This window comes from Pholis gunnellus (assembly GCF_910591455.1).
Source record: "Pholis gunnellus genome assembly, chromosome: 9".
NCBI lineage: Eukaryota > Metazoa > Chordata > Actinopteri > Perciformes > Pholidae > Pholis > Pholis gunnellus.
In genome coordinates, this window is record NC_136535.1 from 11,250,723 (window position 1) to 11,510,540 (window position 259,818).

At 42.3% G+C, this 259,818-nt stretch overlaps 2 protein-coding genes across 2 annotated transcripts; one reads left to right on the plus strand and one right to left on the minus strand.

Moving 5' to 3' along the window:
* Positions 1 to 1,806: 1,806 nt before the first annotated feature.
* On the minus strand, positions 1,807 to 105,218 carry rtn4rl1b (reticulon 4 receptor-like 1b; the record flags this gene model as incomplete). The annotated part of the gene is made up of 3 exons (XM_079166421.1): positions 1,807 to 2,697; positions 3,285 to 3,736; positions 105,119 to 105,218. 3 exons carry the CDS (start codon positions 105,216 to 105,218, stop codon positions 1,807 to 1,809), a joined length of 1,443 nt encoding a protein of 480 aa, XP_079022547.1.
* A 22,102-nt stretch (positions 105,219 to 127,320) lies between these two features.
* On the plus strand, positions 127,321 to 183,550 carry dph1 (diphthamide biosynthesis 1; the record flags this gene model as incomplete). Its single annotated transcript, XM_079165799.1, has 12 exons — positions 127,321 to 127,372; positions 129,004 to 129,153; positions 137,778 to 137,841; positions 160,459 to 160,580; positions 163,413 to 163,567; positions 165,433 to 165,554; positions 168,308 to 168,376; positions 169,051 to 169,207; positions 173,287 to 173,387; positions 178,453 to 178,531; positions 182,365 to 182,499; positions 182,866 to 183,550. The coding sequence occupies 12 exons, from the start codon at positions 127,321 to 127,323 to the stop codon at positions 182,944 to 182,946; spliced, it is 1,287 nt and encodes a 428-aa protein (XP_079021925.1). The 3' UTR covers positions 182,947 to 183,550.
* Positions 183,551 to 259,818: the final 76,268 nt, after the last annotated feature.

The following is a 259,818-nucleotide window of genomic DNA, read 5'->3' on the forward strand; positions in this document are numbered from 1 at the left end:
CGGCATACAGTAGAACACGAAATAGGGAGGTGAGGAATTGTGCATTAACAAATAAAAGGCTCTAAAAATATAACATGGAAAATACGTAAATAAACGAATCACCAGAAAATCAAAAATCGAAAGACTCCCCCTGACAGGAGGAGCAGAAAACCCTGTTATCATCATCAACGTCACTGATATTGTTTTTTCTCATAGTAATACAGTAAATGATTAATATCAGCACTGCAAGAAGTCCTCTTGTCTCCATTGGTACTGGTATAGTTCACATTGATACAAACACCATCTTATCGGTAGATTTAAGGGAGGCACAAAAGCTCCAGAAGTACAGCAAGACGTCCCGCAATTGTCCATCCGTTGATCTGCATTGTACTGCAAACTCTTGATACTTCAGAGGCGATTGTCTTGGATCCCCACATCCATGGACAATCACATCAGTTACTTAAGTGGCATCATTTTCTCTGCACGATCCTCGTTTCACCATGCTCCTTTCGTTCTCCTTTCTATGTTTTATCAAGTCATTGATGTTACGCGCACATTTTTTTTCTCGAGTCCTGTATTCCTTTGACGTTGAGTGATTAAGAAAAAAATGTGTTCCTCACGTTCTCAATGAGGAGGGATCAGTTCAGTTCAGCGCAACCTCACCGGGAAACTGAGAAATCACCCCTTTGACCCTCCACCTCTAAAAGCTCCTGTCGGCCCTGCTGCAGGGATCCGTCTCTAGGTCCACTTTGTGTCTTAGAAAAATCAAATGAACAACATCTGACACAAGATATAGACAGACTTCGTCAATATTCACAGCTTTATCTCCCAGAGGCACACACATTGTTTTCCAAGCAAATGAAAATAGCGCGCGGCAAGTCCTCGTCATCTTGAAACAATTGACAGCTTAATATTCGATTGCGCAGAGGGAGAGAAGTTGTTTAAATGAAGATGGATGCAGAGCTGTGCGTAGAAATGTAATACCAATGAGAAATGCTGTTAGAAAGGTTGGTACAGTACCTATAAAAAGGTCAGCATTGTGCAGAGAGTAGTTGTTACAATTTGTTATGGCTCCATGTAGCGTATGAGCTAATGGTTGCTCTATTGATAGCCTTAAAACATCTGTGGCTATAGATTTCCATTTTGCTGTGTTAATGGCACATTCCATTGTCTGATACTGAACGACTATTTATTGCCATGCTTACACTTTACCTCTTTGTTTATGAGAAACACTTACACCCAATTGTCTGGATAAAATACATTTGGCAGAAAGGATGAGAGCAAAACGGACTGGCGCCGGAGGCCTGACAGGGTCATTGACTTATCATAAGTACTTGATAACAATTTACAAACTGTGAACTGAAAGTTAAAGCTGGATGGAGCACTTCAACACCTATAGCTTATCGGTCTCAGAGCAAACAAGTTTCCCTCATGTGCTCCGTCATCTACTCCTTCTTTTCTCTATTTTCATCTGAGCTCCAGTTGAGGGAAAAACAGATGTTAAAAAAGACATTAGGTACCAAGACATATGCAGATGAAATCATACTGGCACAAGTGGCAGTGCAAGCTTGGTGTGCATTAATCTTTTGTCATTCTCTGTCTCTCAGTCCCTTTCGATTTTTGTACTGTGAGTCTTTCTGTTGTAGATGTTTGATGCTTTTGATGCCTGTTTCAGTCTGAACAGTAAAGCTCCCTACACTACATTTACACATATAATCACACTCACACACACATACATAAAAGACACACAGGCCTTGTAGTGCAGGAGCAGGAGAGGGTCTGAGGGCCGTTTTTTTTTTTTCTTCCATTTTCCAAACCCTCTGAGGGTCAACGGAGAATGAAGTCAATATTTGTCGTTATCAAGGCCGCAAAGAGGGCACAGACATGTAGTAATGACTGGGATAAGGTTGCCCTGTTGTTGGCTTGCTGAACCCCACTAGGGGGGCGAACAGTGGTCCGGGGAGTACACTTGTGCTTCCTCCGTGTGACGGTGCCGTCTGGGGATGTGTGGTCATGTTTGCCCCCGTCTGTGAAATCCGGGGAGGAATCCTCCTTGTCTGCCATGACCTCCTTTGACTGGTGAACCTCATTGTCACCCTTCCCCTTGCCCCGGTTGCGCGGCTTTGTGCAGTTCCGAGAGCGGCCAGGCCTTGAGGGGTGCACAATGTGGGTCTGCCCTCCAGAACCCACCACCACACCACGATTAATGGACGGATTCACCGTGCCAGATAAATTGTTTGTCTGGGCTCTGGACTCAGAATTAGGTACGGTGGGTGAACAGTTGGGGAAGTCCTCCTTGCCCAGCTCCTTCAGGTCTTTCCCAACCATATCAGCCGGCGCATGGCAACCCACTGAAGACGTGGAGCCTCGAAAACGCTTCAACCATTCCCACAGCGACAGGGCCTTGCAGTCACATGACCAGGGGTTGTCGTTGAGGCGCAGGTATTCCAATGCGGGCAGTGTGTCCAGGCACTCCCCGGAGAGCTGTATCAGGGTGTTGTTGAACAGGTAGAGGGTGTCGAGACGTTTCAGGTCGTGGAAGGCCAGGCGGTCAACCCACTCGATCTGGTTTTGGTGCAGAAGCAGTCGGTCCAAGGCTCGAAGGCCTCTGAAGGTGTTCTGGTTAAGGCTCCACAGACGATTGCCATGCAGGAACAGGTGGCTCAGGTTGTGGAGGTCCATAAATGTGTCATCCTGCAGGAACTTCAGATGATTTTCCTGAGGAGATACAGAGAGGGTACAATCATTAGACTACACATTGTACAAAGAATTACTGTCCCAATAACTTGTGTCAACATGCAATGAATGTGTTTTATGAATCAGCATACTATGCAAATAGTATCAATTTGTGATCATCTGTTCAAATTCAGAGTTCTTAGTGAATAAGCACTACAGGCTCTGCCTTGTACTCCAGGGGAAGCTTCCATCTGACCAATTGCATGCCTTCAGAAATGTAGACTATTGTGGTTATTTTCACAAAATGGAGAAAAATAGCAAGGAGTGCTGAATAGATAATCATGACACCAAACCATCTGCGAAGTAAATGCGCAGAAGTAATTTGGATTTGACACCACAGATGGAAAAATTGTGGATAGAAGTGCGGTTTGTTTGCTGACGCTGATGTAAAATGCAATTGCCAGCTTGTCACTCAAGTAAGGCAGGGGAGGCACTGTGAATCAACAACACATTCATTTTACAACATAGTTGAGAATTTGTCTACGTATAGGTTGTGTAAGTTCAAATGTGTTCTTGTGGAAGAGTGACAGCCCTAATACAGTCTTGGTGGTAGAAACAGTCTAGCGTACCTGCAGGTAGAGATACTGCAGGTTTCTGAGGCCTTGGAAGATGTTATTAGGGAGTGAACTGAGCCCACAACGGTACAGGTGAAGCGCATTGAGCCGATTCAGCCCGTGGAAGGTGTCTTCCGCCAAGGAGCGCAGGTGGCGATTGTCTCCGAGGTCCAACTCCTCGAGCAGCGTGAAGCCGTGGAAGGTGGACGGCTCAATGTAAGTGATGTTATTGGAGTAGATCCAGAGAGTGACCGTATTGGAGCTGAAGTGTCCCCGGAGTAAGCGATGGATCTTATTGTTCTGTAAGAAGATGCGCTCACTGTCGGGAGGGATGCCTTCGGGGACCGACAGGAAGTTATGGGCTTGGCAGGAGACGGTGCTGGGTGCAGTGTAGCAGATACAGTGCCGGGGGCAGGACCAGGAAAACTCCAGCCCACAGAGAACCAGCAGGAACTCCAGCCCACAGCCTGCAGAGAGTGCACACACAAAAGAGATAGTTAATGCCTCCTTGTCTTGATCAAAACTTGAAGAGTAGAAATATATATCAATAACACGAAGAGTTGACAGCCTCTAGGTGCTCTGTGAGGCTGTACTTTCCCCAAAAGCTAACATCAGCATGCTCACATGCTCACAGTGGCAATCCTAACATGCTGATGTTTAGCAGACGGTCTTAACCATCTTAGTTTAGCATGCCCTAAACACACAGTACAGCTGAGGTTGACGGGAGTGCCATTGTGTTTACAGATGAATGTAAAAAATAAAGGAAAGCCTGCCAGTAGGGCTAAATGAAAAGTCAGGGGATCATTCAATTATTTATCCTTTTAGAGACTTTTTGATACTAATCTGTCTAAATGATGCAACCAAAAAAAACAACGGTTCCTCATGCCCGTGAATGAACACAATTTCATGACAATCAGTCTTGTTGAATATATCTCAGTCAGGACCAAAGTGGTGGACAGACCAAACGACGGCTGAAAATTGAAATATATTGTATGTATTGAAGTCATACAACACAGGTCACACATCAGTAAACACTGAGGAGAATTCAAAGGGGAATGAGTCACCATTTTGCAAATAAATGTAAATCGTGATTCTGTGTTGCTCAGCATAAGTTTATTTTGTATTTAGCTTTTACACAGTGATATTGTCTCTCTCTCTGAGTGGCTCAACTTGTGCCACAGTGCTACACATGGACCCCTCTCTGTCATACTTGCTGAATCTAATGAGTCTATTTTGGCCCACACAAAAAGGAGTCTATTGAAGAAAGCAAACAATAACTCCTGCTCCAGTGAATCACACGATATCTCTGTGAAGCTGATTGGATCCCAGTCGCAACACTCTTGTCTGATTTGACGCCAATGCAGCTATTTCAGAATGACCCTTTTCAATATTCCGCCACCAGGGAGATGTGCTATTAAGAGTCCAATCCCTTCGCTGATTCCATCGGCACTGCTTTGCAGTGAGCGGAGGCTGTGATCAGTCTCTTTGTGTTGTTAAATGGGGCGTGGAATGCTTATTTCAACTTGTAGTAAGCTGCTCCGAGGCGCTTTCTGATCGGTGACATGATTCCCCAGATCCCTGAGACTGGAGATGTGACTTATCCACAGTCTCATCTAAAATGAGCACAACTCACAGCACATCATGAAAGTTCCATCTGACAACCTCTGGCTGTCTTCTATTCAATTTATTCTTCACAGCATAGCAGCAGCCTGATTCACTGCTTCTAATCGATATGCCTCTGTTGCCTTTTAACTCTCCCTGTAATTGTGGGTCTTTTATGCTAAAAATTCAGGAGCCGCAGAATAACTCTCCGCCGAGAGACGGGCGTGTTTATCTAATGTATTTTCTCGCCAAACTGTGGCTAAGCTGTGACATTCAGCGTCTGACTCCACTGACCTTTAACAGTAATTCTCTGTGTCTAGTTGCAGAGCTGGAGCATGGAGCTGCGTGTCACCTGAACAGGAGTGTGCTCTCTCGGGCACGGATCTAATCCAATTTGTTAAGCCCTGCCACTGGGCAACAATGGAAATGCAAGCATCCTCCTAAACCAGAAATGTGCCCACAAAATGGAGTGATTCTTCACGGCTGAATACGGGCAAAAGGTTGAAACTGAGCGCGTGCTCATGTGTACTGTGGGGATATTTTGAGCTGGAGATCAAGACACCCCATGACAGCACTACATGAAGCCTTTATTTTGACTTTTAATTGTAACGTCATGCCCTGCATCAGTACATGGATCCTTAACTTTGTTACTGGCTATTTCCAGATTTGTCACACCGATGTTTCACTTTTTTTCTTTGTCGCTCTGCAGCTGCATTTTATCTTAATCTTTCTCTCTACTAGCCAGCTCCATAAAGATGTATCAAGCGTGGCACCCACTGACTGAATAAATAGGTGAAAGTGTTTTGCATTACTCTTGGGAAATAAAGGTTTGCTTTATGTATCAGGTAAATAAGCAAGACAAGACACAGTCAATTTTCCTCCCGCTGTTTGAGGAACATTTGCATTAAGCAGCAGCCAACAGGTACTTGAGATGCAGGTATTTGTTACTGTATTTCACATATTATTAGAATATTGACCCACACAGAAGAACCATTTCCATAAAGAACACACAAAAGACAACACATCTAATCCGTCTTTTGCTTTGATATTTGTTCCAAGATCAAATCATACTCGTTTTAATCACCTGCCTGAGCAGGAACTCACGGAAGGGATTCCATCATCCATTAAGCTGATCCTCTCACTTTCAGTAAATATCTTCTGAGGTCTTAAACTATTGCCATTAACAGTTTACTTCATGCATGTCAATAGAATTAGGCAGCAGACCTCTCACGGGAAGATGATCCGAGCAGCTGAGAGACGGACAAGGAATACGTGTGATACGCGGGGAAAGCGAGGCGATGAGAATGCAAATGCTGCCTCGATAGTGAGACAATTTGAATCAGTGATCTGCTAATCAGGTTGGACACAAGGATGCGCCTCCTCTCCTCTCTCACTCTCCTCAGCTTGTCAGGACAAAGTAATAGATTCTTTACCCCGCTTAATCTGTTCCTCTAAAATGGATGTTTTCACTGCTTCGCCAAATACCCCAATTTGCAGAGAAGACCATTAAAGACATGGCAGATACAAGGTGTTATAGCTACCTCTATTCCTTCCCTCAAGAACGAAATCTTTTAACTAGGTTTCTGATGAGACTTTAGAAGACATGAATTTATCATGTGGATGCTCTTTAGATGCTGAAAGTATCTCATACACTCTCTTCTGCATGCATATTGAATGATGGGGGGATTTTTCTCGTGTTCAGCCACACAGAGGTCATGCGTGCTCTCTTTTAAAGCTGGCGTAACGTGCTCTCTCGATGGAGAATTTAACACCTGCCAGCTCACTGATCTCTGATCTCAGCACCCCATGTATTTGCACATCCAAACACTACTTTAAATCTAGACGTTAACATAAATTCACACATGCATTCACACAAATGTGCATCGGTGCACGTATAAATGTAGAAGCTCTCTGTGGACACACCACGACACACATTTTCAAGCATTCACAGTAACACATGCGTCATGTTTGGGAATGAATGAAGCAGATACGCGTCAGTGTGACGAACATGAAAGCCGGAATGGCACTTGTTTAAAGGGCTTTGAACACGGAGACTGGTTTTCAGCACAGAAGCACAACATAAGTATTGTGTGAGAATGCTGTCCTTAAATGAAAATGCAAGAAATTAATGTCTGTCATAAATGTATTGTGCGCTCACACAATGAGCTATTCAGCTCAGATTGTATTATATAAATAGCTTTGGACGCAACAGAGCATATATCTGCCAATAGAGCCTATTGGAATTTGGCAGAATAAAGGAGAAGCTCTGAAAGCGAATGTGATAATGATAATGTGCTTTTGGAAAGGAAAGGAGCAGCTATCCCATCAGCTGTATTTACACTCTTGTCACACGTCTTTCATCTCTGACTCTCTCCCCATGCTGCTTTCCTTCCACTGCCCACAACCCCTCACCCCCCTCCTCCTCCTCCACTCTGGTTACTGTGAAGCCAACGCGGATGTGCCTTAAACATACATTCTTTCAAATGGCCAGCAGGGGGGTGACTCCTCTGGTTACAAGAAGAAGTCCGATTGTATAGAGGTATATGAGAAAGTAAACATTGTTAACATGAGTTTATGGTCTCAATCCCTAGTTTCAAGTCTGCTTCAAGAAATCTTGATGTTCATTTAGTAAGTCATGGTTATGGTCCCATTTACGGTAAAATAGACCGTAAAGCAGAGTATGTTTTAGGGCCGGCGGCCTTGTGATTGACAGGACGCTACCACGGCGTTGTGGTAGCGTTGTGGTAACCCTTTCGTGTCACTCCTGGTTGTCGACAGCCAAAATGCCTAACTCGAGGCTTCAAAACTGTAGTCCACAAACCAAAAGGGCTTTTTATATACAGTCTTGACAGCTCTTCACGTGCACGTTTGACCCCATGACCCCAGCATCACCAAGTTCCGCTTTTTTTCTTTGGGGGTGCAGAAATGGAAATAGATAAGTAAATGAATGACACACAATGGCTCGGGTCCCCTGACAGACTGAGAAGTGACTGTGTAGAATTTCAGTGAGGCATAGTTCACACTAGATTTGCCCTCATGAATAACACATCTCTGCTAATGGGAGGGAAATGGTACGTCTGTAGAGCTGCGTGACTCTGCCCATAATTAGACTGGACAAACTCAATTTCCTGTGTCTCTCCAAAGACCCTGATAAGCACCCTGGTGTTTTCGCTTCCTGCTATTGGCTGTTTCTAAATAGTGTCTCGACTCGCTCCACACTCAAAAGGTGTTTACAATCATGTTCAGGCACCCAGTGGTTATTAATAGTGAAGCAATATATTTGATTATTGATTGAATGTGCTCATCCTTCTGTCTCAAAATCCCGGCTGACAAAATGTGTGCAGTGTTGCAATAACTCTGTGAAACTAAATGTGGTGTCACCATCTGCAATATGGTGAATATTCATATTATACTATACATATACAGATGGCATAGGGGTGTAAAACAATCCTGCTATCTACTTCTCTTTATGTCAAAATATCTGCATGAGTCTGAACTGAGATGTGTGACTGTTATTGGTCCGGGTGGAAATAGTGGAAATAGAACAAGAGTTTTCAACACTGGTCATTTTGCATGACCTTTCTTGAAACATTGGAGGTTGTGTGTGTAATGAGAGGAGTCCCTGATGAGTGTTAAGTTGTTATTTAGTTCTAAATGTCTATGGAAAAAACTACTGACAAGTCTTGCTTCAGCCAGGCTTCAATATTGGATGATTTGGTCAAAATAACTGCATGAATTCTTCCCCTATCTGTTCATAGCGCATCCTCTGCTCTTGTATTTGTTTTACAACCCTATTATGTGTATCATAAACTCATCTCAGGCATTTTTCAATCGACTTGGACAAAATCAGACAATATGAGCCATACCAAATGCTACAATCAGGATCTATAAATGATAAGTTTGACATAAACTATTTTTCTATTTGCATCAGTTTGTACACGCCTTGATATGCAGCAATCTGAACAATGCTCTGAACCAGCGTCTGATATTTTCAGTATGGGTCAATGGCTGCATATTTATTTTAAATTACACGTCTTTGGGTATTTAGGAAAGCGCTATATAAAATTAAAGTATTATTATTATCATTGTTGGAAGAAAAGCACAAATGCAAATATTTATCCTTCAAGGATCAGGAAACAAGTTCAAGCTTTTTTTCTCTCACATTTAAAGAATATCTCTGTTGACTTGCTGAAACCACTTATTTTCTGACTGAACCGCAAACTCACACATGAACAAGCCTGCCAACAGCTGTGACCAGCAACACTTCCGCCCGGGAATATGTGCCTTTTTTTCACACCCTACTGCAGAACGTTATAGATTTTGTCTCATTTGCCATTCCCCGGCACCACTGCAGGCAATATTGCCTCATAAGGTTGCCTGACTATTCTTCTAGTGAATGAAGGGGAAATGGGAGAGAACAGTGACAATGCTGAGATCTCTGAGAAATGCAGCAGAAGGGAAATATTTCAGAATATAGCACGTTGTTGTGCTATTCTTCTGGTGCAGAGGCATCAGCAAAGTGAGAGACTGCTTACAAGTGCATGTGTGTGTGTGTGTGTGTGTGTGTGTGTGTTTCTGTCTGTATTGGATCAGCATCAATACTGGCCTCGTGTCTTATCTCATGCTAGCACACTACAAATAAATGAGGTCGCACAGAGCCAATAGTGTAATTAGTATATACAATGAATTCACCAAATTATTTAGGGTATTTTTATGACTATGGTCAAGCTGTCTTGTGTGTGTTGGTGTGTGTGTGTGTGTGTGTGTGTGTGTGTGTGTGTGTGTGTGTGTGTGTGTGTGTGTGTGTGTGTGTGTGTGTGTGTGTGTGTGTGTGTGTGTGTGTGTGGAGTGGAGGGGGGAGGGATTTGTGATTGAGAGAGATCAATCCGTTATTTTTACCTCAGTTCACCTCATCACCAACTTCATAAACATTTTTTTTTTTTAATATTTTGGTCATTCTGGGAATTGTAAAAATGTTCATAGGTCCCAAATTCTAATGCACAAGCTGATCTTCAGGGCTTGGACTACTGATCTACATTTGGGTGTTCTAATTCGAGCCATGTATGTCGGCGCAGCTCGTGCTGTGAAACCGTAAAATGCCAACACTCTTCAACGGCGTCACCACCTCATGCACAGTAATTATGATTTGATCATTGGCTTCACTTCAAAAGGACTGAACTGCTCCTTGCTTCTGATTGCATCCCTGTCGAGGCCGAGGGACGGTTGAAGGAAAGAGAGCAGGTGAGAACTGGAGCCCAGTCACATAGCTTGTTGGCCTACAGAGTGCCAAGGTATGTCAGAGTTAAATGGACCAGCATGCTCCCACATTATTGTTGTTTAAGTCTGCTAAGTGCTGTTTTATGGCCTGTTTTATGGTTGATATTGTAAGCAGCAGTGGCTAGTCAATAAGGTGTCTCTGTCCATTAATCTCTTTGGATTCACAATGTGGAATGGACAAAGTGAGAGAAGTAAAGGTAAAGATATGTGATTAACAAACTGCAGATAGAGAAGGAATGCAAAGCTTGTGTAGTTTAATGAGGTCTCCCTCACCTGAACAATAAAGACAGTTGAGGATCTCATCTTTTATAATGCTTCTCAACACGAAAACGTATGAAAGCAAGCAAGCGAACCAGAGGGAAGTCGAAGATAAAAAAAGACAAAGACGATGTGAATGACAGCAGTGTTTCTCAGGTTCAGGAATCAGAGGGCCTAAAAATAACTCTTCCAAACAAGCGGCACCATATGGAGCATGCATATGATAAAGGGGGAGATTTGTGGAGAGTGGGCAGGTGAGTGAGCTCATTTAATTTAAAGATGCTGAGAGAGGCCAGGAAGAAAAGCATATCTGAGCTATTCACAGATGTTAAATACCTACATTTTACTTTTATAGACTTAATGGATGTCTAGTGGGTGCTCATGCCATTTGCTTGTATTTATAGTTGCATCTGCACCCGCTACTCGTCACGCCTTCACAGCATTCTGTTGAGTGTTGATAGATGCCATGCGGCGTGCATGCACACACATGGAGAAAACGCACATAGAAGCGCGCACACATAGAGTACCCATGCACAAACAAACACAGGAACACAAGCCGAGTCCCCGCTGTTTGGGGCAGCACTATTAGCCACCAACTACATTCATTCATCATGACAGCACAAAGCCAAATGATTCAAATATATTGCACTCCCTGTGGCGGTATTGCACTGCACCGGCCAAACTTAACTAATGGTTCTACCAAACCTATAAATCATCGAAAGTGTATCCATATGTAGTTCAGCAGGTGATAGAGAACATTTATAATGTGATTCCCGTCGGTGTGTGAGTGGCTCATATGTATCCCTCATGGGGGAAGGCGTTTGATATAATGTAGAAGCTCTACAAATGTAGAGAAATCTTTACGGTCCTTTCACGACATACACGATGAGTCTTTGGTATCAGTGTCATTTCACAAGCTAGTGGCACTAAAATGCACGGTAAAGCTGTCTCATTATCACATCATGTGGCTGGTTAGGTATATTTCTGAACTAGAAATTGGCTACCCCCCCCCCCCTTCTAAGTGTATCAGACGTGTTTTTCATTCGCAAGTCTCGCACAATAGATACTCTCTCATTTTAATCTATGCAGATGTCTGCATCGGCTCTGTGCGGGCGCGCGTCTCAGCTCCGTCTCCAGGGCGTAAACCCACGACTTGAAGCGTTCATTTAGGCTTCAAGTCTATTTTTCGACAATATGCGTGTAAACGTGAGGTTGGCCCAATAAAAAGGCACGGGAATAGCTGTTTATCTGGATGCAGGGGACAGTCACTCAATCACTCACTCGTGGACGCACACACGTACGCACATAGGCGAACAATTGCATGTTTCTCCTGGCAGAAATAATGACTGGGCTATTACATATGTGTCCTTTTTGCCTCGGAGCACTTTGCTTTGAGCGACACTAGCAGAAGTCAAGCAACATTGCCACTACAGTCACTGTGGCAACAAAACCCTCCATCATGACAGATTTGTGAATATGAGCCAACCGGCTAGGATGTTTGGTTAACAGCAATTAACAAAACAATGTTGTGTCTCCACAGGGTAAAGGTAATGATCATTTTGTACTTTGTACATTGCAAATTTGGGACAAATATTAAACTTTCCTTCTTTCCGCAGACATCAACGCACACACTGTTTCCACGCATGCGCATTTCCTGTTCCACTGCACCATAACGTTGTTTGTAGAACTTTCAATGCCATTTGGCTGTTTTCGTATTTCGTAACGGCGGATCTCCTCGCGCAACCAGCATCCATTTTGTTATCTTCTTCAAACCAGCAAACCCAAACCAGAGGTGCAGACGCCACCAAGTGGACTGGAGAGTGGAACCAAACTGGAACATGCGCAGTGGGGCGTACGCGCTATGTGTACAGTCCACGCGACCACAAACTTTATGCTGAATGCAACCCTCGCGGATATTGACGGATGACGTCATTTACATCCCACGGAGCAAGGCCGACCCTCACATGTAAAGTGTGAATTGGCCTGAAATAGTTCCACAAAGGACACTAATCACACGCTCTTGAGACGCAGCTACTCTCTGTTTCGCAGAGTTGGGAGCGGGGTTTATAGCTTTCAGCAGCGTGCTGGATGATTACCAGTCTGCTTGGCTTGTCCAGTCGTTGAGTCTTGTTCAATCATGCATATGTATGTCAATGACAGAGTGCAGCACAGCCAATCATTGAGTGTCGCTATCAGAGTGACAGCTGAGTTGTGGTGATACTGTGACAGCGAGCAGACAGATGAAGAGAAAAGCAGCAAATGACAAAGAAATATCCTGGACAAAAATAGGTTTTGCTGTAATAACTTAAGCTACCTTAATAGAGAAGTAAGCAGAGATGGAGGGGAATATCAGAGGGAGGTTGTTTTAAAGAGGAGCTGTGGACTTGGGGAGACGTGTCTGCAGCATTGGGACCGTAGTTACTCAATGAACCAGAGGACCTGGTTACCTTATGAAGAATCTGAGCATTGAATCATTACCAGCTCCAGGGCTGTTGCTCTTTAACTCACTCTGTGCTCTCATGTTTCTGTGGAAGGGGCCAAACAAAAAAGATAAATTTCCCCATGGAGTTCGTAAATTAACACTGTGTTTAGAAAAGCAGAGCAGCAGGGCTGCAGCCAAAAGTTATAAAGAGATGTATTCTCCCTTTGGAATTCATACAGTGACATAAAAATATATATTATAAGCTATTACATATAACATTGCAATCAGTCTAATAGCATGCTGATTTGTCTCAATCTGACCTGCACTTTTTTCGTAGTGTCCTTCAGTTCAGATACCCGTCAGCTCAAACACTATCATCCACGTGAGGATGGCCTGAGAGCAGTTTGCTTCACGACTTAACAATGTCCATTTTGTAACATGAATAATTTTGCCGGACGAATATTCAATTTGTTTTCGCTCCTGAAGTGTTATTGTGTTGCTGTTTGGTTATCAGCAGGAAATAAGGAGAGTAAATTGGGTTTTGCGAACTGTGAGACGTGTTTTCCCAACATCAACAACCTCCGAGCGTCCTTCTTATATCAGACATTGTTCTGAGTCAAAGACTACTTGAAACTGCTGATTAAAATTGCATTCTGTTGATATGTGTAGACATGCACTAACCTTGGAGCACACAACACATTCTGGCTCCAGTACATGCAACTAAAAGCTTTTGTGGATTAATGATTTACAAGCTGCCCAGCTCTGCTTTGCAACCATCAGGTCAGTAAAGACCAATACCTGCACTGAAAGATGTCATTTTACAGTTCACCAGTCTCCATCTCCTGGTACCCCTTACCTATTTCCCTTAAAACAAACTGTAAGGTACCCTTCTGCTGCAGCAGCTGCCTCCTTGCATTCAAACCTCATGCGGCCTAGATTCAGCAGATCAATTATTCATAGCAGGTGAGAGTTTGGTGCTCCATGTTCGTAAACACACTCACACACACACACACACACGCACGCACACACACATACAGATTCAACAGTCTCAGTTAATGGCTTTAAAGAGACAAGGAGAGATGTGAAATCAAGCAGAAAAGTGCGTGAGGGAACATCAACGCATTGTGGCTCATTAGTTCAAGAGACAGGCTGACCAAGAGACGATGAGGACTCACTCGGTGGAAGTCAGAGCTGAAAGACAACCTTGAGGGAGTAAATAACACACAACACAGGCACGAGTGTGACATGCAGCTACCAACATATGAATGTACATGGCCCCCACATGGTCAACTGTATTGGATGCAATCAGATTGAAGGAGGATGCTAGTTAGCTTAGATGTACAGCCCTTACAATGGATTCAGTTGGTGACTCAAATGTACCAAAACATTCACAGTCTTCTTAAACCAGTCCTGCACCATCATAAACTTTCCCATTGAGCCATACGCCAAGTATATGCTTATGTTACAAACAACCAATCAAATCACCAGGTAATTGTTAGCTACACATCTTTGGTTTGGGCAGATGTATGCAACAGTGTGTCATGCAAACGTATTTAGCAATGCTGTGGAGAAACTGTGACTGATTGGCAAATACAGTGTTGAACGTACAGTATGGATCAATGGCAACAGGGTGGATTATGCTGCCGGATTTAGAATCCATTGCTGTGGATCAGTAGACTACACATGCTGGCGTCGTCACAGGATTAAGCTACACACCTTTTAGAGCCAGATTTCATACCTAAGAGAGTAAAACGTGTCTGATATTCAATAGGCATATTTTGAAGTAAGTATTCCCTTAAGCAGAGACTCAAATTCCCACAGATCAATGTGCACGGACATAATGTGAACATTTACGAATTCTTCTCTCAACAAATGACATACGGCCGCATTTCCAGACCAACTTTGCATAAAGTGGCTTGGGGAAACCATGTCAGATTGTGGACTAAATCAAATCAGTGTTTTCTTCAGAAATAGTGGGGGTGTGAGGAAAGAAAACACAACAGAATACGAAAGAGAAGAAGAAAAAGGAGCAGAGGGAAAGAAGGGAAGTGGAAGACCTTGATCTTAAGAGAGTAATCCCTTTTCATTAAGTGCAGTTTTTTTCCGACCCTGAGAGCTTCAGCATTGATCCTCGTGTAATGTCAATTCATTAATGTCCTCTACTGGCCCTATCACTTTGAAGGTGTCCAACACTCCCTCCCAACAAACACGTCCTGCATTTATCGTAACTTTTTCTCACAGTCGGGGTGTGGTGCTATACGTTCAATTCTCATTAAATTGAATTTAAATCTATTTTACACCCGATTGAATTCCATCTTGGCCTTTCCACTTTCTTATTCCCACTGTTCTGTCTTCATTCATTCCGTCTTCGGTTTCATATAGTCTAGCTCCAGTTGAGTATGAGTAACTTATCATCATTTTATTCGTTCAATTCTCTGCAGTGTATTAGAGCTGCCCTTGATTTACTATTCTGCACACATACCTGCGCCTGTTTATTGAGTCTACACTCCTGAGAAATATGCAAGTCTCCAACGTGAAACCTCTTTCATTTAATGTAAAATACAGATAGTTCTTTCATGCTACGTTTCCATAAGTTAATGTCTCCCTTGTTCATTAAAATTATGGTTCCTTTTTACGACCTGTCATTGCCATCATTTACTCCTCTCCTCCCTCATGCCATGTCCCGCTCGCTGCTTAATTGATTCTGTTGTTGTTTCCCAAAACTACAAAGAAGACAGCTTCGCAGGATGAAACAGCCACTGTCTAGGTGTGATTAAAGAAACCCCGGTCTGGCCGTTAGAGATACTATAGCAGCTTATGGGATTTGGTGAGTCACTGAAAAAGCACACCAAACCAAAGATTCACTTCAAAGTGTTCTAACACCAAAACCATAAAAACATACATCCCAATAATGCATGTCTTACTCTTTGCCCGTGTTTCATCCAGAAAGGGGAATCTTAGGATCATGACAAATGACTTGATTTTTTCACGAGACATGCAGGGATGTTTTATCATGTTGTGAGTGCTGCTGCTTCTGCCACAGCTCTGCTATTTGAAGTTTCTATTTTGCTTTCCTCCTCTCCATTGTAAACCTGAACCCTCTGAAGGCGAACCACACAAACTACTCAGCTTTGTGAGTGCTTTCCTCCTCCCTCTCAGCTGCTTGTCTGCATGCAACTACCACTCGGAAGAAAGTGCTCCCAATCCCCTCTCTCCTTATGAAGCCAAGTGCCTCGCTGCAGACGTTCCACAGATAAGTGGTTTATTTTTTTCCCTGTCCACAGTGATGGCCTGAGACTAATTTTCGTTGCATGTAATGACTTGGTCCCTTGAACTTTGTCGACGCACGACCAAAAAGAAAGCCGTTCCCTGAATATTGCATCGAGTCATAAACAACAAAGATATACAGACAAGGAGCTGCAAAAGGAGATGTCAGGCTCCATCTCAGTAAATATGGCTGGATGATGAAACATGATTCCCTCCAGCCACTCCCCAATCTCTCCTTGAAGACGGATAACGAGATGTAGAGTCAAGGGCAGACAGAGAAAGAGCCAGTGAGGGGTTTGTTTACGCAAGAAATTGTGAGTGTGGTATTTCAAAAGACCGAGGGAAAGGCAAGAAGGCAGGTGAGAGGGATGCGAGGTGATAGAGAGGGAGAGCGAAAGGAAAGGAAAGGAAAACATTGGACGCAAACCTTGAAAAGTAAACCTGAAAATCTTATCTTGACACGTTGACATCACTGTTGGGTGTGGTTACGTTCAACAGAGCACATACCACACCCAACCACACTAATAGGTGGTGCAGGGTGTGGCTCTGTGACTCTTGTGTGGTATTCATCTTGTCTAATTGAACCAGGACATAATTGGCATTTTAAATTAGTACAGTACCGAAATAAAAACGTACAGGTAAATACTTCACAAATGTTGTGTCCTCTGTATGTATTACTATAAAAAGATTGTCTCTTCTAGAGCATTCAAAGAGAAAGAAAAACTTAAATTCAAACTGCTCACGTCAGATTTACTCTGCTCATTACCAGATGTTTTGCTTGCAAAAATAAGCCAAGGACAAGGAGATCGTGTTGAAGAACCAATTTTTAAGTAGTTTTCCTTTTAGTGAAAATGAAAGACGTGCTACTTTGGCTCATAAACCACATCAAGGTTAAAGCCCAATCTTCCAATGACACTCTGCGTTGCCAAGAGGAGAAAAGTCCCATCAGCCAGCTGTGCATGAGCCTCAGCTCTTCTAACAGCAGCACAGCTCTCTCACAATCTGGACCAATCAAATTACAGCCAAAGAAAAAGAAACGTACATTGACCACTGTTCTATTTAGCTCTGAACAGACAACAGTACGCGGTAGATTATCTAGGAGCCGTGAGCGACCTGAAACTGAGCGAGATAAACACTGACTGAGTGACTGCAGTTTGTCTATTGGGACTGGTGGACGAACTTGGCAACCCAGAGTAAACAGACTGCATCAGTTCTGCCAACAACAAGAGATAGAATGAGAGCAACACTTCCTGCTTTACCGCAGTCGGTATGAAGACATAACAACCAAGTTCCTTACCAAAATAAAACTCAAATGTTCTCAGACCTAAATCAAATGCAATATTTACTTTTGGGAAAAATCTGGCATTACAAAAACCAGCACAACATATGACACTCTACTGATCTCCTTAAAATCGTCTTAGTTCGATTTATATCGTATTTATTTTTGTCCATTGTTCTAGACATTAACATTACATTAAATTGCATTTCATCGTATCATATATACTATAAAGTATATTGTTTTATTTATTCATTGTTTTATTTAGCAATTTGTTAACTTTTTATTAAATGCACTTTGTAATATTGGGCATTTTTGAGAGTATACATACAAATATACACAAAACATTCACATATAAATATGCTATATAGATACTTTAACATCAGTTGTGCATTATACATTTTAAAAACTAACTTATATACCAGAAGGGCACAAGCTATTCAGATGAATTAAACTAGTGGTGTTAATATAGCTGTATACTGTACGTACACATGTGCAAACCATTTGTTGTCTTTTTTTATAACATTCATACTCACATTGTAAGCCAACAGTTCTGTACTTAATCATGAAGTGATGAGAGACAAAGAGAGTTAGACAAAGAATAGAAGCGGGAGTAAGAGAGAAGATAGCCAAAGCCACCAGAAGTAAAATAACTGAATAAGTTGAAGATTACTCTTTCAGTTTCTGTGTGCAATGCAGGACTCCTTCACACTACACTGACCAAGCCTCATAAAGCACCCCTGCCTTGCATATCTTCCCATTGGGGCTATTATCTTCACACCTCTCTGCCCTCAGCAACACAAATGTTACCTCCTCACCACGTCACCCTCTCTCACCCACCTATTCTGCTCTACCCTCAGGCTGCATCATTGGCAGGACCGCTTCAGAGGTGCAACTGGGCCCCAGTCAACCATGGGAAGCTCTAATGGCAAAAGCTCAAACTCAAACACACCAAGTTTGCCAAAGTAAAGCTTTCCATTCCACTCACGCTGTTGACAAAGTAACAATGTGTGTGCAGCACTTTTAAAAAGGGATCACATTTACTTTGCAATTAGCATTACACAGACAAAATCATTAGTATAAACAATAAAATGTCTTGACGTTGATCAAACATAGGATCAAACAACATAAATGCAAATACAATAATCAAATTAAACAAAGTTGACTGGTGTGTGTGTTATTTTATAGTCTGCCACCTCGAAGGATAAGGGTTAGCCAACTAAATGGATAAGGCTGGCAAAATGATGCATTTTTCCTATTGTCAACAAATCCCATAAGAATATAAAAAACAAACAATAACAAAGCTCAGTGGTATTTTCTGTCTACCCAGGCCTGATAATTGTGACATAGAGACCAATTGTTGTCCAGAAACGATCAGGGAAATGGTCGAAGTCAACTTTGTAAGACGTGGTTTATGTGAAACAATGAAGGTTTAGGGATCGAAAAAAACGTCATCGTGGTTTGACTTGAAATAAGTACGCTTGCAGCATAACGTGAGCTACGGACATAAGATAATGTGACTCAGACATAGTATTATTATAAAGAAACACTAATGCCGCTCCCCCACTTCTCGCTCTTAATGCTGTGTCCGCTGCTTTGAGCAAGTCTAAGAATGACGCGGATGGGTTGACATACAGACGCAAAAGGGTGCCTTGTGCGTTGGTATCAAGACGCCGATGGCCACAGCCCAAATGTATATTTGACGCCCTGGAAGTGAGACCAAGCTGAATTAGCACACCAAATGTGTATTAATCCACATCTGAAAATAGTCCCAAACTAATTAACTGTTTAGTCCTGTCGGAGTCTGCTAAAAGTTAGTGGAAACTCATGATCATTGTAATAAGAAAACAATCTGCTGTTCATACCAAAATGAAACAAGAACTGTTCCCTTGTTTACAGTGCAGCTCCTGTAATCAATACAATGTGTGGACTTTTTGTTTGGCTTTTGCATTCAGTGTATTTCTCTTTTCATCCAGCATCTGTAAAAGTGTTTTGGTTGCTCCACCTCGTATTTTGTGAAAAAAAAAAAAAAAAAACTTTTCATTAAAATAAACAAATGATAGAACATCCACATACCATCTATAAACAAACATGTTGAATAGAGTGAATAAAAAAGATAAGGCAAAAAAAAAAGAGAGTCATGAAAACCTCTCAGGGCTACAACATGGCATGATACAAAGTTATAGAGCAGATCAGCCAATGCTTGATGTTCTTGGAGCCGATTCTGGGTGTTCCTCTTTTTATTTCCCTTGTGGAGATTCCCACAATTCTATAAAGAACATGTTCAAGAGAGGAAAAAAAGACGCATTCGGCTGCATAGTAAATGTGATGTTTGTGTGGGTGGGTGCGTAGGGTGTAGAGAGGTGGGGGGTCTGTACAGTCTAAAGTGCCTGAAGTGATGTTGGGGCTGAATAATGTACTGTATGTAGTTATCTCATCGAGAAACCGGCATTAACATAATCGTAGGGATAATTGGAGGTAAAGGAATGTGAAAATTCCATGGTGTGCTAATCTAACAGGAATATCACACAATTCAAATTTCAAGCTCTTGAATATGGTTGGGAATGCTTTATAAGCGAGGCTTGAAGCAAAAGCTTTATTGCAATTCAAATGTCCTTTCTTTTACTGTGATGTACTGACTGATTTCTAACACCCACACTACAATCTCACATTTGTGATCATAAAAAAAGGAATCAAGAAACAGTTAGTAAATGAGCAGTTAATGCAAATATTCCTCTGCTTATCTGCTTTTTTTAATAAACGATGTAGTCCACTACAGTGTGCAATAATCATTAATTTGAATTATGATGAAATGTAATGTACATTGTATTAATGAGTATCAATTTCAAAATGTAATACCTTATGTCCACTGTATTAATCCTAATTCCCCATTACATGAAATCTATCACACCGCACTATCGTCCAGACCGTTGCAACGAATGTAATGAATCCTACTTTCACAGACACATAGGATCGCCTTCTCTGCTTTCTGTGCTGCAGACGCTGAGTAACCACTTAATTAGACACCAGCACTGAGTGGTTGTCTGCCGCTAACCAGTCTTTGACACATTCCAATAAATTCAGTGTGCTGAGAAGCTACTGTTTGGTTCCATAAAACTGTATCGCAGTAAATCATCTCCGCTGTGCATGAAATAGTAACTTTAACATGAACTAATGGGCCTGTAATTCGTCCGATAGAACAAAGAAAAGAAACTTTCACACAGTTTTTTTTTTAAATCTCCACATAGATTGCTAACTGACTGGAGCAGATCACGCAGCCGTAAAGTATATGTGCCAGAACCAACTCACAGCTGGTCATCTGGTGCCAGAACACAGCCGACACTTGACACAATCAGCCCAATTTGGCTGGTTACCTGGAACACCCGAATCTCTCTATTCATGTCTGCCTTCTGCATATAGAAACGCACATCAGGTGATAAACCGCAGAAAGAAATGTGATCAGTTAAAATAAGGAAACATACCTTCTACGCTGCTCTCAGTTTGCAACTGCCTTCAAACTATCTGCATATGACACATTTTCATCTCATTTTCAAGTTCCCAAGTTCAAAATTCATACAGTATTCCTTCCAACGTCTCAAGGTTTTTGAGTGCTGTTGATGCACCGCTATGAGAGTCAGACTACATATCTTCAAGCTTCGGTGTGTGTCTGTTAGTTCATGTGTGAAGCTTTTTAAGACGTTGGCTTCTTTAAAGGGTTAAAGTGAACACCTTCCTCAGAGATATACAGTGTGCAATCATAAACCAGGCTGCAAGACTAATTTAGTGTGGGTTTTACTCACTCCAGTCTACAGTACTTTATGGACCGTATCAGTAATTTCCCATGCTTTTATTTTGCCCATTTAATGCTAAATATATTGTTGTTTTCTTCTTTTCCTTCTCTCTTACCTTCCAGTCCCTAAATTGTTTCAGTATAGTAACAGCATAAAAATCACAAAGTGATCTCATCCCTACTCGTCATATTTTGCCACTTGGTTGCAAGTTTCCAGCATAATGATGCAACCTTTTGCGTAGTTGACGCTGAAGTTTCACGCATGGTTAACGTGAAACGGTGGCGGTTAGGTTAAGGCAACAAAACAAATTAGTTAGCGTTAGAAAACAAATCGTTGGATGTGTTTGGAATCGCACACCAATATCGTATTTATTCTAAGTTAATGTAAAACCAATGGATTTTGTGAGAACTGTCTGGATGTATTAGCAAAATCATCTGAGTAAGAGACATGTCCATACTGCACATACTCAACTGCCCCACAATGCATGGTGTCTGGGTGCCTTGAGACCAGCCGTCATGCTTGTGAGATTATGAACTAATCTAAAAGCTGTTATTATGACAATAAGTAAAATGTTAATATTTTTTTGCAAGAAAGTAACCATCTAGATTTAGAACAATATTATGTGGTTGGTTTGTCCAAATAACACATGTTTACAGAAATGTCTTTGGAGATTTAACGGAGCCGCATGGCGGGGGGCATTGAGACGGGCCCCCGTCAGGCATGTGAGATTTTGAGCCAAGCTTAAAGCTGTTGATGTGTCACAATATTAAGTTAAATTATGTTTTCAGTTTAGAATCCCACTGCGATGGAATCTAAATGTTTGTCGGGACATTTTTTGCAACATTGAACAGAGATGTGAAGGAGAGCCGCCGGCTGGGTACCTTGAGACCGACCCGGCCGTGGTCACATCATCACGGGACACAAAAGTCTGCATAATTAAAAAATGATTGTCTTTTTTTCATGTTCATCATGAATCACGTAGTTGTGGGCAAGAAATGGTTAAAAATCTCTTCCTTGTTGGTGCACGCCAGTGCTACTCAAAAACCAAAGAACGTGAGACTGGAGTTGCAAACTTTTCAATGTGAGGAATTTACATGAACCTTCCAGCAATAACCATGTTTTCTTTTTTTTTTGTTTGTCCTCCAGGTTTGACTTTCCAAAAACATAGCTTGTGAATGTGATGCGTTTCAGCAACTGATGCCAGATCTTCCTCGAACAAACTAACACATGTTCAGAGCTGTCTCAGCTTACAACTGAATAACAATGAGATGGTAATGTAGCTTTGACAGTGAACATTGCATGCTGTAGAAAGCGGTCAGAGGTACACATGAAACATGGTTAATTGGCTAAAACATGAAAAAGCATCGGTATAATCAAAACCTTTTTCTCCATCATTTCCTTCCAGTACAGTAAATTCTAGGTTTTGGGACATATTTTTTGGTCCAAAACAAAAACTGGCACTGAAAACAATATTTTTTGTACTGTTTTGGTGATGTTGATGCCATCACCTACGAATCCCTCCAAAACATGCACCAACATACTCCCATCTGCAACCTCAGATCCAACCAAGCCAACCTCTTACGCAGTCCAAGCACTGGACCTTTTCCATTGCTGCCCCCTCACGCATACATTTTATTATCATGTGATGATGAAATTATCCCTAATGCAGAGGTCAATGAGAAATTGGACATGGGTACATTTTTTACATCACCATGAATCAAATGACTGCAGCAAGTACTCATTTTGTGATTGTAGCTCTCCCACACACAGTGATTGAGTGATTGAGTGAGTGAGTGAGTGAGTGAGTGGGACAAATGGCCCTACTTTCATTATTCACCGCTCCAGTGTTATTATCCCCGGGCTGTTCCTCGACCAATGACAGCCTATGTGTCTGAAAGTGTAAATCTGCAGAGAGATAATGCAGTGTGCCCTGCACTTGGAGGGAAAATTAACCTTTTTTTTTTCTCACCCAGAGACTTAAGACACCAGGAGAGTTTGAGAAATAGTAATGGTGGAAAGAATTGTGCAGCGAATGCTTCTCAATCAAAACGAATTATTTCCTGTTAAGTGGGGGAAATTATCTTTTTTTTTTTATCCTTCCCCTCTTCTCCATGCCTCTCTGTTTCTGACTTGCACTTTAGTGCTCCATGAATCCATTTGGTGGATGGCTCCAGTTAGAAATGACGAAAAATAAATCGGAAGCATATTTCTCTCACAGAAATGACTGCGCTGGGGCCGTGGAGTGAGAAGAATGCCGCTGATGTGTTGAGGGATGGAGAGGGGAGCGCTGTGTGGGGTTTAGAGCATTTCAGGTTGTTACAGTCCACCCGCCCAACAGACATCAGCAAGGACGTGCGTGAGACTTATGAACACATTCATATCAAATGCTGTAAAAGCAGCAGGACCTCTTCTCAGCCCCCTGCAGCTGGTGAAATGGAATCAGATATGGACTGTTTTATAGATTTTGAATCACAGACTTGACATAGCACGCAGTTTGTTTTTTTGTGTAATGGTCACCAACCTTTGGCGGAACCCAGAAGACATTTTTGGCTGTGCAGTGTGTACAACATGAGATATGAAGCAGTGAGAGGCTGTTTGGTCCATAGATTATATTTTACCAGTATGATTTCAGATTTATTGTAAATGTCTTCTTAAAAACAAAGCCCGTGGCTCTGCTAGCATTGCTTGTGCTAAAAGAAGGATTTAAATCAAGCATCTTTAAGATCAATTTAAAACGTGCCATGTTTTGACAAAGTGACAGCAACCATGTCTTTTCTGATGATGTATCTCCTATTCTTACTTTTAAAGGTGTAAAAATCATGAAACACAAAAGCATTCTGTTTCAATCTACTTCTGTTCTGTGGACATCAAACTCTAACGCAACTAAGCTAACTGGATGCATTAACACGTCTTTACATCCTGTTTTGAAAGGCCCCGTGTCAAAACATTGATTTATATTCAACCACATTACCACAAACAGGTGATCAATAAGGGCCCACAGCTCATTTATGGTCAAGAGGCCCCCTAGCTCGTTAATGCTAGCCAGTATTAAGTGTATAGCTACAGTATGTGTGTGTATAAGAGTACATTGGGTACAAGGGTACATTGTGTAGGACACTGTGCTAGTGTGTATAAGAAAGCATGTATGTACATGTAAGAGGGTATAGTAGTGTGTGATAGAGTACAACAGTGTGTTATGATGCTGTTAAAAGAGCAAGTGAGATTCATAGCTTAAACAGTCTCTCATACAAACATGGTATAAATGGGTCTCTTGACAAATGAAGACCGCTAATTTCCTCTGCATACAATTATACATTCCTCTATTATTGGGAAGCAGTGGACATTATAGCTCTACAATATAATGCAGGTCAATACAACAGCCCTGCAATGATTGTAGTATGTTGTGATGTTTGTGTTGGATTGTATAAAATTGCAATGTTACAAAACAAGAATGAGTTAATATACTTAATCACACATTTTTTTGTTTTCTAATCAACTAATTAGTTGTGGCTGCATGCATCATAGTCCACTTAAGCTTCGGTTAATGGAAAATGTATTCATTTAAAAATAAAAACTGTACAGTGTAGCTTTAGCTCTGTGAATCGGGGGACTCGCACCATAATGTGATGTTTAGCTTGGATGCTTTCAGATGGCAAGAAGAAAGACTTTCTGCTGTAAATCCTCCTAGAAAACCCCCCATTGCTTTTCCATATATGACTGAACCCAGGGCAGCATCATTTGTATGTGCCTGAAACATCTTTGGAGTCAGAGGAAACTTTCTAGCAGCTCCAGTGACATAAATCATACTTATACTGAAACTTCACTAGTGGGTGTCAACAGGTTCATGTAACAAATACTCTCGGCCCAGCAAGTAATACCCCCACTGGGTTAACCACTGAAATTGCGGATAAATAGCCTGTCTCATTTACCCTCATAAATGCTTCATTTTGCAGCTGCCCACTGCTGTTTTGTACTGTTGCGACCTGAGAAACCATTGGATGACTATGCTGCCATCTGTCCCACCTCTCTGTCTTTGTGACTGCTGTTTGCTGTGCAACATCACTTACGCCTTGCCGGCTGTCTGCATCGTCTCAGACTCACAGTCTTCTGTTTATCCACAGTATTTGTGCAGACTAGATTATTCATGTGGCTGGTATGAGTTCAGGTTCATTGATCCTTTTTAAATATCACACCGACTGCGGCGGATCCAGTGCATTTATAGTTCAACAACTAAAAAACGAAAAAAGTTTCTCTAACTGACATTTGCTTTTTTGTTTGCGATGAATTAATTATATTTAGAGGGAATTTGATTTCCATATGAGACTTAAAACTCTGAAAGGAGGCCACTTTGTTCACTTCAATGAATGTTTGATATTCTAACTTTATCTAACATTAAGTGTTATTTACATCCCCGTCCCTTTCCATCTCATCTCATCTCCCTACAATGACCTTTCTTGCACAATTTCTATTGATTTCGACATTGGGGGAAAGCAGCGCTCTATGTCAGCCTGATGTACATGGTCACATATCACATTTTAAAATGTTATCCCTATGCCAGCCATCTCCACTGAGCTGTTACTGGATTGGTCCTAAACCTCTAAGCACAAACACTCACATTATCTTAGCTGGTAAGTCACCTCTGTGGACATGAAAAAGGATCCCTTGTGAGCTATTCTGCAGAAATAATTCCAATTGAGTTGAAGGGTAGCTCCATTTGCCCTGCAGTAAAAACATTGGCACTATACTAAGGAGTGACTTTTACCAGAACATCATTTTATGTTGAATGATCTTTCCTGAACTCTAAAGTTCTAAACATCCTGTAGCTAATAGTTTTAGTATTTACGAGCATTCTCCTCTACTCTTTTAATAACCACTCCACATTTTTTTGTTCTTGTCCACCGACTGTCCATTTTCATTCACTCCCCAGTTGTCATCTGTTGCAGAATGTCAGCAGTACTTTCGCTGGCCAAACTAACAAGCCAATCCTGTAGACAAGACATTGATTGATGACATTTTCACCAATTTCCCACTCACTACTCATGCCAGGCAAGACCGTGTCAAATGTGGGGGTATTTAGTAATGCCCAAATATGACATCTGCTCAGCTTTGCTGACAAATGACTGTCTACTCTGCTTACTTCAACTGGCCAGTTCTTTAAGATATGCTTTGATCAATGGTCAAGTTAATAATCTGCAGGTCACATCAATAATTTTGGGGCATTTGAAGTTGTTCCAGACCTTCCACTGGTCACACTGGGGAAGTATTTAGATTCTTTATGGAACTAAATATAACAATACCACCATATAAAGAACAAAAATGACAACCAACCAAACAAACATTGTTATTAATACTTTTGCTTAATTTACTCATGTCCATATGTGTTTATATTAAATGTACTTAAAGTATGTACCTAAATATAGGCCTACTTGAAATATATCAAAATGATTAAGACCTGTCCTTGTTATAGTTATATTATAATTTATAGAAATAATATCATATCATTATTATATTAAATAATGTATATGTTGTTTTAAAGCATAGAGTTTGGAGTTGTTGCCGTTGCCATCTTGGATAAGGCTGTCGCCACATTGGCTTATTGCAACCAGTGAACGGAAATTACAGTACAGAGATTGCGGGGGAGTGACGTACAGACGACATATACGGCTCTGGTAACCCTCCCTAAAACATACATATCACTTTATCATCTATTTCACTCTAAATGGGACTATAATTTACTGAATGACCACCATGCCGTATCGACACTTGAACCTGGCGATTGAGACCATAATCTCATGTTCACAATGTTTACTGAGGTAACACTTTCAGTGTGAAGTAGGGGCAATTTCTCATAGACTTCCATACACGCAGACTCCTTTTAGCAGCCAAAGAAGTCGCCCCCTGATGCCCATTAAGGCAAGGTCAAGACACTTTTTAGAACCGAAAGTTACCGCCGAAGTGAAATAGCGGTATTATGTGGCATTGAATGAAAAAAAGAACCTCAAAATTGTATTTAAGTACAGTGCAGTGCTTCAGTAAATTCACCTCTTTCCACTTCTGTTAAACATCAATTGCATCTGAGAAAGCCTTATATACGATTTTAGCCAACATAACACAAGTTTTATCTTCAATGATAATTATGCAAAATATACCAATAAGAGTACATTGGATTACATGAGTAAATGTTATCTACCTACATTTGTAGGAGGACAGCTCTTAGAGGGCGAAGCCGACACAAAATAGAACCTTAGTTATGTAATGTAACTACAGGTTCTATGAGTATAGGCATAGCCCTCTAAGCTGTGGGCCCCATTGGCTCCACCTACTCCTGCTGAAGAAATGATGGTTGATTGGGAACAGAACTATGGTTGCATGGCCCGTGCAGAGCACAAGGAATGCGAAAAATATCTTCAATGACTTCATAGTCTGACATCAGAATATGTATGTTGTTGGTACAGATTTTGGTGTCGGCAACTCACAGAGTCAAACAGCAAATTATCTTTTCATGACTCACCATTTGCATTGATGTTCAACGCTCCTACAGGGGAGAAATATGTCGTACAACAGGCAGAGACGCCAATTGTTTTCACTGCAGCTGCATACAAAGGACAAAAAGGAATGCAGCCACAAAACATGCCGCCTTTGTTACAGAGTTACAGGTTTTGATGCTCACTTTTCCTCAACTGGAAAAAATTCTCTTATATTGGTTTTGCTATTGATGTTGCTCCACATAACTGAGCCGAAAGTGTCACTTTTTCTTTCTCTGTGGGTTGTTGAAAGACTTGTTGGAAACGATAATTGAAGTTGGAGCAGAACAGTTGAACATATTGAACATTGCATATTTCTTTTTCTTATGTTAGACATTACGAACATTTTCAGTTTGAAAACTCCCAGATGTGTTGTGGATGGTAAAAACCAAAATAGGCTTAATGAGATGAGCCAAATACACTTGATAAACTTGGCTGCCATTAAAAAAAGAAATGCAGCCAGAGGAGAAGAGGAGAGAACACCCTGCATGACAATGAGGTAATGAACTCATAACTTTAATGTACCATCTGTTGCAATGCTGAGCATGAGTTCATACAGATATCCTTGATGGATTTTGACCAGTTCCTCTCTATCAATGAGTGTTCTACAAGTCACCTGGTGACATTATGTAATCTTTTGTATTAACCACTAATCAGCGAGTACTGAGGGAGGACTTGTAGCCATGTTTGAGTTAATCTGCTTTTGAGTGACATTCTGCTCCGGAAGCAATTTCAGAAAAAAATAAAATAAATGCTGCCCTTGAATGTGACAAGACATCATTATCTCTGGACAGCAGCTCTCTTTTAGCCGGGCTAATTCCTTTTTAGAATAAGATGTGGTCAAAATTGAGTGGACACAAAGTCCATATACTGTTTCAACCCAGATGTCTCTCACATCCTCAAAACATTTAAAAGCTACACTGTTGCAGTAATTACAGTCACATAGCTGTGATCATTTGCCAGAAGTTGGATGTTTAGTCTTATCGGAAGCAATAAACAGCGTCCATACTGCATACATATCTAATGAAAGCCTCTAAATGCAATGTCCCTTGATGGTTTTCTTTTCAGTTTTATTCTGCAAACCATTATATTTGTATTTCTAATGAATTAGGCTGTCTGAACTCAGAACGTGCCAGTGGCTCTGCCATGCTCCATTACAGCTAAGTATTCTGGGCAATGACATTTCCAGCTCATCTTCAAAATTGCTTTTATCACACAAATGTTTAATACTTTTATTTATGTTTGTAACAGAACAAAACCTTGATTATTTTGTCATGTGTACAATGCAACATACAAAAGCTCTAATTAGGGTATTTTATACGAAGTGCCATTTTAAAATCTTCTTGTTAATTAATCAGTGTGACACATTAAGGTTAACATTAAGTTTATGACATCACAAATTAAAATCTCTAACGGATCTATAACTTTATTTTATTCATATAGGTAACGTGCATAGCAACATGAAAAAAAGAAAAATCATGACATACAAGAGCACTATACTCTTGTATGCCATCCACACACAAAATCACCCAAATGCATCAAATACTACCGCTTGGTCAGTGCTCCTGGGCTTCAAAATATGACGCACTCCGTCTTCCTCTAGCATCAGTTTTGGACATGTCGTAATAGTTATTTGTTACACGTCTCTTCAAAATAAACTTTGTCTTCACAGGAAGTTAGGCTTATCCAAAAAATCCCAATTTGTTCGGTTTAGGAAAAGAGCATGGTTTATGTTAACTTGACTGACTAGCGACTCACGTAATTACCGAATGATGTGACAAAATCTCAACGATTACTTTTAGTTTTGCACGGTACACAAACATCGGTCTCCATGAAGAAAGTCCTGTGTTTGATTGACCCATCCAACTCACTTCCCGCCCGCCCTGTGGGGACTGTCTCAAACTATTACTATGTCAGTCGTTGTGTGTAATAAGTGTGTAATAAGGACGCGGGTGTGTTTATATTGGAGTTATTTGCAAGCCCGGTGTGTCGCATACACACGCCAAAATGGCCTCCATGGAGGAGCGCTGACCAAGCTGCTGTATTTGACGCATTGGGAGTGAGAACGGTTTGGCCATCCGTATTGAAACATCCACATCTGAGTTGAATTCATTAACCCTAACAATCTTCCACCAATCTTGCTCATCAGCAATAAATGTATCAAATTCTGTGAAGAAGGCAACAAAACTACCCTAATTAACAGGCTGTGCAACTGCCAATGGCTGTGAAAGAGGTAATTTGGCATTAGAGGGCACTTCAATAATTCTAAAAAAACTCTCTTGCATACTTATGCTAGCATGCCATCGGCTACCAAGTGCCAATGGTGGCAAGCATGCCTAATGTTGCTGACCCCCGTTCTAAAGCAGTTTGGTGATGCAAATAACTGCAGAGTCGGTGCAGGACCCGACAAGAACATTCACATTTTCCAAAAATGTGAAAACTTAATGCCTGGACGCCGTTTACTAGTGTTTCCTAAAGCTGATTATGTTACCAATTTAGCTCAATTTGTGCTGACTGGATAATTTATTTAGCATCTATGTACAGTATATGCATGGAACACAAGTGCGTAGATTTGGTTTCAGTTGATGGGTTACGGGACAAATTTTATAAAAATAAAAATCTATAATGAAATAACAAATTACGCTGAAATTTGTTATCATGCTTTCCTTAGTATTGATAATTAAAATGATGCTGAGTGTCCTTGTTCGAGTTAGATCTTGTTCTGATAGATGGATTTTGTCTTTACTACAAACACCATGGTACTGTTTTCAACCTAAAAGCATTCAGAGACATGAAGTTGTTTTTCTAGCCCTGAGTTAAGTGGTGTCTCCCGGTCATGCCTTTTAGTCTGAATACAACCACAACAACCTTCATGAAAAAGATATGACAGACTGTATGTAGCCTAAAAGACAAATAAAAAGTCAAATCACTCAAGCCGCAGCACTCACTGCTGCTTTGAGCGCATTCAGCCCAAAGTGAATAACTGAAGGTGACAGACATTTTTGCAGCTCATACCGGTTATTTGAATCATGGAAGCATGACAGTCAGAGGGCACTGAAATTATAGTACGACAATCAACTTAAATCCTTAAAAGTGCTGGGGATTTAGAAATCAAACATTTATGATACATGTATGTACACCTGATGAAGGTCATTTAGATACAAATGTTTGAAACAGACCAGCAGGTAGCCCAATAGTGTGTGGGAGTTTTTCACTTCAAGATCATGAAATACAGGTTTGAGGGCACATCGCAGGAGTCACCACAGGGATTTGTGCCCTTATACACAACAACAAACACACACTACCCTATCATACTTAGATGTTGCCTATCTTGAACTAATGAACCTATGACAAGGACTCATGATGTGTTTCATCCCAGGACATACTGATGCATATGCAACATCCTCTGACTCCCGGCTCGGTGAAATCGCCTGTCACAAATGTGAGTGGCATTCAAGTGATTCTGACGGATCCTTTTCTGATGAGTCAAGTTAATATTGGAGCTTGGCTTCTAACAGTTGAGTCAGTGCAGAAGATCTCACCCCCTGCTGCTCACAGAGGAACATGTGAAACACGGGAGCAGGCAGCATAATCACCGCATGACATGCATCTCAACTCCCAGACATTAAGGCGGATTAGGCTTCTTCTTGCCAGTTTAATAGCATCTTCATGGGAATTAAATTTTGTGCCGTTTTAAGGAATCAAAAAAACACTTTTTTTCATGCTCTTTATGGACAGATTTGTCATCTTGCAGATTAATATTTAATAATGACCCAGGGAGTTTAAAATCAAAACTCTTCAGCATATACAACTCTTACTTTCTTGGCATTGCGAGGATATCTTATTTTTGTCTCTTGCGATCTGCAATTTCCTCCTCAGCAGACTGGAGGTTGATTGATGGTAGAATCCCGCTCTATAATTATCAGTAATTGCATGTTTCCCCTTCCATGTCTGTGTTTACATGTGTTGTGTTTAATTTTAGATTGCACCATTAAATGATTCCCAACTCTCAGTTATTTGTGAGAGCAGTAATAATTATAGTGATTATCAGTGTCGGGTAAAAGCAGGGAATCAGAAGAGGCTTTCAGCATTGTGTTTTCGAGAGGCTATATTTCCTGTTTTATTGCTGCTGTTGATAGAAGATGAGGGATAGAGGACTGATCTATCTATCCATCTATTCATCCATCTATTCATCCATCTATCTATACAGTGTCCTTTGGTAGCTGCCAGGTGAAAGCCCTGCAGAGGAATTGGACTCTGTCTTCCAAAATGTGGACAAACACCTGTCTCCCCAGCCTCCCCATGCCTTTAACAAACTCCAATTATTTTCTCGTTAATGAGCTCCCGTAGTGGAGGATGTGCTCCCCCATCATCGTTACTGTAGGGACAGCAGTTGCAGTGCTGGGCCTGACTGGCAGCTAACATGGACCTGTTCCTTGTGACTGACTGCAGGCTGCACTCCCTGACAGCTGGAAGCCGGCCTCCTGGAGCATAGCATACACTCAGACACACACAGAAAAACTCCTGAGGTCAAACAGAGTAGATATTAGAAATACCGGGACTTAATTTCAATATGATGATTACTTTTAATATCTACAAAATCAGTATTACAGTACGACAACCAAGAGCAAAATGCCTCAGAGCAAACATTTTCCTTTACTTTACGTCCTTATCACGTTGTTTTCCTCTTTTACTTCTCCTCTAAACTTGTTGTTTATCAGCTTGTTGCAGCTCTTCACTGAAGCTTAACATTCTCAAAACTGTACAATTGTCACAATTGTTTCATGGAATATCACATGTTGCATGTTCGCAAAAGGTCGTAACTCACCCAAAACATTAAATGAGTGCTTCAAAACCTAGTTATCGAGACATTCTAATTAAAAAATGGTTTTGTCATTGTGTGAGTTGGACTGGTCAAAATGTTTAGAAGTTTTTTCATCATGGCAGTCAACCCTAAAAATGATTTTTTTTATATTGCTTTACTTTTTTGTTGACTCTGACTGCTTACTGTACTATACAATAATGCCAGTTTTATCCAGCTGAATGCAATTTTGTATCACACTGAGCTTTTAAGATCCCAATTTCAACAGCAGGTAAAAGTTAACTCGGAAAAGTAATGTGGATGGATGGATGTCAATAATGTCCTTTTTTGGCACATTTTATGTCAACTCTATGACGTTATATTAAAGATAAATATTGGCTTCTCTGTTACAATACATATGACACATTGCTATACATATACATTTACTGTATACATACAAATGTGCATATCCTTCTTTGTGTATTGTACAGTATTGACTTTTCCCAGTGTAGAAATCAGGATCTAAAAAGCTCAGTGCGATACACAATTCAGTTAGACAAAACTGACATTCTTGTAGAGTAGAGTAAGCAGTCAGAGTCAATAAAGATATGACACAAAACATATAGATAAGTATATAATAAACATTTCCAGGGTTGACTGCCATGGTGAAAAAATAACCTCTTTGGCTCGCACACGACAAAACAACTTTTCATTTTCCAGCCATTGGCCTCTTTACTGAATAACTAGGGTTTGAAGCATGAATTAATTTGTTTGTGGGTTAGTTACTTCCCTTTGCAGAAATTCAATAGAGTTGTGATGTCCCAAGCAACAGTTGTGACAATTGCGTCTATATTTTTTTTGTATGTTTCATAAAATTGAGATTGAGAAAAACTGTAAAATAATGTTCTGTGCGTCAGAACATGTTTTGCTGCACAGTATAAAGTTTAACTTAAATTAACCTACATTTTCAGCCCCAGAAATTGTTAAAATGACACAATAATACATAATGAATATAAATAATGTTCTAATAATCAAGCACCAGTTTGCTGACAAATAGGTGGACAAGATAGACACATTTATACAACAATCAACTTACTGCAGCTCAGCCTCTTCCAGTCCCTCTTCACTTTCTCATCTCAACAATTCAAATCCATGTATGCCACATACATAACAGCCCTGTAGATGATATTGGCAATATTGGCAATAACATATAGCTTGCAGAAGCTTTAACTTGCTTATTTGAAGCAAGTATTGAACATGTATCAAATACAATCTCAAATTCAATCATTTAAATTCTCTCAAATTCAATCTCCAATGAGAGAATATGGATTGCACTAGTTTGTGATTGCATTACTCCCAGAGGAGACCGGAGGTCAGCAGCGATATAAAAAGCAGCTGCCATAGAGGAACCCACACAAGACAGCCCTTAACATGGCATTATGTTCTCCGTTTTCAGTGTTTGATTGCAGTGAGTGGTACATTTTTCTCCTTCTATTTTTCTGAGAAACTACGGTTAAAATTCTTTAAAGTGCAATTGTTTCTTTCCATAATGTGTCACTCCAATGATTAATGTCACTTGCATGGCTTCACAACAGCTTTCCCATCACATTTCACAGTATTGAGTCTGCCTGCCGGCGTCGCAAGGAGAGAGGCCTAGAAGAGCCTATAAAGAGCTTGAAAGAGAAGCTGAAATAGGGAGCTGTTGCACTGCAGGATGCCACACCTACAGTGAACCTTTACCTGACTAAAGGGAGAGCATGAATGCAGCATATAACCTGAGGACTATTTCCTCCTCACCAGCTACCACAATCCCTGCGCACACTAGCCAGATGGCGGTGGCAACTTTTGTGAAGTTGGTGAATGATGAAGTTTCATCCAAAACCTTGTAAACAAAGAGCTACTTTATCTCAAGCAGCCTGCGAGCATTGTGTACTAATTATCATAGAGTTGTTAGGAGATACTGTAGTTTGCCAAGGTGTATATTTAGCCTGATTAAACTATTAGGAGACCGCTGAGACAAACATTTAATGCTGCCCCCCCACGGAACAATACCTGGCTCCAGGCTTTCTATTTTTCCGTGGGTTTGTGTTGATTCAATCAAACACACATTCATTTAAGAACATGTAACATGTGAGGCTGACAGGGAGCCCTTTTCCTTCAAGAGAGTGGGAATGTGAAATGTGAATTCCAGCAAAATCTTTTGTGCTTTGCATACTGTATATGGATAAGAATAATTTCATTCCTGCAGCTAGTTGAGATGGAGCTGATTTTCACTACTTTATAAACTGTTGGATTGTTTTGTTTGTAAAATCTTAATCTGCAATGTGACTACTAATTATGGCTTTCCAATAAAGGTCGTGGGGGTATTATATCCTTAAGTATAAAGCAGCAACAAATAAAGGTCAAATACTTTTTTAAATAACCAGAGATTTGAGAGGATGTTTTCTTCTGGTGTTTTGAAAAGGACTGCTGGGAAATACCGTATTCACGCACTACATATCCAATATATGAGTGGGTCAATTATCATTGAAAGAAGACTATAAACATCAAGTGGTTTCAACATTAAGTGACATCAGCGTCAGCCACCGTAGGTCCTGGTTCTACCTATGTTAGTCACATGACTCTCTGTCGAACGCACGGGCCGGCTGCGATCAGTGGACCTGTGCTCTGCAGCAACATATCAGCGAAAGAGCCGGACACAGTGACCTTGATATCCAGGCTCAGAGCAGAAAAGAATGAAGATTGACAGAAATGTAATGAACTGTTTGGGAATATTAAGTGCCATTCTCACTGACATTGGATAGCAGTTTAGAGGGGATATTATTCCAAAATTGCCCACAGAAACTGTAGAACGTCTATTCAGGACTCAAAGTCACCCCATAAATGTCACACAGAAGAAAACAAATGGTTTGAGGCGATATTGCAACCTGTGATGAAAAGCAGCCGGATACTGCTACTGGCCATCAAACATGACTTTAATTGTATTACTGAGTTGAAGTGTTTGTCTAACCATTTAATTGCCCAAGAGGAAAAAAGACATTTGACTCTACATAATGTATACAGGCACACAGGTGCAGTGTTTGTCGGCTCCAACTTTTTATCACCCACACATTTATCTGTGGCCTCGGTCCCCACTCCATCGAACCAAGATTGCTTTTTGATAACACTGTTCTCACTCCTCAATCCCCACTAACATTTTGACAAGAGTCAGAATGAGAAAAAGAATAAAGAAAAAAAGACAGAACATAGTGGCAATGTAGAAAGATGTTTGCACATATCTTGACAATAAAAGTAAGATGTTTGGGTTTCCCACTCTCTTTAATAGTCGTGTCAAATGCCATGGGACTTTAGTCGGTTTGCTATCATTGCTTTGTGATGCCACACTCTATTCTGGTGCAAATTAGGATCATATTGTAAATGTTCCAACAGTTTCTGAGAGTATTCATATTCCTCCTGACAGCAGACACCAACGTGATATTAACCATATGAATCTAACATAATGAAGAATATCCATTTTAGAGCATGCATTTCAAACGCACCTCATCAAATTAGGCCTTTGAAATGACTGAATGCTCTTCATGAATTTTGTCCTCTTTAGTTCAATGAATTTGAATCATCTGAAGACTTTCATTAATGGGAGAATACTGTAATTCTCCTATTAACAGTACCATCAACTTTATTTCAGAAATGCTTTGCTGAGATTTGGGGGGATTAACACAAAGGTTTAAGGCAACGAGGTACAAGACTAAAAGGTATAAATTATTTATCTACGTGTGCAAACATAATCAACATTTGCTCTACCTCCTACACTTGTTGCAATACATTCCCCTTGTGTTCCAGCTCTGCCACCTTCAGTCCCAACAACTCTAAAGGAAACTCTGCTGATGAAACACTTGTGTGATGGATGATTCAGGTGCGGTGGATGAATCATTTTTGATGCTCCTTCAGGAAATTTGCACCATTGCAGGACGTAGCCTTAAAAATAAAGAACAACAGAGTCACCAAAAGACATCCTGAGGCCTCATAGACGCTTCAAGTGTATTTATTTTCACAGAAAACAACTCGCTTCCTGGGACAGGCCCTGAGTGATCTGTAAAGACGGTCTCAAAGATTTTTGCAGTAGCTAGTTGCACTTCTCTAAATTGAATCATAGTTATCACTTAGCCTTTCTCTGTGTGCGGGACCTGAATAAGATACAGCGTCCTCAGGAAAGCAGGGCATTCTGTCTCATAATGAGATGTGAGTCATTTAAGCAGAAGATAAGTATAGATTAAACATGTAATCCAAATGCTTCAGAGGCAAAGATATTTAGCTAGATTAGTTTTTCGGTGGGATGTGGTTTTGCGACTTTACAGGTGATAATAAGGTTGTGAGACAGACACCTGCACTGCGTTGATATGCCCTCAAGACAGGATTTGGTTTAGAGGAATCCCCACGAGAGGAAGTGTCCTACTGTGACACGTCGTCTTTAGAGTTGCATAACAAGAAGTCATCCTCCACGGTGGCGTTGAGGAACAGTCAACTCTCTCATCCCGTCTAAGTCAGTTCAATTACTCTCTGTGACGCAGCCCACTTCAACAGCAGCAAAAACACACACACTCACGCGCAGTTCATTTGATTTACTCTGCATACTTGTCCATACAAGCCAGATTCCAGTTTCCTCATTACTCCAGCTCATAAACATTCTCGGTGCCCGTCCGTTTCACTCAACCTGACACACTGTAGAGATGGCTTAACTGGCAAGAGCTCAGGTAGAGAGAACAACACTCACCCACCTTCATCTCCATTTATCTATTCCTAATGCATTTTGTATTAATGCTAATATTTGTAAATGGCGTGCTGAAATGCAGGTATGTGTTGTTTGGTGAAATGGTCCACTGTTTGTGCATATACAAGGTTGAGATGGCTTGAGGAGATAATGGGAAAGAGTGTATGTGAGGACAGGAAAGAGAGTAAAACTGAAGCTAGTTGACAACAATATAGACGGGATGAACGGGCCTGGCTTTTCCATTTATACTTGAGCCAAGGTCAGGAAGAGTGAGAGGTAGTAATGCAGGCAATCATGTCACCTTGAAAAAGCACAACGCATCTATAACAGTTTCACTCTTTATTATGTATAGTAGACACTGTCCACCACGCGTTAAAGTCTGAAAATTGAGAATCTCTTATCTATGTGGCTGATACTGCATTACTGATACTTCAAACTTAAGAGTTCATCACTCAAAAAAATCACTTAACCTCCGTGTTTAATCTGATGTGATAAAAATAAACTAAATGCTGATTAATGCATCAATGCAAACATAGACCAACCAAATCAAACCACAACTCACCGGCAGAACATGTGTTTGTCGTTGGACTCCATTGCTCATTGTTTACACTTCTTGCACTACAACAAAATACAGGTTTCACTACTATATAGCATCACATGTGTTAAACTCTGGCATGACAGACGAATGGAGTCTGAAATAGATATGCCTCAGGATAATACATCAAGCCAATTTTTGCTGAACTACTTTCGAGTTTCCTCGCAATCATTTGTATTCTCTTGCAGTGTTTTTTTAACTTTTCAATAGTTTCTTGGATTTAGTTTCTGACCAAAGTCAATGCCACCGGCTGTGATCACAGCGTGAGTAAGCACTTTGCTATGGTGGGCTGTGTCTGGCTGTGAGTTGGACACTGAAACACCACTTATGGCTACAGCTATAGTTAAAGCTGTGTGGGCCTGTAAGTGTGACTGGCTGGCTTCTCTTTGCAGCAGTCAAGACAGTATATTTGGCCCAGAAAGCCTTGCAGAGCAACTCCTGCCATACCACTTGTGATTATAGTTCTTGCTCTATACAGAATCACTGGATCTTATAAAATAGTAAATCATTTCTCAGTCATGAGGTGTAACATTTTTAACATGCACAATTAATATTTTGGAAAGCATACATTTGTTTTTCATTTTCTTTCATGTCAAACTGTTATATTATGTACGGGAGTGTGTGAATAATTGCGAACATCCTTGATATTGATGGTGTGCTGTTTTCCAGCAAATTTGAACACTGTGATGACAGCTGCTTATTCAAGTATTCATCAAAGTTCTCATCTGTCTGGTGGTTGTGGTTGTGTGTGTGTGTGTGTGTGTGTGTTTGTGTCTACTCATGTAATCAACCTTTTTTATTCGAGAGCTGGTCAGTGCATAGGTTTTTTGTATTATGTGGGAGCAGGTGGTTTGTTATTTTGGCTGATTGATATTTGATCTATTTGTTTGTTGCATGGTGGCGCAATAAAAGATGAAGGAGGCAAAATAACAGGGTGCTCCTGTGGAGCACCAGGTAGCCCCCAAGGTAGTCAGAAAAGCTTTTTAAACTTCTCACCAGGAGGCACAATGACTGTGCAATTGTTGCTAGCAGACGGATGAGCTGCAGAATTGATAAGGAGGAGAGGAGAATGGAGTAGAAGAGGAAATTACAGAGCAGGTAAGGTTTTTCTGAAGTGATGCTATAACATGTTTTGAGCGGCATTTAGTTCAATGTGCAACAACATGTTGATTTGTTGGGCTGCAGTGTGAAAGCCTTGTGCCTGCTGATGAATGGGCTTTTTTTCTTGAATTAGTATTTTTCAGATATTTCACTGGGCCCTTCATCTGATGCCTGTGTTTAGTGAATCCCTAAAGACTTGAGCCCTTTCAAAAACTGACTGCAGAACTGTCGGGAAGAATTGACCACTTTCACATTGGCTAACTTATAGCTAAGTAGTTTCTTAATTGCTTATTTTAGCTCCCTCTACGCTGGCTCTCTCTCATCATAACAGCAGAAGTGTCAACTAGAATAACCGCCTCTTGGTTGTATGCCTCTGCCAACCATTCAAGTTGCAGTTTACATTCATGTCTGTCCAAAAGGACATCACTCCATCATTTTATCTAGTTAGACATTTGTGTGAAATTGTCATGATTAATATTTAAATTCTTGAGTTATGGCCAAACTTCTGTTTTGTGAGGTCACAGTGACCTTTGACAACCAAATTCTACATTCATCCTTAGGTGCAAGTGGACATTTGTACCAAATTTGAAGAAATTAGCTCAAGGTGTTCCTGCGATATTGCATTGACGAGAATGGGACGGATGTGAGGTCGCAGTGACACCTTTGAACACCAAATTCTAAGCGGTTCAGGTGGACGTCTGTGCCAAACTTGAATAAATTCACTCCAGGCGTTCCTGAAGTATCACGTCTATGAGAATGGACCGGACAATCCAAATGCATAATGCCTCCGGCCGTGGCTATTGCTGGCAGGAAGGCATAAAAATGTGCGTCACAGTAACCAAAAAAAGATGACACGGCACAGAACAATTTAGCTGTCTGCAAGATTGGAAAGGTAATTTAGAAATAAATAATGTCTGCCTTCTGCTCCTGACACATTAAGTGGTGTTTATGCAGGGAGATTGTCGCTCAACGTAGATATGTATTTGTAGTCATGCTTCCCTTGATTGATTTTCTGGCAACTCCTTTCTCTGAAAAAACAGCAGAGGGCTTGTGCGGCATTGTTAAACACAATCCTCCTGAATAGCTTCGAACTGCAGTCACAATCCCATACAAATCCACGATGACACAGGAGTCTATCTATTTCATCTTTTACATGCTTCCTCCATTGTCCTTAACATACAGCAAAGCCAGCATGCAATTGCAGATGCATTACTCTGGCTAAATGACAGCTCGCGGGGCTCAACTGGTGCGTCCTAAAATAGATTTGAGACAAGAGGTCAGTTACAGTTTTTTCATCCACTGTTGGAGCTGCTCATTTCAAGTCTGTTCCACCTACTTTATGTCACCAGAGACAATTCCCGCATGTGTGATGGTCACAAGAGCTGGTGCTTTGATTAATGGGACAATAACATTTACAGCCACCATCCAGCTTGTTCTCCCTCAAATGTGTCCCCTGAACTCTCCAGTTTCACGCGCAGATAGTCTACTTTTGTGTCCTAACTGGAAGAGGTTTATATGAGGAGAATGGTAGAGGAAAATTCACTTCCCATCCCATTCCATCTCTTTAACTTAGTCTTGTCCAGCAAATTAGTTATAATGAGTTAATATGGGCTCTTACAAATCATGAAATGGAGCAGCACGGGTTTGATAGTTGTAATGTTTGTAACATTTTGTTGGTGTCATTATAAATAATTTCAAGTCCTTCATGATAATACTAGCCAGAAGCAAAGGTGCATAATTCACATATAAGTGGGGCCAACTCACACATTTTCGTCTTGCATTTTTTAAAACAGCATGTGCATGTTTCTTTCAGCCAGCTAGCTTGGCTTAGCCTAAAGACTTGAAACAGAAGAAAAGAGCAAACAGCAAGCAAGTCTGGCTCTGTGCAGCAGAAACAAACTTTGACTACCAGCACCGCATTATTAACTCTCATCAAGTAAGCAAATAAGTGTATGTCCCACAAAATATTGTGTTTTGGACTTTACCGTAGCCTGTGTTACAAGGCATCTAGTATTAAAGTCCCAGTGAAATGGAAGTTAGAGCAGCTTTAGGTTTTCGTAAGATAACACACAAAGTGTTATACGAGGATTATATTTAATTTAACTTAAAAATACATACAAATACGAATTGTTATTTTTGTACATTTCTTTTTAGATATTGCTAAACAGGTGCACAATATGACCGGGGATGTGACCTAAAAGAGTTTTAAAAAAAAAAGTATAATTATTCAGAACCCCAATCTGCTCCACAATAATGATATAGGTCCATCACAAGGTTATAATAAACAGTCATTTATAACTCCCAAGATGAGGCTGTCATGAAGTTATTATCACTTCCAGAACAAAGACCATACCTCACCCTATATTCATTTCCTGTGCAAAGACAGGTGTGTCTAACCCCTTCCTCCCCAGGTCGTCTTAGCTTTCACAACCTTTTCTGCTTTCTGTCCTCGTCTCTCATCACAGGATCCACATGGGGGGGGGGGGGGGGGGGTCGATCCTAATGCACAATCTCCCATGTGCCCCTTACACCTTACCTGCCAATTTGCTTACCTAAATGATGTGGTCTTTGTTACTGAATCACAATGCACTCTACTCCACTCATAGTGTTTTGGAAATGTGCAAATTAGTTCATGTGGGTCGATGCTCTCCATGTGTGGGCGGGAGGAGGACAACTTGTGAGGCTGGGTGCACATGTGTATGAGTGTGTCTGACTTACATGTTTGATGTGTGTATGTGTATATTGTGTGTACCGGGCTGTCAGAGTAAAAGCAGGCCAGTGACAGGTGCTGACAGGTTGATTGACGGGCCTACTGGGAGTTGGACAAGAGATGGATTTGGCTCCACTAATTGAACTGTGAGAGCATTGAAGCTTTCAAAGCAGCCAGGCTGAGCGCTAGTTTCACTTAAGACATATTATGGCGCCCGTGTGTGTCTGTGTGGATGCATGTGTGTGTTTTTGCATTTGTATCTTTATTAAAGACTGCAATCTGTCTGGGTTGATAACAAAGCTCAGATTGTGTTTGTGTTTACCATGAAGAAAGAATGTCTTGATTGAAATTTCCCTTTGTTGCTGTGAAATGTTTTTGACGGGGCTGTGCCGAAAACCCATGCCTCTCCATTGACAACTCTAGCTTTAATCAGTGTTATGTTACATTTGCTATTCAGCAGCCGCATCAAAAACAAACTTTATTCGACCTATATGCCAATCTGAGACAGTCTGAGTCAGGAACTTGTTTTTGTAAAGTGAACACTGCGGTATCTAAATTGTAGCTTCTGTAATTTTTAACACCAAAGGACACTCATTGCTGGTCACCATGTAGGGTTGCACTCACATATACTCATGCACACACATGCAAACACACACCATTGCCGTCCTCTATGACAGGTTGATGAATATTTTACATGTTTATCCATTTTAACTCCATGGCTGGTGTATTATTAAAGTGCTGGTGTGCAGCTTATATTAACCCTCTCAGACAGGGCCGAGGCAGGCTAGGACAGGGCAGGCCCTCTCGCTCTCTCTCTCTCTCGCGCTTGCAACTCGCTGTCTATCATCTATCATCATCTGTTCATCTGCCTCTGTCTGTTTACTAGCCTTGTCTCTATCCATCTCCGTCCTGCCTCTCATCCCTTGTCGCAGCTGCCATCACGCTCCTTGCTGCACCTCTGCAACATCCTTCTCTCAGTCACCCTCACCTTCGATCTCCAATGTGTGTATGTATCCATGCTGTCAGAGAGTCCCTATATGCTTTCTCTGAGTCTCTTAGGAGCTATCTATCAAGATGAACCATCTCCGTGTCTGTCCGTTTGACTTGTCTCTGTGTGTCTGGGACGTGGACGGCCTTTTGAGTTTACTTTAGCTACGGAGCTCTGACAAAAACTTTAGTGAGCCTGTCTGGAACGACACAGTGAGGAGAAATTGAGAGGGCATTGAAGAGGTTATGAATCCCTGTACCAAGTCCTCTGCTGACAGTCAGCTCATCCCTCCTGGCTCCCAGTCAGTGGCTGGGATAGATGGCAGGGACAGACAGCATGGACGGCTCCCAGCCGGATTTACGGCTACGAGTGGCGACACCGGCAAAACAACACCAACAACGGATAAAACCGAATGATGAAAGAGTTAAGAAGACGCTATGAGCCCATGTTTGTGTACGGCTGTGTGTTTGTGTTTATTTTTATCCATATGGGGGAAGGGGAAGGGAGGAATCCAGAAAAGATGTGACTCGAGCTGAAGCGGTGCAGAAGGCAAGGCAGATTATGTCTGAAAATCCCTGCATACATGTGTCAGCATTATGGATGTGTGGTCTGTGAGAGAGAGAGTAAATGCGAGACAGGCCATATCGGGCCATGCTGTTTGAGTGAGCTTGTATGCCTTTCTGTCATGCCTCCTTCCCAACCTGACTATTGTAATCCACGCTGCCTGGCACCGGGTTCTGGTTACGGCTCTGCGTGTCCCATTTGGGCCCTCGGTGGAACACAGTATTCCCTCCACAGGCAGGGCCTATTGATTGCTGTGTCAGAGGGCATATTATACCAACCCATCATTGAACTAGCAGAGATTTTATTCAGTCCGTCTCGGGCTGCGTGTACAGCCAGCAGATGACATTTAAAGTATAGCTGATTCAGGCCTGCTGGAGATGGAGATGACAGCCTTACTAATGACTACTTTACAGATGGCATTTCACTCTTGGCTTATTAACACTATTAAAACACAGCTTGTTCACACAAGGTAAAGGCCAATCACATTGTTTTGGCCCGATAGTCTCAAGCAAACATGTGTAAATATTGCTCATTAGCAAAATAACAAAAACCCTTTTTCTTTCTTTTCTTTTCGACCTGTACACACGATACTGCAGCAACATGGAAGAGTCATGCAAAGTCATGTATAGACCTTTGCAAACTTGACAGCACAAACATTCTATCAGGGCCTCTTTGTATTTCCTGTTGCAGTGTTCGTTAATGCAGTAGCTGTCAGGGCGTAAACTTAGACCAAATATGTTGCCCTAGCAACAGAATGGCGGTGAGGAGGTGTATAGATAAGCATGTAAGCAAAGATAAGGTACTGGTAAGTTTCTTCTTACAGTGAACACAAAGGTCACACTAGGGCTCAGTAATTGATGCAGCGCCCCAGAGGACCACTGAGGCCAAAACGTTTTACAGGAAGTCCCTAAACACCAGGAGCTACGGTACCTATTAGCCACCAACCTGCTCTTTTCTCCTCAGCAGATCAGCCAAGCGCAGCAGCTCATTTAGATCACATTTAGAGCGGATTCCTTCATTATTGTCCCCGTATTATCCACCTTGATGCCCACGGCAGCTCAAAGACATGTCAAAATTGGTTTCACATACGTTTGGATCCCTCTATGTATAGGTCCAGGGGTAATTGGTGCTCTGCTCACGTCCACAGGCAGATTATATGGTTACATGAGGGAAGATAGGATTGCCTTTGATTATAATGGAAACCTGATTATGAAGTATGAATGGGGCAGAATGGCCACGGACTAATGCAAATGGTCACAGGAAAAAGCCGTTTAAATAGATTTTATGCTGTCGTAATTCAATGATATTTTTTAACACACTGTCTTGTCAGATGGCAGTATCTTGTTTGTAGAATCATGCGCCATGAAAACACCATCTTATGAATGGCTATTCAGTCATGCAGGAAAATTGCAGTTCTACCAAAGTCCTTCAAGAAAGTCCAAATGCCAACAATGAAACACACGAGAAAGAGTTACTTTTAATGGAGGAGAATTGACTATCTGTTGAGTAATTGTTAACCAGGTCTATCAGATGTGAACCTCAGAGCAATTACACGCCTAGCACTCACAATATCAAAAGACACTGATCACCCCCTAAACCAACACTTCACATTACTGCCATCTGGTCGGAGAAACAGAGCACTTAGATGAAGTAGAGCTTGCTTCAGCAGGGTTTTATTCTTTATCCGTGTTGCAGCACATTCTCTTTCCTAGAGCGGCGAATATTGACACTTTGTTACGCCCCTTGGCTTCCCTAAGTGGATAGATCAAACAAACAGAGGGCTTTCAACCATGAGACCGGTGTTCGTGTCCTGAAAAATCACGTCAGAGATGTTTGTGATGTATTTTCCGTATACTCACATTGTGTACGTTTTACTTTACATACTTATTTTAAGCCCCACCAGGAGGTTTTTCCTCCCTGGCTTTGTTGCCTAAACCTGTTTTGTTTGAATCCACAACATTATGTTGATCGTGTGCCGGGCTACCCAGTGCATTAGAAAGTAACGCCAAGGAGCATGAAAGTGTCAGTATGCGACAAGTTGGAACGACAAAGTATTGGCAGCCCTGAACAATCTGCCTCACTGACAGTTGTGCGCTCGGATGAATGAGTGCATGGATGAAGATTTGGTAGAATGTTTGTATCGCATCTGTATTTATATATGTTGCTATGTGTGATTATCTTTCTGTTTCTGTTTACTGACTAACCAGGATAGTTAATTCTAATCTATTCTAGTGACAAAACTTTACAGGTGGGATTTATGCAATACCAAAATTATCAGTGTCACAAAGATGCAATTTGGTGAATTAATAGTATAATTGGATGAATACATAATGCCTGATATTAATGATGCAAATAGATTTTTAGAAATGAAAAGCTTTTGATTCTCATATTTGCTTTGCCTCAATTTTAGTCCATAACATCAATAAATAATACATTATTATTTGGCCCTACTCTGCATTTAAATTAAATTTCCCTGACGTAACTTGTTCACAATTCTTTGTTCTTGTCTTTATGGTGATCAGAAGACTCTGTCTAAACTGCATCGGCAGTATTAGCTAATGTTTGAAGTCAAAGTTATCATTAGGGGACTCCGTTTTATTACTTTTATTCAATACACAGGGACTTCTGTGCTTTATAAGCCGCTCTCATATGCTGTACTTTGTTAGAGATGCAATTTCATCAGCTGATGTTTTGGGGAAAAACATGTGACAGGGAAAATGTAAAATGCGGCGCAGTAAAATGGTAAATAGTTGATGTTCTAAGTCAAACAGAAAAGGGAATAGTAAAGAGTTATTATTACATTAGGCTGTAAATGATACACAGGAAAAATTCCGTATGGAATAATTGGAGGCTAAAAATACTTTTCTATGTATTTCTATGTGTTTTCTATACATCTATTTACATTATTTCAACTCACTCTATTATTTATTTGTGTATGTAAGTAAACTGATGATTCATAATAAAAGCATGTTAGGGATGTTTGTCGTCTTTGAGTCATGGAGACTCTGTGCTAATTTGACACCCTCTGTCTGCACTGGCGCCTCTCGGAAGGTGTAGTATTTTCAGAGAAAAACAACTAAATGTGTGACATTTTCATTCACAGAATTAGCATGGTATATAGACAAATACATGGTAAACAAATGCAGTTTATTTTTCGCGCTAATAAGGTGATGAAAAGTTGTGCAGGGGACGACATCTGTTTGGGAGGATGTTGGGGTCGGGGTGAGAGCTGAAAAAACTCACCTGCACCACTGGGGGAAGGGGGAAACACATGGGAAGTGACAGAGGACAGTGGACAGAGGTGTGGAGGAGAGTGGAGGGAGACATCAAATGGGAGAGGGAAGTGGGATGCTGTCGTTACCCCTGAGAGGACAGGTGTGGACCACGATTAAGACTGAGTTTCACTGGCAGCCATCTGGAAACAACCCTCACGTCACCCGCAAGGGACGGGACATTTGCAAGCATCCACAGCCGTGTGCACACATGAGACTGCACACTCAGACGCACGCTTTTTAAACACACACAGCAGCAGCTTTATGAGCTTGCTGCTGGGGTGAAGCAACCAAACTATACAGTCATGCTGCAGTTGAATTTGACGCTAGAGGGACGCTTGAAATGAATTATGAATACAATAATATTTCCCTCCATTTTAGATCTTCCTGTTCCCACTCATCCACAAACACAGATACAACTCCTTGCTACAGGTCTCATTCATTCTGTCCGTACGGTACGACTCTGCTGGCTCAACCCAGATCCCCTCCTTTCTGAGCTGCAGGGCAATAAGGGAACAGGAAAAGAGAGGGAGAGAAAGAGGTAGAGCCTAAATGAAAAACCAGCCTCGGTTTAACATCTTCTCTTTCTGGGGCACGGCTAAGCTTTATTGGATTTTTTTTTTTTTCTCCTAGTTTCGTCAAATCAGAAGGAATTTTCTCATAACCTTTGGCGCATATGCAATGTCAAATTGAATCACTTTCCTTGTCGGAAACACACCGTACATGAAATTAAAATGCTAAGACAGGGACAAATAATAATTTAGTGTCTGACAAGTATTGCTTATTATCTGAGCCCTACACCCTCTCCTTCTTGTTAGACAAAGTGATGCTCAAGTCTCAGCATCTTAACACTACTTTAATGAAAAGATATATGAGATTCAGCAATCTCATGAACCCACTCAATTCCCGGCCTCATTGTTGGTGCGCAGTCCAATAACTAAAAGATAATCCTCAAACTGCTCTTTGTGATTGGAGACACTGAAGCGGTACAGTCAATTTCAGGTTGTATAGTTGGGTCAAGAGTCTGAGTAGAGCCACGGCCTTAACATGTAATGGCATGATGCAAGTTGGGTGGAGAGGTACGATACCACACGTTCTTGATGTGTGATGTAAGGAAGAAAATCTTCATTCTCCAAGGTCAGATTGGATTTTCTCAGTTCCTGTTTCCCATCGAAACAAAACATGGACACCTACTCCACAGACATGCAGCATTTCCATTGACCCACCCATCAATAATGATGTAATATAATTAGCTGGTGAGGCGATACAATACATGTTAAACGCCGTCATAATTGCCTCTAATGGCCCCGTAGATTATCAAATATTCTAAATGAAAGTGTTGCCCTCTTTATATTTCATTGTTATGTCTGTCTCGTTAATTCTATTGTAGAATTTGAGTATTTCAGTGAGAGCTACGATGAGTGAAACATAAATGTATTCATAATATTCATAATTCATAATTCTCTATTTCGATGATTATTTGAGACTCATCATGTTAAGCTAGTATTGTAAGTAGCTTGCGGGCAAAAGTATAATAATGTAAGTGCATAGTCTGTAATCTAGACTACATTTCAACCGTGACTCTAAAACCAAATTGATCTTATTTGCCTCAATAAATAAATAATTGATGATAATGCCAGTGTCAATGAAAAGCCATTAAACAGTCTGACCAGTGCATTAACTGCAAAGCTGCATTTGAATCGGGTTTATATTAAGGCTCATTTCCTGCTCGCTGACCTCCTAATGGATAGTTCATCATCATCAACTCAGAATCCTTTATGCCCAAAAAGGTGCTTGTGCAAGTCACTGGGATGGAAAAACAATTCATTAAAAAGTAATATCGTGCATAATCTGAATGGTTAGTTTGGCATGAGGTAAAATAGATCCTTTGATTTGGTGCCATACTGATCATAAACCAACCGATGGATTGGTTTCATACAAGGAACAGCCATCAAATCTGAATCTTAAAACCGATGCAAAGTGTGCTGAGATACAGTTCACCTGATGGCTACTAAATTGTGGCTGCAACAAAACTATATTAAAAAAAAGTTTTGAAGTCTAAGATGCATATATTAAATAAAAAGGTTTTCAAATGTAGATTATAAGTGCATACTGGATAGAGCCATTTTATTTTTTGTCGTCAGGGTAGACAGCATTGATCTTGGTGTTTTTGGCTTCGTGTCAGTAATGAAAAGAGAAACCCCCAGCATCATGAAGTAAACTATTCTCAATCATGCATGAACTCCGCAGTGCAGGAGAGATGGGGCCCTGAAAGCCACACTGACTAAAAGTTGAACCCACAGAGAAACCTCATTTGGATGCAGTTGATAGAATGTGAGTTTTGTCTGTGCACAGTTTGTAAAGTAGGCCTCTCTCCCTCGTCATAAATTCTGCTCTCGGTAAGTTCATAGATTTGCACACATGGGTTAGTTTTTTCTGGTGTATTTGTTTACACAGTATTTATGAAATATTGCCATAGTGCACTCAAAATGTTCCTTCTAGGAGCGATGCTCCGCAACTCCTGCAGCGCCTGGTGCACCTGTGGCAAACAATACCTTTTTCAGCAATTAGACACTTTTTTCTTCAGAAAATACACATATGAGGCTTTCTGTTTCTCACCTATTATGTGTTCTGTTAAGTTTCACTGGGAGGATATCTGAGGTACCCACACACTCAGTTCCCTGTTGCCTGTGCTGCCCCTGCAGATGAGCCACTGACTGAGCCATTTTTAAGAGCACTGAAGAGCTGAATAAATGTGGCTTGCACTCAGCTGATGGGAGAGATTTTTATGCTTTGAAATTTATGGAAATGTTTCCTATTTGCAGCTGTATGAGCAATACATTCAATAGACATTTTAAATCAGTGTTTCTTTTTCTCTGTGTGAGTGTAAAAGTATTGGAAATTGTATTGGTTGTACGCACCTTACTTTAGCTTGTGTGGGACAAGTAAACAGTGGAGATCACCGACAAAAGTAATAACAAGGTAAACTCAAGGCTTCCTCAGCGAAAGAACTCTCACAGCCGGCGCAGGCAAGTTGGTGCAAGATGGCACTCAAGTTCCCCCCAAAATGCCGATAGTCTGTCTGATTAACTTCACCTGGCGAATTGCTTTATCGAAAGAAAAAAAACAGACAGGAATTTCGAGCTGTTGTGTATCTTTTTGACGTTGCCTGTCACATCGTCGGCTGCATGAGAGCTTTGCGTGTCTAAAGACAACCAGCAACCTGGCTCTGAAGGAAGTCGGCTCCATGAGAACTAAAGAACTGGGCATTGAGGCTGTGATTGACTGTTTTGCAAATAATCACAAGTGATAATCGCAACAGTGTTCTTCTGCCACCGACTGGTGAATAGCTTATATCTTTAAAAAAAACCTTTTAGCTGGACTTTAGTATTATTGTTTAGATAATGTGAGCATTGCATCATGGTTAATGTGAATGCCAGCTCATGTCCCATGTGTTGTCCCAATAATCAGAAGATTGGCGATTTGATCCCCGGCTTCCTACAGTAAGTGTCCTTGAATAGGTCCCGAAGGCTGTGCCATCAGGGATGAATGTGTGTGGAGATGTTGCCATGTAGTTAAAAGCGCTCAGTGTGGTCAGAGGAATAGAGAGGCGCTCTATAAATGCAAGTCCATTTTCCGTGTGGGTGGTTAATGCAGTTTGCCCCGGCCTTGCAGTTATACAGTACACACATTCTTGTCAGTGGTGCCACTCCGTTGATAGTGACGGTTGTCTAAGTGGTAATGTGATGGCTACTGCTCATAACATTTTCATAGCGCATAGAGTTGATGATTGTGTTTATTTTGTGAGCCTAAAGTATCGTTTTGTGGTCTGTAACGCATTTGAAAATGTTGTGTGGCTGTGAACATAAGTGATTTGCTGTCTGTAACTGTACACGGCTGCACGGTGTTGTGTCTGAGGTCGGAGTTAGTGCTGTCTGTACAGGTAAATGGAGGCATAAATACAGTCTCAAGTTCACAGAAGCATGTAAATAAATGCATATCACGCTGGTTTCAAATGGTTCTCAGAAGAAAAACGTGTAGTTAAATGTGCATTATATTAAAAACACACTTATCGTTGTAAAATGTAATAATTTGTGTCTAAAGACAAATAGTTTAGCACCTGCTAATTTAGCTCCCTCATAGCTCCGCTGCCCAGCTGCTACAGGCACTGTGCACTTCTACTACAGTCTATGAGCTGAAGCCTGCGTGTCACACAGCCCTGCCGAATTGGCCTTGAGCAAGACGCTATTCTTTTTCTACCAGATCCAGAAGCACTGCTCTATTTCTAACTTTCCCTTTAAGGACCAATATAGTATCACACTTACATCATAATAAGCACCACTATAATTTAACTTAACAGTCACAAAAGTGCCTGAGAGGCAAAAGCATATCTTCATCATTTATCTCCTGTCCATTTTGAAGAAAACCCTCATATTGCTCGTTACTGTATTTCTGCAGCATACAGTACCTTGCATAAGCCAGGAATCTCTCCACCAGAGTTCAGCCTCGCCCAGCCAGCAGCCTGCACCGGACGGCCGGCTAATGGGCTGGTGTGGTGCACAACAGGAGCAGGCGTTCCTAATGACCCGTAACCGAGCAGCACTGGGCTGTACAGTAAGAGCACTCAGGAGCCTCGTGAAATCTAACCCCGATCTCATTTTGTAACAGCGTGCTCTTCCATTCTAACATGGCGTCACTGGTGGGTGTGAATAATAGAGGAGCGAGACAGGCTTCAAGCACGCAGTCTGGTTCTCTCTCTCTCCACCCTAGTGGTTTTAGTTCATTTGTTACAGAATCCCCCCCATGTCTGCCGTTGACCCGCTAGCATTGTCGACCAGCTAACACAATCGGCTTTAGCGTTGAGATTTTTAATCTCGCTCACATCACTCCTACATGCATGCAGACGGGCTGAGCTGGCCAATTGTTGAGAGAGGGAGAGCAAGAGAGACTGCATTGATGCTTCACAGCCCCTAATCCTATTGGAAGCTAGGCCTGCTGTTTGTTTCCCTGTGTTGGCCCTATCAGTCACACTTAGATGAAGCCTGAGGGGAAGTAATATGGGTAGATTGGGCCTGAGTGGCACGGGGAAGTTGCCAGGGCAGATGGGGGACTGTGAAGTAATACTGTGTGAAGTACCACAGCCAGGGGTTCAGTTCGCTGTGGATGGATGTGTAATGGTAATGAAGAGAGATGAGATGAATCTGATACTCAGCGGATGGAAATGTCTCTGACTCTCTCTCACACACACTCACACACTCACACACACACACACACACACACAATACTCTCAAGAATGGCCCTATGGATTATGCGCTGAAGCCCTTGCTGGCGACAAACGTCATTCGACACCGTGCTATTCCTGCAGTGTCTCCACTTTTAAATGTTTCAAGAGAGATAGAGTGAAACTTAGAAGAATAGTCCTCACTGATACGCAGTATGAAGGGAATGTGCTGACATAATACATCGTCCGTTCTCGAATCGTGGATGCCTTGAAATAATTTCTGTGATAGGCTACAAATCCACATGCCGTATCAGTGGGTAATGGACTTCCTCTGGCACGCACTGAATAAGGACTCCGGAAGATGGAAAGGCAGATAGGCTGGCATTTTAAAATGTCCACACCCGATCCAGGCTCTATCTAGCTTGGTGGGACAACAGTGTCAGTGGGATGATTCAGTGTGCCTATTTTTAAGCATCTGACACTTTTAATGCCCTTCTAGCTTATTTTTTACAGGATGTGCTGTGACTTTTAAAATATGCAGTGATGGATGTCACAGTCGGTGAGAGAGTGCATTTCAGTTGCGTTGCAAATAAATAAAACATCGATGTGATCTATTTTCACGGCATTTTATCCTGAGTGCTTAAATAAGCTGAAATAAAATCAATAAGTGGACCTTTGACAGTGCTTGTTATCTTATTAGGAGCTAAGCAAATACATCCAGTGCTTTCTCAAAACAGCTGTTCTAAAGCCCAGTGAGCTACATAATGAGAAATAATATTTAAAAAAATAGGAGAAATTATTTGGTTTGTGTTTTCCGACCCTAGCCTGGTAGCTAACGAGCTCTGAGTGTCTAACAATTGCTAGGAGAAAAATGAATTGAGGGTTTGGGGTTGCACTTTTATTCAAATTAGGGTAAAAGCCATCAATAATGCTCTTTAGTCGGTTGGAAGGTACAGATTAGTCGTTGCTCCGTGACTTCAGTCCTATCCCTCTACATGATAAAACAGCTCTTAAGAATCAGAAAATAGCTCCTTTTTCTTATTCTATCTACTAATGAAGATTTATGGCTGGCGGTGTCAAATCATAGATGATTTACATAAAGCAACGGGTAGCCTGCCACCAGTGGAAGGAGAGCGAGTGAGAGCGAAGGAGGGAGGGCTATTAAGAGCTTTGAGGTTCTTCAGCAGGCATGACGCCCCATTAATATGCGCACATACAGTATCTGCCTGTGTGTGTGTGTGTGTGTGTGTGTGTGTGTGTGTGTGTGAAATCATTTTGGGCAGACGATCTTATCTGCCACATTCATGAAGCACGACAACAGCAAACAGTGCACACGATATAATAGTGATTAATACACTCACACTCAATGTCTGCAAGTAAATATGTAAAAGTCAGATGCAGTAGCAATTCGGAATATCAAACAAACCAATTTGTTTATCATTTGCATGCTTACAGCTAAACTTTCATCTAGGCCATAACCCTGATGTTCTGCCTAGGATCCTGCAATCATTGTATCCACTTTAACATAGAAACACAAAGGAGACCGTGGAACAAGTAGCCCTCATCTTTTACTCTGGGCAAGACAAGAATGATAGTCATCAAAATCTCATTTCACTTTGCTTTTAAAAAAAACCAAGAAGCAGGTGGAAATTCAAAAGCCTGCAGCTTGGAAAATCAATCATGAACGTAAGCACGAGTTCCACACAGTTCTTCTGTATGGCCGCCCATCTTCCTATGCCCAGGTTAGCTTTAATCATCACTGATCCCTCACTACTATTCAGAAGCTCACGGCTCCTTTTCCTGCACAGAAAGCCTTTGATATGGATAGGTGTGAAACCGGCTATTATTGCTGATCCCTAACCATCACCAGGCTCACCATCCCAGTAATTCAGTTTGCAGTCTCTGGTTTGTGAATTGATTACTTTGCTTTGCCTCTTTAAATTGGTGTCTGGAGAGTGGCGCTCTCTCTCTCTTTTCTCAAAAAAGCTCCCATCAAATCAAATGGAAATCTAATATAGGAGGGAAATGGGAATGGATGGTGACCTATGGTTCAGGATGATGTGTGCAGGTGATCATTTTCATGTCTGCTGAGATGAGTCCATAGACGACCGCATCCCACTAGTTCTCCAGTGGGCTTCTAAGGGTCTTAAACAAACCTTGCTCTCCCCGAGCCAGCAGGACTGCCGTCAGGGCAAGAGCAGTGTGATACCGGTCCAAGGTCAGCTTTCTAAAGCACGAATTGAAGTCACATTGAAGAATTATGTTGTGATGTGTCAGTTCGACTAAGTAATGGATGTAGACTTTACAGTACTCTCTAGAGCTTAAGTATGACACTTCGTTTGTGTCGCCCTCTTGCGCATCCCTCACACCTTTCCTCAATCTCATTTCATATTTCTCTAACCCTTTCTATCTCTGTATTCCTCAACACCCTGCCACGTCTAGACAGTCACCGTTGAGGCAGACTTTGCTGATCGATGAATCACCCGGGGAAACGCGCGCAGCACAGCAGGGCAGTGTCACTTTTCCTTGGAGCCACAAACACACACAAATATGTACAAAGATCTTGACGTTACATATACTGTCATAGGTGAATGTCATCCCCGGAGGCATCCCTGCTCTCCAATCAATGCCCCACATGCAAAATGTCCTGCTGTGATGTTGTCATTGTATGTGAGCAATGCAGGATGGATGGAATTTCAAGGAAAAGGGCATCTGAAGGGCAACTTTAGAACACAACCTATGAATTACTTATGGTGTTGTTGCTCAACATTCTCATGCTTAACTCATCCCTTTCCAGTCTGCTGGGTTTTATAAAAAATCACTGACCCCAGCCAGACGAACTGAGGGCCGTGCGTCCTATAGCCCCACAGCCCTGAGTCTTGAGGGCGTGTTGACATGCAATTAAATGGGTACAGAAATGTTGTTTAAATATTTCATCACCCTATAAATGGCAGAGCTAGAGGACTAGAGACAGTTTTAGTGCATGGGTACAAATTTTTGAGAGCTAAGACATGTTTTATTTGTGCGTGAAGCAGTGAGTGAATGAAGAATGTAAGAGGGAGCGGAGAGATGGATAGATGGAGAGGCAAAATGTGACAAGACAATGGAACATGGGAAAACTGAGTGAGGGAAAGGAGTTTGAATAGAAAGGACAACTCAATATTTTTGCTTACTGACTCAGAAAAGAAATGGCCTATATGAACAAGGATGTTTTGGCTAAGCCACAACTTGTGAAAATATGAGGAAAAAGGGGGCATTGATGGATATACTGGGTGGTGCATGAACCCAGTGAGCATGTGGCAACCATAATCGTGTCCCCATTGAAATATTTAAGAGGGATGTGCAGTGGAGCAATTTCACCAAGGGAAATAAAACACATCCAAGACCAAGGACTTGCTCAAGGTCATTTCTTGTTTCTTTTCTTACCTCTCCTCAGGACACAGTTTTCCTTGAATCACAGTTATATTCCTCACACGTTTGCTTGGTGTAGAAGCAGCAAATGATTAATTATTTCTAAGGGGGGGTCGGCTTGATTTTTATCTATCTATCTATCTATCTATCTATCTATCTATCTATCTATCTATCTATCTATCTATCTATCTATATATATATATGTATATATATACATATATATGGTAGTTCATAGAGCCAGTTCTTCAATAATTAGATTGTGCCTTGAAACTGAGAACAAAACTGCCTAACTCAAATCAAGGTACCTTCAGACTTCTCCACTATCACATATTATATGAACATATTTTTCCTTAGTTCCTCTTCCAGGAGAAAAAAAAAGCCATGATTAATAATTGCCTTGACTCTCAGCTTTGAAAAACCTCTTGAGGATGTTGAAGCAACGGTGGAGCAGGAATAGCCTTACAACTCTTGTGTGCAGCCTAGATTTCCTCCTCCTGAGAATGGTGTCTCCCTGGCGACTGTCTAGTCCAATTCAACCCAGTGCTGATGGCCTGTAAAATCCCAGTTCCTAGAGCGCCAGCTTCTAAAACATTCATCATTCCCTCACTTCCCTCTAGGTGCCTGCTAAGCTTATATCATAGGATTCCACAGGGTCTTTTTCTTCAGCCCTGTTGGAAGATTTAACAGAGTTCCCCCACGACCACCACCCCTTACTCAAAGAGCAGGGTTAGGTAATGGAGAGATTTATAATCACGCTTATATCCCTCTCACTGGTCAATAGGTTGGCCGGATAAAGAGCTATGTGCTTGCTACATTCAAAACCCAGAAAACCCAGCTTACATCGACTCACCTGGCTTGCCTCTGAGTAGTACATATCCATCCATTACCTTCTGGGTAATGTAGTTGTGTTACAGCATTGGGACAGGCTATTTCTAAAGGATCCTTGAGCAAGTTTGATAGATTACTCACAGCTAACATCTTGGAAATTTGCAACTTTGCTGTTTCTTACAGTTCACTTCAATGTCACCTAGACTATACAAGCTGCGTGGAAGGGAACCAGCGTTTTGCTCATGGCACACCACAGCCATCCCAGCCTGGTTTTGTATATGACTGGCTTCACATAAGGTAATGGAGGGTCATTTTCTAACTTTGATTCATCACTGTAAAAGCCAGAGCTCACGCAATTGTTTGTTTCCATTTAACACCGGGCCAGTCTGTTGCTTTCCCTACTCAGAATCAATTCAAGTCTCGCTTTAAATCAGCCGAAAGTGACAAATGGGCAGATTTCCACAGTTCTTACCAGCAACTCTTCACAGCCAGAGGTCTATTTGTTGCTAAATAAAAATCAATACAGAACAAGAGATCCATTCAGATACAAGTACTGAGGAAGATTTTCTAATTAGTCCTGCACATTTGTGTTTGAGAAGGCTGTCACTTTGGACACAAAAGATTCACCAAACTCATGAAAACTGTGATTCTTGAAGCAAGACAAACTGTAATTTAGACAGCTCATACTTCAAGCAAAGCATTGCAAGGGTAGCTACAAAGAATTGGCCTCCAGTCTGCCTCACCTATGTAAAGTACATACAACTGTATACAGTAACCACTATGTAGTCGCTTTCATCAGAGCAAACAGAAACACATGTCCTTCAGGGCTATCTTTCTTCACTTGCGTCGCAGTCTGCAGGCTGTGAGTGTAAATTCACTCTGATTGTATTTGTTCCTCTTTTAAAACACTTACAGTGGAAATCTTGTTTGATTCTATCTACAAAACACTGATAAAAATACATAATGTGTTCATAGTGTTTGCGTAGTCAACCACCCCGGTTTCTACACAAAAGCATCTCTTCCCTATTTCCCTGCTGTTGCTGTCTGTTGACACATCTGTAAGTGTTCAGCTTTATCACTACTCCTCTGGGAAAGTCCACCTAATAGAATTAATTGCATTTCAAGTTCTGTTTGCATTTTGCAATTGTTCCGTTTGTGTTCTCACACGCTCTGTTAATCGCCTCTTCCGGTTGTCTTTATCACGGTATAGCCCAATATTTAAATGGGCTGCCTGATGACATCACACAACACAACAAACTCTACTCTCTCCAGTCATCCACTTGCTCTTTTTTTCTCCATGAGATTGCGACCTCTGCTGCAGCCATTCATGAAAACAAACATCCCACTGACAAAGGGGAATAAAACACCAAAGGCTCTGCTTCTAAAATATCCATCTGCTGGTTTTCTTTATGTCAGCCTTTACTCAGCGCAGTCAGCCAGCACAAGTTGGCATATCGGTTCTTTGGGTGGGAAGTCTGACTGGAACAGTTGCTGGTTTGTCCCTGGCACTGATAGTGCCCAACATTACTGCAGCAAGGGCACCAAGACCATGTACAGTATTTGTGCCTCCAAGGTCTGGTAGTAAATACTGTCAGAGTAAGAACAATGTCACATACACTGTCTCATAGGCAGTACAGCCACCATTTCCTCTGAATATAAAACAATTTACAATCTCGTCCTTGGAAAAAATTCAGGGGACTATCTCTTATCTGTTGTCTAGTGTTTTTCCATTAAAACTGGCCAGTGTGACATGGACATGGGCTAAACTAAGTGTATGCAGTAGCTGTGTGTGTGTGTGTGTGTGTGTGTGTGTGTGTGTGTGTGTGTGTGTGTGTGTGTGTGTGCACGCGCGTTTGTGAGATATTTAAATAAAGAGTGGCTTGGTTAATCACCCTTTATCAAACTCTCCAATCGGCTCCCTTGCAGTCCCCTTCAACAATCAGGCAGACAGAGCCACAGAGACGCACTAATGATATTGATCATCCAAACAGAATTAAACCTGAAAGGCCTCAGCTATTGGAAGGATCCCTTCGGAACTGCAGCTAAAAAGCCTGGAACTGACATCGCACAGGGTCAGTCTAAAGGGATTTGATACATGCCTATGGAGAACTAGCCAAGAAAGTGCACAGAGAGGCAAAGCAACATTCAGCATTAAAACGACTGTTTTAGAGGTTATCCGATTACATGAGTAATAATGCAGCCATATTGGAATCGGAATCCCAAAATGTCCATAATATCTAAGCTCTCTGGTCCTCATAGCTGCATTATAGTGTGAACAAAATGACTGCTACATTCAGCTATTGTATGTAAAAGCCTATTTGAAAGGGATAAAGGGCTTTATTGTGAAGTTCATGGGGGAGTCAAGTTCATTAGTGGTTTTGATCGAGTAGGATGTTTTAATCAAACCTCAATCAGAGAGAAAGATGATTAGAACTGCTGAAGCTTTAACTTAGAGCTGAGCAAACCACAAACAGGCTCCAAAGATGCAGGTCTTCTGGGTGCGACGCACGCATATAAGCAGTTAATGTTACTACTATCACTAATTCCCTATTATTCCAATAAGCCCCTTTTTTCATCAGTCACCTGCTTTATTTCTCTACCTCATTGTACATTAGTGTCATTTTAGCAATTTACAGTCATGGAACATGTTGCAAGCAGGCCACAGAGACCGTTAAGTGGGAGCTGACATAATTGGGTCACATCAATACAAAAAGAATACAGTTAGTTTTCTCTGCAATCTAGACAAGATTGTTGGGATCTTTTAAAATTCAGATGGGTCAGGACTGGTTTTCTACTGTGATTACCTTCAAACACCTTTTTTTGATTCCCAAAGGATGTGTTAACTGAGAATATGTGGAGTTGCCAACTACAGTTAATGGAGCGCCAAAAGTTGCCTCAGTTGTGGAAGTAATTTCACCATTCCCTTGCAAAGTTTCATCATAGGGAGGACATGGTGCGTTCAATTGCCCCTGGAATCTAGCAGGTGACACAAATGGCTAAATGACGAAAATGTTTTTAATCAGTCCTAGTTCTAAAGTTCTAAATCTCAAACGATTTACACTGTTAACCGAAAGCTAGCAGTGACAGAATCACACCATTTAGCTAACCGATAGAAAGCTAACAGCTCAGCTTTGCCGTTTTATTCCATTCAATAGTCTCTCAAAGATGATAAATGTAACAGTTTAATGATGAATATAAATGAGCTGTCCTGGAAATGAAGCCTCGTGGCAACTTAGCAATAAAATTAATTTTCAACATAGGCTTTCATTCAAAAGCGGTGGGAAATAGGGCTTCCAAGCAGGCCCATTAAGTCCAATAAAATAAACAAGACTGGAAGCCACTTGATGAAACAGTGACAGTTAAATTTGCTGACAGGCACCATAAATCGGCTAAAAAGGCAACCATGACATGGAACAGAAGCAAAGTGGTTTAACCCTTGGAGCTTCTTAATTAGCATCAACAAAGTGAAGGTGGATCTTTAGAAATAGAATGCATCAAGTGGCCTTAATGCCCAGGAAAATGCAGGGTCACATGTGCAATTGGTTGTTTCATCAAGCAGCTTCCAATCTTCTCTGTTCTATTTTATTCAGCATGAAGGCTGCAGTCCTGTGGGGCTCTGCTGAAGTGTTTCCTTACCCAGCGGTGCAGAATTAGAGTGCATGACACAGGCAGGAAATTAAGAAATATAAAATACTTCCAAGATATGCTGCCCTGGTAAGTCAAGTAGAACCGCAGAGCAGCACGACCTCAACACTGACATTCAATCAGCACTGAGGGGGCGTTTGTGTGAGAATAAGCCGCCTGACAGTGCTAAAAGGGTCAGGAAGTCCAAGGCTATTGATCAATAAATGTGAGCAAGTATACACATGATACATGCCCGACATCCACACAAACCCACTCTTTCTCTCTCTCTCTCTCTGCAGGAAATATGCCTCCATTTGGGCTTTTTTTGTTGGCGTTAAAAATCACTAGACCCACCATCTTCACTCCCTCCCACACTCATTCCATGAAAGAGTGCAACATAATAGTGGGGAGACACTCAGCCCTTTGAACACAAGCTACACATCCCCTTATTGTGTATCTACTACATCTATGATTGGGTTTATGTTATCTCCCCGAAGCCTCAACAAAGCATTCAGCCATCCTCCTCTCTACATTATTAAATGTTCCTGTCATTATTTCTGATGCCTTCTCTCAGGCATTCCTCTGAAAATAGAACTCCATGGATCAGAAGCTGCCAGGCGAGAAACAGCAGACAGAGAGGGCGGTGGTACTGGTGATGCTGGAAAAGAGATGGGTGTGAACATGTGTAGTGGAGAGAGGGGAAATCTGATCAAATGAGCCAACCCCTGTGTTTGGCGCTAATGATGAGCCTGGAGGGGAAGCTTCCATCCGCTGTGTGTGAGATGGTGGCGAGGACGATGAAGAGAAGAAGAGAGCATGGCCCATTATTGGTAACTATAAAAGATGTTTAAGTGATGCACTGAAGAGGCTTACATTACCATAAACATTCAAGTTTCTTGACTGATATTTTTTTTTCACCTTCCAGGCAGCAATTCAGTTTATTTATTGAAATCGGCCTGCAGACTCCATACTTGAGATCTAGCACATCTTCAGCTTGAGATCCGTTAAAGGGAACATCTCCTTTCTTTATATATTTATTTTTGTCCAAGCTGCAAGTCTCGCACCAGTGGTGCATTTCTGAAAATGAACATTTGCTCATCTGACGAAAACAATTGATGGGTGCTGTTTTCAGATAATCTGATCTAGAAGACAAACAGCAAGCAAACGCATTGCGACATTGTGAAAAGGATGCTGTGAATTTTGAAAAACACCAAAAAGGATTGCTGTTCAGCAGCAGACGCTGATAATTTAGGTGTCAGAGAGTTGCTGCCTTCCTGCTTTCAACTACTGAAACATGCAGATGTAACTTTGGAAACTGTCCCTCTGAGGAAAACGACAGCAACAGTCGTTTCTGTAAGCACATAAAAACGCATGACAAAACCCTGCAACAGCCGAATGACTATTGTCTTATGGGAGCAAAGAGTAGAGAGTGTTACATTGTTGTAGAGCCAAAAATGGCAGCAGAAGGTTGAAGTTGGGGTGGTTGGAACAAGTTCAGATGGCAATTACTGTACAAACAACATATTTTGTTATTTAATTAGGAGAACTTGTTGTATAATATTGTTGTTTACTTCAATGCAAAAACCTAATGAACTACATCTAGCGGTTTGGCTGGATTGTAGGGAATCTATATGTTCAGTTAGTTTCATGACAAAAAGTATTATTTCCAGTTGGGGACCAGCCCAAGAGACTGTTTTTATATTTAATGAATGCAAATAACTAACTATCTTTGGGCCCAATTACTGTTTATTTATTGAACAAGGTATTCCTGATTGATGTGTGTTCACAGTGGGCGAATCCATGAATCAGAGCCATTCTTTCTTTGATTATCACCGCGTATACTCCACATGTGCTTTAATGAGTCATGTCTGTAATTGGGCCAATTCATAATTCATATTGTTAGTATTTAAAAATGTATGCCTGCACATGATTCATACATTAAGCACACGAGATGAAGTTTGCCTTACAATAGAGCGATGAAAGGATGAAATGAGTGCTGATTGATCCGGCTTTGGCCTAGTTTCCTTTCGAATGGGGGCAGATTCTGATTGACTTTAAACCTGTTAACACTCCAACGGTCTTTTGGAGTGTTAACTGTACATTTGTGTTATGTACGCAACTGCTATTTATAGGTAGGTACTGATGCGTTGGAAAGCTAAGATTCTTGTGATTCGATTTATACAAACCATTTCAAGATACAATCCCAACAGCAGGTACAATCAACGCCTATGTCAGACCAAACAACAAACAAACAAACAAACAATTACAAAATTGAGGCAATACACCGATGAAGCCTCATAGTAATCCACCCATTGATAATATTCCAACAAAAACGGTCTTGTTACATTGCCAAAGGTCCAGACGATCCAATCCAGTAAAATATTTAGTCCAAAACACATTATTACGTCAATAAATACCCACGGACTGCTGTTGCATCATTTCAAATTATCCGGCAGATATGCCTAATTATTTATTTATTATCTAACGTAACTCTGGTTCGCATGTAAATATAGCCGCTCTCTGGGTCTCAAAACGGCGGCTGCACTCTGACCTTTCGATTGACACCTCACTGGACCCAATAGGAGCTTCCGTGTCCTGTCCACAGCCTACGATAGCCAACGAGAGTCCGCGTTGAAGGAAAGTGCCTGCCCCTCTTCTTTCGTGTAAAGACCGAGCCAATTGCAACCGATCGTTCTGATGACTGACGCTTCGTATAGCCAATGAAATTTCGAAAATAACGATATGCAGCTTCAGGGGTTAGATTTAAAGCTACAACGTGGACGTAACTGCGTCACCGCGAGTCAGCTCCCTGCGTCCGTGAGTAAAATGCTAAGTGTGGTTTTGGAGACTTTTGGAGACTTTAGGAAAGTGAATAATGGCGAAATAACTTATATATATAAATAAGCTTTAGTTTGCATTATGAATACACATTTTTACACAGCCTAGGTATGTATCCATGGTTACCATGGGTCTCCAAATGGCCTGTGTCATGTGGAAATAAAAACCTTCTACTTCAGTGTGTTCAAACTTCTATTACTCAATGCCAGTGGCCAATGGTTCAAGAACAGCTTTCAATTTACTCTGGGTATGCCTTGGATAGGAGTTTTAGGCTAATTGTACTGGAGTGGTAACAGCTGGACAAAAAAAATATCTCTTGATCTGTATTTTACATTTTCTTTTTAATTATTTTATATATGTCTTCTGTTTTAGTTGGAGTTACCTTCCAGGCTTTAAAAAAAAAAAATGCTACAACAATCTTTGGCTCAACTAGTTTAATCTTATTTTTGTAATCTAACTGCTTACTTATCTTAACCCCTTGAGCAGCTGCTCTAACTCCACTCAAATCCATAATCTCTCGCTGTGTACTGTGCAGTAAGGGCACAGGATTCACATGTTAGCAACACACTGGAGCTCCCTTGAGCCATCCGTCAGGGGAGTCAGTGCACTGAACACGTCCTGGCCTCAGCAGTACCTCCAGCTGTTTGTATCTCTGATGGATATCATTCTACTCTTCACTCATGCTACTTTCCCCTCATTTCCCGGGAGATACTCGGCTCACTGTCAATTCCTGAATGGGAGTGATTCAATTGGATAGGACCGCTATAACAATAATCTGCACGCTGTCACTACAGACCTGCTCATGAACAAGAATACACTCATGCACGCCAGCAAGCAGAGAACCACACACACTTGCACAAACGCTCTGCCTGTACCCTGCTCAAGTTAAGGGAGCGGCACCATTTCTGCCTCATCTCTTCCCCACTCTGCCCTTTGCTCCTCTCATTTTCCACCTGTCTCTGATCCTCTGCCTCTTTTACATTTCAATCCAGCGCCTGTTCCTCCTCGCCCTGACAGGGGAGTGAGCAGAGAGAGGGAGCGGGAAAGAGGGAGTTGTCCCCTTTGGGTAGCTAAGCGATTACTGCTTGAAAGATCCAATCCCTTGCATCATGCCTCTCCCAACCTCCTTTGCTCTCACATTACTCTGTGGGAACCCGTTTCTGCCTCCTCTGCACGTCTGGCGCCTCCGCTCCTCTTTTCTTCTTTATGACTCCCCTTGTTGCCTGTAATCCCACCCACACGAAAGCCATTTAATTCTTGCTCAGGAGGTTTTTTTATGTAAAAAAAAATATGATTTATGCATTGTCATTATTCCTTACGTATTTACACGCCACACTGATATACAATGCAAACTGTAATCAGGTATTTCCAACTGAAGGGACTTAGAGAGCTTTTTGAGAAAGAAGGAGGGGATGCCTACTTTATTTATTTTTTTCTGACCGTTAGCCGGCCCCTGGTAACCATTCTTTAACTGTTTTAAGTGTCTTGCATGCAATGGTGGTGTGGTTTCTAACAAGCTGCCGCAAGGATAACAACAATAACAAGTTAAAGCCATCATGCCAGATGCAGTGTATGCGCAAAACAGCCAAGTTCCCAGTCCCCAGTTCAGCCGTCCGGGAGAGTCAGCAGCCACGGTGTGTGTGACAAGCCAACAAGCCGCTCCTTTAAGTTACGCAGCTGTTTTTATCCTTAATATTTATTTTAACTGTTTAACGTATAGCATTAATTGGTCTGCATTCTCTTTATGATCATTAACATCCCCAGCAAGTAAAGTATTTAAAGAATAGTCATTTGTGCATGCCTGCACACTTGCATTTTCTGCCTATGTATGTGTGTTTGTATAAGAGTATATCTGAGTGTGTGTTAGCTCATGCTGTAAGCTACTTCAGGAGCCATTTCTGCCTGCTTTATCTGGCTGAGTGGAGTGCTGGCTGCTCCAGCAGCAGAGCCAGAGCCCACTGCCCACTGCTTAAGTGGAAGAGGACTAATCCTTCCTCTCAAAGCCCACTCTAGTAAACACCACTTCTCCAAAGCCACCCATGCACACCCAGCCTGTCCAGTCTGGCCGACGGTCCCCAAAACTCTGCGTCGGTTATGTGCAGCCTGGGGTTCCTCCATGAAGGGGGTAGTTATTGAGGGCGCCCGATGTCATATCAAATAATTACCAGTACCATGTTTTTTGCACATGCCAGCACTCAACAGATATTTGTCCCTGGAATCCTTCAGCAAGGCAGAATGATGCACATTCCCGCATTAATATACCAATCTGTCACAGCCATTAGCCTTTATCTGCATGATAATGGGAGGAGATATTGTTATGGAAAATGTAGCAAATGGAGTTTGAACCTCTGAAATTTGAACCCATCTAACAGCTGGAAAGGGGAACAAAACTGCAGGTGAAATGTTCGTAAATGGGTTTTCATTTATACGGGGGGTCATTTCCCAGATTTTTATTTTCTTTCAATTGGAAAAATGATCTCCTAGCTGAGTGCCTTCAGGGTACGATTTATTCTAATGGCCAAAGATTACATCTTGAATTAAAAAGTGCTCATCAGTGACCAATAAAACTGTCAGGAGTCAGCTCTAAGGAGAGAGACAAAACCAGTTTTCTTTTGGTTTATGCTTTTGTTTTGCCACTTTTCTTTGTGCTTTGTTGTGCACTGCAGAGACAGTTTGATAAGAACAGCTTTCTTGCACCAGCAGCGCAACCGAAGGCCGTTATCTGCTTACGTTGCTGCTATGAAACAAGGTATTTAACAAGAGAAGGTCAGATGCAAAATAGAGATCTGCCATATGGCGTGACGAGTCTTTGATGAGGAAATTTATCAAAATCACTGCCGTATCTGGCAGCCTTGTGATTTTTCACCGTAACACTTCCTTTAGCCATTTTGGGTACATTTTAAAGGTGGGCGGGTGGTTGGAGGGACAGGGTGGTAGATTTAAATTCATTAAAGTGAGCTTTGCATACACGCTGCACTCGGCTCTGCTTGGATGGTTGGCTCTCTACTCAATCAAGTCTGGTAAAAATTGACCCACATCATCCATTCCTCTGCGAGTCAGGAACAGTGTGTAATGCGGCATGCTTTTTACATTATTTCTGGGTGGCCTTGCTTTTGATGGATTTTTAGTAGGCGTCAGAAAGCAGGAAAATGTGCCCTCTGTGGTCTGTCCTCACATACTGTACCATGAGACAAGAACAGGTGTCAAATGAGGACAATAAATCATTTCTTCCTATTACCAAATTATAAAACGTTGCGCATGCTAATTCAATTATCCATTAAAGTGCTACTCCAGTCCTATTGCATATTTGTCATTTTGATTGGGTATTTAGCTTGAAAGCAAGCACTTGTAAACAAAGCCACTATAAATCAAAAATCCATAAAAGCCCATACGAGTCTAACAAATGGTCCATTCAGCCTTATTTATTCCCTGTGTCAACAATTAAGCTGAGAGTTCACTAACACGTTTTATATTCTCTTCAAGCTGACTGATACCTCGCACAGCCACTGCAGCAACCTTCTGTGGTATAATTAGAGTTAATCAAAGTTCAAGTCTGTTCAAATCCCTAAAGAGGACACTGAGAAAACTGTGGATCGTAGTTAGAATAATCGTTATGACACACATGCTGACAAGGTAGGGCATCACATTCCGCAGCGGCCGGCCTGAGTGGACTAGGAGGAAAAATGAGAAGATTGAACAATATCAGAGCTGAATCTGTTGAGTCAGGACGAGACAGGTCCAGTCAGGATGTGTCTAGGTTCCATTAGCAGTTCCCTGCACCTGCGAGACCGTTCCACGCTTTGGCTGCTCATCAATCTTTCCAGGAGTTTGCCTGTGAAGGCAATGTGGCTTTGGAGCGGAGGAGTCACTGCCAGATGTAGCACAGCCAGATTCTGAGCTGGCACACGGTGCAGCGGCCGACTGGGCTTGACTGGTCCGCTCCGGTCTGGTAGATGGGCTACACTAGAGGAGCTCAGTCTGTTGGTCTGTCTGTACCACAACAAAACAGCCCAGCCCAGCACAGTCAGCGCCGATATTTTGTCCACAGTCAATGCATGCGTGTGTGTCGGACGCTTCAGTAACAAGTGAAGAGTAAAGAATGCTTCCCTCTGCCAGTGAAACCACACGGCATTTTGATCCTTTTTAACTCATCAGACCCGATACACACAAACACTGAGGCTATTTCAGACGGTCTGTCAGCTGTCACAGACACCTTGACAGAGCGCTTCCTTTTTTTTTTAAAGCCAGTCACCACACAAAAGCCGAAATGTTATAGTCTGTCAGAAATCTGTTATAGGTGTAACCCGCCAATGTTACTGTCAGGAAAAACTAATGAGCATTTCTCAAATTCTCATTTGTCCCTTTTCACTTCACAGAGGCACATACCTGCACAAGCACACGCATAAAATCTTCAGCTCTGACAGCCAAGGACATACTCTACTACACAGCAGGAGCAGACTCTCTGTTTGCAGCTGATTGTGTTTGTTGCTCCCGTTTGATGGAGTTGAGTGTCCCCGGGGCACAGTCAGAATATTGTGGGCAGCCGCAGAGCATAAACAATCTGAAGCTTGCTTTTTAGGTTGTGTTCACCATCAAAAAAAAAAAAAAGAAAGGCTAGCATTTCATAGAGAGGTAGTTCAACACAAAGCACAGCTCTGCTTGTATGTAGATTTTCAGCAATGACACGGCAGCATTTAACTGGAAATGTTTTGTTCAGGAAACCATTATCTTACCATTATGAGCCATTGTGCATCCTGATGATAATGTTCTCTGTGTTAATATGTTGATTTTTGCAAAGTTAAATGGGGATAGCATCCTTGAGTAATATTAAGCCTTTGCATTTTAAAGTGGCTTCAATTAACCTTTTTAGTGATTACACTGGAGGACACATTGGAATCTATTCTTAATCCTGTAATTATTGTCTGGCAGATGTGCTTGACTTCGCCTCGTCAGCCAGCTAATTCACTTCATCTGTTTGTTTGTTTTTTTGCTGGGTCAATATTTCCTTTGATTAGAATTGGATTTGAGGGTTTTTGGAAAAGATAAATATTTATCAGGTTGTTCTCAACCCTCCAGTGTCAACGACTCGGGTCCATGTAATTTACATGTGAGATAACAACATGTTAAATATCGTTAGAATTGACTGTAAAACAATCAATTGAAACAAATTATGGTACATTTTATGATTTTATGATAAAATGTATGTGACTAAAAAGTATATTAGCTTCACTTCCTCATTGGTTCAAGTCACACAGGCTCCAATTCTGCATGTCTGAAATATTAACTGCGAAATGAACCTTTTTCTTTTCTTTTCTTCTGACCTCATGAAAACCCAATATGTAACTGAACTATTGCTTTTTCCGTGATGGTAAACCATCTTTACTACACCAAACAAGCAAATATTCCATCAAATAAATGCACATCACTTTACTTATGTTCGGGCTTAGCTAGACCCCAGAGAGGTCTAACTTCCTGTTGGAGCTTGTGTGGACAAACTGTTATAAATCAAAACAGACAACTAGTAATTTGAGATTTGGAGGGATAGTGCTGTGTACACCAATCAAAGATACAGAGCGTATGAAAACGCATTGTATCTAACCATGTTATACAGTTGTGTGTCTTTGAGACCCAAACAGAAGTGATGCGTAATTTTCTCTGGCGAATTTTTGAAACATTTCATCAGTTTAAACACTATTTAAGGTCTTGTTGGTCCTGTAGCTCTGACGTTTTGCAGCTTATATGTTTATGGAGAAGTGACAGGCGGCCACACAACCCTGTCCTCCTCTCACAAATGCCATTTCTCCTCCTAAAAGACCCATCTGTTGTTAGAAATCTCTTTTTTGATGACTATTTACTCCTCCTGGTTTGCTGTTGTGCCTCAATTTAGCCCCAGAGACATTCCAGCATTTCAATGACTCGGGCACTCCAAAGTGTTTGGCTTGCAATTCAAATGGCCTAGTGAAAACCGTCATGGCGTACCAACAGTATGTCTGGGAATTTCGAAACCTGTTTAATATTCTAACCAGCAAGAGCAGAGTGAAATTTGAAAGCGGAGTCTTTTTAAAGTGGTTCATTTATATTGTGTGTGTGTGTGTGTGTGTGTGTGTGTGTGTGTGTGTGTGTGTGTGTGTGTGTGTGTGTGTGTGTGGGGGGGGGGGGGGGGGGGGGGGGGGGGCTCTGACACAGAGAGAAGACTTGCAGGGAAAATCCCAATCAAGCATCAGTAAAGCTTTCTGAGGCTTTTGTACGGTCATTGGCTAAAAAGTAATTTGTCTCTGTTCCTACCAATTTTGTCCAGCAGAAACAACAACAACAATGTCTCAAGGACTGGTCGTAATTGTTGAGGCAGAAGGCATCTAAACCAGAAGTGTCTGTCCCATCTCATGATTTATTTGAGCTCAGCCAGAAGCCAAAGAAAGTTTAGAGTCAGAATTTTGATTCGAAAAAAGACAAGAGAACGCACACTACGAGATGGAACGGAAGAAGGTTTTTATGGGTGACAGTAAAGGTTGAAATTAACAATGATGAAACACGGCGAGAAAATGAATGTGAAATTAATGAAGTGAAACAATATCAATTAATGAGAGAGGGAGGAGGGGTGGAGAGGAGCGGAGAAGGGTACGTGAGAGGTGGAGATGGATCAGGAGCAGGAGAGATGAAATGATGACAGTGAAGGAGGATTGAGAATATATTGCAAGAAGTGAGCAATCTAAAAAGACGGTTCACACTCCACTGCATGGCTAAGGAGGTCAATTTGAGCAGGGCAACAAACAACTATGTTTAATGATTTATCTCTCTAATCTGACGCAGATCATTAGGCGGAAGCCCCTGTACAACCGAAACAAGGCAAGCATAAAATCTGTTATCTTTAACAAAACAACAGTATTCCCCCATCTGTGGCACTGCTCCAATGCCTATAGTGGGAGGAATGGATCCAAGATGTATATCTTTCCATTGAAGATTGCCAAAACGTGACTGCACAGTGCTGAATATGTGTAAATCCCATTAATTGCCAACTTCTCCTCTTTTCTTTAGTTCGCCCCAGTTTGTAGATATTGGGAAGTTGGGGTGCTGAGCCATGCGTGATGGGCTGGTGATTGAATTTTCTTATTAACAGTGGCTGATCGGGACGGGTGTGTGTCAGCAGGCAGCAGGCTTCGAGGGAGAAGCAGCCCAGCTGAGACACAGTCTCACCGCTGGGAAGTCACCAGCAGGACGGACACACATATGGTGGAATGCACGCTTTCTCCGTAGAGCGGAATATATATGTGCTGGGACAGTGAAGTGTGCTAATGCTGGAGCCTGCCACATAGGCTCTATTATAAATGAGCATGGTTCTCTGGGGCAGCTGGACCGAGCATGGGGCAGCTGGGTAATTTGGAGAGCTGTGCAGAGAGCAGTTTGTTGGCCCAGCTGTGTTAGCTGAGGTGGTAAAATGGGTCCGGGTCGCGTGATGGAGTAGTGTGTGTCCATACATATATGTCCACTGCTGTGCATGTATACACATGCCTCTGCAAGGACAGAAGCACCGTGGGCAGCTCATCTCCAATCCTTGATGTCGACAGAGGGAATAAACTTGGCCTGGAACTGAAATTGCCCTTCACTGAAATATTGATCATGCTCCAGAGCAGAGGGAGAGTGCACAGACAGTACAGACGGATACAAAGATAGATAGATGAAAACGAGTAATGCAGATATGAGGAAATAGGTAACAAAACCTTCTGGCGGCGCACAGCATTATACAAACATATTTTCGTTCCTATACTCTCAAATCTCTACTGATGATTTGCTTAAAAGTCAATAGGTGCTGCTCAATGTATTCTGATTGATTCAGTGTTGACAACACATATACGGAGGGACCTGATATGTAGTATAACTTTAAATAAATGAACAGACAATCTGCTGCGAAGGGAAAGGTAGCAGCTACTGTGGCTACTCCAGACAAATACATTATTTAGCGTACAATCAATTCGGAATCTCAAATACTATGCACACACACACACACACACACACACACACACACACACACACACACACACACACACACACACACACACACACACACACACACACACACACACACACACACACACACTGCTGGTGTAGCTAGGAAGAAAGATGTTCTACGAAGAGTTGCTGTCCATTCGCACTTCCTGTTATTTAAAGGGAATTATTGATCACTAGTCCACTAGAACGAGATTTTGGGTCGACTATGATGCGTAGCCACTGGTTCTGCCGGGGTATTAAGAGTGGAGTGGCGCAGAGTAAAACAAACCCCAACGTCGGGCATTGTTGAGAAGACATTTCGTCTATGACGCGCAGCTTGACAACGCTTGGCAATGGCGTTAGTCCCGCTGATTGGCTAATCGCTTGTCCCCCCCCCGTGGCACTCATTGGCTCTATTACTTTTTCAACCAGAAAAACTCTGTTCCATGTCACATTGCCAGACGACGAATCAGTCGAACTCGGTGGAGTGGGCGGATTCAAATGTCGTGACCCAGGCAAATGAGAAACCAAATGGCTTATAACAAATCAATTAGCACCATTTCCCTGTGATCAAGCTGACTGAGGAGTGAGAGGGAGGTGGGAGAAAGCCAGAGGCATTGGAAGGATGGAGAGGACATGCGGAGGGAAGCAAAAAAGAAGGAGAGGCCTTTGTTTTTTCTCTCTCTCTGCCTCACTCTAATTAGGCAGGCCAGTGTGAGCGGAATCCCAATGGCAGGATGCAGGGAGGAACAGATGTAGAGGAGTGGAAAGCAGAGAGGGGGGGGTATACCATGACACAATGAAGAAAGCTGGAAAGGTAAATATGGTCTTGTGCTGCAAGAGAGTATGATAAAAAGAAGCATATTGTATGTAAAAGAGACTGATGGTATGGTTGACATTTGCTGGGTAAAAATAATGAAAAGATGAAGGAAAAGGTGTGACAGAGTGCAGCAAGCAGAGGTGTCCCACCCTGTTGAACTATCAAACACCTTGATACTCTTTGTACCTGTTTCTAGTTGCCATCATCCTTTCTATAGCTAATATATTTCCATACAACTGATGTTGCTTTTCTTTTTTGCAACCAAATCTTCCTTATTCGTTTTTTTTCTCCTGTTCCTTGCTTGTTTTCAGGTTTCGGTTCTCAACTAGCGGGGCTCTGCTTGTCTGATAAATTGACGAGACGTGAATTTGTTTTGTGGTTCTCTTTGCACGTGGAGCCTGCATGTCACTTACTAGCAACAACCTCCGTACATCAAAGCACCATTACCAGCATTGTGAAATGAGAACAGTGAAAGTTTTTCTTTTGTATCAACTGTGAAAAAAATGGAGCATGATATTTTTGGGGGATTTAATCTGCCTTACTTGACATCGCACATCCTGCAATGTGACTGCTGTGCACGCTCACATCCCAAGGTCGATGCTAAAACAACATATCGCACAGCGTCGTACTGAGTACTACTACTTTTGGTGTTTTAAGTATATTTTGATGCCAAAGTATTATACACCGTAGTGTATAATACTTCCAACACTGGTGAAAAGAAAGTGAGATAGGAGACAAATCTGGGCCCGAGTCTTGCAGCTGTACTCTCCTCCACCTCACACACCTTCACTCTATAAACGTCACACTACTTCCTGTACTGATATTTTTGCTGCTTAATAACATTTAAATTGCAAATTAGTTGCAAAAGAATGTGATTTGTTAGAGACAGGTTTGCTTTTCAGATCAAATCTCACAGACTGACTATCAGTATTCCCCCTTTTGCAGCCCATCTAACAGTCCTTTGCTTTAGAGCAGCTGGCGGGCAGCACTATTTACTGAGTGGGGCAGTAGTTAAATAAAAGTGGATCAAATTAAGCCAATAACACCAATAACACAGCCACTGACTAGGCAACACACTGAATTACCTTATGTTATAGATATAATCACCTCTGAGCAATTCTGTTTTATTGTCAAATATTGACAGACTGGGAGAAGTTAAGAAATACATTTAATTACATTGGACCTGCAATACACTGAATGTCTATGACATCAAATAAGATGTGATCAAATTTGAAACAGAATCTTGTGTGACAAAAAAACCTTTGGATCCTGACACTCATGAGCCTTTTGGAACTTTGTTTCAAACAAGTGACAACCGGCTCTGTTCTTCAACAGGAAGCCTTTAAGTATCGCTGTCAGCTGTGTCAAGTTTCTGCATAACTATGGAGCAGGTATGAAAAAGCATCTCTACAGAATAGTTGGGGAACAAGTGGATTATATGCCTCGAGCTCAGCCTCATCGTCATAGGCCAGATTTGTCATTCTGCAGGATTTGAAATGTCTTCCTCCGAGCTCTAAAAATGTTGATTTGTGCCATTTTGATACCCGAGCCCGTCGATGAGTCAACACGGGGCTAAATTATCTTTTTAAGTGCTGAGAAGAGGATTCCCAAACTGATAAATCTAAGTGAGCCTGACTTTAGTCGAACATTATCAAAACAATTTTAAATCAAAAGTTGTAATACTCGAAAGACACTGAAAACAGCAATATAAGGTATGAAAATATATTTACAATGACAGAGGAGACTCTCGCACAAACTGTGCTGCTTGGTACAATGGGTGCTTACTGAGATCTAAGGTGGCTTCATCAAATATTGAGCAGCATTTCAAACCAAACTGCCAGACTGTGATTGAGAAAAGCACACTTGAAAGTGAAATAATCCATCAACACATTAGAACCTGCAAACACTGATGAACCATTTTTTCTTGACACCTGTTTCGACACTTCAGTCGAAAGATGCATTATTAACGACATTTATCTTTCACTTCCTGAGCTTGTGGGTGCATGTGTGTACATTTGTGTGTGCGGTGCTTGTATAACAAAGAAAAATAACTCATGTAATGACCTGCAACAAAGAGATAATAATGCTCTCTTTTGAAACATTGTATCATACAAGCCCAGTAACAAGAGAAAGAAATTCATGTCCACTCACGGGTCAACATAGCTGACATTAAACGATTTCTATTTAAGTGTCTTTGGACACAAATTTCAACCCTTTCAACTGACATAATGCTCATATGCCAGAAAATATATCTCTTTCATATGAGGGCTTGGTTGCCATGCTTACATGTGGTACTTTAGTCCAGAACAATAGTCGCAGAATAGATTGAAGGCCTTATTCCAGCAGCACATTAAATGGACTTGTTTAATAGTGCGTTTTTTGTCTCAATCCTGTCGCTAAATGGAGGCTTGCAAGCCCGAGCGGTGTTCTGATCATTTCCTGAAAAGACCCCCACTCTGAAACAAAGCTTCATAGCCACTGTGGATAATCCATCTGATTCAAGTTTCTTTTCAGGAGCTGTAATTAAATTTCCGATCAAGGCACTATTACGGAGGGGAATTGGACACCGAGTGGAATTGAAGTTCAGAGGAGCGAGACCTTTATCATGAAGCTTATTCATATAAAGCATATAGCATGCCATCACGCAGTGCTATCTCACTTTCACCATATAGTCACCAAATGACCTGACACAAACAAGAATGATGTAGTGTGCTGTATGTGGCAGCAGCAATAATCCAGTTTAACATGGAACCTGGTGCAGATCACAAAGACGCAACACATGTTTTTTAATGAGGGAGGCAATTAGGCTGTGGTTTTGAGGGTCCATGTGTAAGAGATTGTTAATTTCAATTACAGGATACATCGGTATCCACCTCAGCTTTCTCTTTCCTCTCTGGAGAAATCTTAGAAGCCCCACTGTTTTAGAGAGCATACTGTGTTGAGAATAGTTAGATGAGCTGGCAATCAAGATCAGCAGCACAAAGTCATACTAAAAGGGAGAGAAAATAGAGAGAAAAGCTTACGCTTTGAAGTTGGAAAAACAACCTTTGCTAATGGCATTTTGATTTGGGGAGCTGTGCCCTTGGCCTGCAGACAGAGGTGATGGTCTCCATTTTTATGCAGAATGAAGGGGACCAAGAGGATGTCTTGGTGTCTTGTTCATAAGTGAGAGTAAAATGGAATATTTGATCAAACACAGTTTGACAGTTCAGTGCTGCAGGTGCAGTCATGCCGACATTGTACCAGACAAAGTTTGCAGTAAGAAAGGCCTGAAGGCAAAGCTCTCAATTTACCAGGTGATCTATATTCTACACCTTTCTACACTTACTGCCACAAACTCTGGTTAGTGACTGAGCCGATAAGATTGATCCTTAGGGAGAGGGTGATGGGCTTAGCGTAGAAACACTGCTCCTTAGCATCAAAAAAGAGGCAATTGAGGTGGTTCAGGCATCTGATTAGAAACCCTAACAGATGCCTCTGTTTGGAGGGCATGTTTGACTGGGAGGAGACCCGGGACTGACACAGACCAAGCTGAAGTGGATTATAAATATCGCCATACTTTGAAACACCTCTGGATCCTCTTGGATGAGATAAAAGGTAAGGCTACAGCTGCTTCCACTGCCGTCCATACACAGTGGACCAGCTTTGACTGTAAGCCTCTTTAAGATGATAAGGGAGTCATGAGTATTTTCTCGCTATCTGACGATGTGATTTGTAAATGTGTAAAAGGCTAAAGACTGTGATTAAGCAGGGATGGTTGTTTTCAGATGATGCCATCGTTCTGGCTTAAAACCGAAACCTCTTTTTGTCAAATTCAACGGACGGTCTGCTAGCTGTCCGCTCTGTGAGTGCGCTAAAAGATTACAGTGTTCACACACAGTCCAGGTTCTGTAAATGAGAAACAAACAAAGTGGCTTGGATTAAGCTACAACACTTTTCCTGCCAGGACAGGGACAAGGCCACAGATATATAAAGAGTGAGGCAGTGAGATGGACGGTAAATCTGACACATGCTAATGTTCTGAAGGAGCACTGACAGGACGGGCGCATTTGTTCAGGTGTTGGGTTGAAATATCAAATATCCACAGACTTGCAGACTCCACTTTTTAACTGGACGCTTACCTTCAGTGTGCACTGGCCCATTTTGCAGTGTTGAGTGAGGATGAGCATTGGTGTGAGGTTTTCTGGATTCTCCATCCACGTGAGAGGGGATAACATGTCTTCAAAGTCTTACTCGTGTGTGACAGTAAGAAGGATCATAGGATTAATGGTAAGTGTCAGCTGTACTTATTGCAGGTGTTATGTTGGGATATAGTTGTGGAAAAAAAGGTGTGGGCCACAGATCAAGGCTTTTCTGCTGTTGGTTGGCATTGGTCTATGGTCATGATATCTGGGTTAGGACCAAAACAAAGACATAGAAGTGATGAGGTTTCTCTGCAGGTTGACTGGCCTCTGTCTGCATGACAAGATGAGGACATCAGCTTAAAAATAAAACAAATCACAATAAGAAGTATAGAAGTTGTTGGAGTAAAGAGTTGGCAGCACAACCCTTGAAACGATTACTGACGAGAAGATGGGTGGATGAATGCATATGAGAATTGAGAAAAGGAGCTGGAAACACAACCACTTGCACAATTGTTCCAGCAAGACTGAAAAACATCAACATGAGGGCTTTGCAATGGCAACAAATGGCTCAACTCCCTAATCTTTAGTGTAATGCCATTATTATTGGTGACATGGTGTCAGCTCAAAACCGTGATGCGGTGCATCACAGAGTCATTTTGTGTTCATATTTCACAATTGGATGGGGAGAAGCGGCACGCAAAAAAAAAAGGAAAACAAAATTAATCTAACGAGCTTTCGCTTGTTAAGTACGTGCTCTGTCTCTGGCTGAATGACAATGACGAGGCATCCGCTTACCACGATACACATTCCATTGTGAATAAATGAATATGCGAGCACACTGCAAAACAAAAGGCAAATGGAGGAATTAATTCAATGGCATGAAAAGCCTGCATTGCCAGATAAGCCATAAGGCTTCGCTGCCGAGGTATGAAAAATGACAGCGTTTGCTTGAGCCGCATTGATACGATGACTGGATCTACATGTGACAATCTGTCCATGCAGTGTCGACTGTTGTAGGCTTCTAGCTCCGGCCAGAGTGTCTTGCATCATTAATTCAGCATCTCCCTGGCGCGGTGTGTTGGCTGCTTCCTCTGCATATGGGCAAAGTAAATGCCAGGACAAACGGAGGTCAGAGTACAACAGAAAGAAAAACTTTCACGAGAAATCTAACTTTCCCTAACAACATTTACACACATTCATGCTTTGCCTTGGACAAAAAAAAAAAAGTTTTTTTGCCAGGTATCTGATGAACGCAAGCCTTGCCCTGTTTTGAAAAGTTTGGCTGAGGCAAGGAGCTAAAGAATAAATACATATCTATGTGTGTCTACTCTCAACTACAGTGGGAAAGATCAGAGAGGGAATCCAAACCAAGATCCCCATTCATCCAGACCTACAGCAGTGCATCAGAGCCGGCAGCTGCACAAGGGGTGGGAGGCTGCACGTTCAGCTCCAGCAAGGCCACTCGGCTATCAGGACCGCTACAACTGATGTGTTGATGGGGGAGGTGTTAAAAAGGGACGGTCCTCCTGCCAACTACCTCTGGGCCGTGAAGCAGGGACGAGTGTCGGGGATGAGAGAGCTGCAAAAAGAAATATTGCAGCAAGACAGAACAGAAAGAGCTGTATGGTTAGAGTATAAGCGGCGCTGAGTAGCTCTGAATGCTGGGTAATTGGAATGGGAGAACCCTTGATGAGAGGGAGAGGATTCTACTCACAGCTAAGGGAGACATTTTCCACTGCCACATATTTTATTTCCTACTGTAACTACCCTGGACTGCTGATGGAGCCCTTGAATTTGCTCTGGCTTTGTCGCAAACCGGATTAAAAGTGTTACAAAGAGCTGAGGTGAGGGCAGCAGGGCAGCATTCAGTTGTTTTTTTTTGTATTCTTAGACGACGAGAAAAGAGAAGACAAGAGTTTTAAGTATGTGACTTGTCCACTGGACACGCTGCTTCGCCTGAATGAGCCCATATGGTGACCAAAATGGAAAGAGTCCTCATCACTCCGAGTAAACAAAGCCAGCTAGGGATGTGGAGAGTTTCCAGGACGGAGAGACTTTTCTTGAAAACGAAACTGATGTGAGGCCAGCAGCATGACCTTGACATTTGAGTTTCCTTTTCTTTTCCAACCAAAGAGGAGAAAAACGAATGGGCCTACAGGGCATCTGCAGTGTAAATACGTTGACTAAAGCAGCAGCTTAAGTGGACAAAAAGCCACAATCTAAAGAAAATACACATTAGGAAAACTGAAGACGGTTCAACTATTTTCTTTCCAATGACTGATTTTCTTCATTGTACACTGGAGACCCAATAATAGATTATTTAAAGAAAAAGGAAGAATATAAAAGGTAAAAACTCAAACGATAAGTTGACACAGGAGGCCACATTCTAATGCAGCTCAGCAAATACTCATTCTTTTTACACTTGTACAGTCAGAGAGGAAGTAAAAAGAAACTGCATGATATGGGGGTAGCACTTCAGATTAGTGGACTGAAAAGAAGAAAAAAAAGCTAATTTGAATGTGTTCCATCTATGGCTCTCTGTTCTTCCCTCTGAAGTGTTTCCAGAATGAAGGGAAGGTACATGGAAAAAATATTTAAGCATGACAGAGGAGCTGGAATTAGTTAAAGCTACAAAGTACTGCTGTCAGAATTCCTTCTGCTCGGTCACACAGCTTTAGCCGGGCCTGCAAGTGACCTTGACTACATACATACATAAATGTATGAACACATGGAGAAAATATAGAAGTATTTACATTTAGATACACTGGTGGTCCACTCGGGCTTATTCTCATATCCCATGTCTCAATACACAACTTCAATATTTAATTTCTCAAGTGGCAATTGTGCTCTGGGAACACCGAGCGCAGGTATCAGTTGTGATTACCTGAGCACTAAGCAGGAGATTTTTTTCTATCAAATGTTTAAAGATTGTACTATGAGATGTTCACAGTCCACAGAGACTGATAACACATCTCTCCAGTTTCCAGTTCTGAAATGGAGCTTTTTACAACTTCGATGCATAGAAGGGGTAAATGATGTTATTATACTAGATGTTTTCAAATAAATATAGTGTCATGTTCAGAGAATCATGTCCTACTGCATCTGTGAAAAAAGTATAAACCCTTTTTGCATCATTCTTCTTAAGGCTTCTGAATTATGGTCAAACTATTTTGCAAAGCAATGAATACAGCCTTTATATTTATTTATATAATATAAAATGTACAGATACATACATTTGATGCCTGCGTAACTTCCTGGTTATCGAGTGTATGTTTCAGATGTGTGACTCAAAGGTTAAATTCTCAACACTGCCTCCTTACAGTGTGGTTTGACATTATTTAGAGCTGTATGGATGCACTCCATATCTCTGCTGCTCTCACTGCACCTCCTTCATATTTTAAACATGTCCTTACTAAGAGAAAGGCTGAGCATGCTTGCCCTCTCTCTCTACAGTGGCCTGCCCAACAAGTCACACAGCTCCTCATATTTCTACCTGGGACCTGCAACGTGCCTCTGCTAATAGACACGACGCCACTTTGGGGCAATTGTGGGTTCACCACTTTTCTCAAAGGATCATTAACAGTGATCGTTATAGCAGGGAAGAATACACTTGATTCACTACTTCTCCTTTTAGTCTTTTATCTGCTCGTCAGGGGACATTAGCCTTCTTTTGGTGACAAGCCCTTTCTCGCTGCTTGACCACCTCAAAGCACACACACTGATAATGTATGAAATCATATTTTTTACCTCCAAACCACACATTTCCTTCCAATTATTCTTTTTACATCTAATACATTTTAGTCCTCTCTGGGTTACCTAAGACAGTAATCAATTTGTGTTATCTGCCTCATGCATTAAGACTCACATTAACACTATCATGCAGCCGAAACAATGGAAAGCATTAATTACTATAGATACGACCTTTAAGTATCTTTTTCCTTCTTTTTTTTAAAACTCTGCTCGCTCTCTCTCTTGCCGATGGCACTGCTTTTTTGTCTTTTATCCCCATTCCATAATTATGTATCATGCCATATCATGCATTCACAATACACTCTCGTTCCACCTTCTGTTACATTAACCTTTGCCCACTGCGCAAGCGAACGTCTACCATAAAAATCTCTGTGAGGTCTCAAGGGGTGAAAGGCCATTAAGTGGTCTACTCGGAGTCTTAAACTCTGCCCCCCTTTGCCCCGTGCGAAAAAAATGAGGGGCTTTGCAGATACGACATGCATTTTCCTCTATAGGTCCCAGAAGAGAGCTTTACACTTTCAAGATCTTTAGAACCCACTGACCACAGAGTCCACCAATGCTCGTCTTAGTCACGAAAAGACACAACCTTTTAAACCACCAACCGTATGACTGCAGACCAGCTTTTTAAATGTTTACAGTAAATTAGTTCACCAAGAGGAAGTACTCGCTTTTATATCGTTTCATCCTGTCTTCAACATTGCTCAAATCTTAACTGTAAAAGTTAGTGGAAAGCTGTAACAATCCATGGTCACAAGAGAAGCTGCTATTTCCTCTTTAACTGCTGCTTGCAGACAAAAATATTGCAGCTTAGACTGATGGATCAAATCATGTTGAAAGGCACTTGTACCCCAGAATAGAACCAGTTTCGATACAACTGCAGTCATTTTTGAAATGATAGAGTCAAAAATACCTTGCATGTGTTTTCAGCATACCAGATTGCATAAACTCAAAATATCTTGTCGGGGCATAGACTGTATACAAGAAGTGCACGTAGTCATCGTGACATCACCTTTTGGTTTGTGGACCGCCGCTTTGAAGCCTCGAGTTCGGCATTTTGGACATCGCGACCTTGGATTGTGGCCATCTTGGATTTTTGCAACCAATGAACGGATGTGACCATATTTGGACTGCTGAGGTCAATTACAAGGTGGCCCGCCCTAAAGCAAACCCTGCTTCATTGTATATTTTACTCAAAATAGGACCACAATAAACTAAATGAACATCAGGCTTTATCGAAGAGGACTTGAAACTAGTTATTAAGATCATGAACTAATCTTCACAATGTTTACTGAGGTAATAAATGAAGTGAGAAGTTGCATACAGTCGGACTTCTTTTCGCAAGCAGAGAAGTCGCCCCCTGATGGCCAATCAAGATAGAGCAAGTTTACGGCACTACTGCATTGGCTTCACTTTACAGAACCCGTGGTTGCCGCCTAGTCAGAAGATGTAACTCAGCTGATCCAGTTTTTAAAAAGAAGGTGGGGCATTCACCACAGAACATACCGTAATTCAAATGAGTATTTCAGTTATTTAACTTTGATCTATACACATGTGCATGAAGAAACAATGTATGCAGAACACTTATATCAACTTCAGCCAGCAGATGCTTATACGGCTAGGTATTAGTAATATTATAACAGGAAATCTCAAATAAAAAGCCTTTTTTTCTTATTCAGGGCCAAAAGCTTTGATTTTATTCCAAACACCTCCACCCACACTGATGCAGCAGAAGTAACCTCTAAAGTCAGTGAGATGGTGAATAGCCTCCAGTATGAGGAGGAAAAACCAAACTTGATCCAGCAGCCCCCGAGGCAATGGGTGTGTGTGTGTACTGGCCTCACCAACTGAAGAGCACGAGTTCCCTCTCTGGATCATTCTCTCTGGCACAGGAGCTCCCTGTATACTGTTTTTAGTATTTAGCCAACAGTGGTGTAGAGCTATACAGCTAAAAGATAACTGTACACCTTCTCCTCATGTTATTTTCGGGCTTTAAAGGTTTATTCAAGTATCAATCTCAATTATTTAGGCTGGCCATGGTCAGTGGTTGGTAAAAAAGAAGTGGACATAATTTATTCATGACAAAGTGCAGCTGTGGTTGTAATCAGCGGAGGGTGGTAGAAACAAAGTAAGAGGAGTGTGTTTTGCTCATGGTGACAATGAAATCTACTCGGACATGCTTCGTCTCCATCTTTTCCCATGTCTCTTCAGCCCCTCTCTCTCCCTTTCATTACCACATAATCTCATAGGAAAAAGAAATGCCCATCCTCAGATGCTCTTACACTGCTCGACATCATCAATTTGTGATGTTCAATTTGTGATGAAATGTGGTAATTTTCAATTCAATTTGTTTCAACTTGCCTCATCAACTTCAACAGTCAGTGGTTTCCCACAATGACTTTAACCAGCTGCCGGAGAACGCCGTCTCATAACAGACACAACCAATGTTTCCCTCATTAATTGTAAAACTATTGGATACATCTATATATAGATAGTTATGTTATCTTAAAAATTAGTCAAGCTCACCCTTCTCTCCATTTAGCATCATCATTGTACATGATGCATAAGTAACATACTTGCATCCAACGTGGTTGGATGCGTTAGTAAAACTCACTTTTTTTCTGTGCTCGTGCACACACGTTTGGGTATCTGGAGTGCATACCAACCCACAAACTGTGAAATAAGTTACGAGCGTGGGCTGCCTCGATCAGGAAACATATGAGTCAACAATCCATTCGGATTTGGTTCTCCTTCCTATGTCACATGCAGGCTCAGTAGAATATACCACCCTCCATCTGAGTATCTCCACCCACGGCTTAAGAACTACCTTTACAAAGATGCATCATATTTTTCTCGCAAGCCAATTAGAAGAGAATGGGCTTCTTCGGAGGGGGGCTTAAAGAAACGGGCGCTGAGACGGAGCGTTTCAGAGAGATGTTGAATTCAGCTGGAGAGTATGAGACAAACAATGTGTTTTTTTTTAACAATAAAGTATTTAGGCATGTTCTAGTACCCGTAATACATGTACATTAGCATATGTCCCCTTTAAGAAAATAAACACACTAATGGGCCTGATGGGTACAAGAAAAGGTCAACATTTCCCATTTTATAATTCACAGGATGAGGCATCCTCTTAATGATGGGGGTGGGGGGCTGCATTACATGAATCTGGTCCAAATCACTTCTCTTTCTCTGCATAACCCTCTCTTAGTGCTGCACTTTTCACACCCCCAGAGGACACACTGTAAGCAGTTACTGCATACATACTGTCTTCATTAAACACCTTTATGATGGCGATGAAGGAAACAAAATGTCATTGAAGGAAAACATCAGGACGTAAATCAAGACAGCTCTCCAGAAACTATGGTGCATTACACAGGTGGCACGGCACCATTCATCACTCTCCCGATCCATGGCCTTCTGACGCCTTTAGGTTGCCTGACATCCCTTTCTCTCCACGTTTCACTCCCAGCACAGCCAGCCATGTCATCTGTATCCACTTTATCTCCAGCCCAGAGCCAGCGCACCAGAACAGCATGCCACAATGCATATACAGCCACAAAACGCCTGTATCTCTATCCCTATAATCGTAAGAGCGGAGGGGGAACTGGGAGAGAATCATGTTTATGTATAACGTCTTTGATTGAGTGTGAAGGTAGCGATCAAAATGTAGACTGCCTTATGTTTTGCTGGCCATCCATCACCTATATGTAGACACATCAGATGATTAATGGTGTCTCCACTCAACACTGCCGAGAGGAGTATGACATGCTACTCTTGTTTTTGATCCTCCCTACTGGGAACCCCAATAATGAACCGTGTTTTGCAGTGATATTTGCAGTATTTGATGTGATTAGATATTATCACAGCAACAATGGCAGCTGAAAAGAGTCCGGACCTAAGCACTTTATTTAAAAGACCAGATGTGTTTTTTTCTTTTCTTTTAATACACAGTATTCATATACCTATCTAAAACTATTCAATTCCATTTAAACATCATGAAGTGGATTTGCTTTTGATGATGCTCCCGTGTGCGGGTCAGTGACAACAGTTCTTTATATAATGTTGATTAATTAAAGGCCCACACCCACCGAGCTTTGTTCGGCTCAATATTTCACAGAAGCATCACTCCAATTTCTCTCCTTTCTCCAGAACCCCAGCTTCTCCCCTATGTTCATTTCTCTCTTTTCTAATCTAACAATAGACGGTTTCTATAACACAGAGATTGGGTTCATCAGCCCTTCTGAGCAGTACAATGTCTCAAATTGCCTACTGTATTTCCATGCATTGTGTTTTTGTAATCACAGAGGTTAGTAATTACCTCATAGAGTAAATGGATTAAGTGTCTTGGCAGAAAATCCTGTTAGTCATTTAGATTGTGCACATTGTGTGAAAATTGTCCTTTAGAAGGGTTTATAAGACATATTCATGGGTGAGCAATCAACATTTACACCAGCTTGTTTTTGTGACATGCATGTCACAAAAGTGATCCAAAAGTAAAATGCTTTTTTTGTGTGTCCGTATATCCAATTGTATGTTATCAGCATTTTACAACTGTGTAAATTCAGCAAACAAGCAATAAATATTGTTCTACTTTAAGAGAATGAAAAATAATCTAGCACATTCACTCAACTCAATCCGCACTTACTTCACTTTTTCTATATAAATCATGCTGCACAGAATTAAGGAGGCAATGAGGTTACTTTTGTTGATTGTTCATCAGATAATCTGTCATAAAATGTCCATTGCTTTTGTGCCACGGAAGCTTTGTTGTTGTCCTCATGTTTGTAGAATCACCTCTGCGTGCTCTAGAAAAAGGTCAGCCTTCTTTTGGTGATGGAGAGAGAGAGCGAGAGAGAGAGGTCCTTGTCTCTGTAACCCCTTTACACAACACTGCTTATTGATTGATTGCCAGCACCAGGGCTAAACCCCCTTCCAAGGACAAGTGGCTTCACACGCCCATCCAGCACACACACATACTAGTCACTGCCACCTTTGCTTTGCACAGGTCTCTAAAGTACAGCGCACTCGCCTTTGTGTTTGATGACAGATTTCGTAGAGGAGCAGCTGCAGTCAAAAAGCCTTCCTGTATACTGCAGCACGGCTCTAGACTGACATGTCCACATAGTTTACTGTAATTTTGGTGGGGCTGTTTTCCATTGTTAGGCTTAGCTCCAATGAAATGAATGTTAACGTTACAGCATAAAGTGGCATTCTTGACAATAGTTAACATAACAATGGCCCAGTGCACAAAGCCAAGTCTGTAAATAAAAGGGTTTCCCCAGTTCGGCATGGATTACTTGCACCCTGACCTCAGCCCGATCCAGCAGCTCTGAACTTCAAAGTTGACTGCGAACCTTATCAGCCTTATCACCCTACATTGGTGGCCGGCCTCGCTAACGCTCTCGTGGCTGAACGGGAGCCAACTGTGGCAAACCGGTTTCCACAATCTCGTGAAAAGCCTTTTAGGAAAGAGGGAAGGCTGTTATAGTAAGCAGATTAATGCCAACTGTTTTGGAAAGAGACATCCAGGAATCACATCTGGGTGTAATGTATGGGTGTGAACATGTATTTGCAGTACAGTTTCCATTAAATGCAAACATATAGCCTGCCTCAGTTTTATGTACATCTGTCATATGCACTGATGAATGTGCCTTTGTGTTCACGAGGGACAGGATTCTGGTACATAACAAATCAATGGTTCCCAAAGGCAACGATGTTGAAAGAATGAAGTTGGCCTACAAACTTTAAACCTCTGCAAAAATGCTGAGCTACAGACAAAATTATTTTTGACAAGCAAAACAACACAGCCTTTTTTCACAGTACACTGCTTCAATACATTGCATTAATCTTTGTATCGTCAAGCAGCATTTATTTGTAAAAAAATATTGTGTACATATAATCAGTGGACATTTTCACTTTAACTTCATCATTTCTCTCTCCATCTCTCACCCCTCTCTCTTGATGTTTTCCTTTTTATTCATTTCTTTATCGTTTCAAAACACTTGGTTTTTTGTTACTATACCTGTGCATCCGTGTAAACGTCTAAATTGATATGCGTGACCAAGCCTGCATATCGCACTGTCTGCCTCACCCACACACATGCCCGAAGGCATCTTTTGATTGTAGAAATGCAAAGGCACAAAAAGAAACACCCAGTGATCTCGGGTGTGTGACTATATGAGTAGCGGAAGTGATGGGTAGAGTTATGAGGTTATGGGTGGAGGCTGCAGGTCAGGCGGTCGCAGGGGACGAGGGGGGCAGCGGAGGGACAGACTGCCACCAAGCAGCTGTTGGGCTCCGCTGGCCTGGTGCGAGTTATTTATTGCCGCAATGGTTAGGATCTCAGCTTGGTGTCTGCAAAGTGGGTCAGCATATTATCTACCTCCCTCCTTTGCTCCTTCCCTCAGTAACTATCTCACGCTCCTCATCATGCAGCCCTTTCATTAACACTGACTCTGTCTGACATCTGTGTCGTCACATTATCTAACATCTCTATTGACCAATTTACCTCACATCCCTGCCCATTTAGCCACTTTTTTTGTTTTTTCTCAAACGTGGCTTGCTTTCTTCACGCCAACCCAAGTCCTTTCATTGTCACTCTAATCCCTCTTCTCCTGGCAGTCCCCTGATCGTCCCCTCATCATTGGTGCATCTCTGTGGTTTTACCCACGTAGCCTGAGCGAGAAAGCGCGGGAGAGAGAGAGAGAGAGAGAGAGAGAGAGAGAGAGAGAGAGAGAGAGAGAGAGAGAGAGTGGAATATGGATGGAGGTAGCCGGTACACAGCAGGAGATGACTTCTGTGGCCCAGACACCCAATGAGCTTCATTAGCAGCCTTCCACTGTGATTCAAGAATCACATTAAAAATAATAAATGCATACGGCTCGCAGGAGGGTACACACTCACATGCATAGCCTCACACTTGCGCACTGAAATACACACAAATACAAACAAAGTCCCACGCTCAAAGGCTTTTCAACAAACACAAGTTCATGGACTCACAATTAAATCCCCCTGCTCTGTAAGAATATGCTTAAACATGCTATGAAAAATCCATTCTGACTTTGTGAATCCTCCTCAAAGCACATGATCACCAGGCCGTGAGGCTGTAAGGATGTAGCCTGCTGAGTCATCAAGGTGTTTCTTGAACGGTAGCTTGGTTTGGTTTTTGGACCCTCAAGGCTCGAGAGCTGCCAGGTTCCCACAGGTCTGAAGAGCAATGCTAATGATTTGCAATCCCCTCTCCGACTGGCCTAAAGCCTTTATCAGAATCTCAATCGCAGCAGCCCCTGGAGCATGGGCGGGAGCGGCCTATTCCCACAGCTTGGTTGCTAGGATACAACTTTTGGATCTAATAAAAAGGAGCACCTGTTTATGACTTGCACCTGCTTCTCTATGGGAGGATTTATTCAAATCTATGCCAGCACCTGTCCTCTAATCTTTCTTTCCTATTAATCCTCATTTGATGAGAGCAGGTTCAATCTCTGCAGTGATTCAAATAGTTCGCAGACGCAGTCAATCCTTCTTCCTCTGCAACATCAACAACAATACTCCCATCAATCCCCGTGCTTCTAAACAAGCTGCGTTTTAAACAGTTTTTCCTCAACCTGTTATGTTTCTGGCCTGACTTGAAAAAAAAAAAAAAAGATGAAGAAAACATTGAATCTAGGCCATGCAAAGTCTGGATGTTTCATACTCTGCTTTTGGAAAACACACATGCACGCACATACCCAGCAGTGAGGTTATGATAAAGAAAATTACGACACTCCAGCAACTCTTGGAGCTGTTAGTTTTTCAGATGCTTCCTCTTCTACCTCTCTTACCCCCCCCCCCCCTTCTTCTTCTTTCCCCCTCAGAAAAATACAGAACATGTGCTGGCCGTGTGGAGAGAATAGCTTTGGAGGGATTGCAACCAATTAAAGGGAGCAGTGCTACACTTTGAAGAACTGCTGCACACAAGACAAAGCGGTATGTTTGTAATCTAGCCCAGTGTCTCCTTCCTGGCCAGTACTCATCAATCCTGGCTACAGCGGGTGGCAAAGGGGCAGGGAGAATAAGAAGCGACGCTTTGCACCAGGGTCACTTCATCATCACCCTGCACCAACCTACCTCGGCACGTCTCGCCCCTATTGCCTCATCCACACTGCACTATAAATGTCAGCATTGCCCACCTCACTCTATGGTCTGTCCCCATATATTGAGAATCAACTCCCCTTGGACTTGATACATGTTTTTGTCCTTCTGTGTCCACTCTGCCGCTACCCCAGAGAGCACAAGGCTGCACTCTGCTGCATAATGGACATCAGTCATGGAAGCTCACAGTGAGACTGTGACGGTGTTTATGGTGACATGCATTACAGGTACTGGGACCCAGACAACCAATCAAAACCACCTATTCAATGCAGTCCAAAGACATTTTCTCCAAAATACAACAGTTCAGTTATTCTCTTTGCATTATTAATAAACAACACCGTTTGCTTTAAATAAACAAGCTGTTTTATGCCCTGTGGCATGATATGCTTTGCTACGTTTTGACACTGGCTAGTCCTGCTTACAGATAACATCTATTGAAATAGCAGACCTGCAGGGCAGTAAACAGCAAATGAAGCCCAATGCAACAGGGATGGACCTACTAGCCATGCCGTGGTACACTGTCCCATTAGACCACTGCTCATCTCCTCTGCTCCTCTCCTTTCTGACATTAACTTGCCACGCGCCCGTGTCGCTTCCTAATATGTTTAGAATAAACTCCTTTTCCATCTGCCAATTTTTCATTTCTTAATTTCTGCTCCTCCTGCTCCTCTACAGAAAGGAGCGTGTTGTTGTTTTTTTTGGTCGAGTTCAGTTCTGGCATTTTCCAGTCTAAATATTTAATTTACTTAAAAAAAATAATTAGACAGATTAATGAGTTGTGAAATAAATGTCAGTTGCAGCCGTAATTAAAACACATATGCATACTGCAAACACCCACAAAGATATGCATGCTTGCTTCCTTTGAGAATCTGTGGCAAAAACTGCTGCTAATGCAGGACTGTCAAGCCCACTGAAAGACTGTATGTGATAGAAGACTATATGGTATACAAATACAATTGATTTGACTCCCCGGGTGCAGTTCTTACTGCCTGTTCTTGACACAGCTGAATAACTAAACTAACATTGATTTCCTCTCTCATGTTCATTCATATAGATGCCTGTTTGCGTGATCACACTTGCCTTGCTTGTGCTGTCTAAGAGCCAGTGTGCTTGCTTAGGTAAAAGTAACCTTGTTGGCCAATTGATATAATGTCATTATGTTAAGTGTTGCTTTGTGTGTTATGCAAACTCTGGCTGCTTACTCAGGCTGCGACAGTCTTTCCTAACAGTGACAGGTACTGAGAGAGACAGGAGGAAGAAAGTGAGAGACAAGGGGCCCTGCCACCTCTCTTATTAGCACATCCAGCTACTGCATAAGCAGCCATCTTGGACAAGTCAGACTATAGACACATGGCATACCGATGGCTGTAGGGGGTAAGACAAGCTTAAATCATGCGAGAGCTGCATTGTTTTTGCCGGGTACCACAGACAGCTCCAGAGAGGATTTGAGGCCCTGTTCTTTCATAGTGCTGAATGAGAATTGCAATGCTTCGGTCTTTATTTCAGTGAGTCAGTGTTATGCGTACGACAGAAATGTGAGTGTATGAAAGCCTAAACCAGCTGTGGCCTGAATGTGTCAGGTTCAAACGTCACTTTGTGTATTGAATATGGAATAGAGCATAAGCATGGAACAAGCACAGAGCAGCTTTATGGGGGCGCCATCAGCCTTAATGGAGTCTGAGAGGCGGCTATGGACACCACGTCCTCTCGGATTGTTCTAGCGCTTTTCTCTCCCTATCCCCATCATTTTCTCTTCCATCCCTCAGTTGCCTAAACACACATTTCAGGGCTATTAGAAAATGTCCGCTGGAGCAGGCACACAGGATAACGCTCGGGCACATCAATAACGACTTGACACCCATATTGCGGCGCACTTTACGACTATTATCAACGCTGTCATATTTAGAGTCATTTCATTCCTCTAGTTGTGTTGCCTTCTTAGAGCAGACACAGTCTCGGTCCATTTTATATGTGGTCACATCTCCTCAAAAGTGAACAAATGAGACCATTGTCCACCTTCATGTCACTGCATGTTGTGGCATTATTTTGCACAGCAGCCAGTGGTGCTACAACAACAATCCACGACTATGGCTGCCTCTTGTCTTGTACCTCGCCATTCCTGTGTCTCACTCCCTCACCCTCTATAGCCCTATGTGCCTCTCAAAAACACATGAACATGTACATGTACGCACATACGTACCCATACAAATACCTCCACCATCACCATGACTACCACCACACCACACATACATACTCTCACAGAGGTTTTCCTCTAATGATGTTAAGAAAATGCACATTCATAATAGGCCAAACTATACCCGACATCTTCATGTAGCATTTTTTTTCTCTCATCTCATTAGTATCTCCCTTCCTCTGCCTACGTGGAGGAGAGAAAAGAAGAAAGCAGACCGTGTATTGTTTGGTGCCCTTGATGACGCTTGCCGCCATAAATGAAAAATAAACATGTCTGTCTGGCTTTCCTGATGCAGTTCTGACATCTACTACAAAGCCCCATGGCAAAGGGGAGAAAAGGAAAATTAGCTCCTCTTGACATGATTGTGGCAATTGAATCGGGGGATGGCTGTTTGCCTTCTGTCGCACAACAAGAAGTCGTCAGAAGATCATGTTTGGTTCTGCAGAGCTGTGTCCTGTGCACCCAAACACAGAGGGATGTATGACAAATGCCACTGAGCTCACCACAAATACAGATCAAAAGACAGGCTCTGTCTGCAAACCCAGGTGGAAAGCCCGCCACTATTGGCTGGGTGAGGAGCGCAAACTGAAATGAACAGTAAAAAATGAGCGAAGTGACCGGCAGCGCTGATGATGAGTCTGTGTTGGTCTGATAACAGTTGGTGTAACAGGTCCACTGTTGAAGGAACATAAGCACCAGGATCAATGCAACAACAAAAAAAAAACAACTTCATTTCTTTAGTGGTCTACGACGCAGACAGCACTCTCTTTGATGCAAGCAAAGCAGAAGATAATGTGAATAGCTTATTGGGCTACCGCTGCACCATTCTTTGAAAAACATATTGGACATGCATTTAGTTTAAGCTCTGAAGCTCGGCGTGGCTTTCTTCCTGGAGTAGAAGGGCCGAGTTCAGAGAGACATGAAGATGATGGCCACGCCAACGAGCTTCCAAACTATAATGGCTGATTGAATAATATTGAATATTATCTTCAGACATAGTCTCACTTCCAAATGCTTGCTTTAATACATGAGAACATAGAACAAAAAGCATAGTGCTCAATAGTGTCATTTTATTCAGCATGATATATTCAAATTATTCCTTGCAGACATATGGTATGTGGGACAGAAATGGGGTGCTTTCAAGTAAGGCTGCAGGATCTCAGCTAAAATGATTTAACTGACAAAATATTGTCATAAATGTATATAGATAAAACGTTTTCCAATAATCTCCATAACCCTGTATATATTCTCACATGAAACGAGTGCGTCTTCTTCAAGCTAAATATAAATAAAACTAGTCTCAGTATTCGTTCCTTCACAGCATGCCTCCAAATGAAGAGGATTCATCCCTAAATAGAAATTGTGGTCACAACTTGCAGGTGTTTTGTGAAGTGAGAATGCTCGCGCCCGCAGCTGCAACTGTGTCTGGGAAGCACAGACCAGTTAATCACAGCATGCTCCAAAAAAATGGCTCTGATAGGTCTGACAGTTTACCTACGTGTGTTTAGACACCAGATCAGACATAAAGACACGGTACCGTAGCAGCCCAGGTCAAATTGCAGTAATTGTGGGATCTAAAGACATGATCATTCAAGCATTAGCTGTGAAGCCCAACATTCAAGTAATTGTCTCTCTCTTTAGCAACACTTCACTGTGTGGATATCTCCCCATATTCCTTTCTATTTGTGAATGCGTTTGATGCCTCTCAGGGTAGATCATAGAAAATTATAAAGAGAAACAAATCCAGCAGAGTCTGTTGGTGATAAGGAAGAATGCACATTTGACGTTTTATCCAGTGTCTAACCTTTAGCAGGTAGACTACAAACTATGCAACATTGAGTATCATACAACCAGGATGAACAGATGCTGATGAGGGGCTGGTGCACATCAGGTCTGATAGAGAGGATTAAAAGTGAGATGAATGTGTGTCTATATTCATGAATTGAGGGTGCATCCACCCATGAGAGGGCTGCGGAGGGGAAAGTAAAGGAGGAGCGTGGGTATGGTTGGCAGATGTGCGGACCACAGGTGCAGATTGGTTTAATGAGCAAAGGGAGGCCGTGTGGACTAAACGCCCTCATCTGTTGCCATCACACCTATGATGAGTCCATTTTGGGGTCAGTTCCGCTCCGTTTATCCCCCTCCAGGACAAACTAGATTCCAAAATCGGCCATATGGAGTCCGAGGCGGGATAGTGGAGCCATTTTGGCTCTGACCTGTTGGGAATAGACCACTGATGGGCAGGGCTTGCCTGTGCTTAATATCATTAGGAGAGATTAATAAAGAGGATGGAGGATGCTGCTTTCAAAGGAGCTGAGTACCGTATATGTGCCTTCTCCAAATAAACAGCAGCCAGTTGTTTATCACGAGAGGAGGGTCAAACACTGCACATGCTAGAAGAAACTGCACAGAGGGTCAAGCTCATAATGAATAGATATGGATGCAGCAGCAGGGATACTATCGTGTAATCTTGCACAGACATGGCTTCTGTCTCGCCAAGTTCTGGTCTTTCAAACACAAGTAGGTTAAAAACAGTGTAGACTCAGTGGAATGTTTAAATCACAACCAATGGTGTTATGTTAGGTTTAATTTGTTTGTGCCCAACTAGAGATGCTGTTTCCTGAGGCTAACATTTCAAAATCACAGTCAAGCGAATAGCTGTCTAAGGTTTACAGTACCTGAGGTCTCGCACTCGCACATTTTGCTCTACGATTTGCGCCAGACCTCCGTGAGCTTTACAAGACAAGTTCTGGCTCCTCGACATCAACACCCGTGTAGCCCTAAGATACTGTACTCCTCTATGGGATATTAACAATGTTGCATGCCAAAGAGGGCAGACAAGAGCGAAAGTGTAGTTGAGTAGGGCTGCATGGGCTGCCTGGTGTGTGTGCACACACTTCTGTGCCAGCCTCTCAGAAGGCCCAGAAAGTAATTACAGGATTCAAAAGTGGTAATGGGAAATATATGTCACACACTCAGCAACGCAGACTAAGGTTTGAAATTTGTAATCAACCTGAATTTCCCATTAGATCCCGACGAGGCTTTTGTTGTGCCAGCGGGCTGATGCAAAGCTAAAAAGGGTCTGGGCACAAGAGCCGACCTGGAGCTATCATTACATCTATTGTAATGCTGCACTGTTTGCTATTTGTTTTGCTCTGTTCTGATTTACTGAACAAACACATCAGCTGTACGATGCTGCTGTTCCGTCGTCGTTCCGCTTGGGGTCACAGCGACAAACGCAGGCTCGGCGGCGGGTTGTTGGAAGCAGATAAAACTGCATTTCCGTTTCAACCTTTTTGAAGTCTCTCTTGTCTGACATGGCTGGTATGGATGAGTTGCACAGCAAATAGACTTAGCCAGGGCAGAGCACATGTGGGAGATCACGCATGGGCATCGGTAGATGAAAGGGTTTTGGTACCCTGCTTGTGACAACAGCAGTCACAGATCTCTGCTTTGATGGCGGCACTCTATCTTCAACACCCGCCCCATCCTGCTAACCTCCTGGCATTCTTGTAGAGTCGAAAATCGCCTCATCTCTCTCACTCTATCTCTCTCTCTCTCCCTGAAATGTCTGCGGTGTTATTTACCACTATCAAACTCCTTACTAACACTATATAGTGAACCCTCTGATCCCAAGCATCACTGTTCATTACCATCAGCAATTACAGATATCTGAGATCATTACACTGGGAGAAAACTTGCTCAGCATTGATTACAATGACAGTGAAATTGGAGAATTAATGGCTCTTGGTTATCGCAGTCGTTTATCAACACCATTTCTTGTGTCTGTGTATGTGTCGACGTATCAACATCATAGACTGTGGACGAAATATTGTTTTGTTATAAATTAATATGTATCAAAGTCCATTTGAAGCGGGGTTTTCTATATTAGAGACAATATTGTCTATCTGGGGATGGAGGACTGGGTTGCATTGCACTTTGGGAAACACTACCCTATGTTTTAGAGCTGCCTGGTTTTAATAAGCCACGGGCCCTATTATGTAAGCCGAGACTCTCTCGGAGTCCGTTTTCTAAGCGTTTGAATTTAGTTACTCTCCGTGCATCCAGAGATGCCGATAGGATACAGGATCACATGGTCTTGCCCTCGGTGGGGTATAGGGATTTATACGAGAGGAGATAGTGCAGGTCATTTAGGCCAAAGAAATAATAGCAGCCCTGTGGTTTACATCCCTCCCTGCGTTTGACCTCGGTAACACAGTATTCACTACAGATGGCCTGCATGCGCCTCGCTGCTCATTGCTCACCCAGGTACCATCGCTGTCACCTTGTTACCCCAAACTCACACACACACACCAGTCACACAGCCAACTGACAGGGCTGTGAGCTGGTGTGTGCCCAACAAGCCCGCAAGGCACACCTCAGTGCAGCTGGGGAAGGTCTTACACAACTCATTAGAAAAATGCAAACGTTGCCTTAACCGTGCACTAAAAATAATGCTGTGTGTGGCTACTTATTACTCATCTTAAAGTACCATGTGGAACACCTGACCAGATAATTGAAGGTCAAAAGTGGATTTTTTTATAGAGACAAGTCATGGTAATCTTCTGCAAGTCGTGCGTTATACAATAATGTCTGCGCTTGATTATGGTGATAATATATGGCATGACCACCCTCAAGCCTCTTGGCTCTGTTTATCACAGAGCACTGTACTTTATGCAGGTGATGAATTATTGACTCACCGTTGAGTTGGTCCTTAAACATCAGAAAAGAGTTGCAATGTATAGTATTTTTCTAAGCAGCTCTACTGGAACACATGCCTTGTTACTCTTGCTGTGTGTCAAATTGCATGATTAGAGATCAGACATTCTTTAACTATATGTAACTGTAATATCAGGTCAAACGACAGACCAGCTTTGAAAAGAGGTTTTACAAATGAAATGAATGTCTATTGTGTTTGTAAGTCATGTGTTGTTGTTAATGCCTGCGTGTTTGTCTTGTTCTCAATGAGATTAGCCATTTAAATACAGGATGAACAAACTATGAATCAAAATTACTAAATTGAATATAGATTTTTGACTAAATACTTTTAATTTTGCATTGATATCACAACATATAGGCACTTAGGTTGAATCATATAAAAGATACGTGACATTTTGGATATGATTCTCAAAGTGGGGTACACAATAAAAATGGTGTAATACTTTGCAAATGATTAGGAGTACAAATAAAAAGTCCCTTCACATTCAGTTAACTGCCTACAGTGTAATTATCTACTTTATCATTACTGCAGGAAAAAAACAAAAAAACAAAACTTGCAAGCAATTTGTGTATTGTCGACAAATGCTCTGTGTTTTCTCTTTTTAAGATCCAAACCGTTCTGTCACCCGCTCACCTCCTCCCTGTCCATCACACCACCACCACTTCCTCTCTGTCTGTAAAATGCAGTGACACGCGTCCTCGGAAGATATATACACACGGTCAAACGTATGGACACCCTGTGCCCCGCAGTATTTCAATCTACAGATTCACAGCAGTGGAGAGAGAGACAGAGAGAGAGGGAGGGAGAGAGAGACAAAGAAAGAGAGAGAGAGAGAGAGCTACATAGAAGACGTTTGGCTCACAACAACAAGCATAGAGCACTGCTAACTCCAAGGAGCCTCCAGCACAGACAAACACAGACACGTATGCAGCCTCTAGAAAGTGTGTGAACAAGTCCACTTGAACGCACTGATACATACGTTTATCTAATGCAGATGTAGCAGTGATTGACTAAATAGATGTAGCGGCACCAAATTGGATTTGTGATATACGTTTATGATGCGATGCATTCCTTTCCATATGTTGGGGTTCATTATGCTATAATTGGTCTGTTTGCAGAAGGCTCGTCTCAAAGAGCCAGACGGGAGTCTGTCTCTCCACGGTGAGAGAAGATGACAATTAGCTGAAACTGTGGATCGCAGGGAAACCTGGTGCTGTCAAAGCTTTGCCGACAGGCTTTTGATCCATGTTTTAATCATCACCCCTACCACCTACACAATGTGTTGGAATGTTGAATAAAGCTTAAAGCTGCACTCATCAATAAATCAGTTATTGCTGCTTTAAAACGCGGTTTACTGTTTTTTTTTTATTCCCACCCACATTCAAGCCCAAACCCACCGCAGTTCGTCTGGCAGACTATACGAGTGACTTTGAGATGTGAGGCTATGTCTAATTAGTGTGCTGCATGACTGCATCAGCTTAAACAACTGTCTATGTCAACAAAGCCAAGGACCTAATATGATGGTGTTTTAGTGCAAATGAAAACAATGAAAATGACAATAAAGCAATGATAGAATTCTTTCTCTGTCTGTCAAATCATCCTCAAGCGGGATTTTGTGTTGCCTCCCGCCCACATCCTATGTTCGTCTCAAAACAGTTCCCCTTTTGAAGTACTCTCCCGCCAGTGAAGTCGGCAACGGAGTGACAGAGACAAGAAGAGAGGCTCTCTGATGTGCGTACGCAAACTGGTGCCTCTTCGCGGTGTGTAAAATACGCTCGACTGCTCACATGCACTTGTGCGACCGTACGCTAGGGGGAGAGGAGCAATGGTGCGAACACCTTTTTAGGTTATCAATAGTGTCCTCGTTGAAAATTCACCCACACATAATGCATGTGTGAGAGGAGATGCGTGTGTCTGCGCCGTGTGTGTGCTTTTAGATGTTTGGCTTAGTGTGTGTGCGTGTGCGGTGTGTTAATGTCAACACAGAGTGCAGTGGGTGAGGCTCATTGTCTTTGAAGACGTCAGAAAGAGATGAAAGGGCTTTCTCTCACCTCTCAGTGATGCCGCCCCTCCGTTACCCCTCTCTACCTTTCTCTCCCTCCATAATCCAATGACGTGCCTAGCTTCCCTCCCCTACACTGTCGTATTGACATGCATAGGCCATACCACTCTCATCTTTAAAGGAAAATGGATTTTGCGGAAGTGAGTCCTGAAGCACTTTTGCCATGTTGAATGTCCCACAGGGTTTCCGAATGGATAGATCTTTCCTAAGAGAAAGTATAAAGAGAAGAACCCCCCACCACACACACACACACACACACACACACACACACACACACACACACACACACACACACACACACATAACACAGTTAATCTTTTAGCTCTCAATCCAGCTGCTCCATACACTCCCCGAGCATCCCAACAACTGCTGCACACTACTTTCCAAGAAGATGTTTGCCACTTCCTTTTCCTACGTGCAAAGGCAAGGTCACCAAGGTAAAGACAACAAATAGATAAATACAATTCAGTGTGACAGGCTTTCGGTGCATTCATTTGTTCCCTGTGTCCTTCCCTTATAATCCAATTGGTCTGCTAAACTAGTGCAAAATTACGCAATTACTGGGCAGAGATTTCAACACGTTTCAACAAGGTTCCTGAATGGTAAAACAATGTACATCAATTTGTGTACATGGGTACTTTTGGGTTTGTAAGATGATGAGATATTTTCAGAGCGAATGTGAAGCATCTTTTTGAGGTATGAAAATATATATATGTGATAAATATGCAAATTGATACCGAGAGGTGTGAATTAAATTTCCTGTTGGAAAATAACCCAAAAGCCTGGAGACCCGCTGGTAAGTTTTGAGATGAGTAGGAGGCTGAGCTATTACTAAAACACAGCACAGAGGACAAGACTACACGTGCATGGTTGGTGCATTCATTGCTAGTTAGCTCCAGCTACACTGGCTTGTTTGGGGTGAATGAACACAGGCAGCGCAGCAGTCAGATTTGTGTGATTTACAGGAGGTAAAAAAGTAGCTTTGTGCTGTCTGAACAAACATGCGCAGCTCACAGCTACTGGACTGCTTAATATGCTGCTAGCATTTAGGTCAATGCACCGAGGTCTGCTAACAACTCTTTTCTATCCCTCTGCTTACCCACTGCAGATGAGACAGCCTCAGCTGTTCAATTACTCTGTCAGTAAAGAGGCACTGGGACAGAGATGAAGGAGTAAAGGGCTGAGGATGGGCCCACCTCTTCAATCTTTACCCGACTCAAAGCCGGGCGTCCTATATTCAGCAGCAGCAGCGTGAATGTCAGAGAGGAGAAGAGATTAGCGCAGTGTCAACCCTGACGAAGGTTAACGGAGGAGCAGCTCAACCATTTGTAACCCAAAAGGAGATTAATGAACGACAGGCTGTGCATGTGTTAGCTTGAGCAGGGACTATTTGCTTTGCTCACTTTTTTTGTTGTTGCTTTACGTTCTTGTTTCATGGCTTGAAAATCTAGCTTCACTGTGGCTCATCGCTCGCTCTCCTTGCTCTATCTTCCCTCTGTGCAGCGCTCCCTCTCTCCTTGAATCGGCATCCATTTTTTTTTTTTTTTTCAATTAGAAAGGCCATTTCATTTTGGTATTTCATTAGTTTTTCAGATTCAAGGGGAAAGCGGATTGGAAGCTCGAGCCAAAACACACCCACTGCTGCACACTCTGCATTGTAAACCCAGTCCTCAGTGTAGGCTCTGCCTTACTGGGCAACATTTCCTGTCACAATCTGTTTTGGTTTTCTTTAGTATTTACCTGCGCAGCAGCACAAAGTAACCGTAATGCATCTCAGGCGAGGACAGTGATCAATTTAAGAGAATCAAGGATTCCTTTGCCAGGTGCAGACAGTCTGGCCTTTCAAAACTCACTTTCCAGCACACGCTCTCAGTTTTGGCAGTTCACTCACCTGCTGACTCACTCTGCATTTTAAACAGTGATCAGTGAAAGACAACTGAGCAACCATGTAATGCAAGACAGTTTAGCATGCAAGGCTAAACATACTGAGTGATTTGCATATGAATGTCATCCTTTTATTTTTACCAATAATTTTCATTTTATGTCAGAAGGGGGCTACAGGTGATGCATGTGAGGGTAGTTTGGGTTCAAGGAAATATCCTTTTGTTTGATTTGAAACATAATGTGGTAAGATGTGGGAACTGCAACTAATGACAAACATGTCATTTTATGAAAATGTACAGTATACTTTTGAGATTATATTAAAAACCTCCGTACAAAGGAAAGGTTTAGTGTGTTTTTCTGAGCAAAAAATAAAAATCCTCATCATTCAAAAACTGAACACCATGTTGTATGCATGTTTTCAGTCTGAAGGACAACGAAGCTGAAGACACGACTGAGAAAACACAGGTTATGGGAGGTCAGGAGAGTCCGGTCCCACTTTAAAGCTCCAATCCCTCGTCTGATTTGTTGTCTAGGCACTGTTAGCTGGGTATCGCTTCACATAATGCTGAATTATGCTTAAACATACTATGTAACTATCTCCCCAGGTGCTGCAGTGGCCTGAGGTTTGTGAGAGTGCCTGCTTTTCTTTCCTGTGAGAAATGTTTTTTACACTCTTTTACATTTTCATATTTTGGCATTTCATGTGAAATAAACTCATGCTTCACTGCAGAAGGGAATCCATGTGAGATTCCAAAGGCCCAAGCTCTTCAAGGTCATTTAAAAGACAAGAAGCTGACGCATGACAGCAGATGAAAAACTAGAAAATATCATCTCTTCTGCTGCCACTATTTAAGAGCAAATAACAAATTCCAACCACCCGTCATGAGCTGCAGCTATCATCAAGGGAAATCAAGCGCCGGGGTGAGTTACAGCTCACAATAACCTCAAGCTGCAATGCATGTTTCTAACACTTCACCTGTAGCAGAGCAAAGATCTCGGTAGTAAAGCAATTTGTACCCCGTCACATGCTGATGTTCTCTGTCTTGTTTTATTCAGCGGAGGATCTCTTCAACTGATCCGACTGTGACACGGCGGAGTCACGTCTCACCGCGGGGGGATAAAGGGTAGAAGATGGAGGAAGCCATGCATTGAAAGGATTGCATGGGGGACGACTTTGAGAGAAAAGGCTCAGGGAGGTGCAATAAGTTGAGCACTGTCCCAGTCTGGTGACCCAGTCTGATGAGAACAACAACACTGCTAACTGACCACAGATGTGCACACACGTAGTTTTCTAACAGAGAAATGAGACAGCAACCTCTTCCACCTCCCTCCCTGTGTATACCCACAGGCTATATCTGTGGATCTGCAGGTTATCCTGCCACCATCCATCCTGCATTTAGCAGGTAATTGGTTAAGCTACTGCAGCAGCTGGGGTAAGCAGCCTATCAGGTCTACAATCATCACTTCAATCCACACATCCATTGTGTTTTGCTGGCGTTCACATTTCCTAGGAGTCGGCCGACACCAGGGCTCATTTTCACAGAAAATTCTCATTTCAATTAAGTGTGTCAAAGTGGTTTAATCTAGAATCAGATATGGCTGTGCGTTTGAGGGCTGCGTGTGCTTATAATTAAGGCTCAGTGGGAGCGGTGGCCCTGGAGGGAAACAAGGTCTCTAAGGTCCCACTATAATCGCTGCCTTCACATGTGGCCTGCCTGCCTTCCTCCGTGCCGCAGAGAAATCTGAGCTTCCAGCCAGGTGACTTTATTATCAGCAGCCTAATTGGGAAAACATGGTTTTCATTGGCTGGGTAATGACTGTGAATGGTTTTATAGCTTGTCAAACAGCAGGCTATTTTCAATTACTTGCAGACCCAAGTGTTCGAATGCCATGAAATTGAGCCATGGACAAGTTTAGAAATAAGCCTGCTGATGTGCTTGAATCTGTTCCTTTTGAAATTGGACCTCTGATGGCTATAATCACAATTGAAAATGTAAAAGCCTGACTCGATAATGACAGCAACAGGTATGTTTCCAATCACCTGGTTTTGTGCACATTTTCAAACCCATCATGAAAGAATGCCAGAAATAAGCAATACAAATGCAGAAATCGGTCTGTGGTGGAAAAGTTTGCAAATTGATAAAGAGCGGATACGTTCAAGGCTGTTGGAAACAGATGATTTTTCAAAGACTCCTTGATGTTTCTATGCCTGCTTTTGCTTTGTCTTTTGCAAGCAAAGCAACTAAGCAAAATATTTAATCTTGTCACATCCTATTAGATATTTGCATATGGAATAGTTGATGGAAAAGCCCTAATTCACTTATTATTTAGCAAAATGTTCACCAATGTCCTTGTGATACATTTGAATGGAAACTTGTCTTTCACAGGGTTTAAAGCATGCTAGTTAGAGTTTAAGGATGACATGAAGACTACAAGAGCTCCCACCTGAATTCAATGTCTTTGTCTTCTTGACTGCCAGCACACGCAGAAAAGTCTTCTCTCTCACTCTCACTCATTCCACATTTTTTTATATGACACTGTTTAGGTTCACTTTATCTTTGTCCTCTTAACACATTGTTTTTACAGCTTCATGTGTTGCTCAGCTATTCCTACTGGCCTCCCCGTTCCAGCTCTCTGCCCTCTTTCTCCATCCTCACTTCATCAACCACTCCCTCATTTCTCTCTTTGCTTCGGTCCCTCCATCTAAATCACTTCCACCCTTATATGCTGTCGCTCTTTCTATCCCCTGCTCCCCAGTTTACATCCTCTCGAGGCTGAATTCTCTATTAATAGAATAGCAATGTAAGGAGAGGGAAAAAAGAGACAAAGAGAAAGAGAGAGAGAGAGAGAGAGAAAATAGAAAAGAGAGAAGAGAAGCATGCACCACATGACTCCATGTTTAAGGACCATGGATGCATGTTGCAAGGCGCACAGCCATCCACAGTCTACACACCACAGACCGACTATTACAAAGACCTGAGCCCCAACCCACACCCTCAACCCCTAAAGGCAGTCTGCACCATAGCACTCCTATTTAAACGAACCTGTGTGGGTTTAACAATGTGCACAATGGGGTTTAAAACCCAGGCATTCCCTCTGGACATGGTGATTCACTGACGGCAACAGCTCGCATTGCGGTTGCTTAAAAGCTCAAGCTACGAGCTTAGATTTGTCTGTTTTTCAGTTATATAATACTCATAAAGAACATTAACAGAGAATACATGTGAAGCATCCCTACATTACAACCCTTCAAGAGGAAACCAGACTATTCTAAACTTGGAACTCAATGGCACCAATATATATATATACTTTTATTGTTACACTTTTGTGTGTTTGTTTCTACTGTGGGGAATGTTTACTTCATTACGCCTTTATCTCACAATGACAGACACAGTATTCTTATCCCTTGCTAGTGTCTGCTTACGATGGAGGGGGAGAGTAATTGGGAGAGTTAAGAGCATGGCGGTGAGTATTGTTGTGGAGGAGCAGGCGGTAGAGACTGTCTTGAGTTCAGCTCAGCTGGAGAGTAGACTCGTTCAATCGCTTGGACACAGATCAAGAACGGTGAGAGCCTGTCTTTCTTGCCCTGAAATTAATTGGTTTCCTTTTTGCTATTTTGAAAAAAAAAAAAAGTGCAAATAACTGGCTGCCAAGTAGTGTGAGTGTGAGGGGCAAGGAAGAGGGCAAGAGGTTAATTTTTCTTCCACTTATTGTCACAGGAGATACGAGACTCAAAGAGAGCAATGACGGATCCGGCAAAGTGTGAAAGAAAAGAAAAGAAAAATAGGAGCAACTGGGGATGATTGTAATCACAGTACTGCAGAGCTTGAGGCATGACTGAATGTCATATCTATCATGATAAGATAGAAAGAAAATGATCCCGTAAACTCATTCAAAGTCTGTGATTGCAATACCCACAAAGTTTGTGTTTGTGTTTGTGTGTGTGCGTGTGCATCTGTGTATGTGTCTTAATTCAGATGTGTGTAGCCGGTAGCTTGTTTGTCTTAGCCAACCCACGGGCTGCATGACAACAACTTAAACACTCATGCCATTAATCAAGTGTTATTAATGACAGGCACACGTATTTGCCTCCATCTGTTGCCTTTTGTTGTGTTTGGATAGTGACTGTCACGTCTGTCTGTTACTGTCATAACTCTGTATTGTGTATAAAGTGTTGCTTTTACCCCGATGAAAGCACTCCCCCCGGATGATCACAGACAAAAAGGACCAAAGGACAATAAGAGTGGTTCACTTTTTTTGTTGTTGTATTAACCACAAACACGTATTGACAATATTGTTTCCCGAGCAGGTTTTTAGACTGATTTCCTTCCTTCCCTCAAGTTAGTTCCAACATTTTTCATTGAAAATGAGTGGTACTTTAGGGGCCATTTAAAAAGAAATTGCTTCGGTGGGGTGCTCCGAACAACCAATAACAACCAATAATTTGAGATAATAACAGAAACGAAGCCTCAGAATTGAAGCTTTCTTTTGATTACATGTTGTTACGGGGCTGTGCTCAGTTGAGCTGGTGGGTCAGCCCTGTACAGACAGTTTCTCAGACTGTAACATTTCTAAAGGATGAAGAAATAAAGAGAAGACATTTAAATATGTCATGTTGGGCTCTGGGTCAAGTAGAGCAGTGAAAGCAAACGTTTCAGTGTACTTCACCTTGCTGATTACCTGTGGTTGCAAGGAAATAACTGTGCCATATCAAACCCTTTTAGCATTCTTAGCCGATGTGTCATAGCGTCTGATTCTGAAATGGCTTGTGAATTATATGTTGGAATATGGGATATGTGGTTGATGAGACACTTGAAGAGGTCGGAAAAGAGGTTAGATAAAGCAACGAGCGCCCTATATATAACACTTTCTGTAATGGACGAATATTACATCCTGCTCGTGTGAATAAATAAAATACATGATAAGAAATATACAAAGATAGCTTCAGCTTGTTTAAAGAATGGGTTTGAAGTGCTCGCGCATCCATGCTTTTGTCACATTTGCAAACCTACCATTTAATTCAGGAGTCATGTGTTCACTTACTAGTTTGGGTTTGACAAACAATTTATTACCTCCACCAGGATATTATGTATTTGGTCGTGTGTGTGTGTGTGTGTGTGTGAGTGTGTGGATGCCTGTTTGTGCTTCTGCCTGTAAGTCCAAAGCTAATCTTGCATACTGCTGGACCCATCAGCTCAATATTTTCTGTGCTCATTTACGACTGTATGCTCAATGACCTCTTATAAAAAACATATTTTATTGACTGTTTTATACTGTTATTGACTGTTGACTCCTCACTACTCTTAACCGGCCAGCAAGTGATGGACGAGTTCTGACTAAAAATGAGCGCGTCCTCTCATGTCGGTAAGAGAGCTAGTTAGCCGGTGGACAGCAAAGTGCAGTGGTGTGTTCTGTTAACAGAGCTAACAGCTAGCAGCGCTAGTGCAGCTAGCAGACCTTACAGCTAAAAGAACTGAACGCACTGCTGGACTGACAGTTTCTATTGAGGAGAAACATTAAACAGTCAACATGAAACGGGGGGAGGGTGCAATTGTGGTTTGTATTTATTCACTCAAACAATATACAGCAGCGGTAATTGCGGAAACACTAGGCCGAGATCCGTATTTTGTGTACTGAGGACACTTTTGCAGTTTATTTTGTGTTCATTTTTTCCTCTACGCCTGCTGATCTCACACACTTACATGTTGTCTGCAGGTCCAGGTTTATTTTGTTATTGCAGCACTGCTGCTGTTTCTTATTAATGTCAGTCATGATTGCTTTTCTTTCCTCTCGACAATCTGTGCCCTGACATCCCACCACTCATAACGGCTCACAACCTCACCCTGTTTATACTTCAAACCCTATTAGTCAGCCCAGAGTCACAAGAGGCCACGCTTTCCCCACAGTAGACTGAATCTGCTATCACGGGTTTATTTCACTTCAGTGCAACATTGTCCAGCATTCTGCTTCTACAACTCACGTAGGCACACCACCTAGATGCACCGACTAACACATAATCGCAGACATACATACACACAAACTCCAGGAGGGGAAAGGATATGAAACTGTAATGTATCACCCCTGCTGGCATGGCCTTTTCACACAATCTGTTGTGGGTCTCTCATCGCCCACACTTCTTTCATGTGCAGTGGCAATACGTCTTCACTGAATGGCTTGGATGTTACCGTACATCAGCTGGAACTTTAGGGCCTCTGTAGGAGCGAGAGCGTCCGAGAGCACAGAGAGGTAAACAAGTGGAACTGCAACATTGTGCGGTTCTTTAGTGTCCAGCTTATTTTAGACAGTGGATAGACTGACCTGTAACTCCACAAATATTGATTGTCTATGAAGTTGTTTATACTGTATAACGTCACTGCAAAATAACACACGCAGCAGAGGAGGAGGGATGCTGCTTGGCTGCAGTAACTGCAAGGTCAATGAAGGAAGATAATGACAATAAAGTGTTTTCTGAAACTAAACATTTTGCTAGCGCTAGCTCCCGTACTTTATGCATACAAACTATTGTATTCACCACTTCACATCCCACCTGCTTTCCACTGTTGCCAAAAGTAGGTTTGTTCTAAATTCCTTTTCCCTCGTTATGCAATCTTTAATCCTTTATTATGACTATGAAATTAAGTTAGTGTTACTCAGACACTTCTTCAAAAGAGCTACTTACTTATATGAGTTATTTTGAGAAGTCCACATCATTTGCTGTTCAAGTAGTCTTTCCACTTTATAGTTTTCGAAATATAGATCTATACACACGTCCCCATTGGGTTTTCTGTGCTATTCATAGCCATGGCCTGTTTGTGTAACCTTATATTTCATCTATTTTCATCCTTGTCTTAAGATGACCCTGAGATTGTGAGAGAAATTAAATAGAAAAGGATACACTTTTTGTTGTTTCTTCATTCTCAGCTGACTTTCACTCTTTCTTTTGTAAAATCCCTATCTGTCTGTTTAGACATCTGCGGTTCTTCATATCTACCACCCTTTTCCTCTAGGGTCACCTGGACATGCCTACATTTTGGACTTCACCCCTTATCTTCCTGGTATCCTCCTTGGTTTTCTGTGGCCGCAACACATTGCTTCCTGCGGCGTTATAGCCAGACATGGAGTTGGCTGCCACATAAGCCATCTGGTCCCTTGCGTCCCTACAGAGTTAGTGCCTCATCAGGGTCAACCAGGTAATCCAGTGGAGCCGAGCCATGTCAGTTGGTAAGAAACCGTATTTATTTTTCAAGTTATTTCATAAACAGTCGCAGTGGGACAGGGGCATTGACAGATATATTGCTGGACTTTGTGGATTTACTGAAAAAATACAATCAGGGGACATTCTCCTAGCAAACAGGAGGTTTAATGGTGTTGACACACTTGGCCTTTTACACGAATCTCTTAAAGTATTGGCCTTCACAAGAGGGAAATGCCTGCCAAAGATGTGGAGGACACCAAAGACCTTACAAATCTTTGAACTTGTGGAAAGCGTGACTGGACTTTTGAGGGGAGAGGTTTCAATCTTTCCAGTGGCAGTGCTAGCTACCGCTCTGACTCTGTTGTTCTATGTGAGTAATATGGTTAGAATTGATTGTCATAATTAACACGTGCTAAACATAAGTGTGACTTTCAAGGGTACGCTTTGATGTGTGCTATGAAAACTGTATTTGTGAATCACAACCCAATTAATAAAAACAAAATAAAGCAACCTGTATATTTTGTTGTATCATTTTGGGTATGTAAAAAAAAAAACAGTAGTATTATTTTGTTGAGCCTATTTAGAGGTATCTGTATTCAATTGAAACCAAATATTTGCCCAGTAAAATGTACATTTTTCCAGTAGTTATTTTTGATATTGCAGAAAAAATTTATGAATATTTGATCAGTTAAAGAACAATGCATATTGCACCAAAAAACAATTTAATATAGTGGGGCCATGTGCTATACATTGCCTTAAAAAAGGCAAATCTTTGTCATGGCTTTAATTTTTTGGGGGTAAAATAGTCAGTAGCAATCTAAATGACAGATATGGAACTATTGCTGGGTATTATTTATGTTGCTGTTGTCCAACCTCAAGTCTCTATGTCATCACGAGATGATGATGGTGTGTGTGTGTGTGTGTGTGTGTGTGTGTGTGTGTGTGTGTGTGTGTGTGTGTGTGTCTGTGCTTCACAACTAGTAACTAGTGTGCACTGTGGCCCAACTTAAAGTTACTTACGCCACTGCCTAGATGCTGGCAACATCTCAAAGAAACTGAACTATGAAGTCACAGCATTTCACTTCGCAGACATCCAACTGACACTGCACTTGATGGAAGTTGTCATGGTAACAGGCCAGTGCCAGTCCTTCATTCACCAAGCTGCTTCTTTTGGTTGTTGTGTCGTCCACCAGTGTCATACATTTGGCTGTGAAGGGGCACTTGATCTCACATATTCCACAACAGAGACAACTGACCGGTCCATCTGGGGAGGCTGCAACAGGGGGCCACTTGACGTTAGTGTCTCTCACATCCTGCACGGCCAACCACAGTTTTTGGTGGCACATATTTTCTGCCTTCTCCATTTTGCAGCCACATCAGACATTGAGATAGCAGCTGGAAAATCATGTCATAAGGTCTTTTAGCACTGCAAGTTCAGGCAGAAACTAAAGAGCTGTAATAAACCTCTTTTGTCGGGGAATGACATAGAAAAGCGGATTGAACTTTGATCCCCAGTGAGTCATGCAGAAAGTTTGTTCCCTGTGGAAGCGAGCTGTGTAATACAAATGAGATAGTGTCTCGATCTCTTCACTACAGACACTGTCAAGTTGTCAATTTGAACGCGTGTGCCTGTGTGTTCACACGTGTGAGAATCGCGGGGCTTCGGGGCTCTGCAGACTGAGTCGAGTATGTCGTTTGCAGTGGGCAGACCACGGCTCTTTGACGGCAGTTAATTATTGCTGCTGGATGTCGGATATACTAACATTACAACCAAACTCTTCTTCACTTCCCTAGAGTCCATAAGCGAGTCGTCGGGTTGAGATTACAAAGATGCAAAAGACATAGAATTCTATGAGCGAGATCGGAGGGAGGAACTGATGACGACGGCTATTCGTTCCACTTTCGTGTCTAGCCGTTCAGAATACAAAGACATTATCAACCACAACAGCTTTCTGACAGTGGTGTAGACTAATTGTTTTCCATTTGCACCAGACCTGGATGCAAGATCATTGTGCGGTTTTGGATATCAACACATTGTCGGGGTCTCAAAACAAAACTTGACGCTGCAATTATTGCTGTACTGAATGAGTTTTCCCTGCATCTCTGACCACCAGAACGCCAATAAGCACACATTTGGGAAGTCTTTTAGATGCCATGTTAATAGCACACTTCTCTCCTCACCCTCTCTCACAGCCTGGTGAGCGTGCTCAAAAAAAGACATCACAGGCAATTACCTGTCTCCAAGATGCCTTCTATTAGACCAAATTTAGGTGCATGATGAATATTGGAGCATATCAATTCAACACTTGAAAAGGCTAAAGAAATGTCCCACATAGATGTCCCATATCTCGTCTACATTAGCGCTAACAGATATATTTCTCCACTGCTTCCTGAATACCTGATGACTGACAGCCAAGACGGCGGATTTAATAACAAGAACATGTTTGTATGCCAGGAATTCTACATAAGTGAAATAATGTATTCTACAGTTGGCCTTTCCTATTAAAGTTGTCTTTCATGACACATCAAAGTGTGTGAATTTTAAACGGCTATGATCCTCATATTAAGCCTGGGTTTATGACATTCACAATGGAGTGCTTTTTGATTGCGTTATATTTCAATATTTTGCAGCCTAGCTCCCATTTGCATGTGAGTAAACAGTGAAAACAAGTAACGGCACAGGCGAAGTCAAAGCATTGAGACGTCATTAATCTTTCTCAACAAGATGCCATTTGTAGTTGAGCTCCATCTACACACGCAACTGCAAACCCAAACATACACATGATCGCTCATATGTTCGCTCTGTCTGAGGAACAGACAGAGGCAAACTTTAAGGGACACACAATCAGCCAGCCATCACACCACACTGTGCAGGATCAACGCCTAGTTTGTTTCACAAACAGCAGAGAAGAGGAGGTGGTAGGGAGAAAGCGAGTGCAAAGAATTACAATACTTCACTGCAGACCCTTTTCTTTCAGGCGTATGACATTTAGTCAGTTACCAGAGCTGTCAAAACAAGTGTTTTCTCCACTCTGCACGGCGGAGTATAGGTGATGGTATGGGAGACAAACAGGGAGGGAGGAAGAGAGAGAAGAGAGAACTAAGTTGAGCCCACATTGGGGATCTATGAGGTTAAGAGGAGCTTGAACGGTAACTAAGATAAAAGAAAGATCAAACAATATGTAAATCATCTGATCGAGCGGCGCAATACAAAAAACGGAGTCTCTTTGTTTCTGACATTAACTTTCTATCCTACGCCATCCTAATACCACGCCCATCTATCATTACCTCCACTCCATCTCCCACACGATAGGCTCCGCACAGCAGTCTTCTCTGAACTGAGGCTGATCACAGACTGCCTCACTGTGGACACATCCAGCCCTGGAGGCATGCCCTGGGGAGGAGAGGCCTCTGGGTTTCACTGCAGAGCTGCGATTCAGCTGGTCCTCTGATGATCTAGTTCAGTATTCTCTGCTACTGTCGGGGTGTGATTAGGTGCACGCAGACAGCTTGTACTTACATTAACATGCCGCTTGCAGCCAGCATGAATAGATGCTATCTAATATTGCTTTGAAAGACTGCAAAAAATGCACAGCCGTGAGATGCCTGTTGATTATCAGTCAGAGTAGTGAAGCAACAGGCTATCGCCAGAGCAAGATGGAAGTGTTATCAGGGCACTGCTCAAAATGCTGTCCTTTATCATAACCTGTTGCCAAGCCCCTACTAATGTATCAGTTGAGTAATAGCACAGTTGGACACATACGGCAACCAGCCTCCATAATCTTTCAGTGCTTATTCAGAAGCTTACTGGTGTTGCTTTAACAACCTGTAACCTTGTATTCATTTTCCACTCCTTCTGTTGGACAACCTTTTGTTGCTCCCTCATTACCATACATTGATCGAAATAAAGGACTCCGCTCTGAGTTGCTCTGGGCTGCACAGTCCCACTACATCCACCTCCTGCCTCATTAAGCTGCTATTAATAATCCTTGTGGCCTTTAATGCTAAATGAATCCGCTTTGTGTTTTTTGTAAAATACCTTGCTTTATGGGACACTTGAAAAGCAATACTCAAAGCAAATGTGATTTCAAAATGCTAGTGGTGGACATAATGTCACTATTTTGACGTAGGCTGTATGTTTATTACTGTAAATCACCGAAAGTCCATATTCTGAAGGTACGGAATGCATGTTGCTGCCAAAACTACAGCTCATTGAATAAGGTTTATATTGTGTATCCATCATTCTTACGTGTGCCTGCCTATTTTCCAAGATATTATGGTTGTTTGCTGCCTATTATCCATCTTGTAATCGATTTCATTGAAATGAAATGAAGTTGAGAATGGCAACGTGATTCCATCAGTGAATTATATTGTACTGAAATACATAAGTTGTCTCTTCCATCAAGGAGCACAAAGTATGCATCAACCAAACTGACAACATTTTGTGACGTCTTAAGCTTAAAGCATACTGAACACTCTTTGGCCTGAATGAAGACTTCAACTATTTCTCTTTACTTGGTTAGAGTAGAGTTTTTGCAAGACATGTAGATCTCTTTGACATAGTATTATATAGCTTTGCTTTGCATATTTAGAAGTGTGGGTGTATATTGGACATAAATATGAATGGAGGAAATATGGACATTTTAATTGTTGCCTGCTTGGGCTTACAAGACACCACAAATTCATATAAGCCAGCTTCACGTATACATAAAACTACATAAAAGTCTGAAAATAAAGTAATCCAATTCAACTCAACACTTTCTTATGTCATCATTGTAGAGACTATGTGTATATTTCGGAATGTAGATTTATATGTCGGGTCACTTTTGTTTGCATAGTTTTGTGCATGCATTTCTCGTTATAGGTTTTATTCTAAAATGTAGGGTTACAGATTTGAGATGGATTAAAATCACCTCGACTAGATCTGGCACATGCCAATGCTTACACATGTAGCATATCTGTGCACTGCCGTCTCACACACAGACACAACTGTTGGTCTGTTTAAGGTTACCTGGCCACAGAATTCAAAAGCGTTGGGTCTGGTTTATTTATGCATCTGAAGCATATTGGCAAAACAAAATACATTCAGGAAATCGAGTTGCTGAACTTTCTGTACTTTCAAAAAAAATATTTTGCCAAGGATGAAGCAAGTAGTCTCATGAATGAAGCCCTGTATGAGTGATGTAAAATCATCTCTCTGAACAATACCATATACAGCTCAGTCGTATGGTATTATGTGTGTAACAGAACTTACAAATCCAGTACTCATAGGCTTCATGAGCCTAAAAACAATACAGATTTTAAATTATTTGTCTTGTAATTTTCTGATGGTTGTATCACAAAGCTTTTTGACCTCAGATACAAGTAATTGAGCTCATTAAGTGGTGAGCATCCATCACACTGCAAGTCTGCCATGGGTCTGTAATGCAAAAAAAACAACAACAACTGGAGAGCAAAAAGATGGTGAGCACTAAAGATTTGTGAGGAGATACATGTATGCTGGAAGTAAATCGGCACAGTAGCTCAGCTACAGCTAAGACTCTCTTAGCTGTAGAAAGAGCATCTTTAGCCATCCGTATCTCTCTCTCTCCTCTCCCTCACTCCACATCTTCCTCTATCGTTCTCTCTGAGGATCCCTCTCATGTTTCCTGCACTGGCCTATTAGAGTGTACATCCAGCCAGTGCCACAATAAAATCCCTACAACCCAGTGCTTGTGGCTCAGATAGAGATCCCTCTTTTGAGTTTGATCCATCTCAGACAGCGCACAATTACATTCATATTCTCCCACAGATCAGAGACAAAAGATCCCCAGACCCCATGTGCTGTACTGGCTGGTGTGTCATCTGTGCATCATCCAGACAGACAGAGAGAGGGAAAACGAGAGAAAGCGAGAGGGAGAGGATAAGGCGGGGATACTGAAATTTATGGTAACGCTGCATGAATTTTTTATCTGCCAGCAGCTGTTTTCATAACCTTTTCTCAGGGCAGCCACTGTGGTTTCTGCAGTGCCAGAAAGTCATTGGCACGTCAAGCTTGGCAGCCATGGGCATCTGAAGGATCGCGAAAAACAGCAGAGGTGGGGTCGTTGGCCACTGTGGCAGGTCAGCTGCGGGGGGACGAATGTGTTGGTCTCTTGGGTCTTCGGTTTTGTATGAGAAGACAACGGGCATGTGTGTTGTGGTGAATGGATGCCCCTGGCAGGTTTCCCTTAGAGGGAGTCAGGCAAGAGACAGCATGCTTATCCCTGGAGAAACTGCCCAACCCTCTGTGCCAATTTGGGTCCTGCCGCTGGTGCATGTTGGGAAAGAAAAATATCCCTCCCTCCCTTTTCCCTCCCCTGTGAAAAGCACCCTGACCTGAATACAGATTCAGACGAATAATACTCGCTCTGTAGACGAGGGCAGACACAACGTTTTTGAGTATTCATCATCTACAATCCCCCTCTTTCTCCTTCAAGGTGAGATTTTGGGCGTGAGGACTGCAGCATCATGCTCCGGCTTGTGAACCAAGTGAAAAAGCACGAGAAAATACAGGGCAGAACACTGTGAGCAGCGAGAAAAACAAGCAAATGTGACTGCGCAGTTGAGTGCTGCAGCCCCAGATTCACAATCATACTGGGAATCACAACACTTTTTAATAATTCAGGATGAATAGGGGAGAAAAAAATTCTGCAGCAAGTAAGGAAGCCAAGGAAGCCAAGGAAATGACAGGGAGGAAAAGACACTCTCCGTGCAAAATGTCCCAGTCTGGAGACACGCCTGCATGACTGCTATATGGTTACGCTATACAGATCTATAGAGAATTCTTTTAGCATTGAGAATTGCTGTGCTATTTCTTATTTATGACCTTGGCTCACTCACACATTCTCGAGCAACAGTCTACCTCACCATGATGTCTTCATTTTACGTGTGTCTATGCTTAAGAATGAGGGAATTCTTAAATGAACTTGCCAATTGACTATCAATTTCACGTTGTAAACATGTAAGCTAAATACTCTTTGTGGGACGTAGCTCTGCCTGTACCTGAGGACACATTTCAAGCACCAAACAAAATGTACAATTAACGTGGCACAACATTTTTCAATTTGTCGAGGCACCTGTGCAGTTTCTCAGACAAGACTTTTCCCTTTACCGTGGCGTTAAATTCTAATTAATTTAGTCTCAAATGAATCAGTTCATTTGGTTGTTTTACTTCTCCCGACCCTGGCCCAAACCCCACATCTCATTATGTTCCACTATTCTTCATTTCTTACCACTGGCAATAAGGTAGCGAGCAAAAAAAAAGAAAAACTACATTTGCAAATTAGTCTGAGCCCTTGTGATTTTGCCACTCTTGCTAACAATTCCAATTTATATTAATTATTCATTTTGAGGCCGCACACAGTTGTCCCTGCCAGAAGGGCTTGAAAGAGAGGAAGTGCTGCGGTGAGATCTAATCGTTTGTGTTGATGCCGTTGTGTTTCAAATACCACCACTTAGCATGTCTGTCTTCCTGTTTTTCTTATGTCAGATACATTTATGTGGATAATGTTCTGTAGGCTTCATGTTAAAATCTATGATGTAGAGTCCTGCATCAAATGAGACCATAATATCTTCAATGTGTAGAAAAGAAATGGTTGGATGTGTGTGGAAATGCCCCCGTGTCTGTCTGCAGAATGTGACTATGTCTGTGTACCAGGTTTTTCCGTGACCTTAGTCACCTGTTTATTCTGTGCTCATACATCTGCATTCACAATGAAACCGTGCAAATCGTCCTGCAGTCTTCACAAAAAGCAACGGACCAGACAGAAAACACCTCGGCTGATTGTTCATAGCGCCATCTCTTTTCAACAAAGCCTTGTTTTTTTGTTGTGACTGGAGATAAGCCAGGGCTCTGTGAATGTTGTGCTGCAGGGGGTTGAGCATGCTGAGCTGAGGGGTCACCGGACTGGTGCTGAGAGGTCACAGCCCTTATGTTCAGATATACTCTTCAGGGGAAACAGCTTTCTTTGCCCAGTATATGTCTAAACACAAATACTATAACACACATACACTTCTTTGATGTGTCTTATTAATCACAAGCCAAAGAAGAGGGAGATAACTGGAATACACGCAGCAGGACTGAGCTTGACTGCAGGCCCAGGGAGCAGACCTGGCTGTGAATCAGCACCAACCCAGACAGATGTTGCTTCTCCAGACAGGAGACTAATTTGCACAAGCAGGGATTGAAAAAGTCCATCAGTGAGTTATGCATCAAATTGGGCACATTGTTATAATCAAAAGAGAATCCTGACATTCATTGGGGAATGAGATTTTCTGGGATGTTAGCTTTGAAATCGGATAAATTAGGACTTAAGACTTTGTCTGACATATTTTTTAATGTGTAAGCATTTGATATATATGTGCTGATTTACATCATAGATAGAGCGAACATTGCTGTTGAAACATGCAATAAAAATCCTTGTTTTAAATTAAATGAGAAATGCCCTCTACTTGTGCATTTGTCCTAGGCCCTTACAATATCCATTTATTGAAGACATAAACTCCAATATACTGTAACTCTTACCCTACATAATCTCTAACACACAAACCTACTTTGCTCGTTTTGTTTGGTTTTCAGAGCTGTCTTTCATAATGGCATCTGCCACGTCTGTCATTTGTCTGCCGTGTCAACTTCAACTTGTTTTATTTTGGCACTGAAACATTTGTGAAGACAGAGGTACTGAATGCCGCTACACCTTCCAGGCTAGATCACTCAATATTCCAGAATCCATGCTGACAGAGGGTCTCTGCTAACATGCATATTGTCTGGTGTGACACAAACCACAGTGACATGGCAGAAGGCGGAGGGGAAACGTCTTAATACAACTCGCCATCTTACCTCAGTCAGCATATGTTCCCCTTAAAAGATTACCTCTGTGCTGTGTTGTTAAGATGTGCCACAGATCAGAAAGATCTGGCCACATGTTCCAAACAAATAGGGGTAAGCATTTCACCTTTACTCCTGGGTCAATGCAATCTACATTTACAGTCATCAATTGTATATAAAAAAAAGCCAGCTACTTGCAAGAATAGGCAAGAATACACACATTTCGACCAAACTGCTGAAACTGAGAGCCTGTTAAATAACACTGCTATCTTATGATCTTCACATGTGCTGTTGGCCTAGAGTTTACGTTAGCCAGCCATGTCTGTGCACCTAGACGGCGGCTTTACAATGTACGCTGTGATAGTTTGTTCATTGCATTCAATCCATATTGGCAGCTGTCAGATATAGCAACTCCTGTCGGCCAGCGCAAACCCCAGCAGGCTGGCGCTTGGTCTAACCTGTGTAACGGAAGCAACGGAAAGTTTGCTGATGCGGGCGGGGAGTTAGGACAGTCCCCCGGGATCAGATCCCGGCGCTGGGGTTTGCGCTGGCTGAATGTGAGTAACTTGAGGTCCGACTCCCGAAACCGCCCCCCCCCCCCCCACCCCCCCCCCCCCCCCCCCCCACCCCGGGGAGGATAAAAAGAAAATACAAGTCGTTCTGTCATTTCACCTTGAACGAGACTCTAAGTCTTTGACATAACATGAACACTGTTACCTCTTTACATTCTGTTGAAAATGTTATTTTTTGAAGGTTTTCAACTGAAATGCTGGCCATATCTTACACATTGCACCTTTTTAAAGTGCAGCTGTTGGCTCAACTACAGCAATGTAGCAATGTGAGTCATCACATGAACAAGAAGAATGTTTCACTGAAAGTTGGGCTTTTACAGTTAAAACTCAACACTTAACACAACAGTTTGATGTCTGCAGAGACAAAACGGAACTTTGTACTTTGTAGTACAAACTGTTTTGTTTCACACATACGTGATCATAATATCACAGTCTTCACGAGGACTATACAGGCCATGGTGAGTAGATGAGTAGTGTATGGAGAGAGAAAGCTGAAGCCTTTTAGTTCTATAGACGTGCTTGCACCTGCTAGGTGGGAGGCAGAGAGCTGAAGAGGGCTCATACATATACTGATGTAACAACAATGGTGTGCCTCTCCAAAAGAGAGGGAGAGACAGAATGTGTGTGTGTGTGTGCGTGTATGTTTAGGTGTGTGTGTGTGTGTGTGTGTATGTGTGAACACCTGCAGCCAGATCGCCCCAGCTGCTCCCACACAGCGCCAAGAGCTATTCCGATCAGCAGGATAATAGTGCCATCATCGCATGGTTTCATAAGCCGAGGCGCTCCGTGCAGAGATGAAAAACGGACTAAATGTATGCATTCCATCAGACAGTTGCAAACTCGTGCAATGTGTGTGTGTGTGTGGCGCGGCCTGCTGTGAAGGGCCCCTGACAGATTGGGCTGTGGGCGAGCCTTCTTCTCGCTGCCACATCATGCAGCTTGTACTGCGTGGAGACTTGGAGACAAGGATGATGTTTTAATCAGAAACAAGGTGTGAAATTTGGAAACAAACACAGCTCTTTGAAATCTAAGGAAGGGGAGGGTGCACTGATAGGGTTTCTTTTCAGATCCTCCATGTTAACTGTTCATTTTAGTTTTTCTTTATTTCCTTCCAGCTTATTTTTTTCTCTCTTTCATTCAATCTTTACATTTTTTGTTTCTTGGAGGAATCCAGGAAATTCTGGAGGAATTCATCCACCAAGAAACTGATATTTCTTGCAGCAACACAAGTGCTTCAAGCGTCACCTTACATATTTTTCTGTTTCCATCAATCCTCTGTCTCAAGCATGTTTGCATGTTTTAGTGTGTGTGAGAGTGTGTGTCCTATGTTATGTCCAGGTTCAACAGGGCAACATACAAAGAAAACGTCTGCTTGTTCCTTGAAAAAGTAGAATAGCCTCATCGGCACAGGTCCATGGAAATGAGTCTTAGAGGTCAGTGGGATTTTCATGTCAATGACACCATCTCAGACACACACATATATTACCTCAGACATCATTACAGCCCACTTTATCTCCTTTTCCCTCCCTTCCCTTCCACCCTCCTCCTGGTTCACTCTCTCCTTACCAACTCCCCATTTCAACAACTCTTTGTACTTGTTGACAATGTAATTGAATACATTAACTTCCCTTTGACCAGTGCGTCACAGGCTCTCCCTCTGCAACGCAATCTGTGTTTTGGAAAAGAGCAAGTTTAATACCAGTGGCATGCGTGCAGACATCTACATACCTCATACCTCTTTGGCGTGCTTTGTGGTTTCTCGAAGAGAATGTCTCACATTCCCCAGAGAGAGCGAAACAAATATGTAAAGGGATGTAAGCAGAGCAAACAACGAAGCTTGCCAAACACAGCCACATAAAACATGTCACAACATATACTACCGGGACAACGTGGCCAGGTTCTTGTTTGTTATCACAATCTAGGGAAGCTAGGCTAAAAGTTAGATCCAGATTGGTTGACTTGACTGATCAGCAGCTACAGGAGGGCTCTGGCTGAATAGTGGCTCCAGTGGATGTTGTGCCCTCAGCTGCCTAACTCACACCGACTGTTAACCTCACCATCCATCAGTGGAGAGAGCAGCCACGACACAAAAAACCTGCTTCTTCCATTAGAGCCCTTCTCGTCCTTGTGCTCTCTCTCTCTCTCTCGCTCTCTCTCTCTTTTTGTCCTTGTATCTCCCTGTTACAATAATAAAGTCTTCAGTCCCTCTCTGCTCTTATGAAGTGAGCAACTAAACAAGCCTTTAATAAAAAAATGTTGTGTTACCTTATCCTCAGCGCCTCTTTGTTTTCCCTTGATGCCCTCGTCTTTGAGGGATGAGGGAGCTCACGTTGGCAATAGCGCAAATTAGCACACAGACGCATTGGGATGAAAGACCAGCTTTTATTATGGCCTAAACGCATGAGCACACTTCTGGGAATAGAGATGTGTAAATGAGCTCCACACGCCATGTGCTGTCTTTTCTGGGCTGTTGTTTTGCTCTTTTAAATAATTGACAAGGCTGTGCTTGTGAAGACAGGGACAAATCTGCTGAGTTAATGTCCCAGCCACATGAGTTTTAGCACCAAACGCTATCAATCCCCCCTACATAGAATTGTTACCACCATGGCAGTTCATAAATCTTACGTAACCCCAGATCAACGATATAACAAGTCCATTCCGCCAGCATGTTCTGTTTATTGTTTTGCTGGAGAGCTGGCAGTGGATGACATCTATATTTACCCTCCAGATTACGTTCCATTTCCAAACAACATTTTAACGTCAGGCAGGACTCTGCATTGGGGCTGGGGACATATTAGCGTGATTGCTGAGGGCAAACTGTTGGCTGTTCCCGGGCCATCTGGGGAATAAAAAGACTTGTCGTTTTTGTAAGAGTTGGAGCTGTCAGGGTTGCACACATGGCTCAGACAGTGATCTTATACTGGGGTGTTGGGGCAGAGCCGTGGCTGTGTTCACTGTCAGACTGTGGCATCTGTGTTCCCCGGCCTCCCGTGGGAATTGAGCAGTGTGTGATTTCGGCCTTGAATGGGAGCAGCAGCTAGGAGACACAGCGTACATGGTAGTGACTATCTATTAGCCTGACCTTCTTTTTTTTTTTCTTGCTTCTTTTCTCTTTTTTTTTTGATTGCAGGCGAGGCAGGATTCAGCTTTCTCTTCAAGGTCTCTTGCCAGCCACAGCAGATGGGTGGAAACCTCTCTTCGGAATAAAAACAGCTCTGAGCTTTCCCCTTTTGCTCGCCATTAAAATCCCAACAATAAAAAAACTACCCCTGCACTGCCAAAAGGGAAGCAAATCCACATCTAATGGTGTTTTCATACAAACTGGACTTACTCCACCTTTAGAACACACTGTTGTGACATCTGTCCCTTTGTTGTTCCAAAATGACAGCCAAGAACAAGATGACAAAACGTTCTGCGAGCAGTTTGCTCTCCAAACAGTTTCATCTTCAACAGAAATGCACCTGGATTTTAGCCTGAGCAATGTGCAAAGGAAAGTGCTTCATTAGGATGCACAACTGAATCCCTGCAGGATCAAGGTGATTGGAATGTAAAACGACCAGCTACAGGCTTCACTACTTCTCACTACTGCCTCTAAGTCTCCATCATGAACCAGGTTGTCCCCAGCCACGCCACATGTCGAAATTGAAGTAAATGGCACCGCAACATCAGTTACGGAGGCCAAGGATGTCATGCAGCATGTCAGCAACATACATCACACATTCCTAACACATGCACCATGTGTCACAATCCACCTCGGCGTGTCATTCGAGTCCAGCATGTGCTCTGTACCTTTTACCAAGTGCTGGAATAATTAGCTTATCTCTGGCACACAAAACTGCACCTTGCACCTCCATTGTGTGTTTGAGTTTGTGTTTATGATGCAAGGTCTTAATGGCTTGAATGGTTTATATGAGTGAGGGCCAATGCTGAAGAGCAAAAGCTTGTTAAAGAGGGGAATCATACACATGTCAAGGACTTCACTCTCATTCACAGCAGTGAAACAGCAGAAATAGCATTTCAAAATGACATTTTGAAGAAGAAAGAAATGAGAGGGTAAATTGAAACTGGTGATTCCAATACATGGTTATCCCTATTGTACAAGCCGTAATAAGGTCAAAATATGGTTCCGCTTCTGTAAATGACTGAATTTAAGACTGTAAGACAAATGTGAGGGATTTGCATATAAAAAGAAGTGTGATTGTGGAAAAGACCTTGGCCTATATTCTGTAATTACTACAACTCCATCTGTCTCTCACTCCTGACTTTTAAATAACACTCATCCATCCTATCTTTTCGATTCCAGAGTAAATCCTCTTGTCCTCCTCTAGCCATTATATAAGACAACATCTGGTGCCAGCCTGTATCTCATCGATTCACTCTTGAAATGTTTAGTACAATTACATCATGCTGCTTTCAAGGAATACTTGTATATAAAGCAGTTCTTCTAAATGTCAGATGAATGTAAGGAAAAGTCCAAGTTTACTCTGTTTTAGTAGACCCCAACAAGATTGCAATCGCACGCCACAATTAGCCGAATCACCGTGCAGTAGGTTAGAGTGGGGCTGACTTTTTAAGTGGTTCTGCAGTTGCAGTATCACAGGCCACAGCGTGCATTAACATCACAGGACGGAATTAATTCTAGCAGGCTGCAGCAATTACCTGAGCCCTCACTGTTCCTAAAAGTCAGTCTGAGCCGTGACAGACGTATGAGCACAGATAACATTTGCCAGAACACAGACACGGCAGATATTACAAGCACTAAGCTCAGATGTGACTGTGACACTAGCCTGTCTCATTAAAGCCATGGACGAGGTGGCCGGCTCTCCTGGAGCTGTGAATCAGGAGGTGAGTGGAGCGACAGAGCCAAAGACAGGAGCCTTGGAAAAATGGCATGGAAAGATGATTGTTGCTCCTTTTTCTTCATCACATCCCCCACTGGGTGTTTTAATTTAACTCGGCAGCCAGAGCAGAAACTTTAATTTGGAGGCACCTTTAAACATGCACACTCCAGAGACTGAATTAGCCATTATTTTTCACGTCAAACAACTTGAAGTAAATGAGTTCTGACTGTGACTTGGATGGAGTGTGAGATTAATCGGAGGTACAATAAACAAGATGAATCAATGCCAGGAGTCAGATCAGTTCAGACTTAATGTCACACATGCTTTAGAGCTCACATACAAACCAAACTACAAATATGTCCCTTTCTTTGCTTGATAACAAGGAACAGAAATGCACATGACAGACGCTCCCTTCTCCCCTTGTCCTAACCTCTACGCTGTCTTGCGATGATATGCCACTCCATCTTGAGGACTTGCTAACTCTCAATGCCAAAAGGGCAGATGCCCAGGTGCTGGTGTAGCTGAATTGCTGTCCTCAGCACACAAAGGCAATGTCGCCTGGGGAGGATGGCTCGCGAAGGGGGGAGAGCTGTCAAAGTAACAGGAGAGCACCTGGGATTACTGTCAACAGTCTCCTGGACTGTCTCCCTCTGCCCCTCCCCCACAATCCCTCCTGTCTCCTAAGATCCATGGCATTCGTATTGACATTGACCTTTAAACTCCAATTAGCCACTTAATCAGAAATGAATTATTAATATTAGAAAAACCAACAGGGCTTAGGATGTTTGTCTCTTTCACCTCATTATCATTCGCTAATGACCGTCCTTGCATCTCATTTCCACAACAAAGGCTGAGGAGATGGCGTTTGCACAAGAATCAGGTGACTTTTCTTTTTTTTTAAAGGGCAAACAGAGATGGACAGATTTTTCCGTGCATTCGCAAAAATGTTGAGTCCCCTCCAAGTTGGAATGTCCTAAAGATTTAATCACTCAGATGTCTCTTCAGACTGCATAAATAAGAAAGTCCTCAGCTGCATAAGAGCACTGCATCCACTTCTGAACTCAGAGCCCTCATGCTGTAATTCAGTGTGAAATGGTTGACAGGGAAGTGTGAAAATGGCTCCCAGAAAGAAAAAAAAAACAACAACAGTTCATGGCAAAAGAAATAAATAAAAGTGACATGCACACCAGTCAGCGCTGTCGTCTCCACACAAACACACACTTGTTAATTATTTGTCATCTTCTGTTAGGTGTCACGTGGTGAAACTGTGCCAGAGGCTTCCATGGAAACACTCCTGAGTATTGGCCACTAAATAAATAGCTTTTGGATCGGAACAATCTCCTTTGGCTAAATAAGATGTTTGGAATGCACTGACAGAGCTGTATAATGAATGTGACTCAGCTATCCAATAATTGGTAATTGGTTGCCTTATCTCACTTTCCTTTATCTACTCGATGCTTGATTAGTCGATTCCAGCATTTTAAACAGAAGAAGGTAGTTTTCTTTTTTAAACATGTGTCAGACAGGAGTAGAAATGTTGTCTTCCTTTCAGATTTGCTTTCCTATTTTTCAGGCAGCTTAGATAGATTTAGGGGATCAGTTTGAGGTTTATATTTTTGCTCCTCTCTACATTATCCTCTTCACTTCCCTTCAAACCTCTTCTCCTCGAAACCCTCAGTCGTCAGACCACACTGCCTCTCACACGCACGGAGACACACGCTGAAAAGTACAACAATGCAGAGTTGACATGGAGGGATAGCAGAAGGCCGACACTGTCAGAGGATTAAGAAGATGATAATATGAGTGGGGAATCTATTTTCTTAAAATAGATCTCTCTCTGGACCCTGACGATGGCTCAAAGTTTGCAACGTACACAGACAGATGGGAATGTATTGCTCTTGAGCGATGTCACGTAGTCATTTCACATCACTTGCATGAGGTCGGCTTCAGGGCGCTGCCTGTGTATCCTCATTAAGAAAAGCCTCTGTTTGTTTAGCAACAAAGACAGACCATTTGTTTTTTATGCCTTCAACAAGCACTTGTGGTCTATGAGTCATATTATTCTTTGGTTAAAAACATCTCCCTGACAGAAGAGTGCAGCCCCTTGATGTGTGCAGTTATTAGATATTGTGGAGAGCAGAATTGGAGTTGTGTTGGCAGAAGAGCTGCTCTGACGCCACCATGAGATGCGGCCCGCATAAGTGAGCAGCCGGGAAGCTGAAGAGCAGAGGCCACAGGTGTTTCCCTTGTGTTGCATTCATTGTGCGGAACTCATTAATGGCAAATCCCTCAACACTGTCTGCTAGCACTGGAAACAACATAAGCAAAATGCTACTGTAACATCAGTGCTCTTAATTGCAGTTGATTTACAATGTATGGTTACTAAATGCTACAAGATTTCATAATAACTAGAAGTAATTATTTCTGCATATTGTCTGTCACTGGAGATGGAAGATTAAGGACCCAAATGTGGTGTTTTTTTGTTTGTTTTAGACGACAGAATGTTCAAAATTTCCAGTAATTAGTGTTACCATTGGTGATGTGTTTGCCAGCTTGCACAAACATAAAGCCTGCCTGATCTGTAGTGTTCTTACAACCCGCCTTTGTTCTCTCTGAGCTAAATTCCATTAAAAAAATGCTCATCATGTTAAATGAAGTCAATGCAAATACATTTCCCAATTAGTCTTATCTTGCAAGTGCACACACGCACACACACACACACACCTACCCTTCTGCTTTTGTGAGTCTACTTTAAGGTTAAGAATTTAGATTTATGGTTGATGATGGATTAGCTTAAAGTTCAGGTGTACGGGTTGAGTTAATGCATGCAGTGCTGGTTTTGCATGGTTTAGCCTGTTAAGTACACATTATGAGTGTATTACATTGCATACCAGTTGTACGTGTAGGTTTTGAGTGATTTCCTAGCTGCCAGGTAGCCGTCAGATTCAGTTCATGCCAGTACAGTTTGAAGATCTACTTGTAGAGACTCAAAACTTACTTGAGACAAGTAATCCTTCACAATGTAGATTTAGTCGCTTACATTTTTTACATACAATGTCTCTGTGTGGTGAATTTAGATGGAATGAGGCTCTGAAATGCTCTGTAGTGTGCACTTTGACTTGTACTTGAAAGCACCAAGGAAAAGGATTGTTTTATAGTTTCGGCCTTGAATAGTCATGCAACAATGATGTAGTAGAGGATTACAAAAAACAAGGGCAAATTTATGTTGCGTGTCACATTCTCAAGCATGTTTCCAGTCTCTGCAAATTGATTTTCATGCTGTTCTGAAATGAATAGAAAACAGTGGCTGCCCATAGGAGTGAGATAATCTATCGGGTCAGCAATACATTTGTCGCAGAGCATCCTCATGGTGATAGAAATACAAGCACGTGTACATATGTTCGTCTTTGAGTTTAAAGGGAGTTGTACATCAACACAAGTGTTTCTTTTTCAGCAAGGACGTGAGAAGAATACCAGTCTAACACTGTACAATCCAAAAGGTGGCACAAAGCAAAAAAAAGAGCCCCACCTGAGCCTCCTCCAATAATCCTGAATATCATGTAGCAGGAATTACTGCACTTCGTAGCATGGTATATTCAGCGGACATCTCGTCCGTTCCATCTTAGAGCTGTTCTGACAGATCATCCCTTGTGCCCACTCCATGGCTGACCGGTTTTGAGGAAAAGAGAGATTGTGAAAGCGAGACAGTCAGATAGACAGAAAAAGCCAACGCAGAGATGGAGTGATGTGTATGCTTGCATGGCTAGGTAAATGTGCCCAGAGACACACTCAATCACACATGTCGTTGTCCTATAAGCCATAGAGAAGACACAGAATCAGAACCACAAACACCATTCTGACTGTTCAAACAACGATATGGGGACTCTGTTGTCTCACCTGCAGTTGAATACACGCTGCAACTAATGCACACGTCTAGACATATTTGTGGATTGCATGGACATGATCGCACCTTGTCGCAGCATTGATCAACCTGTACAAACTCACGGCCCACATGAAGAGATCAGCAGCCGGCGAGTGTCAAAGTGTGAACTCAAAGGCCACTGTGAAATCTACGTGTTCCATTGACGTGGTAATTATGCACAATAGGCCATGATGTGAAGTCAATTTGGGAGGTGCTGCCAGTGTGTGTCAACTAATACACTTTCTTTCTATGTGTTTGTGAATGGTGGACCTGTGACAGTAAATGCCGTGGCCGGTGCATCAGCCAGGCTGCCTAGAATGTGTTATTTTAGGTGCAAAAAAATTGAAATTCACCAGAGAACCTCTGCGCTGTTCCTGCCAACGCTGACGCATCTCTGCCTCACTATTGTGGACTCAGACATGCTGGCATACTGAGCACTTTTGGCAGACTGGTGAAGTCTGTACTTTGAAGTCGTTTGTCTTGAATTAAGTGATTATCTGTTCTTCACTGGTAAGACAGTTGATCCACATACCAATACCTTGGACGGAGCAGGGATGGAGCATGTTTGGAGTACAAAATCCCCAAATGCCAATCACCTCTCCATTTGACCCTCAACATAAATGGAAAATGAATGTGTGCTGTGGGAAATCATCTCCTTGAGGATCTGTTGATGATAACGATGCACTATCAACAGTGGTAGCATTTACCAGCATGTCCATTAGTTTGACACAAAACAGAGGCAGACATGTTTGCTCATACATTAAACGGTAAAGAGCCTCTTCTGGAATGCAAACCGTGACTCACCCTAAAGAAACCCAGACGAAACACTTCTCATAAATGATAAATAGATCCGTTGTGAGAGGCAGTCAGTTTAGACAATATAGGCCTTCCCTAAAAGCCGTTATAGCTATAAGCACTCATCACCATGGTGTGTGTCTCATCTCGACTGTTGGAACAGCAATAATCGATCTGATGGCAGCAAGAAAAACATGTTGTTTTTCTCTGCCCCTGAGGCAGCAGAAACACACACACACTCTAAACAGATGTTTTTTCACAAGACAGACTAAATAAAAACAAACACAAGCAGCAATTGTTATATGATGACCCTAACCAAGCCTCAGTTTATGTGTGTGTACAAGGTTTTAATTTACGAGTCGCTCTTAAGCTACTTTTGCTTCATATGAACTGCATAAAATAACAAAACAGAGGAGCAGGCTTGTTCTCACTCCTGACAAAGTGATACACAAGACTTGGTCTAATGCAGTGGTTCCTAAAGTGGGGTCTAGAGACCTCCAGGGGTCCCTATGGGCGCTCCGAGGGCTCCAGCAAAATGAAGAACAGTTTCTCACTATTATTTCACTCCCACGATAATAGCACAATGGGAGCATGTATTACTGTAATCCATTCTCATTAGAGATTAGAGTTGTTACTCTCCATACTATTGTCAGACATCGAGTGCAGACAGTAATGCAGCTGCATGGCCAATTAAAGCCTAGAAAGAAAGAGGCTGCTCCTTGGGACAAGAGATCATCAACTGAGAGTCTTTTCTGTAATGTGTATCTATCTGGGGAATCTTGATATCAAAAGTTTGAGGAGCTCGCCCCTTTTATATGAGGTGCCAAAGGTCTTGAGTGTTCATATAGTGTGTAGCCAGGGGAGAATAACCCTGTGAACTGAGGTTTGATCTATCACATCTAGATGTACTGACACACAGCAAATAATAATGCTTCAGCAGAGCACAATGCTGGGAGAGATAGCCTTGTGACCCGGGTACAACTCATAAACTGCAGTGCGGCATCAGCTGTATTAATAGCGCACAGTCGTCCCCATGCTTCCTTACGAAAATGTTAATTCCCATAAATCTTGTTTTGCAAATTAGAGATGCGCTTGAAATGGCGCATCGCCTGTAATAACACATCAGCGGGGCAACGTGGTGCATTATGGATGTGTCATATTTAAACATCTGTTTCATAACCGTCCAAAGTAGTCTACCAGCATTACATTTACACACCTTACGAGAACGCACAATTCGCCGTATAGGCTAAATAGGCTATACTGAGAAAAGTTTAGTGTTACTCACCCCGTTTGAACATTTTGTAGGCCTAGGTGTATCTCGTCTTCTGTACTCTGAGAATCATCTATTCTTATATTCCAGACTTAAAACTTGTGCGCTTCAGTTTTGAAGTTGATCAGGAGCTTTGGTGGCTCGTCGTGTAAATGTCAGTTGTCACTCCTCACGATTTGCTTGCGATCCACTGTATTGAGTTGCACCGCAGACTGCCGTGGATTTGATAAACATTGACAACAGACAATAATCTCCGTTTCCACAAAGTCTGGCAGACCGCAGTCGGACCTGGGAAATTAGGCGACAATCATCGCGAAACGGACGCACTGAAATCATCCCCACGGTCCGAAATAACGGTAACTCCGGTGTGTGTGATGAGCATAAACGCACAGTAGTCCGATTCAACCTCTGATAGCCAACTCCTTTTTTTAGACGCAAATTACCGTAGAGGCTGCAAATCAGTTCTGGGGGCAAGTCAACGGTGAACACAAGCAGCCCCCCCCCCCCCTCAAAAAAAAAAAACTCAAGTGGCCGATCTCAAATTCTTCACTCGATGCTTCAGAGTCTTTCAAATCGCATCATATTCGTTAAAATCTCTAATTAACATAAGTTATTTGGATTCACATTCCGCCTCTGATGTCGGATTATAAACGCAGACTCCTCAAATCCTCCTTAATAGTGTAGACTTTGATGGCTTCGGTTTCCTTAAAATCCCCTCTCTTTTTCTCCAGCTCGACTCGCGATTGTTACATTTCTGTGATGTTGTCTGAGAAGATCTCTCTGCTTTCCGCCTTATGGATCAGAGCTCGTTGCTGCGCTCAAGGAGGGAGAAAGTATGTTGTACCGCCTCAGCACCTCCACCGGGCAGCATCCTGCTCCATCCCTCTCACTCTGTCCCTGTCTGCCCCGGCAAGACACACACGGCAACCTGACACCCGAGGTCTTCATAGTAAATATGATGTGACACAACAAGACCAAATCTACATGGAACAACACTATATTTACCCGTAGACCAAACACCAGGGGGAAATGATCTGTGATGCTACTGCAGGGGGGATAAGCTTTAATGAAAGCTGCTGATTTACTGATCAAAAAGCCTCCACCCAAATCAATAGCTTATATATAATGGACTGATGCATTAGATAAACTGACGTCCCCCCTCCTCTCCTCTCTCTCTCTGCATTGCACATTTTAATTGATTACTTTTCAATTGAGTTACATTTATATGTATTTTTTGGAATCAATTGTAATTCATTCATTATTCATTCATTTTATCCCAAGCCTCATTATGTTTTATTTTAATTTCATTTTAATTCTATTATGTTTGACTTTTTTGTCTTACTCACGTTTTTGTATTTATATGTAGCCAGGTTTGAAACTGTCGCTCAGCGTACATGTTTGGCTACACAATATTTCAATTTATTTTGTATAAATTTCATGTTTTACTTTCAGTTTATTTTGTTTATTTTTGTTTTATTATACTTTTTATTTTTTTTATCACAGAACTATGTAAAGTAGGCTACTTTAAAACTGCCTTAGAGAACAGATTTGGCTGTAAAATATACATTTTAAGTCTTTCTTTATAAATTGTATTATTGCCACCGTGGACAATGGATGTTGCACGTTAACCCATAGAAATATGCCGTATTGAACTGTCCTATCTATCGCTAAGGTCCTGTCCACCTGTCCCGTTCAGTGACATCGGTTACATCGGTGCTCGACTTCTCTCCACTGACCTCTGCAGTCGATTGCTTTCGCCTTTCTCTTCCTCACATGTTTCATGTTTTGGAGAAAAGAAACATGGCTGCGCCCTCGACTGAAGTGCAGATTGTTCCGGCAAAAAAGCCAGCAGGTAACAATTAACGCCGAATTGGAAATATTTAAATTGTAGCCGGAATATTTTATACAGTAGACAAAGAAATGTGTAACTGCTATGCGTACGTTATTGAGATATCTGGCTTCCACGTCGATGAGGAAACGTTACAATCAGCTGTTTTCAGCACAACTACTCAGCAGTATGGCCTCAATGCAAACAAGAACATGTTTAACCACCACACCTCTGGTGTGCATGGTGTTTAGTTATGTTCAGTACCATTAACATACTCTTTTAGAGCAGCAAGAGACTCGTTAGCATCCAATCAGCGTCCAGTGTTGTGACGTCTCACCCGACTTCATGAGTCTGACAGATGAGTTGTGTGTTTTAAGGGTCTCTGAAAGCCGGTGTGTTTCATCGTTACCGCGAGGATCACAATTCCTGTCGTCAGCCGTGACATTTTCTCTGATTGCAGAAATACTTACCGAAAAGCTAACCGTTGAACACAACAAAAGGGAAAACAAACAGGTGCAGTCACCAAATGAGATGCATTGTGATCGAAACAATACTGCCTGTACTGTTCCCGGGGAGTCTCTGTGCTTTTCTTTGCCTAGCATGCCTCCGTGGATCGTGGTTGTACCTGGACTGTGGTCCTGTCTGACACCCACTGCTGCTATTATTATTATTATTATTAGTCACATTTCCATGACTAGTACTGCTTTTATTATCATTCTATTATATCCATGGCAAATGTTGTTTTTGTTTATCAGTGATAATCCTTTTCTTTTATTATTTCTCTTATTTATGCTCTCAAATTATATATAATTTCTTTCAGATGGATTGAATATGTTGACCTTTTATTGTGTTGTTCATTCTGTACACATGACGTCCATTGCACGTCCGTCCATCCTGGGAGAGGGATCCCTCCTCTATTGCTCCCCTACGGTTTTGTCCTTTTTTGGGGGGGGTCCAAGGAAGGACCCAAGGACAGAGGATATCGTGGTTGTACAGATTACAAAGCCCTCTGAGGCAAATTTGTAATTTGCGATATTGGGCTATGAAAATAAAATTGTATTGTAATTGAGAACAAGTGCAGCTACATCAAGCTTAAAAGCTGCCAGTAGAACATGAGCAAAACCTATCTACCTTCTTTCCATGTTCAACCGACTGGCTTGATTGGTGGAAAGTGACATAAGGGGGCTGAATTTAGAATATAAGAGTAAGCTGTAAGAACTGATACTTTGGATTTGTTCTATGTTGCCTTGTGCTCATTAAAACACTCCCGCTGGGTTGCAACTCCAATTCCACGTCTCTTCTCGTCATTCCTGCCACAACAGTTTTTCTTGTAGCTTGTAGAAAACAATTAAGATACTACATTGACACATTTGTGGTGCTCTACTATTTCATAGCTCTCTCCCTCTTAAAAGGTGCCTTGGTCCTGTAGATCAGAGACACATTTGGACAACTTTCCTGAACTGTATTACCCGCCCCCCACCTGGCTGTTTCAAGGCATGAAATGTACTGACGGCTGCTGCTGAATAACTACACTGATTCCACTTTAACGTTCTCGTTCTGACGCTTGCGTGATAGTCTCCGTTAGGTCTGATGGATATGCTTCAATTTGTGTTCGCCGCACTGCTAACAGCTCAATCATTTAACTCTCTCCTCAGTCCGAGGACCACGGCGGGTAGCCAATCAAATCCCAGATGACATCCTGCAAGACCCTGAGTTACAGGAGGCGATCAAAGCCCTGCCTGCAAATTACAACTTTGAGATCCACAAGACGATTTGGCGAGTGAGACAAGCGAAAGCTACGAGAGGTGAGCTCGGTTCTTTCTTAATACACTTGATTCTATTTGGGGGGGGGGGGGGGAGCATGCAAGATTTTAGATGGGAAGAACAATTGTAGAATAAGCTTCATTGCAATGGTGAAATAGGGTCTGGATGGTCCTGGCTTCAGGAAAGCCAACTATGTATTGTGTAATGTGCCAATGCTCACGAGTGAAGTCTAAGCACGGCATAAATTGCACAGCTGATTTCTAAAAATGAATTGCATTAGCTGAATTGGAGCGTATGCTGGTTTAAGTTACTTGGAGGTAAAGGTTGCAATGTCTTTACAGAGCCTGCACATATTATATGAATATACATAATTTATAGTCATATTATCTAGCAGAGATGGAGCACAAATTATGCTTTATGAAATGGAAATCTCTGTCCCCAAACCTGACACTGACAACCATGACACTGTGCCACCATACCTTTCCTCATCTTGATTCAAACATATTTATTTTACGTCCATTAAAGTCAGTGTTACCACAAGACACAGCTAGTTGTTGAGGCACTGTACTTTAAACTGTAAGGTTACTCGCGCCTCATTTACAGCTGCTTTTCAAGTGAAAGAGTTAATGTATGATGAGCACACGGGATGAACGTCGCATCGTTGAGCATCTTATACAAAAACACGTGTGCAAGCATTCATTCAAAATGCCATCCATCAGTGCGTCTGTGCTATGACCTACTTTTGACGACTTTATTGTACAATCTGTAACCTGCGAGGTTCACACAGGTTTATCCAGTGTTATAACAAATCAAAAACAGGCCCAGTTTCCAAAACGCCATGTAGGTCATCCCACAGTGACTCTGCCATTCACATCTTACATCTTACAGGTATTCAACAATATACATCAAAAGCAAATCTTTTTCTTTGTGTGTTCTCTCTTATGGATCAGCATGGATTGGTATCCAAGGGAAGCAGAATGCTTTTCACGAGCAGTTCCACGTCCAGTGTGTTTTGAAGTTAACACTGAATTTGTGAGGGGGAATGTGTTTGCCTTCTTGTGTTATTGACAGAGTTGCTACGTTGCAACTCTGTCAATAACACAAGAGCTCGCACTGTAGCTGGAAGACGTCAAACTCGGATGTCTTCTCACCATCCATGCAACACAGATGTTTGTGTGCAGTGTTACTACAAACAAATAAAATACATAGTATTTTTTTAATGTATTTTTGACCCATACTGAAAGCAGAACTTGGCCTCATAAATTACAAACATTTCTGTTTATCAACAAAAAAACTGGGCAGCAATTTCAGTTGCTTCTCTGAGAAGACTGTCCAGACTTCATGTCCTTTGTTTGTTGGTGTTATTTCAGGATGGAGGTCATTTAAACTGATACAAGATATAGGTTACAAAAAATAGTATTGTCAAACCGAATAATAAGATGTGAGCAAAAATCTGAATTGAGTAGGAGGGCCTGCGGTAGGGTTGTAGCCTCAGGACCAACTGAGGGCACGGTGGGAGGCTTCACTGTCTTCACTGACATCGACTACTGCTGTATTCTGTGGTCTATGGCAACAGGCCAATCATTTGGTTGTGCTGCTCTAAAACAGATTTTTGTAATATTTAACGATAATAATAAATTGTTTTAAAAAATACTACCAGGAAGTGTTGAGGAGGGGTCCCCTGTTATTTTTGCACTATCCGAGCTGTTGTTAAAAAATGACGAAGTCGGCTCGGAAACAAAGAAGCAAATAAATTGGAATGGCTGTTGCATACAGCACTTCACTTTCGCTATTTATTTTTGGAGGTATTGCTGGTCTGATATTTAAAAAATCCACTCTCACTCAGGACTAATCAGGTGGTGTGAATGCTTGAATACTGAGAGTTATGTACTATGAACCTCATCAAGAGAAAGGGCTTCCCGATACCAACTCTGGTACCTGAACTTGCGTATCAGCCGAAGCCGAGTTCCAATCCAATATCAGTGTGTTAAAAACAAAATTCAACAGGTCTTAATTCTCTCTCTAATATCTTTTTGTTTATTAATATTACTTTGAAAACATCACCTTCAAACAACTGTAACTACACTTTACAAGATAACAGCACAGCATGATAGCGTAATCATTTAGTTTAGCCGAGGAGCTTGAGGGAAAAAGAATCGTCCTTCACAAATGTAAATGTCAAAATATATAGTCCTTCAATCTCCTTGGGTGAAAATATGCAGATGGCATACCAAGAGGATTGAATCATTTTTTAAATATCCCTGTGGGGAAGTGTGTGCTTTACCGCAGCTTGCTGGCTCTGCTTTTTTTGTTGTGTGACCTTTTTTTTTCTCTCCCTTTCTCTCTCTCGCTCTCTCTCTGAACTCAGAGAGCATAACTCACCTATCACCCCGGTGTCTCTCAGTTCCTCTTTGTGTCCATCTGTTCCTTTGTCTTTCAACTCCTCTTGAGTGTCATACACTGTGCTTTTGAAAAAGAGGACTCATTATATTTCAGCTGCCCAGCCTCTTTTTTTTCCCAGAGTTCATAAATAGTCACACGCTTTGTGTTGCTTTGCCTAGTTTTCTCATTTTAGTCTAGTTGTGTGCTGTTGTGATATAATCTGTTTTTTTTTTACCTGCTGTGGGCTGTCTTGATAAACGTTGCACATTCAGTTAAGATAATGACAACACAAATGGAATTAGGTGATAATAACGAGCTGGCTTGAGTCTAATGTTTTGTTTATAGAGAAGCAATTGTTTGAGTGATGCTTGGAAAAGGAATTCAGAGCAGCAAACAAGCAGGATGGAGGTTCTTCATACTATCATATGTGTTCCCAGGTAAGGACATTTGCCCTTGGTGATGAATTTTAAGATAAACAAGATCTTTTTTCTTAGGATTGCTTAAATGTGTTTGAAAACAACCAGCTGATTCATCAGTCAGCTCTAATGGAAATTACCATATGTGTTTCCTCCAGGTAAACATCTTTGACCCTCTGTGTTTAGTTTGAAATAATGATGTCCTTTGTCTTGCCTTGCACTCAACTAGTACATCTTACTTAGAAAAACAGAATAATTAGACAAGAAGCCAAAAGCAGTACGGTCTTGAGTGTCTTGGGGGACCTTGAATTCATGAAAGTGTTCCCCTGCAGGGATAGTGAAATGCCTGGGGGAGTTGTTCTGTTTTCCAAGGTCTTCTCACAACTTAACTACAGACAATCAAACGATCAGCACAGTTGACAGTTTATCTGTTTCCTTGAGTTTCAAGACAACAAGCAACATGTAGAGCATTTAGTTCCTCCTTTTAGTTTCCATGTTACAGTAACCTTTATGAGAGGGTTACTCTCATAACCCTGATAATAATGTTGTAATGGCAAAATATTTAGAATCCTAAATTCAATTTTGATTTGAGCATTGCTTCAATGTTACTTACACATCCAGCTAAGCCACAGATGGCCCACCCCGCTAAACCGAGTCAGACAAGTGGCTGGTGATTTGCTTTTTCTCCTCATTACATAAAGGTCTCTGAGTAGTCTCTTTGTGCGTCCCGCAGTAACAGAACAACTGTTTTCATTCATCCCTTAATACAAAATGACTCCCCAGCGAGCAGTCCAAAATGGCCTTTTCTGCTCTCTCTGAACAGCGTGTTCCTTACAGGAATGACAGAAGACAGAGAGCGTTGGCTGCCAGTGTTAAGTTAAAGCACATCATAGTCAGTAGTATGTACAGATACTGAAAATCTATTGTGTCCAAATTCGAGTCTACATGCAGGTGGCTTCCATTCACTCCTAATTCAGATGTGAATTCCCGTTTACGTGTGGAAACAAACTGTAAAGACTTTCCAACTGTAGACAATTCCAAAATGATAATGTATGATAAAAAGTCAGGAGTTGAATTTCAGAAGGTTATTGAGTCATTTCAGAATGTATTGGTTAATTTATATATTTAAATATATATAAATAATGTTAGACTAAATAGTGCATGCATAATGCAATACAACACAATATCACTGCAAACGGTGGACTCCAAAATTAACATAAAGTTGAATCAACACATTTCTTGAATAATTTCAACAAAAACTGAACATTATAACCCTACTGAATGTATGATGTTGTATTAGACTTTATTAGTTGGAACTATGTGTTCCTAATAAGCTGATTCCTTATTTCATTATGTCCCCTTTTTCTAAAATTGGCCATTTTGAAGTTCCATAACATACATAGTGACACAGAGGACTGAGATGCATTACCATCTGCATACACACCCACAAGTCAAAATAAGTTTATTCATACAGCGCTCAAATCATAACAGAAGTTATCTCAGGGCACTTTTTATATAGAGCAAGTCTAGACTGTACTCTTAATAATATTATTTACAGAGGCCCGAGAGAGACGGATGTAATCTACTACAGGATAAACCCTGTACATATCCCTGTCCCAATCTTCCTATTCATAACCCCCCTTTTGGAAATTCTGAGTAATCCCTTGGCTTTGTCCGTTCAGTCTGCCGTTCACTGATAAATTGGTTTCTCCAGTGCTTTTTAAGTTTACCTCCTGTCTTTGATAGTTAACGTAATCCCACATGTATCTTCTTGGCAACCTGTACTGCCCGTAGTGTTAAAACAATAGGTTTGCATGCAACGGCATCATTAGATGATCGGCGATTGACAGTTCATGTAAGCCAAAAATAATCCTTTTGTCACTGCACATTGAGAAAGCTGCATGTATGTACATGTAGTGACCCACAATAAGTAACGTGTCCAAGAATAAGAAACCTTCCACACTTGTTTCTTGGAGTTGTTTGACTGTATAAACATGTGACATCTGAAGCCTCCAAATGAACCCCTCTTGTCCCGTCTCACGTCCGTGTGGTTTAGGTTCTCTGTTTTGTAGCGGCAGGAGTGCACTTCCAAAAGTAGAGGCAGCTTATCATTCTTGCGTGAAAACTCAAACAGGCAGTCCCACCTCCGGCATCTAACTCACCTTTCGCCGGGGGCAGCAGATGGAGAGAAAGCTCTTTGCCTCTGTCAGCTGTGGCAGAGGTGTGCTCTGAAACCTTTCTCTGTTAATAAACTTGCCCTTTTCTAGGTAATTACCTGTCTCTCACTGTCTGCATGAGCGCTTCGTGATCCCTTAACCTTTCATCAGTAAGAATTGCTTTCGCTCCTCCTTCTCACACTGCCCCATCTATCACTCCATCTCATGGCCATCCACCCTCAACCTCCTTGGCCTTTTGTCTGTCCCGGCTTTTATTGTTTGATGCCGTCTGGCCCTGAAGTGTTGCAATTGTTTCAGGCCTAGTCATGTGAAAACGCTGCGCTGGATTCGGTGTCTTCGAGTTGTAAGTGTCCACTGAGACGTTGATGGATTTATTGAAGTAAGGTGCGGTAGAGTTTGACTGGGAAAACATGTCATGGTTGATTGTAACAAAGCCTTTGTCTCTGGGTGCTCACTCATTGTAGCTGACATGGTAGCTGGGACTTCATACGGAACCGGTCGATACCTTATGAATGCATGTTTGTGATCATATCAAATCTAACTACATGGAACCATAACATTACTGCTTCACAAAGGGTCGATGGCAAAAAGAGAATTGTTGACAGGAATGATACACAAACAGTGTTGTATAATGTAATCCCAAATAACAAACCACTGAACAGCAGAAGCCCTGTATTTTGCACAATTGCAAACAGAGAAAATCACATTATAGTAACAATGAGCTAAAGATTCATTCTAGTTGAAAACCACAAACTCCTTTTAAAAATAAAAGATGTTAAATGTATGTTTGAAAGGAATCCTTTGTTGCCAAGATATTTGGAAACAAACACTTGAACACATAAACAATTTAAATGTGTTAGATGGGCTTCCTGGGAAATCATATTTCACCATTTTATAAACAATCAACTGGGAAAGTGCACTCTGTAGCATGCAGATCTCTGCCAGGTGTGTCTGCAACGACCACTGCTTTAATGTTGTATTGAATGAGTACAAACCACAATTACCCCCCATTGAGACCACAAGTGTATCAGAAGCGTTTTTCACTCGCACGTCTCATGCCATAAATAAGCTCTCATTTTAATCTATGCAGCTGTCTGCTCCGGCACCATGCAGCTTAACTGCCGTTCGCTGTGTAACACTTCATATTGACTCTTTATAGCTTTCTCTACCTGTCCTCTAACTGTCAGTTCGGCTGTGTGTTTAGTTCTGTTAGCTGTTAGCTCTGCTAGCTTTATTTGCCCCATTAGCTGTTACCTCTGTTAGCCAACCGCTAACTAGCTCTCCTCCTACAGGCCATAGGCTTTGTGTTAGACCGTGACGTCACCCTTTGGTGTGTGAACTTCCACTTTGAAGCCTCAAGTTCGGCATTTTGGCCCTCACCATCTTGTTGTTTTGCAACCAGAGGTGACACTAAAGTGTGGAGCAACCAAAACTGTTACAATTAACTTTCACCCACTGAAAACACACTGTGAAAGGGTTAAAGTTCTAAGATTATTGTTATTGTTTGTAGTAGTAGTATGAGGAAGTGTGCCATGTCATCACACCATATTTGCTTTCCTCATTATTCTCCTCTTGGTCACTCTTGTCTTTTCCTTCTTATCCACTTCATGCACTGATTACTTTGCGAGGCTATACTTGACAAGATCAATATCTTATTACTCTCTGATACGGATGTGTCGTCAATTGTATTTGGTGATCCTATTTATGTATGCTAAATTCTTTATCTGCCACCTAAGATAAGATCCTTGATGCAATTAACACAAGACATCTTGTGTATAGAAATTCCCAAAGGACTTTTAGATTTTCATCTTCTTTGAATTCAAATATATATTGTTTTGTATTATACTGAAAGAAAAAGCCTGAAAAGATACAGTTCATAATATGTTGCCATGTAAAACTCACACACTATATTTCTAGAAATGTAAAATCAAAGAGGTGAAGTCATGTTAAACAACTTTTTATCATAGGAGAGGCAGCTGATTCATAAGGTCCAGCAGATACTCCAGCCCCAATAAGTACACATGTCACCATTGAGCCAAAGCTAAAAATGAATACAAATTACACACGTTTATTTGAGGGTGTTCACCAAATGCTGGAAGCAGTATCGGCTGATATAATTTACCGATCATGGGGTCTTTCTGAATCCCTCTATTTATTGTGTAGGATTATTTATTTGACTACATACAGTATATGTCAATTAAAAGCACAGAAAGTATCATTAATTTATTGGCATGCAACATGAGCTAAATATTCCACTCTCTCTTGGAGACACTTTCTCTCATAGCCCGTTTTTATACCCAGATCTCGCAGTGCTGCTGTTAAAATGGCCCCTCATTACACCAGCTTTGCTTTTTTACACTCAACCAAACCAAGCCGGCATAATGCTGCATAAGTTGCAATTTTAGATCGCATGCCGGCTTGACTTGCAACACAACAGCGTCAATGTCTAGTGTGCATTCACCCCCACCATGCCAACTGTCCCTTTTATACAGATGTGGATCTTTTCTCTGTGACTGCCTCCACTGCCGGCTTTGAGTCGGAGCAGCAATTTGCCCCCACCTTTTGTGTTCCTCCCTTTCATACAGAGCAGCAGGGTGGAATAACGGCGCAACAGTCCTGATTTGAACAGGCTGTGTAAAAAGGGCTTTCGAGACACAACTCACAACTGCAGTGAAGCCATTTTAGCAGCATGTAGGAAAATTGTCTCGCATATTTTGAGTCATCTGATCGCATGGTCTGATTGGCTCTTATAGAGACTATAAATCAAACTATTTAGAATTAATATTGGCCGATAACGATCAAGTGGCTGATCAATCAAAGCACTTTTAATTAAGAGTTCCTTGGGAAACACATCCCTCTGCAACCTTCCTTCAACATACCTGCAACTACTTTTTAGAAGTCGAGAATCTTTCATGCAATCCTGATCCCAGTATTTAGCAGCAAATCCAGCGATCGCACGTGACATCTCCAGTCACCATTTGCGTGATTTATCTTTAAAGGAATATGCTCAAAGGAAAGGGCTGCATTTCACAGATTGCAGAGAAGGTGCAGTTGAGATGCTTCCAGGCCCTTCTGCCCGTTTGATTAAAAAAAACATGCATGTCTCTCCATGCAGAGTGAGTCTGAAACGATTCACAAACTACTTAGTAATTCCTGCCCTACACATTGGTTCATCTCAGTTGGTGTCACACATGAGTAGATTCATAGGTTTCCTGTTGTCAGCACTCAACACCACCAGCAGGACCAATGGTTAATTGGTTGCTTGATTTAAATTTTTATAGCAGCCCCATCAGTTTTTCCACATTAAAATATATCTATCATGTGTGAAGTTGGTGGTGGTGGGGGGGGGGGTTCAGTGGCAAAGAGAGTGTGTGACCCAGAGCCAGTGGCAGACATGAAAAATAGAGAGTTCAAAGGTTCCGTACAAGCCATGAGCTGAAGAGATCGACCTGTGGTTATTGGTTTGGAATATATTTCCAACCGCCTGGCACCTGCTGAAATAAACCAACGCTGTGGCAGAGGGGAAATTACCCTGAAATGTCACTATTTGCTGTCAGTGAAGTACTCTGATGAACCAGTAGCAGAGGATATGAATAACTGTGCTGTCCAGGATTTATTAAATAACATGTTGCCGTCACTCTTAACACAAGTATGTAACTCTCTGTTTGCCTTTTTCCCCGCTCTCTCCAGTGGCTCTGCAGCTTCCAGAGGGCCTCCAGATGTTTGCCTGTGTCATCGCTGACATCATTGAGAGGTAAGGAGGTTATTTTGATTGCTTAACTTATATGAGAGTCTGTATGAGTAGGAAGCAGGCGTAGAAGTCAAGCCAGCAGAGTAGGAACTTTAGCTGCCGCAGTCACCTGGTACTCATTAAGAGAGCGAGAGCTTTATCGTAATTCACCGCCTCTGACCCAATCAGGGATTCAGCAGAAAATGAGACATGATTACGCTGTTTTAGGGCAGAGCAGATATCACAGCTTCCCCTGCTCACAGTTGGAGGAGGGAAAATATATTATTCTTGTTAATTACATCTTGTTTCAGTGTGCATATGCCCTACTGCACAGCGGCACTCTATCACACAGACACCACAAAGTTTTTTTTTTTTTTTTACATCCTGCAGTGAGAAGTGCTTCAGCATTAATGTGCTCTTTTATACTACGCTGTGGTTTGGCCCACCCTGTGATAAATAAAGTGTCTGCTTGGTTAATAGTAACGCACATCCTGAAAAAAACTTTTATGTGAGGGTCACAATAATCTTAATTTTTTTTAATATTTTGGTCCCCGGTTTCTGTCTCTGTGGTCTCATTTCACTCATTCAGATGGCCTCGATTCCTCAGGAGCACTCTCTGCTAAGTGTTTTCTCAAAGAAAACGGCTGCTATCATTAAACACCCAGAGCGGTATCTTTTCATAGGTGTTTAGTCAATACTAACTTGATTACGAGATGGGCAAGATGAAGAATAGAGTGGCTAAAGCTGCCATAAACTTTTCAGGCTGGGCGGATATTTGATTTCACACAGCAAACTTGGATCACATCAGTTGGACTATATTATTGTGCTCTTCGTGCCTACGTGGCTTTATATAACTATGCCAAGACACATTAATTTCCCATATAAATACAACTTATTACTTAGAGAGGTGTTGTGCAAAGTGGTTGTCTTTCCCCCTCGCCTCAACTCTTTTTTTGATCTTGTCTTTTTACTTTTTTTGTCTTTTCTCCAGCCGTATAAGACCTTTATCGCTTTATCGATCCATCTTTACTGTCATTTTTTATCACGGAAAAGATGACAGAGTAAAGTTTTGATGGTCTGGTCTTATCAGTTCTGCTGCTATCAGTCTGAGAGGTACCACTGTTTGCTGAATGGCTTTTAAACCGCATGCCTAAGCAGTCCACATTTATACGTTTGAATTGTCACTGTCCAACATGGAGTCTGCAAAATCAGCCCCATCTCTTCTAATGAGAGCAATTAGCAGACACTAATTGCTTCTCTCACCGAATCCTCTATCGCTCATCCCTCTGCATTTTGCACCCGCTCTTCACCATCCACATGATCTTCTCCCCTTGCAGAGAAGATGGTTCTCACGGTTTCCCTTCATTAGCTCCTGCTATATAGTTTCCCTTAAGCTATGTTGCATCTGTCTGTGCTGTCTCACTAAATACGTTTTTTTTTGCAATTCTAGTCTTTCCAGATTTAACAGATGGGTTCTTTGAATCCTGGATGAACGTCAGAGCCTTTGTGAAGTACTAAATTACTTTCTATCTTGTGCACGGACTGATGGGTTGAATATATCATTTGAATGGTATCAGCTGAGTTTGAGTGCTGTTGCCCCCATACAAAATAACAAAGGTCTTGACAAACTCAAAGATGGATAAACATGTTGGTCATCTAGGATCACACAACAGTTTCCTCCTAAAAGAATATTTTGGGTTTAGTACGACTTGGGTATTATTTTTGCGGCGTTGACCTTTCTTTTTGGTTATGATAACATTTTACTGACCAAATCTGAGATCTTGGAATATATCCATATAGCTGCAGTGCAGACACTTGGTAAAAAAGATGAGAGTTTGGACAGATTATCGAAAGCACTTTATTTGGAAGGTAAACTAAAGTTGAGCCCACACAAAATGCTGGCATTATTCCAATTGCAAAGCAAAACTATCTGTGCACAAAGCTACGGCTGTAGATTTATTATACATCGTTTGTTGTTGATCCACTAGATATCAGACGTAGGCGACTTTGGTGGCATGTGGCAGCTCAACCAATGGCACAATAACAAAAGGTGTGCAACAGATTTTTTTTATCATCCGCATGCCAAATATAGAGATGAGATTTATTCAGTCCCGATATAATACTTTGGCTTTGGGAATCGGCCCATACAGAGTACCAATCCAATACCAGCGTGTTGTTAATAAGCTGTATGCCTCACTGTGTGGAAGTGGGATCATTCTTTCATAAGTAAGATGACATCAGACTTGACTTCAGCATTGCTTTCATAACTTTGTAAAACACAGTGTAACAAATACACACATAGATATAAATGTACTTAATTCTTATTTATAATTACAGTAGTAAATTACACACCAGCAATGTGTTAAAAGTATCCAGCATACAATGTATAAACATAGGATTGAATTGAATAGATTGGCCTCATTTGTCCAATCCAGCTATTTGAGTCAGCCTGATATCCGATAACGGTATCATTATCGGTGCATCCCGAGCAGCTGTTGTTTATGATAGTTTGAATACATCATGATAGCGTTATAATCATAGACTGTATAAAATATGGATGTTGTCTCTGACTGTCACCCATCGTTTTCTGAATAGCCGTTGTGAAGCTTTGGCCCTCGCCATGTTAGCAGTGACAACAAAGCCGAGCTCCTGGCTAATCTAAAAATGGGCGAAGAGGTTGTGTTTTTAAGGTTTTTCCTCCACGGCTGATTTTGGACAGAAGAATTGCGAGCTTTATTATGTCTACGCATGCTGAGGAACATCCACACCGACAGCATGTCTACGCGTGTGTTTGTGGCTGTGATGTTGCTGTCTGTGTCGCCGATATAAGTTTAACTGAAAGAATGCAACTCCTGAAAGTGATATGACATAATCGGCTAGAGAGAAGACATTACTCTATTGAAGTGGTTTGGACTGCAAAAACCATCAACTGCAATTGTACAGTGGTGTTACAGCGTGATGCCTCTTTTATCTTAATAATCTTAATAACAATCTTTGGCTGAGTGCAGACAGCGACTCGCAGAGAGCACACAACCATCAACTTACTCACAGAATTAATGTTAATAAGCGACAGTTGACATGACCTGCTGCTGGCGACATTTGGCATTTCAACCTGTTAAAGCACCAGCTAAAAATGAAAGGCTGCTACCTGAATTTCTTGTATTTTAATCTTTCCTATTAGAGGGACTGAGGAGAGATGATAGATTTGTTACCATTTGAGCCGAGGGGATATTGGGAACCTCAGTGTCAATCACTGGTGCAACCAAATCATTTTTTTCCTTTCACACACTCTAATTTTCATACTCGTATGCACTGAAATGCTTGCAGTGTAGAGCCTGGCTGTCATTAAGGAGAGCAGCTCTGCAACAATAGCAGGTTGAACTGGATCCGTTTTTTTAAGCAGATATTGATTCATTTAAATTATGCCCGGATCGGATATGCTTTATTTCCTTCCAAAGACAATAATTTTGTTTAATATCTGTACAATTGTTACCACTGTACTTTAACTTGGCAGATATAATATTTTGTTTCTGATAGGAATGGTGGCCAAAATTTGAAGATAAGAGATAAGTTCTAATAAAACACAATTCTTCTTTAACAGGGTATTGTTTAATCCGTCATTTGGCCACTAGAGACATAACAATGGTAGACGCATTGGAACATGGTCGCCATGAATCTGTGTACATACCTCAGAAAACGCAACACAGGGTCTTTGCAAAAGTGTACACCCATAAGCTGGGAAGCTGCAGGGTATAGCTAATGTGAGTGCCACAAGAATGGCACTTTACAGTTGAGAGTCACAACACGTCCAAGAGCTTATCGGAGCAAACCGTGAATAAGGGCAACAGCATCTGCTGGCTCCTTACCGTATGATCTCTGATCCTGATGTGGGGATGAAAGTGCAATATCTGTAAGGAGAAGCTAAAGGAACTCAAGGTCTTGGTTCAAGTCAACAATCTCAACATAAGCGCTCAGTATTTGGCTGATCCGTTCCACGGTTTAACCTGCAGGTGAACCCTGCCTGTCTCTGGTTGTTCAATCTTCCCACCTCATGAAACTGCTTGTGTGGGAGAAACCAGGATGTTCTGCCCAGAAACCTGTCTGTTGCGTTGATTGAAATGTAGCAAATGGGCATGCCAATCCTAATGTGGATCTAGCATAATACTGGAGGGTGGAATTTGGAGAGAGTGAGTGACAGTAACCTTTGGATGTTGGTGCAGCAAGCAGCTAACCTCATGTCACCGAGCTTATGTTGAGGGTTACCAGAGGTCCCAGGAGTTGGGCGGCTCTGCCATCACGATAACTGCCACAGACAGGGCTGAGGTCCATATCAACATGGGGATGAAAGGGCTAAGCTGCCCTCAGAGTAAGGCGCTTCAGTGGGAGGGACTGCTAAGTCCTAATGAGGACAAGCTGCTCCGAATTACGGCCATGTTGCATGTTAATACAAACCATACACCCTTTACATGTGCACACATGGCAACACATTTCTAACTTCAAATAAACAAAATAAGACAAATTAAAGTGGCAATAGACAAGTTTTAAATGTTCCCCTGCTAGCGTTTCCAATTGGTAATATCTTTGACTCCGCTGTCGCAAAGACAACCAGATTATTTTCCTAGCAACTACCAACAACACAGGCGACTTTCTCACTCGATTTAGCGACTTCTCAGACCCTCTTAGCGACTCTATTTGTAACAAAACAACTTGCGACAAATCCAGCGACTCATTCACACCATCAGGGAGAAATCCAGAAATATATTGAAATATATTATGTTCATTACCGATGCAGCTCAGAGTAATCTAAATTCACAGCTCTTCTGCCAACAGCATGGGGTCTCTCCCTCTCCTCCTCTTCTATGCTCTGGCAGTCTCTCCCTCACTGCAACTGACACAACCACTAAGCTTTATGCAAAGTAATGTGCGAAGACCTCCCCAATATGCAGATTAGCGCATGACGTCATCTTGGCGACCTTTGGAGCTAGTGCTAGCTCCTTGCATGGGAAAAGAGTTGGCAATACTGCACAAAAAACACTGCATTTAGTTTTCCCCATTGACTTCCGTTGTTCCATTGTCAACCTTTTCCGCTACTGGGGATAATGACTGCAAAGAAGTTACATTGATATTCTTTGGCAACTGGGGATAAAATGTAATATATTTAACAGCAGGGCCATGATTGCAAAGAGTCAGCCAATCCAATATGTTCCTGAAAAAGTTCCCCTTACTTTTCAGAATTATTTTATTTGAGTAGGGTTCAATTATTAAGTTATATTTAAACAGCTCTTACTGCACATCCGTCAAAATCTAGATGAGAAACGCTCTTTGCCTTCATTATTACCATGCACTCAACGCAATTAAGCCTGTAAAAACACATTATTCATGAGTTTAAAGGTTCATTGTAAATGTGGGGATCAGTAGTTTGAATTTTTCTGTCAAACTTTTTTTGTTCAACATTACTTATCAGGTCTCTATCAAGGAAACTACTGGCTATTAGAGGGTTAAAGCATTTTTTGTTGTTTTTCTTTATACTACCATTACAGCATGCTAACTAATTGTATCTTTATGTTATATGCAAGATGATATACATGTAAAGAAATGCAGGAAATAGCATTTATTTAGCTTCAGCCTACAGCCTTGGCCTTGAAGATGGTTATTTAAATATACATAATAATATGCTGGTGTGTACTTTGTAAAGGTAGGGCTTGGTTTAAGTGTTTTATTGAATTAGATTATTTGTAGGCAGATGTACCTCGTAGACAACAAATGAATAGAACTCCATACTGACATTACTAACCTAAAGAGGTTTTCGCCCATAATACTCCATATCATATATTAGTCTTTCATTGATGTCATGCAGGCTACATAAACCTAAGCACTTTGAGACGGGAGCCTACTTGATACTTTGTGTAAATTGGTCAGTGCTGATAACTCCGCTAATGCCTGCATTAAATAATGTCAGAATATGTAAAACAGCGTTCAATTTCTTCACTGCCATTCTCCTTCATCTGATTCTCATTTCATTCTTTACTCTCAGTGTTGACATTGTCACAAATTCAAAGACTTGTGAACTTTGCTTTCATACGTAAACAAGAGAAAAAGCTTTCAGTATAAAAGAAAGAATTGGTGTCTTGTGCAGGCAGGCAGTGATGCATGTGCTGTCACTGTACCTTATGTTTTATTGCCTTTGAAGGTATGCCAGCTGTCTAGTCTTAGCTTTGAATGATACTTTTATGAACTTACTTCAGTATTTACTGCTGCTGCTTTTGTGACAGTGGGGGGATATAAAGAGAGTAGCAGAAAGCAGGGTATGTGGGGATGGCGCCGTGTCCCAATCCATAAAGACAAATTGGCTGAGCACACAAGGCCGAAGCCTTTTGCTATTGAAGCAAAAAACAATAGGGAAAAATGAGAAGGAATTACCTTACTATGTATCATAAATCACAAGAGACAATATACATGATTGAATAGTGATATTGTTTTATTGTTTGTTTCTAAAATATATACCAAGGACTTCCTGTAAAGCAGTATTAATATGGAGTGTTGTAGAGTTGAATTGACTTTGCTGCAGTTTAAGAGGCACAATGATGAAAAAATCCTATTTCTATGTTCAGAGAAAATTACACTCATATGTCTCATTTATTTTTATATATTAATGTGTGTGTGTGTGTGTGTTTGTTACTGATAATATTACTACATTCATTGTATTTTCGCTATTTCTGAGAGAACAGAGAAGCTGCCTAGAACGAAGCCATTACACCAAGTACTAAATGAATAAGTGAATTTGTTTTGGTCAGTGTTTGCTCACACAATTGAGTTATCTAACTGTTGAATAGCCTGTTTCAATTATTATTCTTTACCCGTTGTAATTGATGGCTGCTTGGTGGTATTCCAATTCTCAAGGCAAAGTGTTGCACAAGGGTGTCTATGAAGTTTTGTAGATTACTGTAGGTATAATGTTTCCTCTCATGGCAGCTGGATTCTCGCAATATCATGAAGTCACCGGAGAATCCATCGTTTCAGGTTTAGAGTATTGCGTTTGTGTACGTACCACAGAGCTACGGGAACCACCAGTGTCCTGTGAGGAGCTACTGGTAGCGGTTTAGATGTGTGGGAAGCGACATAGAGCGGCAAATGTTCATTCAAAAATGACATCTCCTTCAGAGGTTTAACGGAGAGGCTGCAATAGCAACAGTTACAACAGAGCTGGAGAGTATTCCTTCATTGAAAAGAGAGCAAAGAACGACACTGAAGGCTTTCACCCATCTCCTGACTTGCTTCAGCTAAAGTTTTATTGGCAGATTGTTCATCCAGTCACCTGCTGAGTATTTTTTAAAGTGTTTGCCCTTTTCCAAGCAGTTTCCAATGACTGCTTCTCAGATGGTTCTGTGTGACGAAGCATCTGGCACTTCGGGTTAGGTTTAACCATGATCTTTGTACCTATCGATATTTTTTTATTAAGAATCTTGTTTGTTTAGAGATATATGAAAGTCAGGTTCAGAGGTACAATACAGTAAACAAAATGTTGCAATAAAAAGTAGTTAAAAAGGTGAAGATAGAAGAACAGAGAGAAGCTGAGGCAGTTCAATTATTAGGTATGAGTAATGTGTTACTGAAAGCCTCAATAGTCACCAGCATTTTTATTTTCCCTAGAACTGGCAGTTGCCCTAAACCCACTCACCAGTTACCAATTCCCTTAGTTTCAAGTTTTTCCACAGAATAACAGTCAGCAAAAAATTGCCTTTGTCCTCAGACTACAGTATAATGAGGCCCACGTTTGTGATTAACATAGAAACAGGAGTAGGAAGGAAGCGTTCCCAAAAATGGCCTCATGAATAATGATAGTTTAGTAACTAAGCCTACGCGTTGTCAGAGATGGCCAACCAGCCCTGGCATTGAGTATACAGTGATGAGTAAGGGATATGCAATTTGTAACAATCTTAAGGCACCGACATAAATGCTGTCCAACATCCAAAAATGCTGAGCTGATCTAGTCGCGACAAAAAAATCGTACAATAGTTACATTTGGCAAAAACAAACCTTTTCTAGCTCTACAGAAAAAAAGTGAAAGTAAAACACCCCAACACGTATGCATGCTTTTTAGCTTGTTAACAATATTTTCAGTGTGGGCCTGAAACAAATGGCAGCCATCCATTGAAATATTGTCTGAAAAAAGTCGCCAGCTTCCAATACTTTAGTTTAAGACCAAATACCTGCGTAACTAATTACTTTTTTCATCTCACTCCAGTTTCTGTGCTTATATGCTGAACTAAGAAAGTGAACATCATGTATTGGACTAGAGTGTTTTTTGACAGGCTATAGCAACACTTTTCCAGGTTATCAGGACTGACCGACTTTTTGAGATGCAGTTGTTTTTTAGATGTGTGGAAATTTCTCAATTTTAAGATGCATCGCGATGCATTCAGTTCATTGTGAGTTTTTACTGCGTTTCTCTGTCATTTACTGTCGCACTAGTTTATCTCCACTCCTTTGATGTATTTTTTGTTTGTTATTTCATCCTTACTGATCACCAGAGGCAGGGCTTAACACTGGATATCTTCCATCTTGCGCGCGTTCAATCTTTATTCATTCATTGCATTCTTGTGGAAATCCACAACCATCTCCACTGTCTTTAGAGCGTTGAGCTCTAATTTGTTCAGACTGCACCAGGTCACCAGATGGTCAATCTCCCACCTGTAGGCGGACTCATCCCCGTCCGAGATGAGTCCAATGAGGGTGGTGTCATCTGCAAACTTCAGGAGCTTGACAGACTGGTGACTGGAGGTGCAGCTGTCCGTGAACAGGGAGAAGAGCAGAGCCTTGAGGGGAATGTTTTCCCAGCTTCACACGCTGCTTCCTGTCAGACAGGAAGTCTGTTATCCACTTGCAGGTGGAGTCGGGCACCTGCAGCTGGTCGAGCTTGTTATGCAGCAGAGATGGGATGATGGTGTTAAAGGCAGAGCTGAAGTCCACAAACAGGATCCTGGTGTAGGTTCCTGAAGAGTCCAGATGCTGGAGGATGAAATTAAGGGCCATGTTGACTGCGTCGTCTACAGACTTGTTGGCTCTGTAGGCGAACTGCAGGGGGTCCAGGAGAGGGTCAGTGATGGTTTTTAGGTGGGACAGGACCAGGTGCTCAAAAGACTTCATAACCACAGAGGTCAGGGCGACGGGCCTGTAGTCATTAAGTCCTGGGATCCTAGGTTTTTTGGGGATGGGGATTATGTTGGAGGCCTTGAAGCAGGCTGGTACGTGGCATGTCTCCAGGGAGGTGTTGAAGATGTCTGTGAACACCGGAGACAGCTGAGCAGCACAATGCTTCAGGGTGGAGGGAGAGACAGAGTCTGGGCCGGCTGCTTTAGAACCATAGTTTCATCCATAACTTTCGTTTCACAGAAGGCAGAGCTTTGCACACACACTCCGTGAGCAGAGCAGAGAGATGTCTTTCAAAAGGTCGGCAGTCCTCTAACTTGCTGCTCTCGCTACCAATATTTGCTGCTCTGTTTCAACATTGTTGGGCTGAAAGAATGTGCATGCAGGCTGAAATTAAAATCTTGGTGTTCATAGAAGTTCTGTGATTTAAGGAAAAGTCTGCTAGCTGCAAGGCTAATTCATGTAGGATATAATGCCATAGGCATTCAGGAAGTGCTGTCTTCGAGCTGCTATGTTAACTTTATGTGGATTAAAGCACACTTGTAAAGCACAGCAAATGTGGGGACATTTATGGATTCATGTTTTTTTGTAATGTTTAATTTCTGAGGTGGATCACACAGATGCACAGAAAAAAAGTTCAGATTTATGAGATTGCTTGTATTTATTAAAAACGTAGCAATGCACACTGAAATTGGGGATGTGATCCATGGAGATGCATCGAGAATCGTCGACACGTGAATGGTTATTGAGTCGTTGAAAGTGAAGATTCACACCTCTTAGATGTTGAACACTATGGAACTCTGAAATAGAAAAGTGTAAAGAAAAATGTCTGAAAAATGTGTGACCGGCAGTAACAGCAGGATTCAGTCAGGTCCGATCAATAAGGAGAGCTGGTGTGGAGGCAGTTGTTCTTCTGGAGGAGGTTTCGTGCTTGTACGTATGATTCAACACAACATGTGATGGAAAACGCTCACTTAGTAAACCCACTGACACACCGCGCCTGTTTTCTGTCTCTCTCCATCATGTACTATCCTAGATATCTGTCAACATAGGCCCTAGACAGCTCAAGTAACAGTCATGTCAGATGCAGTGTGTTGGTAAATTAAGGTACAGTATGCACACACTGCCCCCAGACATCTGCAGGTCCTTCACCGTAGCAGTCTTCATCCATCAGAGTATTTCCTCTATATTCAGCACGGCAGGTTGAATCATTTCTGTGGGAGCAGCAGCCACAGCCCACAGCCTCCCAGGGTAAATGTCAGCTCCACCATTAGGAAGGGGCCTGGTGCCTCCAACGCCTTCTTGCCCTCACATCGTCACTGTCCTCACGGCGCCCACAGCACAGCTGAGCTGTAGCAACAGATCTGGGTGTAAGTGAGAAAGTGAGTGTGTCTTTCCGCCAGCATATATGTACGTGTGTTTTTTGTGCATACGTGCACCATAGTCGTGTGTCTATTCCGACTCTTGCTTCTGTCTGCTCTTTGGCTATAATATATATATATATATCCTATAAGAGGTATTCATATATGAGCTCCCAGCTCACACATAGAGCCATGTGCTGTCTAATTAGCTCTCCTGCCAGGCACACCCTCACTGCCCACCCGAAGCTTATGTTGAACTCCAACAATATCTCATTGTCAGCGACCGCCTGCAGACCCTGTAGGAACCTCGCTGTCTTTTACTGTTCCACAGTGTGGAGAGAGACATGCTTGAAGACTAAATGAAAGACGAGAAAGGTTAAACTTCCCGACCAGTGCCCCTTGCCAAATTTGCATTTGAAGTCATATAGCGGAGAAGAGGCCGAGCCTTTTGTTCTTATATTTACTGTTATATATGTACAAGCTCATAGATATTAGATCTTCAAACCCAGCACCAAACTGTGTATCCGTCTTGCATACTCAATTTTCTCTGTGACTATATTCAAAACTGCAATCTATACTATCCATACATACTGATTTGGCCAGAATGTAGCATGTATAATGCAGTATGCTAACCAAGCAAAGTCTGTTGTATGTTGTAAGATTCTGTTGTAAGATTCCAACATGTCAAAGGATTATTTTAGCATCCTATGCCTACCATTGGTGGAGTTGATGACTAAAATAGTAATAAGGGCAAGATAGCAAGTTAATGTTAGCTATTTCGGACTTGCAAACATAATACTGCATCGCTTTCTGATTGATCCACATTCCACTATAAAACAACATTAGGACAAAATGCTTGCTGCACACATAACATTAGGCATACTGAGTATCAGGATCCCAGAGTTTTCCATTCTTCCTGCTGATGCCTCACTTTTGTCTTTTCTTTAAGGTTCAGTTTTTTAGCTCGGCAGCTTATGAAAACTTAGTTCGGGGTTCTTTACCCTGTTGGTAGTGCGTCCCACCACACAGCAGCTTTTAGGCATTTCTTTTGCTGCTTGCTAGTAGACGATAAGAGCGGTGAATTGTTTCCCCCCCCCCGGTGTGGGCAGGAGTTAAATGTGCTCTGTCTGTATACTGCCAAATTAATAAATTCAACAGTTTCGTACTTCCTACTTCTGACGAACGCAGTATTTACTGTGTACTGGATACTGGAAGAACGCAGCAGTATGTAATAGGCAGTTTTGAATACAGCCATTGTCACAGTTTTACTTTATCAATGATACACACATCAAAGTTGGAAGCATGAAAGGAAAGGCTCAAACTCAAGACTGTCATTGTGACTACCTCAGGTAGTATAGTCGTCACAGGTACTGGTCTCTTCCTGGTTATCCTGTGTTACTGATGCCGTCTCTGGTGAATTTGATTTGTAGTGCCAGATAGGAGAGGGTAAATTGAATCAGTCACACTTCCGTCCCTTCGCACCTCACAGACAAAGGCATGGAGGACCACCAAGATATCTGCTGTTTCCGGCTTTGCTAATCACATCTCTTCTAGGGGGACATCATGCCCAGGCAGACCAGAAACCCTGATAGGTGCTGACACTGTCGAATATGATATTTTGGCAGATAGCACCTTGAAAATTGCCTGTGCTGTCATGAAAGCACAATTGATTCCCTTAAGAGATACAGTAATAATAATACGCGGTCGCATTGGCTATAACTTGGGCAAGACTGGGCGTGTCGGATGGAGGTTGTGAGTGTTCTTAATGCCTGGCCTTTGACTTCCAAAATGAAATATGAAGATAGTAATGAAAACACTTGGGAGAAGGCGGTAGGTGTTCATTTCCAAAGGTGAAGAGACCGCGGGTGTTATCTTGGACTGGATACTTTTAATTCATGAAGTAATGATACAAACACGTCTCCCCTCAGCAGGGTGTAGAAGAGATAAGCAATGCTTAGCGCTGAAGGTTGAAGTCCTTATTTTCTCCTCTGTTCTGTCTCCAGCACAGCCAGTCAGACCGGCCATAATCACTCTCATTTTGGATGGCACTGTCCCGGGCACATGTCCATGTAATTGCATTCACAGACGGCTGTGTAAAATAATGCACAGCCTGGGAAAATGTATATATACCGGGAGACTATTACATATGCTTTTAAAATGTCCTTTCACAGTAATTCCACTGATGTTGCTCTGGCAGTTGAAGGACACAAATTGTGTTTGCACAATCCGCAAATTGGAAAGAATGAAACTACAACAACAAAAGTCTGACAGTATTGTGATGTATGGCTAGACACATCTTTTCTAAGCTAAGTTTCTATGATGAAAACATGCACTTATTTTCTAATATTTATACTTTGTTCATAGATTTCTACAGACGTCTACATATATGTTATGTACCAAAATAAAAGCACTTAAGCATACATCGTGGAGTAGTGGAAAAGACACTATTACTCGCACGAAGTGAGATTGGAAGATTAATGTAACTATACTTCCTATTAAGGGAAGGGAATAGAGAGAACAACAGCTAATATGAGAACATCCTTTTTCGTTAGAGGATAAATGAAGGACAACTCAATCACTGCGACCCAGCGAGATTCATCAAGCATTAAGTAGGCGTTCCCAATAATTAAGTGCAAGATGTAATGATAGACAGCAGCTCAGAGAAATTATGACAAGGAGCATAAGAAGAGAGAAAAGGAGTCAAAAAGGCTTAAGAAAATATAGAGAAAGGAGAGAGATTGTGAAATGACTTAAGGGAGCAGAGTGACAGACGATGGAGTGAAGCCTTAGGGATGAATGAAAGAGGGATTAGATGGATATGACCTCATCAATCGCTACAAGATATAATCTTTATTTCCCTTAGTTTACTTTTATGTCATGGGGATTGTGGCTAAAAGGGCAGTACTGTGTTTGACAAATATTGTTTGCAATAATATTTTTTGACTACTTGGGGGCAGAGGAAATGTGCTGTTAACACGACACTGTTAACAGCACCTTTTAAGTTGATATATATGACAAACGTGTCAGTTGGCTTGTGCCTATTTGTTATCGCATCGTGTATGGACGATTGAAGGGATGATTGACAATTTATTTTCCTGATATTAAGGCGATTTTTCTATTTTCTATCAGAACCAAAGTATTATTAAAACCCACTGTGCATTTGCATATGTTTCTGGTGGAACAGCATGTCTGCCCGCTGTACCCTGTTAATCAACACGCGTGAATTTTAAATCTTAAATTACTAGCCCGTTTGCTGCCTCTTTTCAGTGGATTTGATCATCTTTGTTCACCAAATGCCTGCTCACCAAACCTTTCCTCTATGCTCCATAAGAGTTGTTAAAGTACTGGATAGGGCCAGGTGACATACTTTTTTTACATTCAAAGCTTTCCAATGAATGAAGCTTCTAATGTCTGTCCTCCTCATTAATGATGTTATCGCCCTTAAAAAATGTGACAACTACGGTCTTGTGTCATTTTGGTTGTATAAATGTAATTTATGGTGCTGCTAGATTCCCCCTTTAATACAGGTGTGTGCACAATGTTGAGGACGTTTTGGCTAAACACCAACAAAATCTTATACGTTTTTGGGGAATTATTACATTTACCTTTTTTCAATAAACTTGAACTTTTGCACTCATCTTGAAAAGGGAGCCGTTGTTTGAATAGGCGATGCTATTAAATGGATTTACAAATATGTATTCACTTAGGCCTTACTTTGACAGTGATTGTATTATTCCAGAGCTCCGTCAGAGCTCAGCCTCCCTGGCAATCCGATCGTCTGCGATCTTGAGTAACCACAATTGGACGATATGAGAATAGAAAGGATTGCCCCACCCTACTTGTCAGCATACAGTTTGCAGATACAGCACAATATCAGCACTAATTTAGAGTCATGTTTATGTCAACCTGATAAATATAAGTCATTCACCTTTTTCACTCTTCACTAAAAACGACCTATTTTTAAATTTCAACATGGTCTATGATTAGAAAAGTATTGATTATAGCCGCTTGATAACATCATTTTACAGTATTCACATGTTTGTGTTCCATGACCCCCATGTATGCTTAAGGTATGATTCATTTACTTTAGGCTGAACAAGAGACAAATCAATTGTTTCAGCAGCTTCAAGGAATCTTTAGTGTCCTTTTCTTGTAGATACAATACAATAACACTTAATACTACCATTATCTGTCCTCTTAAGTCCCCTTATCCTGTTCCCTGTCTTCATACCCTCACAGATCTGATAACCACCGTGTCAAAGATTTAGTTTTCTGTATTGTGTTTTTTAGAGCTCCATAGAGATTAGATCTGTTCCTGGTTGTAGGCCCAGCCCTGAGTTTTCACCTCCTAGAGCAATATCTTGTCATCTTATAATAACTGTTGCTGCATGGTCGTTTTGTTTCTGTAAATTGCGTTGCAGCTCTTTTAAGCGTGCTCTGCTTTCCTGTACATTTTAGGACTCCGTCTTGATAAAGCTGTAGGCCTTTCTATAATGACCCCTGGCTCAGGCTTTTGAATAGATGCCATGACAAATAGATTGGATACACTCATGAAATAGCAGTAATGATCTTGTTTTTCAGGGTGTTAAAGGATTATCTAATGGTATTACTGAAAACATCTGTGTAAGCATCAACCCGCACTCGCTGCCTCGCGTCTCTCATTCCTGGCATATGTTCAATGACTGCAGTTAGTCAGAAATATTTTGAAGGGGGATTTGACTCCAATTTTTTTCTGTTGAAGACTGTTAGTAGAATAAGTTGGGAGAGACATCGAATGGAAGGTATACATAATGGGAGAAGGAGTCGAGATCGTTTAATCCTCCTGCCCAGTGCCCCTTGCCAAATTTATTTTTGGAGGGGAGCACTTTGTCAGGATATTTTCTCTGTTGTTTGCGCAGAAAGCAGATTATCGATATCAGATTTGCTAATATTACAACCCCGGCAGCAAACAGCTCATCTGTCTTACGTAGTCTGCCCTCCTCCTAGTCATTATCACCCCTCTCTCCTTCTCTCTTCTTCTCTCTGTCCCCATCTTTCTCAATATGTCTCCTGTTGACCCGTTCCGTTTTTCAAATCACATGTTTTCCCTCTGTATCAACTCCTACTCAACATTATCTCTTCCACGGGGCTTTAATTTTCCTCCTTTCTTTCCGATTTCATATTTTTGCCCTTAATTTACCTAAACTGAACTCATTGAGGAAGGGAAATAATGATGGCTCGTGTATGCAGAGCTACCCTGCAACCTCTGGGAGAAGCCTCTCTTCCTGGGCCAATCAGCTGTGCCCCGTGCCAAAGCCCACTCACTGACACCCTGATGGGGGCTGATGTCTGAAATGTAATGGAATAAAAGATGAGCCTTTGCCAGATGTAGGAAAATAATTCACCCATGTATTTTGTGTTCAGGGAAAGGTGAACTTGTGTGTGTGTGCACGCGCGCACCACATATGCTCATTTGAGCTGTCTGACCACAGTGTATCAGTGGCAACTGTGCAAGAGCAGTGCTGCACCTGTACCCACCCTGCTGACCTGCTTGTCACTTTGTTTCCGAAGGGACCGGTCCGCTATCGCTGCTATTATTAGACCTCAGATGTGAAGATCTCACAGGCAGCACAGTCATATGAACAGACAACCTACTGTAGAGGGTACTGCAACCTTCCTCTGAGGTGCGGCATTCACACCTAATCAAGCGTTGCTGCGATTAGCGCAGGGTTGTGAGGAGTGTCACTTTAAATGGTCTATTTGTATGTCTTCATGCTGCCAGTATGCCGGGTCCTCCGACTAATTGTCTTTCTGCGTCAAAACACTTCTACGTTTATTAAATAACCAGGATGCAAGACCTAGTGTAAGAGCCAGTTTGTATTCTTAACAGTTTTTTTGTATTTTATGTTTATTGCAAAAGTATGTGTGTTATGCCCTTTAGAATGTTTACCATATAATAGAGGTAATTAGTAAAGGTAAGATGTGCTTGAAATGTGTGTTTTTGCCCTATGAAGATAAAGGCTCCTCTATTCTGTCCTGCTATTGGATAATATTTGGTTGACTCCTTTAAGTAGGTTTTCAGTGCTTTACTACACCTATCAAGATGTTGAGTTTCAAACAGGTGCACTAGGCCAAATTGGGTGGCTACATGTGAAACCTAACGTTACACTCCATTGTGTTTTGGTCATTCATGCGGATTCATGCATTGTTTTGTCCTACATAAATCAGAATGTTTTAAATTTGTAAATTCTCCTCCTGGGAAGTCTTTGTGTCATATTGTGTTGCTCTTGATTATTTACCATGATACAAGTCAAGTTTAAGCAAACTTAAATGCCAACGTTCGATACACTTGTAATACATAAGCTTCTGGTTAGATCAGTTCTACGACTTGTTTACACACCTAACTAACAGTTGTTACGAGCTTCATTAAATGACTGTAATCAGAGCCCACAAAAGCATAGTAGTTTGCCCTCGAACCATTTAAGAGGGATTCAGTTAAGACTCTCATATGTTTTCAAAGTTCACAAAAAAATAAAAACGTAAGATAATCTATGCACTATTCACCAATAACAAAGTTAAAAGGCATTTTATTGAGGCGTCTGTTTTATTTTGATTTATGAGCAAAGGCAGAGAGGATAGAAACTCTTTGAAGAACAGCCAACTGGATCGGAGCAGCCGGTTAGATCTTTTGGAAACTTCTGACACTCCTCGTTATATCCCAAATAAGTGCAGGAGCAGCTAAAAGGATCATCTTAACTCTCCCCATGCAAGTTTGGCACATCCGGATGTCTTTATCTGCAGGGATCATGTCTTCATACCATGCTGTGGCAAAGAGAGACAGACAAAAGAAGCAGAGATGCTCACTGACTGATCCCAAACGCAGCAAGGGAACTTGTCTGAGGTCACACTATGTATTAACATTTTTAATAATGTGGATTTATTTTGTTATTAATAGTGCTCTTTAACCATTGGCTTACAGATAATGCTGATGTGCGCACGCCAAAGTAAATTTGCCTCTTAACAACTGCCGATGAGCTATAATGTGAGAAAGATCCTGATTGCTCTGGCTGTATTCTGCAGGATATTATATCAAATTTATGTATTCAATATTATCTTATACAAAGTGTGATTCACTGTTTATCAATACACCATAGCACAGCCTGACAGACATATGGTAGCGCTGTGTATTTTAAAAGCACAATATAGAGGATGCTAACATAGTCTGGAGTCCATCCCACTATGCACTCAGTGAGAGGCAGGCTGGATAGATTTCCAATCCATCAGGGTCAACATATTCACAATCCCGCTTGGCAACTTAGAGTTCAAATCCATTTGCATGTGAGCCCCTGGAGGAAACCCACACACCCACCGGAAGGAACATGCAGACTTGATATAGAAAGAGCTTTGGCCAAAGATTAAAACCAGGACTCTCTTTTGTGACGTCGCTAACTGCCAAGCTGATGCACGAGCAACATGTGGTTGATTGCAGCTATTCCCTGCTATGACTGAGCATAATTTGAATGACTCAGAAGGATGGCAAATGCTTATTGGGCATCATGAAAAGTACCATAAAAGTACTGTGACGTTTAGCGCTGACCCCAAGCGATGCAAAGCTTAAAAACCTGCAAACTGTAATTGTTTTCTCGCCTATGTTGCAAAATTGCTGCTGAGCAAATACAATCGTGTCAGTAGGGAAATACGGAAGCATGCAAATGTACTAATTGGATTAGCCTGATGATGGCTGTGAAAAGTTTAATTATGACCAGTTTTTCGTTTCCTTTTTTTTCTTTGTCCGTCAGGCTTGTTGACCATCCACACACTTACTTAAGCAAATGCTTTTTAAATGCATAACAAGCAGCACTAATGCAGCTTATGAGAGCTTGCTGTTCTTCTTAAACGGGCTTCATTGCACTCCACTCATTAGTATAGTGAAGCATCATAGAATCATAATATTTTACATTAGCAGACCAATAGGAGACCATGAGTGTATGGAAGACGAGCAGTAACATCTTCCCTTCATTCTCCATTCTGCCTTGCCCTAGAGCAAGGCACTTAACCCACTTTCTGGGACAGTGGAGACGGAGTGGTAGACTTGACAACGTAAGCATTTGAGGATCTAAGCCTCAACATAATGGCCATTGTGGTGCTTTTCAATACTGAAAAAAGTATTGTTGACTCAGTACTTCAATATTGATGTAATTGGTGTGTTACAGTGTTTTGAATATGACTATTGTTGGTGTTTTCCTGCAGCAAATCATCTAAATTAAGTGAAACAAACTATCAATTATACATATCCTGTACAATAACAGGTACACAATTACAAAGATATGACATATGCATGGCTACTGCTTCAAAACATAACTATCCAAGTATCACATCGAGACCTTTTACAACACTAAACTTGTTGTTGCACATGGATATGAATGATATCATTGATTAGTGTATGTCCTGAGGGGCCCTGCATCAGAGTAAAGCATCACATTGTGTGTGTGACCCCAGGAATATCTGAAACACAACTGTTTAAGTTGATGTCTGATATTGAACATGACGCCTCCCAGTTATGAATTTCCGTGAACATATCATAGTGAAGCACTGTTGCCTACAATACAGTCCGTCTGCTTCCCATGAATATATAAACAACAAAAACATCTGCTGTTAGCAGAAATGTCTTCCCACCAACATATGCACGCTCATACTCCTTGAAACACATCAACTGGGAATTTGCATGCAGAAAAATCCAGAAGAAAATGTAAATCCAGTAGAATACATCATCTAGCCTTATTGTTCAGTCAGCCCAAAAATATTACAGTATTTAAATGTTAAGAACAGAATGCTGTAATTCTCTATGACCTGTTTGAATGTGAAGATGTCCTTCTGAGAGCCTTTTAAACTATTATGCTTCCTCAAGCCGCTGGGCCCAGGACTAATGCTGAGTGTCGGTGTAAAGATTACCTGCAACTTCCCAAAACCTCAAAACCCAGCAAACCTTTAATCAACTGTTATTCAAACACATGGTGGAATCCTTTTCGTTTAATTCAGTCCAATACCTTTCATCAACGGATACATTGGCAAGAGAATGGCTTTGTGAGGGCTAATGGGAATGTTCTGAGACAGGAGACGTTTTTCACTCTCTTTGTCTGCCGCGAACATCTCAGAGCTCCTCTTTTAAGCCGGCATCAGAAAACATTCCTGTCAAAGTCAGAAAAGTGTATCATCCGAAAGATGACAGCAGCAGAAAGATTAGTATAAGTTTGTGTGCATTTTCCGCCGCTAGGACAACAAGAAAGTTGTCTCGGGCCTTTACTTCTTTTTTGCTTAGATTAATGATCTTCCACTTCCATGTATGCAGATGATACAACAATATGCATGTATGCACCCACAGTAAATGAAATCACTGCAACCCTCAACAAAGAGAATGGGTCACTAGTAATAGACACATCTTAAACATATTACAGACTATCATAAAACAAAGCTTCTTGGTGTTATTTTTCGATTGTGGACTGACTCGTGGACAAGGCATGTAAATCATCTTGTTGTAAAGATGGGGAGGAATTTATCTGTTAGGAAAAAGTCTGCAAGTGTCTTATCCGTCGTGAGGATTTAATGTTTTGTGTGGACCCCAGAAAGAGTCAGCTAATATGGATCTTAATAAAATCTTAAATCGTGGAGCGGAATGAAACGCTATTCAACCAATGATACAATCAGCTGGCATGTACTTCACAGTCTGCGTATGTGTGCATATTTATATCGCACTCTGCTCCTAGACTTATGTTTGCGGCACACACCAGCGCAGTGTTCTTTATAAAGATTCGGATCAGTTGGCTATTTCTCACACATATTGAGCTGTATGCTAAAGAGCTCATTAACAAGGGCTGTTATGGAGTTCACAAGCTTCTCTGACATCTTAATTAGATCTTAATGACATTTCAGTTGGAATGGCTGAACTGAGCACCCTGAGATGAGGCGAGGCCAGTGCTGATATACTGAAGGAAACAGGGAAGTGACTGACACCAGAGACAAGCGCATGCAGGACGGGAGAGAAGGAAGGGTAGATAGAGAGAGGTGTAAATGGAAACGAGAGCATTGGTGCTCTATATGTACCCACAAGTCATACAGTATGCATCGTATGAGATAGCGTGTGTTAGAAATGGGATTTGATTAACACTGATATACTTTTCATTCTGTCCTTCTCGCTCTGACGTTCTTTCATTCCATCTTCCTCCTCTCTCCCAGTGAGATATGGGACTATACGTTGCCCAGTAATTACTTTGCCCTTGTCCCAGTAGAATCACATGTCTCTCATGGGCCCCTTAATCGGATTCTTCGCATTTATTACCATGAAATTTCAGCATCCTCTCTCTGGAAATTATTAACTGTATTACCAATGAAGATAACATGTTAATGGTATTTCTGGCAGATAGATTGATGATTAGATACGGTATTTTTCTGTGGTGCTGTGTTTTGCATTGTAGACGATTCCGCATGATCTGCAGTGGATTGCAGGGCATAGTCTCTATTTTTTCTGGTGGGCAGGTTGTGTATTTTTAGCTGAAAGGTTCATGCACATTTATGCAACTCAAACAAGTCAGTGGACTGCGATGAAAGAACAATGGGCTGCAGTGCATAAGGAATCTAGTGCACAAGTCCACATACCTCAAACTGCATAATTGCCTTCCTACTGGCGACTGTATGCGTGTGTACGCAGTGCGAAGCGGGCACACACCGGCAACAAATCAAAACCTTGACAAGAGAGCGGGTAATTGATTCAAATCTTCGAAGGCAAATATTTATTTACCAGATGAGTTGCTCTGTCTATGTTTGCCCGTGCTCAGCTGGCCTGCGCTGCCCTTCACTTGAGAGCAACCATTAGAGGAGAAGGGACAGCGAGAGTGAAAGAGAAACGACATGGAAAGCTAGGGGACGCTGATGAGGGCCCCGGAGAGAGTGCAACTCAGAGATTACATCAGAGAAAATGAGGGAGGAAAGGCTAAATAGAAACTTTGTCGGAAGCCCCTCGCGTGGCGCAGAGTGAGAAATAAACAGAGCGAGTGGATGTGGGTTGAAAGATTGGGAAGCAGGAGACACATTACTAAGAGCCTGTTGGTCGCTACAGATGCTGTTCTGCGTGCAGCCATGTCTGTTTATCACTTTCCTCTTCTCCCCTAGCCCTCTGTCTCATCTCTATTCTGCCCCTTCTGTCTAGCCTAAATCTGTCAGAATACAGCCACAAATACCTGGCAACAACCACCATTTACAACCACCCCGTCGTCTACCCATCTTTCCTCCCCGACAATGCCTCAAGCTTCTGTTCAATTGCTCTTCCTCCCTGCTACTTTCAGCCTTTATTCGTTTTATTTAGCCTTTAAGGGTTTACTTAGCATTTTATTCGGCCATAAAGGGCGATAAAAGAAAGAGCTTGTTTTTCTGTAATGCGATCAGCAATTCATTCTCACAGATCTGGGTCCACAGATGCCTGTGTAATTGGGTGTTTTTTTTTCTCTGAAGAAGGCCATGATTATTTCTTTTCTCTATTACAGGCGCAAAGTGGAACATTAGCCCCACATGATCAGTGCTATGCGCTCACATTCTACAGTGCTATGCGCTCACATTCTACTTGTGGCATAAAACATCTAGTCTGAATAGTGTTTTAGAATGCTGCAAGCATTCACTTTTGCTTCCCAGACAGATGTGCTGTAAATCCAGGCCACAGATAGAAAAGACCATAGCCCCTACAAGCTCTGATCTGCTTATGTGTACCAGTCCTAACCCTCGTCTCCTACTGCTTCTTCTTCTTTGTGAAGCCTCCTTTCTGTGACCAGGCTGACTAATGACCTATTAGCCCTCATCTGGCAGGGTTTTAACTACCAAACAGCTTGTGCCGCACTCAGGCCTTTGGCTGCCGGTCATGGGGAGCAAAAAGAAGTGTGTCATACTGTGAGTCAGTCATTGACTGACAATGCTGTCAGATACTATATAATGTACTCTGTCTGTAGGAAGTAGATAGGGATTGATCTAAATTCAGCTTTCCTCATAATCACACCGTGCTTGGCATGCTCTGTATGAACAACAGGATGTGCATATGGTCCATGACTGCACTGATATGTGTCTGTGTGTGTCTCTGTGTGTGTGTGTGTGTGTGTGTGCATCCCAGGTTCACGGAGGCAGATACCATCGTGATGGGGGACGTGACGTACGGGGCCTGCTGCGTGGACGACTTCACCGCTCGAGCCCTAGGAGCTGATTTCATGGTGCACTACGGCCACAGTTGTCTCAGTGAGTGCCGACACTGTTTGTCCGTGTCTGTCCGTCGCTCTGCATGCATGTGAAGTGGGCGAGCATCATGGACTACCACCTACTGAGAGTGGGCCGCACGAAAAAGAAAGACGGACCGACAGACGGAGCTAGCGATCAATGTAAAGACGTAACTAGTTAGTGGAGCCCGCCCAGCTCTGGTACAGAAGGCATATCAGACCTTTGGAGCCTGGACATCACATTTACCCAGCAGATCAATAGGGAACATGCATTAGTGCCGTCCTTTGAAAACCTCAAGCAGTTCTTGAGGACCTTCACCCTCGCCCCCCCCGCCGTCTGTCTCTTGCAGAACATGGGAGGAAATGCTAAATCAATAGTTTTGATATCTATCCCCGCCAGAACAACCTCACCTCTCCCAAATACCAGATATGACCAACAGAATTTTAATACACAGAAAAGCTCTCTCTGTGTTGGTTTTTGTTTGTTTGCGTGTGTCTTGTGTCTTATGTGCGCTTTCATTATTTGATCTTTGCGGAAGAATTATGTGATTGCATGTGTGTGTGTGTGTGTGTGTTTACAAAAGAGATGGGCTGTGTACTCAGGAGCCCAAGGAAAGCAAAGGTAAAGGGCCCCAAAGATCAATTTGTTGTTGGTTGTGAAGTTCGACCAGATATTAATTGATGGAAGGGATTTTCAAAGAAATGAGATGACCTACAGATTCTCAAAGAATCTGTGTGTAACGGCGCCACTGTGTTTGTGTTCCTGACCTTCATCACTCAATCATGAGGACATCATATGCACTGTTGCCCATGATGCCAGATACCGGTGGGAGATTAAAGACACTGTGTTCTTACTGACTCATGAACCTTTCTCTCCTGCATCCCTTTCATTTCCTCTGCAGTATCTGCTTTTGCGAATATTGGTGCCATCGCATTTTTTGTCGCCATAAAGCACCTCCATCTCGTGCAGGGCAATATGGGCAACATCATAAAACCATGTTTTGAAGTAATCATAATATTTGCTGATATGAGGGATGGGGTTTTTATCTAACCTCCTTGATGTTTAAGCAACATTTCTGTGTGGGACTCGTCTGAAAAGAGAAGGGAGTCAGAGTGAGGGGAGAGCGCAAGCAAAGGGGAAGCAAAATAAACTTATTTTTACTTTCCACTTACTTGATAGTAGTTATTTACAAAGGCGGAAAACAGCACCGGGAGAAAAGACAAGAAGCCTTGCTGAGATGTCAGGCCTGCTGCCACAGCTGTTGGTATTACTGGACCCTGGTCTCCATTATTTTGGCAGCAGGACTCATTTTGCAAAGCAAAGCTTACCCATGGCACCCACTTTAGTTTGAGCTGGTGTTATTGACGTGGTCCAGCATGATGCATTGGTTGACATAAAAGGCCAGTAAACAGTTAGCCAATTACAAATAATTATGGGGCCTCAAGTCTTATTTTCACCCACAGAACATCCGTCACGACTGCCCTTAATGCTTTTCGAACAGCGGCAGCTCAGGCTTACGACAAACGCTTGCATCAGAGAGACGTAGAAGTGTAATTCTGATACGTCTTCGGCCGTACCGCCACAAATTGGACATAGATCAGTTCAGACACCAAGTGATTGCTGTATTATTCATGAAGTTCTCCATGAGCACAATATAGAATGGAACCTGTTAGTACATATTGATTTGTAAATAAGCCAGTATACCATTATGTTCAACCTTTCCTCAGTCCCAGTTGCAATGAATGTGGCTGCGTATTTGTTTACGATTGGCCGCTAATAAGCAGCTGTACTGAGTGACCTTATTGCTATAACACATAGATGAATAAAACCACCGACGGGGCAAGTGAGCCCTGTCCATCTCATTGACTGTGTCTCTAATTGCAGCGTCTAAGTGCTCTCAGGCTACCATGCTAATGTGAACACAGATCGATGTCACTTTTCTTTGCCCTTTACGTTTTGGGAGTGCCCATAAACAAGCAGGCTGGACTTTTACTTAACTCCTCCGGTCCTTTTTAGTCTCATGATATATTTAACCCCCCCCCCCCCCCCCCCCCCCCCCCCCCCCCTCCAGACACACATCCACACACATAGTGTCCTATTACTTTTTCCTTTCCTGTCTTCCATACCCTATCTTTTGGAACATATACAGTACATTATTAAATCGCCTACCCCCAGCCTTTAATTGAATTTCAGTGTTTTCCAGCCTACTTTCATTGGAATTTCCCATTCCTCGGTCTCCATCCCATCTGCCTTCAACCCTCTTTAAAGACGCGTATCTCACAGATCTTCGGTCTCTCCCTGTTGACCCATCTCTATTCACCCTCTTCTTTTTTTTTTTTCTGCCTCCTTGTCCCACTTTACTCCACTATCCCCCCCCCCCCCCCCCCCCTCTCTGATCTCCAAATTAAATTTAACACGAGAGGAAGAATAATTACGCTGATCAACGGCAACGATAATTCCCCTTTGCCCCTATTTTCTTGGACTCTCGCCTACTTCTTCAGCATCTAACTCGACACGTGTTCGAGCTACCTCTCCTAGGCCCGGGTGCGTAGTAAATGGCCTGTGAAATTAATGGCAGTAACAGTAATCGCATGTGTCCCTCTCCTTCCTTAAATAATTGAGGGTTTTTTTTTGCATCAGTTGCTGCATATGCTGGAGATTCACGCTGAATGAGCTTTAGTTATATCACAGCGGTACTTGCTGAGATCTATATGTATGCACGTGATGTGTTCCCATATAGTGGTATCGCTGAACATGCGCTGCGTGTTAATGTTAGAGCCAGCATCAATAGTGTACCTGACATAACAGAGTGAATTATTCATCTGTCTTTCTTTTGTCTTTGTCTCCCTGCAGTCCCCATAGACTCCACGGCAGGTATTAAGATGCTGTATGTGTTTGTGGACATCCAGATGGACAACGCACACTTCATGGACACGGTCAAGTTCAACTTCCCTCCTGCACAATCTCTGGCACTCGTCAGCACTATTCAGTTCGTGGCAGCACTGCAGGTGATTAGGCACTGAAGTCTGATTGTGTGTACATGTGGATGAGTCCATTTTTCAGTCAGAGGCAGCTGCCATGATGTGGTTCTGCGTTTTCAACTGAATGGTCATTGCCACGTGTGTATTTTCTGTTTTACTTCTATATATTTATTGTGTGTACAGTATAGGAACACACACACACACACACACACACACGTATACATTCTTCTGTGCATTTGTACAGTATACCTTATCTGGTTCCTGGCTTTTCTTTGAACAAGCCCGTACTCCACACTTAAGCTCAGCTCAAGTGTGGGTTTGAGAAATCTGGCAGCAGCTATTTGGGATTTGAAAGTTGGAATGAACTAGACAGGCCTCCCGGTCCAGCGTCGTGCTCAGTTCTGCTCTTTACATAAGCAGTGGAAGCGGCCGCAGCTATAGCATTAAGCTTCTTCTTCTCCTCTCCGTTCTATAATGCATTCTGTTGCTTTCGTTTACTGTGTTGAACAAACACCACGTTGGGCCTTCGCTAATGTTATTTTTACACCACGCTCTGCTCATGTGGGTCAAATATATATGGGGTGTTTGAGTGCATCCATGTTTATACGTGTGCATATCTCTGTGTATTGTATCCATCTCACTCATGTCTTATGGTGTGTAGGCTTGTTAAGGTCACACAGTATGGGCGGCAGAAGCTGGGAGTTCACCCGTATTCGCTGTGGACTGCCTTAAATTAGCCTTCAATCGTTTCATTTATCCTTCCACCTTCAAGCACACTTACTCTTTTTATTTAGCTGTAATTGTTTACTCTCTCATCTTCTCACTTTGCTAAAATGAATGTAGGTGTATGGAAGAGTTGATTTTTATTGAATATTAGAACTCGCTTGGTAATGTGTTGATATTCTTCTTATCTCTATCTTTTTAATGTCATTATTTTTTCGTACGACATGTCATGTGGTAGTCAGTTTCTTAGTCAGGGCTCTGCAGAGTCATGAATCCACACATTTAACGATGAGTGGCCACATTGGGAGTTACATTTATGTTAAACAAGACCCATTCAAAATCACACTAGGGACACATTTTCAGTGCCATCTTCAGAGCTGTCCCCTCTAATTGGTCGTTTTGGTCTTCAGTCGAATAAGATTGCTTGATAGTTTTTTATGCTTTTTCTCATCCTGAATGACTTATATCCAAGAAACCTATGAGCACATCTCTGGTCAACACAATATTTAATGTGGTGCTTTTATGTGATTCACAAGCTCAGTTTTACAGATCTGTTTATTAAATCAACTAACCAAGTAATCGACAAAATCGCACAAGTGTTTGTCGACTGTCTTGGAGGGGAGCCATGAAATGTGTAGATGTGAGAAAGGGAGGAAGTGACAGCATATATATATATATATATCTCAAATGAAAATACTAAGGACTGACGATGTAAAAAATAAACTATATACAAAACTTTATAAAGTACAAATGTATTACAAATAGGTTATACTCTGTTTAGATGAAACACAACAGACCTAATTCCCCATTAAGCAAATTCATCATGCCGTTGAGTGCCTGTATTGGTGCACATATTTAGCATATTACATTTTGTTATTTTCTTGCATTTGATGGCTCCCTCTTGTTTTAATTTGTGTCATCATAAGATGAGGACAAAAAGAAGAAAAAATGTGTCCATCTTTTCTGCTGGTCTCATATGGTTTCTGTTTCGAATGATCTGTACAAGTCATGATTGGCATCCAAGGGTTACTTAAAAATTATATCTCAAAGCGCACTTGTTTGGAGAAGCATTCCAAACCTAGGGCTGCTCTAAAACAAGGTAAAGGGTGAGCTCCCCAAAACATGTACATCTCTAACTGTCTTTCCTTCTTCCCTCCTCCATGCTGCAGGCTGTGAGTGCAGCCCTCAAGCCGGAGTATGACGTGCTGGTACCACAGTGTCGACCTCTGTCACCAGGAGAAATTCTGGGCTGTACCTCACCTCGCTTGGACCGCCATGTAAATGCCATAATGTAAGACACCTCTGTCCTCCTGTCTCCCCCTTCACAATTTCAGCACAGGTTCTGTTCATTCTTCCTGTTAGTCAGCAGAGAGATACCCAGATAGCCAAAGACATCCAGCCATGATTCATCCAGATCCCCCCCCCCCCCTCCGACCAGCTGCCATAATTACCCCTGCCATTGTCGTGCCCACCCATGTGACATGTGGAATAATCAGTATGACATCACACCATTAACACTCGACATAGCTAGCTGTGACATCTAGCTGTGTCTTAAATCTATTAAATCCAGCCAGATGCAAGATCCTAAAAATACCTTCACGCCGTGCAAAGCATCAAACTGTGTGAAGCCAGACACAACCGGAGACTTGGCTGTTTCAAACCAACCACGTCCACAGTTTTCTATGTTTTAAGAAATGTTACCACGGTGTGGCTCGTTAATGGTGAGAATTGATAAACTGTGCCATTCGTCTGTACATTTGTTTCAGCTTTGTTTTATAACTTCTTATTTCCTCTAAAGGGGAAGAATATGATGAATCATAGAAGACTAGCTCATCTGTGTTTTTACATCAAAATGAATGGTGTGTGCATGCAAGACTTGTCAAAGGGAAGCTTAGGGAAGAGACTGCTCTGGCAAAGAAACATGTTCAGGCAACAAACAGCAACACCTCCGCAGCCACTTTGTAGAGAAAAGAGAATCCTGTGCTCTGTGGTGCACAGTGAGTTGAAGTAATTCCCCGGGTGTCTTAAGTGCATAACCTGGTATGTCTGATTTGCACACATCTAGTGTTAGTCCATGTGATTAAAACCTCTCAGTGCATGAGATTAAAATGGCTACACAAGGATACGCTTTGCCATATGCATGAGCCAGGCCCTATGGGAGGTAAAAGTGGTGTATGTGAGTGTGTCTTTCTTAGTGTGTGTGTGTGTTTGTACGTGTGGAAGTGGAAGGGTTAGGGTGTGCTTCACCTACTAATCCAATGTGCGTTGTCTTTGATGTGTGAGTCGGGGTGTGTAGTGATGTGATGGGAGCAAGAATCGATTAAACTGCGTGAGAGTTGGTACGTCTCTCTCTCGCTCTCTCGCTCTCTCTCACACACTCAGAATCTTCACATGTATTCAGTACACATGTACAAATTACAGACGTGGTCAGGACTTCAACCCTACTGACGTGGGCTGTATCTACCTCCTTCACTCTCCTCCACTCCTCCAAACACAATGTACAATTTTAATCATAGATGTAAATGGAATAAATGTTTTATTTAGCTGTGAAAGAAGTCTCCAAAGCTTAATTACTGAATGCTAGCTCCCCTCTATGAACAAGCTTCCTTCTACCTTAATGAATCACTGTTGAAGTATTGACACAATTGCAGCACTGAGCAGAGAGCAAGCTCTTTTGAACAATGCATGATTTTTCTTTTTTCATCACCTTTAATCGTACAGTAAATTCATATTTAACATTGGGTTATCTTACATTAATTAGCTGTGAGTCAGTGCTCCAGATTTTTTTTAGTTGTAATTGCATTTTACCTCGGCTTTGAGCTACTTGAGCATTATGGAAAATGAGTAGGGGTGTATTAGTCTTTGTGGCCCATCTTGATGCTTTGGAAATGGCCGGGGCTGTCTCATTTCTATAATGAAGAGAATTCTTTTTAAAAGCTGCAATGAAAAGAGCTATGATCAGTGAACCATTTCTATCCGCTGCCTCCACTCCAGCTCCCGCTCCCGCTCGTAATAGAACAATATGAAGATGTGAACCCGAAGATATGGTGTTGCATAATTCAAAGACTCATCGCATTACCATCATAGCGAGAGCACTTTTACAAAGAACAATAGAATATGAATGGAAGGACTGTGATGGTAGCTTTAGAGCCGAGCACACCAGCCTATTGAAGCTACGGAGAGCACTGGACCACCATGGCCAAAGTGCAGCAGGTGTATTGTGAATATAATTGTATCAAGGCCTTGGATGTTGCTAAGCAAAGAGAAGCAATGCAACAGAGGCTCTGCTCGGGTACATTTTCTGTTGTCGTCCATTATTATTTGTGACGGACACACACAGTGAGAGATGCATGTGTAGTTTGACACACACACACACACACACACACACTTAAAAATAAAGTATTGTCGAGACATGTCTCCAGGTAGCCTATATGGTAAATCACCCACAGCCTGATCCAAGCTGCTCTAAACGTTGACCAATTAGTGGATTTAATTGCAAGTCAATAGGCCCCCTGAGACCGTACAGTAATGAGCAGGGGTACCGACCTAAGCCAACCTCACACTATCAGCAGGATTCTTCTCAGCCCGACTCTGAGAGGGGAGTTTATGAGGCCGTTCCGCCTGAGCTTGTGTTTTCAGGCACCTAAATTCCTCCGTGTACTAATGGTTGGTGAACTCTGCCTCCGCTCGGCCTCTGGCGTGTCCCCAGCACCAGACCCCGGGTTAATTGCAAGGGCTTGCATTCTCTGTAAACAGCATGCTCCGATCGTTGGGGTCATGTTCCCCGACAGCAGAGATGGGAAGACCCTCCACCCCAGGCCTCAGGCCTTCTGCCTGGTAACACTTTGGTCTTCTGTTAAAAAGACTGCACAGAGAGGAATTGATTTAAAAAGAGAGCGAGAGAGAAAGAATAATAGGCCAGTATTTATTATTGTTGCACATTTTATTTTATTGTCGAAAGAGGGTTCCTTTGCACAAATTGTTTTTCGTCTTTTCTTTTTTTTTGTACCTCTTAACATTGAATTGCGTGGTGTTTTTCTATAGTTATCTGGGAGATGGAAGATTTCACCTGGAGTCAATCATGATCGCAAACCCAGACATCCCTGCTTACAGGTATTGTGGAACAAAATGATGCCATTTGTCATGAAATATTTCCGTTTCTCTGTAAAAAATAATGATGTCATCTAAACATTTTTCATTTTAGTCAGTTAGCACCACAGCTTTATTGTGTTGTTCACACATTTTGAGATCTGATAACATGTTAATGGAATAAAACAAATTTGACCGCAGAAATTGGTAATTTTACAAATGTAATAGTGTTCATTTTTCATATCCAAAGAAAAAATGTTTTATGCATAAAAAAGGTATATTATAATTTTTTTCACATGAAATTGCAGCGTCATGATAACATTTTGTGAGGATGAAGTTCTGTTTTGATGAGGTCTTGTTTGTATGCAAAGTGAAATTCTGTCGTTATAGACATATGCACTGCTGCACAGATCACAGGTCTCACTCATAAACAAGGTTCTAATCTCAAGGGAATCTCTTGTACTGGAGAAAAGGAGATTAGATGCTCAGGAATACCTCAATTTTTCTTAAGATACACTAACTCCTGTCATACCTGATGGCTTTTCATGATTGGATTTTTTCATCTTTTCTTGGATTTCTGTCATCGAGACAGATAACTGAACAATAGTTGGTAGTGTGTATGATATGGTCATTTTATGTGTATACATTCCACTGACATTGGTGCGTCTTTGCCTTTTCCTGCCTGTGTTTTTTCGTAGATATGACCCCTACAGTAAGGTCTTCTCCAGGGAGTACTATGACCACGAAGCCATGCGTGCATTGAGGCTCCAGGCTATTGATAAGGCTCGATCGGCCCAGAGATGGGGCCTGATCATGGGCACGCTGGGCCGGCAGGGCAGCCCCAAAGTCATGGAGGTGAGAGTCTGCATCCTCACAGTCTACATGTCCTAGGGCCACATGTGCAATGGCTTGTAATATTTAGCAGTGTGAGTTTCTCTGACAAATGGTTTGGTGACATGAAATACTAATAGGACCAGCAGTCTTCATCAACAATCTTGATCCCACTGTTGGCCTCAAGGGTGGTTGTATTAGTACTCGGGGTTTTAAGCAAGTTCTTTTATTGATTCGGCAATGTATGTGAGAAACAATTACAAATCAATAGTCAAAGGGTTAAAAGATAACAGATGAAATCCCTGCTTTTCCTCAGCAATGAATAATTCCCAGCACAACATATAAATGTATAGTCAATTAACTACTTGAATTCTAAATTCAATCAGAAAATCTGTCACTCAAAATTGCTTCTCATGTTATAATAATCTCGTTGTAATAATCCTGTGAAACGTATTCACAGGTACTTTGTGTTTGTACGCTACTGCTGGTCCAGTAGTGTGTTGAGTGAGGAACTCAAAGCCTTTGCGAGTATGAGCTATTATGCATTAGCATGCACACAAGTCTGTCTCTGACTGGGAGTACTAATTGATCGACCGAGAACTCCTTTCTGGTCACTACTAACCCACTGTTTCTCCTCCTGCTGCTTTCCCCTCCACTGCCCGTTCTCTTCATTCTTTCTCCTTTTTTTCTGTACTGTTGTGTGGTTGACTTTGTTTAGTAGCTTTACTGCCGTCACATAATCGGTAGAATGCACGGACCTCTAGATGTAAAAGGTTAAAAAAAACTCTCCAGAACTAGGCGTGGAGTAAACATTTTTTAGGCTTATATTGGTGCGCTTCTCCTGTTTGAATATGTCCAGACATGAAAGATGAAGTTACCATTGATGTAAGAATGTCAACCAGAGAGCGAAAAAGTTTCCGTTTCGAGTGGTGGGAGAGGATGTATAAAAAAATTGGGATTTGAATAAAAGGGCCCACCAGCTCTACCATAACGATCTGTCGAGATTAAGAAGTACAGTGTAAGATATCCTCTCAAGTAAGGGGACAGAACTATCTCTGATAAGAGCACATTTGTAGAAATGTCTCATGATACTCCCAAGGACAGTGGATATCAGCAACTCTCATACCTTTATCTTACCAAAAGAACATTTATGGGATTTCTTCCCTTGGTTTGGCTGACTTCTGCTCCCCTGAATAACACCTCAGTTAATGCCCAAAACTTCAAGGCAGAGACAGCAAGGAGAAGAATTCCTTGAAGTGGCGAAACAGTTTAATTTATTGATATGCCATAGAAGTGTCTAAGCTTGTACCCAAGGTGCCCGATCCAGCTCAATATGAGGAAGTAAAGTGGGCCCACCTTCACATGGGCCCACTGTCCCCACCAGGGTGGTGTCGGAGTCTGGTGACTTGCAAAATATAAGGCAAGGCTGAGGGCCTTTGTGTGCTAAACCCTTGCTTATAAAGATAAAGTTGGGCTCACCTCTACACATAGCATCAATTCTGGAGCCAAACTCCTGGCTGAGCACTCAGAGTTGCCTAAAGTGTAATTCTAGGTTCACACTACGAGCGACAACAGCAACAAAACGGTCAAGCCGGCATGCTAATTTGTTGGCGAGTCGCCGTCAAAGTGTTGCTCAGGCACTCGTTGACGTAGTTCAGTCGTTAAATGGCACTGGAGACTGGCTAACGGCATTTTTTAGATGGTACAGAACGGAGTAAAACAAAAAACTTGTGATTGGTCGTCACTTCACCATGTGTCACGCTTCCTTCCGTTTGAAGCTAGTAATCCATCAAATCTAGATCTAAGATATTCTCTTACTAACACAGAGTGACAAATAAAGGGTTTAAATGAAAGTGTTGTATGCAAAAGAAGTCAACAGAAGTAAAGCATGTCATGAACACAGACTGATGTTGTGATGATAAACCTTTGACTTCTCTCTTTCAAAAAATAAAAATGCTTTTTTTTAATCGGTAGTTTGATGTTCAGTTCCAGATTCATGTATTAATTACTTTGAGTTTGCTGTTTAGTACCTATTTATTGAGGTATAATTTGAGTTTGGTATTCATTTTGGCTGATTAATCGGCTATCTGCTCTTTCCTGCTCCAAACTATCATTATTATATCGGCCTTTAAAAATCCATAACGCACTTGTTTTTGCATGTAGAAAAGGAAGGTCACATCTATATGACTGCGAGTCACGGACTATAGCGACTCATCAGCAAACAATAGACCAGCCCTTTCCTAAAGTTCACACGTTTTATGGACTTGAAGGTTGTGACCTCAGGAAGTTGTGAGTGGCACTTCAAAAATAGAGTGGGAGTTGTGTCTGTATTATTGGCAACAAATAGTACAAGTTTGTTCTCATGGGAGTTGGACTGGGTTTTGCTTTTTTCCCAATTCTATGATGGACAGAATCTCTAAGTGCATCCAAGGATTTGAGAAACCCCAGTTTGGTGACCTAAAGATCGCACATTTGCTGATGATGTAGTGCTGTTTGCTTCATCGGGCTGTTACCTCCAGTACGCATGTTACTGGTTTACTGCCGAGTGTGAAGTGATTGTGAGATTCAACCCAAGTCTGAGGGTATGATACTCAGTCTAAAAACACAGGACTCCTCTCTTTAGGTTGACAGTGAAATCGCTGTCGGAAGTGAAGGATTTCAAGTCTCGCAGGATCTTGTTTCTTTGTGAATGTGAGGTGTAGTATGACATTGACAGGTGGATTTGCTCAGTGTCAGCAGCAATGTGGACATTGTGAAGATGGAGTCTGAAGCGGTGCTTGGTATGAAGTTCTGACCTCCTCCCCTCTCCTGCAGTTTTGAGCTCCGGGTAGAAGCTGAGAGAATGGAATTGTGGCTCCAAGCCTCCAAACTGAGCTGACCCTGTTTGCAATAAGTTTTAAAATGCGTCGTGAGAGATCGGAAGTGGACAGCGCTAAATACAAGTGTTAATGAACACCAAGACGCATTGTGATCTGATCACTCGAACCACTAGCTGAGGTGGTCTGGGACCACATATCTTTTATAGTGTAAACGCTAATGCATCCTGATGCATTCCCGTCAATGACATGGAGGTAAAATGCGTCATCAAAGCCACGGCTCTCCTTGTGTTCCTCCATTTTCTCCTCTTCTTTAACTCTCTCATTAAACTAACATTCCAGATTGGTTGTTTCATGGAGATTGAATCTACTGTTTTGCCTTCATTGCTCGCTTGTGTAACATACGGGAAATTCTGCAGTTTTTGTCATTCTCTGATGGTGCCGAATCTAATATCCACTCTGGTCTAATGGACAATCGTTGGACAGTAACCAATCAGCATGGGAATGGGCGGGTTCATTTCCCATTGATAGGGATTTTAGTTTCATCTTCCCATAACAACGTGCCATCAGTTGTACATTTCTAATTCTAAATAAAGCCTAGAGTTTACATTTCCAAACATGAAATCAGTGTCAAATGTTGGGTCTTCAGTAGACTATCATGACACTGACAGTATCATCAATTCTGTATACTTGTACACTTTATATTTCAAATAAAAAAAAGCATACTTTGTGACATTATTACATTATCTGTCAAAATTAATACATTGCCAGTTTTTAACTAAAATGACCCAGCTGTTAAAACATCAGTCAAGACATTTAGTACATTATTGTTCAAGTTATTATATTATTGGGTTTTATTACATTTTAGATCAGATTAAGTGCACATTTTATTACATTTTCAGGCGTTTTTACATTGAGGTTATTATTACATAATTGGTGCTGCAAGGATTACACATCCCACCTGGCGTGAGAACACCAGGACAAGGCTGAGGAGCCAAATCTGTCTGCTACCTGGCAATGGATGCGTATATGTTGCTTCAGAAACTTAGAGCTGGATGAAATAGTCTTCCTGCTGTGATTAAAAACACTAAAGCAAAAACGTCAGGACAACCCTAGATTGCATATATAGATTACACTGTCTGTGTGTGAGGGAGTCATGGGTTTTGTGATTTGTAGCTTTTCATTCGACTCTGTTTGGTTTCCCAACACTGGAGAGAACTCTGTTTGATGTGTGGATTTCAAAACCTTTCCCTTTGTCATTTTAATGTTACTTCTTTCTCCTCCTAGCACCTGGAGTCAAGGCTCCATTCATTAGGCAAGTCCTTCACTCGAGTGCTTCTGTCTGAGATTTTCCCAGGCAAGCTGGATCTGATGCAGGAAGTAGATGCGTGAGTATTAAGATGCACATAAACATAAGCTGACACACGCCCAAATTAGGACGCGTCCTATTCAGTGAATATGAACAGCTTGGCCAAGGCAGATGGATTATCATCACTGGCCCATATTCTCCTAGCCTTACAGAAGCCAGTGATTTTGGTCTGCTCTCCCTGACAACACCTCCGAAGCTTTTGAGCCACGCTACAATGCGTGAACCATTGGAGGCTAAGATTTTCTCTTACACGGTCAAAAGGTTGCCATGTTATTTTTGTTAATGCAAAGACTTGAAGAGCCTCATTTGGTCACTTTTCCTTTTCCACCTGTCATGGCTTCCTGCAACTTTAAAGTCTGGATTACTTTCATTGTCTTCCACACGTGACTCACACACTTCTTCCTTTGGCTCTTTGTTTTCTTCATTTGCAAATTCTTAATCACTGCTGTGCCTCTTTTGTTTAAAAAGTGGCTAATTTGTCTTTCACATCATGGATACTGGCAGGTCTATTATGTTCAACAGCAAGTTGCAATCAACAACTTTTGAAATGTATTCTGTAAGCATCATTGCACACAACTGGTGGTTCAGCATAATTTGCAAGTGGACACTATAACAAGCAGCAGAAACACAGAATACTAGAGTGTATAGCTTCATCAACAATATTGGCATTCATGGCTTGGTGAGATTCCAAAGTTTTGCCTCCGTAGCAAAAACAAATAGTTCAGCATAATGCACAATTTCCTTTGACACAAGGGCATAGAAAGAGGGAATTTGTTCTTGAATAAGCTAATAAGTGCATCATTTTCATAATGTACTTTTGTAAAAACTATAATAACTGTATATATTAGCCTTCCCCTTGCTTTTTCTGTGTTTTATTTTTTGTTTAATCTTACCATGATTAAAAAAATACATTGCATTCCCGCAAAACATGGAAACTACAAACCCCTCACACATAATCAACACTGACCCATTTACTCTCGTACTTTGACATTATTACATTATTGATGTACTTGCTCATCCATGATAATCAGAGTGGCAGGTTCTGAACTCAGCCATGGCACTTAACGCTGTTATTTAGCCCGGCAACACTCATCGCAGTCTTAGAAAAGAATTCACTCCTCAAGTTTCTTCAAAGAAATATCAAGTGCTCAGGCTTCAAGGTGCACCTTCTCCAATGTATCTGACTTCCAAACGCAGGTGAAGATGGACAAGCGGTTAGTGAGACATTGATGTGCAACATCTCCAATCACACACAGGCGCGCACACACACACACACACACACACATGCTCCTCACACTCCCTCGGATTGGCCTCTCACTGTGGAGTAATGAGAAGTGTGATGTGTGAGGGAGGAGTGGGTGAGAGGAGGACAGAAGGTCTGGGAGAGATCAAGAGTGAGTTGGAGACACAGAGAGAGAGATGCAGAGGTAGTTGAGGGGGCGGTGTTTGGAAAGCGCGCGATTGTGGTAGAAGTAATGTTTTTCTTTGTTTTTTGGCTCTCCTCTTTAGACTGACGTATGAGTGGAACTCTGAAATTATGTAAGTCGGGCACGATTCACCCAACCAAAACAAACCATTACGGACAAAAGCTTTTCAACAAGCTCTGTTTCAGTCGCATTTATGGCATTGATGTCAAGAAAAGTGTTAAGATACAAAATGTAGCCCATTTTATGTGTGTATTGTAAACTCAGAGAAATACACTATATCGTGTTATACCCAGTGGCCAGTTTAGAAGGTACACATAGCTAATTCACTTTAATAGCCCTTTACCAAATTATATATAATGTATATGATTATCTCAGTGTGACCCAATAAAATGGAATAATAGTTACCATGAAGTTGAATTAACAGTCAGGTTTATTGGTTATTAACAGTTTCAATAAACACTGAACATTATAACCTTCATGAACGTAGCATTTGCTGTGGGGCTGTTGTTGTAGACTGCCTCAGTTTTTAGCTAGGTGTAGCTAATAAAAGGGCTAATAAAAATGAATCATGATGCAATGCAACAATAATTATTTCTTTGTACTTTTAAAGAGTAAGGCTGGGTTTCATCTGAGAATTTTCAAGAATTTTAAACGGTTTCCATACCATTCATAAATCCATACTTTTTTTCAATATCTCACTTGGAGTAGTATAAACTATAAATAAGCAAGAAACCAAAATCTAATTTAAGTCAGAAACTCTCGCATCAAAGTATAATAAGAAAGAAGAATCTGAACAACCAAATTTCGGTCGAACGTGAAAAAGGTTCCAGCTGTGTTGGATCCCATTGCATTTATTTGTCATAATAATGCCTTAGTCAATGTTTAATTTGTTTCCCCTCACAGCTCAGAATAGTCTGTAAATACTCAGGCATCTTACCTGAGGCTACCATAGATATTACAAACCACCAGGTGTGTGAAGCTGTGTTGAAGCGGCTGTGTTGAAGGAGGAATAGAAGGAGAGACGGAGAGGGCGAATGAGAGTCAGACAGTCGGGTGGTAGAGGACGCATTAGAGCTCAGCACAAGCCGCTGCACACTGTACAGAGCCCACCCTCAGGCTATCTCTGTCATTAGACTCATATAAACAGAGAGACACCATTAGCATATGCTCTTAAGTGTGTAATTAGGCTGTCCCCAAGCAGGTTTTAAACTATTGTACAGATATCTGTACACCCACACACTTATCTCGACTAGACTTCAAATGCCACCCTGTGCATTGCAGTCTTTTATCTTTCTGTTTGAATCGTGATTTTTGACTCCACTGAAATGGAATTGTTTGTTCTCATTCAATTAAGTTTGCGATTAAAGGTTAAAGGTGCGCATTTTACATTCCCCCCCATACTGCTTAAAGGTTGGCTGTACGCCCTTTTGCCGGGTCAAGACTGAGTGTAATTGAATCGCAGCCATGCAGGTGGAGGTCTCCCTGACGGTATCGGGGTGTAATGGGCCACAGCAGGTAATGCAGCTAGGCCAGGCCTGGAGCTCACATCGCATAGCAGTGCTAAATGTCATGCGACCTCACCTTTATATATCACAGCGTAATCTGCACCAGTCCTGCATCCTGCTCCTCTAATTCCTTGCATGTCTCGAAGGGTTCTTCTTTCTATTTAAGTAAACGGTTCCTGTAGGGACCGAAGAGACAAGGTTTCTGTCAAAGTCGTATTCATACATTCCTCATTTCGGTAAATCTTTGCTGAGAAATAAGTTGTGAAACAAGGCTCCGCTGCCAGAGACAAGAGCCCACAGTTTTGCTTTGTCTCTGCACCTCTTTCTCTGTTCTTTCCTCCAGCTCTCTCTTTGTTCCACTGCACCCCATGATGTGGGATCTCTACTGTGCGGGCTAGATTAAAGGCCAGATAAGGGCTGGAAATGCAATTTGGGCGACATTCTGGGGGGCAATACCAGCCATGGCACCATGCATTCTACTGAACTCAGTCTCTGTGCTAATATTAGAATGTTCCCTTCTGGGTCTACGTATGTGCCAATCAGCTATCTGCTCTCTTTCATGCTTTCTATCTCGCTTTCCTCTCCGACCCTCCTCTCAATGCCAGCCCCAAGGATTTAGTGGAGGAGTCATGGTTTGCTTTATTAATCACTGTCCCTCTTTTAACCTCTTCCAGTGTTCTTTTCAGCTCATTCTACACACACAGGTACCTCCAGAAGAAGTGCATATACACGGCTACACACATTCAAGTGTGCACACAAATGCAAACTGTCAAGACTCCCCCGTTATAATTTGTTCCTTTTCAATGTGTGTTTGGGCTAAAGTGGTTTTGATACATGTGCAGTGTTTGGCTCCGGTTATGAATAGCAGCCGACGGACTTAAAGGTCATATCTCAGATTCCACATCGCCATCTCTACTCACCAAACTTACTGTAGGTCTCAGGAGATTGGTTCAAATAGCTCTGACTCAGCTGGCTCTCAAATGATGAATGAGTTGAGAAATTGTGTGAAAGTTGGAAGATGAATACTAGACAGATGGGGATGTTGACGCATTAGCGTAAACATGAAGGTATTCAAGTAATTAGGACAAAAAAACACACACATTTATTTCAAGTGTTTTCCATCTCTACTGCTGTACTCGCCTATATTCCTTTGCTTAAATCTCAAAAAGATGTATTCCTTTTTGACATTTACCTAGATGTAACGTTATCTACAGGGCTCCTAAATGCACTGCAACTCAATTCATATTTGTCAATATATCTGATGGATCCATCATTAGGATTAGGGACAAGGGAGGGTCCGCTCCCTGAGTGAAGATGGAGCTGCGGATAGCATTGATCCGTGAACGTTAACCCCTGCAGCCCCGGACGCTTCTCTCCGTCTCCATTTTCCCATTGTTCACTTTTTCCCCTCCAGCTGTTTACATCCACACCCTCCTCATCCCTCTCTCATGCATTTTCTAGAGTAAACACTTTTCTCCCTGCCAATCTTCCCCCTCTCTTCTGCCTCTCTTCTCTCTTCGTGCTTGTGCCTTCTCAATCCCCCTCCCTCTGTTTTCATCTTCATTGCTCTTTCTCCCTATCGCTTTATATCTGTGTCCTTTTTTCTCACCCGCCTCCCCATCTCTCTCATATACAACACCCCCCACCCCACCCTGTCTGCCAGCTATGTAGGCTACCTCCGTGGAGACCGGGCTGGTGCAGCGTTTTTTTTATTCACACTCACCTAACCTCTCCCTCTTTTCTTTCAGTGCATTTCTTCTCTTTTCACCTCCGGTCACTTCTTTTCCTGTTTTATTCTTTATGCCTCCTGCAGCCAGTCTCCCCCCCCCCCCCCCCCCCCCTGCTCCTCCCACCAACACACAACTTCCTCCCTCTCTCTTCAGCCTCCCTCTTTCACTGGGCGGGCTATGCATTCAGACTGTGTAGCGTGGCCGTCTTTAGAGCTTTCGCCAACAGATGCTGGAGATCAGGTGGAGGGAGGTTTTGCATCACACATCCACATGCAGCGTGGAGTCACAGATGTGCCCTGCCTGTTGAATAGGACCTCGGTCTCTCGCCCTCTCTGACTGCTTCTGTTTTACACACGCGCACATTTGCACTCTGTCGCGGATGTACATTTGAGCACAAATCTGTACCATCTCCCTCCCTACAGGTGGATCCAGATCGCTTGTCCACGCCTGTCTATCGATTGGGGCACAGCCTTCTCTAAGCCCCTGCTCTCTCCATATGAGGTAAACATGCACCTTATAGTCTCACAGCAAGCTCACAGCTGTCACTCGCTTATCAGTGGAGGCTCATGGATTGCACACACAAACGCAGAAACGCACAGACCCCCCCTGACAGATGTCCTGCTGAAGCCTTCATCAAAGCACATGAGATAAAGGAACTACTACGATGTTATGGGGAAGCGTTTGTAAGGGTTGTGAGTGTGTATAGGACTCATCAAGGCCTGCTTGTGCCGGGGATGAGGAATCGTGCCTACTCCCCCTCCCTCTTTCGTTCTCTTCCTCTATCCCTGCTATAAAACACAACAGCACACAAACACACACTTGCCCAGAAAACAGCATCTGCAGAAGACTAGCCCCCCCTACTGGCCACAGGATCACACAGACTCCATCACCCCTCCCCTCCTGCAGCTGTCTTGTTTTTGTAAAGAGAGAGAGATAGATTGGACAGCAACCCATAAAGATCCATTTCAAAGCAAGCGTTTGTTTGTGTGCCGCTGCAGCTGGTGTGGACACTTTGTGATGTGCTGGCAGTTATGTGCCATTCTGTGACCTGGTTAGCATTTGATGTCGACTATTAATTCATTCAATGATTTCCCTCTAAGATATGCTACTGATTTCAAACCCTTGTGAAATGGCTGCGAGGGGAATTGCCGTCTTGGATATTGGAGTGTGATTTCAAATGGCCGCTGTTTTCCTCCGACTGCACATCTGTGTGCACTGCTTGTGCTGCTCATACATTTCAGAACGAGGCCATTAAGAATAATGATAGCGCTCACCTAAGGAGAAAAAGTAATGCTTGTTTTGTTTTGTTTCTGACTGAGGTCTATCCTGGTTCATGTGAAGTCTGAAATCACCCCGCTGCTTTCGATCTGTTTTCTTAAGCCTTTTTTGTTGGAGCTCACTTTGCTCTCCCCGCTAGCTATTTGGGAACAATGTCTGTGCATTTAAATAATTTGCGGCCGCACTTGTGTCTATACGTGTGCGGGTTGTGATGAGTCTTAATTCGCCCACATCTCCTACGTCTGAGTGTATGTCTCAGTGCACTGTGCTTTTGACTGTGGCATTTGCAATGAAGATGAGGAGGAACGAGATGGGAGGGTGGAGTGAGCGGGGTGGTGGGGGGCAGCAGCAGCAGCAGCATTTATTTTCAGTGCGTCTCATGTTATATTTATAGTCAATAAGACACACTTGGGTCTCCTGTCAGAGCAGGGATTAGCAAGAAGCTAGTTTCAAAGAGAGAGTCAGTTGGTGTGAGAGGGGAGAGAGGACGAGAGCAGAGGGTAAAAGCTAAGGAAATGAGAGCCGGATGGAATGGGGGCAGAGGAGAGAAGAAAATGAAGAAAACTCCACCAGAAGGATGTTTGGGGACAGGAAAGAAGGATTTATCCCAGCATACAGATTGTTTGTTTAATTAGGAGAAACACTAGGGAATTTCATCCACATATTGTAATTTTTTTTAGCTGGATATTGAGGAAGAACTTTATTATTTTGTTGTACCTCAAAGACACATACATACAGGAAAAATATGTGTGCTACGATTAGCCTTTTATATAAATGCCTATGCAGAGAGTGAAGCAGAGAAAGCAAGACAAAAGTGCTTTGCGGTCAAAAAATCTAATTAAAATAAATAAAACAAGGATGAAAACATAAGAAGACATACAGTAAGAAGTTAAAACATAGAAAACATAGTACCTAAAACCCTGTCTGAGCAAACGGTTTCTTTAGCTGCTTTTAGACTCCATAGAGTTCATAGAGTTTTCCCTGAGTCTTAAAATGTGCTGGAGGATGACGGACCTAAGAGCTCAGCTCGTGGTGTGGGGATGCACAAGGTCCTTGATGTACTGAGGGGCCAGGCCATGTAGGGCTATATAAGTAAGCACCAACATTTGAAAATGAATACTAAAATGTGCTGGAGGCCAGTGCAGAAAGGTTGAAATAGGTGTAAAATGTGACCATCTGTTGGATTGTGTTAAGAGCCAAGCGGCAGCATTTTGTACAGTTTTTAAACAGTGAGATGAAGACATACAGCAGGTAAACAGTTGTCTAAATGTGATGAGATAAGAGCGCGTATAGCATCACCATTTCTTTGACGGAGCAGACCTTAGTTTGGCTGTGTTTGTTAGTCAAAGAAACATGATAGGAGTCAGTGTCCTAATGTGAGCATTAAAAGTCATGGATTGGTCAGAAATCACATGAAGATTACACAGACTAGTCCAAGAAGACGAGGATATGATGCCAAGATTGTGCCTGATCGCTGAGTGAAGGTTATCTGGAGCAGGAATCAGGACTTCAGTTTTATCTGCTTTTAACTGCAGGAAGTTAGTTGCCATTCGGTTCCTAATTGCATTTCAACAGTCATTCAGAAATGCTATGAGGCTCATCTGCTTTAAATGAAAATCCCAACTGGATGTCATCAGCGTACAATGAGAGGAGATGTTGCTGAAACTACTGATAATCTGCCCTAGTGGCACCATGTGCTGTATATGGAAAACAGAATGGGTCCCACGATCGATCCCTGGGGAACACCACATGGAAAAGTGTCCAGCACAAATTCAGCTGTAGACACCAACGAAGTCTTATCTGAGAGGTAATAAGAGAACCACTCAAATATGGTCCCATAAATATTCTAGATTTAGCCTGTGGATTACAATGTGGTTGTCAACAGTATTGAATGCAGCGCTAAGGTCCAATCAAACCAAAACTTTACAATCTCCATCATCTGCAGCCATTCAAATATCATGCTAGACCCCATGGAGAGGTGTTTTGGTGGAGTACATTTTATGGAAACTAATTTATTTATAGATGGATATAGATATGAAACACCCTGTGAAGCTCCAGTATTTGAACAAGTTGCTTTTCTTTTTTTTTTATAAAATAAAGGGGGTTTAAGAAATAAGCCTTTAAGTTCTCTTGCAACAAGGGTTCTAAGTTAATATAACGAATAACCTCTATTAGATAAATCTTTGGTACTTCCTTGGAAAAAGTAAAATCATATCTCCAGCTCCACAGCCATTGCAATTATCCTTTGTTGTTTCTTGTTCACATGAACGTGTAAAAAAAGCATGTTTATGGGAGTGTCGTGTTTCTGTTTCTATTTGAAGATACAGCCGGTACGCTACCTTCGGTAGTGGTGTCAGTGTTGGTACACACCACAGCAACAAACTAACAGTGATGAATTATGTCCCGCTAGAATAGAGATTTCATCACTTTCAAGCTGCATTTTCTCGTTTCCTTTGAACTGAATTCTCTGGTGCGTCACATGACTGCTTTTCTCATCATATATCCAAACATCGTTGAAATTATCCCGAATTGTATGAAGCTCAAGTCGGATCTTGGCGTCGAACTTGTCTGAAAGATGTATGAGGAGTTGGATGAATTAATAAATGAACAATCAAATGATTTGTTCCTTCATTCAGCACGCTTGTTTATTCATCTGTTCAGTCATTCAGCTGCTCCTTCTTTCATTCAGAATCAATATTCACAGGCACTTGTCTTCCATATGGAGCAGTCTGCACTTATGTCACTGCACTGTCATGCCTGTGCTGTTGCTCTCCTCTAACAGATGTTGTGTCATGCAGTGCAGCTGCATAGGGATAACATGACAACTCTGCCTTTTATCCAAGCTTAATATTATGACACCTGTCTTGTCTGTTGCGACTTCTCATCACTGTGTGGTTTCCTGCAGCTGCTTTGCCCAAAAGCTGCAAACACAGTACTAGATAACAAGGGGGGGGGGGGGGGAACTTCAGGATTGTGTACGGCCATTCAAGTGGGCTGGTATTGCACTTTTAGGTTGTCAAGCTTCTTTTTTTACCTTATTTGTGATTATCTCTCAGGCAGCTGTAGCTCTACAGGAGGTTGACTGGAAGGAAGTCTACCCCATGGACTTCTACTCCAATCAGAGCCTGGGGCCGTGGGCGCCCAACCACCCTGACAACCAACCTGTGCGGCCCACGCGCAGACAGACTCAGGTAAGCAAGGGGTGGGAGATGAAAGAATGAATGGCAGAGGAAATGGAGGAGAGAGGGGGAACCACACTGTGTTCAGCATGCGCGTGACTACTTTTATCAGTATGTCGCCACACTGACACCCAGTGGCGAAATGACAACAAGACATGTATCTGGATGTCTCCCTCAAAAGGGCGTGGTTTTGACATTGACCTTGATTTGCATCATGAATGTTCTCATTTATTTGATGGATGTATAAAAGACAGTTAGATATGCAGTTAATTGCTGTAGCGTGAATACACCCTGCAGACGCCATATTACCACTAATCCGTGTGAGGTAGGTACTGTCACTATTCCAAGTGTTAATGCTCTCCCTCTGCCTGCCTGCAGAAACCAGGCTCGGAGCCAGCCCTTCCTACCAAGCAGTGTGCGCAGAACCAGTGCGCCCCCTGTGGCTGTCAAGGGGAATGATATATCACGTCCAGCTCAGTCTTTGACTCGCCTCGTGCCTGCCAGTGCTTCTGCCTCTGCTAATGGCTGGAGGGAGGTCAGGCCACAAGAGGAGAGAGCGGGTACTTGTCCAGACAGTCTATCAGTGAGCGGAGCTAAAGCCAGACGAGCCCTTCAGCCGCTCCTCAAATGGATTACCAGCCATAAATAATCCCTCATTTTACAGAACAGCAGATCAAACCAAATTCATTTTCTCTTATTCACGTTTCCTGCATGTGCTCAGAGCTCAAAATGCAAGCAACTGAGAGAAAAGCTTGTGTGTTTTGAGCTCATGCATGTTCTCATGTGAGTCACATTCCCATGAAGGAGCTGCTCTCTGCTGTGTGCAAAGACAGACATTCTTCCTGCACAGAAACGTGTGGGCATTTCTGTAATGCACACGCGGCTTTTGTGATAAGAGAGACCACGTGAGGTGACCTTGAGTATGTTAAATAGAATGAAAGTGTTCATGTGGTGGGGGGATCTAGTCAAACGCAGTCAACCAAGCACTGTACGTCTCCCTTCATGCTATGCTTCCAGTCATAGATCTATTGTATGATGCACTTTAGTTTGATGTACAGTCAAACTCTGAAACAATAAATCTGACGTGGAACCTCGCTTCTTGTGTGAGTGTTTTTGACGATGAAGTCAGTGCCGTGCTGAAGGGATGGGCTTGTTTTTAAGCCCTTGGTCTTAAAAACAGTACGAGATCCTAGATGAGTGCAGTGCTACTGTAGTCACGACTGCTCTCCATCCTCATTATTTATTGATGGAGGAGTCTGTCAATAAATAAATAGATAAACCCTCTATTGCTGTTGGGCTGCCACAGCAGAAACTGATTGACAGCAGCGCGCTGTGGCTCCAGCTGATCCCGACAACTTGCGAATTCTCCCCAGATTGCAGCACATTGTCTCCGGTGGGGATGATCTCCTGTGAGTTTTGTTATTTGCCTACAACTACTAGGCTCCTCTAGTCAGACCCTCCTCCTACTTTCCACCGTCGTATCTCCTTGGCAACAGAGGCCAGTATGATGGAGCCCGTCCCGCCAGATGTCTTTCTCGTGATGCGTCTCTCGTGCCCCTCTAGTGACTGTTATTTTGAAGAGCTCAGTACTTGCTACAGTACAGTGTGTGATGCGGCCAAGAATAAATTATTGGGCAGCAGAGCTCTCTCGCAGCTGATGTTTGATTTATTTTTTGACGCGCTCTATCGGGGGAAAGAGGGGAGAAGTTTATTAAATCCTCTCTTCCTCCTCTCCCCATCTACAGTATATGTGCAGTTTTTAATCTCCAAACCTAAGGATTTGTTCAGCTTTAGATGTTAAATACTTGCTGATTTGCACACCACAAAAAAAGGATATGTTTTAAAAACTGTCCGAGCTGGCAAGTCATACCTTTTGTGTGATTTTAATTTGTAGAATTTAAACCATTTTAGACACAAAAGATGGAACTAAAGGGGATTTAAATATTGTAATTGTAAAGCAATACCAATGCATACCACTGTACAATGTTTTATTATCTTATGAGAATTTCTGAAATGTGTGACATTAGACTTTTTAACTTAGATGGTGTTTCTTTTTGGTAGATCATTTGTAAAGTAATGAAGATCATATTAAATATATTCAGTTGTTGTGTGTATGAATATGTTGTATCCTAATTCCTTCTCGGTCTCATTGATTATTGATTTGGAACCATCCCATCGATTGTTGCTTTGGCAACAAGTACTTTCCCATAGATCCATGTTGACAAATTGCAATATAATCAACACATGTCTACTCTTACTCTACTCTTACTACTCAATAGTCTTCACCAAATGATTCCATGCTTCAAAGAAAGTCAAAGAATACTTATTTTGCAGGCCGATTTTTAACCTCTTGAATTTTACAAGATCAAGATAAAAAGACACTAAAACATTGGGCTGTACAATTAGAGTAAATTACTGACTACTAGTTGCATTAATTTCACAGCAAGTTACTGTCACATTTTTACTGTAAATTATATTTAAATCACGGCTGTATGGTTTGACTTCACAGATAAATATGGAATCTTACGTGGATTTGATTTCACAGTAAAATACCGGACAGATTGTCACAGCAGTATGCTGTCGTAGAATTATCGTATAGTAATCCCACAATGCTTCACCAAGTTCAAACTGACAGTTTTTGTTTAATCGTCCCCCCTGCATTGATATCACTATACAATTCAGTACAGTATTGTGAAATATCTGTTAAAGCCTGCAAAATAGTGTAATGTATTGTGAAATATTGCAGTTAAATATAAAGATTCTGTAAATATAATGTACAATGTATGTCTGAGTATGCCAGTGAGACATGGCTCTGTGCATGAATGTCTTGTTGGTGTGTTTTGTCGTTGCATTGTCCCACACTGATGCAGTGTGTGACCCAGCCTTACCTACTTATCAACTTGCTGCAGTGTTTGTTCTTGTTTGTTTTAATAACACTACTGAACATAATTGCTCCTGGTAGAGCACAATGTGGGGAAAAAAGCATAACCCTCCATGTGGGAAATAGAGAAAACACAAAATGGTGAAGTTGCACCAATTCTCCTAAACTCAATAAAAGTGAATTTCTGAGCAGTTGGGTGGATCTATTTCAAAGCACATTGTGTTTACTTGTCTGAGGCTCTGATCTACTGATCCGCGTTAGCTCTGCCAGTCTCGCTGACAGACGGCTTTGTGAGTAATGTAAACCCCAATCAGTCTCTTCTCTCAGATTCCGTACCAGCCGTGCAGACAGCTGAGTGACCACTAGGTGGCACTGTTTGCATAGCTTATTTGCAGTCCTGTAAGGCATTCAAGTCACACACTTCTTCACTGTGGAAAAGGCTCTGCTGGGCATGGCAGCATGAGAGCGAGTGTGCTTGGCACGCTGCAAGAACCCAGCGTACCTCTGTAACTGGTGTATGCAATTCTTTCCAGATGCGGTAGGAATTCGATTCCCCGCTCTTTCATCCTCCTTGGCATCCCATTTCCTTCATTCTCCCGGGCTGCACCCTGCCTGCTCTGAATGTGTTAGCCATCACACTGCCTCTGCCATCAGCACCCAGTTTCTTGTCCAGAGGGCGCAGCTCACCAATCGAGAATGTGTGACATGTTTATTAGGACTCTGCAGAGGTCGCGGGGGTTTGAGCCTGTACTCTACACAGCGGGTGCCCAGGTGATGCACGGCTCACGGTGATACCGATATACCCTGACTGCACGGTCAGCTGGTTGCCATTGGTGCCCCAGCACTTGTTTGCGTAGCAACAGGAAGCTGTGATATGACTCAAAAGCCATCAGCTAATGCCCTCTCGACAACCACACGTCATCACACAACCAGAGATGCTAATTGGAATGATATATTTCAGTAAATATGAACTGTTTGCCTGGGTCAATGGTTTTTTTTTGTGGCTTTGTTTGCCTGCGAGCCGGTAAAACACTGCATGTAAGCACCCGAGATGTTTTTAGTTGTTTAATTTCTCTAACCAGGGAAAGAATGAGTCACAGCAGTAGAGTTGCCTTCCTGAATGTCAGGCAACTTTACATTTACCCACTCGCTAAGTAAGTGCACTCGCCTAACCCTTTTTTTTTATCATAGTCTTATAGCATTAAACCGCTTCCCATATGTTTATCATTATAACTGAACTTCTCTTGACAAATCTGGCATGGGTGGAAAAAAAGACATACGTTTTCTGTCAAATATATTTCATGACTCACTACAACAACAACAAAACAGACGAGGAGGAGTTTTTTTCTTTCCCATCAGTGTTGCTGTGAGGCAGACTGTGACTTCAGAGGGCCACATGTGAGACTGGGCCTGAGCTGGGAAAGGAGTGGCAGTCGAGGGCATGTATATAAGATACACAACAGAGTGATTAGAAGTCTGTATTTCAGTGCCTGCTTCTCTCCTTTCTGCTTCTCTTTTGCCCGTGGATTACACTAGAACTTAACAGAAATGACAACAAAAGACGACAGCTTTGGTATTTACCTCTGTCGAGACACTAGGTGGGTGAGGAACTGCTTGGGGAAATGCATGAAGGAAAGATAAATCTATGCTCGGTTGCAGAGGAAGATGCCATTTGAAAGGTTGCTTTGAGTGGGCTTTGGCGATAATAATGGGACGTCTCATGTGACAGTGCATGTGTTATTTCACTTTCGGAGGAGGGCCCTAGGAAGAAGAGCTGCATGTTGTCAGTGTACAAAGTGTGTCTGCATGATCTGGAAAGTTCAGTAAACATTTTTCTGAAGAGGCATGGTGAATAGAAAGCTCGTCCTTGCTTTTGCACATATTTTACAGCATGTGTAACTCCAAAAGTATAGCTTGTTCTTGAGTAAACTGGATTTGCTGAGCCCTCGTATAGTTTTCACATTTTGCTACGAAGCATCAGGCAGGCAATGTAAGAGCAAATTAGATTAGCAAGTGAAGGTAACAGGTCCCTTGAAGGGAGAATTAGACAGAAGGGAGATCAGTTAACTTAGTCAAAACAGCCTGTTGTCTTCATGTTAAAACTAGTCTAATTGCAAATGTTTCTTTGATTTAGTTGTGTAATCCTACCCTCGCGGTGGAGATTAGCAGCGATGTGTTTAACAACCCCTTGATCTGCATCCCTGTGGAAATTTGAACAATAAATGATGATGTCTAGAGGCTGCTGACTCTCTGTGTGTGTGGGAGAGAGAGATGCCTGGGCGGCCGAACAGCAATGTGAAGGAAGGTTGCTAGAAGGTTGAATAAGATTCTTTAGTGGGAAAAAAAATAATAAGTGGTGTAAAGAGATGACTAATTCTGCGTGGGAGGTCAGCCTGTCCCTGATCATCCAGCCAAGAGCCACCCCAGCACAGGGCTGTGACAAAGTCACCTTCTTCCTCAACCCACTCTGTCCTGCCGTGGATTGTCTGCGTTTTCCTGTCATGCTGTGATCTTCTGTGTAAATAATGTAGTCCCTTCATACTCAATCTAGTGGGAAGGGGTCACTGATTTTCCTTTGTTGCTTGACTTGAAGGTTTTTCTTCTAATAGAGCTGTGAGGTCACACACTTCAGAGACATGTGTCAGTCTGAAGACCAACGTTTCTGAATACCGTTTTTATTCTGAATTCGTGGGATTCTTCTGCTTGACTACATTGCTTTAAGATAAATGAAAGGTGCAGTATGTATTGTTTTGCTGTCACTTTACACAACATAACCATCATTAGTTTGCTGTATTATTCCTACTTAACTCTAGTGAGATGACACATGTTTTTAAACAAGCAGAAGTAGCCGCACTCTGTGCACATAGTTTCTTCACGATTTAGGCAAATTATTCCACTGCCAAATACACTACCCCTGCTGTCTATTCCCTTAACCAAGTCAACGTCAGTTCTTAAATACTGTACGGACATTATTGTACATCCTGAAGCTACTTGAGAGCAACAAACTATATCACAGTATTGATATCTGTGAATATGCATGCTGATCCTTTCTAAATGGTTAGATTCAAATAGCGTTGATGGAGTCTAATGGTGGCAGCGGCAGACTCATTGTTAAACAGCTGGAATAACTATGCAGCTGTTGGAACTTATGTTGGGAAGATCAGGGACGACACTGACACCGATGGACTGCTCTACATACTCTACATGTCACTTTACCAGCTCACCATTAGTGTGGCTGTGTTGGCTCATAATATGTCATATGGATGGAAATATTAATGTAAATGTGCTTTGAACATGATTATTCATTCCACTATCTGTCTGGTGTCATTCACTAGTGATGTACTGATCTGTTAGAAATCCTTATGACGTAATCAAATATACGAATAGATATTAAGGAATGAATTGATAGTTTATTATGAAGTCATCATGAGCTCATTGTTTACTAAAGACGCATTAAAAGTTCTTTTTAAAAGTGTTATTAAAGTGATAGTGCTGCAACAAACAACAAATCTTTTCTGACACAATATTGGATTGCACCAGTGGTACTGAATGTGATAGTTCATGTTCGTCTTGCATCTCTTTATTCTCAGGTAGAAAAGAGGAGACAGACTTCACAATGTCAGTACTTTAGGATTCGCTCTCTCTTACCCACCAACAACCACATACAAGGGAATCCCTGGTGTTACTGGATGAGGTCAGCTTGTGTAAATGCTCTGGCATAAATGTTCTGATGCATGTTACCTCTGAGAGCAACAGGTTTGAACACTGAGGTAGGAAATGTGACTGAGTGTGATCAAAATGTACCTAACCTGTGCCTCTTCAGCTTAAGATCTCCTCATCTTTAATAGTTATTGGCACATGAAATCCTTGGGCTGGAAATAGTTACACCCTTGAGACCTCTGTTTAATAAGTAGAGTACTTACCATCGTGAACCTTTCTAAGCAGCTGGCCACACAAAGAAGAATTCATGAGAAAAGATGTATTGCTTGAATACCATGTAATTCACCTACTTCATTTCGTGTTGCCACTAAATGTACAACTTGAACTTGTTTTGTATTTGTTCAACATCTGTACTCAGACACATGCTTTGTTACACATTACTTCTTCCACTGTATATTTATATTGTATATTAGCATTTACCTCATCTATTACTGTGTTGCCAAAGACTGCTGAAAAAGTAAGACTCAATCTTTCAAACTTTACCAAGTAAATCGTGGATGTTTAAGTCAAGTTGATTATTATAACCAGCGATGGTGCCAGTTTCATGTTCTGAGTCCTGGTCTCTGAACAGTACGAGTTGATGTGCTGCTGGAAAGGAGTTCAGCATGTAGAGCCCGACAGTGCAGAGAAAATGACGTTATTACTGACAAAGATACAAAGTCTCATATGTTAATGATTAATCAATTTATTGATAGGAAATTAGACATTACATGGGTCTTATTCAAATATGCATATCCGTGAAAGGTGAAATGAGTTCAGGAATCATTAAAACCAACAACTTTCATAAGGAATTTGACAAAAAAAAGAAAATTGACCTCTGATGAGGAGTGAAAATCAGCATTAACAGCAGTTTCAGGAGGTTCCCTGAGCTCTTTTGCTGGCAGGAGTGGATTGGTTTTCATCAGGACTTTACAGGTAGCCTTTCCCTGACACTGCTGCTCTTCTGGTACAACTTCAAAACCCAAGATTTTCATCTACCTGTCAAGGAGTCTTTTCCCCCCTCCAGGATGTGAGTATACTGTAATATTCCGTCTCAAATGTGCAGCAGATATGTGAAGCCTTTTTTAAAAGGTATTTAAATACGTTGTCCATTCCATAACATCTCTTACATGTAAGGATTTCTTTCTGTGCTTAAATCATGGTCAGGTTCATAGAGTTCAGTTAGTTGTAGTTACTCCTCTCGCTCTCTCTCTCTCTATATATATATATATATATTGATGTACATCATGTACTTGTAATTTTCTACCACCGGGATTTAGGTGGTTTGTTGATCAATTGAAAGAGTAAATGACACACTCCACGTCCAATGCTGTAAAATATGTTCTTGTCAATTAAATTCTTTGTGTGCTTCAAACAGCAGACTTTGTTTTTTGGTCACGTTCCCTCTCTTGCTGATTCTCGTATGTCTTGTGTCTCTTTTGCACCACTCGGGTTCAGATGTGTGTTTTGCCCCCTAGCGACCATGGCTGTAGACTGTTACCAGTGGTGGTGTTGCTACAGTAACAATCTAATGCCACGGTCACCATGGAGACAGCGGGAGAAATATGATTGGCTGTGGTAACCGCTGACGTCCTCGCTGGTTTGATGATGCTGGTGATGCAGCCTTCAGTAGTGCTGGGCTCCGAAAAGGAAACTTCATACGGCACAGCAGCATCTTCCCACTCGTCTTAACTCGTACGGCCACAAAGATGAATTTTAGCACACAGAGCAGAGGTTTGCCAGACGTCAGTAGCCATGACTGTAGACTGTTACTGTACTTTGGGGGAGTTTTAGCAGTAAGCAGTCTAGAGCCAAGGTATTGATGCACTGACTGATAGGACAGAGCAGCAGCATGTAATTAAATTAGAATAAGAAAGCATACAAGCTGGTAACAACATGCAGAGGGAAAGGTGGGGTGTGCAGAGCGAGAGAGACACCATCATGCTGGCCTTTGTTCAACAATTAAATGTCATCTATGATTGCAATTCATAAAGAAATAAATGTCAGGTGCAAAGGAAAATTAGCACTTTAAGTGCTCTTTATAATCACCTGGCATATCTCTGAGGTGCACTACACAGCCATCAGCCAAATCAGATTATACACCATGACACAGAGCCCACAGTGGCACACATCGTAGCCTTTCCAGCCAGAGGCCTGAGGCTACGTGTGGCCAGACTGATGGTTACATGGCCCACTTGTTGTGTTTGCAGTATTGATTTCCATGCCGATTATCTATGAGTCATCCACAGGATATGGACGGACGGGAGCGCGGGGTGGACTGGTGGCTTATGCAAGCTCAACTGAGTAACTCCAGGACTGACGTCGGCAGTCCGGAAATGTGAGGACTCAAAAGAGCTCATCTGATGTGTGTGACTGTTTAGGCAGTTTGAAGCTGTGTAAAGTGTTGACTGTAGGGATTTGTGTGTTTTCATGTGGACTATTTTTCTCCTAAAGTAATCTAGATAGGCGAGGAAAAAAGGGGGAAGGAGCAATGTGAGTGTGCAAGTACAAAAGTTGCCACTCAAGCGTCACCAGAGGTTACCACAGACGTGGACTTGTTCCTGTATCATATTTGTGTCCGTGTCACTACCAGTTAGGCCCTACTTCCATTAACATTAACAGTTATCAAAGTGCAGCTATAAACTATATTTGAAAATCTGATCTTTTTTAGTCTTATTCATCGAAAGTAGACCAATTTGCTCTGTGACAAAGTATCTGGACTCTGTCGCTGTCCGTGGTCCTGAAAATCTTCTGCTGACCGACCAACGGTGCTGCTGCGTGAGCCGTAAATGTCTCTAGAGATGCGCCTGCTCGGTAGAGGCTGGAAAGTTTACAATATTCCTACTAGTGAACTGATAAGGAACCATGGTAACACAATCTCATATAACATTGTAATATTATTCTGTATGGAGAAATCTTGGATGGTTCACTGACTGCATGGACGCGAAGTCTTATTGTTAATGTTTGTGTGTTAGAAACTTCGTAGTTTATCACAATGTTGTTGTTTTTTTATTTAGCCCCCGTGAGGGTCAACCCACAGACCACGTCCAGCACCATGGACAGCGCCACGCGGCTGTCGGGAGCCGCTGGTTATTCCAGCTCTTTGAAAGATCTTCAAAAGTGTATCGCTGATCTTTTTTTTAAGCCCCATGTTGTTTCCGCTGTGGCTGTACCCTGCGCAGCTGGAGAGGTTATTGAACCACGCTCATTGTAATTCTGGTCATAGCTCCCTCCAGGAGTTACACTGGGGAGTTTTCATCAGACCCCCTGGGCTTCCCACCCCCTCACCTCCCTCATCTTCTCCACCTAGTATAGAGACACATCGCAATGCAGGCTGTAGACGTGTGTGTATATAGGCGACTCGCGCTGTGTCTTTAAAGCCCTCTGACGGGTGATCGGGAGACGTCTGCATGTGCGCAGGAATGACGCAAAATTGACTTCATCTCAACAACGCGTCACGATGTCATTTCAACATGAAAAAAAAGGGGAAAAAACAACTGCCGAACCAGGGAGAGGAGATCTGCCCGCCAAAGCTAGGAATAATAGGTCACTTTATTTAAAGTATGGTCTCTCCACCGTAACACGAACGGATACCTTACGGTTGATTCTGTGTGTTTTATGTGTTGGTTCAGTTTAACTCTTATAAGCACTCTTGGCTGTGTTAGGTATTAATGAGTCCTAGAAGCAGCCCGACAGGACACGTCCCACAACGGCTGATACCCTTGAAAAAAAAAATATATATATATATATATATATATATATATATATATATATATCAACCGCATGTCGTGATTCGCTATTGACTTTCTGCGGGGATGCAGCCTGGTTAACATGCAGTCAGCGCAACCTACACCCTACAAGACATTCCATCCTTTTCTCCAGTTGTCACTGCCCATGTGCGCCAAAGTGACTCACACTGCAGTAACTTCCAGCCGCCGTAATCTACCGTAGATTCACGACATGGCACGCAGAGGGAAATTCGCTTACGGGGAAAAGAGTGAGCTTACGCCGATTTAACAGGCTCGTCCTTGTAATTTATTGCCACACGTGGATCAAGACCGCTGCTGTAATCAAAATGTGCATAAGACAACAACAAAAAAATGGCACAATGAAAAGGACAACTTACCTCTTGGTCTTCTTCGGCCCAGCTGAGATTTCTTTAGTTTAAGACTTGATTAAAACTAAAAAAGAAAGCACAGTTTTACCATTTCCTACCTCGTCACATTATAACTTATATATCAAAGTCTTATCCTACCTAACCTCATGGGCAGCACTGGTGCGTAATTTTCGGCAGAAGTAGTTCGAATTTTGATTTATCTTTCAATCTCGCTTCTCGCTCCTGCGCCTCACAGCCGTCATGAAATTCAGCGGGCTGTCCCGGCGATCTGCTCTTATAGACATCCCGTAGTATAGTAATGGAGATGGGAGGGGACACTCATTCATTCAGAAGCATCACTTACATGGATGATGTACGTGGACTCTGACGTCATCGAGGAAATTTAGTCAACAGGAGGATGCTCAGGGTTCCGTGAGGGGCGGGAGGAAGAGAAAAAAAGAGGAGAGAGGAGTGTGTAGGGGTGATGGGGGACATTCTTTGACTTTTTATTGGGTAGTTATGCTACTTCGTAGTCGTGCTTGTCTTTGTCAAGCTCGTTTCAGACTAGTGGATTAATTGTCCCCCAGGAAGTTGCTTTAGAAGGGTACACGTGTGTGCACCAAAGAGGCATGAACATAAAATCTCACAGGAGGAAACAGGAAAAGTGAATTTAAATATTAGTCACCTCGACCATGTTGTTGTTTTGGCTTTTTAAACTATTTGTCTACTTGACTTGTGTGTATACATTTGTGTGTTTTGTGCCAAGTAGATGATCAGTAAGTATCTTCCTTCCCTGAACCTGCTATCTAACACGTGCCGTCCTCTGCTGCTCAAAAATATATTTGTCATTCCTGGATCATCTCTGAGAGGCACCATGGAGCTGTGGGACTCCACTGTATCTGTTCTATCTTGCCGTTAAAGGGGTAGTACAACAATTTAGTATTTTACTTATATCAAGTTGGAATGTTTGGGAAAAACTGATTTAAAGAATAAGGGTCCAAATCAAAGCAGCAGAGGCTGAGATAACCTGACTGACAACAAAGCCTACATTCCCATAATGTCTCGACCTGATTACATCATCACGGTTATGTTCAAAGCTGTTTAGAAACTGTGTATCCAGGCTGACTAGTATGACTATATAATGAACAGCAAACTGATATTCCTGTGTATAATCGGATCACTGCCCCTGTTCAATTCTGATGTATGTGAGAAGCAGTGCAGAACAAATACTGAATCAAATGTGTAGTGATTTTGCCTTTAGGCAGACAGATGATCACTTCAGTCAAAACCGTTTTCTTGTGCTCTTTGGAGACATTTTGGTAGTGTATTTAGGTGAGAAGCTGGTGGAAAGAAACTCCAGAATAGGTGATTGAGCGATCAGAATAATGGAAACTTTGAACATCTACAGTTCGATGATAGATGAACAACCTTCCTCTGCTAATGAATGCTGTACAAACTCTAGAACAAGTTGAGGTAGTGGGCCTTGAGTGGGGAGAGTGTTTGGTCATTAGGTCAAGAATGAACCTAAACTTTGAAACGTGGATTAGAGGTCCTGAAAGGGTTTAGAATAATGAAGAAGAATAGCAATAGGAGCAAGGTACATTTACTAAAGTAAGTAAACTGCAATAAAAAAGTAATACAGCAACATAAGAATAAGAACAAGAGTAAAAAGAGGTATTGTTAACACCAGGGCATATTAGAACAAGAGTGAAGTAAGATGAATTTAGTCAAATAAGTCTAATAAAATAGAGAAGTAATATTGCACATGATTGGAAGCTTTAGAACAAGTGAGTGGAGATTGTTCAGCCACTTTCAGTCAGACTTTTCTAAACTCTTTGACTTGGTCTGTTTAGAATATTCTCACTGCACTGATTTTTGCTTGTCACAGTAAGCGCTGAGAGTGGCTTATTAATAGCTTATTAACATCCTCAGTTACACCTGTGTTTAACGAGTCACATTGTCTGCTTTTGGAAAGGTCTCTGGTCTCTTTATGGCCTAATTCTGGTGTCTCTCTTTTGGATATTAAAGACAAGTTTTGTTTGGGAGAAACTCATGATTAAGTCAGAATCTAGAACTCACTGGAATCATCGAGTTCAATAGTTTATGCAGTAATGGAACAATATGACCCGCATAACAGATTACTGTGCCCCGAGCATCAGTTTCACACACAGTTGCAGAGTCTGCTGCCAGAAGCAGGCAGTTTGGGATGATGATTCAGCCAATAGAAACGCATGAACCAATACTTTGAGGATACTCATTGCTGCCTATCTCCCTCCCTTACTCTTTCTCTGTGTTTCTCTCTGACTGTCACCTCCATCCTTTGCTCGCCGACCCACTCAGTCACGGTCACGGCCCCAAACAAATGCTTCCTCCACTTGTAACACTCTATCCACCTGCACCAGTCCCGATTGTGTCGTGCACAAAAGTGTATCACAGAGAATACAGATCTTACAGATTTTTTTTTTTATCTCAATGTGGTGTGTCACTGTCACTGTAATTCACATCAGTGGTTATATACAAATTATTTTTCCTATTGAGGCCCCTAAAACATTACAAACAAAACAATCCGAGAAGACAAATTCATGATCTTTCATGAATATCTGTTTGAAAGTTGGGTTGTTTTTTTACAATATAATCAACATGATGTCTTTACAGGACAGTTAAACATAAACTGAACTCTGTGAAATTTGTTTTGCTGTAGATTTTCGGTGGATGTAAGCTAAGAAGATGTAAGGTAAGCACCCATCAAAAGATGACAAAGGTGTAAACGGTATATGATTATACAATGATCAACGATAACGCGTCCTCAACATGTTCCTATCTTTGCAATATCTTTCCTATTTTCTTTTATTCTGCTTTTCTCACATACTTCTCTCCTTCTCATAGGTGGTGTTGCTTAATTAGCTACTGATGGCTGGTTTTCCATGTGTGCGTGCACAAGCGAGAAAGCTGCAGTTAACGGAAGAGGGAGGGAGTGACGGCGACGATTCACTTGGTTAGTGAGACAAAGAGGAGGTCAATTTCTACGGGATAAAGAACAAGAGTTACACAGGATGGATTGATGAATAAACACTTTGTACAGGCATTATTATAAAGAGGGGCATCACTTGTGGAGTTGACAAAAAAATACTGGCCCGTGGACAGTATGTCAGTGACCCTACAGTATGTGACTGACAGGAAGTTCATCCTATGGAGCTCTTAAGCCTGTAGCTTAGCTTATCATGTTAACAGTATGTCCAGGGCAGCTGTCTCTTCACCGGAGTCAAATGGATTACTTTGTGTTCGGGATGTCCATGGGCTGGACAAAATAACGAATACACCTTACAGTAAAACAAAAACCAGAGACAACAACGCAACAAAATCTGGTTCCAAAATTGACAGTCTCAAATTGAACATTATGAACTCCATAAACATTGTATAGTATTTGCTGTCGCCGTCGTGCTATATTGTATATTATATATATAAAACACTGATTTTTATAATGACATTGAGCAAGAAAGATCTTTTGCCCAATAACTAATTTGCAGAATCAGAACAAGAATTGGAGTAGCCCTGTAACATTATAGTAACCAGTTCACCGACTTGATTACTTATTTGATGAATGTTGATTGAATATCCCACTTATGATTTAATGATATTAATAATTTAGATTTAGGTTTTCCACAAGCTATTTCTTCACCATCTCTCAGAGGTCCAGAAAGTTATCAAGAAGGGAGACGTGACGATGCGATGAGTTATACAAACTAATGAACCAAACATTAATAAGTCATGCGGTATCAAAGGTAGCGTTGGTCCGTACGCTTACACACACACACACATGCCAGAACCAGCCATCAATGCTCTCACAGGGGTGTCATGAATTAAGTATGAAAAAGTAGTACGTCACTGGGAGTAAAAATCTCAGGGCAGCTCGTGTTCTTCTGCTCATTTCACCCCCCTCTGCCCCCACAGTTTCACCCTCAGGCTGTATTTCACAACTCCTCGCTTCAGATTCTCGCTTTTCTTACATTGTACAGTATCATCTCAAGCTCCCTCCCCTGCTTTAACTAAAAAAGAAGAATAAAAGAAATCGGCTCTCCAATGCAACAGAAGAAGAAGAGACAGATAGTGAGAGCAAAAGCAGAAGGGAGGGACTGTGGGGATGCCACTTTGATGTCCAGGGAACGTCTCTGTACACATTGTCTGATCCCTTGCGTCATTTTTATTCTGCAAGTGTAAGTGATTCTCCCCCTCCACTTCTACCATCTTTTAATTCTCTTGCTATTCTCCACACTCCCTCTCTATCTAGTTCCTCTTCTCTTCCCATCCGGCCCATATCTGTTCGTTTCTCTTTGTGCCGGTCACAGGAGCATCGTTTTGCAGATAGAAAGAAAGGGAGAGCGAGACCCCACAAGGCTCAGAATTCACCTGCAGAGTGCAGCTTCTGCCCCCCCCCCCTTTTTCTCGCACACACCACTAATCAGTATTCTGCTTTACCACTCTTCCTCTTCCTGCTCGTTCCCCCTTCTCGTTTTTTTTTCTTTTCTTCCTCTTCCCTTCCCACTCAGTCAGTCTCTTTCCTTCTTTCTTCATATCTGTTCTTCATTTCACCACAGCTGCATAGTTTTACATGCACTAAACATTGACAATGATTCAGCCTGGTTTCCAATCCGCAGCTTGTTAGAACCGAAGGCCTGGAGCCATGTCAACAGTGGTGCTCCAGTACGTTGTCAAAATAGGGAATTTCCCGTTGCTCAGTGAAACAATAAAGCAAAGCAATGAGGGTATTCTCCCCACTATATGCTGTTCCACATACTCATTCCTCTGAATTATGTGCATTGTGATGCATATGTACGTGGTTCTCATGCATATTTATTTGGGGAGTCATGTGGTCACAGCATCCCTTTCACTAACATTGACATAAAACCCCTACCCTCATTCTAACATCACCACTGCTCATGAATCTTTCATCACACACCCCCCAACTCCCCTCCTCCTCCTTCGTACCTCCCCCCCACCCCCTCCCCCTTGTAGAAAGCCAGTGTAAATGGGTGAGAATTAATTAAACCGGATCACCCGAAGGCAGTTTTATTCCATCAGACGTGACTGTTCATTCACCGGTACAGGTGTGGGTTCTGTAGAAGTGAGAGTGTGTGGGGGGGGGGGGGGGGATCTTCTTTTTAGCCCATCAGAATGTGTCATCCTATCAGCAGCCAGTGCATCCTAATGCCTGATTTTCACCCCCTTTTCTCTTAAGTCAGATGCAGCGTGTAAACTTGATGCTCTCCTGCCTCGTGCGCATGGATACAGTATGTTCGTCACTGAACGTTTAAAGGCAGAGGGCTGTTTGATCGAGGTATAGACCAAGAGTCTTCCACTGACTCACTGAGGATAAATCCGATGCATTCGGACGAAGGTGTCCGTCTGACTCAGCTGATCACGACTCCGCCAAGTTACAAGCACACCTAAGAAAATAGTTCAGTACAGCTGCTGTCCCTACTTTCATTCCTGACAATCATTAGGAACCCTCATTTTTTGTTCATGTAAATATTTTTTGTTGTGTGCGGTATGTTGTTTGAATGAGTGACATACATTAGTCTAGGTATAGGTTATAGCGGCGTATAGCCTCAGGGAAATACAGCACTTTTTGATGTGAATTTATTCTCTGAGGGATGGAAAGGACAGTCGAGAGAGAGGGTGAGAAAATGAAATACTGCTATGACAATTTCCAGACACCCAAATTCTCTGAAGCAGCTTGTCTTGAAATCACATCTTATTCCTCTTATCTGGCTGCCTTTTTCGAGTGAAACTTTCCCACAGTCCCTAGACTCTTTCTGTTCCTCTTCTGCATGGCTCCCTTTGAGACGTTGCCTTGAATCTGCATATTCAGGGGCCCCCTGCTGGTTATAAACACATACTGCAAGTCGGAGCTGGTATGAATGATATTGAACTGTATTCGTCATTCTGTCTCTAGGGAATACATTAAAAATGTATCAGGCAGCAATACAGAATATAGAATGCTCATTTGTCCAATGACCGCAGCTTAACATGTCTGTTATCTTTAACCATGGTTTGATTAAGTCACATGGAGCACCGAGACACTTTAGCTATACCACTCTGGCCTCCACACCCCAGTCTGCGTCTCCCTATCCATCCTTTACCAGAGCTGTCCACACACACCGCACATGACTCATCCAGATGACTCACCCCCCCACATCCCCCTCCCTCACACGCACACACATCTTTGTATTATTTCCCTGAGCTAACCTTGACAGAGGAACACAGAAAGGTGCTGCTATTGTAAGACGGAGCTGGAGATGTGCTGCTTCACGCCACCTCCATGTTTTACATAAGTGCCCCATAGACCGGGCCCAGAAATATTAGCATTTTTCTAAATGTATCTGCACAGATCACCTTCTTCAAAAAAGCTTGTGTTGTCAAACATGCTTTGTGATAGAAATAATGGAGGGGACAAATGCCACATTTTCCACGATTTCAGTAACACCGTCCAAGATGCTAAATGTACGATTATTTATAGCAGAGCTTCAACCAGCAATCAGTCTAACAGAGTTGAATTAGGTGTTGACTCATTGGGCATCTGTAGCAATATTCGATGTTCAACAAAAATAACTCAGGTGTTCTTGGACTGCGTGTATTAAGAGCTGAAACATATTTCCAACGTGGTGAATGTTACCCTAACCTCTGATTTATTGCCATTTAAATTCCCTGGAGTCAAAAGACGTCTCTGTTCACATATTTTGTTCATTTCTGAAATCAATACATTTTTTACAAGTATACAAGTACACTGAGTGATCTACTTGTATCTCCAGTTTACTGTGGGATGATTTTAAAACTCTTGGGATTCTACATTTCATTAATTCATTATTCCCTGTCATAATTACTCTTTTTAATAGGGCTAACCCTAAACATGACCGAATGTTTATGTAGAGGCATTGATGGAACCTCTTTCTTTCTACATGTTTAGAGATAAGCCCACCAACAGATGTCAGTGTTGGTCTGACAAAATCTTACTGACAGCTCCAGCACATTATTATGTTTTAATACATCCCCGTAGAACAAATAGGCACATCGGAAACACATAGACCTTTTTCAATTAGTTATTCTGCTTCTCCTCCCTCTCCTCAGGGGACCCATGTCTTGCTTCCTCTCCATGACTTTGAAAGCTTCACTCTCTCTTCTTGGAGTAATAAGTGAATAATGGATGGAATGGATGTATGTTCCACTGAGACCAGCAACGTGTTGTTTGGATGCATCTTGCAAGACCTCTGTGCTCTCAGCACCTGCAGTGGAAAGGATGCCACTGCCATGCTGCGTTATATTTAATGCACGTTGCAGGTATATGTTGCTACTACGTGTCATTGTGTCAGCTGTTGGCCTAGCTCCTATTTGGAAGTGCCATACACTAATTCTTCATATGTGTGAATAGCTTGAATTTGCTTGTTAAAGTTGTTGAAACACCCAGTTTGTGTAATTGTACATTCCTCCAGTGACTGTGTGGGTTGAGACGGTTGTTGCGGCTCCTAACTGCCATGGGAAGAGCAGATATGGCTGCGATATGAAATGATTTAGTTACAATCTAAACCACTGCTGGTTGGCTGCAGCACAGGTCACCACACACTCTGGGTGTGTAATCTATCTCTGGTCAACCTCACACAGGATATGCCAACACACACTCAAAACCCACTGAATGCCTTCCTTTTCGAAAATCTGCTTCATACTTTCTAATCTGAGTCAGGGAGGGAGGGGGGGGGGGGGGGGGGGGGGGGTAGATCATGGTGATTTGCGCTCATGATTTTCACAGTATTGTCAAGTTTTTAGCGCTTTTTATTTAAGTACCATGTTGCAGAGAAAGCATAACACGGAAACCTCCGTTTTATTAAAGTATATGGCTGTGTGACCATCAGGAAGGGCCTCTGGTATTCTACACGTCCACCCTTGGTAGATTTATAGACTAGTTTATACTAGTAGGGAGCAATATTTGGCCAGAGTTAAGGTACAAAGGACTCTCACATGGTGAGGGGGCCAACATGGTCCTCGTTACCAGCTCTTCTTCTCCACCAGAGAGTAGAGTCCTGGAGCTCAAAGGTTAGGTAGCGAAAGAAGGTCAAAGAAGCAAGAAAAATATCAAGCATCATACTTTATTTGGCGTCCTTGTATGCCGTGCCTGATATGGGGACATTTTCGTATGTATCATGCACATTGTGCTATTACTAGTGGTCATAAACTCCACATGGTAACTTTAACTTGCTATCTAGTAAACAGATGCTGTCAACTGATAGTTTCCATAGCCTCATGGAAAACGTCTTTCAAATGCAGCTCTGAAATATATGACATGATCTATAGTGACCATTTTCTCATTACTTTGGCCTTTTCTCTTTCCAATACAACATTTGATATTTTCCTTAAATAAAGATGTGGTTGACGTGATCAAAATCGTGACCGGAAAATCAATAGTGAGTCAGCCAAGTCCTACGTCATAGTCTGGGAAGTAAACAAAGTTACATGCAGGGGTTGACCCAAATAAAAAATAGAGAGAACACCTCAAACAAAATGAGCAGGTGCAAAACATACAGGAAATCTTAAAGTGTTAGATAAATAGATATCAGATTCTGATGAAAATGTATTGGATTTAACACAAAATGATGGTGTACATTGAGGATCAGGTTTCATTTTTGACCCTCGGAACACATGCCGGTGGACTTGCTAAGGTATCATTATGTGTTTGGGAGCAAGTTTCCATTTGCTGAAGAAGGCCATGAGATACAACTGAAAGCTCCAGAATAAGCCAGTTAGTGAATCTTGACTTTAAAGCACTTCATCGCGTAAATTGACTTAATCCAGTGCCTGATGATTCATTATTCCTCATTAATTAAACAAAACTCGTGCAGTTTCTCGTGACGGAGAGTCTGGTGAGTCAACCCTTCTGCCCCAGTCTGATGAAATGTGCACAAACACATACAGCATAAGTATATGTGTGTGTATGTGTTATGTTGCACGGTGCATGCTCCCTGTGGTCTGGCTGCAGCCGCTGCGTGGCCAGAGTCACGTCCTTCAGTGCAATGCTTGTGGGAATGTGGTGAGTTTGGTCGAGACCAGCTCATAAAACATTGCACCCTGGCACTGTCCTGCTTCCCCTGCAGACAGGGAAGCAGCGACCGATGGGGAAGCCACACAGGCGGCCAGCGTCAGGAGCTTCTCTCTACTGCTGCTTTTTTGAGTCCCACACATGCTGCAGCTCAGCTGACCCGGGGGTCAGGACCTTTAGCTTTTAGCTGCTGCGGTGTTCTGTCTCTGTGACCAGTTTCACTTCACCTCGATAGAGAAGAATGGAGTTCTTATGAAAGCTGCTTTTGGTCACTTCACTTGATCAAATCATTCTAAATGATATCTTTTTTTTTTTGCCAGTGTGGTCAGATTTTGTAATGCGCTTGTTGCAACAGTAAAGTGTAATTTTGTGTTGGTTTAAAGGAATACTGAAATGTCTGCATGTTGCAACATGATAGATTAGTGGAAAAGATATGAAAAGCATACAACGAATATACAACTTATACATACAAAGTGAGATTCAAAAAAAAATATTGATCTAAAACCTAAAAACAAATTGAACCAGAGTCAAAGGGTGCATTATTATTTTTTTGCTGAAGTTGCCTTTTTCTGTTAATGCCCATGCTACAGTCTTTTTAAAGTATTGTAAAGAATCTGCACATCAAAGCAAAAAAATAGAAATGAAATATTTTAGAGACAAAGATATGTTGTCAAAGGGAACTGGACTTGACTGAAAGTAGGTTCAGGATCATATTTGACCTTTCGTTCCAGCAGAGGTAGCAGAAGTGACTTTGTGGTTTGCTGAGGGTGGAAGTATCTCTGCCCTGTCAGTGCACTCTGTGGGTCCCACTCCCACACTTTCACACACACACACACACACACACAGAGACACACATACACTGTATGGGCCAAGCAATAATTAAAAGCAAAAGTAAATCAGTGGTTGTTGGATGTTTTATGCATCATTACAGTCCATGGAACTCTGCACCACAAGCGTAACTCATTGCTGACAGCTCTCATTTTCTCTGAAGTGAAGAAGCTAAATCGAGACTTCGCTGTACCCATATACTACAGAGGGTGTGTGTGTGTGTGTGTGTGTGTGTGTGTGCGTGCGTCCGTGTGTGTGCATGCATGCAATGCATATGGAATTAATATGTTTGTTTGTGTATGTTGTTTGCTTGTGTGCAAATACAACAATGACGCCACATGCTAAGATTGTTTGCAGGTTTGAGTGTGTGTGTGTGTGTGTGTGTGTGTGTGTGTGTTTGTGTAGCTCTTGCGAATGAGTCAGGGCAGAAACCTAAGCCACCGCCGGCTCCACAGGGCTTCACCAATTCCCAGAGGTCCCAAACCCATCAGCTCCAGCGTTGTCTCCATCTCTGTGCTTCTGCCATGCCCTCAAACCCTTGGAAGGCCTTCTTCCTGCCATAAATGTCACAATCCTCTCTCACAACATAAATTAACCTACAGTCATGAGCCAATTGATATAATCTCAAATCAGCAGCAGCATCTTCTTGCACCTTCTATCTCTCTGTGATGTGTTCTTTTTTTTTCTCCACAGGATATATTTAAGACTTTTCAATCGGTGTAAACATGCCTCTTTCTTTGTGTTTGCATATGCGTTTTGTAAATGAGGATCTTAAGCAAGCTTTGTTGAGTAAGGAATGATGAGTTGCATTGCTTGGAGCAAGTTTATAATTTCTGAGAAGAAAAATACAAAATACAAAATACAAATGTTACAGGTCATGTGGCAAAGATTGATTTCAATGTTTACAAGTCTTGTTTGGCGCAGAAGTCTATCATGCACATCCTCTCGGTTCTCTACCTCCAGGCAAAAAGATTTAGTTCGTATACAGCTGAAAATCCCGATAGGCAATTAGATTTCCTTCGCTGCGGTAGGGAGATAAGTTCAATTGCACTGAGTATTCTATTGCTGGTATTAAGTAGCTGTTTAACACATCATCCATGGACCAAAATATAAATGACACTACGCCTACAATTAGGCCTCCTCTTTTCTGCTTCATGCTTTGCATGACACTCACGTGTGAAAGTAAGTATTTGTTTTATCCCATCTCAGGTGTTGCATGGATATATGTTTTCCTCCACTAAAACATGTCGGTTTAGGATACGATAGGATTAACTTTATTCATCTCCAAAGGGGAAACAAGGAGATACACAACACATCGACGAAGACATAGACACAATATACACGACGCATCAGCTACACAGCAGATAACACCGGGTAGGGTCTTTGAAGGTAAATAGACGGTTCCACTGCAACAACCACAGGAGGGCCAGCAAAAGCCGGGGACACGATCAGAGGCAAAATCATTACTGCAAGAAGTGCTAATGGAGCTTGATGATCTGAAGAAACCTAAAGAGCTATTTTTACCACAATAAATGTCTTATCTAATGAAGGATATGCAAAATAAGCAATGATGAGAAAAGTACTCAAATCTCTTAACTTAAGTAAAAGTAAAATTACAACAATGTAGAATACAAATTAAACGCATACATTCAAAAGTGTAGTGAAATTAAAGTCAGTAATCTGTAAGTGTCCCAAAAGTTTTCATTATACTTAATGGCCCCACATGTTATACTATTATAAATCAATCATTATTAATATTGATGGATAAACATCTAGGTTTGGCTGATTTGAACTACTTTATGCTGATGGGTGGTTACATCTATAGAAATGCATCATATTTTAGTTGTTGATTAGATGCTTTGTCTGTCAAATCTAAACTTGCAAATTAACCGGCAACTAAAGCTCTCAAAACTGTACTTAAGTACAGTCAGTACTCAGTTGCTTTCCTTTACTGAGAAAAGTTTGCCAATAATAAACATATTTTAGTTTCTATCGGCATTTGTCAATATTTAGCAAGCAGCAAGCTAGTATAATTATTTAGTGTAAGACACGATAAAGGTCAAAAACTGTACTAGCAAGCTAACGCAGCTCATGAAATAAGCGCATCCATTATTGTCATAGATAAGACACGGGGAATTTCAAAGCACATTTGCTAACGTGCAAAAGACCTGTTTGAATCATTTGTGCACAAACATTTTTAAATTGTAGAAATAGACCTGACTATTTATAGCAAATGCAGACACCCTCAGTCGGTCTGACACTTTTTTTGCTTTTTAAAGCGAGCAAAAGTGCTCCGTTATCTCTGGGTGTGTCTGAGCAAAGGGAAGCAGTGCTGCTTTTTGGCATCTCTATCTGGTTCTGTGTTCACTTATCTTTGGTTGCATTTGGTGACCTGTTCCTGGAGATTTCTTTTTTTCTGAACTGTGCTCACATTTCGTGGAAGTTGGTCACACACACACACGTGCACACTGACACAAATGTATACCCCATGATCTAAACTTTCAGTGCATTTGTATCTGTGTATCCCACCAATGAATGAAAAGTACACTTTGCTCTAAGAAGTTATTCAACATCAATGAAAAAGGCAATAAAAAGGCACTGTGCTTCGCCTAAGACGCATACTTCTCATTCACCCTTCTCTCTGTTCCAAAAGCAGTGATTGAATCTTGAATGGATGTGATTATGATCTGCTGTCAGAGTCTGGGGCCAGATCAGACAGATCAGAAGGTGTGTGTGTGCCAAGCCAGCTGTTATTGGCCATGAATGGATCTTGGCTAACCGGAGTGGCTAGCCTTTCAAACAGACCTTATCTTCTCTGCATATCGGATGCTGGAAGTCCCTGGCTCACAGCGCTGGCTCCAAACAATATAGCAATCTTCCACCTGTACGCATGTATCACACAAACGCATGGACAGCTGGTCTCACGAGGAACAACCCTGGCAGGGTAAGAAGAGAGAAGATTGAAATTGTGCAGGTATTCTTATGAGTGTGAGAATATGCGCATGTCATTATTAGTTATTTATTAATATTTGTATTCGTGTTAAAGCTCACACATTTATTGTATGTGTAAGGGTCCAGTCTAGCTGTGGTGCTTGAACCATTAACTTTTTCCATTGGTTTCAACATATTCAGCAGCAAAACAAATCAAGCTTTGATGTGCGGCCTATTTCCATTACAGTGATGACCATAAGTTGGGCCCGCTTGTGAGCGGAAACACACAGATGAACACGTCTAGATGCGCACCACGTGTCACCTGGTGGGAAACGTCAGAGAAAGTTGAAAACCACATTAGAAGAAGTGATGTATTACTGGAGACGTCTGAAATACTGAACTAAATTATCTCAAAGGTTTTTGAGAAATGGTGAAACGGTTATGTTTTATTTGGAACTTACACCCTGATTCAGTTTCGATTATTTAATATGTAGCACAAGCACATGTTGACACCAGTGCTCAACACAAAACATATCCTTGGTGCACTAAGGTGGATCAGAGTGAGCTGTTGCACAGGAAGTTGACGAGCACCATGACTCACTACATGAGCGAGAGAGAGAGAGAGAGAGAGAGAGAGAGAGAGAGCGAGAGCGTGCGATGGGTATCAGTGGGCAGGCAGAGGAGATAGCAGCACCTCGGCAGCTGTTGCCAGGGTTACCGCCACTCGTCAGCACTGACACACACACAGAGAAGAGTTGCTCTTACAAAGACGAGGCCAGCATGCTTCTTAAGATCGAAACGTTGTTGATGTAATGTTTTGTCTGTACTGTGCATGTTCAGAGGGGTTCATGTCTGTACATTGTCAGTCTTTATCATTTGTGAAACCTTGCCTGAGTTTTACACTTTTTTGTAATGAGGGCATTAATGTAAAACCAGATTTACAGTTACATAGGTTGGGGTTCATGAGTTCGTGTGTAAGAGTTAAGGCTTTGGTGGTGAGAGTTAAATTAAGGCATCGATGGTTTTGATCTTTTCATGGACAATAAGAGAAATGTAGAATAACTCCAGCCTTATCCTTTAACTCGTGTTAATCATAATGACCTTTGAAGTAGATAACGTATCCACTCACTGTATTTTAAACACACGATTTTGTGTGTGTGTGTGTGTGTGTGTGTGTGTGTGTGTGCCCACGTGTGGCGCGTGTGCATCTCGTACTTCTGAGGGCAGCGCTTAGCCTAACAGAGGGATTACCAGCTGACTGTGACATAAACAACCTTGCCATTTGTGCTAACACTAAAGTGCCAGACCTGCTTGAGGGCGTCTGTATACACACCCACAAGAGAGTGTGTATAATCTATGGAAACACTCTTATGGTGTGTTGATACTGAAGGTGATATATCGCCGGCTCAACAAAGACTACTGCATAAACTATTGTTTTAATCCGGCCTGCTGAGGGTCACTGCCTTGTTAATCTCTGTCTATATGACTCTGCATATTAAAGACAGCCATTAGCTTTTGACTAATGGCCGGTCCTCGGTGCCCGAGGCTACCTTTAAACAGACTCCTGAAGCAGCTTTGGCTCAGCAGTGTGTGACACATGGAGGTGCAGTATTACCGCTCGTGGCTGGCCTGCTTGTAGTTCAGTCTACTGAGCGATTGTCCTGTTAATAGGAGGGTATTTTAACGCATTGTACTGCAACTACTGTGCTTATCTACTTCAGGAAATTTCAGGGTAACCTTTGCCTGCTGCACAAAAACAAGAATATTCAGTCAGTAGTTTTTGTTTTGAAATGATCACAATCACAATGCCAAATCGGCCCATCCACGGTGATTATATATGAATTTCCTTGGAAATGTTAGTCAGAGTAAAGCTCATATTTGTGCTCTTACCACAGTATTTTTATACTATTTCTCAAACCTTTATTTGACAAGTAGCAGTGCTGCTACTTGAGTTGTATTTGTGGTATTCTTTCCATCCCTACACATTAGGTTTTGTGAATGAGTGACTTTCACCAGGATTATCTCCCCGCAGACACAGCAAACTCAGCATTCAATCAGCAACAAGAAAAATGTTCCCATGTGTCATTCTCAGGCTGTTGTCTTACCAAATTGGGGCTTTCAACTAAATGTTTATCTCTTTTTGTTTCTGTGGCAATAAAAGGTTTTTAAAATACTGTGGGCCAGCTGTCCTGTCAAGCGAGTGGTTCTCTGCGAGAGTTTGGTATCAGAGATAAAGTCCTTCCTGTGTTCGCTACTTCTGCTTACAGCAACTTCACTCATGAGAACAGGCCCTCTCGTCTCACATTCAACACCGAGCTGCGTACTCCAGTTGAAGTGTTGCAAATGTAGTTAAAGGATGCGGTCAGCAGAGGGCAGACTCCTCCTTTGACAGAGAGAAAGACGCCGGTCATGTTTGCAGCACTGGCTGCCTTGCTGCATTAACTGTGACACTGATTGGCACGTTGACTCTTTGACATTCAGTGTCACGTTCATTTACACACGCTCTGTCTTTACGGCTCGCTTTCTCTCTCTGTCCTCTTGTATTTGTGTCAGCCTGTCTGACTGCCTTTTGTCTCTCTTCCCCTCTTCTTCTCTCTCTCTCTCTCTCTCTCTCTCTCTGTGGTACGTGTGTGTGTGTGTGTGTGTTTGTGTGTATGCTGTGTCTGGTCTCGGTGACAGTGTCTGAGAATTAACCAATCACAAGACGAGAATATGGTCCAGAGAGGGCTCGGAGGCCATGAGAAAGACTCGCCCACCCCTCCGACGCCCGCAACCTCTCCCCCCTCAACCAGCGCTGCTCTCACCCCCGCCGACACTCCGACACACACACACTTAGCCTGTCACATGCGCTGAACACAAACAGAAGCACGCACACACACACACACACACACACACACATGCTTACATGCATCAGACTGGTTAAAAAAAATAATCATGGAATCTGCAGTAGAAGGCACTTACTCCACTACTTTTCTGTGAGTGAATTCATTTCCATAACTAGATGTCGCAGGGCTACAGATAAGCACCATGGGTTTATTGAGAAATACTCTGACATAACAACCATGCAAATGAGGCACAGCAGTGCTTCTTCTGCTCATTTCCCAGGGTCAAGTTCCCCATCTCAGTTTAACTCTGAAACGTCACTACAACACACATTTTCTCATGCGCTTGTTTCCCCTGTCGCAACGTGGGCTGAGTCTTAGCACTTTCACCAGCTTTGCGTGATGATTCTGACAGATTTGGTCTCTCATAGCTGAATACTGAGCGACGTGCAGGCACTGGCGAAGTGATCGACACACTCCTCTGTTGGGTCTTTTTGTGTCCGTGTGGGTGTGTGTGCCCCCCTTGGTGCCCTGCTGGCCCTCTCACCGTCTTCTATTGCCATTAACTGTATTCTCATTAGCAGACACTTCAGACTCATACTTGTAATGATACATGCAAAGTAGCAGGTACAGTATTACTATAATGCTATTTCTGCTACCTTGTATAACCTGTGACTCCATAATTCCGTTACATGGATTACAAATCATGAGAAGTTCTTCTACTAAGTGTGTCTTTTCTATGTGTGTGTATGTGCCCTGACCTGTATATGAACCTTAACCCTGGTGCACTGGTGTTTCAAGAGTGCTGCCACACCAGGCAGAAGTGAAACCTGTGGGTGTGCGGCTTTGTGTCAGCCTGCTGTGTGTGTATTTCTAAACATGTGCCTGTACGTGTGTGTCTTTTCATACCCACATTTGTACAGACGGCACTCTGCTGCAGCTCTGACGCCTAGCCTCTCTTTTTGTTCTCCCTTTTCTCCCTTTGTGGTGGGCATGTTCACTTCAGTGCGGTCACAAATGCGTACACTTTTGTAGTCACACTGGGGCCAAAAGTCGCATGCACACACTTTCGCAGACACACAGTGGCAGGTCGGCACGTACTCAACCTGATCTGCTCACGTACTGTCTTTTGCCCCTTTTGTGTCGCAGCAGCCACCTTTGCATGGGGAGGCACATGTGTACGCTGTCACATACGTATTTACTGTCAGTACATGTGATTATGAAAGCAAGTTCAACTCTATGCCTAACAGGCAACATGATATTTCCTTTGTGTCCACAGAAAGATAACGGTTGTCACGTGTAGCATGAGATGTCCATTGGCCTCGATCAGTGTGAGAGCAAAGACAGTGGGAAACAGCCTCTGCTTCTGCAGTTTCGTTGACACGTCATGTAGATCAAAAGAGAAAACATTTTCTTCAGGGAACTCAGGTAACCTAGAAGACAAGGTGACAGTTGATTGAAAGTCTTTGTGTGAATGTTTGTTGGCAGTATCTCTTGGAAACCGGTTGAGATGTGAGAGGTGTTTTGATAATAATTTGTCAAGTGTCAAAGATTTGAATTGATCTGATTACATGTTCACATGCTGTTGGGCAACCTCTGCAGGCACATTTACTCAAAGGATACATTCACCTTCAAAAAAGAACACATTGCAGTCACAGATCTGTTTTAAGCTTTAATCGTTTCTCCCTTTTTGTAGATAATTCGTCAAATGTAGATTATATGACATAAAAGAATATTTCCAACATAAGTTGAGAGAGTGAAATGCTTGTTTATCCTTGTTTTATTTGTTGAAAACCAATTCATGCTGCTTTGGTTTTATATGGATATTTAAATCTTCTGTAATTGATGTTGGTTGATAAGACGAGGTGAACTGTAACTTCCAATGCTTTTATGAATGAACACATGGAACCTTGAATCTTTAAGTGCAACAAGTGTATAAAAAGAAACCAAAACCTCACAACTATCTACATTTTAAGCCTTCACTTACTTACTTGACTTTACTCGTTAGACTTCCGAGTCAATGAAGCAATATCGTCACATGGTACTCTCGGTGTCTGCCTTTGAGATTTTTGAAAAGACTAAAAACAGATGTTTCACAAGTGTGATGTCACTTTTCGGGGGTTGTTAATTCATTACGATTCATTCATTATTATATACACTCTCTAGAGATGATGATATTATGTGACAGATAATAGTTATAATAACTAATGTGAAAGCATCTTGAATGTTTTCACGCTTTAAGTGGATCAAAAATACAATCCAAAGCAGCATAACTCTCCTCAGTGTATGGACTGAGTTGATTTTCCATAGTTGGTCACTGGGATAAAGATATACAGATATCAAAATTGGACAGACAGACAAATACTCGAGGGCTAGAAGTGCATGGCCAGCTTTTTACTTCTCAGCAAAGCGCAGCTGAGAGTGATTCAGCCACTGATGGAGTTTCCAGTGATAGTCCTCTCAGTTTTCTGCTGCCCTGCCAACAACCACCAACCCCTCTCTCTTTCCTGGCTTTAGCCCCGACCCGGGGGCAACCTGAATTGGGCTTGGGGAGGGGGGGGGGGTGCTGCAAGGAGGTCAGAGGGATCAACGGGAACTGGAGTGTGGGTGGCAGTGCCAAGGGAAGGTCGAAGGGACGGAGAGGAAGAAGATAAAGGAGGGAGGGTACTCCAGAGGCTTGGAGAGGGGGAGTATTTACCAGCAACGCCAGGGAAACATTGTGTGACTCAGGCCTCAGTGGAAGTGGGCAAGAGGGCAAGAGGGCAAAGGGATGGAGAGGGAGACGGGGAGGGAGGAGGGGAGGCAAAGCGTTCGCGGAGGGGTGAGTTGGAGGGAGTGACGGAGCAGGGAGGGGTGGAGGGCTGACAGATGCCACAGTCCAGGCCCACAGCACAGGAAGTCATTCATATTGGGAAGTGCTTGTTGCTGGCTCCCACTGTCCACTCCAGAGCAAAGTCAGAGTGCGCAGTTACACAACTTTAGATGATCCTGTGACTAAACAGCTCCCACTCAATCCATCAGACCAGTCATTGACACCGGAATACGACATACATCAATATACTCACTGCATTTCTGTTGAAGTCATGCTGTAATTTCTCTTCAGTTCCTGATTAGAAAAGCAGGCTTCAGTGCCTCTCCACGAGGCTCCTTCTACAGTCCATGCAATGGGTTTTTGGTAGCGCTCGACCAGAACTTTATTTTGATACGAATATCAATATTTTAAGGTTTACAAGATTAGATAATGCTAATGTTATAATGATGATCAGGCGATATGGATTTTTTAATTTAAACACAGCAATTAAACATTACATTTATGTTACAATTCACTCCGGTGTATGTTAACTTCAAACAACTTCAAATGTTTTTTTCATTGCTGCAGTGTAATTGTATCATTACCTATCAGCAAACGTGTTGACTGTAGCTCTCCTAAGCTAGAATTTGGCCAATAAAATTGGCCGTTCAAATGCACTGATCGCACTCCCGTTTGGTAAACATCAGGCTTAATTGTAGCTAAATGTAAAAGCCATGTGGGTGTGTAAAGAGGACCCATCACTGTGTGTGTGTGTGTGTGTGTGTGTGTGTCTGTGTGTGTGTGTGCGTGCATGCGTGTGTCTGTGTGTGTGTGCGTGTGTGTGTGAGTGATGAAAATGGATGGGTATAAACAAGGATTTTGGAGGGACAGATCGCACTTTGGCAAGGAAGTTGTGTTCTGTGCCAGAGAGGGGTCTGCTCATCTCATTGCCCGTTCGCACACACACACACACACACACACACACACACACACACACACACACACACACACACATACCGTACACACACATGCTAACCCCCTCTCTTAAGCCCATTTCCTTTGCACGGGGCATGGGAACTCCCCTGATCTCTCTCCTCCCACTCTCCTCTTTTCCTCCACATCATCCCTGTCCTCTTGCTCACCCTCTCTCCTCTTGTCCCCTCTCCGTCCCTCTCTCTTCCATATTTGTGTTTTTACCTCTCTCCATCACACCCTCACCTTGTCCTGCCCTCTCTCTGTCGCTCTCTCTGGTACACCCTTCTTCCCTCGTGGTCCTCCTTTTGCGCTCTTTTTTCCTACTGTCTTCTCTGCGCTCCTTTTTATTTCCTGCCTCCATCTGTGCCCAATTTATCCTGAGCACGGCCTGTGTTTTTTCTCGATAATTTGTTTTTGATTCCTCAGAATTAGAAAAGCATTGTGTGCACTCTCGCTAAGGCGAGCACACATACAAACGCTTGCACACACACACACACACACACACACACACACACATGCGCTAGCACACACGTACGCACACATTTTTATTGTATTATTCTATAAAAGTTCCTATAAATCACTGGTTATTAATCGGCCCCAGACGGCCGTCCCCCTTTTGCTCCCCCTTTCCCTCTCCGCACAAACACAGACCAGATGCATAGGAAATGGGATGGCAAAAAGGGCACCCAAGAGACAGGCTGCACTTTTTTTCTTTTTTTCCTCCCCCCTCTCCTCCTTCACCCCCCCCCCCCCCCCCCCCCCTCCTCTGTTTTCTGAGAATGTTCATTTATGTAGCAATGCCCAGACCCCAGACTCACAGAGGAAATAAAGTTTAAATTAAAGTTTAGAAGAAATAAATTAAATAATAAATACTAACGGTGATCTGCTGCCAAAAAGCCCGGTGTGTGGGATAGAGGTTAAACGTCCATCCTCTGGAGTTGAAGGCAAATGGATTCAATTCCAGCTGTTTGAATCAAGCCCAGTTCATCTCAAATGTGTTCATATGTGCAGTCGACCACACGTTCACCCTGCCACTTTCTTTATTTCATTCAGCTCTTGTAAGCTTACCCTCTTTATTGTCGTATACGACACTTCCTGCATTTGACGTAGCTCAGCTTGCACCTGTGCAGCTGGACTAATCTGAGAGTGAGTTCCTTAACTGGCTGAGACATCTGTGTGCCCCCAAACTGACACTTGTCTGTGAGACAGTGCCTGCCAGACACGCGGTTTCCTCCCTATTAGCTCAGACACGTTCATATTAACAGCTTTCCCTCATCAAACTAACATATACACCCTCACACCTGCGCCCAGCTGGCTCACTCAGACAGAGCAAAAAAGGCAAGTAACCACCAGAGAGAGGGATTTGGATAGAGTGAAAGTGAATTATAGAGAGACTTTGGAGACAAAGGAAGAGAGTCGGGGAGGTTGTGAATGTAATGTAAGCGAGAGGACGTATTTGTCCCACCCTGTCCTGCAGTGCCTGGGAGCCTGGATGATGTGAGGAGGCTGAAGTGAAATGTTCACAGAGAGCAGGCAGAAAATGTAAGAAATGTGCACGTTGGCTGCAGGGACAAGGGGGAGAACACCGGTTTTTCAGGCACGCAGGGACAGCCTGCAGAGTTCTGCCAAGAGAAACACGGTGCTGTGTTCCTTGCAAGAGCTATGGGGGTGAGAGAGGAGGGAGAGGGGCAGAAGAGAGAGAGAGGAAAGGTGTGTGCATGGAGGTGAGATGAGGGGTTCCCTGGGGCACATTTAGGGAGCCATCGCCAAAAGATGCAAAAGATACGATAAGGCGTGACATGACCTGGTGTGTTGATCATAAGAGAAAATCTTCGTTGGTGTAAAACTTGCTACATGTCATCGGGCATACACATAAAATATGCCCTCTATGGCTTCACAGTATCTTATGGATGATAATCATATATTAGGTCTAGTTCTACATGCCTAAGTTCATTCCAAGTTTTTATAATGATAAAATCTTAAGATGTCCATAGAGCTGTACAAAGCTGTCAAATGAGTGATGTTTCGGCTGTAAGGGACGATAAGGTGATAAGGGTGAGGGAGTGAGCCGCAGCCAAGGCCCCAGGCCCAGATGTCCACTTTCAGCTGTCCTGGCTGACCACTGCCTCGCCTGCCAACACTCGGCTGAATATCCCCACATCGCTGCAAATATGTAAATATGTTGACTTGGAAGGATGTCCTCTTTCTCTTCCGACCTTGTAGCACTTTTGGAGAGAAGCAAGACAGCGGAGAGGAGAGAAAACAGCTCCAGCGCTCCATATAAGGGCCTGCTTTGGGCTCGAACACCGGCTTCTCATCACTTTCTACTCCACTGGGCCATTACACAACTGGGGCAACACATACAGGAACCCTAAACTTCAACACTTAGTACACACGCTCACACATTCATACACACTTGGTGAGATGTGGAGTTCTGGGTGTAGATGTAAATGGACACCTTGGGTATAGCATACACTCTAAAGCGAAATGATGCTTGTGCTGCCTTGCTTTTTATAAACACATGCAAACAACATGCAGAGCTGGAAAGTAACGAACCAAGTTTACTCAAGTACTCAGTTTTCAGGGATTCACAGTTTACTTTAAATTTACATTTACATTCTACTGCACCACGTTTCAGAAGTTACTCTGCGGGTAAAGATTTCACATGATAAGCTCATGAAATATGAATTGCGATAAAATTGATTAGCAAACAATACATTAGTTGGATCCGGACCACTTTTCGCTGCACTATTCCAGAGAGATATATGTTGTAAGTTTATTACTCCACTACACTAAAACTAAACAATGTCTAATGTTGGCGCCCCCTTGTGGTTTGATCAAAAAAGGTGGGGCGTTGACAAGCAATTCACGCTTGACACCCCCGTCTCCCCACCAAAGGGACACCGACAGAGGGACACAGAGATGAATGGGATGGAAGCAACACAGACTGCATCGGTGTCTACTTCTAATTAAGTATTGCTACTTTCACTTGAACTATATCTGAATACTTCCTCATAAGGAGCACAACTGAGCACACACACACACACACACACACACACACAGTCCCCCTGTAAGAAACGTATTTCAGCAGTCATCACCTCTGTTTCCCAGGCTAGGCAGTGTAGTATGTAGTAAGGCTGTTGCTCATCTCTGTAGCGGCACCTCCCCGCCTGAACGCCTGCTTGTCCCCGCTGAACTCTGAGTGCCCTTTCAGGCGTGCATGATTAAAAAGGGGGAATAGAAGGCAGAGGAAGACAGAAACCTCACTCATTCTCATTTTCTAGAACTCTACCTCTTTACTTGGTATGTGTGGTTGGTTGACTGTGTGTGTGAGTGTGAGGTGCGTGTGTCTGCATGTGTGTGTGTGTGTGTGTGTGTGTGTGTGTGTGTGTGTGTGTGTGTGTGTGTGTGTGTGTGTGTGTGTGTGTGTGTGTGTGTGTGTGTGTGTGTGTGTGTGTGCGTGGCAGTGGGTATATTCATCCAGGCCTCTCTGGCTTGTGGGTAATGGCTTGTGGTTTGGTCTTGGTGGAGAGCAAGGGTGAGGGTGGCGGAACACCATGGCTGCCACACTGCCACAGACATACTGGCACCACTGAGCCAGTACAAGTTCCTCTTTCAAAATACGGAACCACCACTCTCTCTCTGTGTGTGTGTGTGTGTGTGTGCGTGTGTGTGTGTTAACCATCTTGAGATTTTAGTGTTTGCCTGTGTGGCTTTCAGTATCTCTGTCTTGAACTGATGAACTTTCTCACAGATATAATTATATGTGTTTTGCATGTAGAATCTCACAGACGTGTGCAGGAAAAAACAGATCCTCTGTCTTAGGCAGCACATTTTGCATGTTTTATTCAGAATTACAAACACATATCGGCATGCATCAGTTCCGGGGGGTGTGAGCTCTAATTTACAGGTAAACAATAGTAGGTGAAAGGTTAACAAGATGGAAGAGGTACATTTCAAAACGTTGCCCTGAAGTCATGTTATTTTACAGATGGTAGCACTCTTGGCAGGCTACTCCTCCTGCCAACCCTTCTCTTGCTCTTTTTTTTTTTCTTCTTCCTCTCTCTGTTTTTCTGTGTGTGTGTGTGTCTCCATTCTCCATCCCTCCCTGGGGCTGGCAGCGGTGTCTGGGCACTCGTTTCACTGCTGGCCCTGAACCCAGCAGGATGTGGAGATCAGTGCTTAAGTGTGTGTGTGTGTGTGTGTGTGTGTGTGTGTGTGTGTGTGTGTGTGTGTGTGTGTGTGTGTGTGTGTGTGTGTGTGTGTGTGTGTGTGTGCGTGCATGCATGCGTGAGCGCGGGCATGTGCTTCTGTTTTTTTCTTTTTTCCTCCTTTTTCTGATTTTGCGTCTTGGCTGACTTTTTTACCTCTCGAAGAATTTGGAAAGGCTGTGAGATTTTTTCTCCTGCATGACTTTCAGCAGTGCTGCCTCTCTTTCTCTCTGTTCCTCCGTTGCTCTCTCACTCCCTCTCACCCTGTGTCTGCTGTGGCTCCTCGCTAATAGATTTCATATGTTGCTGCAGTTGACATCAGTCTTAAACTATTTTACATGTGATCTGCGATATTTCCTCAGGAAATCTGTCGGATATTTATTAAAGGCTAATCAAATAAACCTCACTTGTTGTAATTTTACCTTTGTATCTCCTTTTTTACTTCCCGTCATCTTGCCCCACATATTTTGTCCCGTAAAACTGTTGTCCTGCTCTCAGTAGCTTACTTGATTCTATTATTATTACTCATGCTTTTTGAACAGGCTTTTTTTGAGGAGACAATTTCCTTCCATTCATAAGAAATGCTGTGGGTCAGCACACAGGTTGGGTCTGTGTGAGCTGCCGGGGGTCTTCCCCTTCTTCTGACTCTTTGTCCCATTTACTTTTTAATTCTTCTCCTTTTCATTTCATAAATTCCAGTTTACCCCTTTTCATTTCCCATTAAACGGATTTAATTCCACTCAGTGTGACAGTATCACATATGCTCTATCAGCTTGCTCCAGCTCATTATTGAAGCTATATGTTTATTTAAACCTAAAACCGTGTGCAACATTTTTTGCATATTTCCCCAAAACTCAGCCTGTAATATTTGGTATCCTTGGAAACTTTGGGGTCTCCACAACAATTTAAAATAAAGTTGTGTGGGTTTGAACAATGTTTGGACTGATCCAATGACTGACCCAACCGGCAGGTCATTGGGTATACGATACCTTCACTTTCTTGTCTCCTTCTTCTTTTCCTCTCATCCCTCTGTTCTTTCCCTCCTTCCTCCCTTCATCCAGCTGCAGGGACTGATAGAGCCAAGCCGCCCTCTTCTCTCCCCATCTCTACTGCTCCACTGTTTCCTCCACCTCTTCCTCCGCCCCACCGATCTGTCCCATACATTACCTTACAGCGCCGGGGCTAGACAATCCAGCGTGCCTGGGGTTGTCTCTGCAGGCGACAGGAACAACACACTACCTTATAAAGACAGGTATTCACACTTAGCATAAAGCCCTACTGCACAGTGTAAAAGTTGACAGACGCCATTGAAATGATACAGTAAAAGTCACGGTTTTGAACAGACGCCATGCCGTGAATATGTGCGCTCTGGTCAAGCCGCCGCGATGGCTAATGTAACCAACACCACCAGTCTGTTCATGTTCATCTCAGCAGCTGCACGGTGAGTTTACGTGATGATGAGTCTGCTGTGAAGACACACTCACAGTTACGGGCCTACACATACGTTGTTTAGGTTTTCTTCTTTCTTCCTGTGAGCAAAACTATTAAACAATGTTTTGAAGTCACTTATCTGTTTCCAAGATTCCACGCGTGAAGATTTGATATGAAGAGATAACCAAGGTTTGGCGACGAAAGCAAGACACTTCCATCGCAGAATTATTGCTTTGAGAATAGAGTTGAAAGTCTGTATGTAATATATCAGTGTTGCCGTTTGTTTTCTCTCTCTGTCATTGCCCGGAACAGCAGTGATGGAAAACAAACACATCAGCACTTGGCATTCTGAACCTTTAAATTGCCCTAACTCCATCCCTCCCTCTTTCTTTTTTTCTCTTTCATCCTTCTCCCAACAGTACGCTCACTCGATTCTTTCTGGGGTCCCCTGGCTGTAGTACCCATAACTCACCCTGAGACACCAACACCCACACCATGCTCGCACTAACCTTTATAGAGCAGCCAAGACACAGCCAGAGAGAGGGAGAGACAGGGCAAATACTTTCTCTGCCTCTCTCTCTGGGCCTCAGGCTGGAAAACAAGAGGAGGAAGATGGACAGCGGGAGTGGGACCCGGTCCACCCTGGGCACTGGAGACGGAAACCGAAGATAGATGATTTGGGGCGCAAAGGGGAGAGGGAGCAATACCAAGGATTTGAGGGATAGGGCTGCAAGATGGTGTGATAGAGCCAGAGAGAGAAGGAGGGACAGAGCAGATGTAGAGAGATAGCAATGGCAGAGGGTGCCTGTCTGTCTCCAAAACCATCGTCTGTCTATGGCGGATTTATGTGTTTGTTTGTGTCTTCATCCTCAACTCTGTCACTTCCGTAATGCATTCCATATTTTCTGCCGTTACCAGCAATAGTTCACGGTCTTTCTCTTCCCTCTCTCCATATTCCTCTCAATACGCACAGCCTACTGTAACCCCTAATTCTATTGACTTCTATAGAGGCAACATTTTTTTTTTTAAAACACATAGTAATTACAGAAGTATGCGATCCTTTAACTGCACACTGGGATCTTTTGGTTTTGGGTTATGACAGCAGTTTAGGCCATTGCTGGGATTTTGGATTAGATATATGGCTGCGTGTTTGCTCGTATTCAGGTATACTTTGTGCTGTACAATTATGTGGTTTCATTTGTTTTGGTGTAAACAATCTCGTATCATGAAGATACCACTGTTGGACCAGCTGTTGAATAGATGCCAGTAGCCAGCTGGATGGCGGAGGCCTTGAAAGAATAAACAGACACTAAATGACCAAATCCGCAGAGGACAGGATTGACTTTTGACTTGTTATCTCAGCCTGCACTCTACACAAGGCTGGACTACCAACCAAGTTACGAGGGCAACACCAGAACAAATGCATAGTATCTTGCTGAGAGAAAAAATCTATGAAAACATAGCGTTATTCCAAATTTGGAGCTCTGGTTTGGTGTCTGGGCAAATAATGAAGCTGCGCGCACAAGTAGGAACTTGAGGGTCCAAACAGCAAAGGTTTGCCCTAAGGCCCCATAACAGTCTAATCCAGCCATGGCTCTACATCAGGAAACAAACATTTCTGACTATCGGCAGATTTTGCCTGTGAGACCAAGCAGACGTCTAACATTGTGGCTTCAGATAGAACGGATTGCAAAAGCACTATGGGAAACTGATCTATGAGAAACTCACAGGAGGTACCAGTAATCTATCAGGGAGGCTGACTGTGGTTAGAGGCCACTTACTGTATGTTCCACCTAGGATGACTGAGCGGTGAGTATGGGCAGAGTTGTATCAGAATTACTGAGTGCTGCATAACAAAGGGAGTGTTTGGAGAATGGGTATGCGCTGTATTGTTGTAAATGAGTGTGACTGGGAGGTTAGATACCATATGGCAATGAAGTCATCTGGCCTGGCCCTTCCCTGGAAGCCCCACCCGAGCCCCAGCGAGAGACACAGGGCGCTGAAACTGAAGAGAAAACAGTTTTTAATCGATTATGATAACCACCATCTAAATCAAGTCCCCTCCGCTCTCCCTTCCTCCCCTGCTGCACTCCTCCTCCACTCCCTCACCTCTCCCACTCTCATTTATTCCACCTCACCCCAGGGTATTCTGCTTTCTTGGCAGAACACCGGAGCAAGCCACCTGCACTCCCCCGCCCCCTCCTTAATCACACATACTCGCACACAATGCAAAACATACACGCACGAAAAACGCAACTCTCTCAATCAGTCAGACGCACAAGACCAAACGCACAGACATTGCAGCGTGCAGTGTGTGCACAGCGCACGTTGTTTCCTCTCTTAACTCTGTTCTGAGATGTGGAGTTGTACACGTGTGTAGATTTCATCAGCACATCAGGGCCAGGATACATGCTACTTTCTCTGCACAGGTTTTCCTTTTGAATAATTCGTTCCCTTCAAGTGACACATGTATTCACACACACAAACTGAGTGCAGCTAGCTAAACTCATCTGAATATGCCTTCCACCACATCAGAAAATCAATCTGGATGACAAAATGTGATTTTCCATAATAATTTACCTCTTTACCATCCCTCCTGTTGGATTTGCTCTTCTCATCCCTCTCTGCTCAATCCCATTAGCTGTGTTTATATTTTACTCTCCTTTTCACACGCTCTTTCAGCTTTCTCTACCGCTCACCCTTCTCACCAACCCTGATGGATGCCTGGATATTTCAACTCGGTCCTAAGCTGTCAAGTAAGGTCAGCTTTACCATTTAAAGCCTGCAGAGAATGTAACCTGATCATACTAATATCTGTGCCTGTAAGTGTCTGAGGCAGAAGAGCTACACTGTAAGAAGATGGCTGTAGATTTCATCTTCAACATCCAATCCAAGTTTTACATTACAAGCACAGAGAGGACTAAGACATAATCCAGAGTCACAATCCAATAATAATCCACACAGTGATAAGTACCATGCCACAGCTGCATTAGTCTCTACTGTCCCTGTGATGAATGTGCCAAAACCCATATGGCCATACGAGAAGAATGAGTATGACACTTTCCACGGTTTGAAATGTTTAAATTCCACACTGTCATCTCTGGCAGGACCTGTATCTCTGCCTGACGTACCAAAGGGGCTGCGCTGACAGGAACGGCTGAGACAGCCCTGTAAACTGGTCACGTTGATTTGCCATGGGTCATGAGAATGAACTGATTCAATTTATCAAAAGGCAAGAGGCAGAACGTCAGAGCTCAGCGGGACTTCGCTGGGCCGCCAGCTCTGCTTAGTGTGCATAGCACAGTGTCGCGGGGCGCAGGGCTGACACGCCTGTGTTTGACTGATTATAAACCAGCGGTCACTGGGTAGTCTCATTTCTCTCTTTACTGCTTGGGACAGACACATGGTTGGTGGATGGACTCGTTCAGCGGAGTGGTAGCTCATCCTGGCTGACTGCCCCGTCTGAATGGGCGCCCAGGTTTTTGAGGAGCTGTCTACAAAAGACAGAGGCGCACCTTTTATCGTGTTTACTCTTGGTTCATTTGATGCATGACCATGCATACATATTGGTATTTAACCCCCCAAATAAAAAGATAAAACTAGCAGAGTATTTTGAAGAATTGCTAGAATGTAACCCATAGACGCAATAATGTCTCCTGCAAATTGGGGGACATTATACAACCTCAAAAGCAGTGGTTGCAATCTGCCATAAAACATAAAGAAGAAGCAACAATGTTGAGGCTCCACTACGATAGATAGTGCAGGGAGAGCTGGCGGAAGCTTTTGCTCAAATACAGCCGCAAATTAGCAAGAGAATAAAAAATAAATACAACATTTATTTTTAGTCCGTCAACAAATCCTACGGAACCTCACAATTCCTCTAACTTCAGCAGGCTCGTTGTGAAAGGAATTAATAGATTTACATTCATGGAGAAGAGGGGAGGTGCCATGCCAGAATTCCAACAGTTTTCAGTGAAAAAAAGCTCTGATGAACTGGTGCTACACTATCTGCCCGGCACCAAACAGCAGACAAACAAACAAAGCTAACAACTAGCTAGTGGACATAGTGGAGCAACTAACTGCAAATGAGCAAGATTTTCCTCAGGACATTGAGAAGACTTAAATTTGGCAGGTGGCTATACATACGACCCGTTTGATTTCTTCTGGTTGTGCTTTTTGACATCATTTAAATAGTAGAACGGTCCAAGGTGACGTCTTCAAATTGTTTGTTTTGTCCAACCAACAGTCCATCATCATTTGAGTTAGTTGAAAGTGCGGTGCGTCGGTATCAGACCCAGATGCATGGCACTGACCAACACTCGTTATTTGACAAGAGCCAGAGCGTGTTGAGAAGACAGTTAAATCAGTCCTGAAAATGTTTCAATTCAGAATTGATGCATTATGTGATCGGCTCTTCCGATCGGCCTTTATGGAGACCACCAATCAAACTGTTGACAACGGAAATCGTCCCAATAACGATTGGTGGCCGTTCGATCAGCGCATGCTTACTTCCAGGAACTGTTTCATTTCTCGCATTGACACATGTAAAAACTATTGCCACATCTCTATCTGGATTTAAAAGCACAGGGAAACTTAAGATCCTGCAGACTTGTGCATTTCCATTTATCTTCTGTCCTGAACGACAGAGCCAAAGGATTGTTTCATCACTGCCTGTTAGCTGTCTTACCCTGTCGTTCTGGATCCACACAAAGTATGGCCAGAGGGCAGGGACTCTGGGGAGGAGGTTTCATCACTCACTTTGCTCCTTAGGTCTGCGTCTCACAGGGCAGAGGGGGGAGGTAATGAAATGGCTGTGGCTCACATCAGTACGGAGGAGGGTTGGAGCACAAGACAGTACCACAGTGACTCCAGCATTCCTACTGAACCATCTGCTAAGGTCATTCAAATTGGGCCCAAGTCCGAACTCAAGGCTTCCGAGTGGCTCTGGACTTCATTCGGGGGATATCTTGAGGAGATTTCCCATGTGGTGAATGCCGGGCCAGAAAACATTTCTCTCAGTTGTTTTTGTTCTGATTGGTGTCTGTACCAGTGCTGTTCCTTTTTAATGCTTTACAGTGAGTGAGTATGGGATGGATCCATGATCATGAGAGCTGTTTTGGAAGCTCAGTGCTCTCTCTCTGAACTGGAGCAGTTGCAACCACAGAAAAACCACATGAGACCAGAAGTAGTGACGCAAGACGCACGCCAGAGCAAAGCCTGGGAAACTGTGTCACTGAAAGTGCAGCCGTGCGTCTTACATCCTCTTCCAGTCTGTTAGTGCGCTGTAATGAAACATTTGGATATTTAAGTTTGATAGTGTCAGCAAGTTACAGAGTTGCTGTGTTGAGAGAGCAATCCCTGTCTCCTACTTATCCTTTCACTTTACATTAACCAGTATATGATATTCTACATGACTGTGTACAACATGAAATGTATATTTAATGCTGGAAGCATTATAATGCCTGTTTGTAAGTCAGTGCGGCGATGGTAATTTGTTTTTGTCTAAATAAATCCCCTAACTTGCCCACAGGATGATGCAATTCTGGATTTTCTTTATTAAAAGCAGGAGGATGAAACCGCAGGAATATTGGAATGTAAGGCAGCTAAGTTATTTGTTAGATGACTCAATTGGTTTAACAGTGTTTCTTCACAACTGTTAAAATAAGTTAGGGTGAAGGTCTGCAGCGGAAACCTTTAAACAAGTCTGGTTGGTTCACACAGCTTACTAATGGCTGTACGGTTCGTGTATTTGTCCGATTGAATTACACAGGGGGAATATTTTGGTATAGCTGGTGTGAAAACTTAAGAAAAGACATCTACTGTAACAGTTCACAGAGCATAGATACGAGGTATTTTCTTTGGAAGACAAATCACTGTGTGTCAACATTGAAACTGGCAGGATCTGGAAATACCACAAAATCTGGTAAATTGTGTGTTATCATTGTTGTCAAGTATGTGCCAGGAACAGGGAGTTTTAGGTGTTTTCACTGTGCAGTGGGCACACACTATTGTATGACCCCCCTCACCTGTAATTGCATGAACAAAATGTTCTTGGACACCAAGATTCTGGTGCAGGGAAGCATATGATGATCCTTCCTTAATTCACAGGGTGTGTTTAGGTGTGTGTGTGTGTGCGTGCGTGCATGCGTACCTTGATTGAGAAATTGTAAAAAACAAGAAGTGGGTTTGATGTGTTGATTACATATTGTGTAAACAAAGTAAGTCAGCATTAGTTTCATGAGAAGAAGCTGCGCTGTGCACCAATACCATGACTTGTGAGTTAGACATGCCATTTGAGATGATGTTTGTGTTACGTAAGGGTTAAGGTAATTTAGATATATTCAATTATGTCTTTGTGCCGCTCCTCGTCCAGGTGCAAGACTTTGCCAGTCAGAGTTAGACATGTATCTATCAAGAGTGAAGTCAGGACAAAAGGTGGAGGGTGGAGTAAACCATGCAGTGAAGTATAGCTTAATTAATAGCTTAATAGATTAGCTCAAGAGGTTTAGGATACACCCAGGGTTGAGATTGTTGATGTTTGGGAAAGATTTTGGTCATAGGTGGCAGCTAAAGTATTGTCAAGTTATGGTTAAGGCTGGCTACAAATATAACTTGTTTGAGATCAGGGATAACTGCAGGCCCATGCGTTATGATGATAGGCTCCTTGGATGATCATGGTTAGGTGTGATTGTTGTCTCTCTGGGCATGGCCTGCTGGCTAAGCAGTTTTTTGGGTGAGGGGTATTTTGGGCTCACAAACTTTACAATTTTGTGAGATAAAAAGTGATATTTCTGTCACGAGTTGGAAACCCACCCGCCTTTGTTTTCTCTCAGTTCTCTTCAGATCTGAAACGGTCATTCTGTACATCAAGTTTTTGTGTGAACACACAATCTTTCAAACCGAAACGAATCCATTTTAGAATATAAAAGCAGTGTTACTTTAACCTTAACTGAAACAAGTATAAAGCCCAGTGAGCAACATAAAAAGGGCATGTGTGGTTTTGTGTGAGAGTGTGTGGTATGTCTATCACTGTGTGCGGGCATGGGTGTGTGTTTGCCTGTGAGAGGCCCAGTGAGTGGGAGAGTCAGGCTCTGCTGGGACTCACAGCTGCTTCATGGTGCTGTTCCAGGAAGAGCTGCTGGACTTGTTAGTGTTTACTGGCAGTCAGTTTGTGTGTCTGTGAGTGTGTGTGTGTGTGTGTGTGTGTCTTTGCATTGATGTGTTAGACTGGGTGTTGGTCTTCTCTTGTCAGGCCACAAGTGTTGTCCTCCTCAGCTGCCCTCACAGTCTTCTGGTCTTCCTATGAAATTTGCAACAGCATTATTCAGCGGTACTGAGCCATGACACGCACTTACAGAACAGTTAGGTCTGATTCTAGCTAATGAAGTGGCTCAAAAGTGGGCAACGATTGTCCCTGGGCAGCCAGCAGAGCACAAGTAGCCATTTTGGAAGATTTACATTTTTCATGTTTGGAAATTCCACACAATAACAAGTTTTAGATTACTGAAGCTTTTCGTTTGTCACCCACAACTTCACAGTAAAAGTGTGGAGTATTCTACATGTGGCGGGGCCTTAGGGGGGAAATGAGAGGGAACCAACAATGCCACCTGTGGAATTACATCCTCAGGTAATTTAAGCTTAGGAACCTTAAGATATTGTTTTGAGAATTGATAAGGCACAAAGATTCGTTACTGATATGAGAAAGACGGGTTTTGTATATTAAACCAAAAGTTGTATTTAAGGAATAATCAAATTTGCAGAGACAGAAGTTGCAGGGAAGGAAAAAATAAATAATGGACAAATGAAAATGACTGAAACCAATAAGGGATTAAAAACAATTCTTTAGTACATACTAAGCTAAAAAGGCCTTACCAAAAGCTTTGAAACGACATCACAATCTTTAACATTCTAAAATGTCCTATCCAACATAAACTAAGCAAACTGCGGGATTTAAGTCGAGTCCACTGGTAGGAGGCAGACTACACTGAGGAGTGCCCAGGGGTGTTACCGGTAACTCACCTCAGGTGCAACACAGGAATCCTCCCTATAACAGAAATGATTCAGTCTACACTCATATCCCAGTGTTTGTACATGCATGCATAATGTGTAGGGACCTCACTTCAGGTGCCTAGCCTTCTAACAAAGGCACTCTACTTCACCTAAAGAAAAAGGGAGCTAGTATCAAACAGAATCAAGACAAATAAACACACAAACCCAGTTGGTTTAACAATGTAAATTAAACAAAACGTCAAGGCAAAACAATGACAGGGGCCAAAAAGGAATGAGGCTATGGCAACAATGCCTTTTATAAGCTGGCCCTGATTAGGGAATTGGTTCTGGGAGGAGCCAGCCTGAGGGCTGCATTCATAACACTACACCCTATGCTGCATTCACTACTTGGTGACAAACAACACAACAACACACACGAGGCTGAGATGAATCAATATCCTGCTAATGTACACGTCAGCACAGCTGATGCTTGCCAGCTAAATATTTGAACTGTTGTTCTTCACATCATGACTGCCCTCGTCACCAAGATAACCTAAAAAGTAGGAAAAAATACTGTCGATTTATACGTAATAGTTACACTTACAGACACACACTGTTTGGTATGCTGTCATTGCGTCGCCTTATTTGTTTGAATTTTTTGACATCCTAACCAACAGTGTGACAGAAATATGAAATATAGAATATGTAAAGATGTGAATGAATACAGTATGTTCTGCTTAATATCGGTTTGCAATATGCAGACAATGTGCTACTCAAATGTGCCATTTAAAAACATGCTAATTGAAATGTTCATAGACACGTACAAAGAAAATGGTTAAATGTATTTTTATTCCACGTCTGATCTGAAGCGATGATGTTTATTTTGTGAAATATTCAAACTCTAGTCTCCATGTTTTCAATGGATCCACATTACTATCAAATAATGCATATACGGGGAAAAAGCTCCCCCAAAATTCAGCTTGACACACAACATTTGCTATATTTGTAATTTAGAGGTCTCTGCTACAATTTGAAATACATTTCTGTAGATTTGAATATTGTTGAGCTGCACGGCATGAATTTGTATTGACTATGCCGTCGGCACGACAGTGGGATTGAACGGTTAAAACAGGTAAAACTGCGGGTAATATGCTGTAGGTGTAAAATTCAAAACATGAAACTAAAAACATGTTCTTTATCCAAGTCTGGTACCTACAGTATTTCACAGTGACAGAGACTGAGTAAATATTCCACTGCATATACGTCTGCAGGAGAAGAGTTGTGATTCTAGCATGACACTGTAAGTCCCCTCAGTTACTCCTCAGCCCTTCATGGGTCTTGTCACACTTTGAAAGGCCAGAAGAACAGACTAAACATGGTGAGACTGGCCTTTCTCCTCGCTCAGCTCAGCGGTGTCTGGGCCAGGTGCAGACGGACTCCCTTGCGTGTGTACATGAGCGTGACTGTGTCTTGCTCTCGTCCAGGTGATGTGGAGGGGAACATGATACCTACAGGACATGGTGTCAGTTGGAAGTCTGAGCGTCCGATGTGCCGTTGTGCTGGTTCTTTTGGAATGTTTCGATTCATTTACCGTCCTTATTTTCACTCGGTTTCATTTTCAAAGGAATTTCCCCTGAAAACCCTCTGCGTAGCACAATAAACCACAAGGCTTGTGTGTGTCAGACTGCTAGTGTGTTTAGATGGATAAGTGGCAGTTCACCAGTGTATATGAGGGGGTGTTTTTGTATTTCTATACTTTCAAGATCTGAATGTCCTCATCAGGAAATAAACATGAGAAAGCTCCTTCACAGTAATCACAATCGTCCTTCTTCTTCCGTTAGTTTATGTTTATGGTATGAAGGTGTTGTAACTATCGATAGCAATTATGAATACAGTATTTTCACAAATATAATTGCCGCGATCCGAGCACACGGCAACATCTAAACACACTAAAACGAAGCCCAAAGGGGCAAGACACAAAATGGCACAGATTTGAAATAAACCCCCCAAGGTTGATCAAACTTATTTGGGAGAGAAAGTGAAGAAAATGTAAATTGTCTGTTGTAAACATACATCACTGTTAACAGACCAGACTCTTGGTTTAACTTTGGAATACTGTACTTACCACGTGTGATCTTATTATCAAGATGTCAGGGGTTTTGGTAAACTGGCTACAAAGATGATTGTTTACAACCTGACAGCTCATGTTTGTTGTCTATTCAGACTCTGTAATGTGTTCCCAGATCTTAACAATTACATTGGTGAGTACAATGTTCACATAAATGACAGGACAATGGCCAAAACTAGGACAGAATTACCAAAGTCGTGTGAAATAATATTTTAAAGCTGCATTATTTGATGTTGTTTGGCCAACACTCGCATATTATTACCTCATAAAGTTTTGTTAAATGTTTTTGCAAATAGTCCCCTATGTGCACGGTGATCAAATACAGAGCAACATTATTGTTCCTTGGAGCTGAGGCCACCAGATGAAGTCCAGTTTTCTCACTTCTTTTGGGTCCCCACCAACTCCTTAGGAAAATATCTGGTTCTTTAGCTGCTAAGACCTCTCACGTTCACCAGCTAAGTCCTGATTCTGACTGTCTGCGGTTTGGTTCTGGCAGGTAGTGTTCAGAAGCTATCTGAAAGCAGCAGGAAACGAGTGAACCAAAACAATGAAGTTGTGGAAAACCAAACAAAGAGTTGAAAAATATCTGCAAAGTAGAGGGGAAGAGCATGTTCTGTTAATAATTTGTTGTGGGTTTGTCACAGTGAGCTACCCCTTTCACATTGCGTACTGTATGGTAATATGATATTTTATTAGAATAAAAGTTTTGATTATCGCCGCTTTGAAGATTCAGTATAGGCATCAGAGGTTAGCGTTTGGCAGTGAAGGTTAACGGTTTGAATGTAGTGTAAAAAACAACCTCACAAATATAGTAATACAAACACATCTATGTGTGTGTCTGTGTGTGCCCTTCAGAATGTGTGCGTTCACGTTTGCCCGCAAGTGTGTGTGCATGTCGTTGTGTGTTTGTTGGCGGGTATATGAGGTAGAGATTACATGGAGATAAGAGAAGCCAAAATGGCCTCAGGAGTCCTGCGTGGACGTCGGCGAGGGAAACGAGAGGAAATGGGTCCAGAGGCCAGAGTCAGCTGTGTATATATTCTGCCGGGGATCTGAAAGTGGCCATGTACCCATCCTCCCCTGCCTCCCACCACCCACTCCCTCATTCCCTCCCTCCCTCCCTCCTTCGCTCTGTCGGCCAGCGCCACTCCGTGCGTCTCAGGGCAGATTTCTCCCACAGTTGGGAGTGCTGGGCTGTGTGGCGGCCTGTTTATACTGGAGCGTGGACTTCCTAGTGGCAGCCTGCACCTATCTAAACATCCCCCCGGCCGCTGCTCTGTGTTCCCGGCCTCGCACAGCCTCCCCCCTCCTCCCCCACCCGTCTCATCCCAACCCAGCTCACTCTGCTCTCTCTCACACCCTCTTTCTGCTTTATCACTGCGGGTCCTCTCATCATCCCTACCCGCTGTCCATCTTTTCCTTTCTCTTCCTCACAGTCTTCGTTCTCCTTCCATCTTACTCGTCATGCTTTTTCTTCCATTGCTGCTTTTTCTCATGATTCAGTTTCTCTTGTACTTTCACCTTTGACTTTGCTTTGCTGTAGTAGAGAGAAAAAGCAGAATACTGTGATAAAGACGGACTTCTTTAAGTCTTTAAGTAACAGTTACATGCGTTGCATTCTAATACAGGTGCACAATACCGATACTAAAGTTTAGCAGGTAAATTGTTTGCCGCGTTTACCATGTTAGTACTGGGCTCAGGCTGATGCGATAATCAATCATCAATTCTGCAGATATTTAGTCAGAAACCAAAGATTGAAATTCTGATGATTGGGCTCTATGAAAAAGTGACGGGATCACCAAATGATCATCCTGCGAGGGGGACATGAATGTATGTTCCAAAATTCATGACAATCCATCCCATGTTTGTGAAAATGTTTCCAATATTTCCACACAAAAGAAAGTAAAACTGTTGGTGGCACTGAAGGAAAAGTCAGGGTATCAACAAAGTCTATATTGAATTCTGTGCCAATCCTTTGAGCAGATGTATATTTCGTTGAATTAAGGGATACAATTCGCCAGCTGATGCCAGTAGATGGGCCAAGGGATCACTAATGTCATTTCACAGAGATTCATCCTCTGTGGACCATGAATGTCTTAGAAATGTCATGGCAATCCCTCCAATAGCTGTTGAGATACTACAGTCTGGACCAAAGTGGTAAACCAACCGGCCCACAGACCGACTAGCCATCCTTACTGCCTCTCTGCTGCTGTGGGTAGAAATACTGCTTCTATTTTCCAAATCCATTTGTCTCGGTTTGAAAGATGATTTACTGTAACAACTCAAAAACACAGATGTGCAGCTTTACCGCTAGCATGGCAAGAAGAAATCATGTTATTCAAGAAAACCACAGCTCTCCAGAGGCGATGTTTTGCAACCGTGTCATTTTTATCCAATAATTAGGTCATTATCAGTTGATTATAGTATCACTCCTTGTTTCACACATACACACAAGTCAGATATAGAGCACACCTCCTCTTTGTTTGTTTATTTGTCTGATTATCAGCCCCTGTCCAAAAGAGCAGCAGCAGGATATCTGGTGTAACACAATAGCCGGGTCTGTTCCCCGGGGAGCTCGCTGATCTGTACTGTTAGTCCACTGAAGCATCCAACTTAGCATTATCGCTTTTGACCAGGGATCAGGCCGCTCTTTGCGACACTTGCCTCGAGGCACGCTGAGAATACTGCATCATGGGGGTGTTTATGTGTTCAGACAACTGGTTTCATTCCCTCCCTCTCCACTTTCTGCAGTGGCGAGTCCTTATCTCAGTTGTGGTTTTACACTGTTGAAGAATGAGCTCTCTCAGGGGATCCCCTCAGCCCGTTTTTGGGCTGTTTGGTCGATGTGAGCGGTGGTGATTGAATTATTGGTTCTGGTGTAATCAGTCCAAGGTGAAGTATGTTGGACAAGCCATGGCTGTGAAAGCTCCGGGGACACGTGTGCATGTTCATGTTCGCCCTGGGTGAAGAATGCAAAGTGTAAAGTATGGGTGAAGTTGGGAGTGTGAAGTATGGAGGTCCGGCGAGAGCGGGGCCAGAGAAAGCGCGAGTGAAAGCGCGCCCTTGCTGACAGATGAATTGCTCTAATTAGAAATCCATAACATCCTGCCACATGGCCGCCTTATCCCCAGCACACTTCCTGCTCTGGGCCAGGCTGACGACAGCCAGCCCTGCTCCTTCCGTCACTCCGAGCGAACGACTCGACGAACGAGTGTGGGTGTCTCCTCCAGCACATGCCTCAGGCACAAGTCTTATCTGTCAGTCCCCCCTTTTCTTGGACCACAAGTTAGCAAATGTCAGTGTGTATATGTATATGTGTGTGTGTGTGTGTGTGTGTGTGTGTGTGTGTGTGTGTGTGTGTGTGTGTGTGTGTGTGTGTGTGTGTGTGTGTGCGTGTGTGTGTGTGTGTCATACCAGCCCTTTGTGTCTGGGGTCTTGTTCAGCTGGCTGGCTCACTGTCTCTATCACTTCCTCTGTTTTTGCCACTCTCTGTCACACTGCTGCTCTATCCGTCTGCCTCCCCCTCCATTCCTCCCCCCCCCCCCCTCCCTCCCTCCCTCCCTCCTCCTCCCAGGTGTCTGGATGGGGGGCATGAGCTGAGGGAGTCCAGAGACAAGCGCGGGGAATATAGATGATAACAGAGGTTGCAAGCCTGGCTCGTGTGCGAGGACGGTTCTTGCTCTGGCAGGAGCAGCGGTGCCAGCTCGTTGGATACACAGCAGGCCACGAGACAATCTACTCTGCACATTAAGTGAGACATAACAAAGATCCATGGCCCCTATTAAACATTATGCAAAGCTTAATGGCCCCTGTTGGATGCTCTGCACTATCTCTGGCCCATTATTAGATGAATGGCTCTGGAGTAAGTTTAACGGTGCTGTAGCTACTAATCTCTCAACTGATGAGAGGGTTCATAGCTGTTTCTTAGGAGACTGTGTTAATAAGTAAGCTCTTGCAACATAAGGTGTCTTAATAGGGTGACTAACTTCTGCAATCTGCCAAAACAGCTTCATTGCACATTTGGGGAAAATGTGCATATGTCTGTAACGCTTTAAGAGGGATACAACATTACAATTCCAAAAATCCAGTGACTCTGTGTTGTATTGATGTTGTTGGAAAATGTCGTCTCAGATGCTGAGTCTTGATACCAAGCTCCCAGGAAGAGCATCGGGCTTTGAATTTTTGGAATTACAACTTCCTGATTCTTCATGTGATGCCATTGGGCCCAAAAAGACTGTTTCCCATGACTTACAATAAATCAGTCAATAAATTGCTTTTTTTGAGGTACATCAACTTCCCAGTGTGAACAATTGAATAGCCCTTATTTCAATCAGTAGGTCCTACAAATTGTAAAATGCACTAATAGCCCAATCCAGAGTTATTTTTCTTCCTCTATCCATGAATGAATCCGAGGCTGGACCGAGGGCTGGGAGGCAGGGTTAAAGAAAACACTAGTGTGCATGCTCTATGGGCACATGGATGCGGAAGGTTGCCGAAAGATCTGATTGTTCTATACTTAGACGTCAGACTTCTTTGCTTCATGCGCCAGTGAGCAACTTTCAAAGGAGTAACCGAAGCCCCGAATGCTGTATCCAGTTCTCTTTTTGCTACAATGGGCTTTCAATAGTTTAATTTCCATTAAATGTGGCCCATGTTTTGAGTGTGTGTTTCCATCATCTACCTTCAGGAAAATATATTTAAGAGGACGAATATGATACATCATGGCATTTAATTGTTGCTACCCTGGGAATGAAAGATTACACTCTTGGTATAATCAAAGGTCTCTGCTGATCTAGGAACTTACAGGTAACCACGGTTTCACAGAGGAGCCAAAGCACCCACATCCCAAACATCAACAATGCAATCGTGGCCCTTCACAAACATGCTTGATCCAGCTTCCCTTTGGGAGGTGAGTTGGAAACAGAACTCTAGAACTAAATTGGCAACATAATATCCCTCATGCCTAAAAGTATCAAACAGTCGCGCAAATGACTCAAAACGTCACCTGTGCACATTTATTTACATGCGGACGGAGAAAGACATTTTTGTATACATTTTTTGAGGAGGAGGAATTCTTGCTGGTGGAGTGGAGGGATGTAACGGAGAGAGGCAGGCTGACATGACTGCCAACAGTAAAAGAAGCAGAATCAGGGAGCATCACAATGTCAAGGTATATATGAAGACATTTCCATGAGCCTTTATTGCATCTTCTTCTTGTCACTATGCCATTTTTATCCACACTGAAAACATTATTGTAATATGCATTTTTTTTCTGGGCTCTCTTTTCAGTTATCTGCTCAAATTAAAAGTCTGGGTAGCAACAGGGTGTGGAAATGTCCCTAAATGCACCTTTCAAGTCAGTCATACTTAGTGACATCTTGTGCCTTGTGGTCTGTCAACTTGGAGGGGAAAAAAAACCTGTAGACTTCTAAACTTCCAAAAAGCATGGAAGTAATAAGAATATTATTGTATTTGTTGGTATTTCTCATGCCCTCCGAGGCGAAGATAAGACCGAAACCAGAGCAGGATACTTCCCCACACCTGTACTAATTCTTCATTTTACGCTGGCACTTTTTATATTGCAACCTAATGGGTAGATTAAAACACCCAGTGTTTTAATGGGTTAACCACTGGAGCAAAGCATCTTTTAAAGAACCACTACATAGCTTTGTTTAAAAAATGTGTACAAACGCACTCACACACTGATGTAAAATGCAGCATTAGCGGACATGCACATTCACAGAGATGCTCAGGCTCTGCGGTCAAACACACATACAAAGCCGCTGTGTAAGATTCGCCGTGGTCTAAGCAGACTGGACCGCTACCATTGTCTGTATCCTCTTTGTCTTTTCGGTGACCCCGCTTACACACGCTCATACTCACAAAAACATACCCGAACACGCATGCAAACACATGAGCGTACTCACAAACACGACCCTGATGCACATACCAGCTTACATGTGTTAACGGCTTCATGTTTAAAGTATGCAGTTGTGTGTGTGTGTGTGTGTGCGTGTGTCTGTGTATGTGTGTGTATATGTGTGTCTGTCTGTCAAAGGACGTAAGGGGATGGGGGAAACAGGCAACGACGAGGGGAAAAGTGGGACAAGAGAGAGTCAGAGAGAGAGTTGAGCCACAGAACAACGCTGCTGCGAGCAGCTGTGGCACTCCCAGATTTCCCTCTGATTGCTTTCAGCTGGTACTTGAACCCTGGGCCTTTGGGTTTTGGAGGCCAGCCCAGACCCCACAATCCCCCCAGCGCCCCATCCAGCTGCCTGACCCCTCCCTGACCCTGTGCCGAGGATAGGAAAATACGAGCCGTGCCAAGCCAGAGAGACTCTTTTATTTTGCCTGCTGGCATGCTGCCGGTGACCAGGGCTTACATAATGGGAAACATAGCAGGACCCAGGAGAAAGCAGCCCCTGCCCCCCTTTCTTTTTTCCCTCACCAATCGATCCTCCCCTTTCTCCCCCATCTCCTTTCTCCTCTTCTGCATTTCTTTTCCCACTCCGCTCCCCTCGCCCCCACTTGCTCCGTCCTCTTCCTTCCCCCGTGCACTCTGCCTCCCCTCCTGTTTGTGATATATCTTTTTGGGCCCACTCGCCTGGGCACATTTATTACAGACAGCCTCGACACAATCCTGAAGCCGAGCCACCAGCAACACAACGGCACAGCGCGCACTCACAGACACACTCAAACGCACAGGCGCACACACACACACACACGTGTGGGCGTGTCTTTGCACACTCTGAAGCATTTACAGCATGTGTTGTGCGTCCCTGTGTAGTGAACTCTGAGAGAAGAATGTACGTGTAGTGATTAAATGTTACCCTACACATGAAGACATAGAGAACATTGATACATTATAGCATATAATAGTCATTTTATGTTTTCACCACTTGTTTTATGTCCTCAGTGTGGTTATGTGATGCCTTGAGGTTTTTGTTTTGCTTTATTTTAGCTCACTAAAGCAAATTCCTATCAACCACATCGAAACGGCAATAAAGCATTGAATCCTTAATCATGAGTCAGTTTGCTTTAAGTTAGAAAGAAACAGCAGGCTTTGTTCAGCATCTGTGTATTGTTCCTCAGTCAAAATCCACCGTAGATTCTCTTTGGTACTGCAAATGCAAGGGCTCATTGTAGAATCTTCCGTTGCTATTGTTTTAGTTGGCATACTTTGGGATTACAGATCCTGTCTGTTGCCATTTATCGGGTTTAATTTTATGACCCTCTTTATAAGAATTCATTTGGAAAAAAGAAAAGCGCACCAGTAAAAATGAGCACTTGGTATATTAGCGCTTGGTTTTATTTTCTGTCTGAACTGAGAATGGAAGAGCAGGGCAGCTTGTCAAACCTCTGAACTGCCAAGTAACCTTTCCACTCATGTTAGCCTCTCCATTTGATAGAGTCCACTGGGAGCCAATTTGGAGGTGATCATAAACCAATTAGCTGGAGAGTGTTTTTTTTAGGGTGACATCACCAGACCACAGTGCTCCGGTTTAGTGAGGTCCAGACTGGCACGCCACAGCCGAGGCCGACACCACGGAAATAGGTGGCCTGTGTGTCTGCTTTGTAAAAATCCCCAACAAGAGCATTGGGAACTATTAGTTCCATTTTAGTTTGATTCACGCTTGATTGATATTGTTATTGGTTCGATTTAGGAGCCTCTGTTGGGTGCAAGTTTGGCACAGCAGGGGAAAACACAGATGTAAGGACAACTTAAGGATATGTGTTATTTTATATTTATTCTTTTTTGACAAGAAGCATAAGTGTCAAAGACAAAACAATATACTGAAACAACCTGCAAAGGGGCCAGAATATTATATTATGTTGTATATTAATACCAAAACTATGCCGTGTGCACCATATTAATGTAATAATGTGGAGGCTCCGCAGCCCGAACAAGATGACAACGGTCTACTGCTTCAGCGTACTCGTAAACGATTTTGACTTCTTTGGGTCTTTCTTTTAGACGGCTAAAATATGTTTTGCTGCTGCGTCCGTCGACAGCATAGTGCCTATAGACTCCTGTCTGTTTCTCCAAAACTACCGACTGCACATAACTGTCGGTAATACGGATAAGTCCTCATACCCCCCCCTGTGAATAACCCAAACTCTCCCTTTAATGCACTTTATTTTGTAGTCTAAATGCCTTCTTTAATTCAATAGGTATGTCATGTAACATCATCATGGTATATATTTTTTTCTCTAAACCTCTTTTCTTTCTTCTGCTCCTCTTCTCCTTCACCTCCTCTTCACCCTTCTCTCCATCGTCTCCCTCTCACTGTTCATCTTTTTTTGCTCCTTGTGTCTCTCACTTCTTACAACAAATCCTCATTCCTGGGAAGGTCTCAATAGAGCGGAATCAGATTAAGTCATGGACGGGTGTTGAGGGAAAACGCTGACCTCTTCTCCTCCCTCTTGCTCCGTCTTTCATTTTTCAGTCTCTCTTTCTTGGCTCTTTTCTCCCCTCTGCGCTCCTTTATTCTCACTCTCCCGTGTACCCCCCAGCCTTCCAGATTGTAATAATAGTAATAATGATAATAATGATGATGGGTCCGGTGACGGTGATGTAAAGAAACCTAATATTAGAATAACAAACACACTCTCTAACCAATGGTCATCATTTGACCTCTGTGGATGGGAGTGTGTGCGTATGTGTACGTACACCCTTGAGCTTCTGAAACTCCGATTGTGTGTGTGTGTGTGTGTGTGTGTGTGTGTGTGTGTGTGTGTGTGTGTGTGTGTGTGTGTGTGTGTGTGTGTGTGTGTGTGTGTGTGTGTGTGTGTGTGTGTGTGTGTGTGAGAGAGAGAGAGAGCTGAAGAAAAAGAAGAGGCAGAGAAAGACAGTGAGGGAGAGGGAGTTTGCTGGCATGCTGTATATACGGTCACTTCCTCTCCAGTTTAAACAGAGCAGGCTGTGCTGGCAACCTCCGCTCCCCACTCCAAATGGTTTGCATCATGTTTAAACCCCCCTGCCACCACCCCTCCTTCTCTCCCCCTCTCTCTTTCTCTCTCTCTCTCTCTCTTCCTTTCTCCATAAATCATCAAAATCTCAAACTTTATGTGTTTGAAAAAAAAACAACACCCCTTTGCTTTCTCCCTGCAGAAGGGCATACGAAGAAGCTATAAAAACTGTTCTAGGATCTCTTTCCACTTCAAACATCCCCCCTCATCTTACCTCCCTCCATCCCTCGGCCGGCCTCTCGTCACCCCCGTGTCCTGGTCACGGTGCTCTCATATCTGGCTGGGTAGACTTCCCTCCTCAAGAACCGACGTGGCTGCAGTAAAGCACCACATAAGGGGAGCTGGTGGCCTCGGGAGGCAGATTATCTTCATAGACGAATCTCTATTGTAAATCCTTCTGTTTGTGAATCACATTATTGCCCTGTGGTCACTCTGAAACGCCTGGGCGGGACATAAATGGCCCAATTTGAAGCTCTGATAAGAATACACTGATTGAATAACTGATTAAATATTCAACTGTCCATGAACAGTCAACTGAAACACGAGCTGTGGCTGAGATCACATTCTGGGTCACAAGATGCATTGTACAATATTGACAGACAACAATATAAAAACATTCTTGAGACTCCCACACCAGCTTCAAATCAAATCGTGTCTTTATTTTGTTGAATCCTTCCAGTTATAAAAAAATTGACAATGAGTGTGGAAGTAGATTTTTTCAGCATGTGTCGGGGAATCCTGGTAGCCCATCTGTGAAGACGTGTAACCTTTAACCACATTATCTTTGGTTCTATTCTGTGCAGGAACCTTTGTTGCCGGTCATAGCCCTCTCTCTCTCTCTCTTGTTTTCTGTCTGTGTCATTTATCAACTGGCACAACTATAAATATATAGTTTTAAAAAAAACTCCAATAACGGCCAGCTTACTAACTTCTTGTGATATTTAAACCAGCAAAACTTTAAACCAGCAAAACTTTCGCCACACATACATGCAGGCATTGCATGCCACAATGCATACCATTGTGCAGTATTTGGTGTCTAATAAGCCTTCAAATGTATTTTTTATATGTTACTCTGGAAGCGATTTCCCCCAAACATTAACCAACCAATTTTGGTTATTTAAACTCAACTGTGCCTTAAAGAGAAAGTTTGTATCAAGCTGAAAAGTGTTGTTTCACTGACCACACCAACAGCACACTTCAACATCACTGCATGGATTGCTTTGGAAGAAAATTGTAAAAAGCTTATTTTGTCATTTAGGTATAAAGACGATGATTTGTTACATTTAGCTGACAGGTTCTTTCCAATTCATGTTCCTTAAATTATCAACTGTTCCTCCAACATGATTAGACAAGACCCGTTTATCAGTTTGCTTTAAATGGACTTGCAGTGCTTATGCTCATGCTCACACTAGTCTGCCCCTCACTGTGTGTGCGCTCTCAGAAATGTGCATGTCCACAGTTAAGGCAGAAAGAAACTGGTGGTTGACTGCGTGCGTTTGTGAGCTCAGTGGCTCAGTGAAATAAGTCAGATTCTAATGATATATTCATTGTGCATTCAGTGAGTTGGTATGTTGCTTTGCTTTGATTCATTTCTTTATGTGTTTACATTAAGCCACATAGATAGGGCTAATCTTTTGTTGTATGCTTGGTTGTGTGTGTCTAGATAGCATACATACCTATCTGTGTGTCTGTGTGTGTGTGTGTGTGTGTGTGTGTGTGTGTAGGTGTGTGTGTGTGTGTGTGTGTGTGTGTGTGTGCGTTTGTCAAGTCATTAGGCTTGACTGTCCCTGCACAGACCTTGGATCTCTCCAAAGCCTGAGGAGACGCTGTAAATCAGCCAAGATATTTTGAGCATTGTCCCGGCCTGCTGACTGGCATACACACACCCACACTCACACACACATAAATGCGCTCTCACACACACACACACACTCTCACACACAGGGAGATATATTTGCGCAGACAAAGCACATCAACACACAGAGAGTTGACTACATGGGTGGGCACACATTACTGTCAGCTCCAGAGATGGAGCTGATAAAACCGGCCCTCAGCGCTGCAGATGAAGGGAAAGAGAGGCAATGTGGGGACAACCTCCTTTACACTAATAGACACACATACTCACACACAAACACACACCCCTTGGGCTTTGGCTCTCTGCTCTGACTGAGCAGATCATATTTCAACATCTCACCTCCAGATAAGAATGTTTATCAAAGGCTTTAAGTGTATCCACTGAGCGCAGGTTTACACTCAAACCTCATTGTAACACACTTTCTGCAGCTCCTCACAAGCCTTATGATCCGTTACAGATGGCATCCTTCTGCAAAAAAAACAGAAATAATCTTTTCATTTGGAATTGATTCCTCTCCTGATAAATCAGGAGGGGAATTACCATTATGAGTGCTGGTGGTAGCTAAGAGAGGAAGAAGCAGCGCTCATTTCCATTTCAAACAAGCTGCGTCGCCCTGCAGCCATATCTTCATTGACTGAACATGTTCCTCACTCAGTAAACTGGACCCGGATCAAAACAACTCTTTGATTTAACAGCATCCAAGGCCCAGGACCTCAGCTAGTGAGGGCCAAAGAAACCACAGAGTAAAGGTCGGGACCAGGTGTGAGAGGGAAAGGGAAGGAGACGTGTGAGTGTGCAACAGTGTAAGGTTTAAGTAGCAGTGAAGGAAACTAAAAACATGTTTGTAAAAGTCAGTAAGTGAAAGGTACATGTCAGTGGAAAAAAATGTGTGTGTAAAAGCACTAAAAGGGAGCATTTTGAGTCAAAGAATCAAATACGCACACTTAACTCAGATGTCTGAAATGACTGCAAAAGGAAAATAACCACCCACTAATGAATACAAATGCAAGCACAAATGTAGGTTTTCAGTAGCCTGCTAGCTTGTCCATTTGCTTAAAAAGTATGAATCATTAAAACATATTCAAACAATACTCCTACTATTCCTTCTGTCACAATATTGTACATTCTCTCGAAGACCTATACACTGAAAATGAAAATAATATATTTTCACCTCTCTACATAATTATATAGCATGGTACGGCTAATAATATTTATAGGATGCCATGTCCTTTTTTTATGTTTTATTTCCTTTTTGAATCTTTTACCGCGGACCGCCTTTAGCCCCTGCCCCTTTTCTTGCTTCATTCATGTTTTCTTCATTCCTGTTTGACATTTGGTTAACATATCTTATATATTTAGATGGATGACTTTTATTCACACAAGGGGACTGGTGGTATGTGGGAGTAAAATAACTGTGACTTAAATAAGAAAGTATTCTGAGGAAGCAGAATGAAAAACAACGTAGAAAACTCTGTAAACTTTGCAGCAGAGTCATAACGCACACTGTGCTAAAGCCAGCGCCTGTTTTGTGTATCGTCTGCGGTACGGTTGTGGTGACAGGCTGCTTGTGACAATTATACCCTTGCTGCAATCAAGTCAATTGACAGTCCTGCTTTAATTAGCCAAATGAAATAGGAGTTTGTGCTCACGTTGCTCACGACTCCTTACTGATAATTAAAGGAGATGTGTCCAGAAACCACATGCATAAGCCTACTGCATGGTTGACTAATAATAGTAGCATGTGCCAATTTTTTACAGTAAGAGATTTTAGTAGTTTTTATGGATGTGGATACCGCAGCGGTGACCGGGTCAACGGGTTAGCTTGTTATGTGTGTCTAAGTGTGTTCATACGCACACATGCTTAACCTCTCGTCTGAGGGTTTTTCTCTTGAGTGACTGAGAGCAAAAGGCCATCAATAGCATCAGTGTTTGTATCCAAACTTGATGACTCGGCCAAGGGATAACAGGCTTTCAGTCCGCACCAAGTTAACCCCCTGAGGTAATAAAAAGCAGCTGACCTCAAACCTCAGAGAACTGCAGGTTACAGCCTTGTGCTCTGACTAATGACCCCTTGTTTTCATAGCAAGCTGAGTGCCTGGGTGTTACATGTTCACACACACACACACACACACATGGTCAGATGAAAGGAAAATCACCCTCCATTTAACAGCAAGTGCTATGAACTTTGGAGAGTGTTAGATTTGACCTCAGCTATCCAAAGTCACTGTGAGATGATGCACTGTGGACAGTCGTTTTTAGGTGCAGCATCCTATACTCCCGGTCAGGTGTTAGGCTTGTGACACAAATACACTGATGAGACATGCTGAGGTTTCTTTATAAACCCATTCCTTCCTCACCCTGTTTATCTCTTGGATTCCAGTGGGTGGTTACTGCTGCGATTGTATTATTTTCTCATATGAATGTTTATTTCTGCTGGTTTATCTGTCGAAGTAAGCATTGCTGTTCTGATATCACGAAGGTTTCGCAGTATAAAACTGTATTTTACAGTAACAAGCGTAATAGTGGACAGACGCGCTCTGTGAGGCTTTAAGTATAAAAGAAATGTCAGGTAGGTAAGCCAAAGGGGATTTTGACCTGATGATGGTGCTAGACGGAAAGTCAGTGTGTCACCAAAGTTCACAGAGTGAAGTGAATGTTGTACCAAATTGCACGGTAATCCAAAAGTTCAGCCCATTTCACTCAGAACCACAAATGTCAACCCTACTGATGGCGCTAGAGAAAAAGTCAGGGGATCACAGTCCCTCTCCCAAATTGTGTGCCAATCCATTTGGCAGATGGTGCGATATTTCAGTCTGGACCAAAGTGGTAAACTAACTGACCGACAAACATCGCCATCCATAGAGTCATGCCGTTAGCGTGACTTTAGCTGTTGCCGTTCTGCTATTAGAATAAAAATGATAGTAGCAGCGACAGGATCAACGTCAAAGAAAAGATGCCCCAGTGAAACATAAGTTGTGATTGTCCACAATGTGTGTGTCCTGCTAAAGTTGGGTCACAGACAGACTCCTGCAGCCCTCGTCTGGCCTCTCTGTGGCTACAGGTGCTTCACATTACGGCTCGTAAACCTCAGCGAGAGGGAAAAATTACTGCCACAATTTGTAAGAGAGGCATGGGGGGTGGGGGGGGGTGGGGGTGGGTATTGGAGAAGTGCTGTATATGGATACAGTATTGACATACGTGACTGTGTTGTGTCTGCTGAACGCTTCAGCATTCCAATCCTGTGCCAGGAAAGGCCATATTGTTTTTGAATTGAACTCAAGTGTCATTTTCTGAGGAATGATTTAGTGCTGTGTTTGTGTGTTTGCGTGTGTGTGTGTGTGTGTGTGTGTGTGTGTCACACGCCAGCTGGCACACTCCTTGGCTGATGGTGTGTGTGCCATACATACTAGGAGGAAGGTTACAGGGTCGCAGGACCACGGGGTCGCTGGGAGTGCACAGTGGAGAGAGGAAACAGGCCTAATCTCAGAAAGGCTGGCAGCTTCCTGTTCTGAGTGCAGGGTACACAGAGGCCACTGTCTTAGCTCTGGATACCCAGCAAGTGACTTTACTATGTAATTCAATCAGGATTAGTCCACTCACTCACGCCCTCTAATAATAGTAAGAGGGAGGAGGCCAGTCCGAGCTTTAAATCAGCGTCTCCTCAACCTGATTTTACTTCCAGACGTGGTTCTTTTTTGGTCTCGCCGCGTGTTGTTCTTCCCATGAAGTTTCTTGTAAGCGTAACTGTGATGAAAATAACTTTTGAATTTCAACACTTGGAAAAAGTGCTTTAACAAGTCAACTTGTCAGAACTGCAGAAAATGTTGAATTGTTAAAATCATGAGAAAATAAAGACAAAAGGCCCATTACTTTTACTCTTTTTGTTTCAGCATATATAAACATAATGATTTTTGTATACGGTGATTGATTTAATGAAAACAAAAACATGTTTTTTCAATGCAGACATAATTGTACCCATCATCACAACTCGGTCTTGTGGTGAGCACTGCTTAGAAAATAGTTCCACGAATAGAAAGTGAAAAAAAGACACCATCGCCGATCACACTCTGTAGTTTTATCATTGTTCACTTTTTGATTCTGTAAGCGTATTTAGAAACAGCTCAAATTGTATGCATTCATATTATCCAGCTCAGTGTTTGGAACTCTTTTGTGAACTTGTTTTTAATTATAGATAACCCCAGGCTAACTCCAAATTGTTTACAAACTTAGTTAACTCAGTTATCCATCAATAAACCATACACAGAGATTCTAGTTCACTAACTAGCCGACATTACTTTCAAGAAATAAGTAATTATCAGCGACACAAGTCTTGTATAGTCAGAATCCTTCAAACAAAGAAATCAACAAAAATGTTCTTTCTATCAACAGATTAATAAAATAAGAACAACCACTTGATTTGTGTATGCACATGTGTGTGTGTGTGTGTTCATCTTGTGTGTGTTTGAGAACTTGCAGGATATGAACCTCAGTTCAAGGCCGAGGGGTCACGGTCTGGTTGGAGGTTGGAGCTCAGGATCAGAGGTGGAGTCCGGTGGGATAGCTTTTCAATCTGTATCAGGATGTGGAGAGAGAGAGACTGTCTAGTTGTATCTAAACTGGGAGGAGGATGGTTCAACTACTGACGTGCAGGAGTCCAGAGTGGACAGAGAAATGACCAGATTGTCAGTCGTGGCCAAATGTAATTCTCATTGCACATTTCAATCATGGCGTGCAAGTATTTAGGGTTGTGTCCTTGCTTGCCCTCTAGGTTAAAACCAGTGTTGGATAACGGTTGGGGTACATGGGAGAATTTAGAGAAGTTGGGGCTAGACATCATTAGATGGGCTGCAGCACTTTGGATGAGCCCCAAGTGTCAAAGAGTGAACGCAACCAGACTAAACATTCATATGGGACAATTCTGTAAAACCCTGGATTATGTTCAGTGATGACATTTTCAAACGTTCAATGCCAGGGTTTTTTCATTAATTGTTTTTACAATAACCACACATGGCAACTGCAGTATGATTAGTTAGTTCAGCAGCAAAGAAAAAAAGCTTGGTTGAAGCCACGATGTGACAAAATCGTATTTCATCAAATCCTCTTTCAAATGATTTCGATAGGAACACTATCGAAATCAGATACCACTCATGCAGTACGTGAGTGGTATGTTATCTGGCTAACCATAACTAGCGTGCAGTACATTTTTGTTGAAAAATGACACAATTCCAGCTTTAAGTTGTTTTTGTTGAACTTTCCCAAGCTTTGTTGAGGACTGTGCTATAGTTGCATTATACCGTTTATTAATAAAACTCCTGCCTTCAGTTACATTTCTCATCATTCCTTTCAAGTATTTCTTGAGCCAAAATACGTCTACCACCCTGAGTGTCAACATAACAAACCAATTAACCAGATCGTTAACGTCTGTTTTTAATGGAAAAAATACAAAAAGAGATACTAAGGTATAGGAAGAAATGGAAAAGTCAAATCTTTATTAGTTGACAAATCTCCATTATCTCACCGTATACTGTATCTCGTCATACCATCCAACCCCCTGATCATGTTGTCTCTGTGGGTATGTTTATCTGTAGGGTGTGCAGAGCGGAAATGTCACAGCTGTTGCTCTGCTGCACCTCTGTCAGCATGGCTGTGTCGCATGATGAGTGGTATCTTATCTGGCCAACCATAATTAGCAAGCGTTACATTTTTGTATGTTAAAAAAATGAGACAATCCCAGAATAAATTTGTGCAGTAGAAGGTACTATACTTCCATTCATCTCAATGTCTCCAGGTCAGAGCGACAGGGGAAAGATTGCAAGTCATTGCTTTGTACGTAGTAGGAGAGAAGGGAGCTAAATAGATACTAAGCCTTGTTTTGAGTATTGCTACTTTTACTATTTTTTTGAATATTTCTAATGTATGCTAGTTTTTACTTCTATTCCACTACATTTGATAAAGAAATATTGCACTTTTTCTTCCAATGTATTGATTTGACCACAAATGTTACAGTTACATTGATGTTATAAGATGTATTATAGATGTATATATATATAATACATTATTATAGATTAAAGGCCCTGTACATCACCCCAGTGTTTTGATTTGGCTAAAAAAATACAACGTTGACAGAGGGGAGGCCATTTAAAGTGAGTGTCTAGCGACCCAGATATATTCTCAAAAGAATAAAGAGAGTATTTTGCTGTGTTGTATGACATTTGCGTAACATAACGTTGCATTTTGTTGGTAATACTTGTACTTTTTACTCAAGTAGAATTTTGAATGCTGGACTTTTACTTGTAATATCGTAGCCATATATTAACATTGTGGTATTACTTATTTTCCTTCAGGATTTGAATACTTCTTCCATCACTGCGTGCATGCAGCAATCAGCTGGGATCAGCTGTTTACCATGGAGGCGGATTTTTTATGATGCATACACCTCAAAATCATGACACATTGCTCTTCCGTACATGATATCACTTCAGCACCTTTAATGATAAAATATAGTTATATCTGGATCAGCATGAATTTTGATGATTTTGGCCATGGCTTAATACAGTATTGCATTCAAAACAGTGTGGTATTTCCCAACCATAGTAGCAACCTCCTGTGAGGCTGCGGGTTTCACTTGTTGGTTTGACTTCAAAAAGAGATACGAAGGTAGTGGAAGAAATGGAAAAGTAAAATCCTTATATGGTTGACAAATCTCCATTATCTCACCGTGTACTGTATCTTGTCATACCATCCGACCCACTGATCATGTTGACTCCTTGGGTATGTTTATCTGTAGGGAGGTTCAGAGCGGAAGTGTCACAGCCTTGGCTCTGCTGCACCTCTGTCAGCATGGCTGTGTTGTGTGATAAGTGGTATCTTAACTGGCTTACCATATATAGCATTTATCAGATCACAGAGTCACAACCTTATCATAGTCATTTTTCCTCTCACCATCAAATTCGTATGTGGTTTACATTTATCTGCAGTTAATCACCCAGTTGCAAAAAAAAAAAAAGTTGCAGTTTCCAGTTTTCTTTGTTGATTTGCTGCTTGCCAAATGATATCATTCAGTTCTGAAGTGTGTTATTACTGACCCATGTTTTACAAAAGCCACTCTTGCTTTTAAGCAGTGTCTGCAAAAAACAGTAAGTGTCTGCGTATTCTCCAAACTCACCGCTAAAAACAGATCCAAGCTTTGAGGCAAACCGGCAGTCAGATTTTGGAGAAATCTGCTTTTCAGAGCGTCTATCCAGTGCACAGCAAAGAAGTCCTAATGTCTAATAATACACCCTTACTTGTCTTTTTATTGGCCCGTGTGGCTGGTTTTGAGCTTTAGTGGTATAACGTACAGTTCAAGTTCTGTACAAATGATTACTGGGCCGACATAAAAGCTTGTTGAACGAGGAAATGGGTACCGAATTACCATTATGTGATCTTGGTGGATTACCGTAGCACTCAGTTCATATAAAATAGAACTAATCTAACATGAGAGCCTTACAGTCATTGTTAGGGTTCACCTCCATGTCTGGCTGTACCAAACATTCAACAGTGACAGAATGGCTCAGCCCCAAGCACAGAAGAAAAAAAAACTCCAGCATGAAAAAGCCCAAAGGCAAACAACTGGGGGGGAAAAATGCATCTCTTTACAAATTTCCCAGACTGGTGTGTGTGTGTGTGAATGCTGTCACTAACAGTGAAAGAAGTTGCAGCGCTCTACAACAGGGCAGCACTTTAGGTCATATAATTACAGCATTACCACATAATGAGAGTCATTTGTACTAATCACAGGGGCCATGCGGACTCTGAGAAGAGCCGCTATAAGCAAGAAGTCAAACATGGTGAAAGCTGGAAAATAGAGACCTGCAGGTGCACCATCAAAGTAGTTGCAAAAAGAACTGTTTACTGCAGTACACCTATGACCTATGACTGTCCCACTGATGTCTTATCTTTCCTCTCTGCTGCCCTTGCTTTAGCCCTTTTACCTCTCTGTTTCTCTTTTGAACGTACCTGGACAGCTGAATCACTCAGACTACGTCAACGTTAAGCTGGCTAAATCTTAAAACAATGTGTGTCCACACAAGTGTTTTCAGATCATTTTTTAAATATCTTTTTCGATAGAGACTGCCTGGTTATTTTCCTGTGTCTCCGCTCTGTTCCCTCCGGCTCTCAGTCCTGACTTAAACTGTTTTAGGTATGCTAGCAGTGGGGCTCAATAGATGGCAATGGTCTAGACCAGTGGTCCCCAAACTACGGCCCGCGGGCCGGATGCGGCCCACCTCCACATTTGGTCCGGCCCCCTGAACAATACCAGAGACGCATTATGATTTTTTTTCAGTCTGCACAATTAATCGAATTTTAATCGCGATCACGATTTTGGCTGCCACGATTAAATGAGCATGATCGTCTGCGATATTAACGTTTAAAATACGTGCTCTGCTACATATCAAATCAAGCGCTTCCTGAATCAGCCAACCACCAGGGGGCGAACGAGATGAGAGCTGTCATGCGCGCACCCTGTAGAAATAGAAGAGTAGAGAGACGGGAGCTTGAAGGACGAGTACTTGTGCTTAATTTATTTACACGCCGGCATGTCATGTCTGTCACTACATGGTCGCGTGTTTTCAATTCCCCTGCTCTCTGTATCGCGCACGGTGGTGTTCCGCCCCGATCCGCGCGCACGATCGCTCACCTGCGAGTAGCACGCACGTGGCATTTTTGTGCCACTAGCACAATTATTATATTAATTAAATATTAAAAATTATTCTAATATTAATGACAATTAAAATGAATGATCACAGAAAAGGTTAGAAGCGGTGGAAATATGTGACTTTGCAGGCTTCTGAATATTGTTTTCCAAATGTCAAGTTTCGCCATTCCTCACTAAAACATAAGGCCGGCATATTTAGATGCATTCTGGAGTTTCCTTGTTGAGTCTAAAAACCTCCATCCAGAATGGTTTTCTTTCAGATTTGGTTGAGAGTGGACATTCTGCATCCTCACCCTCCTCACTCTTCTGCACTTCTCTCATCCCATCTCTTGCCTCCTTCCACCCCCAAGCCTGAGCCAGAAGATTTGAGCTGGTGGGCAGCAGCGGGGCTTAAGTGCTTCCTGTAGGGCCTGTGGACAGGAGGAACCGCCGCTGGCCCTCAGCCTTCAGGGGTGGAAAGTATGTGTTGTAGGCTGCGCTCCCACCTCCCACCTCCCAGCCTGGGAACGGAAGCTGGGAGCCGCCAGGGAAAACAAGCAGACAATCAGGTATGGCCTGAGCCGGGAGAGAGAAAGAGAGGATAGGAGGGGAGGCGGAGCCGCTGGATACGTCAGGTCCTGAAAGGCTCAACCGAAGCTCTAGGAAAAGCATACAGATGTAATGGGGTTTGGGATGGAGGTCTTGTTTATATGTTTGTGTGAGCATTTCCTCATCCATCAAAGAAAGTGAAAGGATGTGTGTGTTTTCAGAAGGAGAGCGTGTGTGTGTGTGTGTGTGTGTGTGTGTGTGTGTGTGTGTGTGTGTGTGTGTGTGTGTGTGTGTGTCACACGCGGATGTGCTTTGCTGAAACATAATCCGGTATTAAAGTTCAGAGAGTGTTTGTACAGTGTGTGTGGGTGTGTGAGAATGTCGGGTACTGTGTGTGTGTGTGTCTGTGTGTGTGTGTGTGCATGTGTACATGGATGCATTTGTGTGTTGTCTGTTTGGTTAAGGACAGTGGCCAGCAGGGGACAGGGTGGGTTCAGGGCAGTGGAGAGGGGATGCTAAAGGGAGGAAGATTGTGGCGTTCAGTTTCTGCAAGGGGGGTCCTGTCGGCCTGCACGTAACACAGTGTGTATGTGGGTGGGGGGCATGGACCTCTGTCTCTCTCTCTCTCTCTCTCTCTCTCTCTCTCTCTCTCTCTCTCTCTCTCTCTCTCTCTCTATGAAACAGAGCTTAGCAGTGTTTCACTGTAACTGAGCAGGAAAATGAAAGCGGGACATTTCCTGAGAATGGTAGTTTTTAATGGTTTTACAAATGAATGAAACGCAGAAATGGACAACACTGAAATGTTTCTATTGCATTGTACACATTAATGATAAAAGCCCTAGTTAATGCCAAAAGAAATGATTCAGCCAACAAGTTCCATCATGTCTTGGTTTGCCCTACATTCACGCTTGGTTTTACATCATGTCATCAAAAGACATTGTGCAGCTGTAATCCTGTAAAACAAAATAAAAATGGGAGTCCTGCTGCTGCATATTTGTGTTACTGCCCAACTGTTCTCATGATGATGCTGCTAAATGAGAGAATGTGTTGCTTTGGTGCATAATGCCGACTTTTATTGCACATTTCTCTGGAAGGCTGAAACTGATAATGAAAATCTTGTTTTTGAAAGGCTAAACACCAACAAATATGGAATCAAGCTAAATATGTTTTTAGAAACAAACATTTGGGAATCTTTTTGAGGAAATCTTTTTTTAAGCATTTTAAGCATTCAAATGAAGCTCTACTGTAAGTTCAGTCAGGAAGACTATACGCTTGCAAGCCTAAGCCCGTAGATTATTTCTCATACATCTGCCAATCACTCCTCATGCATGCTCACTCATTATTTCCTTGCTGTTATTATTTCGGGCTGTTGATCATGATATCAGCTGTCTAGATCAGCTGGTCTCTTCTATCCAATAGCACAAAGACACAATTACATCGTCGGCCTATCATCTTGCTGCTGACTCTCTTGAATATGATTGTCTCTCTACCTTCAGTACGTTCATGCTGCTGTTACGCAACCCTCCACCTCCCCATCTCCGCCCAGTCTTCTCAGATTCATCCGCTTCATCAACTCATCATTCTATCAGCCTCATCAGCCACCATCACCACCAGTGTCTGGACTCCACGGGGGGGATTCATCTTGCTGCTGCTCAGAGCAGACGCCCCTCGATTACAAATCTCCCCGTAGAGTCCAAGCGCCAAAGACTCTGTCAAGACTTTATCAACACATATCATCTGTTCACAATAAACCATGATCTTTTCTTTATCTGTCTTGTCTCTCCTGATTGAAATGTTGATTTAGAATTCAAAAGTAGACGTTATGAATGTGTGGTTGTGTGTCAAAAAGTAAATGTTTTTAATGTGGACTCTTGAAACATTAGCCAACAAGCTAAAAATGATCGAAATATAAATCAACAATTCATTTAAATGAATAAAGCTTCGAAGTTTCTATTCGGCACAGCCCTGCGTATTGTCTGATATTTACGAGTTTCATATTCTGCTTATTGATTGAGGACAATCCAAAAACACGACGTATGAACTGCACCACACCATCTCTGGATAGTATCAGTGTCGTCCCCCCAATTCAAGGCGGAGTACAAAGAGTACAGTAGTCCCCTGCAGGGACCCATCGACACAGAGAGTGTTCAACTCCCCGATGATGTTGAATAGTTTTGAGAGTGACCATGTACATGGATTTCCCTCCAAGGATAACCCAAAATGTATTAAAGGGCATGAGCAGCAACCGTTTTTGTTTCGAAGGTGTGTTACAGAAGTGAATGTCAAAAACCAACCCTGAGCGAGCAGCAGTGTCAGCTGCTTACCGCCACTCAACACTAATGGGTTTTAAAAAAGAACTTGGTTCTCATAACTCTCCACTATGAGAGAAGAATGCACACGAATGAAATGACACATCTTTCAATATCTTACAGCAAACACTACAGTTGTGTAGTATATGAAAAATGCTGTCCTCTCTTTTTTTTGCTTTAACAGGGACTCACTGCTATTTCATTAGTTTGAGGTGGCCCTAAAAGTTTGAACATGCTTGAGATCTCTTTATGGTCACTTTTGGCCATAAATCTGTCACTTACTTCCTCCCAGTAGTGATGTTGCTTTTTATGACAGGATTGAATGGTGATCATAATCCAGTTCTTGTTATCTGGCCTGAAATGTGAGTTTTTAACAAAAGGCTCGTGAGTAAATCAGTTGTTTATGAGCCAAAATGGAGATATAAGTGATGTAACCGATATGAGCAGACATAGCTTTACTTTCCCACCGTGGCTTACTTGCAATACACCTGTTATTGTGAGCCATCATAATCAAATCAGCAGTCATGACTGGTTTAGCGCATTAGTTCACTTTGAGGAGCAGGAGTTTTGAGTAAAGCTTTGTGAGGTCACTGGATCCGGTGCAGTGCCTAGAAACGTGTCGTGGTGTTTGGTAGCTGCTCTCTCCGGGATTGTGTTATTTCCTTTTTTGCTTTCGTATCGTGAAAGCAAGTGAATTACATAAAACAATAAACCAATTAAACTGTGTTTCGGGATCACACAGCTGGTTATGTTGTTTTATTTATTAGCATTTCATTTACTCGCTCTGCCTACATTACATAATATAAATGATTTATGTTTGATAGATTTGTGTTTGCGAACATGATCGCCACTGTGTGTGTTTCTGTCTGTGTTTGGTACGTGCTCCATTGACTGTCCCGGGGTCGCAGTGGGACGCCGGTGATTGAAGGGGACTTGAGAGAGGGGAGAGAGGGGACAGGAGGAGGGAATTGGGGGGTGTGGACGTGACATCCCCAGCTGGCCTGTGACATCACTCCAGCGGGGACAGGAAGCAGGGGAGTTGGGAGGGTAGGGTACAGTAGGTGACATCAGGGCTCTGTCTGGGTCTCTGAGTCCTCCAGCTGGGTAAACTAGACAGAGAAAGACCCCCGCTCCCACCCATCTCCGCCTTTGTCTGCAGCCCAGCACCCTTTCTTCTCTTCTGAGACTACGTTTATGTTCACAGTCATTACCTGCCTCCTCGGACTCACAGACATATGATGCCATGTGTTTCCTCATGCCGTCTCCCCTTTATCTAACTCTGTCTTTTATGTATGTGTGTGTGTGTGTGTGTGTGTGTGTGTGTGTGTGTGTGTGTGTGTGTGTGTGTGTGTGTGTGTGTGTGTATGTTTATGTTTTGTGTGTGTGTCTGCTCCTCATCCGCTCACTCTGACCTCACATCTCTGTTGAATGTGATCAAACAAACCTGTTGCTGGCTTACACATAGACACACATTTATGCAGTAGATCTACATGAGCATATACTTTCAGAAGTTTGTCTTCTTGTTTCTAAGGACAGAGCTGACCCCCCCCCCCCCCCCCCGAGTGAACTAAGCATCTGGTCGGGGGGCCCACCAAACAATGTATTTAGAGATACAATTAATGATTTTCGTATATCCAGTATTGACCAACAAACTATTGGGATGTCGCATTTGTGAGTGCTACGGAAATGTTTTAGCTTATAATAAATAATTGATAATAATTTTTTACCAAATTTGGATATTGTAATAAATTAAATTTCCTTGCGCTACAAGAAATAAAAGTTGTTTGTGGATTGTTAAGTAATAGATTATGGAGACGCAATTCCAAATTTCAGTATGTTAAGACTACATTTCTGGGGTGCTCTATCAAAATGATATATGTATATATATATATATATATATATATATATATATATATATATATATATATATATATATATATATATATATAATAAAAAGAACAAAATTCAGCTTTGGACTGATATCAAAATAACAGTGTGAAGGAGTGCATGGTACTTGCAATAAAAATAAAGTGAGTGATGTGTTTATGTGTGTTTGCATTGGTATTCACTTTGCCATGTTTTAACATGTTTGGATTAAAAGTGTTTGGTGGGTGAACAAACAAATCTTTTAACGCCAAAACCTCAAGCTGAACTGAATCATTAGTGTCACTGACTGAATCTGCAGTGGAGTCGTGATACACAGTATGTTCCTTCCTGGTTAAAAGCTACCTAACAGACCATGAAAGCCAAATAAACAATCATGATGCAATGACTGGTTTCTGTTTACAATACGTTCTTAATTTCATACTGAACTGAACGAAACCATTCAAATCAGCAACAGACTAAACTTTCAACTGAAGTGAAGACAGTCATTACGTCGCAAGGTTAAGAACAATGGTGTGTCTTCGAAGGATGATGCAATCAGTTAGCAGAACAAAAGACACACAACACAGCCGGTGTACACAAATCTTTGAACTGCACTGAACGAAACATTTGAAAGCAGCAAAATGATTTGTGATTTTCACCATTACCACCTAGTTTGCATCAGTGTACCTCAGCCGGGACCTGTTTTTGAAATTTTGGCACAGAAATGTGCAGGTTGATCTCATTTTTACCAAAAACTCAAACGCTCACATGAAGCTCAAAAAACGCACACACACACACAGACAGACATACTGCTCTGTAAGTTCCTTTCTGTGACTACAGAGAGAGAAAGCAAGTGAGAGAGAACGGGCTGCCAGTCACACTGAGTGGTTGGCCGTTGGTTTGCACATCTCCGCTTTGAATGTGAAACACATGTCAATGTGTGGGTGGGAGTCAAGAGAATAGAGGAGAGGGTATCCATGTCTCAATATGAAAACGCCCTGTCTGTCCATCTGCAGGAACATTTAATAAGACTTGCACACCAGCAGACATTTTTTCCATCCTCTCTCTCTCTCTCTCGCCCCATCTCATGCTCTCGTTATCTTTGATCTCCAAGCTCAGATTCTTCTCTTTGCAAGTTAGCTGGAAACTGAAAAAAAACAAGTGTGTTCCAATGCTGTTGTTAATGTTTGCGCCCGTGAAGTGTTTTGCTTTCCATCGTACCTTCTGTGTTTGTTTAGGTGTGTAAATGTTTGCGCAATCAACTCTACTGTCTGCCATAAGATGACTCCTGTGTGTGTGTACCATGTACTGTATGTTCCACGCCATGTGTTTGTTTGAGAGACGTGTTATTGCAGGGGTTGAATGTGCAAGAGGGGGCTGAGTGCGTGGCAGCCCCTGGCCTGCCCCCCTCGGTGCTCTGGTGAGTGTCTCAGGGCTCTGCAGTGGGTTTATGATGTCTGGCAGAGAGTGTGGAGAGTGCAGATGGCAGGAGTGAGAGAGAGAAAGAGGAGGGCGGGAGGGAGAGGTGTGTGGTTGCATTAATATGGTCTGCAATTGTCGTTAGCACTAATCAGGGGCTTCCTGTACCGAGAGGAGCATGAGTTCACCTTCCCAAGTACCCCAGAACCACACACACATATACACACATGAGACTCGTGCATGCACACACAATACACAACAGTAGGGCGCTCACACGCACACACTTTTGCACACTCCCCTTCAATCCTACTGGCTCCCTCCCATCTCTCACTTCCTACTCACTCTTGCGGAATACTGTAGGCCCTACACTGCGTCTCTGTTTTTCGGCCCCCTCACTCCGACCATGTATCCCCCTCTGTTTGTTTGGCTCCTCGTGCTCTGAAACTGGCCATAAAATAAGTTGGAAGGAACTTTCAGCAAGCGACTGAAAGTGGAGCTTTTTCCATATGCTCAGAGTCACGTGAGACTACAGCGAAGAGTTCACTCTCCCTCAGAAAGGCCCTCGTCCCAACGTGAACTTTGAGGGGTCGCGAACTTCAGCTGGAGCGCAGAGGAACTGGCACAACTGACAAAGACGACTAGTTGGCATGAAGGTAGCGCGGATGACATCCTGGAATGTGGAACACAATGACTCACTTGCGAGCAGTAAATCATTCGCTGACATTGGCATATTGCAGGAAAAAAAAAGCACCTAAAACTGACAGGAATCAAGTCATCTGCATGCGCGCAAAGCCTGTAATACCATCTGTGACCGTTTAGCAGCCTGTGTGGCCCTGATGGCATGTGGAATCTTTGGGCAATATGTTGACCACAGAAACAATAGAAAGGAGATTCCACAATGACAATGTCATAAGTACCCTCGCCCCTTTTCCTCTCCCTCCTCCCATCCCTTCCCCTCCTTTCTACTGAGTTTAAAAGAGCACTGGGATAATATACATTAATGTATTTAAGATGTGGAAATCAGATATTGAAATCTTTGCCCTCACCATCCTCCCCCTCCTTCCCCTGCTTCTCCCTAAACCCCCGGCCTTCCTTACCCCCCCCCTTCTCCCTGCGCTGCTGCTCTCTTTAATAGAGTTTAATAGTGCACAGGGAGACAGTGTGATAGATAGACTGAGAAAAACTGAAGAGATTTGGTTCAAACTCTTTTTTTTCACAGTGCACATTTTGTGTCAAATCTTTTTTTTTGTTTTCTTTTACTGTGCCCTGGGCTTTGCAATTGATAGCCTCCTCAAAACTCAACCACCACCACCACCCTCCTCCTTCTCCTTTCCTTCCCTCCACACCTTCCCACCCCACTGAACCCTGGCCAGCCACAGCTGCCTGGCCAGATGTGAAAGAGAAAGAAAGGGAGGAGGAGGAGAAGAGATGGAGGACAAGGAGAGGCCACCTCCTGCGGGGAATGAGGATTGAAACAGAGAGAGTAGGAAGGTATGGAGAAAAGGAGGGAGAGGGAAAGTTGCAGAGAGAAAAGAGGAGATAGAGAGAATGGGAAAGATGGAATAACATAGCTCGTCATCAAATATGAGGAGCATGCACATCGCATGAATTATTCCTCTTTAGACAGTACGTGGCCTTGTCATTAAAGACCACCAACCCAGACCACACCAGACCTCAGCGTGGTCTGTCATCAAATATGGCCAAACTCATTATTACTGCAGCTTCACACCTCTTTTCACACCTTTAATCATCACTAACGAACAACAAAACAGCAACACCCTTCAAATCCAAACAGCCTACAACATTTTGTAGCTCAGTCGCTAGGTTAGAGGAGTCCACATGTATCCAGGCTTCTCCTTGGGCAGAGCTGATTTATGTAGCAGCTCAGTGCTCTAAGCCCCGAGTCCGCGCTCACGTACTCCAGGGGGCTGTCTGATTAGAGATGGGGGAGAGAAACCATGCACTCACACACCCCACCATTTGGTTCTCATTACACATATGGACGTGCACACCCAGAACACACACACGCACACCCTCACACTTGAGAACTCACACACACACACACACACACACACACACACATAAAGATGCAGATGCGAACTTGTGCAATCTCAAAGATGTGGTGCCATTCCTACATGCGTATTGTGAAATTGGGCATTGGTAGTTTGGCACTGAATGAAAGCAGTAAAAGCAAAAGGAGTGGGAAGGCAAACAAGTAGAGCAGTACTATCAAGAAAAAGTCCAACAGACTTTTCAAACAATATTTAGGATACATATTTAACTGAACACTCTTCTCCTGATTTTCTTGGCTATACTTGACAAGTAACAAGTTCGAAATCCACTTTGAACTTGTCCCACTCCCTTTTCTCCGTCTCCTTCTTTTCTCTTTGCAGCACTATGTTCTGTACAACAAAAGCAATCATTTAAGCTAAAATGACCTCTCTACTTATCAAAAATCTAATTTCAGTTATTTTCTACATGCTTTGCCTCCGATGGGCAGATAGTTTGGAAGGCGTAATTAAACTGGAGGCGTCAACCTAAAACCTAATTTTGGGCATTTTCAACCAAAAAAAAAAAACCTACAGGATGGTACCCCATGCTGTTTTAACACAAGTGTTAATATGAGAGGACTGTAAACACTCGGCTGTAATCACAGACCACAGCATGCGGTCACTATGACTGCAACGAGATGAGGAGATGCATGTGTTATAGGTAGAGAGCCTGAGGGGTGCACGGCTAAATTACAACACAGATTGTTGATTATAACAGCTGACCAATGTATGACAACACAGACTGGAGATCTTGATCATGGGCCTTTTGCAGCATGTCATTAAAACCTTGATAAATCTGTTCATCGAGCCCCCCTACCGTTACACATACACTTTCTCCCACCGCCTGTCCTGACTCTCAGTCCTGACTCGGGTTCTGATGCCTCCGTCTCAGAGCTCTCTCCTTGGTTCCAGCATCAGTCTTCCAGTGCTCGCTCCCACACCGACACCTTACTCCGAGTGACATCAGACTCCAGCAATCTACGGAAACACACGCAGCTTAACCGCGCTGTGCCACTCACCAGGTCAGGGACGTGACGCTGGAGCTCTGATGGGTAAACCAGATGCGCACAAAGACAAACACACCCATACATGCCAGACACACATTATGTTACATGTTTCAATAAAGATAACACATCACAGCTCCACTCCTGCTGAAGGACAAACAAATAGAACATTAACTCCTAAAAGATGCATTTTCTTCCATCTAAGGCCAATGTTATGTATGTAATAATTACGGTTTTCAAGAAATTCATGCCATTTTGAAACATTTTGAAGTGACATATTTGTCATATAGAGCAGAATAAGATCACCATTTGTGTAGCAGCAGACAACAGCTCTGAAAAGAGAAAAGTAGACGGCGGAAATAGAGCTTTTAGTCAAGAATGGAAGGACTCTTACATGTTCATTCTTCCCACTGGCAGTTCAAAACCATTGTCTTACATGTTTCCGAGACTGTGACCATTATTAAAAGCGGCAATGTTAAGTGCCACTACGAAACAAAACACAAATCTTTTGAGCCAACTTACCCACTCAACTTTGAACCGAGGGCACAGAAATCAAACGATGAAAGCTACTTCAATACATTTGTCACTGAATCAAAATGCAAGTTACATTATGATGTTCTTGATGAGTACATTTTCTCTAACTGGTGATCTTTGACTTTATTTGAACCCCCTGCTATGGAAAAATGAAGGCTCGATTTGCGGCAGAAAGGAAGAACGTCAACAATTGCGCAACTACAACAGGAAGAGGATAGCGCTTTTGTTTTCCCTGGTAGCTATCAGTAGCCATCAGTTACCAAAGAGTATCAATGTACGTTCTTTGCAGTTACTGTCCCCATGCCAAAAGTGGTGTAGGGTGGAACAACCAAAGTAACAGCAGAAAAAAAAATACAGTGAGTCCAGAGTCTGAGGAAAACAGAAAGCGATCCGGTTGTCTTTGCGCAATTCTTCTTTTTCATTTCTTTTTTTTTTTTACTTCTGTCAGTAAATCCTGCACACTTACTGTTGGTGTTGCCTCTCTGACAAAGTATGTGTGTGTTGTTTATGTAAAGAAGCACCTGTTTAGGAGGCTGCCGTCTTTTCAGTCGTGGTCCCTAGAGATCACGTTCAAGTGTGAAAAGAACAATGAGGGAGACAGAAGTGGATGAGAGGATTCTACAGGGGACGTAGTGGAGACAGCTCAGACTTGCTCTCCAAGGGGGTGTCGCTGTCTGCCAGGAAGTGTAGGTCAGTGCAGGACGTGTGTGTGTGTGTGTGTATGTGTGTGTGTGTGTGTGTGTGTGTGTGTGTGTGTGTGTGTGTGTGTGTGTGTGTGTGTGTGTGTGTGTGTGTGTGTGTGTGTGTGCGTGTCTGTCAGTCTGTTTGGCCAGGTCCACACGAGCAGGTCAGGGCTGTACAGCCGGCAGGAAATGACCTAAAACATGCACATGAAGTATTAACCCCATGTGTACCATGTCATCTTCTCATCTGAGGTTGTCGTCTGGACGATAACCATCATCACTTCTACTGTCAGCAGAGAGTTAAATTAAGTAGCAAACACGTCTTACAGTTGTCTCTGTAAAATGATCAAGAGTGTTGAAGTACCGTTTTTGTCATTGCGGATGTAAAAAGTACAGTGGCTGTGTCAGTCTGAGGGTAAAGTATGAATTTATCCAAAGAAAATCATTCGAATCAATGATGATCATTTCATGGCTGAATAGTGACGCAATTCACGGAAGTGGATGAAGTAACAAAGTGTATACGTGAGCATCCAAATACACGTAAGAATATTTGGAATACTTGAGCGGAGGTGCTCTAAATTTAGCTTCCCCGAGACTTTCCCTCGCCCCCTCCCAACACTTCTGCCTTCCAGTCTGAAACAATGGACCCCCTATGTCACTACCCCATCCTCCCCCCCACCCAGCACACTCACACACACACGCACACACACACACACACACACACACACACACACACACGCACACACACACACACACTTCTTGTGCCATTATTGGATATTCTACCTCTGCCTATTTAGGCGTGTGTGTGTATGTGCATATGCCTGGAGTCCACCTGGCCTCTGGAGTCCCATAAGGAAGAGCAAAATGTTTAGCGGCTCCTGTGCTCACTTTGCAATGTCGTTGCTGTGGGGATAAGGACACACTGCCTCACTGGACAGGAAGTGACTCTTGGGGGGTCGTAGGAATTCTCAGACGGATAGCTCTGACTGACGTTATGGGGGCAAGAATATACCATTAGAACCGAGCATATTATATTTATGGATTTGGATATCTCCGCCTATTAGTAGACACGTTTACATCAGTCTTGTCCACCTCTGATTGACCCATTAACTCATCAGGTTTTGTCAGCAGCCCTCTGAATAACCAAAGACGCTGTGCGTCAGCGTCGTGTGCCTATCTGTGCGTCTTCATCCTGCACCACTCTGTAAGGGCATGATTGTCCACGGTAGCACACAAACAGGAGTTGATGGGGTGATCTGAGGTCCATCCTGTTTTGGTTGCAACCTTGAAACTTGTCATTTCTCTGGATTGCCTTGGTAAAAACAGACGGTTGTTGTTATCATCAGGGTTTGTGAGGAAGCCTTGCTCGTAGCTCATTAGTTCATCCTTTCTTTCCTCCCTTCTCCTGCCCTCTATAGTTAGATATTTTGGGAAAATATGCAGAGAATAAGATGGCAAGATTGACACCACGCTCATGTCTGAATAATGAATAATATAATGAGCCAGCAGCCAATTAGCTTAGCTTAGCACAAACACTTAAAACAGGG